Source organism: Mastacembelus armatus, chromosome 14, assembly GCF_900324485.2.
Source record: "Mastacembelus armatus chromosome 14, fMasArm1.2, whole genome shotgun sequence".
Lineage (NCBI taxonomy): Eukaryota > Metazoa > Chordata > Actinopteri > Synbranchiformes > Mastacembelidae > Mastacembelus > Mastacembelus armatus.
The window spans coordinates 23,999,430-24,215,945 of NC_046646.1; the positions used below are offsets into that span (position 1 = coordinate 23,999,430).

At 43.7% G+C, this 216,516-nt stretch overlaps 20 protein-coding genes, 4 long non-coding RNA genes and 4 other non-coding genes across 45 annotated transcripts; 11 read left to right on the forward strand and 17 right to left on the reverse strand.

Annotated features, from left to right (window-relative positions):
• Positions 1-29,734: 29,734 nt before the first annotated feature.
• On the reverse strand, positions 29,735-33,546 carry LOC113143068 (uncharacterized). The gene is made up of 4 exons (XM_026328529.2): positions 32,650-33,546; positions 32,237-32,442; positions 30,392-30,512; positions 29,735-30,127 (listed from the first exon to the last, which is right to left on the reverse strand). The coding sequence occupies exons 1-4, from the start codon at positions 33,115-33,117 to the stop codon at positions 29,918-29,920; spliced, it is 1,005 nt and encodes a 334-aa protein (XP_026184314.1). The 5' UTR covers positions 33,118-33,546; the 3' UTR covers positions 29,735-29,917.
• A 979-nt stretch (positions 33,547-34,525) lies between these two features.
• Positions 34,526-38,901, reverse strand: LOC113143067 (uncharacterized). Its single transcript, XM_026328528.2, has 4 exons — positions 38,005-38,901; positions 37,592-37,797; positions 35,230-35,350; positions 34,526-34,965 (listed from the first exon to the last, which is right to left on the reverse strand). Exons 1-4 carry the CDS (start codon positions 38,470-38,472, stop codon positions 34,744-34,746), a joined length of 1,017 nt encoding a protein of 338 aa, XP_026184313.1. The 5' UTR covers positions 38,473-38,901; the 3' UTR covers positions 34,526-34,743.
• Positions 38,902-39,875: 974 nt separating this feature from the next.
• On the reverse strand, positions 39,876-44,278 carry LOC113143069 (uncharacterized). Its single transcript, XM_026328530.2, has 4 exons — positions 43,714-44,278; positions 43,301-43,506; positions 40,585-40,705; positions 39,876-40,320 (listed from the first exon to the last, which is right to left on the reverse strand). Exons 1-4 carry the CDS (start codon positions 44,179-44,181, stop codon positions 40,114-40,116), a joined length of 1,002 nt encoding a protein of 333 aa, XP_026184315.1. The 5' UTR covers positions 44,182-44,278; the 3' UTR covers positions 39,876-40,113.
• Positions 44,279-50,002: 5,724 nt separating this feature from the next.
• Positions 50,003-52,575, reverse strand: LOC113143072 (uncharacterized). Its single transcript, XM_026328532.1, has 3 exons — positions 51,903-52,575; positions 51,496-51,695; positions 50,003-50,186 (listed from the first exon to the last, which is right to left on the reverse strand). The coding sequence occupies exons 1-3, from the start codon at positions 52,371-52,373 to the stop codon at positions 50,033-50,035; spliced, it is 825 nt and encodes a 274-aa protein (XP_026184317.1). The 5' UTR covers positions 52,374-52,575; the 3' UTR covers positions 50,003-50,032.
• A 1,861-nt stretch (positions 52,576-54,436) lies between these two features.
• On the reverse strand, positions 54,437-57,285 carry LOC113143073 (uncharacterized). Its single transcript, XM_026328533.1, has 3 exons — positions 56,395-57,285; positions 55,988-56,187; positions 54,437-54,678 (listed from the first exon to the last, which is right to left on the reverse strand). The coding sequence occupies exons 1-3, from the start codon at positions 56,863-56,865 to the stop codon at positions 54,525-54,527; spliced, it is 825 nt and encodes a 274-aa protein (XP_026184318.1). The 5' UTR covers positions 56,866-57,285; the 3' UTR covers positions 54,437-54,524.
• A 1,222-nt stretch (positions 57,286-58,507) lies between these two features.
• On the reverse strand, positions 58,508-63,026 carry LOC113143071 (uncharacterized). Its single transcript, XM_026328531.1, has 4 exons — positions 62,542-63,026; positions 62,130-62,335; positions 58,977-59,091; positions 58,508-58,712 (listed from the first exon to the last, which is right to left on the reverse strand). Exons 1-4 carry the CDS (start codon positions 63,010-63,012, stop codon positions 58,641-58,643), a joined length of 864 nt encoding a protein of 287 aa, XP_026184316.1. The 5' UTR covers positions 63,013-63,026; the 3' UTR covers positions 58,508-58,640.
• LOC113143074 (uncharacterized) lies at positions 62,753-65,190 on the forward strand. Its single transcript, XR_003297002.1, has 3 exons — positions 62,753-62,847; positions 62,956-63,111; positions 65,060-65,190. It is a non-coding gene; the product is annotated as an uncharacterized LOC113143074 (long non-coding RNA).
• Positions 65,191-70,863: 5,673 nt separating this feature from the next.
• Positions 70,864-75,322, reverse strand: LOC113143254 (uncharacterized). Its single transcript, XM_026328775.1, has 4 exons — positions 74,838-75,322; positions 74,425-74,630; positions 71,272-71,386; positions 70,864-71,007 (listed from the first exon to the last, which is right to left on the reverse strand). The coding sequence occupies exons 1-4, from the start codon at positions 75,306-75,308 to the stop codon at positions 70,936-70,938; spliced, it is 864 nt and encodes a 287-aa protein (XP_026184560.1). The 5' UTR covers positions 75,309-75,322; the 3' UTR covers positions 70,864-70,935.
• On the forward strand, positions 71,379-77,539 carry LOC113143259 (uncharacterized). Its single transcript, XR_003297015.2, has 5 exons — positions 71,379-71,560; positions 74,401-74,675; positions 74,821-75,143; positions 75,252-75,407; positions 77,423-77,539. It is a non-coding gene; the product is annotated as an uncharacterized LOC113143259 (long non-coding RNA).
• A 1,497-nt stretch (positions 77,540-79,036) lies between these two features.
• LOC113143255 (post-GPI attachment to proteins factor 2) lies at positions 79,037-86,204 on the forward strand. Of its 3 annotated transcripts, none has more exons than XM_026328776.2 (6): positions 79,037-79,171; positions 81,703-81,876; positions 82,655-82,904; positions 82,983-83,089; positions 85,322-85,430; positions 85,681-86,204. In XM_026328776.2, exons 1-6 carry the CDS (start codon positions 79,163-79,165, stop codon positions 85,809-85,811), a joined length of 780 nt encoding a protein of 259 aa, XP_026184561.1. In that variant the 5' UTR covers positions 79,037-79,162; the 3' UTR covers positions 85,812-86,204. The 3 variants fall into 3 exon arrangements, with proteins under 3 accessions (XP_026184561.1, XP_026184562.1, XP_026184563.1); XM_026328777.1 differs by lacking the exon at positions 79,037-79,171 and adding an exon at positions 80,835-81,144; XM_026328778.1 differs by lacking the exon at positions 79,037-79,171 and adding an exon at positions 81,214-81,255.
• Positions 86,205-87,079: 875 nt separating this feature from the next.
• Positions 87,080-90,154, forward strand: LOC113143258 (uncharacterized). The gene is made up of 2 exons (XR_003297014.2): positions 87,080-88,127; positions 88,241-90,154. It is a non-coding gene; the product is annotated as an uncharacterized LOC113143258 (long non-coding RNA).
• Positions 89,431-99,918, reverse strand: LOC113143257 (rho-related GTP-binding protein RhoG-like). 3 transcript variants are annotated; one of them, XM_026328781.1, is made up of 5 exons: positions 99,764-99,918; positions 92,171-92,279; positions 91,839-91,998; positions 91,197-91,367; positions 89,431-90,680 (listed from the first exon to the last, which is right to left on the reverse strand). In XM_026328781.1, the coding sequence occupies exons 3-5, from the start codon at positions 91,965-91,967 to the stop codon at positions 90,402-90,404; spliced, it is 579 nt and encodes a 192-aa protein (XP_026184566.1). In that variant the 5' UTR covers positions 91,968-91,998; positions 92,171-92,279; positions 99,764-99,918; the 3' UTR covers positions 89,431-90,401. The 3 variants fall into 3 exon arrangements, with proteins under 3 accessions (XP_026184566.1, XP_026184564.1, XP_026184565.1); XM_026328779.1 differs by having other exon boundaries at positions 92,157-92,279; XM_026328780.1 differs by having other exon boundaries at positions 92,143-92,279.
• Positions 99,919-101,464: 1,546 nt separating this feature from the next.
• Positions 101,465-119,586, forward strand: LOC113143526 (stromal interaction molecule 1-like). 7 transcript variants are annotated; one of them, XM_026329201.1, is made up of 14 exons: positions 101,465-101,597; positions 102,792-102,923; positions 108,753-108,883; positions 108,970-109,090; positions 110,475-110,586; positions 110,913-111,028; positions 111,118-111,292; positions 112,133-112,301; positions 112,404-112,571; positions 112,958-113,058; positions 113,623-113,858; positions 114,633-114,719; positions 116,121-116,184; positions 117,438-119,586. In XM_026329201.1, exons 2-14 carry the CDS (start codon positions 102,794-102,796, stop codon positions 117,865-117,867), a joined length of 2,040 nt encoding a protein of 679 aa, XP_026184986.1. In that variant the 5' UTR covers positions 101,465-101,597; positions 102,792-102,793; the 3' UTR covers positions 117,868-119,586. The 7 variants fall into 7 exon arrangements, with proteins under 7 accessions (XP_026184986.1, XP_026184988.1, XP_026184989.1 ...); XM_026329203.1 differs by having other exon boundaries at positions 117,489-119,586; XM_026329202.1 differs by lacking the exon at positions 101,465-101,597 and adding an exon at positions 101,604-101,739 and having other exon boundaries at positions 117,438-117,867.
• LOC113143530 (uncharacterized) lies at positions 119,081-122,238 on the reverse strand. Its single transcript, XR_004463217.1, has 3 exons — positions 121,530-122,238; positions 120,008-121,443; positions 119,081-119,180 (listed from the first exon to the last, which is right to left on the reverse strand). It is a non-coding gene; the product is annotated as an uncharacterized LOC113143530 (long non-coding RNA).
• dub (duboraya) lies at positions 121,763-127,514 on the forward strand. Of its 6 annotated transcripts, none has more exons than XM_026329212.1 (7): positions 121,763-121,895; positions 124,617-124,706; positions 125,058-125,141; positions 125,313-125,381; positions 125,485-125,682; positions 125,867-126,235; positions 126,464-127,514. In XM_026329212.1, exons 1-7 carry the CDS (start codon positions 121,890-121,892, stop codon positions 126,482-126,484), a joined length of 837 nt encoding a protein of 278 aa, XP_026184997.1. In that variant the 5' UTR covers positions 121,763-121,889; the 3' UTR covers positions 126,485-127,514. The 6 variants fall into 6 exon arrangements, with proteins under 6 accessions (XP_026184997.1, XP_026184998.1, XP_026184994.1 ...); XM_026329213.1 differs by having other exon boundaries at positions 125,316-125,381; XM_026329209.2 differs by having other exon boundaries at positions 125,061-125,141; positions 125,461-125,682.
• Positions 127,515-129,503: 1,989 nt separating this feature from the next.
• guca1d (guanylate cyclase activator 1d) lies at positions 129,504-132,649 on the forward strand. Of its 2 annotated transcripts, XM_026329170.1 has the most exons (5): positions 129,509-129,582; positions 129,864-130,269; positions 131,612-131,761; positions 131,875-131,962; positions 132,510-132,649. In XM_026329170.1, the coding sequence occupies exons 2-5, from the start codon at positions 130,075-130,077 to the stop codon at positions 132,629-132,631; spliced, it is 555 nt and encodes a 184-aa protein (XP_026184955.1). In that variant the 5' UTR covers positions 129,509-129,582; positions 129,864-130,074; the 3' UTR covers positions 132,632-132,649. The 2 variants fall into 2 exon arrangements, with proteins under 2 accessions (XP_026184954.1, XP_026184955.1); XM_026329169.1 differs by having other exon boundaries at positions 129,504-130,269.
• An 889-nt stretch (positions 132,650-133,538) lies between these two features.
• On the reverse strand, positions 133,539-139,254 carry alg8 (ALG8 alpha-1,3-glucosyltransferase). Of its 2 annotated transcripts, none has more exons than XM_026329166.1 (13): positions 139,167-139,254; positions 138,607-138,685; positions 138,281-138,474; positions 137,794-137,903; positions 136,991-137,058; positions 136,778-136,904; positions 136,548-136,651; positions 136,241-136,361; positions 135,981-136,120; positions 135,601-135,740; positions 135,280-135,377; positions 134,938-135,010; positions 133,539-134,733 (listed from the first exon to the last, which is right to left on the reverse strand). In XM_026329166.1, the coding sequence occupies exons 1-13, from the start codon at positions 139,241-139,243 to the stop codon at positions 134,508-134,510; spliced, it is 1,557 nt and encodes a 518-aa protein (XP_026184951.1). In that variant the 5' UTR covers positions 139,244-139,254; the 3' UTR covers positions 133,539-134,507. The 2 variants fall into 2 exon arrangements, with proteins under 2 accessions (XP_026184951.1, XP_026184952.1); XM_026329167.1 differs by having other exon boundaries at positions 138,607-138,674; positions 139,167-139,253.
• A 673-nt stretch (positions 139,255-139,927) lies between these two features.
• On the forward strand, positions 139,928-143,465 carry ccdc90b (coiled-coil domain containing 90B). Its single transcript, XM_026327800.1, has 9 exons — positions 139,928-140,192; positions 141,046-141,165; positions 141,571-141,674; positions 141,747-141,848; positions 142,107-142,148; positions 142,258-142,329; positions 142,433-142,486; positions 142,603-142,717; positions 142,861-143,465. The coding sequence occupies exons 1-9, from the start codon at positions 140,144-140,146 to the stop codon at positions 142,914-142,916; spliced, it is 714 nt and encodes a 237-aa protein (XP_026183585.1). The 5' UTR covers positions 139,928-140,143; the 3' UTR covers positions 142,917-143,465.
• A 201-nt stretch (positions 143,466-143,666) lies between these two features.
• On the reverse strand, positions 143,667-155,937 carry pcf11 (PCF11 cleavage and polyadenylation factor subunit). Its single transcript, XM_026327799.1, has 16 exons — positions 155,564-155,937; positions 153,060-153,185; positions 152,516-152,698; positions 151,356-151,559; positions 150,062-151,074; positions 149,335-149,509; positions 148,779-149,163; positions 148,467-148,610; positions 146,693-148,048; positions 146,479-146,595; positions 146,185-146,308; positions 145,825-146,008; positions 145,338-145,493; positions 145,028-145,120; positions 144,552-144,587; positions 143,667-144,468 (listed from the first exon to the last, which is right to left on the reverse strand). The coding sequence occupies exons 1-16, from the start codon at positions 155,804-155,806 to the stop codon at positions 144,232-144,234; spliced, it is 4,776 nt and encodes a 1,591-aa protein (XP_026183584.1). The 5' UTR covers positions 155,807-155,937; the 3' UTR covers positions 143,667-144,231.
• A 1,387-nt stretch (positions 155,938-157,324) lies between these two features.
• On the reverse strand, positions 157,325-166,044 carry ncbp3 (nuclear cap binding subunit 3). The gene is made up of 13 exons (XM_026328847.1): positions 165,822-166,044; positions 164,495-164,560; positions 164,028-164,133; positions 163,814-163,939; positions 163,213-163,338; positions 162,965-163,131; positions 162,678-162,786; positions 161,902-162,001; positions 161,574-161,683; positions 161,036-161,366; positions 160,687-160,835; positions 160,413-160,595; positions 157,325-160,166 (listed from the first exon to the last, which is right to left on the reverse strand). The coding sequence occupies exons 1-13, from the start codon at positions 166,002-166,004 to the stop codon at positions 159,844-159,846; spliced, it is 2,079 nt and encodes a 692-aa protein (XP_026184632.1). The 5' UTR covers positions 166,005-166,044; the 3' UTR covers positions 157,325-159,843.
• Positions 166,045-166,713: 669 nt separating this feature from the next.
• On the reverse strand, positions 166,714-191,835 carry LOC113143570 (rap1 GTPase-activating protein 2-like). Its single transcript, XM_026329300.2, has 25 exons — positions 191,039-191,835; positions 184,401-184,436; positions 177,969-178,053; positions 177,758-177,793; positions 177,161-177,208; positions 176,659-176,710; positions 176,172-176,395; positions 175,870-175,973; positions 175,252-175,330; positions 174,866-174,919; positions 174,687-174,770; positions 174,365-174,465; positions 173,748-173,877; positions 172,870-173,025; positions 172,386-172,457; positions 172,203-172,289; positions 171,603-171,749; positions 171,232-171,336; positions 171,008-171,099; positions 170,764-170,868; positions 170,176-170,263; positions 169,685-169,751; positions 169,455-169,525; positions 169,167-169,198; positions 166,714-168,684 (listed from the first exon to the last, which is right to left on the reverse strand). Exons 1-24 carry the CDS (start codon positions 191,080-191,082, stop codon positions 169,187-169,189), a joined length of 2,079 nt encoding a protein of 692 aa, XP_026185085.1. The 5' UTR covers positions 191,083-191,835; the 3' UTR covers positions 166,714-168,684; positions 169,167-169,186.
• trnar-ccu (transfer RNA arginine (anticodon CCU)) lies at positions 184,965-185,037 on the forward strand. The gene has a single exon. It is a non-coding gene; the product is annotated as a tRNA-Arg (tRNA).
• Positions 191,836-193,975: 2,140 nt separating the features above from the next.
• trnas-uga (transfer RNA serine (anticodon UGA)) lies at positions 193,976-194,057 on the reverse strand. The gene has a single exon. It is a non-coding gene; the product is annotated as a tRNA-Ser (tRNA).
• Positions 194,058-195,021: 964 nt separating this feature from the next.
• Positions 195,022-195,093, forward strand: trnaa-cgc (transfer RNA alanine (anticodon CGC)). Its single transcript has one exon. It is a non-coding gene; the product is annotated as a tRNA-Ala (tRNA).
• LOC113143111 (hydroperoxide isomerase ALOXE3) lies at positions 195,094-202,782 on the forward strand. Its single transcript, XM_026328579.1, has 16 exons — positions 195,094-195,199; positions 195,711-195,860; positions 196,948-197,164; positions 197,269-197,503; positions 197,674-197,755; positions 197,901-197,990; positions 198,074-198,189; positions 198,370-198,542; positions 198,630-198,773; positions 198,997-199,200; positions 199,303-199,389; positions 199,696-199,865; positions 200,068-200,183; positions 200,288-200,388; positions 200,571-200,741; positions 202,075-202,782. Exons 3-16 carry the CDS (start codon positions 196,997-196,999, stop codon positions 202,252-202,254), a joined length of 2,037 nt encoding a protein of 678 aa, XP_026184364.1. The 5' UTR covers positions 195,094-195,199; positions 195,711-195,860; positions 196,948-196,996; the 3' UTR covers positions 202,255-202,782.
• trnav-uac (transfer RNA valine (anticodon UAC)) lies at positions 195,374-195,446 on the reverse strand. The gene has a single exon. It is a non-coding gene; the product is annotated as a tRNA-Val (tRNA).
• A 1,198-nt stretch (positions 202,783-203,980) lies between the features above and the next one.
• Positions 203,981-211,103, reverse strand: LOC113142593 (microtubule-associated protein 11-like). The gene is made up of 13 exons (XM_026327633.1): positions 210,923-211,103; positions 208,161-208,501; positions 207,937-208,032; positions 207,551-207,680; positions 207,054-207,140; positions 206,818-206,938; positions 206,437-206,584; positions 206,040-206,122; positions 205,798-205,953; positions 205,231-205,393; positions 204,800-204,878; positions 204,223-204,337; positions 203,981-204,134 (listed from the first exon to the last, which is right to left on the reverse strand). The coding sequence occupies exons 1-13, from the start codon at positions 211,101-211,103 to the stop codon at positions 203,981-203,983; spliced, it is 1,854 nt and encodes a 617-aa protein (XP_026183418.1).
• Positions 211,104-213,519: 2,416 nt separating this feature from the next.
• LOC113142594 (odorant receptor 131-2-like) lies at positions 213,520-214,308 on the reverse strand. Its single transcript, XM_026327634.1, has one exon. The coding sequence runs from the start codon at positions 214,306-214,308 to the stop codon at positions 213,520-213,522; it is 789 nt and encodes a 262-aa protein (XP_026183419.1).
• Between the last annotated feature and the right edge of the window lie 2,208 nt (positions 214,309-216,516).

A 216,516-nucleotide genomic window follows, 5' to 3' on the forward strand; every position in this document is an offset into this window, starting at 1 on the left:
GAGCGACGGACACATGATCCCAAACATAATACTTTTCGGAAGCCAGCTCCTGAACCTCCATCAGGTTTTCACCAGGACTCTGGATCAACTCATACCTGACAGAAACAAACATTTACAGAGGTAAATGGCTAAAATACGGTTGAATTTGTTCAGTTCGTGTGTTTGTTTCATAGTAAGTCCAGCCCCAGTTGGTCAGTGTGGGGTGAAGACGAACTACCAGACTGAGGCACCAACATGGAAGAAAAAGGCTGCAAACAATAAACATGGAGGTCATAATAATTTAAGATAATGGATCATGCAGCGTTTGGAAGAAAATTCCACTACAGCAGATGTTTATCTGACAAAGCTGTTAATAATTTTAAGAAAATGATTCCATCTTTATTTCCATCTATGCCATGTGCCAACACAGTGGAGGGCAGCTGCCTCAATCCCACTTCCTACCAAATTGATCATATTGTTGACAGCGCTGTAGCCTCACTGCGTGAAACGCTTGATACTGTGGCCCCTCTGAAAAAGAAGTTAGTGAATCAGAGAAGACTAGCCCCATGGTATAATTTACATATTCGTACCTTAAAGCAGCATCACGAAGGCTGGAAAGGAAGTGGCATTCCACTAATTTAGAGGAATTTTATCTAGCCTGGAAAAACAGTCTACTAACATATAAAAAAGCTCTCTGTAAAGCCAGAACTGCATAGTATTCATCACTAATAGAGGAAAATAAGAACAATCCCAGGTTTCTTTTCAGCACTGTAGCCAGGCTGACAAAAAGTCACAGCTCTGTTGAGCACAGTGTTCCCTTAGCTCTCAGCAGTGATGACTTTATGAGTTTCTTTACAAATAAAATCACAACCATTAGAGATAAAATTCAGCAGATGCTTCCTATACCTGCAATAAATGAATCTTCTACTACAGTAGCTCTTGAATCATCTGCAGGACCTCAGTTATGTTTAGACTGCTTCTCTCCCATAGATCTCTCTGAATTTACATCAGCAGTTGCTTCATCTAAATCATCGTGTCTCTTAGACCCCATCCCAACTAGACTGCTTAAAGACACCCTGCCACTAATTAACTCATCTTTATTAGACTTAGTAAATTTATTTCTAGTATCAGGCTACGTACCACAGGCCTTTAAGACTGCAGTAATCAAACCCTTACTCAAAAAGCCTAGTCTTGATCCAGGAGTCCTGGTTAATTATAGACCAATATCCAACCTACCATTTATTTCTAAAATCCTAGAAAAAGCTATCGCTAAGCAGCTATCAGACCACTTACGCAGGAATGAACTATTTGAAGATTTTAATCAGGATTTAGACCACATCATAGTACAGAAACAGCACTGTTGAAAGTCACCAACGATCTTCTCTTAGCCTCAGATAATGAACTTGTTTCTATACTTGTCCTGCTAGACCTCAGTGCTGCATTTGACCACATCATCTTATTACAGAGACAGGAGCGTGTGATTGGAATCAAAGGAACAATATGGTTCCAATCCTATTTATTGGAGAGATTCTAGTTTGTTCATGTCCATGATGAACCTTCCGCGCACATAAACGTTAATTGTGGAGTTCCACAAGGTTCTGTGCTGGGACCGATTCTGTTCACCTTGTACATGCTTCCTTTAGGCTATGTCATTAGGACAGTTACAGTTATGTGATTTGTCCCTGGTCCTGGAGCTGTATATCACTGATGTGCAGTTATTGGCCCCCACCAACCTGCAGTGTCTATTTGTTGTTTATTGTTGCTGTTCTTTTCTCTCTGCTCTATCCACTCACCCCAACTGGTCGGGCAGATGGCTGCCCAAACTGAGCCCGGTTCTGCTGGAGGTTTTTTCTTCCGTTAAAGGGAGTTTTTAGTTCTCCACTGTCGCCAAGTGCTTGCCCATAAGGGATTTGTTGGGTTTTTAGTTTTAGTTTTTGTAAAGTGCCTTGAGATGATTTGTATTGTGATTTGGCGCAATACAAATAAAAATGAATTGAATTGAATTGAATTGAAGCACTCTATTAATTACCACTGCTATGCAGATGACACTCAGCTGTATGTATCTATCTATGAAAACTGATAACACAAACCAGTTAACCAGACTTCAAGCGTGTCTAAGGGACATAAAGGCCTGGATGACCAGTAACGTTCTACTTTTAAATTCAGAGAAAACAGAAGTTATTGTATTTGCGCTTAAAAACCTCAGAAATCGCTTTTCTAAAATTATAGCTACCTTAGATGGCATAGCCCTGGCCTCCAGCACTACTGTGAAAAACCTTGGAGTTATTTTTGATCAGGACATGTCCTTTAACTCACACATAAAGCAAATCTCTAGAACTGCCTTCTTGCTCTTGTGCAACATTGCCAAAATTAGGAACATCCTGTTTCAAAATGATGCAGAAAAACTAGTCCATGCATTTGTTACCTCAAGGCTAGATTACTGTAACTCATTACTATCTGGATGTCCTAGTATCTCCATAAGAAGCCTCCAGTTCATCCAGAATGCTGCAGCCAGAGTCTTGACAGGAACTAGCAAGAGAGATCATATTTCTCCTATATTGGCTTCTCTGCATTGGCTCCTTGTAAAATCCAGAATAGAATTTAAAATCCTTCTTCTCACATACAAATCCCTTCATGATCAAGCTCCTTCATACCTTAAAGACCTCATAGTACCATATTATCCCAATAGAGCACTTCGCTCTCAGAGTGCAGGTCTACTTGTGGTTCCCAGAGTTTCCAAAAGCAGACTGGGAGGCAGAGCCTTTAGCTATCAAGCTCCTCTGCTGTGGAACCAGCTCCCAGTCTGGGTTCAGGAGTCAGACACTCTCTGTACTTTTAAGGCTAGACTTAAAACCTTCCTCTTTGTCAAAGCGTATAGTTAGGGCTGGCTTCAGGTAACCCTGAACAATCCCTTAGTTATGCTGCTATAGGCCTAGACTGCCTGAGAACCATCGGTGCACTGAGGTCCCCTACCCTAACCCTCCCCTCCCTTCCCTTCCCCTCTCTTCCTCTCCTCCCCCTCACATGTATATTCCACCATTGAATGTCACTAACCTTGTGCTCTCTCCCTCTCTCTCTGTTGTTTGTTTTTCTTATTGATTCTTATTTAATGAGGCATCTTGTGCTTTTATTGCAGCGGTGCAGGTCAGTCTGGTCTCACCTGTGCGTCTCACACATGGCCTCAGGCTTCCAGACGAAGCGCCCGTCTTTGTAAAAACAGACAGCGTTCGGGTCGTCAGTCAGCTCAGGATACTCTGAGAACAGCTCCTGATTGGCCGAACTGTGGACCAGCACAACATACATCACTTCCTGTTTGTACAGGACGGTCTTGAACACCCTCATGACAGGCTGATGACCGGAGCAACACTGGGGACAACAAAAGGATTTGGTGAAACTTTTCTCCAACACAGTGTGAGGTGTCATCCAGCAGGGACAATAAGGGATTTGTTGTTTCTTTTCTCTTGTAACTTGTGTGAACTGGCCCTTTAACCTGTCAGTTCACAAACACACTGTTGAACTAAATACTCTGGCACTGTGTCCCTGCTGCCTGTCACGTTAAGGTGCTGACAGACCTGCTGCCTGTAGGCCTCCAGCAGCTCCTCCACGGGGAAGGTGAAGCGGTAGGAGCCCATCCTGGAGGTCTCCTTGAAGGCTGGGGAGGTGGCAAACTTCCACAAGAAGCTCTGCTGCCTCTGGGCCTGCTCCTGTGTCCGGTCTGGGTAGGTTTTCTCCAGGAGCCTCTTCTCAGCTGATGTTATATCATAAGGACCAACAGCCAGACTCCACCACAGCAGCTTTTGAGAGTCGTTACCTGGGTCCTTGAAGCCACCGTCCTCCTGGATGCCACACAATCCAGCTTGGTCTGTGTCATGTTTCAGGTGAGACACATGGATCTCTGGTCGAGGGTACGTGGGGATGATGTTGGTTTTTTCTAGGTACTGGTTTCTCAAATGTTGAGCCCTCTGACTTAAATCATTTATCTTCAGGTGGAAACCTTCAACATAATTTTCCTTGTGTCCTCTCCTGTTTGTTCGTTCCTCCATGGTCAGATGGAAAAGGATGTAGATTAAAAGTTTGTACTGTCAGAAATATCTGCTCACTGTCCTCTGGTTCTGAGTCCACAGATGTCTGAGCTCTAACAGGTGAGTTGCAGCATTTAAATATAAACCACACCCATTTCCTTCTTTCAAGAGACACTTCATTGTTCTGAGAAACATCATTTGGCTCATCACAAGTCAAATTTTATTCACCCAGACAAATATCATGAATGACAACAGGACTGCTTTTTTTCCTATGTTGTAACTTCCTTCTTGCTCTGACGTGTTTTGCACTGGGTCTTATGAGCTGACGTCAGGAATCAGAACTGAAAGTAAATTTAGAGACATTCACTGTAAAACAGGTTTAACTGGTTCAACCTCAAATGTAACTTCTGTCGACTTAATGATGATGGATAACTAAAATCAGAAATAACAATAAAACACCTGGAGCCAGACAATAAAAACTAACACAAAAATAACAAGGAATAAAATAATAAGCTGTGATGAGCGATGGAACGAAGTCACTGGCCTGGAGTCTCCAAACTGTGGAGGTTCTGACTCTAAAAACTGGCTCATCTCTACGTTTGAGACACACCTGAAATGTTTTGATGTTTTAACTGCAGCTTCTCTGACGCACGTTGAATCTATGACAGACTCTTCACATTAGCTTTGGACACATTGTTCATATGGAAAAACTCGTCACACCAACATTACGTCAAAGTTTCCATAACCAGGAGAAACTGCATTAGAGGAATCATCATGAAAATATACTGAGAGTCTCACGTTTAAAAATAATGCAAGTTACCCCCTACACAGTGCTGCCTCATTATGGACCTAGATTATATTAGGTTATTATTATTGATGTAAAATTATAGCAGCGTTTTAATGGTGTTGGACAGCCACTTCTCCAAAAGTGTCAGGAACCAAAACAAAGAGCAGATCTGGACCTCGGCTTCACCAGGACTCCAGCTGTTCAAGAGAGAACCCAGTGGGCTGTGTCTCTAAACTTCAGCCTCTGACTGGATGAAGCCGAACAAGTTCAGACCCACCTGGAGACTTTCTATCCCGAACACAAAGAGAAGCCAGTTGGTTGTTTAGGAACAAACTGAGCCGGCGTGGCCGACAGAGTCTCTTTACTGACTCAGCATCTGGACCTTCAGAGGCTCAGCTGGATCCTACAGAGCAGCTCCAGAGTCACCCAGTGGAAAAACACCAGGACCCCAGTCAAAGTCTGTTCCTCTGTCCAACACTGTCACATTGACGACAGGTCAGAGATACAGAACAGCTTCATGCACAGGTCAGACCTTGTTCTACTCTGCTCAGGGAGGAGACCAGACTGATGGGAACAAAGACTTTTTATTGACAACTTACATCTGATTCATTAAGGCCAATGATTTGATAAAGTAGTTGATTCTAAATGTTGTCAGAGACAGTTACAGTTATATCTAACATCTGTCAGCTACACAGGCACATAACAAACCAAACAGCGTCAGGCTGAGCTGCACAGTTTTCACCAGAAGAACCAAAATCAGACTGAGGTTCTCTGTGACGTGACTGATGTTAGTGGACCTGCTCTTACTCTGTGTTTGCAGGTTTGAGATCTGATTTCTGCTGGAGAGGCAGCTCCTTCTCCAGAGGTGCAGGATAGTTGGGCCATAAACCTTTAACAATCTGTTCAGCTTCCTGAAATGTGTCAAAAGTTACACCTTTGGGGACTTTTACATTGTCTTCATCACAGAACTTGAGGTTGTTTCTCAGTCGGTCCGGACCAAACTCCAGCACCTGGAACAGAAACGGAACTAATGCAGGATCTTTGGATAAAACACGATGAGGATGCAGAGCTCGACCGTTAGCAGGGGCAGCTGCAGCTGTACTGTGATGTTCAGATACAGAAAAACACATTTGCTTATTCTAACATGTTTCTCTCGTCCCTTCGATGACTTAGCAAATACCCTCAATGTGTTTCCTTTGTCACCATCAGACTAAAAATGGGGGTGTGGAGGCTTCATCTGTCTATAAAGAGAGAAGATGGAGCAGAGATGGTACCTTTCCTTCCTCCATGTGCAGAACGACGGCCACATGATCCCAAACATAAAACTCACGGTCATACCCAAACAGCTCCTGAACCTCCATCAGGTTTTCACCAGGTCTCTGGATCAACTCATACCTGACAGAAACAAACATTTAAAGAGGTAAATGGTTAAAATACGGTTGAATTTGTTCAGTTCGTGTGTTTGTTTCATAGTAAGTCCAGCCCCAGTTGGTCAGTGTGTGGTGAAGACGAACTACCAGACTGAGGCACCAACATGGAAGAAAAAGGCTGCAAACAATAAACATGGAGGTAAACAAAATGTAAATAATGCTGAACCTGGAATAGTTAAAACCAGCTTTGGAAATGGGTCAGGAAGGAAAAGAACTGATTTGTTTCCTGGATCCAGATTGAGATTTTTTTTGTTTTTTAGAAGTGGAAAGTAAGTAAGTACATTTCTGAGGTATTTGTACATTACCCAAGTATTTCCATGTAGTACTACTTCATCTACTACGTCAGTTTATAAGGTAGTTAACATCACCTACCCAGCAGTATATAAAGTACTTCAAATTAGAAGTATATATGTTTTTCTTATTTATAAGAGGCGTCTTGTGCTTTTATTGCAGCGGTGCAGGTCAGTCTGGTCTCACCTGTGTGTCTTACACATGGCCTCAGGCCTCCAGACGAAGTGTCCGTCGTTGTAAACACAGACGGCGTTCGGGTCGTCAGTCAGCTCAGGATACTCTGAGAACAGCTCCTGATTGGCCGGACTGTGGACCAGCACAACGTACATCACTTGCTGTTTGTACAGGACGGTCTTGAACACCCTCATGACGGGTTGAGCACCGGAGCAACACTGGGGACAACAAAAGGATTTGGTGAAACTTTTCTCCAACACAGTGTGAGGGATCATCCAGCAGGGACAATAAGGGATTTGTTGTTTCTTTTCTCTTGTATCTTGTGTGAACTGGCCCTTTAACCTGTCAGTTCACAAACACACTGTTGAACTAAATACTCTGGCACTGTGTCCCTGCTGCCTGTCACAATAAAGGTGCTGACAGACCTGCTGCTTGTAGGCCTCCAGCAGCTCATTCAGGGGGAAGGTGAAGCGGTAGGAGCCCATCCTGGAGGTCTCCTTGAAGGCTGGGGAGGTGGCAAACTTCCACAAGAAGCTCTGCTGCCTCTGGGCCTGCTCCTGTGTCTGGTCTGGGTAGGTTTTCTCCAGGAGCCTCTTCTCAGCTGATGTTATATCATCAGGACCAACAGCCAGACTCCACCACAGCAGCTTTAGAGACACTTTACCTGGGTCCTTGAAGCCACCGTCCTTCCTGATGCCACGTAATCCAGCTTGGTCTGTGTCATGTTTCAGGTGAGACACATGAATCTCTGGTCGAGGGTACGTGGCGATGATGTTGGTTTTTTCTAGGTACCGGTTTCTCAAATGTTGAGCCCTCTGACTTAAATCATTTATCTTCAGGTGGAAACCTTTAAAATAAACATTCCTCATGTTCTCTCTTGTTTATTCATCCCTCCATGGTCAGATGGAAAAGGATGTAGATTAAAAGTTTGTACTGTCAGAAATATCTGCTCACTGTCCTCTGGTTCTGAGTCCACAGATGTCTGAGCTCTAACAGGTGAGTTGGAGCATTTAAATATAAACCACACCCATTTCCTTCTTTCAAGAGACACTTCATTGTTCTGAGAAACATCATTTGGCTCATCACAAGTCAAATTTTATTCACTCAGGCAAATATCATGAATGACAACAGGACTGAATGATAGTTTTTACAGTACGAAACACCCTCTGTCCTCAGACCCTTGGAAAAGGAAAAACTCTCCCAGAACAAAACATTTGGAAGAAAGACGAGAAAAGGAAATGAGGATGGATCCTCCATTTTTAATTGTCTTCTCCTTTTTTTTCCAATGTTGTAACTTCCTTCTTGCTCTGACGTGTTTTGCACTGGGTCTTATGAGCTGACGTCAGGAATCAGAACTGAAAGTAAATTTAAAGACAATCACTGTAAAACAGGTTTAACTGGTTCAACCTCAAATGTAACTTCTGTCGACTTAATGATGATGGATAACTAAAATCAGAAATAACAATAAAACACCTGGAGCCAGACAATTAAAACTAATACAAAAATAACATGGAATAAAATAATAAGCTGTGATGAGCGATGGAACGAAGTCACTGGCCTGGAGTCTCCAAACTGTGGAGGTTCTGACTCTAAAAACTGGCTCATCTCTACGTTTGAGACACACCTGAAATGTTTTGATGTTTTAACTGCAGCTTCTCTGACGCACGTTGAATCTATGACAGACTCTTCACATTAGCTTTGGACACATTGTTCATATGGAAAAACTTGTTACACCAACATTACGTCAAAGTTTCCATAACCAGGAGAAACTGCATTAGAGGAATCATCATGAAAATATACTGAGAGTCTCACGTTTAAAAATAATGCAAGTTACCCCCTACACAGTGCTGCCTCATTATGGACCTAGATTATATTAGGTTATTATTATTGATGTAAAATTATAGCAGCGTTTTAATGGTGTTGGACAGCCACTTCTCCAAAAGTGTCAGGAAAGTGTCTCTAAACTTCAGCCTCTGACTGGATGAAGCCGAACAAGTTCAGACCCACCTGGAGACTTTCTATCCCGAACACACAGAGAAGCCAGTTGGTTCTTTAGGAACAAACTGAGCCGGCGTGGCCGACAGAGTCTCTTTACTGACTCAGCATCTGGACCTTCAGAGGCTCAGCTGGATCCTACAGAGCAGCTCCAGAGTCGCCCAGTGGAAAAACACCAGGACCCAGTTTCAGCAAATGAAAGTCTGTTCCTCTGTCCAACACTGTCACATTGATGACAGGTCAGAGATACAGAACAGCTTCATGCACAGGTCAGACACTGTTCTACTCTGCTCAGGGATGAGACCAGACTGATGGGAACAAAGACTTTTTATTGACAACTTACATCTGATTCATTAAGGCCAATGATCTGATAAAGTAGTTGATTCTAAATGTTGTCAGAGACAGTTACATTTATATCTAACATCTGTCAGATGAACCAAAATCAGACTGAGGTTCTCTGTGACGTGACTGATGTTAGTGGACCTGCTCTTACTCTGTGTTTGCAGGTTTGAGACCTGATTTCTGCTGGAGAGGCAGCTCCTTCTCCAGAGGTGCAGGATAGTCGGGCCATAAACCTTTAACAATCTCTTCAGCCTGCAGGTTGTTTCTCAGTCGGTCCGGACCAAACTCCAGCACCTGGAACAGAAACAGAACTAATGCAGGATCTTTGGATAAAACACGATGAGGATGCAGAGCTCGACCATTAGCAGGGGCAGCTGCAGCTGTACTGTGATGTTCAGATACAGAAAAACACATTTGCTTATTCTAACATGTTTCTCTCGTCCCTTCGATGACTTAGCAAATACCCTCAATGTGTTTCCTTTGTCACCATCAGACTAAAAATGGGGGTGTGGAGGCTTCATCTGTCTATAAAGAGAGAAGATGGAGCAGAGATGGTACCTTTCCTTCCTCCATGTGCAGAGCGACGGCCACATGATCCCAAACATAATACTTTTTGTAAGCCAGCTCGCGAACCTCCATCAGGTTTTCATCAGGTCTCTGGATCAACTCATACCTGACAGAAACAAACATTTAAAGAGGTAAATGGTTAAAATACGGTTGAATTTGTTCAGTTCGTGTGTTTGTTTCATAGTAAGTCCAACCCCAGTTGGTCAGTGTGTGGTGAAGACGAACTACCAGACTGAGGCACCAACATGGAAGAAAAAGGCTGCAAACAATAAACATGGAGGTAAACAAAATGTAAATAATGCTGAACCTGGAATAGTTAAAACCAGCTTTGGAAATGGGTCAGGAAGGAAAAGAACTGATTTGTTTCCTGGATCCAGATTGAGATTTATTTTTTTAGTAGTGAAAAGTAACTAAGTACAATTCAGAGGTATTTGTACTTTACCTGAGTATTTCCATGGAGTATTTCCATGTAGTACTACATTCTTGGACTTCACTACATGTCAGAATCAAACCTTGTACTTTTTCCTGCTCTACATGTATCTGATAACTTTAGTTCCTTTTCATAATCAGATGGATCCAACAAAATACAGATTGATCATCAAAGTTTATTGATCCCAACAGTATATAAAGTACTTCAAATTAGAAGTATATAAGGTAGTTAACGTCAGCTATCCAGCGGTATATAAAGTACTTCAAATTAGAAGTATATAAGGTAGTTAACGTCAGCTACCCAGCGGTATATAAAGTACTTCAAATTAGAAGTATATAAGGTAGTTAACGTCAGCTACCCAGCGGTATATAAAGTACTTCAAATTAGAAGTATATAAGGTAGTTAACGTCAGCTACCCAGCGGTATATAAGGTACTTCAAATTAGAAGTACATAAGGTAGTTAACGTCAGCTACCCAGCGGTATATAAAGTACTTCAAATTAGAAGTACATAAGGTAGTTAACGTCAGCTACCCATCGGTATATAAAGTACTTCAAATTAGAAGTACATGAGGTAGTTAACGTCAGCTACCCAGCGGTATATAAAGTACTTCAAATTAGAAGTGTATAAGGTAGTTAACGTCAGCTACCCAGCAGTATATAAAGTACTTCAAATTAGAAGTACATAAGATAGTTGACGTCAGCTACCCAGCGGTATATAAAGTACTTCAAATTAGAAGTATATAAGGTAGATAACGTCAGCTACCCAGCAGTATATAAAGTACTTCAAATTAGAAGTACATAAGATAGTTGACGTCAGCTACCCAGCGGTATATAAAGTACTTCAAATTAGAAGTATATAAGGTAGATAACGTCAGCTACCCAGCGGTATATAAAGTACTTCAAATTAGAAGTATATAAGGTAGATAACGTCAGCTACCCAGCGGTATATAAAGTACTTCAAATTAGAAGTATATAAGGTAGATAACGTCAGCTACCCAGCGGTATATAAAGTACTTCAAATTAGAAGTATATAAGGTAGATAACGTCAGCTACCCAGCGGTATATAAAGTACTTCAAATTAGAAGTATATAAGGTAGTTAACGTCAGCTACCCAGCGGTATATAAAGTACTTCAAATTAGAAGTATATAAGGTAGATAACGTCAGCTACCCAGCGGTATATAAAGTACTTCAAATTAGAAGTATATAAGGTAGTTAACGTCAGCTACCCAGCGGTATATAAAGTACTTCAAATTAGAAGTATATAAGGTAGATAACGTCAGCTACCCAGCGGTATATAAAGTACTTCAAATTAGAAGTATATAAGGTAGCTAACGTCAGCTACCCAGCGGTATATAAAGTACTTCAAATTAGAAGTATATAAGGTAGTTAACGTCAGCTACCCAGCGGTATATAAAGTACTTCAAATTAGAAGTACATAAGGTAGTTAATGTCAGCTACCCAGCGGTATATAAAGTACTTCAAATTAGAAGTACATAAGATAGTTGACGTCAGCTACCCAGCGGTATATAAAGTACTTCAAATTAGAAGTATATATGTTTTTCTTATTGATAAGAGGCATCTTGTGCTTTTATTGCAGCGGTGCAGGTCAGTCTGGTCTCACCTGTGTGTCTTACACATGGCCTCAGGCCTCCAGACGAAGTGTCTGTAAACACAGACGGCGTTCGGGTTGCCAGTCAGCTCAGGATACTCTGAGAACAGCTCCTGATTGGCCGGACTGTGGACCAGCACAACGTACATCACTTCCTGTTTGTACAGGACGGTCTTGAACACCCTCATGACGGGTTGAGCACCGGAGTAACACTGGGGACAACAAAAGGATTTGGTGAAACTTTTCTCCAACACAGTGTGAGGGGTCATCCAGCAGGGACAATAAGGGATTTGTTGTTTCTTTTCTCTTGTAACTTGTGTGAACTGGCCCTTTAACCTGTCAGTTCACAAACACACTGTTGAACTAAATACTCTGGCACTGTGTCCCTGCTGCCTGTCACAGAAAAGGTGCTGACAGACCTGCTGCTTGTAGGCCTCCAGCAGCTCATTCAGGGGGAAGGTGAAGCGGTAGGAGCCCATCCTGGAGGTCTCCTTGAAGGCTGGGGACGTGGCAAACTTCCACAAGAAGCTCTGCTGCCTCTGGGCCTGCTCCTGTGTCTGGTCTGGGTAGGTTTTCTCCAGGAGCCTCTTCTCAGCTGATGATATATCATAAGGACCAACAGCCAGACTCCACCACAGCAGCTTTAGAGAGTCGTTACCTGGGTCCTTGAAGCCACCGTCCTTCCTGATGCCACGTAATCCAGCTTGGTCTGTGTCATGTTTCAGGTGAGACACATGAATCTCTGGTCGAGGGTACGTGGGGATGATGTTGGTTTTTTCTAGGTACTGGTTTCTCAAATGTTGAGCCCTCTGTCTTAAATCATTTATCTTCAGGTGGAAACCTTCAACATAATTTTCCTTGTGTCCTCTCCTGTTTATTCGTTTCTCCATGGTCAGATGGAAAAGGATGTAGATTAAAAGTTTGTACTGTCAGAAATATCTGCTCACTGTCCTCTGGTTCTGAGTCCACAGATGTCTGAGCTCTAACAGGTGAGTTGCAGCATTTAAATATAAACCACACCCATTTTCTTCTTTCAGGAGACACTTCATTGTTCTGAGAAACATCATTTGACTCATCACAAGTCAAATTTCATTCACTCAGGCAAATATCATGAATGACAACAGGACTGAATGATAGTTTTTACAGTACGAAACACCCTCTGTCCTCAGACCCTTGGAAAAGGAAAAACTCTCCCAGAACAAAACGTTTGGAAGAAAGATGAGAAAAGCAAATGAGGATGGATCCTCCATTTTTAATTGTCTTCTCCTCTTTTTTCCTATGTTGTAACTTCCTTCTCGCTCTGACGTGTTTTGCACTGGGTCTTATGAGCTGACGTCAGGAATCAGAACTGAAAGTAAATTTAAAGACATTCACTGTAAAACAGGTTTAACTGGTTCAACCTCAAATGTAACTTCTGTCGACTTAATGATGATGGATAACTAAAATCAGAAATAACAATAAAACACCTGGAGCCAGACAATTAAAACTAATACAAAAATAACAAGGAATAAAATAATAAGCTGTGATGAGCGATAACATACTCCTTAGCAGAAGCCCACTGCTCATCACCTGCCTGTTCACGTTTCTAATAGATTTTCCCCGCCCAGCGACACACCCGCTGAGAAACCGACACTGATAATTGGCGATTCCATAGTCAGAAACGTGAAAATAGAGACACCAGCGACCATAGTCAAATGTTTCCTGGGGCCAGAGCGACATCGAGTCAAATCTGAAGCTGCTGGCTAAGGCTAATCGTAAATATGGGAAAATTGTTATTCACGTCGGCAGCAATGACACCCGATTACAACAATCGGAGGTCACTAAAATTAATGTTGAGTCGGTGTGTAACTTTGCTAAATTAATGTCGGACTCCGTAGTTTTCTCTGGACCCCTCCCCAATCTGACCAGCGATGACATGTTTAGCCGCATGTCGTCGTTCCGTCGCTGGCTGTCTAGGTGGTGTCCAGCAAACAATGTGGGCTTCATAGACAATTGGGCCACTTTCTGGGGAAAACCCGGTCTGATAGCGAGAGACGGCATCCATCCCACTTTGAATGGTGCAGCTCTCATCTCTAGAAATTTGGCCAAGTTTATTAGCCAACCTAAAGCCTGACAATCCAGGGTGGGGACCGGGATGCAGAGACTCAGTCTAAAATGCCTCTCTGCAGTTTCCTTAGAGCCGCCGCCCCCCTCAAACCACATAGAGACTGTGTCTGCCCCTCGAACATATAAATCAAATAAATCAGAAGTTAACAGAAGAGGAGTTATTCATAAAAACTTAATAAAAATTAAGACCACTCCTCTTATTGAACAGAAAAACAGAACTGTCAAATGTGGACTATTAAATATCAGGTTTCCTTCATCTAAATCTCTGTTAGTAAATGATTTGATAACTGATCACCAAATTGACCTACTTTATCTTACTGAAACCTGGTTACAGCAGGATGAATATGTCAGTCTGAATGAATCAACCCCCCTCAGTCATAAAAATTATCATGTTCCTCGAAGCACAGGTCGAGGTGGAGGAGTAGCTGCACTCTTCCAGTCAAACTTATTATTAAACTTTCATCCTCAGAACAGTTATAACTCATTTGAGAGCCTCACTCTTAGTCTCTCACATACAAACTGGAAAACACAAAAACCAGTTCTACTTGTCACTGTGTACCGTCCACCTGTCCCTTACTCAGAGTTTTTAACTGAATTTCCTGACTTCCTGTCTGATTTAGTGCTTAGATCAGATAAAGTCATTATAGTGGGAGATTTTAACATTCATGTAGATGTTGAAAATAACAGCCTCAGCATTGCATTTAATTCTATATTAGATTCAATTGGTTTCAATCAAAATGTTAATAAACCCACCCACTGTTTCAATCACACCCTTGATCTTGTTCTGACCTATGGCATCGAAATTGAACATTTAATAGTTTCTCCCCCAAATCCTGTTTTGTCAGATCATTCTTTAATAACTTTTTAATTTAAGATAATGGATCATGCAGCGTTTGGAAGAAAATTCTACTACAGCAGATATTTATCTGACAAAGCTGTTAATAATTTTAAGAAAATGATTCCATCTTTATTTCCATCTATGCCATGTGCCAACACAGTGGAGGGCAGCTGCTTCAATCCCACTCCCTACCAAACCGATCATATTATTGACAGCGCTGTAGCCTCACTGCGTAAAACACTTGATACCGTGGTCCCTTTGAAAAAGAAGGTAGTGAATCAGAGGAGATTAGCCCCATGGTATAATTTACATATTTGTACATTAAAGCAGGCATCACAAAGGCTGGAAAGGCAAAGGCAAATTTATTTGTATAGCACCTTTCATACACTACGCAATTCAAAGTGCTTTATGTGACGACCACAAAAGTGTTGTATTGGTGTATTGTGTATTTGTGTAAGAATATTCAGAATTATTGTTTTTTATTTGAACAGAAGTTATTGTATTTTATTTTGGAAGCAAAGTATCCCAAGGGTTTGCATTTCAATGTGATTTTCCTTCAAAGTGAATCGTGTAGTGTTTGCTCCATGCCAACAGGGGGCAGGGTCGGGTGACGGGTTAGCTGCGTGAATTGTGAGTTATTCTCATCACTGCAGAGAGCTCGAACCTGACACGCTGTCTCCTCGTTTCTCTCCTGTGTTACAGGTGGGTAACTGTACAAAAACACCTCAGGACTAGGATTTAGCAATACTGAAATGTGTTTGAGATAAGAATAGACTGTTTTAGTGAAGCCATTTTCATTAGAGCCTGTTTTTGATTTTGTTGGTAACGAGTTTGAAACGAGAGGGCAAAGCCCGGCAAAGGAACTGTCTTCCGACAACGTACACATGACGTTAGAGAGCAAGTCAGCTCAGCACACACACTTTCCCATGTGCATATGAACACAAAGATATTTTATGAGCTTGCAATGTTAACAGGCAACGGTTAGCTCACTGTGTGTTAGCTCCCCACCATCGTTTGGAAATGTTTTGTTACGCAATGAGTTTAGACAAAAATGGTAATAGTTGAAATGAGATTTGAAGCTACATGTGGAGTACTTAATGGTTCTGAGCATGATTTGCAGTACTGGATTAACGTGATATTGATAAAACATCGTGAATGGAAGTTTGTAAGTATCTTTAAACATAGCTGCGTGAATTGTGAATTATTCTCATCACTGCAGAGAGCTCGAACCTGACACGCTGTCTCTCCTCGTTTCTCTCCTGTGTTACAGGAGTCAATCTGTTCACCACGGTGCCGTTGCCACGGTACCCGCTACAGATTTTTGGTGGCCCGTACGGGGAGCGGCAGCGAATGCGCAGGCTACAAGCACAACCAGGATCAACAGAAGATTGGGTGCTACATCTGTGATGCTAGTGTTTCCCTCATCTCCTGACCACGAAGATACAACCTACCTCAACCACCTATCACCCCAGATGTACAGGGCCTGCTTCCACCAGACCAAGTGCCTGTGAGGTTGCGACTGTGCTGCACACGTGGAACCAGACCAGAAGCGACGGGTGAAAGTTCTACCTGGACGAGCAACCAACTGTGGGAAAAGGGGAAAAGCAGTCATGGCAGACAGTGAGAGAAAAGGCTTGATGAGCATCAAGAAGAGTCTACTCATGCTGACAGCCGATGAACTTCTCCAATTAGCCCAGAGTGTTGATCCTGTGCCAGGGAAGGATCCATCCAAGCTTCAGGTTGGCGAGGAAGAGGATTGCTTTGAGTACATTCTAGCTTTTATGAACAGTGACACTTTAGTGCAGTCTGAGGATTCAGGTATGGCAGTGTTGCTAGAGCTTAATGATACTGTGAATAATGTCATTCAGATTCGCAATGCCCAACCTATAACAGGTGCAGAGGACAATGTGCACAATGTAATGTCAACCCCAGTACTGAGCGAGAATATGACAGTAGGCCAGCTAGAGACAGTTACTGATAACATGACAACTGATAACTTGACAGCCAGTGGTCCTAATACTAACACTATCCACACAGCTACTGTTAGCGTAGCTACCCCTTCACCAATCACCAATCCTCCACTCACACATACTGATGTCAAAACCACACAGAACACTAACACAGAGATACAGAGAATGCTTTCGAGCTATGCTGAGCTTAGTAACAAAGTCCTACAATACATAAACAATCCCACATCATCACCTACACTCACGCCTACACCAGTACAACCTACACTACAATCTAACGACACTCCCACACCTGAACAACATCCACACGGAAAACCTGACTGAGTCGTCCCCCTTCGAGACCTTTCACTGCTTCGTCGTGAGTTCAAGATTCAAGGTGGACAGATCGGTGATCAGAGCTCAGATTTAAGCTACAATAACATATGCAGGCAAATCGATGAAGGTGTTAAAGAACGATTCAGTGAGACTGAAATACTACGAGGTGTTCTCAGAGTCATCAAATCAGGAAACTTTAAAGATATGCTAATGCACAAGGATGACTTGACCATAGATGAGCTGAAAGGCTTTCTGCAATCCCATTTAGGTGGGCGGAGCAACACAGAACTTTTCCAAGAGCTTATGTGCACAAAACAAAATGACTGTGAAACTCCACAACAGTTCTTGTACCGTGTAATCGGTAACAAAAGATCCTGTTTGCTTCAAAATACGCTAACACAGAAATGAAGTACAATGCAAACACAGTTCAAGACATTTTCCTTCACACCATATACCAGGGCCTCAGCCATAAGCATAATGACATACGTCGAGAACTTAAACCAATTCTCTCAGATAGCAGAGTAGCTGACGAGACAATCCTAAAACAAATGATGAAGATAACAAATGCTGAGAATGAGAGAGAGAGACGTTTAGGGTCGGTTGTGAAGCAGAAACAAGTAAGCGTGCATAGCACAGAGCTTGAAGTTGCAGCAGTACAAGGCAGTAGCACAAAGAGAGATGCTCCAGATAAACAACCAAAGGCTGATGCACTCCAACAGTTAACTGAGAAAGTAGAGGAGTTAATGAATAAAGTTGAACTGCTGCAACGGCCACAGCAGAGTCAAAACCTAGAATCTTGCCATCATTGCCAAGTCAAAGTGGATCAAAAGAAAACCAGATCCTATAGCTGTGCTAATTGCCTCGAACAGAATCGCCCAGGTTGCACTCATTGTTTTTACTGTGGTGGAGATGGCCACAGAGCAGTAGGCTGTTTGAAAAAGCCCAAGCGCCAGGAAAACTGGAGCCGGTCCCTGCCACGGGACAAGCAGTGACCGGGCTTCCCGTTCAGTCCCACAGTGCCGAGTGTAACGTACGGGGCTCTGAGAGTCATACAAAGACAAGTTTAGTCAATCAGAGGCTGAAAGAAAACAATGAGCATGTCAATCCCCAATTCCCCCTTTCCCTACCCACCCAAACAAGTAGGCGTCTAGCCAAGTTTATAGGAGCCAAAGCCCTTGCGCAATGTGACCTGAATGGCTTGACAGTCAACGCCTTACTAGACACTGGAGCTCAGGTGAGCATGATCGATAAAAGCTGGAAAGAGAAGTATCTACCAGACGCACCCATTAGGCCACTCAGTGAAATATTTGATGAGAGAGAAGAGCTGGAAGTACACGCCGTGAATGGAGAAATCCTCCCTTTTGATGGCTGGGTCCTCATCGCAGTCAGCTTCAGTGGAAATGGTGCTCTTAGCCAGTCTATCATGGTGCCTTTCCTCATTTGTAGCATCCCGCTTGCACAGCCACTACTTGGATTTAATGTGTTAGAGGAAGTGATTCAGAATCGGCCAGCAGAACTTGTTCCAGCCCTCATCACGCTCCTTTCTGATGCAATATCTGTCCCTTCTGATAAAGTTGAGCTGTTGGTTAACTTCATTCAGACTGACAAACCCTCCATGTATCAGAGACTGTTAAGAACTGGCAATTATGATACTACAGTTCCAGCCGGACAAGTAGCCTGGGTTAAGTGTCAGATCCCGTCCGCTGTAGATCAGTCAGACCCTCTTCTCTTGTTTGAACCTGATGAAAATAGTGCCCATCTCACAGAGTTTGAGATTGAGGAGGGTCTACTAGAAATACAGACTACAAAGAGACCTTGTGTCATTATACCAGTGAAAAATAGCACAAAACATTCGGTCACTATACCAAGGAAGACAGTTCTTGGTAGTGTCCAGACTGTGGCTAGGGTGATTGAGACCAGTCCACTAGAGAGTTCTAGGCCCAAAGCAGTAGTAGTTAGTGCCGCAACAACACCAGCTGCTCAAACTGCTCCAGCCTTGTGGCAGCCTCCTGTGGACCTCAGACACCTTAGTGATGAGGAACAAGAGAAAGTTAAGAAAATGCTGTGGGATGAATCAGCTGTTTTCGCACGAGACAGTCATGATATTGGATGTATTCCTAGTTTACAGATGTCAATCACCCTCAAAGACGAGATTCCAGTGCAGAGAGCCTACTCCTCGGTCCCCAAACCACTGTTCAAAGAGGTGAAAGAGTATGTACAAGATCTGCTCATGAAAGGCTGGATTGTCAAATCAAAGTCCTCTTATTCTGCACCAGTGGTCTGCGTCCGAAAAAAAGATGGTACACTCCGCCTCTGTATAGATTATCGTCTCTTGAATCATAAGACCATCCCTGATCGACATCCCTTACCTAGGATACAAGACCTGACTGACACCCTCGGTGGCTATTCCTGGTTCAGCATCCTCGACCAAGGAAAGGCTTATCATCAGGGTTTTATCGCCAAGGACTCCCAGCACCTCACTGCTTTCATTACCCCCTGGGGGCTGTATGAATGGGTTCGTATCCCATTTGGCCTCTCTAACGCCCCCGCGGCCTTCCAGCGGAGTATGGAAGAGATGTTAGGTCCCTTGAGAGATGATTGCTGTCTCCCGTATCTTGACGACGTACTTTGCTATGCAAAAACCTTTGACGAGCATGTGGAAGGGGTCCGCAAAGTACTCCAAGCACTTCAGAGGCATGGGGTGAAGTTGAGACCTGAAAAATGTGAGCTATTTCGTCAGGAAGTAAGATATGTGGGTCGTCTTGTGTCAGCTCAGGGAGTGAGGATCGATCCCAAAGACCCGGATGCAGTGCGGTTGTTAGCCAGCAGGACACCACAGACAGTTGGAGATGTGAGGAAGCTCACCGGGTTCCTGGGCTATTACCGGTCCTACATTCAGGACTTTTCAAGGATAGCAAAACCCATTTATGAGCTACTACAAGTCAAGCCAGGACAGGCAGCTGTAGCGCGGGGTAAAAGCAAAGGTCCACAGCTACCATTCAGAACACCTGTAGAGTGGGCCGCTGAACATCAGAAAGCCCTAGACCGACTTGTGTCTCTCCTTGCTAGCACCCCTGTGTTAGCATACCCTAACTTCAACTCACCTTTCGTATTACACACTGATGCTTCAGACCAGGGGCTGGGCGCGATCCTTTATCAACACCAGGAAGGCAAGTTGAGAGTTATTGGGTATGGGTCTAGGACTTTAACTGCAGCTGAGAGAAACTACCATCTGCATAGTGGGAAATTAGAGTTCCTTGCCCTGAAGTGGGCTGTATGTGAAAAGTTTAGAGATTACTTGTATTATGCACCTCACTTCACAATATACACAGACAACAATCCACTGACGTACGTTATGACCACGGCAAAGCTAAATGCTGTAGGCCATCGGTGGGTTGGGGGGCTCTCCGATTTCAGGTTCGACATAAAATACAGACCAGGGAAGTCTAATATAGACGCTGACACGCTGTCGCGTCTCCCGTTAGACATTGAGGTTTATGCAGAGTCTTGTACCAAAGAGTGTAACGAAGATATGGTTCGCGCAGTATGGGATGGAAGTAAAGTAGCCAAACAGAAAGATGTAGCCTGGGTGGCAGCTCTCAACATCTCCTCCCAAGCTGACCCACCTCTCTCATTCGATCACTTAAATGCAATCAGCCACGATGAACTTGTGGAAGCACAACATGCAGATGAAGCCATCAGTGAAATGATCAAGTTGAAAGAGACTGGTATGCCTTTAACGGATGAGATACGGAAAGCTGCTAGTGGGGCCTGAAACAGGCCAGTGCCAGAGGCAAAGTGCTTTACGACAAGAAAGCAAGAGGAGTGGTACTACAGCCTGGCGATAGGGTCTTAGTCAGGAACCTCAGTGAGCGTGGTGGACCAGGAAAACTATGGTCGTACTGGGAGAAATCCATCTACATTGTTAAAGAACAGTTCGCGGATAACCCAGTGTATGTAGTGTACCCTGAGTCTGGGGACAAGAATAAGACAAGGACATTACACCGCAATCTACTGTTATTAGCGAATGACCTTCCAGTTGAAGCTCCTCCATGCCATGCCACTCCTGGGAAGAGAACACAGAGAAGTAAACGCCAGACTCGATGTACCAACATCACAGAACGTACAGACCTGCAGGAAGAATCAGATCCAGACTTAGATTCTGATGATGACTCAGAGGGCCATCATTATTGGCTGAGGGTACCAGCAGAAAGGATACAGGAGGTACCCGCTGTAGCTCCTCAACAACAACCTGCCATCACTATGAGTCTTCCAACTCCAGTCCCTGCACAGGAAGAAGAGAACGTTAGGATAAACTACTTACCTGAAGTAGACCTGATGCCTGCAAGAAACGCAGAGATAGAGGAACCCGGACAGGATGAAGACCAGTCTGCTGTTGCTGGACCTGAGGAACAAGATGGATATGACGGGGCCCCAGAGCCCATTCAGGAGGAACAGCCTCTAGCAAACACGGTGCCAGACAACCAGACAGAGGTCAGGAGGTCAAGTCGGGACCGACGACCTAGGCAGATCCTTACATACGAGAATCCTGGTCAGCCTACACTGACAACACAACCCACAGTTAATATGGCAAACACACATTTACAATCACCTGCTCACACTGTACCCCATACCACCCAACCCCTGCACTCACTTATCCCCTATCTCACGCTAACATATCCACTTAACCCTTACTCTACCCTTTACCCCCCATTTACATACATGCCCTACACCGTAACATCACCACCATACATATTACCAGTTCCGGTTGGCTGTTAGAAAGAGAAAAGAGAATTTTAGTTAAGAAAAGTTGAGCAGAAAATGGTGGGACCCATTTCTTTTTGTCGGGGAGTGTGTGACGACCACAAAAGTGTTGTATTGGTGTATTGTGTATTTGTGTAAGAATATTCAGAATTATTGTTTTTTATTTGAACAGAAGTTATTGTATTTTATTTTGGAAGCAAAGTATCCCAAGGGTTTGCATTTCAATGTGATTTTCCTTCAAAGTGAATTGTGTAGTGTTTGCTCCATGCCAACAGGGGGCAGGGTCGGGTGACGGGTTAGCTGCGTGAATTGTGAATTATTCTCATCACTGCAGAGAGCTCGAACCTGACATGCTGTCTCCTCGTTTCTCTCCTGTGTTACAGGTGGGTAACTGTACAAAAACACCTCAGGACTAGGATTTAGCAATACTGAAATGTGTTTGAGATAAGAATAGACTGTTTTAGTGAAGCCATTTTCATTAGAGCCTGTTTTTGATTTTGTTGGTAACGAGTTTGAAACGAGAGGGCAAAGCCCGGCAAAGGAACTGTCTTCCGACAACGTACACATGACGTTAGAGAGCAAGTCAGCTCAGCACACACACTTTCCCATGTGCATATGAACACAAAGATATTTTATGAGCTTGCAATGTTAACAGGCAACGGTTAGCTCACTGTGTGTTAGCTCCCCACCATCGTTTGGAAATGTTTGTTACGCAATGAGTTTAGACAAAAATGGTAATAGTTGAAATGAGATTTGAAGCTACATGTGGAGTACTTAATGGTTCTGAGCATGATTTGCAGTACTGGATTAACGTGATATTGATAAAACATCGTGAATGGAAGTTTGTAAGTATCTTTAAACATAGCTGCGTGAATTGTGAATTATTCTCATCACTGCAGAGAGCTCGAACCTGACACGCTGTCTCTCCTCGTTTCTCTCCTGTGTTACAGGAGTCAATCTGTTCACCACGGTGCCGTTGCCACGGTACCCGTTACATTTACAAGGCATATAATTACATTAAAAGCATGGAAAAGAGCATCTAAAAACAAAGACATTTAAAATGAAATAAATTTAAATAAAATAAATTAAATTAAAATAAGATGTCAAAGCACGTTAAGAAAACAAGGATGAACAATTATTTGAAGGCAGCAGGAAACAACAGTGTTTTCAGTCCTGATTTGAATGAGCTGACAGTTGGAGCAGACCTTGTTCCACAAGTGAGGAGCATAGTAACTAAATGCTTCTTCACTTTGTTTGGTTCTGGTTCTGGGAACACACAGTAGACCTGTCCCAGATGACCTGAGGGGTCTGGAAACCTCATAGGGAAATAATACATCTTGAATATATTTTGGTCCACAACCATTTAGTGCTTTATAAACTAGCAATAAGATTTAAAAATCTATCCTTTGACTAACGGGAAGCCAGTGTAGTGATCTAAGAACTGGTGTGATATGGTCCAGTTTCCTGATGTTTGTAAGGACTCTGGCAGCAGCATTCTGGATTAGCTGCAGCTGCCTGATTGACTTTTTGCTAAGACCTGTGAACAGCCATTACAATAATCTAACCTACTGAAGATAAATGCATGAACAAGTTTTTCTGCATCTTGTTTAGACAAAAAACCTTTTATTCCAACAATGTTTTTCAAGTGGTAATAGGAAGATTTAGTGATGGATTTTATGTGGTTGTTAAAATTCAGTTCTGAGTCAATGATTACACCAAGGTTTCTGGCTTGATTTGTAGCTTTCAATGACATGGAGTCAAGGTGATCAATGACCTTTGACCTTTCATTTTTGGGGCCAAAAACAATCACTTCTGTCTTGTCTGTATTGAGCTGGAGAAAATTCTGGCACATCCATTCTTCGACTTGATTAATACACTCACATAATGAAATTCGAGGACTATAATCATGAGATGATACTGATATATAAAGTTGGGTGTCATCTGCATAGGTATGGTAGTCAATGTTGTAGTATTCCATAATCTGAGCAAGGGGCAGCATGTAGATATTGAATAAGAGAGGTCCAAGAATAGACCCTTGAGGAACCCCACATTTCATTTTTGTTCGCTCAGACCCATAGTTACCAAGTGAGACAAAATAGTCTCTATCTTGTAAGTAAGATTTTAACCAATTTAACACTGAGCCAGTAACTCCCACCCACGTTATTTGTCTATCAAGCAGCACATCATGATCAACTGTGTCAAATGCAGCACTGAGATCCAGTAGTACTAAAACAGAGGTTCTGGATTCATCATTATTTAAATGTAAATCATTTAAAGTTTTAATAAGTGCAGTCTCAGTGCTGTGGTGTGAGCGAAATCCAGACTGAAGTGCATTAAAAAGATTGTTTTGCACCATAAATCTGTGAATTTGTTGAATAACTACTTTTTCAATTATTTTTTCCCAAAAATGGAAGATTTGGTATTGGCCTGTAGTTACTGGTATTTTCTCCCTCAGTTCCGCGTGTTCGTTTGATTGATGAAACGGAGGAGATGAATATGGTCTCAAGTAAGCCGTTTAATAAAACACACTGAATAAAGCAGTTACAGAGCTCCGGGTCAAACTTTCCCTAGCCAATAACAGTCTGTGTCAGGGCACGAAGTCTGACTAACTATTTTTCCCTCAACCCGGTGATAATATTACAGAATGAAATGTGCAATCTTTAGGAAGCTGGCGTGTTCTTCTCCCATAGGTTGAAAACGTTGGGATGTCCCGAGGTATCCCCCTGTTGCTATGCCTCCTGGCAGAGGTCAACCTGCCCTGTAAGACAGAGTCCAACAACAAAAACACCAGGGAAACCCTGCAATTACTGAAAGACAAGTTCATGTCTAAACTACTACTGTTTCACACCTACTAGAATGCTTCATGATTATACTGTAATGATGCCTTAAAATCCATAATATGATAAATGTAAGCTAATACTACCAAAATGTAAGCTAATACTACCTTGTACCTTGAGCTGTAATATGATAGAAGTTATACCTTAAGCTGTAATGTAATAGAAGGAATCTTGAGCTGTAATATAACAGAAGTTATACCTTAAGCTCCCCTCCTTGAACCGCCACCTTATCGTGGTGGAGGGGTTTGAGTGCCCGTATGATCCTAGGAGCTATGTTGTCCGGGGCTATATGCCCCTGGCAGGGTCTCCCAAGGCAAACAGGTCCTAGGTGACGGACCAGACTAAGAGCGGTTCAGTGACCCCTTATGGAGCGACAATTGGAGACCGTGACGTCGCCCGGCATGGCGAAGCCGGGGCCCCACCCTGGAGCCAGGCCTGGGGTTCGAGCTCGTAGGTGAGCGCCTGGTGGCTGGGTCTCCCCCCATGGGGCCCAGCCGGGCAAAGCCCGAAAGAGTGACGTGGGGCCGTCCTTCTGTGGACCCACCACCCGCAGGAGGATCCATAAGGGGCCGGTGCTTAGTGGATCGGGCAGTGGTCGAGGACGGGGACCTCGGCGACCCGATCCCTGGATGCTGAAACTGGCTCTAGGGACATGGAATGTCACCTCACTGGGGGGGAAGGAGCCTGAGCTTGTGCGGGAGGTTGAGCGGTACCAACTAGAGATAGTCGGGCTCACCTCCATGCACAGCCTGGGCTCTGGAACCCAGCTCCTTGAGAGGGGCTGGACTCTCTTCTACTCTGGAGTTGCTCGCGGTGAGCGGCGGCGAGCTGGTGTGGGCTTGCTCATAGCTCCCCAGCTCAGCTGCAACGTGTTGGAGTTTTCCCCCCAGAGTGAAAGGGTCGTTTCCCTGCGCCTTCGGGTCGGGGATAGGTCTCTCACTGTTGTTTCGGCTTATGGGCCGAACAACAGTGCTGAGTACCCGGCCTTTTTGGAGTCTCTTGGGGGGGTGCTGAAAGGTGCTCCTACCGGGGACTCCATAATTCTGTTGGGGGACTTCAATGCTCACGTGGGCAGCGACAGTGAAACCTGGAGGGGCGTGATTGGGAGGAACGGCCTCCCCGATCTGAACCCGAATGGTGTTCTGTTGTTGGACTTCTGTGCTAGTCACAGTTTGTCCATAACAAACACCATGTTCAAGCATAAGGGTGTCCATCAGTGCACATGGCACCAGGACACCCTAGGCCGGAGGTCAATGATCGACTTTGTAGTCGTGTCATCTGACATTCGGCCGTATGTCTTGGACACTCGGGTGAAGAGAGGGGCAGAGCTGTCAACTGATCACCACCTGGTGGTGAGTTGGATCCGCTGGCGGAGGAGGAAGCGGGACAGACTTGGCAGGCCCAAACGTACTGTGAGGGTCTGTTGGGAATGTTTGGCCGAACCCACTGTCAGAGGGGTCTTTAACTCACACCTCCGAGAGAGCTTCTACCAGATCCCGGGGGAGGCTGGGGACATTGAGTCCGAATGGACCATGTTTTCCACCTCCATTGTCGACGCGGCGGCTGGGAGCTGTGGCCGTAAGGTTTCGGGTGCCTGTCGTGGCGGCAATCCCCGAACCCGGTGGTGGACACCGGAGGTAAGGGATGCCGTCAAGCTGAAGAAGGAGTCCTACCAAGCTTGGTTGGCTTGTGGGACTTCCGAAGCAGCTGACAGGTACCGCAGGGCCAAGCGTGCTGCAGCCCAGGCGGTGATGGAGGCAAAAACTCGGGTATGGGAGGAGTTCGGTGAGGCCATGGAGAAGGACTACCTGTCGGCCCCGAAGAAATTCTGGCAAACCGTCCGGCGCCTCAGGAGGGGGAAGCAGTGCTCTACCAACGCTGTTTACAGTGGAAGTGGTGAGCTGCTGACCTTGACTGGGGATATTGTCGGACGGTGGAAGGAATACTTCGAGGATCTCCTCAAACCCGTCAACACGTCTTCCATAAGGGAAGCAGGGACTGGGGATTCGGAGGCTGATCCATCCATCAGCCGAAGTCACTGAGGTAGTTCGGCAGCTCCTCGGTGGCAAAGCACCGGGGGTGGATGAGATCCGTCCCGAGTACCTCAAGTCTCTGGATGTTGTTGGGCTGTCATGGCTGACACGCCTGTGCAACATCGCGTGGCGTTCGGAGACAGTACCCCTGGATTGGCAGACCGGGGTGGTGGTTCCTCTTTTTAAGAAGGGGGACCGGAGGGTGTGTTCCAACTACAGAGGGATCACACTCCTCAGCCTCCCAGGGAAGGTCTATGCCAGGGTGCTGGAGAGGAGGAACCGGCCGGTGGTCGAACCTCGGATACAGGAGGAACAATGCGGTTTCCGTCCTGGGCGTGGAACACTGGACCAGCTCTACACACTCTCGAGGGTGCTCGAGGGTTCATGGGAGTTTGCCCAACCAGTCCACATGTGTTTTGTGGACTTGGAGAAGGCATTCGACCGGGTCCCTCGTGGCATCCTGTGGGAGGTGCTCCAGGAGTATGGGGTCTGGGGCTCTTTGCTGGGGGCTATCCGGTCTCTGTACAAATGGAGAAGGAGCTTGGTTCGCATTGCCGGTAGTAAGTCAGACCTGCTCCCAGTACACGTTGGACTCCGGCAGGGCTGCCCTTTGACACCGGTTCTGTTCATTACTTTTATGGACAGAATTTCTAGGCGCAGCCAGGGGCCGGAGGGAGTCCAGTTCAGGGACCACAGGATTTCATCTCTGCTTTTTGCAGATGATGTTGTCCTGTTGGCTCCATCGAGCCAGGATCTCCAGCGTTTGCTGGGGCGGTTTGCAACCGAGTGTGAAGCGGCTGGGATGAGAATCAGCACCTCCAAGTCTGAGGCCATGGTACTCAACCGGAAAAAGGTGGTTTGCCATCTCCAGGCCAGGGGAGAGATCCTGCCTCAAGTGGAGGAGTTTAAGTATCTCGGGGTCTTGTTCACGAGTGAGGGAAGGACGGAACGTGAGATTGACAGACGGATCGGGGCATCGGCAGCAGTAATGCGGTCGGTGTACCGGTCCGTTGTGGTGAAGAAGGAGCTGAGCCGGAAGGCGAAGCTCTCGATTTACCGGTCAATCTACGTTCCTACTCTCACCTATGGTCATGAGTTCTGGGTCATGACCGAAAGAACGAGATCGCGGATACAAGCGGCTGAAATGAGCTTCCTCCGCAGGGTGGCCGGGCGCTCCCTTAGAGATAGGGTGAGGAGCTCAGTCACCCGGGAGGAGCTCGGAGTAGAGCCGCTGCTCCTCCACATCGAGAGGAGTCAGTTGAGGTGGCTCGGGCATCTGTTTCGGATGCCTCCTGGGTGCCTTCCTGGGGAGGTGTTCCGGGCATGTCCCACCGGGAGGAGGCCCCGGGGAAGACCCAGGACACTCTGGAGGGACTATGTCTCCCGGCTGGCCTGGGAACGCCTCGGTGTCCCCCCGGAAGAGGAAGTGTCCAGGGAGAAGGAAGTCTGGGTATCCCTGATTCGGCTACTGCCCCCGCGACCCGGCCCCGGATAAGCGGTAGAAAATGGATGGATATACCTTAAGCTGTAATGTAATAGAAGTAACGATTCCCACATTACTTACTGCTGAAGCATCTAGATTAGGCTTTTTAAGAAGAGGTTTTATAACAGCAGCTTTTAAGGTCTGGGGAAACTGCCCTGACTGAAGAGAACTATTGACAATCTGCAATACATCTGGAGCTAAGCTGTTAAAAACATTTTTTAAAAAATTTGTTTTTTACAGCATATCAAGGCAGCATCATGCTGCCTTGATATGCTGTATTGCTTGATGCTTGATGCTTGTACTGTCAGAAATATCTGCTCACTGTCCTCTGGTTCTGAGTCCACAGATCTCTCTAAATATAAACCACACCCATTTTCTTCTTTCAAGAGACACTTCATTGTTCTGAGAAACATCATTTGACTCATCACAAGTCAAATTTTATTCACTCAGGCAAATATCATGAATGACAACAGGACTGAATGATAGTGTTTACAGTACGAAACACCCTCTGTCCCCAGACCCTTGGAAAAGGAAAAACTCTCCCCAGAACAAAACGTTTGGAAGAAAGATGAGAAAATCAAATGAGGATGGATCCTCCATTTTTAATTGTCTTCTCCTTGTTTTCCTATGTTGTAACTTCCTTCTCGCTCTGACGTGTTTTGCACTGGGTCTTATGAGCTGACGTCAGGAATCAGAACTGAAAGTAAATTTAGAGACATTCACTGTAAAACAGGTTTAGCTGGTTCAACCTCAAATGTAACTTCTGTCGACTTAATGATGATGGATAACTAAAATCAGAAATAACAATAAAACACCTGGAGCCAGACAATTAAAACTAATACAAAAATAACATGGAATAAAATAATAAGCTGTGATGAGCGATGGAACGAAGTCACTGGCCTGGAGTCTCCAAACTGTGGAGGTTCAGACTCTAAAAACTGGCTCATCTCTACGTTTGAGACACACCTGAAATGTTTTGATGTTTTAACTGCAGCTTCTCTGACGCACGTTGAATCTATGACAGACTCTTCACATTAGCTTTGGACACATTGTTCATATGGAAAAACTCGTCACACCAACATTACGTCAAAGTTTCCATAACCAGGAGAAACTGCATTAGAGGAATCATCATGAAAATATACTGAGAGTCTCACGTTTAAAAATAATGCAAGTTACCCCCTACACGGTGCTGCCTCATTATGGACCTAGATTATATTAGGTTATTATTATTGATGTAAAATTATAGCAGCATTTTAATGGTGTTGGACAGCCACTTCTCCAAAAGTGTCAGGAACCAAAACAAAGAGCAGATCTGGACCTCGGCTTCACCAGGACTCCAGCTGTTCAAGAGAGAACCCAGTGGGCTGTGTCTCTAAACTTCAGCCTCTGACTGGATGAAGCCGAACAAGTTCAGACCCACCTGGAGACTTTCTATCCCGAACACAAAGTGAAGCCAGTCAGGTGTTTAGGAACAAACTGAGCCGGCGTGGCCGACAGAGTCTCTTTACTGACGCAGCATCTGGACCTTCAGAGGCTCAGCTGGATCCTACAGAGCAGCTCCAGAGTCGCCCAGTGGAAAAACACCAGGACCCCAGTCAAAGTCTGTTCCTCTGTCCAACACTGTCACATTGATGACAGGTCAGAGATACAGAACAGCTTCATGCACAGGTCAGACACTGTTCTACTCTGCTCAGGGATGAGACCAGACTGATGGGAACAAAGACTTTTTATTGACAACTTACATCTGATTCATTAAGGCCAGTGATTTGATAAAGTAGTTGATTCTAAATGTTGTCAGAGACAGTTACAGTTATATGTAACATCTGTCAGCTACACAGTCACATAACAAACCAAACAGCGTCAGGCTGAGCTGCACAGTTTTCACCAGAAGAACCAAAATCAGACTGAGGTTCTCTGTGACGTGACTGACGTTAGTGGACCTGCTCTTACTCTGTGTTTGCAGGTTTGAGATCTGATTTCTGCTGGAGAGGCAGCTCCTTCTCCAGAGGTGCAGGATAGTTGGGCCATAAACCTTTAACAATCTCTTCAGCCTGCACAAACTCTTCGAAAGTTACACAATTTGGGATGTTTGCATTTTTTTCACAATCACAGAACTTGAGGTTGTTTCTCAGTCGGTCCGGACCAAACTCCAGCACCTGGAACAAAAACAGATCTAATGCAGGATCTTTGGATAAAATACGATGAGGATGCAGAGCTCGACCGTTAGCAGGGGCAGCTGCAGCTGTACTGTGATGTTCAGATACAGAAAAACACATTTGCTTATTGTAACATGTTTCTCTCGTCCCTTCGATGACTTAGCAAATACCCTTAATGTTTTTCCTTTGTCACCATCAGACTAAAAATGGGGGTGTGGAGGCTTCATCTGTCTATAAAGAGAGAAGATGGAGCAGAGATGGTACCTTTCCTTCCTCCATGTGCAGAGCGACGGCCACATGATCCCAAACATAAAACTCACAGTCTTTCACAGTCAGCTCCCGAACCTCCATCAGGTTTTCATCAGGTCTCTGGATCAACTCATACCTGACAGAAACAAACATTTAAAGAGGTAAATGGTTAAAATACGGTTGAATTTGTTCAGTTCGTGTGTTTGTTTCATAGTAAGTCCAGCCCCAGTTGGTCAGTGTGTGGTGAAGATGAACTACCAGACTGAGGCACCAACATGGAAGAAAAAGGCTGCAAACAATAAACATGGAGGTAAACAAAATGTAAATAATGCTGAACCTGGAATAGTTAAAACCAGCTTTGGAAATGGGTCAGGAAGGAAAAGAACTGATTTGTTTCCTGGATCCAGATTGAGATTTATTTTTTTAGTAGTGAAAAGTAACTAAGTACAATTCAGAGGTATTTGTACTTTACCTGAGTATTTCCATGGAGTATTTCCATGTAGTACTACATTCTTGGACTTCACTACATGTCAGAATCAAACCTTGTACTTATTCCTGCTCTACATGTATCTGATAACTTTAGTTCCTTTTCATAATCAGATGGATCCAACAAAATACAGATTGATCATCAAAGTTTATTGATCCCAACAGTATATAAAGTACTTCAAATTAGAAGTATATAAGGTAGTTAACGTCAGCTACCCAGCGGTATATAAAGTACTTCAAATTAGAAGTATATAAGGTAGTTAACGTCAGCTACCCAGCGGTATATAAAGTACTTCAAATTAGAAGTATATAAGGTAGTTAACGTCAGCTACCCAGCGGTATATAAAGTACTTCAAATTAGAAGTATATAAGGTAGTTAACGTCAGCTACCCAGCGGTATATAAAGTACTTCAAATTAGAAGTATATAAGGTAGTTAACGTCAGCTACCCAACGGTATATAAAGTACTTCAAATTAGAAGTATATAAGGTAGTTAATGTCAGCTACCCAGCGGTATATAAAGTACTTCAAATTAGAAGTATATAAGGTAGTTAACGTCAGCTACCCAGCGGTATATAAAGTACTTCAAATTAGAAGTATATAAGGTAGTTAACGTCAGCTACCCAGCGGTATATAAAGTACTTCAAATTAGAAGTATATAAGGTAGTTAACGTCAGCTACCCAGCGGTATATAAAGTACTTCAAATTAGAAGTATATAAGGTAGTTAACGTCAGCTACCCAGCGGTATATAAAGTACTTCAAATTAGAAGTATATAAGGTAGTTAACGTCAGCTACCCAGCGGTATATAAAGTACTTCAAATTAGAAGTATATAAGGTAGTTAACGTCAGCTACCCAGCGGCATATAAAGTACTTCAAATTAGAAGTATATAAGGTAGTTAACCTCAGCTACCCAGCGGTATATAAAGTACTTCAAATTAGAAGTATATAAGGTAGTTAACGTCAGCTACCCAGCGGTATATAAAGTACTTCAAATTAGAAGTATATAAGGTAGTTAACGTCAGCTACCCAGCGGTATATAAAGTACTTCAAATTAGAAGTATATAAGGTAGTTAACGTCAGCTACCCAGCTGTATATAAAGTACTTCAAATTAGAAGTATATAAGGTAGTTAACGTCAGCTACCCAGCGGTATATAAAGTACTTCAAATTAGAAGTATATAAGGTAGTTAACGTCAGCTACCCAGCGGCATATAAAGTACTTCAAATTAGAAGTATATAAGGTAGTTAACCTCAGCTACCCAGCGGTATATAAAGTACTTCAAATTAGAAGTATATATGTTTTTCTTATTGATTCTTATTTAATGAGGCGTCTTGTGCTTTTATTGCAGCGGTGCAGGTCAGTCTGGTCTCACCTGTGTGTCTTACACATGGCCTCAGGCCTCCAGACGAAGCGTCCGTCTTTGTAAACACAGACGGCGTTCGGGTCGTCAGTCAGCTCAGGATACTCTGAGAACAGCTCCTGATTGACCGGACTGTGGACCAGCACAACATACATCACTTCCTGTTTGTACAGGACGGTCTTGTACACCCACATGACAGGTTGAGCACCAGAGCAACACTGGGGACAACAAAAGGATTTGGTTAAACTTTTCTCCAACACAGTGTGAGGGGTCATCCAGCAGGGACAATAAGTGATTTGTTGTTTCTTTTCTCTTGTAACTTGTGTGAACTGGCCCTTTAACCTGTCAGTTCACAAACACACTGTTGAACTAAATACTCTGGCACTGTGTCCCTGCTTCCTGTCACAGTAAAGGTGCTGACAGACCTGCTGCCTGTAGGCCTCCAGCAGCTCCTCCAGGGGGAAGGTGAAGCGGTAGGAGCCCAGCCTGGAGGTCTCCTTGAAGGCTGGGGAGGTGGCAAAATTCCACAAGAAGCTCTGCTGCCCCTGGGCCTGCTCCTGTGTCTGGTCTGGGTAGGTTTCCTCCAGGAGCCTCTGCTCAGCTGATGTTATATCATCAGGACCAACAGCCAGACTCCACCACAGCAGCTTTTGAGAGTTATCTGGGTCCTTGAAGCCACCTTCCTCTTGGATGCCACGCAATCCAGCTTGATCTGTGTCATGTTTCAGGTGAGACACATGAATCTCTGGTCGAGGGTACGTGGGGATGATGTTGGTTTTTTCTAGGTACTGGTTTCTCAAATGTTGAGCCCTCTGTCTTAAATCATTTATCTTCAGGTGGAAACCTTCAACATAATTTTCCTTGTGTCCTCTCCTGTTTGTTCGTTCCTCCATGGTCAGATGGAAAAGGATGTAGATTAAAAGTTTGTAGTGTCAGAAATATCTGCTCACTGTCCTCTGGTTCTGAGTCCACAGATGTCTGAGCTCTAACAGGTGAGTTGCAGCATTTAAATATAAACCACACCCATTTCCTTCTTTCAGGAGACACTTCATTGTTCTGAGAAACATCATTTGACTCATCACAAGTCAAATTTCATTCACCCAGGCAAATATCATGAATGACAACAGGACTGAATGATAGTTTTTACAGTACGAAACACCCTCTGTCCTCAGACCCTTGGAAAAGGAAAAACTCTCCCAAAACAAAACGTTTGGAAGAAAAATGAGAAAAGCAAATGAGGATGGATCCTCCATTTTTAATTGTCTTCTCCTTGTTTTCCTATGTTGTAACTTCCTTCTCGCTCTGACGTGTTTTGCACTGGGTCTTATGAGCTGACGCCAGGAATCAGAACTGAAAGTAAATTTAGAGACATTCACTGTAAAACAGGTTTAACTGGTTCAACCTCAAATGTTTCTACCAACTTAACAATGAGAATTGACTAAAAACAGAAATAACAACAAAACACCTGGAGCCAGACAATTAAAACTAATACAAAAATAACATGGAATAAAATAATAAGCTGTGATGAGCGATGGAACGAAGTCACTGGCCTGGAGTCTCCAAACTGTGGAGGTTCTGACTCTAAAAACTGGCTCATCTCTACGTTTGAGACACACCTGAAATGTTTTGATGTTTTAACTGCAGCTTCTCTGACACACGTTGAATCTATGACAGACTCTTCACATTAGCTTTGGACACATTGTTCATATGGAAAAACTCGTCACACCAACATTACGTCAAAGTTTCCATAACCAGGAGAAACTGCATTAGAGGAATCATCATGAAAATATACTGAGAGTCTCACGTTTAAAAATAATGCAAGTTACCCCCTACACAGTGCTGCCTCATTATGGACCTAGATTATATTAGGTTATTATTATTGATGTAAAATTATAGCAGCATTTTAATGGTGTTGGACAGCCACTTCTCCAAAAGTGTCAGGAAAGTGTCTCTAAACTTCAGCCTCTGACTGGATGAAGCCGAACAAGTTCAGACCCACCTGGAGACTTTCTATCCCGAACACACAGAGAAGCCAGTTGGTTCTTTAGGAACAAACTGAGCCGGCGTGGCCGACAGAGTCTCTTTACTGACTCAGCATCTGGACCTTCAGAGGCTCAGCTGGATCCTACAGAGCAGCTCCAGAGTCGCCCAGTGGAAAAACACCAGGACCCAGTTTCAGCAAATGAAAGTCTGTTCCTCTGTCCAACACTGTCACATTGATGACAGGTCAGAGATACAGAACAGCTTCATGCACAGGTCAGACCCTGTTCTACTCTGCTCAGGGATGAGACCAGACTGATGGGAACAAAGACTTTTTATTGACAACTTACATCTGATTCATTAAGGCCAATTATTTGATAAAGTAGTTGATTCTAAATGTTGTCAGAGACAGTTACAGTTATATCTAACATCTGTCAGCTACACAGTCACATAACAAACCAAACAGCGTCAGGCTGAGCTGCACAGTTTTCACCAGAAGAACCAAAATCAGACTGAGGTTCTGTGTGACGTGACTGACGTTAGTGGACCTGCTCTTCCTCAGTGTTTGCAGGTTTGAGATCTGATTTCTGCTGGAGAGGCAGCTCCTTCTCCAGAGGTGCAGGATAGTCGGGCCATAAACCTTTAACAATCTCTTCAGCCTCCTGAAACCCTTGGAAAATGAGATCTTTTGCAATTTTTACATCGTCTTCATCACAGAACTTGAGGTTGTCTCTCAGTCGGTCCGGACCAAACTTCAGCACCTGGAACAGAAACAGAACTAATGCAGGATCTTTGGATAAAATACGATGAGGATGCAGAGCTCGACCGTTAGCAGGGGCAGCTGCAGCTGTACTGTGATGTTCAGATACAGAAAAACACATTTGCTTATTCTAACATGTTTCTCTCGTCCCTTCGATGACTTAGCAAATACCCTCAATGTGTTTCCTTTGTCACCATCAGACTAAAAATGGGGGTGTGGAGGCTTCATCTGTCTATAAAGAGAGAAGATGGAGCAGAGATGGTACCTTTCCTTCCTCCATGTGCAGAGCGACGGCCACATGATCCCAAACATAAAACTCACAGTCTTTCACAGCCAGCTCCCGAACCTCCATCAGGTTTTCATCAGGTCTCTGGATCAACTCATACCTGACAGAAACAAACATTTAAAGAGGTAAATGGTTAAAATTCAGTTGAATTTGTTCAGTTCGTGTGTTTGTTTCATAGTAAGTGCAGCCCCAGTTGGTCAGTGTGTGGTGAAGACGAACTACCAGACTGAGGCACCAACATGGAAGAAAAAGGCTGCAAACAATAAACATGGAGGTAAACAAAATGTAAATAATGCTGAACCTGGAATAGTTAAAACCAGCTTTGGAAATGGGTCAGGAAGGAAAAGAACTGATTTGTTTCCTGGATCCAGATTGAGGTTTTTTGTTTTATAGAAGTGAAAAGTAACTAAGTACAATTCAGAGGTATTTGTACTTTACCTGAGTATTTCCATGGAGTATTTCCATGTAGTACTACATTCTTGGACTTCACTACATGTCAGAATCAAACCTTGTACTTTTTCCTGCTCTACATTTATCTGATAACTTTAGTCCTTTTTCAGAATCAGATGGATCCAACAAAATACAGTCTGATCATCAAACGTTATTGATCCCAGCAGTATATAAAGTACTTCAAATTAGAGTATATAAGGTAGTAAAACGTCAGCTACCCAACAGTATATAAGTACTTCAAATAGAAGTATATAAGGTAGTTAACGTCAGCTACCCAGCGGTATATAACGTACTTCAAATTAGAAGTATATAAGGTAGGTTACGTAAGCTACCCAGCGGTATAGAAAAGTTACTTCAAATTAGAGTATATAAGGTAGTTAACGTCAGGCTACTCCAACAGTTATATAAAGTACTTCAAATTAGAAGTATATACGGTAGTTAATGTCAGCTACCCAGCGGTATATAAAGTACTTCAAATTAGAAGTATATAAGGTAGTTAACGTCAGCTACCCCAGCGGTATATAAAAGTACTTCAAATTAGAAGTATATAAGGTAGTAACCTCAGCTACCCAGCGGTATATAAAGTACTACTTTCAAATTAGAGTAATATAAGGGTAGTTAATGTCAGCTACCCAAACAGTATATAAAGTACTTCAAATTTAGAAGTATAAAGGTAGTTAATGTCAGCTACCCAACAGTATATAAAGTACTTCAAATTAGAAGTATATAAGGTAGTTAATGTCAGCTACCCAGCGGTATATAAAGTACTTCAAATTAGAAGTATATAAGGTAGTTAATGTCAGCTACCCAACAGTATATACTAGTACTTCAAATTAGACAGTATATAAGGTAGTAATGTCAGCTACCCAGCGGTATATAAAGTACTTCAATTTAGAAGTATAATAAGGTAGTTAATGTCAGCTACCCAGCCAGGTATATAAAGTACTTCAAATTAGAAGTCTATAAGGTAGTTAACGTCAGCTACCCACGGTATATAAAGTACTTCAAATTAGAAGTATATAAGGTAGTTAACGTCAGCTACCCAGCGGTATATAAGTACTCTAGAAGTATATAAGGTAGGTAACGTCAGCTACCCAGCGGTATATAAAGTACTTCAATTAGAAGTATATAAGGTAGTTAACGTCAGCTACCCAGCGGGATATAAAGTACTTCAAATTAGAAGTAATAAGGTAGTTAACGTCAGCTACCCAGCGGTATATAAAGTACTTCAAATTAGAAGTAATAAGGTAGTTAACGTCAGCTACCCAGCGGTATATAAGTACTTCAAATTAGAAGTATATAGGTAGTTAACGTCAGCTACCCAGCGGTATATAAACGTACTTCAAAATTAGAAGTATATAAGGTAGTTAAAGTCAGCTACCCAGCGTATATAAAGTACTTCAAATTAGAAGTATATAAGGGTAGTTAACGTCAAGCTACCCCGCGGTATATAAAGTTACTTCAAATTAGAAGTATATAAGGTAGTTAACGTTCAGCTACCAGCGGTATATAAAGTACTTCCAAATTAGAAGTATATAACGTAGTTAACGTCAGCTACCAGCGGTATATAACGTACTTTCAATTAGACGTATATAAGGTAGTTAACGTCAGCTACCCAGAAGGTATATAAAGTACTTCAATAGAAGTATAAGGTAGTACGTCAGCTACCAGCGGTATATAAAGTACTTCAAATTAGACGTATATAAGGTTAGTTAGACTACCCAGCGGTATATAAAGTACTTCAAATTAGAAGTATATAAGGTAGTTAACGTCAGCTACCCAGCGGTATATAAAGTACTTCAAATTAGAAGTATATATGTTTTCTTATTGATTCTTATTTAATGAGCGTCTTGTGCTTTTATTGCAGCGGTGCAGGTCAGTCTGGTCTCACCTGTGCGTCTCACACATGGCCTCAGGCCTCCAGACGAAGCGTCCGTCTTTGTAAACACAGACGGCGTTCGGGTCGTCAGTCAGCTCAGGATACTCTGAGGACAGCTCCTGATTGACCGGACTGTGGACCAGCACAACATACATCACTTCCTGTTTGTACAGGATGGTCTTGAACACCCTCATGACAGGTTGAGCACCAGAGCAACACTGGGGACAACAAAAGGATTTGGTTAAACTTTTCTCCAACACAGTGTGAGGGGTCATCCAGCAGGGACAATAAGTGATTTGTTGTTTCTTTTCTCTTGTAACTTGTGTGAACTGGCCCTTTAACCTGTCAGTTCACAAACACACTGTTGAACTAAATACTCTGGCACTGTGTCCCTGCTTCCTGTCACAGTAAAGGTGCTGACAGACCTGCTGCCTGTAGGCCTCCAGCAGCTCCTCCAGGGGGAAGGTGAAGCGGTAGGAGCCCAGCCTGGAGGTCTCCTTGAAGGCTGGGGAGGTGGCAAAATTCCACAAGAAGCTCTGCTGCCCCTGGGCCTGCTCCTGTGTCTGGTCTGGGTAGGTTTCCTCAAGGAGCCTCTGCTCAGCTGATGTTATATCATCAGGACCAACAGCCAGACTCCACCACAGCAGCTTTTGAGAGTTATCTGGGTCCTTGAAGCCACCTTCCTCTTGGATGCCACGCAATCCAGCTTGATCTGTGTCATGTTTCAGGTGAGACACATGAATCTCTGGTCGAGGGTACGTGGGGATGATGTTGGTTTTTTCTAGGTACTGGTTTCTCAAATGTTGAGCCCTCTGTCTTAAATCATTTATCTTCAGGTGGAAACCTTCAACATAATTTTCCTTGTGTCCTCTCCTGTTTGTTCGTTCCTCCATGGTCAGATGGAAAAGGATGTAGATTAAAAGTTTGTAGTGTCAGAAATATCTGCTCACTGTCCTCTGGTTCTGAGTCCACAGATGTCTGAGCTCTAACAGGTGAGTTGCAGCATTTAAATATAAACCACACCCATTTCCTTCTTTCAGGAGACACTTCATTGTTCTGAGAAACATCATTTGACTCATCACAAGTCAAATTTCATTCACCCAGGCAAATATCATGAATGACAACAGGACTGAATGATAGTTTTTACAGTACGAAACACCCTCTGTCCTCAGACCCTTGGAAAAGGAAAAACTCTCCCAAAACAAAACGTTTGGAAGAAAAATGAGAAAAGCAAATGAGGATGGATCCTCCATTTTTAATTGTCTTCTCCTTGTTTTCCTATGTTGTAACTTCCTTCTCGCTCTGACGTGTTTTGCACTGGGTCTTATGAGCTGACGCCAGGAATCAGAACTGAAAGTAAATTTAGAGACATTCACTGTAAAACAGGTTTAACTGGTTCAACCTCAAATGTTTCTACCAACTTAACAATGAGAATTGACTAAAAACAGAAATAACAACAAAACACCTGGAGCCAGACAATTAAAACTAATACAAAAATAACATGGAATAAAATAATAAGCTGTGATGAGCGATGGAACGAAGTCACTGGCCTGGAGTCTCCAAACTGTGGAGGTTCTGACTCTAAAAACTGGCTCATCTCTACGTTTGAGACACACCTGAAATGTTTTGATGTTTTAACTGCAGCTTCTCTGACACACGTTGAATCTATGACAGACTCTTCACATTAGCTTTGGACACATTGTTCATATGGAAAAACTCGTCACACCAACATTACGTCAAAGTTTCCATAACCAGGAGAAACTGCATTAGAGGAATCATCATGAAAATATACTGAGAGTCTCACGTTTAAAAATAATGCAAGTTACCCCCTACACAGTGCTGCCTCATTATGGACCTAGATTATATTAGGTTATTATTATTGATGTAAAATTATAGCAGCATTTTAATGGTGTTGGACAGCCACTTCTCCAAAAGTGTCAGGAAAGTGTCTCTAAACTTCAGCCTCTGACTGGATGAAGCCGAACAAGTTCAGACCCACCTGGAGACTTTCTATCCCGAACACACAGAGAAGCCAGTTGGTTCTTTAGGAACAAACTGAGCCGGCGTGGCCGACAGAGTCTCTTTACTGACTCAGCATCTGGACCTTCAGAGGCTCAGCTGGATCCTACAGAGCAGCTCCAGAGTCGCCCAGTGGAAAAACACCAGGACCCAGTTTCAGCAAATGAAAGTCTGTTCCTCTGTCCAACACTGTCACATTGATGACAGGTCAGAGATACAGAACAGCTTCATGCACAGGTCAGACCCTGTTCTACTCTGCTCAGGGATGAGACCAGACTGATGGGAACAAAGACTTTTTATTGACAACTTACATCAGATTCATTAAGGCCAATGATTTGATAAAGTAGTTGATTCTAAATGTTGTCAGAGACAGTTACAGTTATATCTAACATCTGTCAGCTACACAGGCACATAACAAACCAAACAGCGTCAGGCTGAGCTGCACAGTTTTCACCAGAAGAACCAAAATCAGACTGAGGTTCTGTGTGACGTGACTGATGTTAGTGGACCTGCTCTTACTCTGTGTTTGCAGGTTTGAGACCTGATTTCTGCTGGAGAGGCAGCTCCTTCTCCAGAGGTGCAGGATAGTCGGGCCATAAACCTTTAACAATCTCTTCAGCTTCCTGAAACCCTTGGAAAATGAGATCTTTTCCAATTTTTGGTGTTCCTGCATCACAGAACTTGAGGTTGTTTCTCAGTCGGTCCGGACCAAACTCCAGCACCTGGAACAGAAACAGAACAAATGCAGGATCTTTGGATAAAATACGATGAGGATGCAGAGCTCGACCGTTAGCAGGGGCAGCTGCAGCTGTACTGTGATGTTCAGATACAGAAAAACACATTTGCTTATTCTAACATGTTTCTCTCGTCCCTTCGATGACTTAGCAAATACCCTCAATGTGTTTCCTTTGTCACCATCAGACTAAAAATGGGGGTGTGGAGGCTTCATCTGTCTATAAAGAGAGAAGATGGAGCAGAGATGGTACCTTTCCTTCCTCCATGTGCAGAGCGACGGCCACATGATCCCAAACATAAAACTCACAGTCTTTCACAGCCAGCTCCCGAACCTCCATCAGGTTTTCATCAGGTCTCTGGATCAACTCATACCTGACAGAAACAAACATTTAAAGAGGTAAATGGTTAAAATTCAGTTGAATTTGTTCAGTTCGTGTGTTTGTTTCATAGTAAGTGCAGCCCCAGTTGGTCAGTGTGTGGTGAAGACGAACTACCAGACTGAGGCACCAACATGGAAGAAAAAGGCTGCAAACAATAAACATGGAGGTAAACAAAATGTAAATAATGCTGAACCTGGAATAGTTAAAACCAGCTTTGGAAATGGGTCAGGAAGGAAAAGAACTGATTTGTTTCCTGGATCCAGATTGAGGTTTTTTGTTTTATAGAAGTGAAAAGTAACTAAGTACAATTCAGAGGTATTTGTACTTTACCTGAGTATTTCCATGGAGTATTTCCATGTAGTACTACATTCTTGGACTTCACTACATGTCAGAATCAAACCTTGTACTTTTTCCTGCTCTACATTTATCTGATAACTTTAGTTCCTTTTCAGAATCAGATGGATCCAACAAAATACAGTCTGATCATCAAACTTTATTGATCCCAGCAGTATATAAAGTACTTCAAATTAGAAGTATATAAGGTAGTTAACGTCAGCTACCCAACAGTATATAAAGTACTTCAAATTAGAAGTATATAAGGTAGTTAACGTCAGCTACCCAGCGGTATATAAAGTACTTCAAATTAGAAGTATATAAGGTAGTTAACGTCAGCTACCCAGCGGTATATAAAGTACTTCAAATTAGAAGTATATAAGGTAGTTAACGTCAGCTTCCCAGCGGTATATAAAGTACTTCAAATTAGAAGTATATAAGGTAGTTAACGTCAGCTACCCAACAGTATATAAAGTACTTCAAATTAGAAGTATATAAGGTAGTTAACGTCAGCTACCCAGCGGTATATAAAGTACTTCAAATTAGAAGTATATAAGGTAGTTAACGTCAGCTACCCAGCGGTATATAAAGTACTTCAAATTAGAAGTATATAAGGTAGTTAACCTCAGCTACCCAGCGGTATATAAAGTACTTCAAATTAGAAGTATATAAGGTAGTTAATGTCAGCTACCCAACAGTATATAAAGTACTTCAAATTAGAAGTATATAAGGTAGTTAATGTCAGCTACCCAACAGTATATAAAGTACTTCAAATTAGAAGTATATAAGGTAGTTAATGTCAGCTACCCAGCGGTATATAAAGTACTTCAAATTAGAAGTATATAAGGTAGTTAATGTCAGCTACCCAACAGTATATAAAGTACTTCAAATTAGAAGTATATAAGGTAGTTAATGTCAGCTACCCAGCGGTATATAAAGTACTTCAAATTAGAAGTATATAAGGTAGTTAATGTCAGCTACCCAACAGTATATAAAGTACTTCAAATTAGAAGTATATAAGGTAGTTAATGTCAGCTACCCAGCGGTATATAAAGTACTTCAAATTAGAAGTATATAAGGTAGTTAACGTCAGCTACCAGCGATATATAAAGTACTTCAAATTAGAAGTATATAAGGTAGTTAATGTCAGCTACCCAACAGTATATAAAGTACTTCAAATTAGAAGTATATAAGGTAGTTAATGTCAGCTACCCAGCGGTATATAAAGTACTTCAAATTAGAAGTATATAAGGTAGTTAACATCAGCTACCCAGCGGTATATAAAGTACTTCAAATTAGAAGTATATAAGGTAGTTAACGTCAGCTACCCAGCGGTATATAAAGTACTTCAAATTAGAAGTATATAAGGTAGTTAACGTCAGCTACCCAGCGGTATATAAAGTACTTCAAATTAGAAGTATATAAGGTAGTTAACGTCAGCTACCCAGCGGTATATAAAGTACTTCAAATTAGAAGTATATAAGGTAGTTAACGTCAGCTACCCAGCGGTATATAAAGTACTTCAAATTAGAAGTATATAAGGTAGTTAACGTCAGCTACCCAGCGGTATATAAAGTACTTCAAATTAGAAGTATATAAGGTAGTTAACGTCAGCTACCCAGCGGTATATAAAGTACTTCAAATTAGAAGTATATAAGGTAGTTAACGTCAGCTACCCAGCGGTATATAAAGTACTTCAAATTAGAAGTATATAAGGTAGTTAACGTCAGCTACCCAGCGGTATATAAAGTACTTCAAATTAGAAGTATATAAGGTAGTTAACGTCAGCTACCCAGCGGTATATAAAGTACTTCAAATTAGAAGTATATAAGGTAGTTAACGTCAGCTACCCAGCGGTATATAAAGTACTTCAAATTAGAAGTATATAAGGTAGTTAACGTCAGCTACCCAGCGGTATATAAAGTACTTCAAATTAGAAGTATATAAGGTAGTTAACGTCAGCTACCCAGCGGTATATAAAGTACTTCTAATTAGAAGTATATAAGGTAGTTAACGTCAGCTACCCAGCGGTATATAAAGTACTTCAAATTAGAAGTATATAAGGTAGTTAACGTCAGCTACCCAGCGGTATATAAAGTACTTCAAATTAGAAGTATATAAGGTAGTTAACGTCAGCTACCCAGCGGTATATAAAGTACTTCAAATTAGAAGTATATATGTTTTTCTTATTGATTCTTATTTAATGAGGCGTCTTGTGCTTTTATTGCAGCGGTGCAGGTCAGTCTGGTCTCACCTGTGCGTCTCACACATGGCCTCAGGCCTCCAGACGAAGCGTCCGTCTTTGTAAACACAGACGGCGTTCGGGTCGTCAGTCAGCTCAGGATACTCTGAGGACAGCTCCTGATTGACCGGACTGTGGACCAGCACAACATACATCACTTCCTGTTTGTACAGGATGGTCTTGAACACCCTCATGACAGGTTGAGCACCAGAGCAACACTGGGGACAACAAAAGGATTTGGTTAAACTTTTCTCCAACACAGTGTGAGGGGTCATCCAGCAGGGACAATAAGTGATTTGTTGTTTCTTTTCTCTTGTAACTTGTGTGAACTGGCCCTTTAACCTGTCAGTTCACAAACACACTGTTGAACTAAATACTCTGGCACTGTGTCCCTGCTTCCTGTCACAGTAAAGGTGCTGACAGACCTGCTGCCTGTAGGCCTCCAGCAGCTCCTCCAGGGGGAAGGTGAAGCGGTAGGAGCCCAGCCTGGAGGTCTCCTTGAAGGCTGGGGAGGTGGCAAAATTCCACAAGAAGCTCTGCTGCCCCTGGGCCTGCTCCTGTGTCTGGTCTGGGTAGGTTTCCTCCAGGAGCCTCTGCTCAGCTGATGTTATATCATCAGGACCAACAGCCAGACTCCACCACAGCAGCTTTTGAGAGTTATCTGGGTCCTTGAAGCCACCTTCCTCTTGGATGCCACGCAATCCAGCTTGATCTGTGTCATGTTTCAGGTGAGACACATGAATCTCTGGTCGAGGGTACGTGGGGATGATGTTGGTTTTTTCTAGGTACTGGTTTCTCAAATGTTGAGCCCTCTGTCTTAAATCATTTATCTTCAGGTGGAAACCTTCAACATAATTTTCCTTGTGTCCTCTCCTGTTTGTTCGTTCCTCCATGGTCAGATGGAAAAGGATGTAGATTAAAAGTTTGTAGTGTCAGAAATATCTGCTCACTGTCCTCTGGTTCTGAGTCCACAGATCTCTGAGCTCTAACAGGTGAGTTGCAGTATTTAAATATAAACCACACCCATTTCCTTCTTTCAGGAGACACTTCATTGTTCTGAGAAACATCATTTGACTCATCACAAGTCAAATTTCATTCACCCAGGCAAATATCATGAATGACAACAGGACTGAATGATAGTTTTTACAGTACGAAACACCCTCTGTCCTCAGACCCTTGGAAAAGGAAAAACTCTCCCAAAACAAAACGTTTGGAAGAAAAATGAGAAAAGCAAATGAGGATGGATCTTTCAGTTTTATTTCTCTTTTCTTTTTTTTCCTATGTTGTAACTTCCTTCTCGCTCTGACGTGTTTTGCACTGGGTCTTATGAGCTGACGCCAGGAATCAGAACTGAAAGTAAATTTAGAGACATTCACTGTAAAACAGGTTTAACTGGTTCAACCTCAAATGTTTCTACCAACTTAACAATGAGAATTGACTAAAAACAGAAATAACAACAAAACACCTGGAGCCAGACAATTAAAACTAATACAAAAATAACATGGAATAAAATAATAAGCTGTGATGAGCGATGGAACGAAGTCACTGGCCTGGAGTCTCCAAACTGTGGAGGTTCTGACTCTAAAAACTGGCTCATCTCTACGTTTGAGACACACCTGAAATGTTTTGATGTTTTAACTGCAGCTTCTCTGACGCACGTTGAATCTATGACAGACTCTTCACATTAGCTTTGGACACATTGTTCATATGGAAAAACTCGTCACACCAACATTACGTCAAAGTTTCCATAACCAGGAGAAACTGCATTAGAGGAATCATCATGAAAATATACTGAGAGTCTCACGTTTAAAAATAATGCAAGTTACCCCCTACACAGTGCTGCCTCATTATGGACCTAGATTATATTAGGTTATTATTATTGATGTAAAATTATAGCAGCATTTTAATGGTGTTGGACAGCCACTTCTCCAAAAGTGTCAGGAACCAAAACAAAGAGCACCCGAAAAAGAACCCGAATGGTGTTCTGTTGTTGGACTTCTGTGCTAGTCACAGTTTGTCCATAACAAACACCATGTTCAAGCATAAGGGTGTCCATCAGTGCACATGGCACCAGGACACCCTAGGCCGGAGGTCAATGATCGACTTTGTAGTCGTGTCATCTGTCATCATGTCTTGGACACTCGGGTGAAGAGAGGGGCAGAGCTGTCAACTGATCACCACCTGGTGGTGAGTTGGATCCGCTGGCGGAGGAGGAAGCGGGACAGACTTGGCAGGCCCAAACGTACTGTGAGGGTCTGTTGGGAATGTTTGGCCGAACCCACTGTCAGAGGGGTCTTTAACTCACACCTCCGAGAGAGCTTCTACCAGATCCCGGGGGGAGGCTGGGGACATTGAGTCCGAATGGACCATGTTTTCCACCTCCATTGTCGACGCGGCGGCTGGGAGCTGTGGCCGTAAGGTTTCGGGTGCCTGTCGTGGCGGCAATCCCCGAACCCGGTGGTGGACACCGGAGGTAAGGGATGCCGTCAAGCTGAAGAAGGAGTCCTACCAAGCTTGGTTGGCTTGTGGGACTTCCGAAGCAGCTGACAGGTACCGCAGGGCCAAGCGTGCTGCAGCCCAGGCGGTGATGGAGGCAAAAACTCGGGTATGGGAGGAGTTCGGTGAGGCCATGGAGAAGGACTACCTGTCGGCCCCGAAGAAATTCTGGCAAACCGTCCGGCGCCTCAGGAGGGGGAAGCAGTGCTCTACCAACGCTGTTTACAGTGGAAGTGGTGAGCTGCTGACCTCGACTGGAGATATTGTCGGACGGTGGAAGGAATACTTCGAGGATCTCCTCAATCCCGTCAACACGTCTTCCATAAGGGAAGCAGGGGCTGGGGATTCGGAGGCTGATCCATCCATCAGCCGAAGTCACTGAGGTAGTTCGGCAGCTCCTCGGTGGCAAAGCACCGGGGGTGGATGAGATCCGTCCCGAGTACCTCAAGTCTCTGGATGTTGTTGGGCTGTCATGGCTGACACGCCTGTGCAACATCGCGTGGCGTTCGGGGACAGTACCCCTGGATTGGCAGACCGGGGTGGTGGTTCCTCTTTTTAAGAAGGGGGACCGGAGGGTGTGTTCCAACTACAGAGGGATCACACTCCTCAGCCTCCCGGGGAAGGTCTATGCCAGGGTGCTGGAGAGGAGGAACCGGCCGGTGGTCGAACCTCGGATACAGGAGGAACAATGCGGTTTCCGTCCTGGGCGTGGAACACTGGACCAGCTCTACACACTCTCGAGGGTGCTCGAGGGTTCATGGGAGTTTGCCCAACCAGTCCACATGTGTTTTGTGGACTTGGAGAAGGCATTCGACCGGGTCCCTCGTGGCATCCTGTGGGAGGTGCTCCAGGAGTATGGGGTCCGGGGCTCTTTGCTGGGGGCTATCCGGTCTCTGTACAAATGGAGAAGGAGCTTGGTTCGCATTGCCGGTAGTAAGTCAGACCTGTTCCCAGTACACGTTGGACTCCGGCAGGGCTGCCCTTTGTCACCGGTTCTGTTCATTACTTTTATGGACAGAATTTCTAGGCGCAGCCAGGGGCCGGAGGGAGTCCAGTTCGGGGACCACAGGATTTCATCTCTGCTTTTTGCAGATGATGTTGTCCTGTTGGCTCCATCGAGCCAGGATCTCCAGCGTTTGCTGGGGCGGTTTGCAACCGAGTGTGAAGCGGCTGGGATGAGAATCAGCACCTCCAAGTCCGAGGCCATGGTACTCAACCGGAAAAAGGTGGTTTGCCATCTCCAGGCCAGGGGAGAGATCCTGCCTCAAGTGGAGGAGTTTAAGTATCTCGGGGTCTTGTTCACGAGTGAGGGAAGGATGGAACGTGAGATTGACAGACGGATCGGGGCATCGGCAGCAGTAATGCGGTTGGTGTACCGGTCCGTTGTGGTGAAGAAGGAGCTGAGCCGGAAGGCGAAGCTCTCGATTTACCGGTCAATCTACGTTCCTACTCTCACCTATGGTCATGAGCTCTGGGTCATGACCGAAAGAACGAGATCGCGGATACAAGCGGCTGAAATGAGCTTCCTCCGCAGGGTGGCCGGGCGCTCCCTTAGAGATAGGGTGAGGAGCTCGGTCACCCGGGAGGAGCTCGGAGTAGAGCCGCTGCTCCTCCACATCGAGAGGAGTCAGTTGAGGTGGCTCGGGCATCTGTTTCGGATGCCTCCTGGGTGCCTTCCTGGGGAGGTGTTCCGGGCATGTCCCACCGGGAGGAGGCCCGGGGAAGACCCAGGACACTCTGGAGGGACTATGTCTCCCGGCTGGCCTGGGAACGCCTCGGTGTCCCCCCGGAAGAGGAAGTGTCCAGGGAGAAGGAAGTCTGGGTATCCCTGATTCGGCTACTGCCCCCGCGACCCGGCCCCGGATAAGCGGTAGAAAATGGATGGATATACCTTAAGCTGTAATGTAATAGAAGTAACGATTCCCACATTACTTACTGCTGAAGCATCTAGATTAGGCTTTTTAAGAAGAGGTTTTATAACAGCAGCTTTTAAGGTCTGGGGAAACTGCCCTGACTGAAGAGAACTATTGACAATCTGCAATACATCTGGAGCTAAGCTGTTAAAAACATTTTTTAAAAAATTTGTTTTTTACAGCATATCAAGGCAGCATCATGCTGCCTTGATATGCTGTATTGCTTGATGCTTGATGCTTGTACTGTCAGAAATATCTGCTCACTGTCCTCTGGTTCTGAGTCCACAGATCTCTCTAAATATAAACCACACCCATTTTCTTCTTTCAAGAGACACTTCATTGTTCTGAGAAACATCATTTGACTCATCACAAGTCAAATTTTATTCACTCAGGCAAATATCATGAATGACAACAGGACTGAATGATAGTTTTTACAGTACGAAACACCCTCTGTCCCCAGACCCTTGGAAAAGGAAAAACTCTCCCCAGAACAAAACGTTTGGAAGAAAGATGAGAAAATCAAATGAGGATGGATCCTCCATTTTTAATTGTCTTCTCCTTGTTTTCCTATGTTGTAACTTCCTTCTCGCTCTGACGTGTTTTGCACTGGGTCTTATGAGCTGACGTCAGGAATCAGAACTGAAAGTAAATTTAGAGACATTCACTGTAAAACAGGTTTAACTGGTTCAACCTCAAATGTAACTTCTGTCGACTTAATGATGATGGATAACTAAAATCAGAAATAACAATAAAACACCTGGAGCCAGACAATTAAAACTAATACAAAAATAACATGGAATAAAATAATAAGCTGTGATGAGCGATGGAACGAAGTCACTGGCCTGGAGTCTCCAAACTGTGGAGGTTCTGACTCTAAAAACTGGCTCATCTCTACGTTTGAGACACACCTGAAATGTTTTGATGTTTTAACTGCAGCTTCTCTGACGCACGTTGAATCTATGACAGACTCTTCACATTAGCTTTGGACACATTGTTCATATGGAAAAACTCGTCACACCAACATTACGTCAAAGTTTCCATAACCAGGAGAAACTGCATTAGAGGAATCATCATGAAAATATACTGAGAGTCTCACGTTTAAAAATAATGCAAGTTACCCCCTACACAGTGCTGCCTCATTATGGACCTAGATTATATTAGGTTATTATTATTGATGTAAAATTATAGCAGCATTTTAATGGTGTTGGACAGCCACTTCTCCAAAAGTGTCAGGAACCAAAACAAAGAGCAGATCTGGACCTCGGCTTCACTAGGACTCCAGCTGCTCAAGAGAGAACCCAGTGGGCTGTGTCTCTAAACTTCAGCCTCTGACTGGATGAAGCCGAACAAGTTCAGACCCACCTGGAGACTTTCTATCCCGAACACAAAGAGAAGCCAGTTGGTTGTTTAGGAACAAACTGAGCCGGCGTGGCCGACAGAGTCTCTTTACTGACGCAGCATCTGGACCTTCAGAGGCTCAGCTGGATCCTACAGAGCAGCTCCAGAGTCGCTCAGTGGAAAAACACCAGGACCCAGTTTCAGCAAATGAAAGTCTGTTCCTCTGTCCAACACTGTCACATTGATGACAGGTCAGAGATACAGAACAGCTTTATGCACAGGTCAGACACTGTTCTACTCTGCTCAGGGATGAGACCAGACTGATGGGAACAAAGACTTTTTATTGACAACTTACATCTGATTCATTAAGACCAATGATTTGATAAAGTAGTTGATTCTAAATGTTGTCAGAGACAGTTACAGTTATATCTAACATCTGTCAGCTACACAGTCACATAACAAACCAAACAGCGTCAGGCTGAGCTGCACAGTTTTCACCAGAAGAACCAAAATCAGACTGAGGTTCTCTGTGACGTGACTGATGTTAGTGGACCTGCTCTTACTCTGTGTTTGCAGGTTTGAGACCTGATTTCTGCTGGAGAGGCAGCTCCTTCTCCAGAGGTGCAGGATAGTCGGGCCATAAACCTTTAACAATCTCTTCAGCCTGCACAAATGTGTCAAAAGTTACACCTTTGGGGACTTTTACATTGTCTTCATCACAGAACTTGAGGTTGTTTCTCAGTCGGTCTGGACCAAACTTCAGCACCTAGAACAGAAACAGATCTAATGCAGGATCTTTGGATAAAACTTGATGAGGATGCAGAGCTTGACCGTTAGCAGGGGCAGCTGCAGCTGTACTGTGATGTTCAGATACAGAAAAACACATTTGCTTATTCTAACATGTTTCTCTCGTCCCTTCGATGACTTAGCAAATACCCTCAATGTTTTTCCTTTGTCACCATCAGACTAAAAATGGGGGTGTGGAGGCTTCATCTGTCTATAAAGAGAGAAGATGGAGCAGAGATGGTACCTTTCCTTCCTCCATGTGCAGAGCGACGGACACATGATCCCAAACATAAAACTCACGGTCTTTCCCAAACAGCTCCTGAACCTCCATCAGGTTTTCATCAGGTCTCTGGATCAACTCATACCTGACAGAAACAAACATTTAAAGAGGTAAATGGTTAAAATACGGTTGAATTTGTTCAGTTCGTGTGTTTGTTTCATAGTAAGTCCAGCCCCAGTTGGTCAGTGTGTGGTGAAGACGAACTACCAGACTGAGGCACCAACATGGAAGAAAAAGGCTGCAAACAATAAACATGGAGGTAAACAAAATGTAAATAATGCTGAACCTGGAATAGTTAAAACCAGCTTTGGAAATGGGTCAGGAAGGAAAAGAACTGATTTGTTTCCTGGATCCAGATTGAGATTTATTTTTTTAGTAGTGAAAAGTAACTAAGTACAATTCAGAGGTATTTGTACTTTACCTGAGTATTTCCATGGAGTATTTCCATGTAGTACTACATTCTTGGACTTCACTACATGTCAGAATCAAACCTTGTACTTTTTCCTGCTCTACATGTATCTGATAACTGTAGTTCCTTTTCATAATCAGATGGATCCAACAAAATACAGATTGATCATCAAAGTTTATTGATCCCAACAGTATATAAAGTACTTCAAATTAGAAGTATATAAGGTAGTTAACGTCAGCTACCCAGCGGTATATAAAGTACTTCAAATTAGAAGTATATATGGTAGTTAACGTCAGCTACCCAGCGGTATGTAAAGTACTTCAAATTAGAAGTATATAAGTTAGTTAACATCAGCTACCCAGCAGTATATAAAGTACTTCAAATTAGAAGTATATAAGGTAGTTAACGTCAGCTACCCAGCGGTATATAAAGTACTTCAAATTAGAAGTATATATGGTAGTTAACGTCAGCTACCCAGCGGTATATAAAGTACTTCAAATTAGAAGTATATTAGGTAGTTAACGTCAGCTACCCAGCGGTATATAAAGTACTTCAAATTAGAAGTATATGAGGTAGTTAACGTCAGCTACCCAGCGGTATATAAAGTACTTCAAATTAGAAGTACATAAGGTAGTTAACGTCAGCTACCCAGCGGTATATAAAGTACTTCAAATTAGAAGTACATAAGGTAGTTAACGTCAGCTACCCAGCGGTATATAAAGTACTTCAAATTAGAAGTACATAAGGTAGTTAACGTCAGCTACCCAGCGGTATATAAAGTACTTCAAATTAGAAGTACATAAGATAGTTGACGTCAGCTACCCAGCGGTATATAAAGTACTTCAAATTAGAAGTATATAAGGTAGTTAACGTCAGCTACCCAGCGGTATATAAAGTACTTCAAATTAGAAGTATATATGTTTTTCTTATTGATAAGAGGCGTCTTGTGCTTTTATTGCAGCGGTGCAGGTCAGTCTGGTCTCACCTGTGTGTCTCACACATGGCCTCAGGCCTCCAGAGGAAGTGTCTGTAAACACAGACGGCGTTCGGGTTGCCAGTCAGCTCAGGATACTCTGAGAACAGCTCCTGATTGGCCGGACTGTGGACCAGCACAACGTACATCACTTCTTGTTTGTACAGGACGGTCTTGAACACCCTCATGACGGGTTGAGCACCGGAGCAACACTGGGGACAACAAAAGGATTTGGTGAAACTTTTCTCCAACACAGTGTGAGGGGTCATCCAGCAGGGACAATAAGGGATTTGTTGTTTCTTTTCTCTTGTAACTTGTGTGAACTGGCCCTTTAACCTGTCAGTTCACAAACACACTGTTGAACTAAATACTGTGGCACTATGTCCCTGCTGCCTGTCACAGAAAAGGTGCTGACAGACCTGCTGCTTGTAGGCCTCCAGCAGCTCATTCAGGGGGAAGGTGAAGCGGTAGGAGCCCATCCTGGAGGTCTCCTTGAAGGCTGGGGACGTGGCAAACTTCCACAGGAAGCTCTGCTGCCTCTGGGCCTGCTCCTGTGTCTGGTCTGGGTAGGTTTTCTCCAGGAGCCTCTTCTCAGCTGATGTTATATCATAAGGACCAACAGCCAGACTCCACCACAGCAGCTTTAGAGAGTCGTTACCTGGGTCCTTGAAGCCACCGTCCTCCTGGATGCCACGCAATCCAGCTTGGTCTGTGTCATGTTTCAGGTGAGACACATGGATCTCTGGTCGAGGGTACATGGGGATGATGTTGGTTTTTTCTAGGTACTGGTTTCTCAAATGTTGAGCCCTCTGTCTTAAATCATTTATCTTCAGGTGGAAACCTTTAACATAATTTTCCTTGTGTCCTCTCCTGTTTGTTCGTTTCTCCATGGTCAGATGGAAAAGGATGTAGATTAAAAGTTTGTACTGTCAGAAATATCTGCTCACTGTCCTCTGGTTCTGAGTCCACAGATGTCTGAGCTCTAACAGGTGAGTTGCAGCATTTAAATATAAACCACACCCATTTTCTTCTTTCAGGAGACACTTCATTGTTCTGAGAAACATCATTTGACTCATCACAAGTCAAATTTCATTCACCCAGGCAAATATCATGAATGACAACAGGACTGAATGATAGTTTTTACAGTACGAAACACCCTCTGTCCTCAGACCCTTGGAAAGGAAAAACTCTCCCCAGAACAAAACGTTTGGAAGAAAGACGAGAAAAGCAAATGAGGATGGATCTTTCAGTTTCATTTCTCTTCTCCTTGTTTTCCTATGTTGTAACTTCCTTCTCGCTCTGACGTGTTTGCACTGGGTCTTATGAGCTGACGTCAGGAATCAGAACTGAAAGTAAATTTAGAGACATTCACTGTAAAACAGGTTTAACTGGTTCAACCTCAAATGTAACTTCTGTCGACTTAATGATGATGGATAACTAAAAACAGAAATAACAATAAAACACCTGGAGCCAGACAATTAAAACTAATACAAAAATAACAAGGAATAAAATAATAAGCTGTGATGAGCGATGGAACGAAGTCACTGGCCTGGAGTCTCCAAACTGTGGAGGTTCTGACTCTAAAAAAGGCTAATCTCTACGTTTGAGACACACCTGAAATGTTTTGATGTTTTAACTGCAGCTTCTCTGACGCACGTTGAATCTATGACAGACTCTTCACATTAGCTTTGGACACATTGTTCATATGGAAAAACTCGTCACACCAACATTACGTCAAAGTTTCCATAACCAGGAGAAACTGCATTAGAGGAATCATCATGAAAATATACTGAGAGTCTCACGTTTAAAAATAATGCAAGTTACCCCCTACACAGTGCTGCCTCATTATGGACCTAGATTATATTAGGTTATTATTATTGATGTAAAATTATAGCAGCGTTTTAATGGTGTTGGACAGCCACTTCTTCAAAAGTGTCAGGAACCAAAACAAAGAGCAGATCTGGACCTCGGCTTCACCAGGACTTCAGCTGTTCAAGAGAGAACCCAGTGGGCTGTGTCTCTAAACTTCAGCCTCTGACTGGATGAAGCCAAACAAGTTCAGACCCACCTGGAGACTTTCTATCCTGAACACAAAGAGAAGCCAGTCGGTTGTTTAGGAACAAACTGAGCCGGCGTGTCCGACAGAGTCTCTTTACTGACTCAGCATCTGGACCTTCAGAGGCTCAGCTGGATCCTACAGAGCAGCTCCAGAGTCGCCCAGTGGAAAAACACCAGGACCCAGTTTCAGCAAATGAAAGTCTGTTCCTCTGTCCAACACTGTCACATTGATGACAGGTCAGAGATACAGAACAGCTTCATGCACAGGTCAGACACTGTTCTACTCTGCTCAGGGATGAGACCAGACTGATGGGAACAAAGACTTTTTATTGACAACTTACATCTGATTCATTAAGGCCAATGATTTGATAAAGTAGTTGATTCTAAATGTTGTCAGAGACAGTTACAGTTATATCTAACATCTGTCAGCTACACAGGCACATAACAAACCAAACAGCGTCAGGCTGAGCTGCACAGTTTTCACCAGAAGAACCAAAATCAGACTGAGGTTCTCTGTGACGTGACTGACGTTAGTGGACCTGCTCTTACTCTGTGTTTGCAGGTTTGAGACCTGATTTCTGCTGGAGAGGCAGCTCCTTCTCCAGAGGTGCAGGATAGTCGGGCCATAAACCTTTAACAATCTCTTCAGCCTGCACAAATGTGTCAAAAGTTACACCTTTGGGGACTTTTACATCGTCTTCATCACAGAACTTGAGGTTGTCTCTCAGTCGGTCCGGACCAAACTTCAGCACCTAGAACAGAAACAGAACTAATGCAGGATCTTTGGATAAAACACGATTAGGATGCAGAGCTCGACCGTTAGCAGGGGCAGCTGCAGCTGTACTGTGATGTCCAGATACAGAAAAACACATTTGCTTATTCCAACATGTTTCTCTCGTCCCTTCGATGACTTAGCAAATACCCTCAATGTGTTTCCTTTGTCACCATCAGACTAAAAATGGGGGTGTGGAGGCTTCATCTGTCTATAAAGAGAGAAGATGGAGCAGAGATGGTACCTTTCCTTCCTCCATGTGCAGAGCGACGGACACATGATCCCAAACATAAAACTCACGGTCTTTCCCAAACAGCTCCTGAACCTCCATCAGGTTTTCATCAGGTCTCTGGATCAACTCATACCTGACAGAAACAAACATTTAAAGAGGTAAATGGTTAAAATACGGTTGAATTTGTTCAGTTCGTGTGTTTGTTTCATAGTAAGTGCAGCCCCAGTTGGTCAGTGTGTGGTGAAGATGAACTACCAGACTGAGGCACCAACATGGAAGAAAAAGGCTGCAAACAATAAACATGGAGGTAAACAAAATGTAAATAATGCTGAACCTGGAATAGTTAAAACCAGCTTTGGAAATGGGTCAGGAAGGTAAAGAACTGATTTGTTTCCTGGATCCAGATTGAGATTTATTTTTTTAGTAGTGAAAAGTAACTAAGTACAATTCAGAGGTATTTGTACTTTACCTGAGTATTTCCATGGAGTATTTCCATGTAGTACTACATTCTTGGACTTCACTACATGTCAGAATCAAACCTTGTACTTTTTCCTGCTCTACATGTATCTGATAACTGTAGTTCCTTTTCATAATCAGATGGATCCAACAAAATACAGACTGATCATCAAAGTTTATTGATCCCAACAGTATATAAAGTACTTCAAATTAGAAGTATATGAGGTAGTTAACGTCAGCTACCCAGCGGTATATAAAGTACTTCAAATTAGAAGTATATAAGGTAGTTAACGTCAGCTATCCAGCGGTATACAAAGTACTTCAAATTAGAAGTATATAAGGTAGTTAACGTCAGCTACCCAGCGGTATATAAAGTACTTCAAATTAGAAGTATATAAGGTAGTTAACGTCAGCTACCCAGCGGTATATAAAGTACTTCAAATTGGAAGTACATAAGGTAGTTAACGTCAGCTACCCAGCGGTATATAAAGTACTTCAAATTAGAAGTACATAAGGTAGTTAACGTCAGCTACCCAGCGGTATATAAAGTACTTCAAATTAGAAGTACATAAGGTAGTTAACGTCAGCTACCCAGCGGTATATAAAGTACTTCAAATTAGAAGTACATAAGGTAGTTAACGTCAGCTACCCAGCGGTATATAAAGTACTTCAAATTAGAAGTACATAAGGTAGTTAACCTCAGCTACCCAGCGGTATATAAAGTACTTCAAATTAGAAGTACATAAGGTAGTTGACGTCAGCTACCCAGCGGTATATAAAGTACTTCAAATTAGAAGTACATAAGATAGCTGACGTCAGCTACCCAGCGGTATATAAAGTACTTCAAATTAGAAGTATATAAGGTAGTTAACGTCAGCTACCCAGCAGTATATAAAGTACTTCAAATTAGAAGTATATATGTTTTTCTTATTGATAAGAGGCGTCTTGTGCTTTTATTGCAGCGGTGCAGGTCAGTCTGGTCTCACCTGTGTGTCTCACACATGGCCTCAGGCCTCCAGAGGAAGTGTCTGTAAACACAGACGGCGTTCGGGTTGCCAGTCAGCTCAGGATACTCTGAGAACAGCTCCTGATTGGCCGGACTGTGGACCAGCACAACGTACATCACTTCTTGTTTGTACAGGACGGTCTTGAACACCCTCATGACGGGTTGAGCACCGGAGCAACACTGGGGACAACAAAAGGATTTGGTGAAACTTTTCTCCAACACAGTGTGAGGGGTCATCCAGCAGGGACAATAAGGGATTTGTTGTTTCTTTTCTCTTGTAACTTGTGTGAACTGGCCCTTTAACCTGTCAGTTCACAAACACACTGTTGAACTAAATACTGTGGCACTATGTCCCTGCTGCCTGTCACAGAAAAGGTGCTGACAGACCTGCTGCTTGTAGGCCTCCAGCAGCTCATTCAGGGGGAAGGTGAAGCGGTAGGAGCCCATCCTGGAGGTCTCCTTGAAGGCTGGGGACGTGGCAAACTTCCACAGGAAGCTCTGCTGCCTCTGGGCCTGCTCCTGTGTCTGGTCTGGGTAGGTTTTCTCCAGGAGCCTCTTCTCAGCTGATGATATATCATAAGGACCAACAGCCAGACTCCACCACAGCAGCTTTAGAGAGTCGTTACCTGGGTCCTTGAAGCCACCGTCCTCCTGGATGCCACACAATCCAGCTTGGTCTGTGTCATGTTTCAGGTGAGACACATGGATCTCTGGTCGAGGGTACATGGGGATGATGTTGGTTTTTTCTAGGTACTGGTTTCTCAAATGTTGAGCCCTCTGTCTTAAATCATTTATCTTCAGGTGGAAACCTTTAACATAATTTTCCTTGTGTCCTCTCCTGTTTGTTCGTTTCTCCATGGTCAGATGGAAAAGGATGTAGATTAAAAGTTTGTACTGTCAGAAATATCTGCTCACTGTCCTCTGGTTCTGAGTCCACAGATGTCTGAGCTCTAACAGGTGAGTTGCAGCATTTAAATATAAACCACACCCATTTTCTTCTTTCAGGAGACACTTCATTGTTCTGAGAAACATCATTTGACTCATCACAAGTCAAATTTCATTCACCCAGGCAAATATCATGAATGACAACAGGACTGAATGATAGTTTTTACAGTACGAAACACCCTCTGTCCTCAGACCCTTGGAAAAGGAAAAACTCTCCCCAGAACAAAACGTTTGGAAGAAAGACGAGAAAAGCAAATGAGGATGGATCTTTCAGTTTCATTTCTCTTCTCCTTGTTTTCCTATGTTGTAACTTCCTTCTCGCTCTGACGTGTTTTGCACTGGGTCTTATGAGCTGACGTCAGGAATCAGAACTGAAAGTAAATTTAGAGACATTCACTGTAAAACAGGTTTAACTGGTTCAACCTCAAATGTAACTTCTGTCGACTTAATGATGATGGATAACTAAAAACAGAAATAACAATAAAACACCTGGAGCCAGACAATTAAAACTAATACAAAAATAACAAGGAATAAAATAATAAGCTGTGATGAGCGATGGAACGAAGTCACTGGCCTGGAGTCTCCAAACTGTGGAGGTTCTGACTCTAAAAAAGGCTAATCTCTACGTTTGAGACACACCTGAAATGTTTTGATGTTTTAACTGCAGCTTCTCTGACGCACGTTGAATCTATGACAGACTCTTCACATTAGCTTTGGACACATTGTTCATATGGAAAAACTCGTCACACCAACATTACGTCAAAGTTTCCATAACCAGGAGAAACTGCATTAGAGGAATCATCATGAAAATATACTGAGAGTCTCACGTTTAAAAATAATGCAAGTTACCCCCTACACAGTGCTGCCTCATTATGGACCTAGATTATATTAGGTTATTATTATTGATGTAAAATTATAGCAGCGTTTTAATGGTGTTGGACAGCCACTTCTTCAAAAGTGTCAGGAACCAAAACAAAGAGCAGATCTGGACCTCGGCTTCACCAGGACTTCAGCTGTTCAAGAGAGAACCCAGTGGGCTGTGTCTCTAAACTTCAGCCTCTGACTGGATGAAGCCAAACAAGTTCAGACCCACCTGGAGACTTTCTATCCTGAACACAAAGAGAAGCCAGTCGGTTGTTTAGGAACAAACTGAGCCGGCGTGTCCGACAGAGTCTCTTTACTGACTCAGCATCTGGACCTTCAGAGGCTCAGCTGGATCCTACAGAGCAGCTCCAGAGTCGCCCAGTGGAAAAACACCAGGACCCAGTTTCAGCAAATGAAAGTCTGTTCCTCTGTCCAACACTGTCACATTGATGACAGGTCAGAGATACAGAACAGCTTCATGCACAGGTCAGACACTGTTCTACTCTGCTCAGGGATGAGACCAGACTGATGGGAACAAAGACTTTTTATTGACAACTTACATCTGATTCATTAAGGCCAGTGATTTGATAAAGTAGTTGATTCTAAATGTTGTCAGAGACAGTTACAGTTATATCTAACATCTGTCAGATGAACCAAAATCAGACTGAGGTTCTGTGTGACGTGACTGACGTTAGTGGACCTGCTCTTACTCAGTGTTTGCAGGTTTGAGACCTGATTTCTGCTGGAGAGGCAGCTCCTTCTCCAGAGGTGCAGGATAGTCGAGCCATAAACCTTTAACAATCTGTTCAGCCTGCACAAATGTGTCAGATTTGCACTTCATCCTTATAACAGAACTTGAGGTTGTCTCTCAGTCGGTCCGGACCAATCTCCAGCACCTGGAACAGAAACAGAACTAATGCAGGATCTTTGGATAAAACACGATGAGGATGCAGAGCTCGACCATTAGCAGGGGCAGCTGCAGCTGTACTGTGATGTTCAGATACAGAAAAACACATTTGCTTATTCTAACATGTTTCTCTCGTCCCTTCGATGACTTAGCAAATACCCTCAATGTGTTTCCTTTGTCACCATCAGACTAAAAATGGGGGTGTGGAGGCTTCATCTGTCTATAAAGAGAGAAGATGGAGCAGAGATGGTACCTTTCCTTCCTCCATGTGCAGAGCAACGGACAAATGATCCCAAACATAATACTTTTCGGAAGCCAGCTCCCGAACCTCCATCAGGTTTTCACCAGGACTTTGGATCAACTCATACCTGACAGAAACAAACATTTACAGAGGTAAATGGTTAAAATACTGTTGAATTTGTTCAGTTCGTGTGTTTGTTTCATAGTAAGTGCAGCCCCAGTTGGTCAGTGTGTGGTGAAGACGAACTACCAGACTGAGGCACCAACATGGAAGAAAAAGGCTGCAAACAATAAACATGGAGGTCATAATAATTTAAGATAATGGATCATGCAGCGTTTGGAAGAAAATTCCACTGCAGCAAATGTTTATCTGACAAAGCTGTTAATAATTTTAAGAAAATGATTCCATCTTTATTTCCATCTATGCCATGTGCCAACACAGTGGAGGGCAGCTGCCTCAATCCCACTTCCTACCAAACCGATCATATTATTGACAGTGCTGTAGCCTCACTGCGTAAAACACTTGATACCGTGGCCCCTCTGAAAAAGAAGTTAGTGAATCAGAGGAGACTAGCCCCATGGTATAATTTACATATTCGTACCTTAAAGCAGGCATCACGAAGGCTGGAAAGGAAGTGGCATTCCACTAATTTAGAGGAATTTTATCTAGCCTGGAAAAACAGTCTACTAACATATAAAAAAGCTCTGTAAAGCCAGAACTGCATACTATTCATCACTAATAGAGGAAAATAAGAACAATCCCAGGTTTCTTTTCAGCACTGTAGCCAGGCTGACAAAAAGTCACAGCTCTGTTGAGCCCAGTGTTCCCTTAGCTCTCAGCAGTGATGACTTTATGAGTTTCTTTACAAATAAAATCACAATCATTAGAGATAAAATTCAGCAGATGCTTCCTATACCTGCAATAAATGAATCTTCTACTACAGTAGCTCTTGAATCATCTGCAGAACCTCAGTTATGTTTAGACTGCTTCTCTCCCATAGATCTCTCTGAATTTACATCAGCAGTTGCTTCATCTAAATCATCGTGTCTCTTAGACCCCATCCCAACTAGACTGCTTAAAGACACCCTGCCACTAATTAACTCATCTTTATTAGACTTAGTAAATTTATTTCTAGTATCAGGCTACGTACCACAGGCCTTTAAGACTGCAGTAATCAAACCCTAACTCAAAAAGCCTAGTCTTGATCCAGGAGTCCTGGTTAATTATAGACCAATATCCAACCTACCATTTATTTCTAAAATCCTAGAAAAAGCTGTCGCTAAGCAGCTATCAGACCACTTACACAGGAATGAACTATTTGAAGATTTTAATCAGGATTTAGAGCACATCATAGTACAGAAACAGCACTGTTGAAAGTCACCGATGTTCTCTTAGCCTCAGATAATGAACTTGTTTCTATACTTGTCCTGCTAGACCTTAGTGCTGCATTTGACCACATCATCTTATTACAGAGACAGGAGCGTGTGATTGGAATCAAAGGAACAATATGGTTCCAATCCTATTTATTGGAGAGATTCTAGTTTGTTCATGTCCATGATGAACCTTCCGCGCACATAAACGTTAGTTGTGGAGTTCCACAAGGTTCTGTGCTGGGACCGATTCTGTTCACCTTGTACATGCTTCCTTTAGGCTATGTCATTAGGACAGTTACAGTTATGTGATTTGTCCCTGGTCCTGGAGCTGTATATCACTGATGTGCAGTTATTGGCCCCCACCAACCTGCAGTGTCTATTTGTTGTTTATTGTTGCTGTTCTTTTCTCTCTGCTCTATCCACTCACCCCAACCGGTCGAGGCAGATGGCCGCCCAAACTGAGCCCGGTTCTGCTGGAGGTTTTTTCTTCCGTTAAAGGGAGTTTTTTCCTCTCCACTGTCGCCAAGTGCTTGCCCATAAGGGATTTGTTGGGTTTTTAGTTTTAGTTTTTGTAAAGTGCCTTGAGATGATTTGTATTGTGATTTGGCGCTATACAAATAAAAATGAATTGAATTGAATTGAAGCACTCTATTTATTACCACTGCTATGCAGATGACACTCAGCTGTATGTATCTATCTATGAAAACTGATAACACAAACCGGTTAACCAGACTTCAAGCGTGTCTAAGGGACATAAAGGCCTGGATGACCAGTAACGTTCTACTTTTAAATTCAGAGAAAACAGGAGTTATTGTATTTGGGCTTAAAAACCTCAGAAATAGCTTTTCTAAAATTATAGCTACTCTAGATGGCATAGCCCTGGCCTCCAGCACTACTGTGAAAAACCTTGGAGTTATTTTTGATCAGGACATGTCCTTTAACTGACACATAAAACAAATCTCTAGAACTGCCTTCTTTCACTTGTGCAACATTGCCAAAATTAGGAACATCCTGTTTGAAAATGATGCAGAAAAACTAGTCCATGCATTTGTTACCTCAAGGCTAGATTACTGTAACTCATTACTATCTGGATGTCCCAGTATCTCCATAAGAAGCCTCCAGTTCATCCAGAATGCTGCAGCCAGAGTCCTGACAGGAACTAGCAAGAGAGATCATATTTCTCCTATATTAGCTTCTCTGCATTGGCTCCTTGTAAAATCCAGAACAGAATTTAAAATCCTTCTTCTCACATACAAATCCCTTCATGATCAAGCTCCTTCATACCTTAAAGACCTCATAGTACCATATTATCCCAATCGAGCACTTCGCTCTCAGAGTGCAGGTCTACTTGTGGTTCCCAGAGTTTCCAAAAGCAGAATGGGAGGCAGAGCTTTTAGCTATCAAGCTCCTCTGCTGTGGAACCAGCTCCCAGTCTGGGTTCAGGAGTCAGACACTCTCTGTACTTTTAAGGCTGGACTTAAAACCTTCCTCTTTGTCAAAGCTTATAGTTAGGGCTGGCTTCAGGTAACCCTGAACAATCCCTTAGTTATGCTGCTATAGGCCTAGACTGCCTGAGAACCATCGGTGCACTGAGGTCCCCTACCCTAACCCTCCCCTCCCTTCGCTTCCCCTCTCTTCCTCTCCTCCCCCTCACATGTATATTCCACCATTGAATGTCACTAACCTTGTGCTCTCTCCCTCTCTCTCTGTTCTGTTTGTTTTTCTTATTGATTCTTATTTAATGAGGCATCTTGTGCTTTTATTGCAGCGGTGCAGGTCAGTCTGGTCTCACCTGTGCGTCTCACACATGGCCTCAGGCCTCCAGACGAAGCGTCCGTCTTTGTAAACACAGACGGCGTTCGGGTCGTCAGTCAGCTCAGGATACTCTGAGAACAGCTCCTGATTGGCCGGACTGTGGACCAGCACAACATACATCACTTCCTGTTTGTACAGGACGGTCTTGAACACCCTCATGACAGGTTGAGCACCGGAGCAACACTGGGGACAACAAAAGGATTTGGTGAAACTTTTCTCAACACAATGTGAGGGGTCATCCAGCAGGGACAATAAGGGATTTGTTGTTTCTTTTCTCTTGTAACTTGTGTGAACTGGCCCTTTAACCTGTCAGTTCACAAACACACTGTTGAACTAAATACTCTGGCACTGTGTCCCTGCTGCCTGTCACAGAAAAGGTGCTGACAGACCTGCTGCTTGTAGGCCTCCAGCAGCTCCTCCAGGGGGAAGGTGAAGCGGTAGGAGCCCAGCCTGGAGGTCTCCTTGAAGGCTGGGGAGGTGGCAAACTTCCACAAGAAGCTCTGCTGCCTCTGGGCCTGCTCCTGTGTCTGGTCTGGGTAGGTTTTCTCCAGGAGCCTCTTCTCAGCTGATGTTATATCATAAGGACCAACAGCCAGACTCCACCACAGCAGCTTTAGAGAGTCGTTACCTGGGTCCTTGAAGCCACCGTCCTCCTGGATGCCACACAATCCAGCTTGGTCTGTGTCATGTTTCAGGTGAGACACATGAATCTCTGGTCGAGGGTACGTGGGGATGATGTTGGTTTTTTCTAGGTACTGGTTTCTCAAATGTTGAACCCTCTGTCTTAAATCATTTATCTTCAGGTGGAAACCTTCAACATAATTTTCCTTGTGTCCTCTCCTGTTTGTTCGTTCCTCCATGGTCAGATGGAAAAGGATGTAGATTAAAAGTTTGTACTGTCAGAAATATCTGCTCACTGTCCTCTGGTTCTGAGTCCACAGATGTCTGAGCTCTAACAGGTGAGTTGCAGCATTTAAATATAAACCACACCCATTTTCTTCTTTCAGGAGACACTTCATTGTTCTGAGAAACATCATTTGACTCATCACAAGTCAAATTTCATTCACCCAGGCAAATATCATGAATGACAACAGGACTGAATGATAGTTTTTACAGTACGAAACACCCTCTGTCCTCAGACCCTTGGAAAAGGAAAAACTCTCCCCAGAACAAAACGTTTGGAAGAAAGACGAGAAAAGCAAATGAGGATGGATCTTTCAGTTTCATTTCTCTTCTCCTTGTTTTCCTATGTTGTAACTTCCTTCTCGCTCTGACGTGTTTTGCACTGGGTCTTATGAGCTGACGTCAGGAATCAGAACTGAAAGTAATTTAGAGACATTCACTGTAAAACAGGTTTAACTGGTTCAACTCAAATGTAACTTCTGTCGACTTAATGATGATGGATAACTAAAAACAGAAATAACAATAAACACCTGGAGCCAGACAATTAAAACTAATACAAAAATAACAAGGAATAAAATAATAAGCTGTGATGAGCGATGGAACGAAGTCACTGGCCTGGAGTCTCCAAACTGTGGAGGTTCTGACTCTAAAAAAGGCTAATCTCTACGTTTGAGACACACCTGAAATGTTTTGATGTTTTAACTGCAGCTTCTCTGACGCACGTTGAATCTATGACAGACTCTTCACATTAGCTTTGGACACATTGTTCATATGGAAAAACTCGTCACACCAACATTACGTCAAAGTTTCCATAACCAGGAGAAACTGCATTAGAGGAATCATCATGAAAATATACTGAGAGTCTCACGTTTAAAAATAATGCAAGTTACCCCCTACACAGTGCTGCCTCATTATGGACCTAGATTATATTAGGTTATTATTATTGATGTAAAATTATAGCAGCGTTTTTAATGGTGTTGGACAGCCACTTCTTCAAAAGTGTCAGGAACCAAACAAAGAGCAGATCTGGACCTCGGCTTCACCAGGACTTCAGCTGTTCAAGAGAGAACCCAGTGGGCTGTGTCTCTAAACTTCAGCCTCTGACTGGATGAAGCCAAACAAGTTCAGACCCACCTGGAGACTTTCTATCCTGAACACAAAGAGAAGCCAGTCGGTTGTTTAGGAACAAACTGAGCCGGCGTGTCCGACAGAGTCTCTTTACTGACCTCAGCATCTGGACCTTCAGAGGCTCAGCTGGATCCTACAGAGCAGCTCCAGAGTCGCCCAGTGGAAAAACACCAGGACCCAGTTTCAGCAAATGAAAGTCTGTTCCTCTGTCCAACACTGTCACATTGATGACAGGTCAGAGATACAGAACAGCTTCATGCACAGGTCAGACACTGTTCTACTCTGCTCAGGGATGAGACCAGACTGATGGGAACAAAGACTTTTTATTGACAACTTACATCTGATTCATTAAGGCCAATGATCTGATATAAAGTAGTTGATTCTAAATGTTGTCAGAGACAGTTACAGTTATATCTAACATCTGTCAGATGAACCAAATCAGACTGAGGTTCTGTGTGACGTGACTGACGTTAGTGGACCTGCTCTTACTCAGTGTTTGCAGGTTTGAGACCTGATTTCTGCTGGAGAGGCAGCTCCTTCTCCAGAGGTGCAGGATAGTCGAGCCATAAACCTTTAACAATCTGTTCAGCCTGCACAAATGTGTCAGATTTGCACTTCATCCTTATAACAGAACTTGAGGTTGTCTCTCAGTCGGTCCGGACCAATCTCCAGCACCTGGAACAGAAACAGAACTAATGCAGGATCTTTGGATAAAACACGATGAGGATGCAGAGCTCGACCATTAGCAGGGGCAGCTGCAGCTGTACTGTGATGTTCAGATACAGAAAAAACACATTTGCTTATTCTAACATGTTTCTCTCGTCCCCTTCGATGACTTAGCAAATACCCTCAATGTGTTTCCTTTGTCACCATCAGACTAAAAATGGGGGTGTGGAGGCTTCATCTGTCTATAAAGAGAGAAGATGGAGCAGAGATGGTACCTTTCCTTCCTCCATGTGCAGAGCAACGGACAAATGATCCCAAACATAATACTTTTCGGAAGCCAGCTCCCGAACCTCCATCAGGTTTTCACCAGGACTTTGGATCAACTCATACCTGACAGAAACAAACATTTACAGAGGTAAATGGTTAAAATACTGTTGAATTTGTTCAGTTCGTGTGTTTGTTTCATAGTAAGTGCAGCCCCAGTTGGTCAGTGTGTGGTGAAGACGAACTACCAGACTGAGGCACCAACATGGAAGAAAAAGGCTGCAAACAATAAACATGGAGGTCATAATAATTTAAGATAATGGATCATGCAGCGTTTGGAAGAAAATTCCACTGCAGCAAATGTTTATCTGACAAAGCTGTTAATAATTTTAAGAAAATGATTCCATCTTTATTTCCATCTATGCCATGTGCCAACACAGTGGAGGGCAGCTGCCTCAATCCCACTTCCTACCAAACCGATCATATTATTGACAGTGCTGTAGCCTCACTGCGTAAAACACTTGATACCGTGGCCCCTCTGAAAAAGAGTTAGTGAATCAGAGGAGACTAGCCCCCATGGTATTAATTTACATATTCGTACCTTAAAGCAGGCATCACGAAGGCTGGAAAGGAAGTGGCATTCCACTAATTTAGAGGAATTTTATCTAGCCTGGAAAAACAGTCTACTAACATATAAAAAAGCTCTGTAAAGCCAGAACTGCATACTATTCATCACTAATAGAGGAAAATAAGAACAATCCCAGGTTTCTTTTCAGCACTGTAGCCAGGCTGACAAAAAGTCACAGCTCTGTTGAGCCCAGTGTTCCCTTAGCTCTCAGCAGTGATGACTTTATGAGTTTCTTTACAAATAAAATCACAATCATTAGAGATAAAATTCAGCAGATGCTTCCTATACCTGCAATAAATGAATCTTCTACTACAGTAGCTCTTGAATCATCTGCAGAACCTCAGTTATGTTTAGACTGCTTCTCTCCCATAGATCTCTCTGAATTTACATCAGCAGTTGCTTCATCTAAATCATCGTGTCTCTTAGACCCCCATCCCAACTAGACTGCTTAAAGACACCCTGCCACTAATTAACTCATCTTTATTAGACTTAGTAAATTTATTTCTAGTATCAGGCTACGTACCACAGGCCTTTAAGACTGCAGTAATCAAACCCTAACTCAAAAAGCCTAGTCTTGATCCAGGAGTCCTGGTTAATTATAGACCAATATCCAACCTACCATTTATTTCTAAAATCCTAGAAAAAGCTGTCGCTAAGCAGCTATCAGACCACTTACACAGGAATGAACTATTTGAAGATTTTAATCAGGATTTAGAGCACATCATAGTACAGAAACAGCACTGTTGAAAGTCACCGATGTTCTCTTAGCCTCAGATAATGAACTTGTTTCTATACTTGTCCTGCTAGACCTTAGTGCTGCATTTGACCACATCATCTTATTACAGAGACAGGAGCGTTGTGATTGGAATCAAAGAACAATATGGTTCCAATCCTATTTATTGGAGAGATTCTAGTTTGTTCATGTCCATGATGAACCTTCCGCGCACATAAACGTTAGTTGTGGAGTTCCACAAGGTTCTGTGCTGGGACCGATTCTGTTCACCTTGTACATGCTTCCTTTAGGCTATGTCATTAGGACAGTTACAGTTATGTGATTTGTCCCTGGTCCTGGAGCTGTATATCACTGATGTGCAGTTATTGGCCCCCACCAACCTGCAGTGTCTATTTGTTGTTTATTGTTGCTGTTCTTTTCTCTCTGCTCTATCCACTCACCCCAACCGGTCGAGGCAGATGGCCGCCCAAACTGAGCCCGGTTCTGCTGGAGGTTTTTTCTTCCGTTAAAGGGAGTTTTTTCCTCTCCACTGTCGCCAAGTGCTTGCCCATAAGGGATTTGTTGGGTTTTTAGTTTTAGTTTTTGTAAAGTGCCTTGAGATGATTTGTATTGTGATTTGGCGCTATACAAATAAAAATGAATTGAATTGAATTGAAGCACTCTATTTATTACCACTGCTATGCAGATGACACTCAGCTGTATGTATCTATCTATGAAAACTGATAACACAAACCGGTTAACCAGACTTCAAGCGTGTCTAAGGGACATAAAGGCCTGGATGACCAGTAACGTTCTACTTTTAAATTCAGAGAAAACAGGAGTTATTGTATTTGGGCTTAAAAACCTCAGAAATAGCTTTTCTAAAATTATAGCTACTCTAGATGGCATAGCCCTGGCCTCCAGCACTACTGTGAAAACCTTGGAGTTATTTTTGATCAGGACATGTCCTTTAACTGACACATAAAACAAATCTCTAGAACTGCCTTCTTTCACTTGTGCAACATTGCCAAAATTAGGAACATCCTGTTTGAAAATGATGCAGAAAAACTAGTCCATGCATTTGTTACCTCAAGGCTAGATTACTGTAACTCATTACTATCTGGATGTCCCAGTATCTCCATAAGAAGCCTCCAGTTCATCCAGAATGCTGCAGCCAGAGTCCTGACAGGAACTAGCAAGAGAGATCATATTTCTCCTATATTAGCTTCTCTGCATTGGCTCCTTGTAAAATCCAGAACAGAATTTAAAATCCTTCTTCTCACATACAAATCCCTTCATGATCAAGCTCCTTCATACCTTAAAGACCTCATAGTACCATATTATCCCAATCGAGCACTTCGCTCTCAGAGTGCAGGTCTACTTGTGGTTCCCAGAGTTTCCAAAAGCAGAATGGGAGGCAGAGCTTTTAGCTATCAAGCTCCTCTGCTGTGGAACCAGCTCCCAGTCTGGGTTCAGGAGTCAGACACTCTCTGTACTTTTAAGGCTGGACTTAAAACCTTCCTCTTTGTCAAAGCTTATAGTTAGGGCTGGCTTCAGGTAACCCTGAACAATCCCTTAGTTATGCTGCTATAGGCCTAGACTGCCTGAGAACCATCGGTGCACTGAGGTCCCCTACCCTAACCCTCCCCTCCCTTCGCTTCCCCTCTCTTCCTCTCCTCCCCCTCACATGTATATTCCACCATTGAATGTCACTAACCTTGTGCTCTCTCCCTCTCTCTCTGTTCTGTTTGTTTTTCTTATTGATTCTTATTTAATGAGGCATCTTGTGCTTTTATTGCAGCGGTGCAGGTCAGTCTGGTCTCACCTGTGCGTCTCACACATGGCCTCAGGCCTCCAGACGAAGCGTCCGTCTTTGTAAACACAGACGGCGTTCGGGTCGTCAGTCAGCTCAGGATACTCTGAGAACAGCTCCTGATTGGCCGGACTGTGGACCAGCACAACATACATCACTTCCTGTTTGTACAGGACGGTCTTGAACACCCTCATGACAGGTTGAGCACCGGAGCAACACTGGGGACAACAAAAGGATTTGGTGAAACTTTTCTCCAACACAATGTGAGGGGTCATCCAGCAGGGACAATAAGGGATTTGTTGTTTCTTTTCTCTTGTAACTTGTGTGAACTGGCCCTTTAACCTGTCAGTTCACAAACACACTGTTGAACTAAATACTCTGGCACTGTGTCCCTGCTGCCTGTCACAGAAAAGGTGCTGACAGACCTGCTGCTTGTAGGCCTCCAGCAGCTCCTCCAGGGGGAAGGTGAAGCGGGTAGGAGCCCAGCCTGGAGGTCTCCTTGAAGGCTGGGGAGGTGGCAAACTTCCACAAGAAGCTCTGCTGCCTCTGGGCCTGCTCCTGTGTCTGGTCTGGGTAGGTTTTCTCCAGGAGCCTCTTCTCAGCTGATGTTATATCATAAGGACCAACAGCCAGACTCCACCACAGCAGCTTTAGAGAGTCGTTACCTGGGTCCTTGAAGCCACCGTCCTCCTGGATGCCACACAATCCAGCTTGGTCTGTGTCATGTTTCAGGTGAGACACATGAATCTCTGGTCGAGGGTACGTGGGGATGATGTTGGTTTTTTCTAGGTACTGGTTTCTCAAATGTTGAACCCTCTGTCTTAAATCATTTATCTTCAGGTGGAAACCTTCAACATAATTTTCCTTGTGTCCTCTCCTGTTTGTTCGTTCCTCCATGGTCAGATGGAAAAGGATGTAGATTAAAAGTTTGTACTGTCAGAAATATCTGCTCACTGTCCTCTGGTTCTGAGTCCACAGATGTCTGAGCTCTAACAGGTGAGTTGCAGCATTTAAATATAAACCACACCCATTTTCTTCTTTCAGGAGACACTTCATTGTTCTGAGAAACATCATTTGACTCATCACAAGTCAAATTTCATTCACCCAGGCAAATATCATGAATGACAACAGGACTGAATGATAGTTTTACAGTACGAAACACCCTCTGTCCTCAGACCCTTGGAAAGGAAAAACTCTCCCAGAACAAAACGTTTGGAAGAAAGACGAGAAAAGCAAATGAGGATGGATCTTTCAGTTTCATTTCTCTTCTCCTTGTTTTCCTATGTTGTAACTTCCTTCTCGCTCTGACGTGTTTTGCACTGGGTCTTATGAGCTGACGTCAGGAATCAGAACTGAAAGTAAATTTAGAGACATTCACTGTAAAACAGGTTTAACTGGTTCAACCTCAAATGTAACTTCTGTCGACTTAATGATGATGGATAACTAAAAACAGAAATAACAATAAAACACCTGGAGCCAGACAATTAAAACTAATACAAAAATAACAAGGAATAAAATAATAAGCTGTGATGAGCGATGGAACGAAGTCACTGGCCTGGAGTCTCCAAACTGTGGAGGTTCTGACTCTAAAAAAGGCTAATCTCTACGTTTGAGACACACCTGAAATGTTTTGATGTTTTAACTGCAGCTTCTCTGACGCACGTTGAATCTATGACAGACTCTTCACATTAGCTTTGGACACATTGTTCATATGGAAAAACTCGTCACACCAACATTACGTCAAAGTTTCCATAACCAGGAGAAACTGCATTAGAGGAATCATCATGAAAATATACTGAGAGTCTCACGTTTAAAAATAATGCAAGTTACCCCCTACACAGTGCTGCCTCATTATGGACCTAGATTATATTAGGTTATTATTATTGATGTAAAATTATAGCAGCGTTTTAATGGTGTTGGACAGCCACTTCTTCAAAAGTGTCAGGAACCAAAACAAAGAGCAGATCTGGACCTCGGCTTCACCAGGACTTCAGCTGTTCAAGAGAGAACCCAGTGGGCTGTGTCTCTAAACTTCAGCCTCTGACTGGATGAAGCCAAACAAGTTCAGACCCACCTGGAGACTTTCTATCCTGAACACAAAGAGAAGCCAGTCGGTTGTTTAGGAACAAACTGAGCCGGCGTGTCCGACAGAGTCTCTTTACTGACTCAGCATCTGGACCTTCAGAGGCTCAGCTGGATCCTACAGAGCAGCTCCAGAGTCGCCCAGTGGAAAAACACCAGGACCCAGTTTCAGCAAATGAAAGTCTGTTCCTCTGTCCAACACTGTCACATTGATGACAGGTCAGAGATACAGAACAGCTTCATGCACAGGTCAGACACTGTTCTACTCTGCTCAGGGATGAGACCAGACTGATGGGAACAAAGACTTTTTATTGACAACTTACATCTGATTCATTAAGGCCAATGATCTGATAAAGTAGTTGATTCTAAATGTTGTCAGAGACAGTTACAGTTATATCTAACATCTGTCAGATGAACCAAAATCAGACTGAGGTTCTGTGTGACGTGACTGACGTTAGTGGACCTGCTCTTACTCAGTGTTTGCAGGTTTGAGACCTGATTTCTGCTGGAGAGGCAGCTCCTTCTCCAGAGGTGCAGGATAGTCGAGCCATAAACCTTTAACAATCTGTTCAGCCTGCACAAATGTGTCAGATTTGCACTTCATCCTTATAACAGAACTTGAGGTTGTCTCTCAGTCGGTCCGGACCAATCTCCAGCACCTGGAACAGAAACAGAACTAATGCAGGATCTTTGGATAAAACACGATGAGGATGCAGAGCTCGACCATTAGCAGGGGCAGCTGCAGCTGTACTGTGATGTTCAGATACAGAAAAACACATTTGCTTATTCTAACATGTTTCTCTCGTCCCTTCGATGACTTAGCAAATACCCTCAATGTGTTTCCTTTGTCACCATCAGACTAAAAATGGGGGTGTGGAGGCTTCATCTGTCTATAAAGAGAGAAGATGGAGCAGAGATGGTACCTTTCCTTCCTCCATGTGCAGAGCAACGGACAAATGATCCCAAACATAATACTTTTCGGAAGCCAGCTCCCGAACCTCCATCAGGTTTTCACCAGGACTTTGGATCAACTCATACCTGACAGAAACAAACATTTACAGAGGTAAATGGTTAAAATACTGTTGAATTTGTTCAGTTCGTGTGTTTGTTTCATAGTAAGTGCAGCCCCAGTTGGTCAGTGTGTGGTGAAGACGAACTACCAGACTGAGGCACCAACATGGAAGAAAAAGGCTGCAAACAATAAACATGGAGGTCATAATAATTTAAGATAATGGATCATGCAGCGTTTGGAAGAAAATTCCACTGCAGCAAATGTTTATCTGACAAAGCTGTTAATAATTTTAAGAAAATGATTCCATCTTTATTTCCATCTATGCCATGTGCCAACACAGTGGAGGGCAGCTGCCTCAATCCCACTTCCTACCAAACCGATCATATTATTGACAGTGCTGTAGCCTCACTGCGTAAAACACTTGATACCGTGGCCCCTCTGAAAAAGAAGTTAGTGAATCAGAGGAGACTAGCCCCATGGTATAATTTACATATTCGTACCTTAAAGCAGGCATCACGAAGGCTGGAAAGGAAGTGGCATTCCACTAATTTAGAGGAATTTTATCTAGCCTGGAAAAACAGTCTACTAACATATAAAAAAGCTCTGTAAAGCCAGAACTGCATACTATTCATCACTAATAGAGGAAAATAAGAACAATCCCAGGTTTCTTTTCAGCACTGTAGCCAGGCTGACAAAAAGTCACAGCTCTGTTGAGCCCAGTGTTCCCTTAGCTCTCAGCAGTGATGACTTTATGAGTTTCTTTACAAATAAAATCACAATCATTAGAGATAAAATTCAGCAGATGCTTCCTATACCTGCAATAAATGAATCTTCTACTACAGTAGCTCTTGAATCATCTGCAGAACCTCAGTTATGTTTAGACTGCTTCTCTCCCATAGATCTCTCTGAATTTACATCAGCAGTTGCTTCATCTAAATCATCGTGTCTCTTAGACCCCATCCCAACTAGACTGCTTAAAGACACCCTGCCACTAATTAACTCATCTTTATTAGACTTAGTAAATTTATTTCTAGTATCAGGCTACGTACCACAGGCCTTTAAGACTGCAGTAATCAAACCCTAACTCAAAAAGCCTAGTCTTGATCCAGGAGTCCTGGTTAATTATAGACCAATATCCAACCTACCATTTATTTCTAAAATCCTAGAAAAAGCTGTCGCTAAGCAGCTATCAGACCACTTACACAGGAATGAACTATTTGAAGATTTTAATCAGGATTTAGAGCACATCATAGTACAGAAACAGCACTGTTGAAAGTCACCGATGTTCTCTTAGCCTCAGATAATGAACTTGTTTCTATACTTGTCCTGCTAGACCTTAGTGCTGCATTTGACCACATCATCTTATTACAGAGACAGGAGCGTGTGATTGGAATCAAAGGAACAATATGGTTCCAATCCTATTTATTGGAGAGATTCTAGTTTGTTCATGTCCATGATGAACCTTCCGCGCACATAAACGTTAGTTGTGGAGTTCCACAAGGTTCTGTGCTGGGACCGATTCTGTTCACCTTGTACATGCTTCCTTTAGGCTATGTCATTAGGACAGTTACAGTTATGTGATTTGTCCCTGGTCCTGGAGCTGTATATCACTGATGTGCAGTTATTGGCCCCCACCAACCTGCAGTGTCTATTTGTTGTTTATTGTTGCTGTTCTTTTCTCTCTGCTCTATCCACTCACCCCAACCGGTCGAGGCAGATGGCCGCCCAAACTGAGCCCGGTTCTGCTGGAGGTTTTTTCTTCCGTTAAAGGGAGTTTTTTCCTCTCCACTGTCGCCAAGTGCTTGCCCATAAGGGATTTGTTGGGTTTTTAGTTTTAGTTTTTGTAAAGTGCCTTGAGATGATTTGTATTGTGATTTGGCGCTATACAAATAAAAATGAATTGAATTGAATTGAAGCACTCTATTTATTACCACTGCTATGCAGATGACACTCAGCTGTATGTATCTATCTATGAAAACTGATAACACAAACCGGTTAACCAGACTTCAAGCGTGTCTAAGGGACATAAAGGCCTGGATGACCAGTAACGTTCTACTTTTAAATTCAGAGAAAACAGGAGTTATTGTATTTGGGCTTAAAAACCTCAGAAATAGCTTTTCTAAAATTATAGCTACTCTAGATGGCATAGCCCTGGCCTCCAGCACTACTGTGAAAAACCTTGGAGTTATTTTTGATCAGGACATGTCCTTTAACTGACACATAAAACAAATCTCTAGAACTGCCTTCTTTCACTTGTGCAACATTGCCAAAATTAGGAACATCCTGTTTGAAAATGATGCAGAAAAACTAGTCCATGCATTTGTTACCTCAAGGCTAGATTACTGTAACTCATTACTATCTGGATGTCCCAGTATCTCCATAAGAAGCCTCCAGTTCATCCAGAATGCTGCAGCCAGAGTCCTGACAGGAACTAGCAAGAGAGATCATATTTCTCCTATATTAGCTTCTCTGCATTGGCTCCTTGTAAAATCCAGAACAGAATTTAAAATCCTTCTTCTCACATACAAATCCCTTCATGATCAAGCTCCTTCATACCTTAAAGACCTCATAGTACCATATTATCCCAATCGAGCACTTCGCTCTCAGAGTGCAGGTCTACTTGTGGTTCCCAGAGTTTCCAAAAGCAGAATGGGAGGCAGAGCTTTTAGCTATCAAGCTCCTCTGCTGTGGAACCAGCTCCCAGTCTGGGTTCAGGAGTCAGACACTCTCTGTACTTTTAAGGCTGGACTTAAAACCTTCCTCTTTGTCAAAGCTTATAGTTAGGGCTGGCTTCAGGTAACCCTGAACAATCCCTTAGTTATGCTGCTATAGGCCTAGACTGCCTGAGAACCATCGGTGCACTGAGGTCCCCTACCCTAACCCTCCCCTCCCTTCGCTTCCCCTCTCTTCCTCTCCTCCCCCTCACATGTATATTCCACCATTGAATGTCACTAACCTTGTGCTCTCTCCCTCTCTCTCTGTTCTGTTTGTTTTTCTTATTGATTCTTATTTAATGAGGCATCTTGTGCTTTTATTGCAGCGGTGCAGGTCAGTCTGGTCTCACCTGTGCGTCTCACACATGGCCTCAGGCCTCCAGACGAAGCGTCCGTCTTTGTAAACACAGACGGCGTTCGGGTCGTCAGTCAGCTCAGGATACTCTGAGAACAGCTCCTGATTGGCCGGACTGTGGACCAGCACAACATACATCACTTCCTGTTTGTACAGGACGGTCTTGAACACCCTCATGACAGGTTGAGCACCGGAGCAACACTGGGGACAACAAAAGGATTTGGTGAAACTTTTCTCCAACACAATGTGAGGGGTCATCCAGCAGGGACAATAAGGGATTTGTTGTTTCTTTTCTCTTGTAACTTGTGTGAACTGGCCCTTTAACCTGTCAGTTCACAAACACACTGTTGAACTAAATACTCTGGCACTGTGTCCCTGCTGCCTGTCACAGAAAAGGTGCTGACAGACCTGCTGCTTGTAGGCCTCCAGCAGCTCCTCCAGGGGGAAGGTGAAGCGGTAGGAGCCCAGCCTGGAGGTCTCCTTGAAGGCTGGGGAGGTGGCAAACTTCCACAAGAAGCTCTGCTGCCTCTGGGCCTGCTCCTGTGTCTGGTCTGGGTAGGTTTTCTCCAGGAGCCTCTTCTCAGCTGATGTTATATCATAAGGACCAACAGCCAGACTCCACCACAGCAGCTTTAGAGAGTCGTTACCTGGGTCCTTGAAGCCACCGTCCTCCTGGATGCCACACAATCCAGCTTGGTCTGTGTCATGTTTCAGGTGAGACACATGAATCTCTGGTCGAGGGTACGTGGGGATGATGTTGGTTTTTTCTAGGTACTGGTTTCTCAAATGTTGAACCCTCTGTCTTAAATCATTTATCTTCAGGTGGAAACCTTCAACATAATTTTCCTTGTGTCCTCTCCTGTTTGTTCGTTCCTCCATGGTCAGATGGAAAAGGATGTAGATTAAAAGTTTGTACTGTCAGAAATATCTGCTCACTGTCCTCTGGTTCTGAGTCCACAGATGTCTGAGCTCTAACAGGTGAGTTGCAGCATTTAAATATAAACCACACCCATTTCCTTCTTTCAAGAGACACTTCATTGTTCTGAGAAACATCATTTGACTCATCACAGGTCAAATTTCATTCACCCAGGCAAATATCACGAATCAGGACTGAATTATAATGTTTACAGTACGAAACACCCTCTGTCTTCAGACCCTTGAAAAAGCAAAAACTCTCCCAAAACAAAATGTTTGGAAGAAAGACGAGAAAAAGCAAATGAGGATGGATCTTTCAGTTTAATTTCTCTTCTGCTTTTTTTCCTATGTTGTAACTTCCTTCTCGCTCTGATTTGTTTTGCACTGGGTCTTATGAGCTGACGCCAGGAATCAGAACTTAAAGTAAATTTAGAGACATTCACTGTAAAACAGGTTTAGCTGGTTCAACCTCAAATGTAACTTCTGTCGACTTAATGATGATGGATAACTAAAAACAGAAATAACAATAAAACACCTGGAGCCAGACAATAAAAACTAATACAAAAATAACATGGAATAAAATAATAAGCTGTGATGAGCGATGGAACGAAGTCACTGGCCTGGAGTCTCCAAACTGTGGAGGTTCAGACTCTAAAAACTGGCTCATCTCTACGTTTGAGACACACCTGAAATGTTTTGATGTTTTAACTGCAGCTTCTCTGACACACGTTGAATCTATGACAGACTCTTCACATTAGCTTTGGACACATTGTTCATATGGAAAAACTCGTCACACCAACATTACGTCAAAGTTTCCATAACCGGGAGAAACTGCATTAGAGGAATCATCATGAAAATATACTGAGAGTCTCGCGTTTAAAAATAATGCAAGTTACCCCCTACACAGTGCTGCCTCATTATGGACCTAGATTATATTAGGTTATTATTATTGATGTAAAATTATAGCAGCATTTTAATGGTGTTGGACAGCCACTTCTCCAAAAGTGTCAGGAACCAAAACAAAGAGCAGATCTGGACCTCGGCTTCACCAGGACTCCAGCTGCTCAGAGAGAACCCAGTGGGCTGTGTCTCTAAACTTCAGCCTCTGACTGGATGAAGCCGAGCAAGTTCAGACCCACCTGGAGACTTTCTGTCCTGATCACAAAGTGAAGTCAGTTGGTTGTTTAGGAACAAACTGAGCCGGCGTGGCCGACAGTCTCTTTACTGACTCAGCATCCAGACCTTCAGAGGCTCAGCTGGATCCTACAGAGCAGCTCCAGAGTCGCCCAGTGGAAAAACACCAGGACCCAGTTTCAGCAAATGAAAGTCTGTTCCTCTGTCCAACACTGTCACATTGATGACAGGTCAGAGATACAGAACAGCTTCATGCACAGGTCAGACACTGTTCTACTCTGCTCAGGGATGAGACCAGACTGATGGGAACAAAGACTTTTTATTGACAACTTACATCTGATTCATTAAGGCCAATGATCTGATAAAGTAGTTGATTCTAAATGTTGTCAGAGACAGTTACAGTTATATCTAACATCTGTCAGCTACACAGGCACATAACAAACCAAACAGCGTCAGGCTGAGCTGCACAGTTTTCACCAGAAGAACCAAAATCAGACTGAGGTTCTCTGTGACGTGACTGACGTTAGTGGACCTGCTCTTACTCTGTGTTTGCAGGTTTGAGATCTGATTTCTGCTGGAGAGGCAGCTCCTTCTCCAGAGGTGCAGGATAGTCGGGCCATAAACCTTTAACAATCTCTTCAGCCTGCACAAATGTGTCAAAAGTTACACCTTTGGGGACTTTTACATTGTCTTCATCACAGAACTTGAGGTTGTCTCTCAGTCGGTCCGGACCAAACTGCAGCACCTAGAACAGAAACAGAACTAATGCAGGATCTTTGGATAAAACACGATGAGGATGCAGAGCTCGACCGTTAGCAGGGGCAGCTGCAGCTGTACTGTGATGTCCAGATACAGAAAAACACATTTGCTTATTCCAACATGTTTCTCTCGTCCCTTCGATGACTTAGCAAATACCCTCAATGTGTTTCCTTTGTCACCATCAGACTAAAAATGGGGGTGTGGAGGCTTCATCTGTCTATAAAGAGAGAAGATGGAGCAGAGATGGTACCTTTCCTTCCTCCATGTGCAGAGCGACGGACACATGATCCCAAACATAAAACTTTTTGTAAGCCAGCTCCCGAACCTCCATCAGGTTTTCATCAGGACTCTGGATCAACTCATACCTGACAGAAACAAACATTTACAGAGATAAATGGTTAAAATACAGTTGAATTTGTTCAGTTCGTGTGTTTGTTTCATAGTAAGTCCAGCCCCAGTTGGTCAGTGTGTGGTGAAGACGAACTACCAGACTGAGGCACCAACATGGAAGAAAAAGGCTGCAAACAATAAACATGGAGGTAAACAAAATGTAAATAATGCTGAACCTGGAATAGTTAAAACCAGCTTTGGAAATGGGTCAGGAAGGTAAAGAACTGATTTGTTTCCTGGATCCAGATTGAGGTTGTTTTTTAGTAGTGAAAAGTAACTAAGTACAATTCAGAGGTATTTGTACTTTACCTGAGTATTTCCATGGAGTATTTCCATGTAGTACTACATTCTTGGACTTCACTACATGTGAGAATCAAACCTTGTACTTTTTCCTGCTCTACATGTATCTGATAACTTTAGTTCCTTTTCATAATCAGATGGATCCAACAAAATACAGACTGATCATCAAAGTTTATTGATCCCAACAGTATATAAAGTACTTCAACTTAGAAGTATATAAGGTAGTTAACGTCAGCTACCCAGCGGTATATAAAGTACTTCAAATTAGAAGTATATAAGGTAGTTAACGTCAGCTACCCAGCGGTATATAAAGTACTTCAAATTAGAAGTATATAAGGTAGTTAACGTCAGCTACCCAGCGGTATATAAAGTACTTCAAATTACAAGTATATAAGGTAGTTAACGTCAGCTACCCAGCGGTATATAAAGTACTTCAAATTACAAGTATATATGTTTTTCTTATTGATTCTTATTTAATGAGACGTTGTGCTTTTATTGCAGCGGTGCAGGTCAGTCTGGTCTCACCTGTGCGTCTCACACATGGCCTCAGGCCTCCAGACGAAGCGTCCGTCTCTGTAAACACAGACGGCGTTCGGGTCGTCAGTCAGCTCAGGATACTCTGAGGACAGCTCCTGATTGGCCGGACTGTGGACCAGCACAACATACATCACTTGCTGTTTGTACAGGACGGTCTTGAACACCCTCATGACAGGTTGAGCACCGGAGCAACACTGGGGACAACAAAAGGATTTGGTGAAACTTTTCTCCAACACAGTGTGAGGGGTCATCCAGCAGGGACAATAAGGGATTTGTTGTTTCTTTTCTCTTGTAACTTGTGTGAACTGGCCCTTTAACCTGTCAGTTCACAAACACACTGTTGAACTAAATACTCTGACACTGTGTCCCTGCTGCCTGTCACAGAAAAGGTGCTGACAGACCTGCTGCTTGTAGGCCTCCAGCAGCTCCTCCAGGGGGAAGGTGAAGCGGTAGGAGCCCAACCTGGAGGTCTCCTTGAAGGCTGGGGAGGTGGCAAACTTCCACAGGAAGCTCTGCTGCCTCTGGGCCTGCTCCTGTGTCCGGTCTGGGTAGGTTTCCTCCAGGAGCCTCTTCTCAGCTGATGTTATATCATAAGGACCAACAGCCAGACTCCACCACAGCAGCTTTAGAGAGTCGTTACCTGGGTCCTTGAAGCTGCCGTCCTCCTGGATGCCACGTAATCCAGCTTGGTCTGTGTCATGTTTCAGGTGAGACACATGAATCTCTGGTCGAGGGTACGTGCGGATGATGTTGGTTTTTTCTAGGTACTGGTTTCTCAAATGTTGAGCCCTCTGTCTTAAATCATTTATCTTCAGGTGGAAACCTTCAACATAATTTTCCTTGTGTCCTCTCCTGTTTGTTCGTTTCTCCATGGTCAGATGGAAAAGGATGTAGATTAAAAGTTTGTACTGTCAGAAATATCTGCTCACTGTCCTCTGGTTCTGAGTCCACAGATGTCTGAGCTCTAACAGGTGAGTTGCAGCAATAAAATGTAAAATACGTCTGTGGAGATTGTCCAGGTGACGTTATCTAATGTTATCTGAGTTATCAGTTGTCATGAGGTTGAGTCATGGCCACTGGACTAAAAGTCAGTGGCAGCAAGTCCAGTGGCCATGACTCAACCTCTAGACAATAACATGTAAACCACTCCCATTCCCGACTTTTAACATACAGAGCATTGTATTGAGAAATACAGTGACTAACCACAAGTCAATTTTAATCGCCCAGCCCAGTAAAAGTATTCATTGTATGTGGGCCATTCTGCATAATGAGTACTTTTACTTTGGCTACTTCAAGTACATTTGGATGATGATACTTTTGGACTTTTACTGTAGTAACATTTTGAATGTATTACTTTTACTTGGAACTGAGGATTTTTACACTGGAAAAAATTCCTGTCAGAAAAAGTTTTTGAAGAAAGATCACAAAAGGAATGAGTTTCAATTGTCCTGTCCTTTCCCTACATCTTATAGGTTCCTTCTTGCTCTGACATGTTTTGCAGCAGCTCTCCTGTCCATGTGGACCCCCACTTGACATTAATTCTTATGGGGTCTACATGAACATGCTGGCTGGGATGTGACTGTGCAAAAACAGAGAGCCAGCTGCTTGGACTGTTTCTGCATTTGTGCTGGAAATGTCCAAAAGGAGTAAAAAACGGATAAGATGTAAAAAGGAAAATATCGAGAGAGGATGAGACTTGAAAAAACGTGATCATGAAATCAAGTAATTTCTACAAAAATAAACAGTTATTCAACTGATGTGATAGAACATTCATATCACAATAATGAACAAATTTCAGTATTTGTCCTGTTTACCAACTAAAATACTGAAACAATCCAGGCAAACATAAGTAAGGATATAATAAACTACTTTTTTTATTTCTTTTATTTATCACATTTTATTTCTTCAAATTAAAACTTTTAAAATCTGTGGTATTTTGTTTCTTGTTGACAGGAGTGTCTGTTTGCTCACAGCCATTGTTTTCTGTATTTAATAGCAAACTAAAGCTGCTGGCCTTCTGTTTGTTTTATGAGAATAGAACAGAACAGAATACAATGCCCGTTTTTAAACCTGTCCCTTCCTGGTTGTCCTGTGCCTGCTGCCAGAGTGTTTTGCTTTGAGTAACTTGATTATTGGCGTCTGAAATGCAAACACTATATTTTCCCATTTATATATAAATATAAAAGGTTTATCGTTATACTAGAGTTTTATTCATATTTTCATGGGTCTCTTTTATTGATTATTGATGCATTGTTATTATGTGTATGGGTATTGCCAATGTTAAAGTAAAAAAATATACAGTATTTAAAGACGCCTTTTTTTAGCCTTTTATTCTGAAGGTTGTCGGAAGTTGCTAGTGTTGTGTTTCGATTAACCGGAAGCTAAAGCGTCTCAGGCTGTTCCGGTACAACAAATCACTAAACTAACAGACAAAACGACAGATAAAGTGTGTCCGTGACATTAAAGTGATCGGCTGAGCTGCAGAGAAAAGACACGTGTGGCCAACAAAGTGTTTGACAGATTTAATTTCACACATTTCGCGTTTGGACAGATTAAAGTTGATGGCTAACAGCTAACGTTAGCTAACTGTGCTATGTAAGCTAATGAGGCTAACGCCGTTAGCTCTTGGGCTAAAGGTGAGGCAGGACACCTGTGGGAGTCGGTCTGGAGAGCAGAACAGGTGAGTGGTCGGTTCAACCCGAGACATATGGGCTTAGAGCTAGCAGTTAGCCACGAAGGGGGTGTAGACTGACGACAGATAGGGAAGTAGCTACCGGGCTCACCTGTACAGGTAAACACACACGTGTACAGAAACCGGTGTCAGTATGGACGCGGCCAGATAAATACTGGCTTGTACGGGATGAGTCTTTTAAACCCACGACAGGAGAATGTACCTGAAGTTACCAGTGTGTTACATTAAATGACCGATTTGGTTTGGAATCAGATTTTTTATTATTGACGAAATAAAGTTTATTGGTCCTTTTGAGGATGAGCTCATGTTTAATAATTTAATTGGGCCTAACAAATAAGACCCTGATCATTTTCTTAATGAATCTATTGATTGATTGGTTTGTAAGCAGAGAGAAGTCCAGTCAAAACAAACCGAGTCTCTGGGTTTTGCCTGTTGATCAGACAAAACAAAACATTTGTAGAGTAATTGCTAATAATTATGACCCTTTGTCACACACACCTGAAGATGAAGGCTGGACTACTCTGACATGATGTTTTGTCTTATTAGTCCACGATGCTCCAGGGGCCATACGGCAGTGTGGACCGGGACCGGCCCCTCATCCGGCTCTCTTTCACCAGCTTCGCTGTGGGGACGGTTCTGCTCCCTTTGACCGGCCTCATCGCCTGCATCTCCATTTCGCTCATGTACCACTTTGAGGATTCAACGTACACACACTGTCAAGTAAGCTGCCGCAAACACTGATGGGAAATCTGTGGACTGAAAGAGGAAGGATGTTTATGTGGAGTGTCAGTTTTTATATTTGACAGCAGCAAAGAAACTCAGGAACAAATTGAAAGTGATGCAAAATATAATTATTGTGTTTATTAAAGAATAACTACACCTGCAGTAAAATGAAAAGGTTCTAGTCATTTTCACTCCATTTCCTTCAGCCGTTCAGTCTGAGCTCTCTAAAGTGTAAATCTGGTTGTTAAAAAGGTGTAAATGCATCATTTGCTCTAAGACACATCTGGAACCTCTGGCAGAAGCGTAACTCTACCAATAAGCAGATTTTCATGAATCAGTCTCTGGCCTGTCTCTGTTCCTGTGGCAACAGCAGCTAAAGTTTGCCGCCATAATATATCACAAATACAGCATTAAAAACCAAACAAGTTGTACAAGCAGCAAGAAAATTAATGAAGTCAGAGAAAAGAAGTAATTGAACACATTATTCTTTAGATTTGCTTTGTCTAAAACACGTTTAGCGCAGAATGAAAACGGGTGAATCAGGATTTTACTTAATTCAAACCATAAAAATATTATTCACCCTGTGTGAGAGGAAGAACATACACAGAAAACTGGTCACATTCATTTGTTTGGATCAGTGATTATTTATCAGCCGATTTTTAAGAATTTAATGCAGTATCAGTTGGAGAACTTCTCTTATAAAGACACATTTTGTGTTGGTCCAGCTGTGTTTATGATGCATCATCAAGGCTCGGGTTCTCTTCTCTCCAAACAGGTTTCCAACTACCTCCCGTCCATCAGCGCCGCCATCGGTCGTGTGCCCGAACGCTACGTCTGGCGCTGCTGCATCGGCCTGCACTCTGCACCACGGTACCTAGTGGCCGTCGCCTATTTCAACTTCTACCGTGGCCGCTTCACCAAGAGGCTGCCGGAGCTGCTGCTTAGCGGTGTGGCTCTCCTCAGCAGCCTCGCCGAAAACACCGGCCTGCTGCTGCTCACATACGTGTCGTCCACTGAAACCTACAGTGAGCTTTAATAGTTAGTGAAGATACACAACTGTTTCTGAAACCAGACCTGTGTTAATGACCTGTTTGTCTCTGCAGATGTTCATAAATACGGCTTCATCGTGTTCATAGCGAGCTCGCTGGTGCACATGCTCGTTACGTGCAGACTGTGGCAGGTGATCAGGAGATACAGCGTGAACCCAGAGGTAAACAAACCTTTCTCTTCTCTCTGACCTGTGTTCACCTCTGCAGCAGGATGTGTCTGAAGCTTAACCTTAAACAAACACATGAGCGGCGAACTCATCACAAATGATCAGATCTCAGTGTTTTATCAAACTTTATTACAAAGTAGAGAAAGAGAATATGTTCAATTGAATTGAATTTTGGGGAATGTGGCAAATTATGGAAAAAAAAAACATAAAACGAACTCAAGAGATGCAACACTTGTAAAGAGATGCCCAAACACCAAAAAAATACAAAGGGACACACAAAACACACACTACACCACTACTCACACCTCCTACCAACTAAAGAAGAGAAACAACCAGAAGAGACGCTATGAAAAGATGAAAAATGTGGTTAAACATACACACTGGCCATAGAGACACAAACTTCATGTTTTCTATCACCACCACACTTTCACCAGCAGGGGGCATCACACAGCTACAAATCCACAGAGGATGCAGGAGTCCTCATGGCTCAGTGGTGGGAGGACAACCTGTGGAAATTTTGACTGGACCTGGTGGTTTTATGGTGCTCCTGGTCTTTGAGGAGCATCATGTGGTCTTTGAAATGGTTCTGAGGCTGCTTGAGGGTTTCCTGGGCAGGATTTTGGAGTCATGAGAGGTTTATACTGGCCCTTTGAGAGGTCTTGTAGTATAAATGTTTGGGGAGGATCATGTGGTCCATTGTTTTGAGTTGGAAAGGCTTTGAGGGCTTTGATAAGGTTCAGAGTGCTTGAGGAAGTTGTAGAGGTTCCTTAGGAAGTTTTGGGGGTTTTTTGAGTGTCCTTATATAGGCCTTAGTTTCCTGGAGGAGGATTTAGGAATCCTCAATGGGTATAGCCTGCTGGCTTTACAAGGTTCTGTTAGTCTGTGAGGTGGTTCTGGTAGCAGGTAGGTAGTTTTTAGGGGTACATGAAGCTCTTGAGGAAATGTTGGGATCCTTGTGGTGGTGTGGGGACTGCTTGAGGAGGTTCTGAAAGGATTGAAGAAGGTTGCAGGGCCTGAAAAAGCTCTGGGAATGTTTTAGGGGACCTGGAGGAGATCCACTGGGTCCTCAAGGAAATAGGGGTTTGAGGAGGTTTCACTGATACCTTAGGAGGTCCCTGCAGGGTTTGGAATAGGTTTTTTTGGGTTCTTGATGAGTATTTAAATTTACATTGGGTGTGTTTCCACCTACAGCCACAGACTGACGTACTGTCGACATAGTGTGACCGAAAAGAACAGGGAAGTCCAGATCTGGATCCTGTTTTTTACAAGCACCACAAACTGAGCAGAACAGGAACCCAACATGAACACAAACAGTCTGAACAGGATCCAGATTTAACATGTGACTCCATCAGTACTTTGAGTTCCTAGCAGAGTGATCCCAACAGTGAGAAAGTATAAAAATAAATAGTCGTTCACGCAAACTGACCTGTTACTCAGTTGAAGCTCCATCATCAACGCCACTCACATGATGAGGGTGTCCAACGCCCTGGAAACCTGCTTGTTCCAGGAGGAACCACTTCTCATTTTAATATTTGATACGCTCAGTGTTGCTCACCCTGTAGCCTCTTCCACAGCAAAGATTCTCATCCACCCAAATGAAAACAGCTGGAGCTCCTCCATCACAATGAATTTAGGAATGAAAAAGTTCCTTTCAGTTTATTGTGAGACGCAGGAACAGAGCAGCAGGTCTCTGTGGAAAAATTAAAAACGGTATATTTCAGCCTAAATAAATGCCTGTGGATTTACGTTTCCATGTAAACGAAACATGGTAAAGCTGAATCAGCTGATTCTACATGAAGTGGTCCATGCAACATGCAGATCCACAGACAGACTCTGTTCTTTCACTCCATTACTCAAATTGTTGTGTTTCTCATCGTCTGTTACAGACGCTGTTGCAGATGAATCTGACCAGGCCGATAAAACAGACCTGGTGTAGCTGTCACAGTCTCTTAGTGTGGAAACCAAAGTAGAAATGGATTTGGTCTGTGCTGTTCCTGGTCCTTTCTCTTCAGTTTGGGAAAGTCATGTGATCTTCAAAGTCGTGTTAGTTCATGTTTAATCAATAACCAGCAGCACAATTTGTTGTGAGCAGCTGCTGTTTGCACTGAGCCTGTGGCTCTGCAGACCAGTATCAGCTTCACTGTGACACTGAAGGAAACTGAACCATCAGGCTGTTTTCTGTGGTAATGACCAGCCAGTTACATTTCAACCCTTCGTCTGTTTCAGGAAATGAGGTCATACCTTTGGAAATTACGTCTGTTCCTGTTTAATGGCGCCTGTTGTGCGGCGGCCTATTACTTCTTCAGACGCCACAACAAGTACTGTGAATCAGGAGGTAAGAGTCAGAGTCCTGCTCTTTAACCTCGTGTCAGTCAAGGTCAAAATAGAGTCCAAACTAGTGTCTGCATAGTTCACTACACCGTCCCAGCTGAAGACTTCCTGTTTTGGTCAAATATCACAGTGATGGAGTCGAATCACCTCAGACCAGAATGTGGTGTGAGGGCGAGTCGTCACATTCACAAAACCACGTTGTAATTCTTCAGTGATTCTCACGCTGTGTCTGTGCTGTCCGTCCCATCCTGCAGTCTACACCCTGTTCGCCCTCTGTGAGTACCTGGTGGTCTTCTCCAACATGGCCTTCCACATGACAGCCTTCTGGGACTTCGGGAGCAAAGAGGTGATCGTGGCCACGCCCCCTGAAGACAAACGATACTGAACCGCAGGTTCACCTGCAGACTGTGGGACCACAGGACTTCTATTTAAACTTTATCTGTCTTACCTGAACACGTAACGGCGTCACGTTGCCTCAGTGTGATTGTGATGTTTGTCAGCTCAGCAGGTGAGATAAAACCTTTAACTGATCCTTCCAGCAGCACCTGTGTTCCTGTTACTGCAGCCTGTGTGGTCCTGCGGCAGAACAGAGGTCCACGTACATTTCAGCGTTTTGCTAAATGTATAGATGAGCGTTTCAGCAGCGATGTCGCAGTTATCATCTGTACATGTTTGCCCACTGCGGGTTTGATGTGGTTAGGAACAATGTGGAGAACTGAAATGAAATGACAACACCCGAAATTTGAAAACTTAAGTAAAATCAGTTTTTAAACATCTACATCTCTGTGGAAATCTGTGGTAAACGTCTTCAAGTCTCACTGTGCAGAGATACGATCATTGGGTCTGATCCCAGCCAGCGGTGGAAAGTTTAAGAGTTTGTACTTTTTCCTGCTCTACATTTATCTGATAACGTTAGTTCCTTTTCAGGATCAGATGGATCCAACAAAATACAGACTGATCATCAGACTTTATTGATCCCTGGGGGGAAATTCCCAAGATACCCAGCAGTATGGAAAGTACTTCAAATTAGAAGTATATGAGGTAGTTAACGTCAGCTACCCAGCGGTATATAAAGTACTTCAAATTAGAAGTATATAAGGTAGTTAACGTCAGCTACCCAGCGGTATATAAAGTACTTCAAATTAGAAGTATATAAGGTATTTAACGTCAGCTACCCAGCGGTATATAAAGTACTTCAAATTAGAAGTATATAAGGTAGTTAACGTCAGCTACCCAGCGGTATATAAAGTACTTCAAATTAGAAGTATATAAGGTATTTAACGTCAGCTACCCAGCGGTATATAAAGTACTTCAAATTAGAAGTATATAAGGTATTTAACGTCAGCTCCACCTTTACCTGCTGCAACATTAAAGTAATGAACACAATAATCATCAATAATCAGTGATGTTACCTGCTCAGGTGAAACAGCAGCCCGCCTGTGATTGGCTGCACGTTACCTGGAGCTGTTCCTCCTCCTTCAGTCGGCGTCATCGTGGAGCTGACGGGAGCTCGTTCACTCAGTCAGCTGCCGTGTGCTTGTTACTCATCAGCTCTAACTGGACTCACACGCTGAGGAAACACACAGGCTGTGATGATTATGACAGATCAGGCTTTTGCTCAGTGATTCGTATTAATGTTGTACTTCTTGTTAGCAAACAGGCGAATGTGATGAAACGCATTAGAGAAGCAGTGCTGGAGGAAACGCTCAGCTCCTGTAGTTGAGGATACGTTGGAATTCCCCAGTGTAAACATACTGTTACATGTCCTGCATTGAGCAGAGGACTGAAATAAAAGCATCAAAATATACTATACTGCATATACTCTGAGACAAACACCCTTGTGGACCCTTGTTATCCTTTAATTTATTAATGAAAGTTTGTCCAGTCGGACTGGTAATGACACCAGTATTTTTAAAGTCCTAATTATAACCCACTTGTGTTTGCGTGATTAGAACGTACTGAGGACTGACGTGTGTTTGTGTGTGTGCGTGCGTTGGGTGTGAGTCACTGTCCCCGCAGTTGGTTAAAAAAGTTCTTACTCACATGAAAAGAAAAACCAAAAGTCACACTATTTATCCTGTTTTTGTGCCGACTCAGGTTCAGTGTGTAGTTAAAAAATCTTCAGGGACTCAGAGTCTGTTCCCTGAGGTGCTGTCCAAACGCCAGGCAGGCCAGATTCATCGGTTCAGGCTGAGATTCAGTTCAACACTGGTTCAAACAAGTAGGAACCATCTGCAGGCTTTAATGCTGCAGCTGGTGCAGAAAGAAGTACAAGGTTTGGCTCTGAAATGTAGTGAAGTAGCACTAGGTGGAAATACTCTAAGTACAAGTACCTCAGAGTACAAGTACCTTTGTGCTTTGGATATTTTAATGAAAGAAATAAAACCTAATTCACTCTTCCCCACGTGCTCATTTATATGTCCCAGTAAGATTTTCTGTCCAAACTTAGTAAATTAATGTCATGGCAACCGTTTTGTTTTGCACCAAGAAAAAAGAATAAACATCCAAACTAATTCAGAAGGTAAGTTCATTTGAAATATTATGCAAATGTCTCTTTTGCTCGTCTAAATGAAGCTGCAGAACAGCTGCGCAGTCTCTTTATTGAGACTGGTGATTGGTTTCCAGAGCTCAGACTCTACAAGGGGCTTCACAGTTCAGGTTAAAACTAAAAGACCCCGAGCTGAGAACTGACGTCTCAGATGTGAGTAGAAGCAGCGACACGTTCATCTCTCACGCGTGAATATTTCCATTTTTAAATGCATCTCAACGATTACTGTGGGAACCGTTTCACTTTCGATCACGTCTCGTTTGCAGCTGATAGTTCTGTTCTCGTTGAGTCTGAGAAAAACTGCAGCAGGAGACGAGGGGCAGGAAGAGGAAGTGGCTCCGGGCCTCTGAGGAGACGCTCCAGAGGAAAAGACGACATCCTGAAACACTGAGGAGAAACAGACACACAACTACTTCACAAACACCAAGTGAGCTGCTCCAGTCCTGCTCTTCAGCCCAGGTCAGAGGTTCAGAGTCGTTCTGATGAAAATCTGCCAAGTGCAGTCACAGGAAAGGACCTGGTGTCTTTCATTATCTACAGACTGTTGTCATGAACTTCATTGAAGCAGAAAATGACTTTTCAAAGTGAAAAATCATGATAAAAAAACAACCTGGAACTAACTGGAAAGACAAAATCCCAAAAATATCCACGTACTGCAGCTTCATTTGTCCTTTTGTGTATGTGGATGTGGAGCTGGTTTCTTCTGTCCTCATTCTGAACTGAATCATTTTTCCAGGTTTCTGTGAAAAACATTAAGCTGAAACTCGGTGACAGTTATTATCAGTTATCACTCGGACTCTGGTGGTGGATTTAGATTCATGAAAACAGTCCCAGGCCTGTGTGTGATTTGATTATTTTATTACCTGACACCGTTCGTGTCCTTTCATCGTTTAGGGAAGTGGTTTGTCTGCTTGTTATTTATTATGCTCACTTCTCCTCAGTTCGTTTACCTGAACAGCAGCAGCACAGAGACGCTGATGCTGCCTGCACCTCCGATGGTGAGGAAGTACTCACATAAAAGTACTAATACCACACTATAAGAATACTGTTACAGTTCAAAGTCCTGCACTGAAAATGTATAATCAGGCAAATGTGATGGGAGTTAATGCAGAAAATGTGTTTTATTAATGTAAAAACACTCATTTAACTATTTTATTAAAAACTGCAACTAATTATTTTCGTTATATCTCGATCTGCTTAATTAATTGACTGGTTTCTAAAAACTGATAAAACAACAGTGACAGTTTAATCGATAAACTGATTAATCAACTTCAGATTCAGCTGTACTTGTATTTCCTGTTGGATTGTAGTAAAATACCTGAAACAACGTGCAGCCAAAAATCATTTCCATCTGAAATGTTGTGCAGTAGAAGAATATTGTGGCACGAAACGTACGTGAGCAAATAAACTTCACAGACACACAGAGGTGGAATAAAACACAGGCAGATGGACTGTATGAAACTTGTCTTAAATGTATTGTCACATTTAAATAAAAATACAGTAAATTAACAACAGAATCATCAACAAAAAATCCCATTTTTAAAGTTTCAGAGAAAATGAAATTTATTCATTGTGACAAACTGGAGGACTGTTCAGTAGATTCACCTTCTTTCCTATTTTAACTTCATCTGTATATTTTTTTGTTTCATTAGCGTCAAGTGGAGAATCTGATGCCCAAGCTACCGCTCACTTTGTGGTTGTAATATCGATGAAGTATCAGTAATGTTTCTTTCTTAATTCTGATTGTTTCTCCAGGTTTTTACTCACATCTGACCCGTCACACAAAACCTCTGAGTTTCTGTTCTGATGAAACACAGTTCATATTAATGGATTTCTTCTTCCTCATTATTCTTTCTTTGGAATGTTAATCCTGCTTTATGTGTTGGAACTACAGCTCCCATAATGCTCTGGGAGATGTAAACAGGATGTCTGATGTTGCCATAGATCCAGGGCTCTGTGGGTTTAGTCTGTTAATGTTTGGCCATTGAATGCAGCTGAACTAGCTATTAGCAATCAGTTTGCAGTGTAGTCATGAATGTACGTACAGCTGTCAGGAAGTGACTGATATACTGAAACAAAACTTAAAAACAGCAACATTCTCAGGCAAGTTCTGCAGTTTTTGGGCGTTTCCCTCTCCCTTGACTTCTAAGTGGATTTATTTAACTCTGTGCTTCATCTCTGTGTTAAAATCACTGAACAAAAGTTTAAAACAGAAGAATTCTGAATGAGGTTCTGGAGCTGTGAGAAACATCTTTTATCAAAAATTTCTGATTGACAATTTTCCAGTTCCCCCCCCCCCCCCCCCCCCAAACCCAAAATAACATTTCCTAATTCTTCAAAATAAAACTCCGACACATTTTGAAAATATACTTCCCAAACAGTTTCTTAGACTCGGTCCTGTCTGTGTTTCCGGGTGGAGGCTCGGTTCTACAGCAGGACGCAGTGGTGCCGCTTGTTGACGGTGGGTTGCGGGTTGAGGAAGGACTTCACTGCCTCGATGAACACGTCCTTTATGCCGTCCTGATTGAGGGCCGAACACTCCATGTAGCGCACGGCGTGGATCTGCCGGGCGAGAGCGGTGCCCTGCTGGGGGGTGACGGGCGTCTGGTTCTGCTCCTTCAGCTTCCTCTGAGTCTCGGTGTCATTGCGGAGGTCGCTCTTTGTGCCAACCAGGAGGATGGGAACACCGGGACAATGGTGAGATACCTGAGGATGATGATAAACAAGTTACAGTAAACACGAGTCACTGTCAACAACCAGAAACCAGTTTGTCTTTAAAATATGCAACACGAATCCCATCAGCAACAACGGGAGGCCCGTCTGTTTCCAAAAACCAGCTCCAGTCGCTGAGAATAGCCGTCACTGTTTACAGGCTCTGGTTCCACTGCAGCTTCTCTGCTCACAGCAACATCTGGAGCTGGTTTTTGGAAACAGACAGTGCAGCGATGTGGCTCCCTGCTGTGTTTTTGGATTGTACAGAGTAAACAAAGACGACATCATCTTTTCATCAATGAAGTTCAGAGCTGCTGCCTGTTTTTTAACCTTCAGACACAATGTCAGGTACTCACACCTTTTACAATAAAGAGGTTTGGATACGTTTAGTCCTGTAACGTACAAGTGAGCACAATAACGTTTAACAACTGAAACTGCTACTTGTTGTTTTCCATTAAACACTAAGAACAAGGTCTGTGGGCTGTTGCTGGGTAGATTTTGACCTCTGACCTCTGGATGCCACTTGTGTTTGACGTTCTCGTAGGAGGCTGGGCTCGAGATGGAGAAGCAGACGATGAAGACGTTGGTCTGTGGGTAGGACAGTGTCCTCAGTCGGTCGTACTCCTCCTGACCCGCAGTGTCCCACAGGTTCAGACTGATGATCCTGCTGTCCACCGTCACCTGAACGCATCACACACAGGTACATGCAGTTTCCATCATTACATTGACTTAGATCCTTTTCCTGGTCAGTTACACTTAAACGTAATCTAACATTTAATTATTATTATTATTATCATTACTGGGACTTTTTAGACAGTATGTGTGTGTGTGTATCTAATGTAACCGTTAACCCAGAGATATATTTGCTTTTAACGTCGTATTTTTATCACGGCTGCCTCACGTGCTGTGTTCTTTGGAAACACTGGTTACGCACATACTCAGAATTAAGAATTAGAATAGTAAACAGCTCCACCTTTAGAAAACTGCAGTATTAAAGTGGCACAAACATGAATAATTGTTTATTATAATTATTATTTACTGTTAAGTAAAACTCTGAATGCTGCACTAGTATTTCTATGCTGTGTTGGTATTTTTATATATATATGTGTGTGTGTGTGTGTGTGTGTGTGTGTGTGTGAGACACACACCAACCTGGCTGCTGTAGTTGTCAAACACAGTTGGGATGTACTCTTTGGGAAAAGCTCCAGTGGTGTAGGAGATAAGGAGGCAGGTCTTCCCCACAGCACCGTCACCTACAACCACACACTTTATGGTCTGCATGATGACCTCTGACCTCTGACCCTTCAGCAACCTGCAACACATACACTGCCGTTGAAATTGCTTCTGTTTCGGTCACATGAAAAAAGAACGTACTGTTTTCCACCCAGCTGTTAATCTTCACTCATGATTAATGTTTGTTACGTCCTGTACTGACGTTCATGTGAGAGTGAATTACCTGCGTGAGTTTACCTGCGTGAGTTTACCTTCGGAGCCTCTGATTGGTTAACTTGTCCTGCTCCTGCTGTCAGAGACGCTCGAGTTTCCTTCAGTTAACGCCGTTTGTTCAGGAACACGTGACGTCCCATGGTCTGGCTGCAGAGAGACAGTGTGTCCTGCGTCAGTATTTGTGTTTATGGAAATGATCTCTGCTGAAGGAAGAGGTCTCCAAACAAAACAGAGATGTTATCCTGCACATTCGCTCTTTCACGCACACCCGCAGAGATTTGAATGCTGCTGTGTGTGTGAATGTGCTGATGTCATACGCATTTTATTTACATTTATGTGACAGAAACAGACCAACTCTGAGCTCTGTGTGTCCTGTTACTGTTTCAAAGTTCAGTTTGTGTCTTTGCATCAACAGAGACACAGCAGCAGTAATATCAATATCAGTAGTAACAGCATTACTGGTAGTAGAAATAGTACTCGCACTAGGTAATAAGTGAGGCAGTACTTTTTGTGTTGTGGTCTTGGATTGTGGTTATTACTGTCGAGTCTGTGAACCGAGTCCAGGCGAAGTCATTTTTTTGTGCACCAATTCATACTGGAGTTCCTGATGTGACGTTCAGGGCATCAAGTCATCAAGCTGGAGCCACCATGGCCATGTCCAAGTCACAAACCTCATGTCCAAGTCAATCATGGATTTATTCTAGTCATTCAGGACATGTCACCAAGGTTACATTCAAAGCACCAATTCATGTTCGAATCCTGGATACGTTCAAGACACCAAGTCAATGAGCTAAAGTTTCCAAGGCCTTGTGTGTGTCATCCACTTCATGTCCAAGTCAACAAGAGCGTGTCTGAGACATCACGGTTTGTGCAAGTCACAGGGGCCATGTTCAAGAAGCCAACACAAGTTCAAGCCCTGGACGTGACGTGTAGGACACTTCGTCTTAAAGATGAAGCCAAGGCCAAGTCCAAGTCACCCACCTCATGTCCAAGTCAATCAGAGCCTGTCCATGTTAACAGGAGTGTGTCCAAGTCATCACAGATTTCTTCAAGTCTCTTAGGACAAGTCATAGATGTCATGTTCAAGGCACCAAATCGTATTCAATGAGGTGATGTTTAAATTATCAAGGCTTCCAGTTGGACTCACCATTTCTAAGCCACCTGCATCATGTCCAAGTTGTCTAAGTCCTAAAAAAGTCAGCTAGGTCATGTTCGAGTCATCCAGGACTTGTCTAAACCTTTGAATTCATGTCTGAGTCAACAAAGTTTGACCAAGTCAGTGTTTTGACTGAGTCACCCAGCAAATGTCTCAAACATCAAAGCTGTGACGAGTCATCTGCATCAGCTTCAAGTCACCCAGATTATTTCTGCATCACTGAGGCTCCGGTTATCCTGATTAAGTCCATCACCAAAGTTGTGTCTCAGTCACCAAAGTCTTAGTTTCCAAAGTCTCGTTCATCTCTTCAAAATCACATCTGTGCTGCTCAAGTCGTGTCTGGGTCCCAAACATTAATCTCCAAGTCATCGGGAATATGTGTGAGCCCGAAACACTAAATCATGAGTGACTCAGATATGATATGATCTGATCAGATTATTTCATTAATATCAAAAAATAACCCCTGGCTGAAGACCAGGTCATGTTTGAGTTTGAGGGTAACAACAGTTTTTAAACCAGAGAACAAGAAAAATAAGAATTCAAGAAATCTGAAACTAAAAAGAAGACGGTAACAGAGAGTGCAGACGTCAGGGTCCCTGTACCACTGTTCCAAAAGTCAGTTTGTTTTTTAAGGTTGGTAGTCCGGCTTTGAGTTTCAGTGTTTGAGTCAGTGATTGTCTGTCAGGCAGAACGTGTAGGAAAAAAAAAAGACACAGTGATGATTTAAGTATGAAAATTGATCAGATGAACATAATACTGGAAGATTGTGTGCTGAACAATAAAATAGGAGCCCTGTAGTCCCTTCCTCCAGATGTCTGGATAGAGAAAGTGGCTCAACCCAGACTCTGGGGACCCTGACCCCACCCTCCCTCTCTCTGTCTGGGCGGAGGTCGGCTGATCTCACTGCTGCTGGAAGCGTCAACCTCTGATCTCACACTTTTCACTTCCTCCAACTTCTCTCCTTCGTACTGATCAAATACTGTGAGGACAGTAACATGAGAAATACCACAGAGTACAAATCCTCTGTTCCAAGTAAAAGTACTGCATTCCAAATGTTACTGCAGTAAAAGTCCAAAAGTACCATCATCCATACTTGAAGTATCCAAAGTAAAAGTACAGAATGGCCCATTTCACATGAATGGATCTGATATTATTGGATTCTAATTATTGATGATTATTGTGTTGATCACTTTAATGTTGGAGCTGATGTTAACTACCTTATATACTTCTAATTTGAAGTACTTTATGTACCGCTGGGTAGCTGACGTTAACTACCTTATATACTTCTAATTTGAAGTACTTTATGTACCGCTGGGTAGCTGACGTTAACTACCTTATATACTTCTAATTTGAAGTACTTTATGTACCGCTGGGTAGCTGACGTTAACTACCTTATATACTTCTAAGTTGAAGTACTTTATATAGCGCTGGGTAGCTGACGTTAACTACCTTATATACTTCTAATTTGAAGTACTTTATATACCGCTGGGTAGCTGACGTTAACTACCTTATATACTTCTAATTTGAAGTACTTTATATAGCGCTGGGTAGCTGACGTTAACTACCTTATATACTTCTAATTTGAAGTACTTTATATACCGCTGGATAGCTGACGTTAACTACCTTATATACTTCTAATTTGAAGTACTTTATATACCGCTGGGTAGCTGACGTTAACTACCTTATATACTTCTAATTTGAAGTACTTTCCATTTTCTACTTTAAACAAACAAGTCATTTATTGGGAACTACTTTCAGCAGCGGATGAATCTACATTTGGTCTGTAGTGAATATTTGGGGCAGCAGGACGGTGGATGTGGGACCAAGTCAGAATAAACTGCAGTGTTCATGTCTCGCTGATGGTTTGGACAATACGGGGCTCCGTGACAGAGGAAGAGGATATATCCGCTATCACTACTTGAAAATTGTTGATAGTAAAACATTTTGAACACAGATAACATGAACAGGCTGCAAAGACACTGAGGCCAAATGACAGAAACGGTTCAAGTGTTGTAACGACGCCCTTTTGTAACTCAGATGTAGCTGGAAAAAAAGGAAGCTTTCAGTAGAAAATGTTTTGTGGTTTCATGTTGAAATGAAGCAGCAACTGCAGTAAAAAAAAAAAACCTGCAAGATGTGAAGTGTGACTTGTTCTGATGAGGTTTAACCTGCTGTTCATCAAATCTAAAAAAACGTGATCAACAGTGAATATTACGACAACGTTTTTACAGGCATCGTGTTTTTCAACATTGAAACTATCAACAAACAAAAAGTTGTCTTGGTGAAATCATCATCATGTTGCTGCATTTCTTACATTTTTAGGTCATATTACACTTTAAGCACCATCTGGTTCTGTGGTTTCAACACATACAGTCTAATTTTTTCGGTTCCTTTAAAAGCTTGTCAGAAAACTTCACTTTTGTTCATTCAGCCTATGAAAACTGCTCGTCGACAGTTCCCAGAACCTGAGGTGACGTCACATTGCTGATTTGTTTGAAACCCAACAAGGTTCAACTTTTCGACAAATAAAAGCAGTAACTGTCTCCAGTCTCACACTGAAGAAGCTGAGCGTGATGTTTGTGCTGCCCTGAGCTGCAGCGGCTTCCTCTAATCTCACCGAGATCCTGCTTTGATAAAACTGAGCTGAAATTAATGAGAAAACCTCCAACATTTTGGAGTCGATCAATCACATCATTTGAAGATGAATAAAAACTGTTCCTGCCCAATCCGACCAAACCAGAGCGAACAGGTATGTCGTCCTGCAGCTGATGGGTCTCCAGCTCGGACCAGTTTCAGCAGCAGGTCTGAGCACAGGCCTGATGGGGAACAGAGCGCTGCCAGTCAGACTGTGAGAGGAAGAACGACACACTGACAAAAAGGGGAAGGAGGACTGAGATCAGTAACCTGTAGCAGGCGGAGAATGACAGAAACAAACTTGCATTGTGTAAAAACAGCCTTCCTCTAAGTGTGCATGTGTGAGATTAAAGTGTGAACCCGAAACAAACACATTTTGCTTTTTTTACTCTAATGCCAGTTAATTATTAGCACAAACGGGTTGTCATGAATCAATAGAGTCTCTCACAGCAGGGCGATTGAGCTGTGAGACGCTGATCTGTGAGCCCCAATCTGCCCCACCTGGTGCCCCTGGCCCCAGTGTCAGAGGGTGCACAAACTGGCCCCTGGTCCAAAATCATCGAACGACGCCTTTTCAATCAAACGACGACAAAGATGCAAAAAAGGACAAAGAGACTGAAACCAGCCACAGAGAGACTCCTTCAGTGTGGACTGACAAGAACCAGCACATTAAGCACATTTTTAGTCCTTTTCTTTAAAACTGGGCCCCAGTCCGACCCCCCCCCTCTGAAGGGTTCACTGCTTCACTACTCACTTTGTAAAAGCCCTCTGTGGTTTACTCTGTAGGAGCAGTAAACATCGTCTTACATCACAATATCTAGGGAGGCAGGAATGCAGTCTAAATTTAAAGCATCATCATGGTCAGTGACATTTCATTTCAGGCTTTCGGGAACTAATGCACTGCGTTGGTTTCCTCTTGTCAGCATGTCTGCATTCAGTCTCTATTTCTATTTTATCTTGGTGGTTTAGGAAGAGTCTCCTGACCCACAGAGGAACTGAGTCCTCCTGCAGCTGGAGCTCACATGGGAAAGCCTCTAAAATTAGAGCTGTGAGGTTTACAGAAGATGTCAGCGCAGCATGGACTTTTCTATATTTCAACAATCTGAAAAAAACCTCTGACACCTGCTCTGAAAAATGACTGACAACAAGCACCTGGTTAAAACAGCAGAGATCATGGGCCCACGACAGAGAATACTGGACTAACCAAGACTAAAACTCTGGACTATACTGGACCAAACCAGGACCAAAGTAAAACACTAGAGAACTTTGGACCAACATGAGAAAATACCAGTGAATACTGGGACTAAGACGAGGGTAAAACACTGAACTGTGCTGGGTATGTGAGCATGCCAACATGGTTAGTGTTACATACCAAACATTACAATGAGAATTAGGCCAGAATTAGGTCAGAAACCCAAAAGTCAGATGGTCAGACAGTTTGAGATGATCTAAACTTGTGTGAGTGCAGGTTAACTCAGAATGAGGCGGTGAAGTGTCAGTGCTAAACTGAGAACAATAGGTCAAAGTTAACTAGGATGTGGGTCTGACGACTGTGATGGTTTGGGTCATAATTTAACTGTTCGTCTTTGTTTACCCATTAAAGGAAGTTTAACCTGCAGTCGCCGTGTTCCTCCCGAACATACAGGCCTGTTAGACAAGCTCCACATTCACCTTCAGACACACAGAGACGCTACGGGCCATGAGGAACTGGTCTGTGTTGAAAGCGAAACAGGAAGGGTTTGTCCACCGCTCTGTTCATCCAGCAGCCCAATGTGTGAAAGACAAATGTTCATTTAGACAGCGTGAGCAGCAGTTTGCAGCAACACACACACAGAAAGAAGCAGATTCACTGTAAAACTGGTGAAATTCTCCTTTAAGACCCCAAAATCAAATCATGCTAATTCAGACTTTCATTGAAATAAAGACATTTAGACCACATCCACAGAAATCCTAGTATTCTGGACTGGGCTAACCAAACCAAAGTGACTCATGTATGTATGCGTAGTTTCTGACATGTGACTGATTCATCACATCAGCACTATCTTGATGACCTCTTACAGGCCTGACTCTGACTTCCTGTCTGATTGCACGAAGCCTAGCACCAGACAGCTTCACTGTGATGTTTCTGATTCACCTCTGAGCACGTGCAACTTCTGACTCACTGTGTGATGTCATCACGCCCAGAGTAGGACACCTGTAGAACCAAGGTTTGCTGAGGCTGCAGTGCGTTCTTAAAATATATCACTGTGGTTATTATGAGGTGTTTGGCCTCACAATGATCCGAGTCCGAGTTGAGCGAACACCCAGAATCTGACTGCACTCGCTGATGATCTCTCACACCTCCAGAGTCCAGATGCAAAACAACAGTAAGATGACTACAAAGATGTAACGTGACCTCAAAGAGACGTAATGTGACCACAGAGGCCAAACGTGATCACAAAGAGACAAAACATGAACTCAGATACATGACCTCAGAGACATAATATGACCAGAGATGTAATGTGACCTCAAAGAGACTAAATGTGACGTCAGAGAAACATAATGTGACCTCAAAGAGACATAATATGAACTCAGATACAAAACCTCAGAGACATGACTAACCTCAAAGAGACAAGACGTGACCTCGACGTGACGTGTTGTCGAAGAGACGTGATGTGACCTCAGAGACATAATATGACTAGAGTCAAAACATGAACTCAAACAGACGTAACATGACCTCAAAGAGACAAAATGTAACCACAGAGACATAATGTGGCCACAGACCAAACTTGACCACACAGAGACACAACATGACCACACAGAGACATAATGTGATCTCAGAGACATAATGTGACCTCAAGCAAATGTAACGTGAACTCAGATACATAACATGACCACAAAGAGGCAAAATGTGATCTCAGAGACATAATGTGGCCACAGAAACCAGGCTTTGACCACAAAGAGACATAATGTGACCTCAAACATACATAACATGAACTCAGATACATAACGTGAAACTCAGATACATAACGTGAAACTCAGATACATAACGTGACATCAGAGACGTAATGTGGCCACAGAGACCAAATTTGACCTCAAAGAGTCAAAATGTGACCTCAGAGACATAACGTGACCTCAAAGAGACAAAATGTGACCTCAGAGACATAACGTGACCTCAAAGAGACAAAATGTGACCTCAGAGACATAACGTGACCTCAAAGAGACTCAGAGCAATAACAAAAATACAAAAAGGCAATAAAGACACAAAACTACAAAAATATGCAAAATGACCAGATGTAGTTTTAGTGTAGATTCAGTTTCACTTTGTCTTTCTTATGTGTCTGTAGTGTTTCAACGACATTCTAATAATAAACTCCAGTGCTTTAATAATCCTACATTACAGAACTTATTCCACTTTCTACAGACCACTCCGATCTGTTTTATCTTTTATCTGTTTTATTCTTTTTCTTTGAACACAGGTTCTATAAATCTACATTCCTGGAGTTTAGAATTCACAGTATAGCTGCTCTGTTATTAACCCTCCTCAGTTATTACAACATTTGACCTTATAGTCGCTGCTCCGTTCAGCGCTGCCCCCGTGAGATTCTCCTCGTCACAAAACTTTTATGATTAAACGGAGTTTTGTCGGAGTTTAAAGGAGAAGTGACAGAAACTATGGGAGTGGTCGCGCTCCATCTTTAGTTTCCTGCAGCAGCGCCAACACACACAGGTTATTGATCCGCTGGAGAGCCGATCGATCAGCTGACGGGAACTGAAGCTGAGATCAATAACGCGCTAAAGTTTTGGGAACAGCTGATCGGACTTGGTCCCGGAGCTCCGGGCGGAAAGAAAACAGACTCACCGCTCATCAGTTCTCCTCTCCGGCGCACGGCCGCGCTCAGTCCCGCTGCGGGTGTGGGTGTGCGGGTGTCGGTGTGTGCGGGAGGGACAGCGGATTTCTATGTCAGCGCGGGGCGGGCGGGCGGAGCTAAAGAGGAGGAGGAAGTCGGAGAGGAGAGGAGGGAGGAAGTGGTGGAGCAAGTTTGAGGAAGTTTATTGTGTGTTGTTGTGGCCTGGAAGCAACAGCGGGGTTTTCTGTTTGCTCAGCCCCGAGTTGAGAAACTCTAAAAAAAACAGCGTTTCATGTTTCTGAAGGGATTTAACGAACCAATCACACAGCTGCATTACGCCAAGCACCGCCCACCTCTGGGCTGACTGACACCTGAACAGGAAGAGTTCAGAGTTTGTGGTCAGGGCGGGTTTTTCTGGAAGGGGGGTTAGCAGAGTCCAGTTCTAAAGAATAGAGAAAGTAACAATGTGTTAAAACAAGTCCTGGTTCTTGTCAACAAACTTAAAATATCCTGATATGTAACAACCATGGACTGATTATGGGACAACGGACCCAGATGGCCCCAAAGACCAAAGGAGTCTCTCTGAGGCTCCAGTGTCTTTTTTGCATCTTTGCCATCACTTCCATCTTCTTATGGTTGTTTGACTCCAGTGAGAAGTGGTTTGTGCATAATCTGACACCGGTGCCCCCTCATCCCAGACTGAAAGAGCCTCTCAGGGTCTTTGAGTCTCTTTGTGGTCCTCTTATGTCCTTTGTGGCAAGTTTGAGTCTTTGTTGCTGTTTTGTGTTTCTCATAGTTTTGTCTCTCGTGTGTGTCTCATTGACTTTTCAACAGTCCTCTCAGGTCTGTACCCGATTGATCCGTCCATGATACCAATTGACTATTAATTAATAACTACGTCTAATTAACCAACCGTTAATTAAAGCTGTGTTTTGTTCCCGCCCTTTTCTTTCTTCTCTGAGCTTCCGGTCTTAAACTCATCTCAGATTCTCAGTTTGACCTAAAACTGAGGCACCCTGAGGATTCACCTGCACCGCCGCTCCCTTTCCTCAGGGTGGCGCCACCACATAGCTGCACCAGGCAGATGGTGCCTTCTAGTGCTGTGGGAAATCATAAAACCCGGGCAGGAAATGAGAGACTGCGAGTTGAGCTGACGTCTTGCAAAAATGTGAAGCATCAAATCAAGGAAGTGAACACAGCGCAGTGGACACGTGTCCTGAGGCCCCTGAATGCACCGCTGCAAACAGTTTGAACCACGGGTGGAAAATAAAATAAAACCAGACCATGAAATGAGGAGGAAAACTTAGTTTGAGTTTAAATGTCAACCAACCAGTAAATAAAAAAGGCAGAATAAAAGAAAATTTAAATCAGTGTTAAATCAAACCAAATTTTCTCTCTTTCTTTTAATGTAAAACCAAAAATATTTCATTTATCAGATTTGACCAGGAAAAGTTATTTCAGAAGCTGAAATCTGCAAAAACAACTTAAATCCTAATGTTCAGATGTAGTGGTGGGAAATAATTGTATATTTTGATTTTCATATGTTTGTACTTTTATTGAAGTATTTTTACACTGGCATGTCGACAAAGGACCTGATTGCTGTTTCCGTCACTGATTAAATAAAGTTTTTGAACTCTCTGAATTCGAAGCTTTGTCGGGTCCGTGAACGCAACGCGGGTGGGTGTCTTCATGTATTTTTTTTTTCAGCAGCAGTTTGTTGAGTTTGAGTCTCGGGTGGAGAAACTGAAGCAGCAGCTGCTTTGTCGCCACGCACGATCGGCTAATGTCGGATCGATCAGCCTGATCAGATCAGATCGATGGATTAGAGGCGCGGCTGCCGCACAGGTGAGCGCCGACTTCAGGGTTTGAACGGTTTCTGTGTTTCTGCTTCGGGAGCTCGAACCCCGGCGGAGCTGGTTTTCCGCGGCAGGGATGTTGGTGTGAAGCTGAGCAGCTGTGTGACCTCTGACCTCCGCCCTCTGAAACGGTAAAACTTTCTTTAAAGTGAAACTTTTGGAGGACTACGTTTTCAGGAGGTTTTTAAGAAGCAGCAGAAGCTGCAGCTCAGGTGGACATCAATCAACAAGGCATCACGTGCCTCAGGTGATGTGAATGTGCGCGTGTCTCCGGAGGGAAAAAAAAAAACGTCCCCGAGTCGATTTTCTTGTTACAGCGTAGTGACGTCATCACGACGTTTGTTCTTAGCACCAGAGGTTAGCTTCATTTTCCTTGTCAGGTGTCCCTGCACCAGAGACCCTCGTGGACCGACTTGTCCAGGTGACATGAGGACATTTATAAAACGTAACATTTGAACTTTCCATCAGCTTTATGTCCCCGGGGTCGTTTTGTGGCGGTTTTGTTTGTGGTCATGTTCTGTCTCTTTGTGGTCTTGTCTCTTTGCGGTCTTGTGTCCTGTGTCTGTGGCTGTGTTGTGTCTCTTTGCTGCTGTGTCTTGTCTTTTTCAGCTCGTGTCTCTTTCCTTTTAATTTTTGTCTTTGCAGACATGTTTCTTTGCAGTTGTGTTGTGTTTCTATGTGGTTGTTGTGTCTCTTTGCAGTCGTGTTGCGTTTCTTTGTGGTTGTTGTGTCTCTTTGCAGTCGTGTTGCGTTTCTTTGTGATTGTTGTGTCTCTTTGCAGTCGTGTTGTGTTTCTTTGTGGTTGTTGTGTCTCTTTGCAGTCGTGTTGTGTTTCATTGTGGTTGTTGTGTCTCTTTGCAGTCGTGTTGCGTTTCTTTGTGGTTGTTGTGTCTCTTTGCAGTCGTGTTGCGTTTCTTTGTGGTTGTTGTGTCTCTTTGCAGTCGTGTTGTGTTTCTTTGTGGTTGTTGTGTCTCTTTGCAGTCGTGTTGTGTTTCTTTGTGGTTGTTGTGTCTCTTTGCAGTCGTGTTGTGTTTCTGTGTGGTTGTTGTGTCTCTTTGCAGTCGTGTTGCGTTTCTTTGTGGTTGTTGTGTCTCTTTGCAGTTGTGTTGTGTTTCTGTGTGGTTGTTTTGTGTCTCTTTGTTTGCAAGGTGCACTGATGTTTAAAGTCTTTCTCTTTCCTCAGACATGGAGCGTGGCCGTGTGTGGCTGGTGTGTGTGTGCGTGCTGAGTCTGCTCGTCGGGGCTTGCGGTGGATTGGACACGAGTGACCACGTCCACCTGGACCACCATACGTCCAGTGGCAACACCGTCCCAGGTAGGACTGGAACCAGGCAGCTTAAGGAAGCTACTGTAGGATTTGGGAAGGGTTCCAATATTAATCAATAATGAAACTAATCAATAGTTTCAGCACATTTGACGGTGATCAGCTGCTGTGAACCCATGGATGTACAGACGACTGTCCCTGTATCACTGTGACACTGAAGGAAACTTAAAAACAGCAGGATTCTGAATGAAGTTCTCAGTGGGTTTATGGACTTTTATTGTGCAGGGACACCAGATATAATGTCACTGTGGGTCTTTGTGGTTGTTGTGAGTGTCTGACTGACTTTCCAAAGAAAAGTCAACAATCAGTTCATGCAGAAGTATCAGACCTGTTGAGTAATCATCCATCCTCGGCACCAACCGGCCAACTACCTGTCACCTCCTGACTTTCTGGACTCCGCCTCTGGCTCTGCTTACTCTCACCTCCTGTCACCTGAAGCTTCCTGCCCGAGTCTGAATAGTTTGGACTGGATTGTGTGTGTGTGTGTGTGTGTGTGTGTGTGTGTGTTGCAGAGCTGTGCAGTAGCGATAGCGTGGGAGCTAGCCGTTAGCAGCTCACCACAGTTTCCTGGAGGTGACAGTTTGTCGATGTCGCAGGAAGCTTGCTGACAAATATAGACTCATCTCAGCTTCGATTGGGGGTGGTGAAACTGTCGACTCCACCCACTCAGCCTCAAGGACAGGAAGTTGAGACAGCATTGATGGACTGCTGTGATTGGTCAGGTCCAGGTTTTGTTGGAAAAAAAGGAGAAATAATTTTTTTTACATTTTCAGTATTTAAGACTTTTTTTGCCCTGAGTTTTGCCTGTTAGGCCACACACACGTTGCCTCACGTCCTGTGTGTGAGCACTTTATTAGGTACACCTGTACCTGCAGGTTGGCTTGTCCAGAAACTGATGTGTGTATTGTTAAGGTGGCAGTTAAAGGTGGTGTTGCATGAACCGAACGTGAGGAATCCGAATATTAGGATTGAATTTTTTATTGTGGTGGAAGCTGCCGGTTCAGTCTGACACTTTAATAACTTCTAATCTGAAAAGTTGTCAAACATATTGGAGTAAAACTGCAATACTAGCACAGTACTCACAGTACTCTGCATTTTTCCCAACAACTTTTACCAAGAGGCCAGGCAGCCTGCTTCACCCTCACTGTTTATGCATCACATCTGGATTTTGGCAGCTGGACGGTCCGAGGGAATGTTAGAGAGATTTCAGATCAACTTGAAACTGTAAAAGTGACAGGGATGAATGTTGTTGGATTTTTATAGATTTGTTTAAGGACAGTGTCCAATAAGGAAATGATAAAGGATTATTGTGGCTTTGTGTTTGCTTTGTGTTTGTGTACAAACGTTATATAATGGGTCTACCTGAAAATAATATTTGAGTTTTTCTGAGGGAGCTGCTGTGGCCTGGTTCTTCCTGCAGTCAGTTCAGATCCTGTTTTATTAAAATGTGACCAGTTAATCCAAAACGTCCTGATGAATCTGAGTAAAAACACATACAGTGGGTACGGAAAGTATTCAGACCCCTTTAAATTTTTCACTCTTTGTGTCATTGCAGCCATTTGCCAAAATCAAAAAGTTCATTTTATTTCTCATTAATGTACACTCAGCACCCCATCTTGACAGAAAAAAACAGAAATGTAGAAATTTTTGCAAATGTATTAAAAAAGAAAAACTGAAATATCACATGGTCATAAGTATTCAGACCCTGTGCTCAGTATTGAGTAGAAGCACCTTTGGAGCTAGTACAGCCATGAGTCTTCTTGGGAATGATGCAACACGTTTTTCACACCTGGATTTGGGGATCCTCTGCCATTCTTCCTTGCAGATCCTCTCCAGTTCTGTCAGGTTGGATGGTGAACGTTGGTGGACAGCCATTTTCAGGTCTCTCCAGAGATGCTCAATTGGGTTTAGGTCAGGGCTCTGGCTGGGCCAGTCAAGAACGGTCACAGAGTTGTTCCGAAGCCACTCCTTTGTTATTTTAGCTGTGTGCTTAGGGTCATTGTCCTGTTGAAAGGTGAACCTTCGGCCCAGTCTGAGGTCCTGAGCACTCTGGAAGAGGTTTTCTTCCAGGATATCTCTGTACTTGGCCGCATTCATCTTTCCTTCAGTTTCAACCAGTCGTCCTGTCCCTGCAGCTGAAAAACACCCCCACAACATGATGCTCCCACCACCATGTTTCACTGTAGGGATTGTATTGGGCAGGTGATGAGCAGTGCCTGGTTTTCTCCACACATACTGCTTACAATTAACTCCAAAAAGTTCAATCTTGGTCTCATCAGACCAGAGAATCTTATTAGTCTGGGAGTCCTTCATGTGTTTTTTGGCAAACTCTATTCAGGTTTTCATATGTCTTGCACTGAGGAGAGGCTTCCGTCGGGCCACTCTGCCATAAAGCCCCGACTGGTGGAGGGCTGCAGTGATAGTTGACTTTGTGGAACTTTCTCCCATCTCCCTACTGCATCTCTGGAGCTCAGCCACAGTGATCTTTGGGTTCTTCTTCACCTCTCTCACCAAGGCTCTTCTCCCAGGATTGCTCAGTTTGGCTGGACGGCCAGGTCTAGGAAGAGTTCTGGTCGTCCCAAACTTTTTCCATTTGAGGATTATGGAGGCCACTGTGCTCTTAGGAACCTTGAGTGCTGCAGAAATTCTTTTGTAACCTTGGCCAGATCTGTGCCTTGCCACAATTCTGTCTCTGAGCTCCTTGGGCAGTTCCTTCGACCTCATGATTCTCATTTGCTCTGACATGCACTGTGAGCTGTAAGGTCTTATATAGACAGGTGTGTGCCTTTCCTAATCAAGTCCAATCAGTTTAATTAAACACAGCTGGACTCCAATGAAGGAGCAGAACCATCTCAAGGAGGATCAGAAGAAATGGACAGCATGTGAGTTAAATATGAGTGTCACTGCAAAGGGTCTGAATACTTATGACCATGTGATATTTCAGTTTTTCTTTTTTAATAAATTTGCAAAAATTTCTACATTTCTGTTTTTTTCTGTCAAGATGGGGTGCTGAGTGTACATTAATGAGAAATAAAATGAACTTTTTTGATTTTGGCAAATGGCTGCAATGACACAAAGAGTGAAACATTTAAAGGGGTCTGAATACTTTCCGTACCCACTGTAAATGCTCAACAGTTTTTCATGTGATGATTTGATTTTAGATTTAAAACTAAAGGCTAAAAATAATTCCTGCTCTAACTGTGGCTAAAAATTGGTTCAGATTAAAAAAGTACACGTGTACAAAGTGCATGATGGGACATGGAGTTTTCCTTGCAGTGTGTGACTTTGACTCGACCGTGCTGTTTAATTCTGTGTATTTCTGTCCTCACAGCTGCCGATCTTAATCCTGAAGCTGCCCGTCTCTCACTACCTCTCTTTCTTCTTCTGTGGTGCTGTGTCTGTCCCAGTGGGCTGCAGGAAAGTTACACTGGGTTAAATGAGGATGAAGGTGTTAACAGCAGACCAGGTGTAGAATTATCTCCTTGTAGGTTTTTTATTTGTAGCTCAGCGTCAGATGTCAGCCACCGACAGCTGCGGCCGCAGACAGGACGTCCTGAACGTGGCTTTGATGGCCTGAACGCAGCCTGACTGAGAATTTGATTGGCACCAGAATCTGAAGGTGATAAGTAGGAGGCTTATCGGTGTTTGGGCCCCTGCAACAAAATCTCAGTATGAAGTAACTGTTAACAACAAAGAGACAGGAAACCACCTCAAAGAGACAGGAAAGTGCTCGTGTCAAAGGTCAGCGCCTGAGGAAGGTTGACCTCTACCGCAGAGGACAGAGGAGGGTATGTAGGGATCTGCTGGAGTGCAGGCCCAGCATCCAGTGTCAGGGAAACATGTCTGGCGAGCGGTGTGGTTGGACTGATGTTTGGGCTTGTATCAGCTACATCCAAACCACCCACTCTCTCAGCTGAGCGACCATGCAGAAACTCTGCGGAGTCCTTGAAGCTGAAATGACCAAATGTAGTCATGAAGTTCCCCCAGTGATGTCTTTAAATATCTGATCTGAGGGATCTCATGGATGCTAGCTGCTAACTGGAGCTAACAGGAAGTAGGAGGCTTTATCACATCAGGGTGTCGTCATGAAAGCAGAACAGGATGCACCTTATCTCATTATCAGCCGAAACAAACCTCCAGAAATCCACTGAGAAACCAGAGGCTGCAGAACCTCATTGAGAACCCTGCTGTTTTTAACTTTCCTTCAGTATCACAGTGATCCAGGGACAGTCGTCTGTACATTCATGGGTTCACTGCAAACAGCAGCTGGTCACAGTCAAGTCTGCTCCTTTTGATTAGAGCTGCAACTATTGATTAGTTTCATTATTGAATCATTTGACTTTCTTTAATCTAAAGTAATCCTTTAGCCAAAGGCCCAAACTATCATTTCCAGCTGTAACATATAAATCATCATGTTTCATGTAAAGTCTTAACCTGCAAAGTGATCAGATGTTTTAATAATAGTATAATCAGATACTTCTTCTTCCTCCACTGAGTTTACAAAACCTTCCTCAGGCTGCGATGCCGTTTGGGTTTCTGAGAAAAAGGATTTAAAGAAACATCAGCTCATTCATGTGAAGGCCGACAGGAAGAGACAGAAACTGCAGTAATCGGGGAGAGAGAGGAGATCTGAGCTGTAACCTAAACACACTGTAAATCCCTGAGGCTCCACTTATCTGTCACACACACACACACAGACACACACACTTTCTGTTAACCCTCTGACGTCCAGCTTCACTTCACATTTGGTCGATTTATTAAAGTTTGACACTGACAGGACACAAAACAGCTGAAAAACAACAGTTAAACACACCGTGAGGTTCTGACCGGTCACAGCGATTTTCAGTCATTTTGCGTCTGTTTGTGTTTATTTTTCTTTGTGATTCTATTTTTTTTTTACTGATTTATATGATTTTCCAACAAGAAATATTACGGAAAGTCACTCGGGGCCCGGCTCCCCTGGTCTCTCAGGGCCCGTTAGTCCTGTTTGATAATCCTCCATAAAAACAGGCGACGTAAAAAAAACCCGCTCAGTTTGACGAACAGATTGATGTAAAAATATTTTCTGCTTCAACAGACAAAAAGTGTTTTTCTGTGCAGCAGTAAAATATTTTTAACCCACAGTTGAAACATTTCTTTCCAAAGCCCGGAGCTGTCTGTGTGCATGGAGCTGCAGTCTCAGTGGTTCTCTGGTTGTCCGGAATCCTGTGAAGCACAAAACTGGGATGAGTCTCGGTTCTTTGACCTAAACAAAGATGGCAGATGTTTACCGCTGCTGTTTTTGTCTGGAGGAGCAGAGTCGACGTTAATCAGGCTGAAGCTCTGTTTGATGTTTCTTCTGCTGAAAGTCGTTCACATGGTGCTGAAAATTCCTGTTTGAACATATTAGTGTCAAAGTGTCAGCCTGCAGAACGTTGTGATCGCAGAACGTATGAAACCCAAAGTATCATTTAACACAGTGTCTCTTTATTTTGTATCTTTGTGGTCACTTTCTGTTTCTTTCTCCACCTTTTTGGATGATTTTGCGACTCTGAAAACTTTTTTATCTCTGTGTCTGTAGTTGTTTTTCACCTCTTTGGTAATTTTGTCTTTGTGGATGTTTTGGATGATGTTGCAGAACGTTCTGTCTCTCCTAATTGTCACTTTCTGTACCTTTAACCACATTTCACGTCTCTTTCTACTGGTTTTGCGTCGCTGTTCTTTTTTTTTTTCTTGCCTCCATTTGTTCCTTTTGTGTCTGATGCTGTTTGCCAAGTCAGTTTTAACAGCACTAGAGGCGAAAACAACAGTAACACCTCCCTGATTTGTTTCTGTGTGTAGATCTGTGTATTATAGACCAGCAGCTGTGCCAGGATGAGAACTCGCTGCTGAGCTTTGCAGCGATCTGCAGCATTCACAAACTGATGGACGACGACGCCGACGGCACGGTGGACACGACAGAGACGGACGAGGTGAGGCAGAACTTTTCCCATATGGCAAACTCATAAAATCCACTAGGAACCAGTTCAGGTAACTTCTGCCCCCTTTTCCTGCTCAGTTTCTCAGGCAGGATCTGAAGTATCACGACACCAAAGCCAAACACAGCAAACGCAGCTTCCACCAAGTGGACCTGTACATCAGCGTGGAGGACATGTGGAACGCCTGGAAGAGATCTGAAGGTGAGATGGGGGAGGGAAAAGGGGCTGCAGCTCGTTCTCTGCAGCCTGGAGTCAAAACTCAGAGTCCGAACTCTTCACAGTCAGTTCTGCTCAGCCCAATTAGAGCTGCAGCTACAGATTATCTGATATTTTTCATTAACCCTTTTTTAGATTCTCCTGTAGCATGTTCACCCTGCTGTCAGAGAACCAAACCCAGTCCGACTAATCATAAAGTCAAGGTGGTTTAAAGAAGTTAGAGGAAGAAAAAAAGATTAAAGACAAAAGATGGACAGACACAAAGAGGGAAAGGGAGACAAAGAAAAAGAGGAAAAAAATGTGTGAGAAAGAAGCAAAGTCAGGAAAAGAAAAGAATGATGGTGAAAGAAGAGCAGTCGAAGACAGACGGAGCCTGAGGGAGCAGCAACTGAAGCAGAACCATGTCCAGAGTAAAAATAAAATCCTATTTTTGGATCCACTTAATTTCCAGCTCCATTTGTCTGAGTGATGACGTGGAAACAAAACGCTACAAACACATGGAGAGAATTTATTTTTAGGCAAAATCCAAAACTGAGAGAAACAACATCTTCGTACTTTTTACTGCAGTAACAGTAGAAATACTAGTGTAAAAGTACTGCATTCCAAAAGTTACTGCAGTAAAAGTTCTAATTTGAAGTACTTTATATACCGCTGGGTAGCTGACGTTAACTACCTTGTATACTTCTAATTTGAAGTACTTTATATGCCGCCGGGTAGCTGACGTTAACTACCTTATATACTTCTAATTTGAAGTACTTTATATACCGCCGGGTAGCTGACGTTAACTACCTTATATACTTCTAATTTGAAGTACTTTATATACCGCCGGGTAGCTGACGTTAACTACCTTGTATACTTCTAATTTGAAGTACTTTATATAGTGCCGGGTAGCTGACGTTAACTACCTTGTATACTTCTAATTTGAAGTACTTTATATGCCGCCGGGTAGCTGACGTCAACTACCTTGTATACTTCTAATTTGAAGTACTTTATATGCCGCCGGGTAGCTGACGTCAACTACCTTGTATACTTCTAATTTGAAGTACTTTATATACCGCCGGGTAGCTGACGTTAACTACCTTGTATACTTCTAATTTGAAGTACTTTATATGCCGCCGGGTAGCTGACGTTAACTACCTTGTATACTTCCAATTTGAAGTACTTTATATGCCGCCGGGTAGCTGACGTTAACTACCTTGTATACTTCCAATTTGAAGTACTTTATATGCCGCCGGGTAGCTGACGTTAACTACCTTGTATACTTCCAATTTGAAGTACTTTATATACCGCCGGGTAGCTGACGTTAACTACCTTGTATACTTCCAATTTGAAGTACTTTCAGGTCTTAATTTACTGTGTGTGTTTTCAGTGTATCAGTGGACGGTGCAGCGGGTGGAGCAGTGGCTGCGTGTCAGTGTGGAGCTTCCTCAGTACGGAGAAATGTTCAGGCAACACGAGCTGGATGGCAGGGCCTTACCCAGGTAACACACACGTTTACATATTATCGCTGTGGGCTCTGGAAACTACACTTCCCAGGCATCCACACACTGTTTCTATCTAATGATGTGAATAATAATAATGAATAATAATCCTGTTGCACAGCCTTGCTGATACCAGCCTGTGGATAGTAAATTTATTCCTGCTCAGTGTGGAGGTTCAGTTCCTGCTCCTACAGCAGCCTCCTGTGGGTCCCCACTCTCAGATCTCTGAAGTCCGAGTGTCCTTGAATGCCCCAGATGGAGCCTGCTGAAGCGTTTGTCTGTAGCCGCTCAGTAACGTGTGTGTGCGTGTGTGTGCTCCCGGACAGGCTGGCCGTGAAGAACACCACCCTGATGGTCACAGTGCTGAGGATCTTAGACAGAAGCCACTCTCAGAAACTGCAGCTCAAAGCTCTGCACACTGTGCTGTTTGGACCCCCCCCAGGTGTGTCTCAGGTTTTGTCTATGTACAACGTACATCACAGCTGATGGCATATAATCTATTTACACTTATATTACTCTGTGTGTGTGCAGGCCAACAGAATTGGTGGAAGGACCTGGTTCTGGGTGTGTCCATCCTCATGGCTCTGGGTGGCTGCTGGTTTGCCTACGTCCAGACCCGGAGGTCCAGAGACGACCTGGGGAAACTGATGAAGGACCTGGAGGGTCTACAGAGGGCAGAGCAGAGCCTGCTGGACCTACAGGAGAAGTAAGGGCATCCAACTGCTGTGATACTGCAGTACTTTGTGTACTGTGTGTGTGTGTTAGTGTGTGTGGGCTGAGCTGCTCTGGTTGTTCTTTAGCCATACAAGGACTTCAAGCAGAAGCTTTCTCACACACCCACACACACACTGACATATACATGGACACACACACACACAGTTTAAAGGTTAATTACATGTAATTTATTCCTAAATAAATAAATAAATAACGTTTATTTTATCTTACTACAGGATTACTGGAGGCGTAGTGGTAACAGTATTAGCAGCATTAAAGTAATAGTAACAGTAGAAGTAGTAGACAAAAGTTCATTGTAGTATTAATAATAGTAACTGTATTGGCAGTAGTTCAACATTACTCATACTTGTAGTACAGTTGTAGACAGATGCAGCAGAATAATAGTTGTACATTGGTGCTGGTTGTAGTAGCAGCAATACTAAAAGTACTAGTAGTAATTAGTGGTACAGTAGTTACAACAGTAAAGGTAGTAGAAATTGTAGTAGCAGCAGTTGTACGGAAGTATCTGAAGCAGTAGTAATACCATGTACAAGGAGTAACATCAGTAATAGAATAGTAGTAATAAAAGTAGTTGTAGTAGTGTAACAGTAAGAGTTGCAATAATAGTAGGTAGTAATGGTATAGGGGTAGAAATACAACAGTAATTGTGGTAGTATAACAGTTACAGCAGTAGCAGCAGTAATAGTAACAACAGTAGAAAAGTACTGCAGTTTTTTTTTTTTCCTTTTCACTGACGTGAGAGCAGCAGGGACGATGCATTCGGGTGTCAGTCTGGAGTGGGATTTTTGTGATCTGCTGCTGTTTCTGTCAGGCTGCAGCGGGCTCAGGAGGAGCAGCGCTACGTCCAGGTGGAGAAGGTGAAGGTCGAGGAGAAGCTGAGGAACGAGATCAATTCGGCCAAACTGGAAGCTCAGGAACTCCGAGAGGGAACGGAGAACGAGAGGAGTCGGCAGAAATACGCAGAGGAGGAGCTGGAGCAGGTAGACGTCCGGTTCTTACGTTTCCGACAGTCTGTGTGGTCCCTCCCGTGGTCCACATTCATGTAGTTACACTACACGGGTGTGGGTGTGTTTGTGTCGCAGGTCCGCTTGGCGTTGAGGAAGGCGGAGAGGGAGCTGGAGTCTCGGGCTCACTGGGCGCCACCGGAGGCTCTGCAGAAATGGCTGCAGCTGACACACGAGGTCGAAGTTCAGTACTACAACATCAAGAAGCAGAATGCAGAGAAGCAGCTGCTGCAGGCCAGGGAGGGGGTGAGTCCGTCACTCATCGCAGGCTGAACATAGTTTTACTCACTACATTTAAAGCAGCACTGGTCCTCGGAGCCTGTTTTCCAACTGTCCCTGCTCTTCCAGCCGATGGAACACACCTGATGCAGGTAATCAGCTGTGGGTGGGGCAGGAACAGCTGGAAAACAAGCAGTGAATCCAGAACCTGGTTCAGCTTATGGGTCTGTGCCGTAGACCTCCATTGTTGTCCAAAAACTATTAAAAACACAGCAGGGAGCCACACCGCTGACCTGGCTCACATGGTTCTTCCTCACCAACAATGGGAGGCCTGTCTGTTTCCAAAAACCAGCTCCAGATGTTGAGACTACGTTTACATCGGGCTGAGGATGATGATGATGTTTATGTTTCAGGCAGAGAAGATCAAGAAGAAGAGGAGCTCCCTGTTCGGGACGTTCCACGTGGCTCACAGCTCCTCGCTGGACGACGTCGACCACAAGATCCTCTCTGCCAAGTGAGTGACCTTTGACCCCTCTGTAGAACAGGAACCACCATGCAGTTAAAGATCTCATCACATTAACTGTTGTACACCTAAATACAGTTTTGAGGTATTTATATTTTACGCCAGAGGGAAATACTGTGTTACTTCATGCACAGGAACTACTTTCTCGTCACAATGAGTACATCTACTTATAATGGAGTATTTATATAGTTTGTAGTAGTTTTACTGCTAAGTAAAGGACATGTGTTGTATCTGCTTCTGTTTGTTCTTTTGACTCATTAGTCTTTAGAGGAAGTACTAATACAACAATGTACAAATACGTCATTACAGGTTAAAGTCCTGCATTTAGTACTTTACCACGTTAATAATTCTGCATCAAGTGCAGTGATCTGAAACTTGAGTAGATGCTTTTAAAGACCTTTGTCATTTTAATTGGTAAGCAACCTCAGATGTCAGTAAAAAGTACAGTATTTACTTCTGAGTTAAGTAGTTTGACATTTTGGAAACACTGTAAAGTAAAAGTACCTCAGAGTTGTACTTGAGTAAATGTACTTCCTGTCCACGGCTGCCCTTCAGACAGGCCCTGGCCGAGGTGACGGCGGCCCTGCGGGAGAAGCTCCACCGCTGGCAGCAGATCGAGTCCCTGACGGGGTTCTGTTTGGTCAATAATCCGGGCCTGGGAGCGCTGGCTGCCGCCCTCAACCTGGACCCGTCCTTCCTGGGCCTGCGACCTCCGACCCCCCAGCACCTCCTCTTCTCCGATGACCTGGACGACATGGATGAGGACATCTTGTCTCCTGTGACGATGCAGTGTAAGTCAGTGCTAATCTGAAAACCCAGTTCTTTTTCCTTCACTTGGTCCAGAAACTGTAAAATCCCATCCAGACTAAACTCTAGTGTGAGCTCTGACTGATGGGCTTTTACAGTTTCTGGACACAGTGGATCTCTGAGGCCCAGAGAACCTTCTATACATCTGAAGACCCTTAAAGGCCAATACTTTCTACAGAGACTTAAAGCAGCAATGAAAACACAAAGTACTCAGGCTCCAGACGTTGCTCTGAGCAGAGACCAGTCGACTCTTTGTTCCTTCAGAGCCTGTAAACAGTGACGGCCGTTCTCGGAGCTGTTTTTTGGAAAAAGACTGGCCTCCCATTGTTGGTGAGGAAGAACCATGTGAATCAGTTTTTGGACAACAATGGAGGTCTACGGCACAGACCCATAAGCTGAACCAGGTTCTGGATTCACACACATTCATTGGTGCTGTCAGTCTCTGGATGGGATCTGGACTCAGGAACACAAATCACACTAACCTACTCTTAAGCAGCATGTGCGTAAACAGCTGTTTACCTCAGAGATCCACTCAGAGTGAGGAAAAGATAAAGTTCTGTGGAAATGCCCTTTAAACCCCCTGACAGCAGGTTTCCTACCGGAGCCCTTAAGGGACAAACAGCTTTACATGATTTCTGTTTGAAATCAGAAAGTAGGGCATCGTCACATGACCCCACCTCAACTCACCTGTGGTCTCCATCACCTCCTCTGATTGGTCCTCTTTTCTTGGCATCTCTCTCTTGATTGGCTCCCTCCAGATGCAGCGTGGCAGATGGACAGGCGAGTGAGCGACCTCTGGCCCCTGAGCGGCATCGCAGACACCCAGTCACCATGGAAACATTCGGGTTGGCCCCTCCTCCTTTGAGCCTCCCCTTTGCTGATTGGTTCATACCTCTGTACGATCAGCAGCGATAGCCTATTGATCAGATTGATCGGTTCTCCTCGGTCCTGGAGAACCAAGAAGTTTCTGGAGTTAGAAAAACAAAAACGTACGATCTGAAAATCCAGATGTTCATGAGCTGAGGAATTTAAAGAATGAAAATAAATAAAGTTTATTCGTTATCATCTAAATAATTAGAAATTGAGATGTCCAGTTTTTAAACAGAGGTATAAACCAAAGACACGATGGCGTTCACATGAGCATCTGTGAAGTCAAAGCGCAGACAAACATCCAGATGTTTAAACAGCTGTGGAAATGTCACAATATCATATTTCGAGTTTAGAGACTAAAATTTATCTGTTATCTCTAATATTCAATCAAAGACATTTAGGTCATAAAACTGTTTTCTACAGCGGCGTCTGAGTCTGTAAATAAGAAGTGCAGAACTGACAAATATAAGAAGAGCAGCAGGTGTGCATGTGAACGCCTCCTCACCTGTGCAGCTTCACCCTCCTCTTACTCCAACTTCCTGCGTCTGGTCAGGTCAGACGGAGCTGGTCGGATGTTTTCCAGAAGAATTTCCAGAACTACTTCCTTCTCACCTCTTCTTCCCATTGTCCCTCTGAAGACCTGGAACGTTTTTAACAACAGTTCACCTGCTTCCCTTTGTTCTGCACTAACATGCACTTACAGGTCTCAGCTGTGAAAAGCTGATGTGTTATATTTGCAGCTTTTACAAAAAAAAACACCACAGATCCTTCTGGAAAAGAGGAAACAAACATTTTCCACTTCACTTTAACTGAGAGTCACTGTAGTTAACAACTGCACAAATATTTAATTCTAACATATATTGTTACTGTTGTTGGAGCTTTTATTTTCTAAATAGAATATATAAGTCTAATACTTACCTGAATGTGAGGAGCATCGTGAAACTCCAACTGCACCTTCGGAAATTCCTGCATGACTTTTCTGGTGTTGGAGTTTTAAGATTCTCTTCTCTCGCTCAGTCAAGACTGGAATTTAAACATTAGCATTTCAGAAGGATCCACAATTTGAGGTTTTCATTTCAAGACTTTGGGACCTGATTATTCAGCAGATAAAAACTTGAAGATCTAACTATTCATCGGACTGTTCACTACAAAAACAAAATCAAATCCTAATTTAACGTAAACGTTCCTCTCTGTGGTGCAGACCAGTACTTGGCATCACTTCGTTTTAAAGCTGCAGCAGCTAAAAAAAGAAGCTGAATTTCTAAATAACTTTTTCTCTTGAAGATGTTTTTTTAAGGCTTTTGTGACAACTCAATATTATTTTCTGTTTCTGAGCCAAACTTCCAGTTTAACTCCTGCTCCTCCCTCCCCTGCAGCTCAGACTATGACACCCGTGCGACAAAGGATGGGAGACCCTGCTCTGGCGTTCAGCTCTCAGAGGTTGGTTAAGGGGCGGGGCTTACCTCACGAGGAAGGGTGTGGCCTGTTCATGTCCTCCAACCCTCCCAGGCGCCACACCCGTCAGATTCGCAGCCACTCTATTGGCCAGCTGGAGCTCCACCTTATGCCTTCCCCATCTCTCTCTTCCTCGCTGTCTCACCCCTCCATTGGCCTCGCCTCCCCTCCTCAACCCAGCTCCTCCTCCTCTTCGTACTCTCAGGCCACTGCTCACATTTCTGCTCTGCTCTTCCGATCTTCTTACTTCCGCTCTCTGGATGCAGCGTCCAGCCTCCCGCCTGCAGGGGGCGCTGTGACAGGCCGGAGGCAGCACTATCGCTCCCGCAGCTTCGGGTATCGTCCACTGCACGACTGGTTTGCAAAGATTCTGATGGACTAACAAGACAGGAAACAAAATCAGTGGGATTCACATCTGAAACAATTAATTTGATTTTATATACAAACATATGTAGTTACAAGTTGGATTTAAAGTTTTTTATGATCCTCATGAGTTTAGAGTTTACAAGTCCTGGAGATTTACAAGCAGTCTGAATTCAGAGGTTCAGTTTTACATGGACTCAGGATTTGGGGTTTAAAGTGATCAGAATACATGAATGTTTAAAATACGTCAGCTTCTGATTAATCAGGATTTGGAATCTAGGTCATGATTTAGGAGTTTAGAAGTGGTCCTGGTTCACATGTGGTTGGAATATAAGATTAGTCAAGATCTGGAATTTAGGAGTAATCAAGATTTAGAGTTTGAGTTTTCTAAGTTGCAGGTTTTATGACCAGGGAGGATTTAGACGCTTTCAGGACCACTCGTAAATCTGGGTGTATTTTTACATGAAGTACTTGATTTGGTTTACAATTCAAAAACAATCCTGATTCACAAACATACTTTTAAGATGTCGACTGCGTAACCTCAGCTAATGCTGCCCACGACCCTGGCAGTAGCGGCAGAGTTCAGCTCACCACTTCCAACTAAAATATCCAACAATTGACTGGATTGCTCTGAAATTTGCTGTGGACTTGTCTTCCCCACACGATGGGTCTGTTGACTAATCCAAGGAAAATGAGTTCAGTAATTAAACCTCAGCTGTTCATCCTGTTGTATTTGTCACTGTCAGCGTGTTACTTTACTGATGTGGGAGTTCTCTGTACTAAGGCCAGTGTTCCCTGGTTTTCCACACTAAACTGCATGTTAGAAACCTTTGATCGCCACCAGTTGTCATCATACCTCTCTCTCTCTCTGTTAGGGACATCATGAACCGCTCAGACTCTGACTCCGCCCTGCCTCTGTCCCACAGCGAACCACGAGGCCTGTACGGCTCCAAGCCCTTCCTCCTGTCGTCCAGGCTGCACCCCGTGCAGGGTCAGGGCTCCGGGCTCATCGGAGGAGGCCTGGAGAAGAGTTCCAGCCTTGGGGAGTTGAGGGGTAGCCCCACCGCCTACCTCGCCTCGGCCTGCTCCACCCGCTCCCTCTGCATCACATCCGATGTCACCGAAGGCCCAGCAATTGTCTCGTCCTCCGCCTCATCACTGGGCAGCGGTCGGGGGACGGGCCTCCAGCTCCCGGTCAGTAGGAGCCCTGTGGAGGAGGACGGGGGGGAGGAGAGTGAGTCGTCCAGCAGCCGGAAGAAAAATGCTTTTAATAAGTTGTTTAAGAAGAAACAGGGACGTCACTGAACTTGAGGAATGAGTTACAGACAAACGTACAAACCTTGAAACTGAAACAGGATCATCATGTTAATGAACAAAACTATTCACTCACCTGTCACTGTGCTTTTCTCCTACTTTTCTGGCAAATTGTTTGATCTTTTCTCTCCATGAAGGGGAGAAAAGATCAGATTTAAAGAAAAAAGAAAAAACAAAACAAAAAAAAAAAACAAAGCTTTTCCTTTGTTGGCTCCGCCCATTTTGTGGTCAGTCAGACCATATTTGTAGGGACTGAATTCATTTCTGGTTGTGAACTGATCCACTTCCTTCACGATTCGGTCCGATCGAATTTTTTGGATCGAACACAGGAAATCGCCAGTTTGACAGAGGTGGAGGGACTGAGCTCTCACTCAGGACTGTTTCTATTCCTGCTTGATAACTTCAGGTCAAATAACCCAGAGAGATGCTGCAGTACACAGTACACTGTTTAAGAACACGCTGTGTAATCAACCGAACGCCTCGAGATCGTCACAACCAAAGACAAAACAGCTGCTGCCATCAGTCGTACATTTTCTACATTCCTATCAACAAGTTGCACTTCGAGCAGGAAAACTCACTTCATGAAAAGCCGTCGTCAGTCCGCAGATTTACTGTAGTGGATGTTTGACCTGGACCCTGGAGTCTCGAGATGATTGGTGAACTTGTCCCCAAAATGAGGAACTTCATCGTCATGAAGACCAAAAATAACGATGCATTCAAGTTCATCAAGTTCCTGGTTTATCACCAGCCAGTAACAGACTGGGACCAGTGTGACTGGAACCGATAATAATTGCTCTCCTGGACTAAGTCTGGGAGGCTGAACTGAGCAGCGGTTTCTGTGTTTAGTGCAGGTCAGATGGATGATGGGAACTCTCATGGCGTCTTTGTTTCATTTGTAAATATCAGAGTGGATTTTATGATTCTATTTTCTGAGGTTTACCAGTTCTGATGCTGCATGGTGGCAGTTTAGCATGAGACCTTGTTGATTAGACTATTTATTCTAATGTCAGTTACTTGAGATCATTTGGGCCCGAAACCTAATTAGAAACTATTGATTTATTGTTTTAGTGATTTTATTTAAGCACAGACGTCTATTTGGACAAAATGAGACATTCGGCTGTCAGACATGATACCAGGCATTTTCAGACTGAACATTCATTAAAACAAAAAATATTTTGTTATATGCTGTTGACAGTGTTTTCACAGTGGACATGTTATAGAAAGATTAAAATAATACTCACAGTGTCCTCGGTGAAGACGCCACAAACTGCTGCCACCATCGTCATCGTCGTCATCACAGCCGCCTGTTTAACATATTTCACAGTTTGATGTTCAGCTGTAAGGTCTGAAAAGGAAACAGTAAAAATGTGTCTGCACAGCTCGGACACACTGAAATCAGCTGGTGTGTGTTTCATTCCAGTTATTGACTGAACAAACACCGACATGTTTATTAAAGAAACCAGCTGCTGGAGGAGGACTTCATTACCCAGAAATCCGGTCAATGACGCCCACAAAGTAAACATCGACATTGTCTGCCTCACACATAACAGAGAGAGAAACACCTGACAGCATGTTTGTTGTTGTAAACTGTTTGATTTTGGGGAAGATGTTTAAGATCCTGAAACCGATTCAGCATCAGAGAAAACTAAATAAACTGAGGAATGACTTAATTCACTGGTTCAAATAAATAAACCATCTTCTCTAATGAAACGCTCTAATTGTTTAATTTGTGCTCTCAAATCAAATAATCAATAACATATGACTTCGTGCTCCGGAGCAGCTTAGATTTCTTAATCTTAGTCCTCCTGAATCAGTCCTGCTCTGGAATTACTTAACCAGTGGTTTCAAATGAATTAAGCAGGGCCCATAAATGTCTGGTTCATGCTTTCGAACGTCACGATCCTCAAACATCATTTTTAAAGTTTTAAATTCTTTTCCACCTCAGTGACGATAAAGAATTTCAGCTAAAACGTGTCGTAAACTAAAACGGCTGCACGACACAGGGAGGTTTGTTTGTTCTGTGGTGTCTCAGCCTGATCAAAGCTAATATTGACACAAATAATTAAAGCCTCCACTTCACTGTCTCACTGTTGACTCACGTATATTGACTGTGGGTGATGCGTTCACTGACCTGTCAGCTGCCTGGGAAATCCAACTGAAAGGGGCAGACGTTTAACCACCGGGTGGCAGCACAGAGTCACAGCGAAACAGCAGCAAAATCCCAGGCTTCAGCAGAGGCCTCTCAGTAACGAGTCAAGACGAAGGCGTCAGAAGTTTGTCCTGGAAAGACATTTTTTAATGGTTTCATGTCACTAAACACTTTTCCCCCCAAATAAAATCTCTTCTGATTCACTTCATAAAATTCTGCAGGTCTGAGCTCAGTTCGACACAAATTCTAATCATTTTCCAAGGCACAGATTAGTCTCATGTCCGGGTCTTGAATTGTCAGGTCAAGTCAGGACCAACAAGTGTGAAGACACATTTTAAGTCGACAATAAAGTCCTAAGGTGAGACCAGTACGTCCAGAGTCACGATCAACAGGTCCCGACAGGTAAAGATGAGTCCCAGGTCAACACCACATTTCAAGTCAAGTCAGAAGTAACAACAACAAAGTCAAATCCCAAGTGAGTCTCTAAAAGTCCCAAACTAAGTTCCACAGAGACCACAAAGTTCCATGTCAAGTCTCAGATTAAGACCAACATGTCTTGAGTCAAGTCCCAGGTCTAGACCAAGATCCAAGTCTGCTCATAAGTAAAGAAGAGTTCCAGGTCAAACACAAATTCATAAGTCAAAAACCAGGTCAAGACAAAGTCCCGAGTCTAACCTCAAGTCAAGACCAAGTCCAGTCTTAAATTTCATGTTTGGAGTCATGTGGCCTTGAACAAATTCAGGGCAGTGATTTCAAAGAGACACTTATTGATGGTTTTCAGATAAACATTTCAGATCGACCTGATCGGGCAGGTCACACTGGACATTAACCTCGAGCTTTTTCAGTCAGTGGTGATGAAGCAAAAGTCCAAAAAAAACTGAAGCTTCTGCAGTCAGGTGGAAATTTTCTGGTCAATGCAAAAAAACTGTTTTTTATTTCCCTCTGTGCTACTGACAGAGGCTGTGGTGTTGAGTAATGTCTTTCTGATCACATTTCCTGCAGGTATTAATTTCACCTTATAAGGAATCTACCACCGCAACGCAGTGTTTCTTCCTGCCTGCTTCACTCCTCCCCTCGAACTGTGAAAAACCACAATTCTGATTGGTCAGGAGATAAATGGAGAAACATCTGACAGGAGAAGAGGATTTCATCACTTTAACCGTGCTGCCTTAAAGTCGCGACACCAACACTCTATTCAGAACCTCATTGAAAAAACTGGCCTTTTTGGGTTTTGGTGCGTTTCAGATTCTCGGCTTAAGTGATGAGTGTCACATTGGTGAAAACTAGAAGTGAAGAAACACAAAGAGAAATGATGTTTTCTAGTCGTGTGACTCAACTTCCCTTCAGAGAGCAGGAGACGTCGTGCAGAGCAGCAACAGGCTGCAGCTTCCTCTTCATCCGCATCTTCCAATTAACATCTGCAAAACCACGAAACACAGAAAAGTTCAAAAACAGAAAATACACGAGTGAATCTGACCCTTGTTTTTATTCTGTGCTCTCTTACTTTTAATACATGAAGTACACTTTGTCGCACTTCTACTACGTTTGCTCTGCTTCACTGTGTGTGATGGTGTTTTCTAAATAAAGGTCTGGCCTGCACCACCGTCAGCTGCGACATTTACATGCCCTGTCATCGTCCTTCACTGAGACTTGGATTCGGTCGTGTCAACATTAATTAAATCAGCTGTGAATGGGCCGAGCAGCAGGCCCAGAGAAATGAGAAGCACGTGACAGAACATGAGCTGCCTTCTCCCTCACTATGTGTCTGTAGTGACTCTGGTTCTATATTTAACCTGCAGGCCTGCTCCCTCCCTCTCTCACACATACTCGACATAAACGAGGCGGCTGAGGGACGACGAGCAGGATGGAGGTAAAACTAACTTTTCTGTCTGCTGCTGCGTCTTCTTGTCGTCCGATTTCTCCTCGATTTGGGTCACGCTGACGAGTCGAGTGAATCTAACGAGGCTGAGACTCCTCACTCTCAGCAGGTGTTTTAAGTTTTGCATCTCTGATGAATCTGAATGTTAGAGGAAAATACTAAAGATGCAGGTCAGATCCAGCGCGTGGCGCGCGGCTGCACAGAGCGAATTTAAAAACGTTATCAACACGGTCATCACGGTGTTTGACGTCTGGAGCACGACTCTCATCAGGTCATTTATTCCTTTTATTACTGTTGGATTTGTTCGTTAATCTGCTACATTCTGCAGTTTCATGAAAAGTAACACTTGCAGAGATTTAGTTCATAAAGCAGTAAAATATGAGAACTTACTGTTTAGCCATTCAAATATCTGGTTAACAAGTCGTCATTTTTTCTCACAGTTCAGTGCTTTGATTTGAATTCAGATTTATCAGACTGTTTCTCCTGTCTGACTCTCTCATAAATGCAAATTGGCAGCCAGATGTCGGAGTTTCCAACGGCACCTAAATGCACCGCATATTTGTAGACCAGGACATTTCTCACTGACAAATGTTTCAGACATTCACAGATAAAATGCAAATTATCCCAAACATGGAATTTAAAGCACAGATGCAGAAACTTTGTGAGGTTCGTGTTAATGATCTGGACTCGTACTGGAGTAAACAAACCTGCAGTGCTGTATGTTTGTGACTGCAGCTCAGGCATTTAGCCTGATTTACTTCATAAAATATCAAAATACACACCAGTACTTCTTTTCAGGAGACACAAAGCAGCAAAGACTTGTTAAGGATATTTCTTTCAAAGCGGCAGCATTTACAGGTCTTTGAATGTGACATCTCTGGGCTTCACACCCAGCAGCCTGACGTGAGCAGTTATTCCAGCTCAGCAGCTCAAAGAATAATAATATTTTCCTAATGATGTCAAACCAGTCCTGGACTGGTAATTGTTCCAAGAGGTTCTGGCCAGCTGGCCCATAAAGCAGGGACAGTGGTTCATTTTCTATACTGGGAGTCAGTGATGGGCGAATGAGTATACTGGTCCACTTAGACTGGTACATTTATCAATGGCGTTTATTACTCAGCTTGGGGGGCATGTGGGCTCTCTGGGACAGAAAATACCAGGGCTAATTGTTTTGGCTCAGTCCAGCAGCGTTAGTCCATGAGGAGGAGATAACGAGTTTAAGAACAAGACAAAAAGTCAGTGGATCTTGATCTCAGTTGATACAACCTGGAGCTGGACTCTGAGGGATGGAAAACCGAACGGGTCACCTGGGTACACAGCCAGAACCCCCGGATGAAAAAACCACAGCATGAAGCGAACCACAAAGACACGAGAAGGACCTCAAAGAGACTCAAGATGCCAAACAGAAAGATTCAATGACCATAAAGACACAAAACCACGAGTCTGGGAGGTTGGTCCGATGTGATATGTCCTATGTGTGTCCAGGGGCCTGTTGTCTCAATCTGTCCAAACAGCAGCTGTTTACTGACGTAATTATTATTTTATATCAGAACATGTAAAGTTGTTTACTTATCATAGGGAGTAAATAACATAAACACTAATCAGGTTCAGGTTGTTGTTTATAAGAACCAAAACTTGCTTTAACACATTTTACTAACTTTATCAAATATAATGATTACTAACAAAAATACAGCGAGTTTTGTTGGATCCGCCTGATTCTGAACAGGAACTAACGTTATCAGATAAATGTAGAGCAGGAAAAAGTCCAAGGTTTGACTCTGACGTGTAGTGAAGTCCAAGGATGAATTAGCACAAAGGAGAAAAACTAGTAAAGTACAAACAGGTCTGAACTGGATTGAAGTACAGTACTTTAGTAAACGAGTTTCTCTCCTCCAGCTCCACGTCTAATATCTAAATCCTAATCTGAGATTCTTCATCTTCATGGAGGAGATATTTTTATAAATAATAAACCTAAGCTTTGGAAACACGGTGAAAGGTTTTATCTAAAACTGTAGGAAGAGCAGCAGCTGAAAACCAACAGGGGTGAACACACACAGTCAGAAAGAGGAAGTGGTTTAACGGTTGTTGTTTCACCCCCTCCTGTCTCCTGTTTGTGTGTTTCATTATCTGCTGAATGTCAGCAATGTGAGAGCTTCAGCTGAAGGGGATGTGGATCAAGCCCACGTCAGCAGCTGGGAGTGTGACCGAGTCTGGTCCTTTATTAGACCTGCCCAGTCCTCGTGTGTTTGTGCCGATGTGGTCCTGAAGGGCTGCACGGATTCACACCCGTGAGGCCAGTGAGGGACAGATGGCAGCAGCAGTAGCAGTAGTACCAGTAGTAGTAACAGTAGTAGTAGCAGTAGTAATAAACAACTGTTCAGTATGTAAATTATGTGGTTGACATGGCAACACACCCAGAACTACACTTTCTAAGTAGAGTAGTAGAACTACTTTCTAAGTAGTCTTAGTACTACAACCACTACATTAATACTACTAATAATTACTTTGTATGTGTATGAGTGAGCACATGGTAATAGTGACAGTAGGACTATAAGCAGTAACATGGTTTCAGCGACAGTACTGCAGTACAGGAAGGGGCCAGTTGCAGTACTACAGTACCCGTGCAGCTGTTTTAGTAATCAGTACCTATCACAGTACTACCTGTTTGCTGAGCTGAAATGTACCTGTACCCGTTTGTCTTCCCGCCCTCAGGAGGAGGCCCCGGTCCGGCGCTCTGTGGCTGAACTCGCAGGGAGATTCAAAAGCTCGGCTTCTCCTCACGATGCTGCCGGGAATGAAACGGTGAGTTCCAAGTCTGTCGTCAGCCTCTCTGTCCCGCTACAGCAGGTCAAAGGTCAAATCTGTCTAACAAAACATTTGTTTCTGAACGTTTCTGAACCAAACGTTACAAACAACACAAAACTATTTAACGCAGCTACTTCATGAGATCTTGGTGACAGGTTCTGGTATTAGCTTTGTGTCACTAAGTCAACCAGAAAAATGTGAGAAGAGAATTTGTGAAAGTCTGGTCAACTCAGGGAATCGAACCAACAACCTCTTTAACATCACATGCAGTCACAGCAGGTACACTGCTGCTCGCTGACATCAGCCTAAACATAGGAGACAATAATAAATAAATGTGTTTGCTACCAGCAGAAGCCGGTCCGACGACGACCTCCTCGCACGTTACAGATCGCCAAACCACAGGAGGAGGCTCTTAAGGGAGACGAGCAGGAGGTGAGAGAGTCTCGTTAGTCTGTAGGTTTCAGGGCGAACAAGCTTCTGCTGCTTCACTTCTGTTTGAACATCGAACACAGTTAATCCACTAAACACAGAGTCTCACCTGGGGACTGCAGGCAGGTGTTTGATTGGTCATCATCTTAAAATGTGTGTGTGTGTGTGTGTCAGCAGCCTCCAGGTGTCACCTCTGCACCTGCCAAAGCCAAGAGGCACTCTGCAGCGATCGAGAAGCTTCAGGTGAGTGCAGGTGTCCTCTGGGTGGGGGTTTAAAGTAGAGACTAAAAAAAAAAAAAAAACAACCTCTCTCTCTCTCTAGGCCAACCTCGTTCTCTCCCCCCAGGCCTTGCTGCCCTCCCCAAAGAGCCCTGGTTTCAGGCCAATGGCTCCCACCTTCTCCATCCCAGGTCCCACAGTAACCACCTCATCCACAGGAAGCCCCGCCAGCCCAGTCACCTCCTCTCCTCAGGAAGAAGGTCCCACCTCCTTCGAAGCCCCACTCACTGTGGAGGAGGGGTCCTTACTGTCAAGCATCAACAAGGTGAGACCACTGAAGACACAAGACAACAACCTCAGAGACACAAACAACCTCACAAAGACCTAATGTTAAAATGTAATTTTACTGTATTTAAAGCTTTTTATTTGCTGTTAATTTATTTCAGTGAATAAACAAGGTAAATATTAAGCTCACCTGTCTGTGTCTGCTCTGACTGGTCCGTGTCTAGAACCGAGCACGTTTCTCCATCCGGCGACGGCCACCGTCCCGCCACCACAGGAAGTCCAGTAGTGGAGATGAGGTCAGCGGGACCAACAACATCACAGACACGACTCTGAGCTCCCAAAGTGAAGCCGATGGGAAAACGACAACAGGAGGAGAAGGAGAGGTCTTCAAGGAGGAAGAGAAAACAGATGAGGTGAAGGAGGACAAAGATAAAGTTCCGACAAATGATGAGACCAGAGGAGACGCTGAGAAGAACGAGGCAGAGGAGGAATCTTCACCAGGAAACAAAAAGGATGAAGATCAGGAGAAGAAACAGGAAGAAGCTTCAAATGAAGGAGCGACAAACACAGAGGGCCAAATAGAAAAGAGCGAGGTGATTAATTCAGACAGAACCTCATTGTCTTATATCTGATGATTAGACAAGTCCTGAAGAACCTGTACTGGGGATGATCAGGGAATATTTTATCGGCTCAGTATCAACAAAATAAAGATCAGATTCTGCTCCACAGGTTCTTCTGGTTCCACTGATTCGTTTTGTTGTGCTTATCCTTTATTTTCATTAATCTTCCTTTTTACTCATAAAGTTGTATTTGTTCGATAGGAGACACGAAGTCTAAACTGAGCCGGAAGAGGACTCGGATCTTCGCTCCAGTCGGAGCAGCCATGATAAGCCCCCGGGTGCTGGGATCCTGGAGCAGCAAGGTCTGATGGGAACAGCATGGACCTGTGGAGACCAACATGTAGGAGACTCTCACCATGGTCTTTTCCCCCTGATGTGGTGAAGACGAACTGAGGAAACTTTTGTCTGAGATTTTGATGAGTTTTGTCTCGTAAAGAATCATCGGTGACGGATGTGAATTTGTTTTTACTAAACCTAAAGCTTTTTACACTGCGACGCTGGATTTGTTCCCTTTTCTAAGAATATAATGTGATTGTTTTTTTCATTATGTTTTCTTGCTGTTCGGTGCCTTCAGAGCTGTGACTGATGATGATGGTGATGATGATGATGGTGGTGATGGGCTGTGATCTTTGGTGTCTGTACGTTTATTTAGAGCACAAAAGGTTTTTGGAGCAACAGAAATGTAAACACCAACATGTTGGTTGTAAAACTATAACAGGCCACTTCTTGCAGGGGTTTTACATTTTTTGCCAAATAAAGTTCTTTCTGGTTCTTAAACGTAGGTACAGTAGAAGAGAACAAGACTATGGGAACAAGAGAGGACGGAAGAAATAAGTTATATTTTTGTCAATAATGGACACGGTGAAGTCCTGAAGTCCTGGGAAACAAATCTGAAGTTTGGAGAAAATGTAAACGAATATTTTCTCACTGTGTAAATAATAAAAAGGGCCTCACTGATAATCTCGTTTACATTTCCTGTCCTATAAAATGCTCAGCTGTTTCTCCTTGTTCTCTTCTACTGCACCTACAAATAATCAGTGTTCACTCTCTCACAGCTGTCAAAGCCTTGTTCAAGTTTCCATTCCAAAAATGACTTTTAACCAAACTGAGCATGAAGAGTTAAAACTGTACAAAAACTCAGCAGGTAACAAAAGCTGCAAACTCTGTAGGAAACTTTTCCACCTGGATGAGACCGATTGTGCTTTAAAGTCTGAAACTGAAATTAAAATGTGTTTTTTTTGCTACAGTAAAATCCTGTGTCCCAATCTGATGTTTCATATGAGGAGTTTGGCAGAAGAAGTACTGAGCTGATTTAAACTGTTTGATCACGTCGCTGCTGTTTAACTGCATTACACAGGCAGCTGTTCTGGTCTTTAGCCGACCCTCAGGGATATACATGTGGCAGACAAAATAACGGAAACACCTGACAGCAACCAAATATTTAGTTTAAACGTAATTTGTCTGAAGCAGGAAGATCCAACAGACTCAAACCAACAAACTGATCCATGTTTGCAGCTGCTTCTTAAATAAAACGGACCATTTTTTATTATTTCCAGTGGTTTTATGCGACAACAGCAACAAACTGTGTGTCCCATAAAATGAAAAAGCTTAACTTTTTGTTTTTCTTTGTGAGGATTTGAATTTTGCTTTAGGTCCATAAAACATCAAGTGTTATGACCTCTGTGTCCCAGGGATCAAACTCATGGCCTCAAGGCATTTTATTTAAAAATTATTGTTCTACAAGTTAATGCTAGACTTTTCTGTCATTTTGAAGTTTTCTGAGTCTTTTATTTTAGAGTAAGCTTTAGATTTTTTAGCAAGTTATGTCACTCAGCTCAGTGAAAGTGAGAGAATCTGCCACAGCTAGCACAGCTCCACCCAGCTCGGTAACCCGTAACCGGCTGAGGACGGCTACCTGGAACAGAAGGATCTGAGTGAGGAGGAAACCTGTGCTGGGTTTCAATCTGAGCCCGGATAATCCGTTTCACCCTGTGATACACTCACATCCAGTCTCTGCGCTGCCCGAAATAAAACGGATCAACAAAAGAAGGCTGCCACTGTGGAAAGTGAAAATACCCTGCCAAAAACTACACACCTGAGCCCAGAGGCATGCTGGGAGAATACATAACAGGTGTTCAGGGTCCCATACGGACAGGTGGGTGGACCCAGTACAGACGCACTGAGAAAAGGCCCATCTGGAACCAGCACCCTGCACCAAAACCTCTGCACAACATGACTTTACCATTTCTCATTAAAAAGTCAAAGGACCCACAAAGAGACAGTCACCGACACCAACAACCTAAACAAAATGTGCTGAAAATGGAAAAAGATCTTTGTTAGATCCCACTGCTGCTGATCCTTTTACAAAACAACGTTTTCCATTGTGGAGTCTAATAAAAGCGCAGCTCTGATTTAACCCGCTGGCTGACTAATCTGATTAACACACTCGGACATTGTTTCTAGGTAAAGCTGCTGATTCTCAGCCATGGCTCTGATTTTAGGGGTTGACCCTGAATAATTCAGGGTCACGTCTGGTTAAGGTTTCATCACAGACCGTTTAGCTTTACATATATAACAAACAATCCCCTGATTGACTTCAAACTGTCCATGAGTTTAATGGTGAATATTTTGTAACTTGCACAGAAAAAAAAACTTGGGTTGTCTTATTTTGATCCCGTTTTATTTCTGTCTGTGGTCATGTTGCATCTTTCTCCAGAAAGGTGCATAAGAAAAACCAAATGAATGAATGAAAGGGAGCCGATGATGATGATGATGCACGAGCTGAAAGACCAGGTCAAGTCCAAGTTCATCTGTGAACATTTCTCCAGTTTGGACTGTTTTCAGAGTTAAACTCAAACTTGGCTTTAACCTGCAATAACATCAGATCTTTGTCCACTTGGTTTCAGCCTCACAGGTAAAACAACATGAACATATCATCATTTTTTAGGCTGATATGTGATCAAACTGTTCTTTCCCCTCCAGCAGCTGCAGACCAACCTGCTGATCCATGTGGACCAGTGTCCACCTGCTGAGTCTCAGCCTAGTGTTTCCTTTTTACTGCTGTAGCTCTGAAAATAGCTGCTTCCTGCTGCGGCCTAAAAGCCAGAGAACCAGAACCCTGAACACTGAGCTGAAACTCATTGTGAAACCAAGAGGAGTTGCAGGTTCAGCACGACCACACACACCTGAACACCTTTCCCCCGAGGCATCATTCAAAACCCTTAAAAATCCTGTCAGAATCCACATCAGTCTTCTGAGGGGGAACCATCCTGCGTGGGCATCACATCAGGGAACCTCTCCACCTGAACCAGGACACTCAGGTCAGTCTTACGTAACCCATGCTGCTTCCAGGGCCAGCACAGCTCCCTCACCTGAACTAGGCAGGTAAAGCCTCTTGGCTCGGCCTTGAGGGCAGCACCCTGCAGCACAGCGGCCTGATCTCATTAGGAGGTTATTTTAAGAGCTTGCTGGACTCCTCCTCCAGCACCTAAGAAGGTTAGAGATAGTCGTGAGGTTTGCTCTCTGTCTGCAGAGTCACTAGACGTCAGCCTTCGGCCTCAACACTGATGCCACGGATTTCTAACCTTTTTGATTCTTGTAGTTTTTGTTGCTGTGGAGGGTCGGAGAAGAGGCCTGCAGCCCCTGGAGCCAGCTCCTTCGGTCCCTTCACACATCCACCCACTGAGGATCTGAGGAACCCTGCAGCTCATCTAAAACCAGCCCCGGTCTTCATCAGTGACGAGGATTTCTTCCTCTTTCTTCCCGTGAGGTTTTGTTTCGCGTCTCCTCAGTGCACCTGTCGGACTGCGCCCATGGGGAACCATGGCTCGAACCTGGACGACATCCTGGCGGAGGACATGCACCACTGGTACAACAAGTTCATGCGCGAGTCTCCGTCGGGCCTGATCACGCTGTTCGAGCTGAAGGCCATCCTGGCGCTGAAGGGCCTGGATGAGAACGCCAACAGCTACGTGGACCAGGTCTTCTTCACCTTCGACATGGACGGGGTGCGTTTCACACCAGCACACACACGCCAACGGTTTTCAAAGTAAAGGTAGCGAAATAAACTGTGTCTAAATGTGACAGGCTTTTTTCACATTTGTTGTATTTTATTTTACATCTGTTTTCTAGACTCAGACCTTACATTTATTTTAACTAAGCCTAAAACATAATATTAAACAAAGTATTCAAAATCTCTAGTACGTGAGTGTAAAAACACTACAATTACATAAAGTATCAGGACAAGTTTTTGTTTTAACTTCATTAAGCTGATAATACTTAGTTTTTCTGTTATTACTCTAGCTCTACAGGTCTGATACTATTAATATACTTATACTGCTGATACATGAAGCTATGTACTTTTACTTGAAATACAGGACCTCAGTACTTCCTTAATTAATGCAGATGTTTTAGCTACGTGAATCGTATGTTGTGTACTTTTACTGCTGATACTTCCTGAGGTTAACTAATAACTATATTCACTAGAAGACCATGCTGAGAAAACTTTGATCTAAAATATGTGCTTTTATTGTGAAAGTTATCCAGAAGTCATGTTTGTCTCATTGTAGAGTTGAGCTTGTCTGTATCCGTCAACGTTGCAAAAACCAGAATATTTTACGTCTGCGTCAAGTTTCTTCCTCTCAAATTAAAATAATCTGCAGAATTTCTGATACAAAGGTTAAACCTCCACTGGCTCGCTGTCAAAGTGGCTTACAGCGCTGGCAACCCGAGCTATGATCCTGTTTGGTGTTTATGCTGAGCTAAGTGGACTCAGGAAGCCCAGTGAGGATGATCTGAGAGCTCAGAAGTTTAGTTTGATGCTTAATATTTGCTCTAAAGGCTCCAGGTTTTTATTCTGTGTGGTCACTTTCCCTGAATCAGCTTTTTTCTACAACCCGTTTCAAATATTAGACCCTGAAAACTGTGACAGACTCTGGTTTAATGTTTAAAGGATGTTAAATGCTGCAGTGTCAAGAGACTCACACGGCAGGTTTGACGACATTTTACAATAAAACTTAATTTTGCATGTTCCCTGTATTCTGTTGGGCTTTTTTTATAAAAACAGCCTGACTCCAGTTTTATGTGTGAATTAAAAATGGATTTGAATGAAATCGCTCAGACGTTGATTCTCGTTTTTGCCGCGTATTGAGGTCAGATTTTAAACACGATCCCCAACTGTGGAGAGCAGACAAAGCTTCCAGCTGGGGCTGATTTATTCAAGACTTTGTTTAGGCACAATGTGCGGCAGGTCCATGTCACCCAGGCCAACCTAGTGACAAAAGACGAGACCAAAATCGTCTTTCTAGAAACCCAGATCCAAACTGACTCCTCCTGTCTGTGTGTCTGCAGGACGGGTACATTGACTTTGTGGAATACATCGCAGCCATCAGCCTGATGCTGAAAGGAGAAATCAACCAGAAACTGAAGTGGTACTTCAAGCTCTTCGACCAGGACGGCAATGGAAAGATTGACAAGGAAGAACTGGAAACCATCTTCTCAGTAATATATACAAAACAAGTGAACACCTGCTGAACATTTAAAGGCATAAAAATGTGTTTAGCTCTGCTCTCCATCTGTTCTGCTGCTTTCTGACTGTACGTTGCCCCCTGCAGGCCATCCAGGACATCACACGAAACAGAGACATCGACCCCGAGGAGATCGTCTCGATCATTTTCGAGAGGATCGATGTGAAAGGAGAAGGTAAAGGACAGGAGGACAGAATCGAGGGGATATTCATACTGTCACTAATACAACCAAGTACTGCTGTGTCCACGCTGGTACTGCCTCTGTCACTCAGATGTCCACTATAGGGTCTATAGGGTTTAAACCTTGCTGATATGCTGATCTCCAAAACAAGGGACAAGTATTCAAATATTTTACTTTTCTACTTCTCAGCAATTAACCTTCACAAGTATTGGCTTTGTGTAGTTGAAGTGGCAGAAGTAACAATGTACTCAGGAAGTAGTCTGCAAGTAAAAGTACAAATAGTTACATGCAAAGGGATGTGGTATTAGCAACTTTCTTGCAGGTCAAGTAAAAGTACTTATCATACTGGGATTGATAACAGACTGTTTATATACAGTCAGTTCAGTCCAGTGAATCAGGGTCAGGTCCCCCCAAAGGTTCAGCAGATAAATGTGGGGGCATCACATGACTCATGGCAGAGCACATAGAAAAGTTCAGATACACATGTTTGTTTTCAGGTTCTGGATTATGAAACCTGCTGTTTTGACCTTTGACCTGTCAGGTGAGATGACTTTGGAGGAGTTCATTGAGGGAGCCAAAGACCACGAGGACATCATGGACATGCTGAAGAACCTGATGGACCTGACGCCGGTGTTAATGATAATTGTGCAGGGCCGGGTGTGATGCAGCTGCAGCACAGGGGCTCCAGACCCCGCCCCCTTTCCCTCCCCCTCACTAACCCCCCCACTTCAAAAACAGAGACAAGGTTTCCCATACCCCCTTAAAATCCTCAGCTGGTGTCTGGTCAGACGGAGGAAACAGGAAACAATGGACAGTAAACGGCGATGGACTGTGATTGGCCGTTCAAACCTCTGAGCTTCGACTGTCACTGTCCAACTGTACATGGCTGAGGGTGGACTGTCAGGGTCTTTTGAGGGTCTTTAAGGCTTCCAGCAAAACTCGTCACCAAAAATAAATCACCCACTCTCACAAAAATCTATCCACAAAAATTTACTTTAAATTGTACTTAAGATCCAAGTTTCTAAAGATGCCAACCGTGTCCAGGGTCGGGTGTCATACTTCCGTACTTTTGTTGGTATCACCTGAATTGTGTCCAAAACACCAAAACCTGACAATGAAATCTTTGCTCACATTGCACCAGATTTCATTCATGGCTGCTTTTGTTCAGATGTTTAACACTCGCTAACCTTTATGGGAGAATGTGTTCAACTTTTTCAAGGGAACCTACTGAAAGTCCTCTCTCAGCATGTGTTAGACCATTAAAAAGGTAAAAAGGCCAGCACATTATAAATGGAGACCGGGACCCTGATCTCACTGATTAATTTAAAAAGGCAAATTCCTGAAAACCGTTTAAACAACTTTAGTGCGTTAACATTTAAACGAGCAGCGCCGACACTTGGGAAAACACCAACACCTGAAATGTTATTTTTGTTTTGCTCTTGCACATTTGTTGTCACAGTAGTTTTGTTGAGTCTCTTATTTTGAAGTTTGGTGAATCCACAATGATTTGAGCGTTTCAAACCTTTTTACTTTTATATGAGGACGTGTGAGACCAGAACAAGATGACAGGTGTTTTTGAATGTGTGTTTATTAACTACTGATGTTAGACTTGACGTTTGCAGGTGAAGAAAAGAGGCCCTGTTGTCCTCAAAGCTGCCGATACTCAAACCGTTAGATCCAGTTTAGCATCAATGCTAACAGTTCCCTGTAAAGCACTGTAAGCTCATTTTAACCAATCATGTATTGTGTTGCCTTATCAATAAAGTTTTTAACCAAACCTTTGTCTTTCATTTAAACGCCGACATCAACACAGAGCGTTTTTTTTTTTTTTTTTTTTTTAAGTGCTTCCCCTGGGAAAATCCTGCTCTCAGTTTGTTTGAATCCAGCTTTTGTGGGAAGTGAAGATTAAAAGTCTGAAGTTCTTTCAATCAAAATAAACAATAACCTCATTAAAAAAATGGGATAAAATTCCCTTTTTTAAAAATTTTATTTATACATCGTTTGTCTTTCAGTTTTCCTTTGGTCCACGTGACAACAGGAAGTAGTCTGATACAGTTTGTTTCATCCACCTGGAGGTTTCACGTTAGATCCGTCCAGAAACGAGATTTCCTCCAGCAGGAACAAAAAAAAACGTGTTTCGTCTTTTTGTCTCCTGATTTGACTGAGACAGCAGTACAACACAGGTCATCCCACGTTTCCAGACACATTTCCACGCTGCCTCAAAATTTTTTTTGGTAGAAATAAAAGAAAATTCAGCTGAGCTGCATCATTTCAGTAATCAGATAACTGATTAAACATGACAGCGTCAAATAACAGCTGCAGAAACGCCCAATATTCAAAATGGTAAAACAGATGTGGATGTGATGCGTCATGTTTGGACAATATTCCAAAGAAGAAAAATGTGGTAAACATTTTATTCCACAGGACGAGAGTCTGACGTGCACAGTGAGCAGTCGGTATCTGGGTGAGCGCGTTACGCAGGACGGATGTAGGTGTGTTTGGGATCAAACCTGTGACCTCTCTGGTGCAGCACAACGTCTCACAGCTGCTTGAGCTTCTCCCGCTGCCTCAGCAGACTGACGTACAGACGCAAGAAGGAGTAACAGACGCCCACGGAGCAGTACACCGAGGTGATCAGCAGGGGGAGGAAGGGCAGTCGCTGCTTCCACGGTGACAAAGGGAAGAGGATCTCGCAGACAATCGCCACGGCAACCAGACCCAGCAGGTAGACAAGCTCAAGAGGATGGAGCAGCGAGCCCTGGCCACTGAGGAGAGACAGGCAGAAACTGGGTTAATAAAGGAACCAGACTCTACAGTGATCTTGATGACCGCAAAGCACTGTGGGTACTGTACAGGGTTTCTGCAGGTTTCATCAAGTTTCATTTACAAATTTTTTAAAACCATTTCAAATGATGAATTTAAGACCAATTTATTAAGTTTCATATCAAGACAATAGAAAGTTTGTTTACCTGTGGAGTTTCCTCAGAGCAGTGAAGGAGTAGATGGTAAAAATCAGCATCAGAACCACTTTGATGGGCAGCTCTGTAAAAACATGTTCCAGAAAAATGGCACTAAACTCAGAGATTAACTAATTGAAGCTTGTTCCAAAAAGCTTTTTCAAATCCTGCAGCAGCTCTTTCAGAATCTCAACAGTCTAAAACAACAAACATCTGAAACTTAAATGGAGCAAACAGAATTCAAAAGTAAAACTAAAAAAGAGGGACAGGACGTGTTAATAACTTAGCTCCCATTAAGAATAATCATCTGTGCTCGGCTCCTGCTGGAGCCTCCGCCCATCTCTTTGTGTTTACCTGCGGGGGTGAAGAGCAGCGGGAACAGGGAGTAGTGACCTGTGGTGGTCAGAACCAGGAAGATCCCAGCATCCTCTCTGCTCTCGACTGCCAGGATGCTACAGGAAGGAAAACAAACAAAAAAAGCTTTTAGTAAATGTTCCAGGTCAGCGGTGTGGCTCCCTGCTGTGTTTTTAATAGTTTTTGGACAACAATGGAGGTCTACGGCACAGGCCCATAAGCTGAACCAGGTTCTGGATTCACACACCACATTCATTGGTGCTGTCAGTCTCTGGATGGGATCTGGACTCAGTAACACAGACACAGAAGTCATAGAGTCACCTGAGCGGCAGGATGGCGATGAGGATGGCCTTCTCGTGAACGTGCCAGCCAAACATAAAGGAGCCCAGAGCGCAGAGCAGGAGGCAGCGCAGGAAACCGCGAGCACCACAGGGCCGCCACCAGATGGACGCCACGGCCGGCTTCAGACAGGCAAACACAGAGAGGAGGTTAAAAACGTGCATCTGTCCATCCTGACAGAGGTCACAGATCAAATATTAATCAGATATAGGACCAGATGTGCAAGTGGCCCAGAGCCTATCTGAAAGCATCAGATGTGGGAAACGTGAACACAGTTAAACTGTCAGCTTGGACTCAGAACGTGAAGATGTCTGATGTTAAAATCCTCGGATCAGGAGCCGGAGTCTGTAACAGAAACTCACCAGGATGGACAGCAGAGTGCAGACGAGCGTGATGGAGGGAGAGACAGACGGGAGGACTGAGTGCTGAAACTCCTGAACTAACCCGCCTGTCATGGATGCTCGAGGAAGCTCCGCTTCCTCCAGCAGCTTCAGACGAACCCCTAAAAAAAAAAAAAGAAAAGAAAAAAAAGAAACCATGTTGACAGATTGATGTGACATAAAATCCAATTCAAAACAATGAGTCCAATTTCCAATTATTCATCTGACATGAGGGATCTCACCGAGCATCGCCAGGCTCTTGTCCAGCACATTGTAGAGGGCCCAAATGTTGGGGGCCCAATAGGCATGACAGAGACCCCGCTTAAAGGGGAAGAGACGGGACAGGACCTGAGGCAGCTGACCCTGAAAAACACGACATCACCACGTCTCTGGAACAAGAATAACAAAAACACATCGACCTCCTACCCTGGAAACAGTTTGGCAGACTTATGGCTGCACACGAGCTTCCTGTGATTGATCAGCCTGAAGCTGAGTCGACAAATACGCCACATTCACTGTTGCGGTTTATGAAAGGAAGACTCCACTCACCATGGCGATGAAGGGGCCGAAGGACAGAGCACAGACAGAGGCCACGATAGCGCCCAGAGTCAGCAGACGGAGCAGACTGAAACTGCTCCACCTGACAGATCCATCTGCACAAAAACACACAGCACCGGCTGTTACTGACAAACTCATTTGTCTCCAAACGCAACACAAACTGCTGATTTCTTCAGGTTTCAGCTGCATCAGTCACAGTGCTGATCATGTGTGAGTCGTACCTTTGTTGTCCTGAGTGAAGCAGTAACTTCTCAGCAGGTAGATGCCGTAAGCCGGAGCCACGTACAGGTAAATGTGCTTCAGGTTGAGCAGGATGGAGAACAGCAGTGCCCCCTGCAGGTGATGAGCCTATCCAACACAAAAACAGAAATAATTCGCTCCTGTTAAAATTACACCAACATTTTGAAGTCACAAATTTCAGGGGATGGTTTTACCTGCAGGTGCTTGGCCACTGAAAGCAGCAGGAACCCAAACAAGAAGCCATTGTACTGGAAATGAATGTCTGAGGGAAACGGTCAAGGAGGTTCTGATGATTCAGGAGCTAAATTCAGTCACTGGTCACCCCAAACAGACTGACCCAGAAACTGAGATTTAAACTTCAGCTTAAGATCTGAAATACTTGATAAATACATGGAAGGAAAACAGATTTTTAAATTTGATTGTGTTTTTCTTCCATTTACGACATGTAAATCATCTCTAAACACTGTTGGCTCCCTGCTGGGTTTTTAATAGTTTGTGGACAACAATGGAGGTCTACGGCTCAGACTGATAAGCTGAACTAGGTTCTGATTTCACACACATTACACTGAGGACACCACATCCATTGTTGCTGTCGGTCTCTGGATTTGCTTCCTTTAAGCTGCACTGCAGTTGTGTTGTAACAAAGGTTGAGTTTACATTCAGCATTAAATCTTATTGTGTGGAGACATAAGCTCAAACTAACATATCGACTGAACGTCCTTCCTCTTCTTCTCTGTCTTTATTGGTGAACTGCTGCATTTCTGACGTCACCTACAACCACAGATCAGTGGGATGCTGTGAAACCGCTGGTCAAAAAGTCACAGAACCTTTAAGCTTTAAACAAACAAACTTTCTCTGCCTCTTCTTAAACACGACCTACAGCTGATCAGTAATGAAGCATTAGAGAGAGACAGAAAGTGACGACATTTAAACATGAAGAACCGTCAAACGCAGCTGTTGCAGGCTGTGTTAATGAGGAGTCCAAGCTGAAAGATACGGTCAACGATAAGGAGGCCGAAATTCCAGAGCAGCAGAACGGCGAGGACAAAGGCCGGCTGATTCAGAATATCCCGAGAGCCTTTCTGCTCCTGAACACATCTGCAGCACCTGCAGGACAGAGGACAGGTGACAAACTTTTAGAGAAACACCTAAACATTCAAACTTCCACTTGCTGGTTCAAGTTCTTGTTTTTCATGTAGATTCAGTTTTCACACAGAAACCACAACACAGTCACAAACATAGAAGGTTTTTCCTTTAACCCTCTTTAAATCTGGCTGTATTAAACACCTCTGACAGAAAAGGTTTAGGAACCTTTGAATGGACTGGGCCACATGTTCAAAGAAGTGAAGCAGATTTGAAAAATGTAAAAATGTGTTTAAAGTCCTGAGTCTTGTCAGCTTTTTACAGTCCAGATACAACCTGCTGTGTGTGTAGATTAGATGCAGATGTAATAAGAGATTCATGTGGTCAGACTGTGGACTCACTCTCTGGCAGCGTAAATAAAAACCAGGTCAGTGAAAATCACCGACAGCCTCTGGAAGAGCACCGTGGACGCGCTGGCATAGTTCAGGTTCTCCACCACCAACATGTTTCTGTCAAAGTGCTGAGCCACATGGGACAGACCGAACTCGAACCAGGCGAACAGCGGAGGATAGTCCAGAGTCCATTCTGACGTGTTCTACAAGGATAACAGAAAAATAAATCATCACATTGTCTCCTCTGGGTTTACAGAGCTCCTTTCCAACAACACTGAGAATGAAAATTATGTTAACTAACTAATTGGTTAACAGAAAGCTGTTTCCACACTGACCTCATGGTACCACCTGGACACCGGCAGACTGTGCGTGAGGGCCAACCAGTTCCTGTGCACCTCGAAGTCTGTGGAGTGACTGACAGACACAAACAGTCAAACCAAACTCCATAAGGAAAACCAACAATTTAAGACCCTGAGCCTGGACTGATAGCTAACCCACCGAAAACCACAGTTCAACTTTCATAGACTGGTTGACCGTTACAACTTTATAACGAACTGCAAACGGAAACCGGCGCCACCTTGAGGCTGTTTTGTGGCATAAACCCGCAGAAAAAACACGTTAAACCAACACAAGCTGCTGTATAAAGTCAAATATAACTAGTGACTACACGCAGTTGATTTTATAGCAGCTTCTCCTCCTCAGACTTTGTTTTTATTTGATAAGCCCAAAGTTAGCTAGCCCCGTGGCTAACCGAATAGCCAGATGCTAACAGTCTGAATTGTTTGTCCTTTAACATTATCGACCTGTCGCTGCGCCGCTGACTGAAACGGACTGAAACGGACTAAAACAGACCGAAACGGACTGAAACTGGTCCACATCACAGTTTGTCACTCACTATGCGCTGATAAAGAGACACTTGAGCAAAGAAACTCCAAATGCTAACGCTGCAAACCAGCTCCCACCGTCCGCCATGACACCGAGGGGTTGAGTTTGTAAACACAACTTTATTGACAGCTCCGGGGCGAACAGGAAACACTTCATTTTTTATAATTTTAATGGTTTTAATGTTTTATTGATAGAGACAAACACACAAACTACTATTTTCTTACTCTGTTTTTTCTTAACTAAAACTAATAATAAAGATTTTTACTTGTGCATCAAAATAGAGTAACAGAAGTATTTATTATTTGGTGTATTTTCAGTACTGAAGCATTAATGTGTTCATAACTTTAATGTCACAGCTGAATATCCATCTGAGCCTATTTCTGTGTAATACTGTATTCTAGTATCAAGCAAATTTAGTAGATTTAACAACAAAATGTAGACAAGATGCTTTAAAGAGAAGATTATTTGACAATACTCCAAACACATCATGTACTTTCATAGCAAATTCTGCACTAAAGTACATTTGGATGCTGATACTTCAGTTCTGAATTCAGGACGTCTACTTTTTTACACTGTGGTATTTCTACTTTACTGCAGTAAAGGATGTGAAATAATAATAATAATTAAGTGCAAAATAAATAAATCTGGATGACGTCATTAAAAGGTAAAAAAAATACAAATAAAGGAGGAAAACTGAGTATTTGAATTGAAGTAGAAGTTTAAAAAAAAGGAAATACACAAGTAAAGTACCTACAAAAGCTTTATAGTACTTTCACCGCTGGGGGGCGTTGTGTCCTGACCTGTCCCTGACTACACCCCATGAGCTGTTTGTTCCATTGTAGTTCCGACAGACTGTGAAGGGTGGTCTGTAGACCGTGATCCGACCCGGTGACCGGTTTGTTTTCATCAACCGGACTCGGTTTCGCGGCTTTTTTCTCCTTTGACCTTTTAACTTTACAGGACGACACAAACACGGCGACTTCCGGCATGAACGCGCTGCTGCGGCGGGGTCACCTGCGGAGGGGCCCGTGGAAAGGTGAGAGCACAGGTACCAAAGAAGAAGAAGCGACCGGCTTCTAGAGGCTGAAATGTCAAAACAAAGACTAATCTAGAAGTATATTTTACTGAAGTACTGCATTTAGTACACACTGTACCCGAGTTCTTACTGTCCCTAAAAGTGTCATAAACTGGAAAGCTCATTCACTTTGACACTTTACTGCAGTAACAGCAGGAATACCAGTGTAAAAGTACTGAAAAGTATCATCATCCACATGTACTTGAAGTATCCAAAGTAAGAAAGGACTCATTGTGCAGAATGGCCCATTTCACATGAATGGATCTGATATTACTGGATTCTAATTATTGATGATTATTGTGTTGATCACTTTAATGTTGGAGCTGACGTTAACTACCTTATATACTTCTAATTTGAAGTACTTTCCATACCGCTGGGTAGCTGACGTTAACTACCTTATATACTTCTAATTTGAAGTACTTTCCATACTGCTGGGTATCTTGGGAATTTCCCCCCAGGGATCAATAAAGTTTGATGATCAGTCTGTATTTTGTTGGATCCATCTGATCCTGAAAAGGAACTAAAGTTATCAGATAAATGTAGAGCAGGAAAAAGTCCAAGGTTTGACTCTGACATGTAGTGAAGTCCAAGGATGAAGTAGTACTACATGGAAATTATTTAATGTAATGGTATAAGGGGCCACTGCAGTGAGTACCTTTACTGCCAGTACACTTTAAGTACAAGCTGACCAGCTGCCAAATGTAAATTCACATTTATTGCATATAACAGGAAGCAGAGGAGCATTTTTAAAATGTTGAGCTGTTTTGACATGATTTTACGTGTGTGTGTGTGTGTGTGTGTGTGTGTGTGGCAGCTTTCCATGCGACTGCACCCGTGGTGAACTTTGACCTGAGGAAGGTTGAGCTGATGCCTCTGGAGCAGCGGAAACTCACCTTTGACTCCCACGACCTGGTGAAGGAGCTGGAGAACAGCGGTGAGAACACGACACGTGACCCATGGTCTGGAGTCAGGATCTAGTCTGTAACACTCCTGGAAATAGAGCAGTACTAAACTCTCCTCAGTGGGGGCTCCTCACAGAGCTGAAGGGTGGCCAGGATACTGGTTCACACAGACAGGAAACACGTGGATGGGGTTCAGTGTGACTCCACTTCATGATGGTCTCATTATCTCTGGTGTCCCTTCACAATAAAACTCCATAAATCTACTTAGGAACCAGATGCTGCAGAACCTCCATCAGAATCCTGCTGTTTTTAAGTTTCCTTCAGTATCACAGTGATCCAGGGACCGTTATCTGTCCATGGGTTCACTGCAAACAGCAGCTGATCACTGTCAGTTCTGGTCTTTTTAAATTGGGCTCAGGTCTGGTTTTCCTGCGCAGGTTTTGAGAAGCGCCAAGCGGAGCTGATCGTGTCGGCTCTGGTTACTCTGACGACGGCGAACATGGACATCGTTTACAAAGACATGGTGACCAAATCCCACCAGGTAAGACGCCGCCTTACCTGCAGACCAGGATCAGTGTCTGCAGCTGTTTGTGACTGTGCTCGTATGTTGCAGGAGATCGCTGTGCAGCAGATCATGGCTCACCTGGACTCCATCCGGAAGGACATGGTGATCCTGGAGAAGAGCGAGTTCTCCAACCTCCGATCTGAAAATATCGTACGTCAAGTTATTACTGGTCAATACAGAAATGTAAATGTACGTCTTTGTATCAGGGGCCTCAGGAAAGTCCAGATGACACTTTACACTTCACAGGACTGTCTTCCTCATGTGACCTGACAGAAAACCTGCAAACAGAACACACAAGGAACACATGAACCACCTTAAGTACAAATGCTACATTATAGTCCAACCTGACCTGGATGCTGCTTTCAGCTCAGACTTTTGCTTTTCTGCTGATTCTTTGTCTTCCTGCAGAAACTGAAGAGGGAGCTGGAGCAGCTGGAAAACAGGCTGAAGGTGAGAAGTGAAGGTTTAATGGTGGAGCTGGGAGACGACATGAAAACAGCTTCACGTGCAGGGAGAGGAACAAAATGTTTTTCAGTGTGTTTGTGATGTTTCTGCACAGGAGGAGAGTCAGAAAGTCCGAGCAGAAACCAAACTGGACATCAACCTGGAGAGAAGCAGGGTCACGGACATGGTGAGTGTGCGCTGACGCCTCAGCCTGTACTGCAGTAAGTGAACGCATCACTGTGCGTCCATCAGTATGAAGACAGTGAGATCATTTTGTGTTTTACTGGCAGTTTACTGACCAGGAGAAGAGGCTGATGGAGGCCCGTACAGACTTCTATCACAAGGTAAATGGACTGAAGGTTACCACAGGAAAGTCACGTTATACTGTATTAATATCTAAACCCACCGGGTCATTTTTGGACGCGGCTGGTTGGTGACGCCGTCTCATGTCCTGTTTCAGAAAGCCGACCTCGAAAATGACAACATGGAGATCAACAAGAAGATCGACCTGCAGGTGGCCTCGCTCAAGACTGTCCTGGAGTCCCTGAAGCTGCAGACGATCCGCTACCTCGCAGGTAATCAGGGTCACCTGGACCAGGTTCATGATCCAAAATCAGTGAAGTAACAGTGAGAACCAGACTCAGGCTGCATCCACATCCCACACACAGACATAAAGATATGATGCTGAAAGATGGTGTTCTCTCCTCCTCCTCCTCAGCGACAGTGTTCACCTGCCTGACCATCGCCCTGGGGGTCTACCGGCTATGGAGGTGAAGGATCCACTTGAGACCTGAAACTGCTCTGACACAGTGGTTCCAGTGAAAACAAAACAGGAGCGGGCCCCAAAGCTTCTGAATGGGCGGTCGGACTCTGACTCACGGGGGACTGGACCAGGCTGTGCTGCATATTTCATGATTTTATAGAAGAAAACGTTTTAATGAACTTGTTTATGTTGTTAAAGTTTTTCTGATTCTGTTGCGTATGAATCATCCTTAAATCCGTTTCCAGACTCTCAGGACACTGTGACTGAAGGAAACCTGCATCTGATCCTGATTCTCAAACAAAGAGATTTCTAATGAAACAACTGCAATTATGAAAACTAAAATTAGAATTATGGAGATTTACAAGAAAGAAAATTTGACTGAGATGGAAAACTGGTGCTGCAAACTGTTTTACTGTTGTTACATCACAGGTTTGACTGATTTTTTGTTTCTATAAACTGTAACTGCCTGTTTTTTTTACTTTTTAACACCAGTTAATGAAACATTTCATTTTTTCAGTGTCAGTGACAAAGCCACTAAAATAAACAATCTTTGGATACTTTCAGGTAGTTGGTTTTTATAACGAACACAATTTCACTGTTGACCAGGTCTCAATGGTCTCTCCTGTTTTGAGGTAAATACCCATGTTTTAAAATCTTACAACTGGGTTTGTTACCGTTTTTTCAGTTGCACAAATACGGAGAAAAAGTAGATCAGCACATTAAAGTCACAGCAGGAAACAAAAATGAGGCGGAAACAGAAGCTTAGACCCACTGAACCTTTATTGCAACTCTGAAACCTAAATTACAATGAAACTGAACATTAAAGAGCAAATCACAGTTGACACAAACAAGTTTCAGCTTTTTATTGAAGTTTGAAGAAACAAAAGAAGCAACGACTTCGATCCTCGGCACAAACCAAACCAGAGCAGGTGGAGTCTTCAGTCGTCCAATCAGAAGATGCTTACCTTTTACCAGCCACAAACTCAACACCTGCAATTACCCGTCAATCAATCATCTATTTACAGACAGTAACAGGCAGCAAACAGCCTCTGATTCAATCACTGTTACACCAGAGATACCAAAAATACTTTAATTTATAAATTAAATCCTGTACAGCTTTTAGCCAAAGAAACAAAAGGTCATGTCTTCGTTTTAAATCAACACTGAGTTCACTTGTCATTCACACTGAGACCTGAAATGGTCGCGTAGAATCCAAATACAAAAATGTATTGAAGAGTACGTTGCTGAGGACCCGGCCCCCGCACACTAAAAACCCCTTTTCCTCAGAAACAGAAAGGGTGGAGGCGGCTGAGAGCAGCAGCAGGGTCACACTTTGTCTTCTTCGGACTGCACCGTGTCCGTTACAACCTCCTGCTCTTCTTCTTTTTTCACTTCAAGGAGCTCGCCAGCCTCACTCTGCTCTTCCTGTTTGTCTGGGGCAGCGGCCATGCTGCACGAATTCTCCTCCTTCTTGTCTTCTTCTTCGGTCTTTATGAAGGCGCTCAGCGGGTGATCGGTGAGCACCTTGTGAGGTGATGGCGTGACGTCGAGGTACGATGACGTCTGAGGAGACAAAGAGCAGCAGCTCAAACACCATCATCATCATCGATATGAATATTTACGGTGATTGTTCTGGAGCCACTTACATTTTTATAATCTTCGAAACAGGACGGATGGAAGTTCTGCACAGGAAAAAAAAAAAAAGACCAGTCAAACATGACAGCACGACCTTCGTTTCTAATGTGGACACTTCACACGGTTACAGCTGCTGAAGTCGTTGCCAGACTCACATTCTGGCTCATTTTAGAAACAAGCTCGACTGATCTAACAGTTTTAGTTCAGTTCATTAAAGGAAAACAACAGGGCTCAACCTTTGACACAGATCAGATTCTGTCTGTATAAAATAATCTTTGCAATTGTCTTATTTTGTCCAAACACTGGCCCAAAGATAATCAGGTCACCTCTATAGAGGAGAAAGGAACCAGTAGGTTCTCTGGACAGAGTAGGAACAGAGATCTGAGGGGGGGGTTCTCTCTAAAAGGACGGTGAGCTCTGACCAGTGGCTTCAGACTTTAAACCAACGAAACTCGAGCGTGTCTGTGGCTGTGTAGTCGTGTCGCACCTTGTCGTCGACCCTGATGGCGTTCTTCAGGAACCAGTCCTCCTCCTCCTCCACCCAGTACGGCTCAAACGCTTCCTGACAGATTTCACACGACTGCCAGAAGGAGAAATCATTTTAAAACACAGATACAATGAGGTGTCACCTTCAGGAAAAATAGACTTTCTCCAATGCTGTTTGTGTGTTGACACTAGTCTATTTATTTGTGCAGCCTGAGTAAGCAACGAGAACAAACCCCGACTCATCACTGTTGAGACTTTTCAGACAGACATTTACTATGAACCTCGACTACCCAGTCAGCCCTCAGCCTCACCTCCCGCACTTGGTCCTTGGTGGCTTTCACACTCTGGAACTCCTTCTCCTTCGCCGCCGCCTGGTTCTTCTGAACCTCCTCCTCGTTCTCCTTCTCAAAGAACTGACTCTTGGCTCGCTCCTCCAGGTCGGCGATCTCCTCAAACTCGATCCAGTCCTGATGGTGGGGGATTGTGGCACAGAGAACAGATCAGCAGTTTGTAGGGACAGAGCTGACAGTTTGAGCAAAGGTTCAGTCACACCAGTCTAATATTACCCAGGCAGCTTTTCTTCTTTTAACCTGTACCTGCTCCTGTGTCTTAGAGAACTGAAGGAAACATACGAGTCGTCGTCTCAACATCAAACTTCGTGACATTTCACGAAGTTTGATTTTTATCTGCTGAGACTCGTTTCAGTTGTGACACACGAGGACGTTTTACTGTCAATAAACTTTTTTTTTTGCATAAAAGGTACTGATACTTTTACTACAGTATTAGAGTACTTCTCACCGTGAGGCCGTAGTACCAGCGCCGGTGCGTGACCTTCTTGCTGGCGACCTTGCCGGCATGGTTCTGTCTGAAGTGCCAGTCCAGGTGGTCGGCGTACATGTCGGTCTGAGCGGCAGTGAACCTCATGCTGCACAGGCAGCACTGGTTCCCTGAGTACAGCTTGGTCACCATGCTCTCGTAACGCCTGGGGGACAAACAGACGTTAGAAAGAAAAGGCTGCAAGCTCAGATCTCAGAATTCAAGACTCCTTCAGATCTTTTATGTCATGTCATGAAAAGACGAGTTTGTAGATCGTGTTGTCCGAGCAGAAATAACCAGTTCGAAGTTATTGTGAAGAACCACAGTCAAATGTGCACTCACTGTTTCATGTCGTCCAGAGAAAAGCTGGTGAGGTCCGGGATGTCGTCTTCCTCCTCCACTTCCTCCTGCTCCTCTTCCTCCTCCTCCACCACAGGTGTAGCTGCCGGAGTTGTGGAACATGATTCTGGAAGAACACAACAGGTCCACAGAGACCGTTAACAGAAGTCTCCGATTGTGGCAGGAACAAAATATTTCAGGCCCTTTCTGACTGCAAGACTTTCTGAACCCTGCTCAGGAATTCAAAGCTCTGTAAGACTAAAATTTGCAGATGCTCTGACGAATTCAATGAGTTACCGGTGTTCGGTGCAGCATCGGGCTGCACGGGTTTGATGATACCAGTTAAGATGAGTTTGGACAGAAGGTCATTAACATCAACCTGACCAAAGTGGTTCTCTGCAGGGGCCTGTGGAGCTGCAGGGACACAAAAAGCACCAATCACCAGTTGGTACATCAAGCTCACTCAGGATAAACTGATTTTACAGATCTCTGAAAATGAGACGGGTCTTACTCTGCGGTCTGAAAGGCACTGGGTTCTGAGGCAGGACCGTCTGGTTCATGTTTCCCATCACCGGCTGCTGCATGCCGACAGCTGGGGCAGCAGGGTTGTAGAAGGGGGCAGGGGCCTGCTGGCTGAACTGTGGGGCTGGTTGCATGTTGAAGTTCGGTGGTAGCTGCAGGTTTGGCTGTGCTGGGAATGCCATCGGCCCTGCAGGGAACTGAGGGTTCATGGGCTCTGGAAAACGTTGGGGGGCCACGTGGTTTTCATAAATAGAAGGGCCCATCTGCCTGATCGGGGGCTGCAGGTTGTGTTGGGGAGCCAATCTAGGAGGCCCTTGTTGGCCCTCAAATCTTGGGGGCCCACCCTGATGCGGCACACTGGGGATGTCATACCGTGGACCCTGCTGGCCGGGCCCCTCAAAGTGACCAAGGCCTTCAAACCTAATCGGGGCCATTTGGTTTGGCGGCCCCACGAAGCACATGGGCCGCTGCTGTTGAAAGCCAATTGGTCCAGATCCAGGACCCATGTTATCAAAGTGCCGTGGTGGATCAAAGCACTGCACTGGGCCCTCAAAGTGCCCTGGTCCAGGCCCCTGGCCAACAAACCTCCCTGTGGGCTGCTGGCTGATGGGGCCAACAAACCGTCCAGGGCCTTGAGGGTGGCCTTCAAACCTCCCCATACCGTCTCCGCCTCTTATAGGACCATGAGACATGTGGGGACTGTCACACTGCCCCAGGCCATCAAACCTCTCAGGTATGTTGTGATGGGGTGGTCCACCCCCATCGAACCTGCCAGGACCCTGGTGGTGAGGCCCTTCAAACCGTGGTGACTCATCGTACCACCCTGGAGGGTGTGGTCTTGAAGGGCCAATGTGTCCGGGCCCATCGTAGTGAGAGGGTGGGTGCCCTCCGTCATGAGGAGGCGTGTGTCCTGGGGAGTCACTGAGCTGTCGGACAGAAGACAATGGTCCTCCGCGGGCCGGAGCCTTGAGGATGGATTTTGGAGGAGGTGGGGGTTGAGGATGAGGAGGAGCGACATCAAGATTGAGGGGTCCGTCGTCAGAGTGCTCACTGTTGGGGCTCTCGAAGCGCGGGACTGGGCTCATTTCTGCAGCGTCCCTCTGCTGTAGAGGCGAAAGGCGTTCACGCTCAAACCTCGGGGCCGGGGCGTCCAGACCAACCGGGCTCGGACAATTTCTGTGGACCACAGTGCTAGAAGGTGGGGGTCCCTCCGGCCTCCGAGGGTCAGGGTGTCTCGAGTCTAGATGTGGGGCGTACCTCCGTGGAGCGTCGTAGCCGCTCTTCTGCTCTTCACGCTCGTCGTAACGCTGCCGCTCTGTTAGCGGGGAGTTCCACTCTCTCTCGCCTGGAAACAGACAAACTCATCAAGATGTGACTTCCTGTGACATTAACTCTGAATTTAGGTGTGTGATTTCAAATTACTGAAGGCTGACAAGACAGAAAGAAGAGAAGACTGGAAGCTAACAGGACTTCACTGTCCTAACTCTGCTCTAATTACAACTCCCATGATCCCCTGCGAGACTGGCCATGATGACTGGCAGCTGATTCTGTGTGTGAGCTGGACTCCTGATTAAATGTGTAAACTGATCTCTGTGGAAGAATCTCTAACCCTGCTGAAGTCTCACTGAGTGAGACCCTGACATCCTGCAGCTCCAGAACCTGACCTCTGACCTCTCTGTGAAAGATGACAGATAACAGATCACACAGATCAGGTTCAAAAATCCAGCACATCATGGTGGCCATGTTGGGAGCAGCAGACTCACTGGATTCTCTGGGGTCAGCTCTCCTCCTGAAGCGAAGGCCTGGCAGAGACTTCAAAGGGGGGAACTCTTTGCCGTGGTTGTACTCCTCAATCATGGGTCCTGGTGGCGCCCGCGGCTCTTCTCGCTCCTTACTTCGCCTTTCACCTGTAAGAGTCATTACCCAACAGGCAACTGAGCACAGCTGAGAACTTTGAACGAGCAAATACTTGTCTAATGACTAAGAATCGACCGACAGAACAGCTTCCACTCAAACTTTCCCATCACTATTTGACTTATTGTTGCAGCTCATTTCCCAAACCTCCCTCAGCTCACCTGGTCGGTCCCGGCCGTATTTCTGTGATGTGCTCCGGCCGCCAGATGTCTTCTCGCCTTGCCCAACATCCTCGCAGTTCTCTGGACTGTCCCTGCCCTCCCACTCCTCTCCGGCCACTCGGTGGGTGACCTGCGTCTTCCTCAGCTTGGACTTGTGCTCATAGTAAGACAGCTCAGCCGCATCCATGGTGTCCAGGGGGCGGGGCAGAGGCGAGGGGGGTGTGGTCAGCAGCAGCTGTTTCTTGGTAGGAAAGTCAGAGTCGTCCCAGCTCTCAGAGCGCTGCTGCTGTTTCTCCTCCTGATACTGGAAGAAATGTTTGATCTGGTGGGCCATGTTGAGGAAGTCCTCCTGGGAAATCTCCCCACTCTCCACACGCTTGCTGGCCTGTAGACAAACACGAGGGACGTTAAAGATTATCAGGAGAAAAGGAAGAAAAACATTCATCTCCGACCTGCAATAGCTGAAAATGTTGTCCACTGGTTTTCAGCAGTGTTTGAAAAACCAGGTGGTCGTGGATTAACAGACACCAACCAATCGTGGTATTTGTTTAGTTACCCTCCGGAGCAGGTCCTTCTTGGACGCCGAGTTGAGGACTTCAGGTATCTGCAGGTTGGCGTCCACACTCAGTCGGTGCTTTGGGGTCCGGGGGGTGGTGGGGCGGGTCGGGGTGCCGTATGGTTTGTGTCTCTGAGGCCCAGGCTTCATGTGCGTGTCCTCCGACTGTTTCGGGCTGAAGAGGAACACAAAGCTGGTTTTTACATGTTTAACTGCTTCAAGCCGAAACAGACATCCTGCAGCACTGCAGCGATGGTCTGTTAATCCATCAGTCAGTTAAAGGACACAGAAGACCTGCAGGAACACCTGAGCCAACGTAAAGTACAGCCTACAACTCCAACAGCACAACAGTGTAACCCGTGGGTGAAGGTATGGGTGTTAAGTAGGAGTTTTAGTTTTGTCTTAGTGCATTGATCTAATGAATGATTGTGTTTTAACTGTGTGCTTTAAGCATTTCTCTATTTTGGTGGAATTTGATGGACACTGTGTTCACACAGATGTAATAGCTGCACTGAAGCTTAAAAGCTGTGAAGGTCTAGTGTATTTTTCCCCCAGAAAAAAGGGAATCAATATAGAATCAATATCAAATATCAATTCCCATCCCTAGATGTAGAAAAAGCAAATATAATATGATGAATCAAAAGTTTCCTGAACAGCTGCTGTGTAGCAGGGGAAGCGTGGCAGTAACATCAGTTCAGTTCCACAGATAACGTGGATAAACACTCACTGTTTGTTCTCCTCCCAGCCGCTCCTCCAGCGGTGAGAAGCCTCCTTTGTGTCCTTGCCACCTCCGTCATGGCTCCGTGGGGAATGAGAGTCTCTGGATTCAGAGTGGCGGTCCTCCCCTGGCCTCTTCGACCTCCTGCTCTCCGATTGGTTCTTCTTGGGTGGGAGCCGGTCATCTCGTCCTGACTTGGGGTGCTGCGGTTCATCGGTGCGGACCCGCCTCGGTTTGAAGGGTTTGTGAGAGGGTGACGGGGACAGGGAGCTGCTCCTGGCCCTGCTTTTAGGTGACCGCCTGTCTTTCCTCTTTGGGGAGGATGTGGGGGAGCGCGACCTGGACCGAGAGCGGGTGCGCTTCCTTGCATGTGTTCGGGCGTTGCCTCCAGTCTTGAACTCAGCCTTCTCGGAGTCCTCGCGGTCGTGTTTGGTCACTGAGCCATTCACCAGGTTCCCTTTGCTGAACCTCTGTGGCTCAGGTCCACGCGCAACCTCCTCTCGCTCCTTCTTTTCACTGCATCTCTTTTTCTCCTTCATCTCGTCGTCTTTGGTCTCGCTGCTTTTCTCCTGTGTACGTTTCCTCAGCCTGGGATCTTTCTTTGTTCCATCAACTGACTTGTGAACCTCAGACTCAACCGGTTTGTTTTTGCTCTGGACACTTTTAGCCAACGGAGATGGAGACTTGGACTTGGGCTTATCCTCCGACACTTCTTTCCTCGGGGTCCTGGCCTTGTCCGGCCGGGTGGGTTTCTCCGGCAGTCGTTTCTCAGGCGTCAGAGCAGGACTTCCGGTTGTGGGTGGGGTGTCTTTTTTCACAGCAGGCTGCTCTTTGGGCTGGGAGGGAGCTGGGGGGCCAGCACGGTTTAGACGGGGGTCTCTGGTGGATGGTTTGGGATCGGTCTGAGTCTGAGAGGGAGGGATCCAGGGTCGGACCATGGGAGCAGTTTGGTTGATGGGCTTTGGCGCCACACTCGTTGCTGCCGGAGCGTTGGTTGAAGTCGGTAAAACAAAACCACCAGCCTGCAAACACAAACAGCTGCTCAGGCAAAGGCTTCACTGGTGGGAGAAAATGTTATTTATGAAACACATGGATGAACAGACGTGAGGCAAAGTCCCCCTGCTCAAATATCCAAACTGTGCTGAGTTTAGGCATCATCTCGACGTGGACTGTTCCTAACGACTTTTAAAGACAGTTGCTCAGCTGCTGCACATTCGGCAACTTTTCGTTTTGAACATATTAAGAGATTAAGACAAAAAAAAAAAAAAATGACGTGGAATCAGATCAACGCATTTTGTCCTACCAGCTGTGCTTTGGTCTGCTCCAGCTCCAGCTCAATCTTCTTCTGCTGCAGCTCCAGGAGCTGTTTCTGTTTGGCCAGCAGCTGCTGCCGGATCAGCTGCTCCTGGGTCAGGCTGGACTGGCTCATGGCAGGGACCGGCTGGGGTGGGGGCGCCGGTGGAGGCACCTTGGTCGGGATCGGCTGCGGAGAGGACGCCTCTTCAGACTGTGGAGGGTCAGAGCCGAGATGGGGAAAGAATGAAAGTCGAGTCAAACACCACACAGAACCAGGGAGCCCACTCCTCTGGTTTTGCTCTTTGAGCAGCTCTGCTTACTGAAGACTTTTACTGCACAACATTTCAGAGGGCAAATAATGTAACTTAACAGCTCTACATTCATTTCACAGGTTTTGTTTCTGCTTTTTAGTCAGTTCAGGTTCCACATTCAACTGGACTTCAAAGCTTATATTTTCCAAATTCACATTCAAACATTTCAACTTCAAAAGTTTGACTTGCTTTATGTGACATTTGACAGCCTGAAAAAAAAAAAAAAAAAAAAGTATGCAAAGTATGCAGAGCCCCAGACAAAAACTTTATTCAATAGAAAACAAATCAACATTGTTGCCATTAATTTCAGTCATTTCCCTGTTTGAACCTTCTCATATATATGATTATCTCCTTCCCGTTTCTTTGGTTTGGGATTATGACAAAATTCAACATATGATGGCATCACCCTGAACTACAGGAAATTAAACTTTATACAAAGATTAATTGTTTTAAAAAAAAAAAAAAAAAAAAAAAATCTGTCTTAGAAAATTTGTGCAAAACCCAAAGACCACAGGATGTTTCACCTAAAAAGCTGCCAATCAAATTTTTGGACAAAAAGTGAATTAAAGCAACTAATGAAACTTAAATATGCTGTTTTGACATTGGAATAGGTTTTAGATCAAGGACAAAAAGATTCTGGTAACACCAAATTCAAAGAATTCACTCAGATTAAAACTTTTTATAATGTCTGTTGACATTTTTTTGCTGAGTCTTAAAGAATTAATCTCACTGCTCTTATTTTTTTAATTAAAAATAAAAAGCTAAAGCCACTCTGCACATTTATTAAGATTTTAAATTACACTAAAAAGCTGAAGCTCAGTTGCAGTCTGACAAGGTGTTTGCAGCACATACACACCTGTATTAAGAACTTGGGGTTGACATGAATGCTGGCATTGACAGTGGGCGGCAGCGGCTTGATGGGCCAGGCCGGGTCCAGAGAGTTGACCCGGACGTCCAGCGCGTAGAGTTTCTTCAGGGGAAACACATCGTCCCATGTGGAGCGTAACTTGAACAGACTCTTTCTAGTGTTTTCATCCACCTACAAACAGAGGACATGACTTGGTCCACAGCTACCAGCACAAATCTAACCACCACAGTAAAAATCACAGCGAAGGATGAAACTGCTTTTGTACAAGTATTAGCACTATGTTCTTTAAAAGTACAGGGGTAAAAAAAAAAAGACATGAAACAGTTTAAACACTTTCTGTACAATTAAAAGTAAAAAATGTTTGTGTAAAAAGCATGGCATTAACCCTCCTTTATTAACTGGGCAGGATTATGGCATTTATACAGTAACAGAGCAGGTGACTACACATAAAAAGCAAGCAACACAAACAGGAGGGAAGTGAAGTGGGCTGCTAAGAGTTTTAGTGCTAAAACGGCAGCAAAGTGAACTGTACCTTTTCAAAGACACATATAAATGAAGAGATTAGGTTTTTAGCAAACACTTCAAGGTATTCTCCTCCAACATTCTTCACTATGGAATCCACTAAGTACAAAACTGGAAGCTTCTCGGTAGCTGGGGCCTGGAGCAATAGAGAACTCAACAAGTTTAGAAAACAACAGGGGTTAAAAACCAACATTTCAGAACAAACTCAATTTACAACTTGACAGGATTTAACAGGGGCTGACAGCCCTCCCCACACCACCCACTGTGTTAATTTTATCAAAATGTAGTTTTAAAAAAAAAAAAAAAAAGTGAAAAAGTGAAGGGAAACGAGCAGGTGTCTGCACAACAAACGGGGGGGGGGAAATAAAAAAAACTTCCAGTCCACAAGTGGCGGCTTCTTTCTGGAATCAAAACAAAAGTGCAGAAAACACCCACTCCATTGGAATTGGACTGAAGGTTCACCCACAACTGAGCAATCCAAAAGCAAGAACATATGGAGAAAAAAAAAAAACCAGTCTGCAGTAGTACCCAGTCAGCTTGGCATCTGCACTGCTGGACTTTAGGAAGACAATGATCCTTCCCCAAAGTCAGTAGAAGAAAAAAAAAAAAATGTCCATGATGCACCGTGGGTGGGAACCGTGGAAGTCGAGTCCTCAGCAGGCTTTTTTTTTTTTTTTTTACCTCCAAAGAGGGTTTTTCCTTAAACCACTCTTTGTACTTTACCCTGATGACACAGGAGCAAGTCTAGCTCCACACCCGAGTGAGTGAATCACTCACTTGGGTGTGGAGCAAGTCTAGCTCCACACCCAAGTGCGTGATTCACTCACACTTTCAAGTTTCATCCCTTAAAGGTTCTTCTTCTTTAGTTGCCAAAAAACCATTCAAATAGAACAAGTGATTTGTAGGCCTTTAATTAAAGAAGCTGCAAACTGCATATAACCTCTGGACTAAGCAAAGTCTGTTATTAAACTCTACAACACCAGCTGAGTAAATACTATTTGCACAAAGCAGTCCAAGCTGAGTCAGACTCAGCAGTGTCAGTAAATGTAAACCAGAGTCATACCAATAAATTACACTGGGAAATAAAAAATGACAAAAAGCACATTTCACATTTTTTATTACAACATTTTTACCAGTCAATGACATTTCAGTAATTCAAGATTCACTAGTGAATGAATGCAAAGAAACTTTCTTATCTGATCAGGCTTCAAGTGACCAAAGCTTTCGATTTCGTCTGGCGTCAAAACACTGACCACAGAGGTGACTGAGGTAAAACTGCTGACTTAAGTGCATTTCTGCCCTGTCTCCTCCTACCGACAATATTTATTAACAACAAATCAGACGCAAATGCATTTTGAACATTGCTGTGGTCTGGCGTCACTCAACAGATACTAGCGGCTGTGAAGAGTCAGGGCTGCAAAGTCAAAATCCACCACAAGTCAGTGAGCTAATGCTGTCAAATTAAGAGCCCCATGAACACAGTCTGTACATTGGGTCAGACTTTTATTTTTAAATCAATGAGTGCATTCAAGAGTCTATAGTGATTTCATCAAGATAAAACTGTTTGAATTAGCTTCTTGTTCTCATAAGCTGAGATACAAGAGTCTGAACTAAGGCCAAAAGTCTACAATGCACAATAGACAATCATTTCCTACGTATGTTCCCTGATTGCGTAACTTGTTTACTTGGTATATACACAAAATGGTCTCCTTCTCAAAGAACCCTGAATGTAAATTAGTTTCATAAAACGTGGTGTTCATTTATATATTAATACCAGTTATTGTCTAATATAAAACCTTTAATTAACTAACTTTTGCCTCACATTTTAACCTATATTTCACTTTATTCTGACTATTTACATCCCAATTTAAACCGTACAGGCTTTAATTAAACTCTTTACGGTGAATTCTTATTTTTTTAAAGTATTGGATAGGTTTTAAAAAAGTTGAATTTACGGTGAATAGATTTAAAACATTTTACATTGGATAGGCTTAAAAAACGTCTAATTTACGATGAACAGGCGTTTAAAGTATTTTACGTTAAGCTTTTAAAAGTTATTTAATTTACAGTGGATACTTTTAAAAATTACTTCAAGCTTTAAACACTTCTATTTTACAGTGGACAAGCTTTTAAAAGTATAAATTTAGGCTTTAAGTCCTAATTTAAGCTTTAAACCTTTTGATTTAAGCATTAAAAAGGCTTTTAATTTACGGTGGATTTTCACTTCAGGACCCAAACCAGGTCAAAGTTGACGTTAACTTCAAATCAAAGCGTCGAGTCTCGACAAAAGTCGTGGCTCGTTGTGCAGTAAACTAGAGGGACTGATAAAAAAAATATGAGATTTAGACTTTAATACATGAAATGAGAGATAAAATAAACCAGTGGGTTCTGTTTCAACCCACAACAACAACGGCCTGTGACGGATCCACACTAGCCGCCATGTTTAGCCGGTAGCTAACTGCACGCCGTCGACAGAAAGCATCGAAAATGAAAGTATTCTATATTTATAAAAACCTTGAGTATTTGTGCTTCAATAATTGCGACGATATCCTTGGCGAAGTTGAGGTTTTCCTCGGCCAGGATGGTCAGCATGTTGATGTGCGGCTTGCTGTTGAACGTCAGGTCTTCCAGCGAGGACTGATACTCTCGGCAGGCGTCTTCCCTCGCCGCGTTGTCGTCCATCTTTGAGCTCAGCGACCCGTCGAAGCCTACGACAGCCTTTTCAGTATCATAACCACTGATTAGTAGGCAGTCCATGAACTCATGTAGCTAACTGTTTTAGCCTGGTTCGGTGAAAAATAACGCCGGATTTCTGGTTTATTTCCTCCTCCGCCGCCTGTCCTCGTTCTCTGTCCTTTCTGGACCACAAGAAGATGGCGACTGCAACTACAGGCCTCATACGTCACACGACAGTTTTTAAACGTTGCATGACGTAAGTGTAATCCCATTGGCTTGTTGCGGACAGTCCGGGCCGGGGCTTACATTTTGATTGGTTTGACAGAATAACAGCCACTCGAATGAGCCAATAAGATCGAAGGACCGTGAGTCTTCTATTATGTAACGAAGGCCCGCCCAAAGGCGACGAGGCCGAACTATGGCGTCTCTGCGAACATGCGGGGTTTGAAGAACAGGACACGCATGCACAGAAACATGAACATTACAATGTGGGAATGGGTCAGAACACAATAGACTTAAAACATCTAACATCCAAATGTGTGGTTGACGTGTTATTAGCATGGAGCAACATACACACACATACAAATGTGTCATTTGGACTAAAGTGGTAAGACTGGAGACCCTTCCTACACAGGACTGAACCCCTCGGACTCAGCGTGGTCCCTTTGTGTCTCTATGTGTTTGTTTGATGAGAAACGTATCTTCGAACTGGTTCTGATCCAGAGTCCCTGGGTTTGTGCCTGGTCCACATGTCCAGTAATTCCTCAATGATACTAATAAAACAACTACTTATTAAAATACATTGAAATGTTAAACATGTAGACATAAGCACCTTCATGTGGTCGGTTTGCAGCTACACAAACGCAGACAATGAATTAATAAGACAAGTTATTGAGAGGAGGTTTTGCTTCATGGTTTTCATACTCAGGAGGTGAAAAGTGTCAGTTTTAAATATTGTGTGGGTGGAACATAAACCGGTTTAGTTAGATTTTTACCTGCTCTGATCAGATTCATGAATAAGAGTTCAGAGTTTAACACTCTGATCTCAAATTAAAATAGGAATTACAGATTTCCAGAGTCAAAGGACTGAAGTTTTTACTGACTAAAGATGTTTTTACCACTACTGCGATTATCCAGATATAATCCTGCTTCATTATGTTGTAGTACTTTCTGATAAGGCCCCATTTGTAAAAGATTTACAGGTCACACAGAGGTCACGCCTGGAGAAGTCGCTGTAATGAACATTGTCTTTGACGGGTCCCATGATCTTTGTTCTGGCAACAATCTCCTTATTTTTTAGCTCAAAAACGATAAAATTAAAAATGGATAAATCATGTGATGTTTGTTCTGTCCGGGACATTTATAAACTTCAGTTGGGTCAGGACTGATCTATCACGACAAACAGTAACAGCTTCAAAATTCATTTGATACACTTTATTTTACAGGTCTGTTATTTTTCAATAGTTTCTTACAAATTCCATCAACAGAGCCGCTGTCTGGGGCTAGTGAAAGGGAAAATACAACAGTTCATCAACAAGGCTCCAGTGTCACAACACACAGAATGTTTTTGGTTTTAAACTGAGACTTTTGAAGTTGTCATCCTGGACACCGTGATGGTTTTTCATTGTTTTGACATTTATACAGTAAAACATATTATGTTCACAAAAATGTACATACAGATTGTTAGAGAGAAATATTCTTTACCTTAAGTCACAAGGTTTTAACTTAAATCCATCTGTTTTTCGTGATCCGCTCATGTCCAAAACAACTATTTACCTGACATTAAACATTTCCCTGTTAACCAGGTGGGAAGGTGGGACTGGGCTCTGAGCACAAATCAAGGCGGGAAGATTTTGGAAAGTTGATTCTCTGTGTTCTGATGAAATATCGGTAATTAAACAACTTAGTGTTTATATGGGATTTATTTAAGCGTATGAATAAACAAAAAAACACCATATTACACATCTTTGTAGAAAAACTAAAATTCTTGAGGTTTGACCTGTAAAATAAAGCACAAGCCAGCATTTTAATAATGATCTATATTCATAACCAGCAGTCTGACGTGAACTGATTGGACTAAAGTCACTGTGGCCCCTCAAATGTCAAATTTATTTTATAAAAGACAAAACACAAATGGTGTGAGTGGACTGTGCAGGATGAATACAGGCAGCAGGCCATCAGTGCTGACCGGAACTGGACGCGGCTCAGAAACATACAGAACGTAATTAAAAAAAAAAAAAAAAAAAAAAAAAAAAATTGTACAAAGATGTTCCACATTTACCGTCGGAAAACAAACCTCTCAGACACGTCTCTTTCCTCAGAATCGGTCCCATCAGTTTTCAGGAACAACACAAAGCAACTGAAGTTTGAGAACAAACGCTGGAGTTTTAGCAGTCGGCTGTTCTTCCATTGTCATCACTTTCACTGTTCATCTTCTGTTGCTCCATTTGGAAACGAGGTTCTCTACTGGATATGATATGTGTCCACAGGTTGACACTGAGCTGCAGGCAGAATGTCCCGAGGACGCCATCGATGACCGCCGGGGCTGAGGGGTCAGAGGTCACAGCCGGAGACATCACAGAGAAAAATGAACTCAATCTGGAAGTTCACAATTTAATATTTTCAGTCAGTTAGGAATCATTTACTGAAACTACACAGCCTTTCAAAAACCTGGCCAGGTGAGGGGAGAGAGACTGCGTTTCCCATGATGCTCTATTCCACCCTGACAAAGCTGGGAAAAAGATTTCTGGCTCTTAAACATCAGCAGAGACACTTAATATCATCAGGAGCATGGATGGGTTCTAAGACATGTCTGGGCCCTGGGACTCAGACACGTAACGGACCCCACCGACACAGAACCCACTCCCCAGATGGAAGGAGACACAGAACAGCACAGTGAGGTCTCCGCTTTGGGATTCGGAGGCACCGTAACAAATGTAGTGAGGTTTTGGACCATCACAACCATTTATAACAAACTACACATGAAATATGTTTTGTGGGGGCTTTTTGTCCTTCAGTGACGTTTTGCTCACATGCTCCACATCAGTTTGTAGTTGACACTGTCAGACCCTGATCTTCGTGCTGCTGAATCAAATTATTTAGGCATTGAAACAACACTAAGGATGTTTTTTTTTTTTTTTTTCACCCGAGTCCTGATCCAGATCCTTTAATATGGATTATCTGCTACTACAGGGTCCGATGTGATGCTACAGATCTACATGTTGATTAAACATGTACCTGACAGACACTAAAACTGACTATTCACAACCTTTACGTTTATTTTCTGCTCGACTGAAACTTTAACTGCAGACGTGACCCACATACTGATGTGAAGAGATCCTCTAGAGAGAAGATGTCTCACTCTGATGGAAATAGAGAAGCAGTCTGAGCACACAGCAGTATTACAGAGTGGAGATTCTTCCCTCACAGATAATCTTTGGCTGAGTACAGACACACAAACCTCCAGCAGACAGGTTTCATGTTGTTCTGTCAAAGTTCCTCACAGAATAAACATTAACAGCTGATACGACCTGCGGACGTTTGGTTTGTCAGTAACTGCTGAAAATGAATTCAGTGCAGAATAAAAATGAGGAGCTGCTACAGATTGGTTACAGCATGAGTCTATGGATTTTATTTCAGGTCAGATCTCAGAGTTGATCTGGATCCAAATCTGATTTTCACTCTAATACACAGTGGAAAAGCTGCACTGAAATTTACTGTAGATCATCTGATTCACGCTGCACTGATTTGAATTAACTGGAATTACACAAACGGTCTGGTTCCTACACTTAGTGTGAAATTACACAGCTCTGTCGAGGGATTTTTCTGGAAATTGTCTGAAATCTGGGAAAAATGGACCTGTATTGGATCAGATTCGGTGGCTGATAATCAATATTAAAAGACTCTGATCAGGACACTTTTTACTGAGCTCTGTGACTCTCAAACAAGAAACAGTCACTTCAAACCGAAACCCCTGACCTCTGGGCTCCTGGTCCTGGACCCAGCAAACCTGCAGTTACAGCACACTGTCCTCAGACCTGCTGCTTCATGTCTTTCTGTGACAGGACAGAGAAAAAGACGGCGGTTGACTTTCCTCCTCGTCCATCACCGATTCGATTTCAGGCATCAGACTCGTCGCTGCTGTCACGGCTGATCTCGATCTGCAGCGACGGCAGGTTGTCCAGGCGGCTCTTCTTCATTTTATGGGAAAGACGCTCCTGTTTCTGTTTGATCATGGCACCCCACATCCTCTGTAGCGTTGAGTCATCTTCCTCCTCCACTTCCTCCTCTTCTTCTCCGTCTCCTTGTCTCCTCTTGGTGCTGCCATCGTTCCGCCCCGACGAGGTGGAGGAGAACAAAGCCGAGGACCTGCCGCTCGATCGCTCGTGACGTGCGGTGCTGCCGTCGTCATCGCCAGAGCCGAGTCTGCTCCACAGGTCACCTGAAGCAACAGAAACAACCAAACAGCCTGAGGCAGAGTCGACACTGATCCAAGCAGCTGCTCAGATCACCTGTCCTCAAACACACAGTTGGATTGGAACTAAATATTTTGGGGGTGGAGAGATGAGCTATGATTTGTCCTGAGAACAACCTGAGGCCAGCGCTGCAGAGAAAACAGAAAACAACTCAACAGACATGAAGAAGAAAAGAGGAGGAAGGTAGCGATGAAGTTCAGTTTCCTCTGTACCTGACTTCCTGTCTTTGGAGGATTTGGAGTAGAGGCCTCTGCTGTCTTGGCTGGCAAAGCCCAGTCTGCGATGCACGTCTCTGGTTGGTTCTCTGGCAGGGGGCGTGTCTCTGGCGGAGACAGGGGAGGGCGAGCGTCGTCTGTCGGGAGAGTAGCGTCGCTTCCCCAGCCGCTGCCGCACATCTACAAACACACCAGCAATGTTGACTTCCTGTCGGTGCTCATTCAGGACAGCAGGTGAAATAACCAGAGCCGACTGAATCTAACACCACACCTGTTTTTCCGCCTGCAGCCACTGGGGGGGGCTGTCTGTGCTGAGACAGTCCTTGTCTTTTCTCCTCCAGCAGCTGCCGGACGTCCGTCACCTTGGTGGGAGACGAGGATTTGGTCCTGCTTTGGGATCCAGAACCCCCGAGCCGGTTCCTGCACAGAAAGAACCAGATTGAAGTTAAAACAGAACAAAATGTACATATCCCAGGCAGAGAACCGAGCTCCATTTGGTCACAACATATTTTGCTTCAGTGAAGAACAGCCTGCGTAAACATCAGCCTGGAAATGGATAAAGCTCCAAGTCAAAAATGTCAAATACTCAGAATAAGAAGGAAATGGCAGCGGGCTCTGACCGGATGCTCTTCAGGTGAGTTTCCAGCTCATCTGCGTACATCGTCATCTTCTTGCTCTTCTTCGGTGACGGCGTGGAGATCATCTTCAGCTCCAGGTCGTAGTCCATCTCGTCCGACTCCGACCAGGGAGACGGAGACCGCTCCGCCCGACCACGAGACCCCGGCCCCACTGGTCGTGAGGCGGCGCCCCTTTCACCTCGCTCCCTGTCACCTCTGTCTCTGTACTCCACCACCCTGTCGTCAGAGTCCATATCCTCATCCTCATCGCCGTCTTCGTCCTCCTCCTCCTCTTCCTCCTTGATGGGCTCCTCAGGCAGGTTGACCAGGTCGGCTGAGGGGAGAAGAAGAACAAAGCTCAGGAAAAATAAATGATGAACATTAACGTAGAGAGAGCGACTCCACAGCGTCACAGCTGCCTCAGGCCGGATATGAGCAAACCTGTGACGCCAGCATCAGTTTAAATCCTTAAATCCTAAAAGTTCAACCTGCTTCACGGAGTTTAAATCGTCAGCTTGTGTTTCTGGGCGGGTTGTTTCACCTGAGTGTCGGTGAGTGTAGGGCGGCGTGTGTCCCATGCTGTCTCCAATCAGAGGCTTCTTGCTCTTGATGACGTCGCGCTGGATCCGCCGGTTGTGGTACCTCCTCTTCCTGAACACACAGCACATTTCATCAAATGATTTTTAAAGATGAAGCAGACTGAGAAAAACACCCGATGATCTCCATTAAACATGATGAGTCACATCTTAGAAACTGATGGTTTGTACCTGATGGTTCCCAGTTCAACAACCTTTTTTTTTTTTAAATTTTGTGTTGCTCAAACAGAAAACAGACAAAATGCTTCAAGTCCAAATCTTCCAAAGACGCACCAGGAGTTGCTGAGGATTCCCTTCATGCCGCCATAGTTTGGGTTTCCATACTTCATGTAGTATCTGCTGCGACGAGCGGCCCCCAGTTCTTTCTTATCATCTGGAGGCGAGAACAAGAAAATAAGAGTCTTACTGGCTTTAAGTGTAAGATGAAACTCTTTAAAATCTGTTTGTTTTTTTTAAAGGGACACTTCCTGATTTTGCTAAAAAGCTCTAAATATAAATGTGCTTTGAGTTTCCTGTCTCTTTATCATTCAGACATAAAGATTGAAAATCTTTGCTGCTTCTCTCAGCTCCAGGTCCATTTGAGCTGAAACGAATCAGCTGATCAATCAGTTCATCCATCAACAGAAAACTCCATCGATGATCATTTTAAAACTTCAAATATCTTTTGCTGGTTCTAGATTCTAAACTTGAAATGTTGGTGGGACAGAAACAAGAAACATGAACCAAGAAAATAATTATTATAATTATCAGACTAATCCACAATGAAAATAACAGGTTGGTTGGAGACGTATCACACGTCATTCAACAAATATTGAAAAATGTCATGAAGTCATTAAAATGTGCCAGAGTCTCTATGACACATACCCACATTTACACCTACGGGCAATTTAGAGTCACCAACCAACCAGACCTGCATGTGTTTGGACTGTGGGAGGAGAAAACCCACACAGACACAGGGACAACATGCAGACTCCACACAGAAAGGCCGTAGAGTGCACACCCCTGTGTGTGTCTGTGTGTGTGTGTGTGTGTGTGTGTGTGTGAGATACCTTGCGTGGCGAAGCGCAGAAACAGTTTGTTTCCTTTGAAGGGTTTGATGGCAGGTCGCAGGTCGTTCCTCAGCAGAGACTCTCTCTCTGCCCGTGACAGGTCGTCCATCTGACACAAACACACACACACACAAATGAAAGTGGTGAAGATGCAGCAGAATAAAATCTGGTTTTACAAGAAGCATATTTTTCAAATATTGAGATATCTCCTAATCACAAACATGCAAAACCACAGGAAGTATCTTCACATGTTCATAATTCTACTTCTATCCACCGTTCAGTTCTACCTGCTCGCCCTCCACCTTCGTCTTCTGCTCCACCTCTACGTCACTGTCTTTCCCCTCGCTGCTCTTCTTCGCCTCCTCATCCTCGTCCACCTCTCCCTCTTCATCATCATCATCATCATCATCATCATCATCATCATCATCATCATCAGAGCCCCGATCCCGACGGCCTGTTGGGTGCAGAGGACACGTCAGTCTCATCCCCCACCTCTTTAAAAACCTGCTGCTGGGTGAATTTAGCACAGAACGACCTTTGCTGTGTTCGCCCGGCTGGTTGCTGCTCTTCGTCTCCGTGGCAACAGCCTCCGGGTCAGGCAGCCGGCTGGTGTTGATGAGGGCTCGGATGGACGTGTCGTCATCCAGCCAAACCACGTTGCCTAGGAAACGATCGGTTCAAATCAGATCAACATCGCAATTTAAAGTGATTTTTAAAGCACAAAGCTGCAGAGCAGCACCCGTTTGGTGTTTAGACCTCGAGGACCGTCCGTGCTCAGACACTGAGGTTCTGTTTTCTGTGTCATGTGACAGTGGGGGGGGCTGCCAAAACGGATCAGGAAGCACGTCGATGCTCGGAAAACAGGAGAGCACCATGTCCTGACCCAAGCACCGCCCATCAGTTCAGCACCGATGTGTCGACTTGCAGGCGTTTTGATTCGTGTGCGGCAGTTGGAGGCTGTGTGTGTGTGTGTGTGTGTGTGTGTGTTGCCAAAAACAAACAAACAACCTCTGAACAGAAATCAAAGCACCACCAGGAAATTCAGTTTTCAGGTTAGACATCCAGGGTCCTCACAACTACAGCCACTGCCGAGATATGTGTGTGTGTGTGTGTGTGTGTGTGCGTGCTGTACTCACAGGATGTGTCATCGATCCACTCGATGTGTGCCGGAGGATATTCCTTAAAATATCCAAAGACGTCCTGTGTGCTCATGTCATCCACGCCCGTCACATGGATCGCCTCCAGGCGCAGTCTGGGGATGGCTGAGCACCACAGAAGAAGAAAAGTTGAACAAACACACCTCCTGTAAACAAAGACTGAGGGTGTCTGCGCTCTGGGCAGGTCATCTACCTTTCTTCATGATGTCTTTGTCCAGAAAAACGTTCCTATGACCGACACGCTCCTCGTCACAGAAATGGAAACGTCTCGCTCGCTTCTCTTTCCTCTCGATCGCCTCCTGAAGGAAAACATTTTAACATCGATTTCTGAACATTCAGACTCCAACTCGGCTCCTGAGGAACCTGCATGAAACCTTTTCTTATCTAGTGGATTTCTCAGTCTGACCAGAAATCAGAACCTGAACAGACCTTCGAGCAGATTTCACCTTTTAATACCAAAACACTTTCACTCCAACAGGTGTGTTTTCCTGCAGAATCTCCAGATGTTGATTTAGACGCTGATTGGTCAGACATTCAGGTTTCGCAGTAAACACACTTTTCTATAACGGGCACATTGAGGGGACCCCAGACTGTAACCAGTACAGTTCTTGTTCTTGAAACTATGTGATGTGTTGTTTGTTACCACTGACGGTGTCGTACCTTTGAGTTGACGTCGATCCCGGTGATGAACGCTCCAGCCTTGTTCTCATATCTCCGACTCGTATCCTGCCGAACAAAACCCCACAGCTCAGACACTTTACGACAAACTCTCTCTCTGATTTCATCAATGATTTTCTTCAGCTCCAGTTTCTGTCTCTGATTCGACCACACACCGACGTGAAACACAGCCACAGCTCTTTCACACAGAAAACAACGACTGAACGTCTGAGGTTTGTCTGGACACTTTGGTAAACTCCGGTTAACTTTCCAGTTTGGTTTGTGAGTGTGAAACAAACAGGTGAGTGAATATTTCCAACTCAACTTCCGTCCACATTTCGATTTCTAAAAGTCAAGTTCACAAAAAGCAGATTTCCACATCTTCTCTTTTAATACAAAAATGTTTTTCTGCAGTTTTTCCTCCAGAATCTCCAAATGTTGATTTCTACATTGTTTTCACAGACAGACTTGAACGTCCTGTGAGATGATCGTCACCCTGCAGGAATTATCTTGTCAGATTTCAGCCTCTGGTGGGTTTTACAATATTTTTATCGTTCTGACTTTACTTTTAGGGTCATGTGTTGACTCTGGCTGCACTATGGACAATTCAACTCAACTCAGCATTAACGGAGCTCCTAAAATGTCATGAGAGCGTTTATATAAAGTGGATGAATGTAGGAATTAAAGCAACAGTAAACACATAAATACTTTATTTATTTACTTTAAGATAAACGCGTAAAGTGGTTTGACGACATTTATGGTCTTAAGTTTGACATAAAACTCCAATGTAAACAACAGGCACCTGAGTCTCTATAGTCAATAACAAAACTTGATATTAAAGAACAAATCATTGTTAGTTTAAATAACGTTACTGGGGGCGAGGCAATAAAGGGACTGAGGCTAAAATAATATCATCACTTACTGGTAATTATAAATACGCCGAATTGATCAGTGCCTGTGTATTTATCGGAAACGCTAAAGGTTTTTAAATCGATCTTCAATCACCTGCGCTCTTTTCCCAGTAAAACTTTACATTCCCAGTTTACCCAATGGGGTCCGGCCATGCGAAGGCGGTTTGCTAAGTGCTAACAGCAACAAGTGAATTTATTAACAAACAACGAAACTCGACAAACGCGGCGCCCGTTAAAACGAGTCGGTGTTAAAAGCTGCTCGTCGGTGTTAACCGGTGGTTCCCAACGCGCCCGGTGCCGAGAGCTCGTTCCCCGTGACAGCCGGGAGTCCAAGTCACCTCACGCCGACACCTCCTGCTCTTCCGCCGGCCGCGAGAGAAGCCAGTCCCCGGTGTGCGGGGCCTAGTCCGGGCACTTACCGGCAGCAGCTCCTTCAGGGAACGGTTAACGGAGATGTCCTCCGCCTGCAGCTCCCCCTCCTCCACCTCCATGGGCTCAGCGTCGCGGGCATCTCCGTCCGCCTCGGAGTCAGAGTCCGACTCGGAGCGGTCCGAGCCGCTGTCTGATTTCACGGACACCCGTAAGCTCCGCACCGCCGCCATAGCCGCCAACGACGGTGACTACTGCTGCGCTGACCCGGCAATGCTTCTCTGCCCTCCGGCCTCTTCTTCTTCGGCTCCTCGGTGCTGGAAGACCGCACCCTGAGCATGAGCGCCCCCCGGTGGTGGAGGAAGTCCACAGCTCCTTTATGAAAACTGCTGAAACCCTCCTTGACTGCGTTTAAACTGTAGGCTGAAACAACAAACGAGTAAAGAAGGAGCCAGGAAAATGCACTTAGTGTTTATGTGACAGCAACATTTCACTGTGTGGAGCTAATTTCTAACTAATAAAGACCCGTTGTCATAGTGAGACCAGTCGACTGAGCGAAAACAGACTAAACCTCTCCTGAAGACTGTTATAGTCGGCTCTTCACTGGAAGCAAGAAGAACAAATACTTGTCAAAGACTTAAGACATTAGTTGACCAACCAAAAATTTTGTTTATAATTTTTTTCCATGGATTATGTTGCTTCTCCAGCTTATCATGTCACTGTAAATAAATATGTTCAGGTTTTAGACCAGACATAAAGACTCTGAGATTTTGTACACCAACTGGTCAATAAAAAAATAAATAATACATCACTTCCATTAACACAACAATAATAATAATGTGTGCAATGATGAGATAGTTGCGATCCCTGATAACTTTGTAATCTGGACTAGACTGAGAAACTCAATGTAAATTTAAAGGTGGACTAACTCAAAGACAAATATTGAAAAATTATGGTCATTTTTATTGAAGTTTGTTGAAGATTTTTTTTTTTACTTTTACAGTGAATTTTTAAATGAACAGGTCGATTTTAAAAGGAATAGAAAAATGCAGCTAAAATAACTAACCACAAAAAATCAGTGAGACAAAGTGCAAAAGTCTCATCCAGCAGAAACGTTATAATTTCATATAATTTTCATGCCAGAAATCTGTTTTCCATCATGAACATAAAAAATAAACACAAAAACATCATTTTGCTACATCTCCCTTTTTATCACGCTCCTTTCAAAATAAATTTTTACTTTTATTTTGAAAAAGACAAACCCTGAACACAGAACTTACACCTGAAATCAGAGAAAGACGAGGACAGAGTTTGTGCCTTCAGTGCAAAACAACAAGTACATTTAGTATTGAGTCAGTGACCTGGTTCACTCTGTACATATTTATTCTTCATGTTTATATAGTGAACAACCACAGGGCTTGTGACATTTTAGTGCAAAAAACACTTCGATTTTTCAGTCAGTTTCCACTCAGTTATTTCTCACTTTCACTTTTTTGTTAATTTTGCATCAAATAACATTGAAGTTTTTTCTTCTTTTCATTTTTTAACAGCTCAGAGTCGAACCTGTGACCCACAGGAACATCCCCATGATGTTAATTTTTCACAGTGTTTTCTGTTTTCTCAGGGTCTTTACTATTGTTGCAGGTTTGACACACAGTGCGGATGAAAATGACTAAGTCCTGGTCAACAATTTGACTGTAACGATGATGTTTGACATTACAATGGTCACTGAAGCATTTAAATGTAGAATCATATTTAAACGTCTCTCACTGACCGCAGGATGAGCTCCAGCAGCTGTTTATCAACCAATCATCTCATGTTTACGGAGCAGGAGTCAAAGGAAACAAGACTTCACGCATTTTTTTTGTTCTGAGGACCATGTTCTTTCTAAAACGTACATTTGCAGGGAAATCCTGCTAGTGTCTGTTTTTATGCTGATGATACCACTTTGTGTGCCAACAGCTGTGTATGTCCAACACCATTTATGTTGTTCTCTGGATATTGGTGTTACATTTGGATGTTACCTTGACTCTGTCTTCTGTGTGGATGAATGAAAAGAAAGTCATCATATGAAAAGTGCAATACAGGTAAAGTTTGACTGATTGTGTCCTCTTCTATAGATAAAGACACAATACACCTGAACCACATCCTTCGGTTTTTGGCTCAAGTAACATGAGAAATGAGGCGTGTTTACAGCTGTTCTTTCAGTGTGTCAGCTACAGATTTAATGAACTTTCAAAGTATCAACAGGTAATTGGTGTTACAGGACTCAGAATGGGACTGGACTTCCTACAGAGTGTCAGACCTTTTTGAAATAACCACAACAACATCATTATGATATTATCAGGGTCATTTTCTCATTCACAGACATGGACAACAACTGTTGTCACAGGCTGATGAAGATGAAACAAGGTTGGTAAACAGGTGTGTGTTAAACGGACTTAGTAACCCTTCAAATCAACTCTCCGTATATTTAGAGACACGACCACCACAGCTCAGCCTCAGCAGAACTCTGGTGCACAGTCCTGCAGGTCTGAGTCCCTGTGAACGGAAAAGACGCAGCTGAAGATTCTCCAGCAGCGAAGCAGGAATGTCAAAGTGTTTTCCCTCTTTATCCTCAGTGTGTGCATATCTTCCTGTGGCTGTGGGGACAGATTTTACTTTGATAAAATAACCAGGACACGTCAACTGATCCTCACACTGTCAAAGGATTGTACCATGTTTCTGGCCTGGGTTTAGGGGTCAGTTTAGAATCAGGTTTAGGTTAGGGTCAGGGTAAGGGAGTGCATTATGTCAGTGAGTGTCCTCACAAATATAGAAAGACAAACACAAGTGTTTGTGTGAGCTAGGCCATCAGAGTAAAGTCCTCATTCACGTCTGTGTGGAGGTTGGACCGTGAGTCACCTTGTGTTTCTGGAAAGAAAACAAAGATTAAAAACTTCATCAAAGCTCAAACTACAAGAAACAACAAAACCGTTTTTCTTCAGTTTTCTTTAACTCTTTGTAATTTAAATGAGGACATAATCATAAACTCATCAGGTGAGTAGGTTTGGTGGAGGAAGTTATTTATTTATAGGTCAGCATTGTTTCCTGTTAATGTTCCATAAACATACAAATATAAAAGCTGTTGTATGTGCTAAAGAATGTTAACCAGTACACTTATAATGCCCTAAATATTTATTAATCCTGTTCCCTGTTTACCACAGTGCTTTGTAGCGAGAAGTCCTCCGGGACAGTAGGGGGAGCACTTCTTTTTATGGTTTTTTCTAATTGTAAGTGCTTTAGGTATTTGTATCAATATTTCTGGTTTTATCTGTGCTTTCTCTCTTGCATGTGCCTGATTCTTTGTATGAAACAAAGACACCATTTGTGCACAAACGTGGTGCTGTAGATACCTCCCACTGCCGTCCTCAGCCTAGTGTCCCTGCTGGAGACAAAGAGCATTACAGTCAGGACACAGAATCAGGCTGGTCCTTAAAACTGTTTGTTGTTGTCTGAGGTATAAATATGACTGTGTGGATAAATAAATGAGTTAATCATGTGACTTAAACTTCCATCACAGAGACAAAAGCATCAGGTATGTGTTTATTCTGGATACATTCAACGCAGCTGTAACACACACTAACACACACACCTGCTGACTGATTCTGCTCATCAATAATTTCGATTATCGACAGACTTACGGCAGCAGAGTGGCTCAGCTTGTCGAAACGAAACTTGAGGTTGGATCTGGGAGAGTTTTTGTTTCTCATCTCTAAAAGTGAACAGAGGAAACAAACATCCAGACTGAGAGGAAGCAGAACACATGGCATCATCGTAAAATAAACAGAAATGGTTTAGTGGAGCCGAAACGTTGACAGGTGTGACAGTTAAGTGAATATTTAGGTTTTTGTGTGCAAATGTTTTGCTGAACCTGTTGGGCTGTGACAGATGAGCACTGGACTTGAACTTTGACCCTCCACCGTTGCAGCCTGAGCGAGCTAAAGGCAGAAACACAGATTAATACAAATAAAAAGTAATTTTTCAAAAAGGTGATTAAATGAAACAACGTTTTGACTCCTCATCAGAAGCTGACACATCAAATTATTCAGTGTTTCCAAGATGAACCAGATCACAACCTGGATATAGTGAAACACTGAATTTCTATTCAATAAATCACTTTTTGTGGGAGCATTAATGTTTGGGCACTGTTTGAGACTTTTACTGTGAAAAAACTAAAATTTAACATTTCACCTCCCGTGTTACTGCCTTCTAGTGAACAGCTGCTTATGAGGTAAAAAGGCCCACATCTCATTGCTGCTCTGTCGCCATGATCTTTCCTCTGGGGCCACCCTCAGTACAAACTCTAAGCGTCTAAGAGCAGAAACGTGTTTGTTCTTTCGTATTGTGGCTGTGGCTGCTGACCAGGTGAGTGTCGTCAGCAGGGACGCTGAAGCTGCAGGTGCTGGATGTCGACCTGGAAATCTTACTGCTCTCCTTCTTCATGTGAATCCTGTAGATTTAAAAAAGCATCTTAGAACATCTGTTCAGTTTCAGAGCTCCTCTACCTGATTTCTCCTCAGCCTCTAGAAGCTGTAATGAGTCTAAACTAACTCCACCATAAGCCCTGCCTTCCCGCTCTTTGCCCCTCCCATTCCGACCTGTTCCTGAAGCTACAACATGAACTATGGATGCCTGGTTGGAACAAACTGTAGAAAAGACTACCCAGCTTCTAGGGGGCTTTATGATTGCGATGGGAACATTGAACTATCACTAACACCTGAAACAGAAATAAGCTGATGGAAGGTGTTTTCAGCAGAGGGCTCCGCCATGGCTGGTTGTTGGAAACAACTACTGGCCTTTGAAAAAACGCTTCTTCTAACCTTGGCTAGGTGGCAGGCAGGACTCATTTACTTTGCCAACACAGGGTAGAGAAGTTGGTGGTCAAAAGCTGTGCAGGCTATGATAAATGTGATTCTGATGGAGCTGCTGAAAGACCAGTTACTCACTTACCTGTCCCGTTGTCCCGCCTCTGGAGAGCTGGGATTGGACGGCAGCTCGGAACTCACCTCCGGTGTCGGCTGGCAGCTGTCAAAGCTCTTCTGTTCACTGAGGAGACTGACACATTCACAATGTTAAAGAAGTCTTTGTATCACAAAAAAGGAAAGAAAATACACCTTATAATGATTTCTGGTCTGATTTACAAAGAATAGAAATGTGGATTCAGCAGCAAACAGATCAGAAAACAAAAAGTTACCTTCTGTAGTTGTGTTTCTCTGTTTGGCTGTCGACACTCAGCAGACGAGGGAAAAGTCCCGAACGCCTCTTCACAGGAGATTTCACATTCAACTGAGACACAAAATCAGAGCAGCTGTGAATGAGGACAAACACTGCAGAGTCCTTCCAACAACTGTCAGGACCCAGTATTGATGACAAACAATAAGCACTGGAAGATGAACGACAGCTCTGGCCTTGGCTCACCTCAGTGCTGATGTGTGCCAGACCTCCCCCACTCACACTGGTGGGCAGACCTGCACCACCCCGCGACATGGTCTCCATGGAGACGCTCCGCCCTCGCATCGCCCTCTGAGAACAACAGGAAAGTTTGTATTGAAAGTCAAAACACACCAATAACAGTGTTAGACATAACCTGTGTGGTTTTCTTGTAAACATTAAGCTGGATTTATCATGTAAACATGTAAACATCTATGCAGACCTATGCAGACAAAAATGTAATGGGTAACGGTGATTGACACAATGTTAGAAAGCATCACAGGAAAGAGTGGAAGGATGAAAAAAGAAATGGAAAGTGATTTAAAGAAATGGAAGTACAGTTTTAAAATGAAACACACCTTGATGGACTTCAGCAGTCCTCCATGGGCATGTCCGTTCTCGGCTCGACCCTCTTCCTCTAGACATGAAGTCAATCCCAGCATGCTCTGAGAGCGTCTCTGCAGCTCATCATGGAGACTGTCGAGCAGGGCAGCCCGGGTACGCTCCTACACAAATACACATTCATAATAATGAATAATTTCCTGAAATGCAGGATTTGAGCATAGGTATCATGTGTGATGTGGTCCAGGAGCAGCATTTAGACAGAAAACAAAAGGCCCTAGAACCGAGCCCTGTGGAACACCACAGCTGAGAGAGAAGAGGACTACTTAGCTACATTGAATTTTAAATTTAAAACCCTTCATAATTACATTAACAGGGGGAATCAGTACTAAGGGATATAAAGACTATCTCCTCTAACATTAATAAATAAAAGATTTCTTAATCTCACATATTGGGGAATCTGGGATAAAAGAAACTATATAAAAACTTTTTGCATTTTTCAACAAATAAATGATCAATCCACTCAGACAGAAGTAGTAGACAAGAAGTAGTTAAAAATACAGCTGAGACAAAAGCAGCAGCACATCAACACATATGTCATCTTCAGCTGTTTTTACCTCCAGTCGGGCGAAGCGATCGCTCTTGTAACAGGCCAGCTCTGCGTTGATGAGTTTAGTGAGAAGAAACTCTCTGAACTCTGGACCCTGAAAATCAAATTCGTGGTTATTAAATGTTTTGCTGCATTTAATAACTATTTCATGTCATGTCAACTTGTGGCACATCACCAGACTCTGTCTCACCTTCTTAAAGATGGAGGGATTTGGAAGGGGCGGGCCAAATGACGGTACGTCTTCTCGTGCTGTGATGGACACCTGTCAGTCACAACAGTTTCATTGATAAACCACAGGCAGAAACAGAAACCTTACTGGTTTTCTGAATATGTCCTCCTGTACCATATTCAAAATGTTCTAAGGACAGAAGGTGCCGTACAGATTATAAAGCAAATTAATAATCTCTGATTTGGGTGTAATTAAAATTTGACTTGACAAAATGTTTATGTCAGTGTCATTCTCTGTGATTCTGTCAGGTCCTGTCTCAGTTTAACCACAACAGGAGAAAACAGAAGACAAACCAAAGCTGCATTTCATCCAAATCCTTTTCAAACTGCTCATTCTGCTTTGCTGGAAGAAACTTGTACATTTATATTCTTAAGAAGTTTAAGAAAATCATAAAAATATATTAACAATTAAATGTAAGTGGAGTAGGTCTCAGGTTCAGCTCTACCTTGTAGGTGGTGTTGTCAGAGCAGGGCTCCTCCACCTGCACCAGGATGAAGGCGTGGAGGAAGTTGGAGGCGATCATGTCTGGGACAAACGGTGTGGCCTCTTCTTGAAACACCACTGCCACGATGTCATTGCCAATGTGACGTTTCCTCTGAAGCTGAAGTAGACAGAGGTGTGTAGTTACTCTGTAGGTTAAACCCTGTCAAGCTGTAGTCACAAAAACCATGACTCGTCATGTGTGAAGCTGACTCGTGTGAGGGTGACTCCTCCTGTGTGATGCTGACTCATATCATGTGATGCTGATTTGTTCTGTGACTGTGACTCGTCCCGTGTGACGCTGACTCGTCCTGTGTGATGCTGACTCATGCTGTGTAACACTGACTCGTCCTGTGTGGTGCTGACTCATATTGTGTGATGCTGACTCGTCCTGAGTGATGCTGACTCATGCTGTGTAACACTGACTCGTCCTGTGTGGCGCTGACTCATTCTGTGTGACGCTGACTTGTCCTGTATGATGCTGACTCGTTCTGTGTGATGCTGACTCGTCCTGCGTGATGCTGACTCATTCTGTGACGCTGACTCATTCTGTGTGACGCTGACTCGTCCTGTATGACGCTGACTCGTTCTGTGTGATGCTGACTTGTCCTGTATGACGCTGACTCGTTCTGTGTGACGCTGACTCATTCTGTGTGACGCTGACTCGTCCTGTATGACGCTGACTCGTCCTGCGTCATGCTGACTTATGCTGTGTAACCCTGACTCATCCTGTGTGGCGCTGACTCATTCTGTGTGACGCTGACTCGTCCTGTATGACGCTGACTCGTTCTGTGTGACGCTGACTCATGTGTCAGGTGATGCTGAGTCGTGTTGGATGTCTACCTGCTGTGTGTCTCCCTCTGTGAAGGGTAGTTTGGTGGACACGTGGAACATAATCTCCTGTTGTCTGTGAACAGTGTAGACGGACTGAGAACCTGTCTGACCATGGGAGACATCCAGACCCCCCCGAAACCTGCATAGAGGAAGGAGGAACCAGTTAGCTTTTATTTTTTTCATTTCATTAGCTTAGACTAAACAGAAATATGTGAACTCTGTTTTCTCTTTTATTTAAAAAAACACAATTTAAATGTTTTCATTTCGTCCAAAGAATTGTCAAAATCCAACAATATTCTGAAGAGCATGAAAAACAGAAAAATTCACATCATGTAAAAAAGACATTCGACTATTGCTGATTTATTTTCTCTTGGTGGATAAATCAAATCCTGTCCAGGGTGGACCCCTGCCTTTCACCCAAAGAAAGGTGGGATAGGCTCCAGCAGATCCCTGGGACCCTGGTTAGGAATAAGGGGGTATAGATGATGGATGGATGGATAAATCAAATTCTTGTCACGGCTCTAAAAACGAAAACATCTGGAGTCAGTTGGTGCTGACTGAGGTTGTGTGTGTCTGTACTGAGACGATGACTTCAATAGAACCAGGATTTTACAGTTTTCTCTCACCCTTTGAAGTCCTGAAGCTCCACTGTGTCTCCCAGCAGCTGCAGGAACTCTGTGAAGGCTGGCGTCTCCTCGGTGTTCCTGAACAGCTCCTCCTCAGACACCTGGAGGACAGGTGACAGATCCGTCACATATCAACTGCACCACATCTGTCACATCTCAGCACAAACTGTCGTCAGCTCAGTCACAACAAACAGCAAACACCAAAATCTATGTCACATCTGTCACAGCAGCTGCCGTGAGGTGCTATCACTTAAACAGACCAGAGACTTTTTGTCATTTGATGAATAAAAGACGTAAATAGCCAGAGTCGGTCAGTAGGTACCTGTCCAAATCTCTGGTAAATGACTCCAAACTTGAAGGTGTTGTTCACCTCGTGCTCGTCGTAGTTCACTATCAGCTGAGATGCCTGGTGACACACATGTCAGATAAAAATCAGACCAACATGATCACGTCTGGCGTTCAGCAGGAAGCTGAGTGTGACGTGAGGTTCTCTGGGCTCACCTTCGGGTAGAGGACGGGACTGAAACGCAGACCTGCAGCTTCGTCACACAGCAGCTTCAGGAGCAACGACACAAAGACAGAAGGTTGTGAGTCAAAACTGTGGCTGGTTTATTTCATTAAAACATTTTGCTTCTGCACTCACTGGAGAAAGTAAGGAAAGTGTTCTTGTTATAAGGGGATTTAAGGCTTGACAGGTGTCTTCTCTGGGGGTGGGGTCACAATGACGTTTACGCTCTGACGTTAGTGTTTCACAGTCACAGATTATAACACAGATTATAACAGTCACTGCAGTGGCTCTGGTCCGGGCCCCTTTTGGCCCCTGAGCCTTTGCTCAGTAATCCATCCCTGACAATCAGCTACTTGTGTGTCTGTGTGTGTTTGTTTACCTTGGCCAGCTCTGGCACGCTGGGGATGTCGGGCAGCTCTGTCAGTGGCAGTTTGTGATAAACGCTTTTCATCCGAGACCTGAAGGAACAGAAGAGACCAACCTCACACCAGAGTCCGAACCTGGTCATGTACCTGATGGTATCAGTTACAGTTACATGGACACTATTTCTTCAGCAGCATGTCTGACTGAGCAGGTTATTAGTGGAATATTAGTGTCAGTTACTGAGATGGCAGAGCAGGAAACACATGCCTGTACACAGGACTGGATCAGCAGGAAACACTTTTACAACATTCTACACTGAGAAAGAAACATAAACTGAACTGGAATCATGCTTTACTTAAAGGTCCAGCCCAGTCTGGACCTGGTTTTTGGAAACAGGCGGGCCTCCCATTGTTGGTGAGGAAGAACCATGTGAGCCAGGTCAGCGGTGTGGCTCCCTGCTGGGTTTGTAATGGTTTTTGGACAACAATGGAGGTCTACGGCTCAGACCCATAAGCTGAACGAGGTTCTGGATTCACACACATTCATTAGTGCTGTCAGTCTCTGGATGGGATGTGTGTGTGTGTGTGTGTGTGTGTGTGTGTGTGTGTGTGTGCGTGTGTGTGTGTGTGTGTACCTGATGATAACATGCAGATGCTCCTGCTCCTTGTCTTCCTCGTGCCTCACAGACAGCAGCAGGTTTCCCAGACTGCTGGCTGAACAGGAGAAGTTTAAATGCTCCTGAAACAGAGACAGAATATTGTGTTGGATTTTGCTCGTGTGTGTTTGTTTGTCGTCCTTCCTGCTTCCCGAGGGGGGGGGGGGTTCCCTGATGTGATTCGAGGGTCTAAGTTGTACAGGTTATAAAGGAAGATATTTCTGTAGTATCTTAATAAAATTGTGAGGCTTTGTGATTTTTGACTGTGATGTAGTTCTCACCCTTCCCAAGAAGTGCTTCCTGTACGCACGCGCAGCCTCATTGATCACCTCCAGTCGGTACCCATAATCCCCTGGGTGGGCGTCTCCCTCCTCTCTTCCTCCCAGTGCTCCTCTTCCCACCTCCTCCTCCCCCTGGCTCTCCAGGGAGGCAGGGGGATCCTCGGGACCCTCGATCCAGTAACCTCCAAACTCTGGCAGGATGACCTGAGGGTATGGCCCCCCCCCTCTCCAACACCTGGAAGTACACACACACACACACACACACACACACACACACACACAGCGTGTGGATTTAACTTATTGTTGGACTGTTTCATTATTTATTATTCAATAAATAAACCATAGCATAAATAAATCCAACCTTATCATAGTGACATTGTGATGATCAGTGTGTGATAATAAAAACATTTTTAACATTCGTTCATGTTAACCCTCATTCTGTGCTTCATTAAAATCCTGGTCTGATTCAAGGAGGAACATGTTCGGCTGACGAGGTCTGAGCTCACCTCCTCGATTCGTGGGTACGGGATGTAGTCGTCCTGGAAGAAACAACAAGGTTACACACATGAATCTTATAGTACACACACACACACACACACACACACACACACACACACACACACGTGAAACAGCTGAGTGATGGTGCCAACATGACAGTAACTGTATTTACTGTGACACACACAAACAGACCTGTAACACACAGAAACGACAAACTGGACAAAACCTTCTTCTTTAGTGACCAATGAATGTGATGCAACCTGAGATTTAACCTCAGCAGTGTTTTCACGAATGTTTCTGAAGAATTTAAAATGTGTCGTCATATGAAACAAACTGCTCTGAAACAGTCACCAGAGATTCTCTCACAGGACCATTTAAAATCTGAGAAGTCTCAAACATCCACAGTCGAAATGTGACTAGTTCTGCTTCAGTGTGAGAACACAAAGACTCAGAATGGATGGACACGAGGACAGACAGGTGGACAGACGTGCCTTCTGTCTCTGAGGGTTTGTCTTCATCTCTGCAGCTTCTGGCACCTGCTGCATCAGCGCCAGGAAAAGAAAACACTGTTAAAATAAAAATCCCCTGCAGATAATTTGACTAAAGACGGAAACATTTTAAAGTATAATTGTTCTTATTTTTCCTTTATCGAACAAACAGGAGGAAACGGGTCATTTTTTGGGGACTAATTTCACCGGCGGATGAATCCACATTCACTCTTCAGTGAGAAGAAGCAACATCTCACTGATGGTTTTACAGACTCTGGACACAGAGACAGGAGCAGGGCTCAACAGCCTGGCCCAGGACTATAACACAGGGCAGAACTAGTGCAGGATGTTTGGATCTGTAACATTTCTGCTCCCAGGCCAAACTGAAGCTAAATGAGCACCGGGTGAGTTCAGCTGCTGCTGTTTGTGAGAAAAACATTTCGTTTAGCAGAAAACGAGGAAAATAAGCTTCTGTTCATTAATTCACACACACACACAGAGTTTCAGCTTAACAGCTCTGACAGCAGGAAGAGCACGTTTCAGAAAACCATGATGAGTTCGGGGAAAACAGAAGAAGAAGAAATTCAGATTAAATTTTACCTCCATCTTGTCCATCAGGTCAAAGAAATGAGCCGACTGGGGACAGAGACAAATGTTAATGTGGTTTACAGAAACGTACACAGATGATTCAGACTTTAGACTCCACTGCAGATCTGGCAACGCACTCAGTTTGGTTCTCAAAAGCACATATGTAAAGTAGTAACACAAACACGTGTGTGTGTGTGTGTGTGTGTGTGTGTGTGTCTGTTACCTTCATGGTGGGGGGTGCGGTGCGTGGAGGAGAGGGGGGGCAGTCTACCACAGCAACATTAGAGATGGTCAGGAGCTCCTGTTTGCTGGAAAAAGGGACAAAGGTTCATAAATCATCTTAAAACCACCTCCAGGACTCAGATTAGGACTTAAAGGGACTTTGGAGAGATGGACCTCTTGTTAAAACCACAGGACTCCCTCTGGGGTTTGAACATCTACGCAGACCCTGGACATAGAAAGACCCTGACTGAACCCAGACTGAGCTGCGTTACCAACCAGGTGAAACAGGGCAAAGCCACAGGACCGACATACAAAAATCACAACATGTCTCATGGAATCAAAAACTTCTCTCCTGTGGGGAAGTCTGACGTTTTCGTACCCAGCCATCGACCCCCCCTACACGTATCGATGGTAACAAAGACACAGTGATAATGAGTGATAATGACCATCGAATGGTGTGACAACACCTCAGCTCCACCATAATACGACAAAACACACCTCCCTCCTTTGTCTGTGTTGTCCTGATTTATCCGAGCGCCACAGAGGAGCGTGGGTCGGTCCTAAAGATAGAGCCCCAATCTGTCAGCAGCCTCCACACGTTCAGCTGCAGGTGACTTCATCTTAAATCTCTAATCAACTGCACTGGCCAGAATCTTCACCCTAAGGCCGCTCAGCAAACACCGCTCAGTTGCCATGGTTTCCTCAGGTGTCAATAGAGATGATCACCTGGATCAACGTGTTGGAGGAGCTGTCACCTCGTCAGTTTGTGGTGGATTCACGGTTTGGACTCAAACCTAAACATAGAGGTGTCAGACCTGGACGACTCAGACTCTTGCTCTCACTGTATTTCTGAGGCAAACTGCAGACTCCTGAACCATTAGAGGCTTCTGTTCTGGGCTCTCTGTTTTTATTCATGACTACAAATCTCTCAGAAACCTGGACTGGACTCTGGTTCCTGAGGGAGGGTTTCAAGGATCCCGGGATGAAATAAAAGGTCAGAGACAGCGAGGAAAGACGAAACACAAAGGTCAGCTTCATGTACGGGGGAGGGGGTTAGAGTAAACGGTTTTACCTGCACCCACAGATCCATAGTTGTGTAACATGACAATTCAAATTCCACGTAGAGTTTCTAAATTTATGCTGTGTGCTCGTCCAGTTTAAATGGGACCCGACTCTCAGCTGGTTCATTATCGCCGCTCACAGCTGCACGTCACAGCTGATCACATCAAATCCAACAAATACACATGTTAACATCATGCACTGGTGTCAAATAGTCCTCCAGGCCATTCCCACAATGCAACACACCTCCAGTCTTTCCTTTTTTCTGCTGCAAGTTGTACCATTTGACCAAAACAAACAAGTGCTCCAGCTCCCAGTCCAGTCTGCTGAAATTAAAGTCTGATTTTTTAATCTGTCATGGATCGGATTCTCTTCAAACGCAGTGGAAACACAAACAGAACCTCCTGGTCCTGGTGTTTCCATCAGATCTGCTGTGTGTGTGTCTGTCCCTTCCCATCATGTCTATCAGGCTCCATCAGAAGCTTCTCCATAAATGTCCAACCAATGTGAAGCGTCCTGGTCTCTCCACTGCCCCCCCTCCTCCATGTTGATGTTTCCCCCACTGAATGATGACGACAGGGGACATGTGCAGAGGAGGGAGATGTTAAAACGACCACATGGATTCTGATCTGACCGTTCTGACGGATAGGACTCAGATCCAGAACCACATATGCAGGTGGACCAGATCTGGTTTGGTCTGTTCACACTGTGGGAACATCAGGTCATTGCTGTTTCTTGTTGCTGACAGGATGAAAAATTTTTTCTCCACTTTCATCTGTGCTCGCTTGAAGTAATGTCCTGTCACACAGAGTCATGAAAAATGGATTTTTGATTCTCTTCCTGGACCGGGAGGCCTGCTGCGCTCGGAGGAAACATCAAAGCTGTTCATTAACATTGAGTTTCTTCACCATGAAGTGGTGACGTGACCACAGCGGGACACCCAGCCTTCAGCTGCAGGGTGACATTTGCTCAGAGCGCACCGAGCATGGAGCTGGTGTCCGAGGACCAGCGACGTCAGGACAAAGGACTCGTGATCTGGAGACCACGGATCATCAAAAACGACTAAAAAGATAATCTGTTGAATATTTTGCTGAGACATTTTGTTTTCCACCATCACCAGCACGTGACGGACCCGTTACTGACTCGCTTCCTACGTCTGCTCTGGTTCCTCTTCAGCAAAAACCTCTTGAGGCCTGAGGAAGAGGATACAGGCCTTCCCTGGGTTCTGTGACTTTCAGTGCCTGAGTGCAGAACATGCTCTCTCTCTCTCTCTCACACACAAACACACACACACACACAGCTGTAGGCGTTTGCTGCTCTGCATTAACATTAATGTGTGTTTACTGACTTTTCAGAAATCTGTTTCCCCTGCAGGGACGTCCACTTGCAGCCACACATCATGTTTCTTTTTCTTTTCCGCTTTTTTCAGGAGGCAAATTAAATTCGTCGGGTGGCAAATGAGTCACGGTGGTGTAAAAACACAACACGACGACAACAACATCACAAACAGCAGCAGCAGCAGGGTGAGGAGAAACACTGCTGTTTCTAGACAGACGGACCGTCTGCCCTTTAACACACACACACACACACACACACACACACACACTGCTAAATGCTTTTAGGGTAAATGTGATCTGACTAATATGTGCAGCTGCTTTTTGCTGAGGTTTTATGCAGACAAGATTTCACTGTGAGTTTTCATTTATCTGTGAATCTGCAGCTCAGTCCTGTGTTTGAATTCAGGATGTGTGACTCTTCATTAAAATGAAAACCCAGGATTGTCCTCTCCATCGTCCAGATGTGAGCGTGTTGCTGTGCAGGTGTTAGAGTTTCCAGGCAGCAGAGTAAAACTGTCTTCACACAAAACTAAACTTCAAACTGACACATCGGCTTTTTCAGAGCTGTTAATAATCACTTTATTAGGAACTTAGTCCGACACAGGGGTTCCTAATAAACCGGGTCTGACACAGGGGTTCCTAATAAACTGGGCCTGACACAGGGGTTCCTAATAAACTGGGTCTGACACAGGGGTTCCTAATAAACTGACTGGGTCCGACACGGGGGTTCCTAATAAACTGGGTCTGACACAGGGGTTCCTAATAAACTGGGTCTGACACAGGGGTTCCTAATAAACCGATTGGGTCTGACACAGGGGTTCCTAATAAACCGATTGGGTCTGACACAGGGATTCCTAATAAACTGGGTCTGACACAGGGGTTCCTAATAAACTGGGTCCGACACAGGGGTTCCTAATAAACTGGGTCTGACACAGGGGTTCCTAATAAACCGATTGGGTCCGACACAGGGGTTCCTAATAAACTGACTGGGTCCGACACGGGGGTTCCTAATAAACTGGGTCTGACACAGGGGTTCCTAATAAACTGGGTCTGACACAGGGGTTCCTAATAAACCGATTGGGTCTGACACAGGGGTTCCTAATAAACCGATTGGGTCTGACACAGGGATTCCTAATAAACTGGGTCTGACACAGGGGTTCCTAATAAACTGGGTCCGACACAGGGGTTCCTAATAAACTGACTGGGTCCGACACGGGGGTTCCTAATAAACTGGGTCTGACACAGGGGTTCCTAATAAACTGACTGGGTCCGACACGGGGGTTCCTAATAAACTGGGTCTGACACAGGGGTTCCTAATAAACTGGGTCTGACACAGGGGTTCCTAATAAACCGATTGGGTCTGACACAGGGGTTCCTAATAAACCGATTGGGTCTGACACAGGGATTCCTAATAAACTGGGTCTGACACAGGGGTTCCTAATAAACTGGGTCCGACACAGGGGTTCCTAATAAACTGGGTCTGACACAGGGGTTCCTAATAAACTGATTGGGTCTGACACAGGGATTCCTAATAAACTGGGTCTGACACAGGGGTTCCTAATAAACTGGGTCTGACACAGGGGTTCCTAATAAACTGGGTCTGACACAGGGGTTCCGTAATAAACTGGGTCTGACACAGGGGTTCCTAATAAACCGATTGGGTCTGACACAGGGGTTCCTAATAAACTGGGTCCGACACAGGGGTTCCTAATAAACCGATTGGGTCTGACACAGGGGTTCCTAATAAACTGGGTCCGACACAGGGGTTCCTAATAAACCGATTGGGTCTGACACAGGGGTTCCTAATAAACTGGGTCCGACACAGGGGTTCCTAATAAACCGATTGGGTCTGACACAGGGGTTCCTAATAAACTGGGTCCGACACAGGGGTTCCTAATAAACCGATTGGGTCTGACACAGTGGTTCCTAATAAACTGGGTCCGACACAGGGGTTCCTAATAAACCGATTGGGTCTGACACAGGGGTTCCGTAATAAACTGGGTCTGACACAGGGGTTCCTAATAAACCGATTGGGTCTGACACAGTGGTTCCTAATAAACTGGGTCTGACACAGGGGTTCCTAATAAACCGATTGGGTCTGACACAGGGGTTCCTAATAAACTGGGTCTGACACAGGGGTTCCTAATAAACCGATTGGGTCTGACACAGGGGTTCCTAATAAACTGGGTCTGACACAGGGGTTCCTAATAAACCGATTGGGTCTGACACAGGGGTTCCTAATAAACCGATTGGGTCTGACACAGGGGTTCCTAATAAACTGACCAGTATATAAACCTGAGTATTTGCAATAAAAATAAAAACATTCAGCCTAATTTTTACTGCCACATGTTTCACATAAATGCATCAAAAATAATTTAGGCTTCAAGAAACATGCACAGACGGAGGATGAGGATGAGGAGGATGAGGAAGAAATGCCAGACTCACCGGTGGCCGTGCGGCATTGCTGCTTTGCCGTCGCTCACTGAGCAGCTCCCTCAGCTCAGACACAGCAGCACCGGTCTCTCTCCCTCTCTCGTAACGTGAGCGAGCGGCGGGATTACAGCGGCGTGATCACGCAGACGGAGAGAGGGGCAGATGGAGCAAAGCAGGAACAGAGAGACGACAGCAGAGGAAGCCAGAGCGAGAGGGGAGAGCTCGACGCTGCCACCACCAACTGTTTGTACTTTACTCCAAAGGATTAAACAGTGGATCCACCAGGGGGCAGATTGTTGAGTTTTCACTCCACGCAACGTGATTATGGGTCAACCAGCGATTTGTCCCGTCACTCAAACTTCCTACTACTCATCCACCATCAAAAAAAAAACAAGACAACAATCACATCATGACGGTTTTCCAGCCAAAGAGCATAAAGACTGAAAGAGCAGGAATCACTTCCACACTGAAGTGGTCCTGACCACAACACAGGGTCCTGACCTCAACCCACTGAAAGTCTGTGGGACTTGCTGGAGAAAACCTCCTGTCATCGGTGCAACACCTGAGCCTCGGACTGGAGGGAAACAGATGTTGTGAACCTGGTTGTCCAAAGCACCAACAAACACAAAGTGGGATGAAAACAGATCCATCCATCCATTGTCTGTACCCTCTCATTCTTATTTAGGGTCTGCTCTGAGACCTTTTTGTGAGTCTGCACATGAGATTTGTTGACACTGATTTAAATCCATCAGCAGCAACAAAGAGCTGAAGACTTTTCTCCTGTGTGGTCTAAAACCTGCAGACGATGATGTTTCATAGTTGAACCTTCATGCACCAGCTTCAGCCTGCACAACTGGAGAAGTTCCTGCAGAGTTCCACACAGGGACCTAGGATGAGGAGACTTTTGTCTGGGGTGGAAACTGTGTCTGAATCTAGGATCTAGTCAATATCCTGATGATGAGTGCTGCACCTTATTAAGCATTTAGATTCATTCAAAATCCACCGCTGATAAACAACGTCCACAAATGTGCTCAGAAACCCTCAGACCTGCAGAACCTGCCTCCTGTTTTTAGGTTTACACCATAATCCGGTGAGAGATGTCTGTATATCTATGGGTCCACTGCAAACAGGAGCAGCTTTCAGCTAATTTAGCTACTTCTCATGTGCCAGGTTGATAAAACAAATAAACATATACAGGCTGAAGTTGTAGGCACCAGAAACCTGAGTGGAAACAATTGAGCATTTCATTTCTTGTGCCATAAATCGATTATACTCCGACGACCACCTGCTACTGAGAATAATTCAATTCTCAGGTTCTGTCTGTGTAATGATGCATTTTCATTTCTAAAGCAGCTGCAGCTCACAATTATTTTCATTATCAGTTAATCTGCAGACTAATCTCCCAAGGAATCGATTAGTTCAAATCAAAGACTAAAGCACCAAACAAAATCTGCACCTTTTCTGGTCTGATGAGCTGGAAGCAATGAGAGTAAATAAACAGACCTCATCTGATTGACAGAATTTATTGATCCAATCACTTTTCTAAGTTTTACATTTGAATCTTAAAACACACACACACAGTAAAAAGATTTGCTGGTACTCACCGAGCTCTCAGAGCGCTGACGGTGGATTTGTCAATCCTGCAGAGACACAGAGAGACGCTGTTAACACACTGTACCTGAACGCATCACTGAGATTTACATCTGCACACTGTCTTAACCTCAGGGACGTGTGGGTGATAGAAACCTGATTTATTGAAGTGCTGCAGAAACAGTCAGTCACACATTTACATCAACAGATTAAAACACATGAGCGAAATACGGGGACAAGCAGGTTTAGGTCTAAACTGCAACCAGTCACTGCTTTGTCTGTTCATAGTTTATAGATGTTAGTTAATTGGTACTTGTTGAAATGTCACTAAACAGTTCAGCTAACTGCCCAAACTCATTAAATCATAGAAGAAGAAGCCGAGCTGATTTAAATCTTATCAGCCTGTTTAATGTCTGTTTCCAGGTCCATAATTCCTGCCCCAGTCAGGGGAACCGCACCTCCCAGTAGGTCAGTGTTAGAATCCGCTGACGTCTAGTGGCTGTGTTGACCACGAGGTCGTATGAAGAGCGACAGAGTCCTCATAGGGAACACAGGACTGTCCAACAGGCAGCTTCTGAGCCCCAGTGGCCTAACGGATAAGGCACTGGCCTCCTAAGCCAGGGATTGTGGGTTCAAATCCCACCTGGGGTGAAAAATGGGAGTGTGGTGGGTCTGTGGTTGATGGACTGAAACCATCCTCTGCTAGTTTTCACAAAGAAACTGAACTTTAGACTGAAACTTGTATCAAAAAGCATGAAGGACAGTAAATATTCAAATGACAGTAATAAGCAGCATCAACGACACAGTGAACAAGAGACGCTGATGTTTTGACTGAACAAAGTCTTGTGGTCGTCTGTGTGTCACAGCTGTGCATCTGCTGATAACAACCTCCTGAGCCATATTAATAACTGTGGTAATGACTGATAATGGCCATTAAATGGTGTGACAATGCTCAGTTCTGCTGCCAGCACACAGATGATCCAGAGAAAACCCATTAGAAAAACCACCAGCACTTCCCAGCCCTGCCCTTCCTTAACTGGCCCCCCAACGAGGCCTCGGTCTCACAGTCCCATCACTGAGGAGGAGGGGGGCTAATGTAAAAATGGAAAGTGAGCGAGGGCGATCGACCTTCACGTTAAAAGCCTGTATGCACGATGACTCCGTGGAAGCTCAGCTCCCTCAGGTTATAAATAACACATCACTGCTGCCAAACCTGCTCGTACACACACTTGTACTTCTGTCTTTGTGAGGACACAACACTTTCCCAGACCCAAACCTGAGTCAAACCTGAACCCTGAAGCCAGGTCTGAACCCTCGCTTTCCCAAACTTCCCTCTAAAACTCAAACTGGTCCTCACTGGTCCAACAGATCCTCTACACCCAGGTCCCTAACCTGAGCTTCAGCCCAGCAGACTTCTGCCCCAAGGCCCAAGACTTAGTTACCCCCCTTATACTCTGCAGCAGCTGGTAAATAATAATAACGTATAATGTTTATGTGACTATAAGCAATAACCACATCATCACCAACGGTAATATCAGCAGGACGACATGATAAAGGCACCTGTTATAAGACGAGACCACATTTGTTCGGGACATAAACTGGATGTTTTGACTGATGTTCATTAGATTTTGTGCTTTTGCTGCTTTGACTTGCAGACAAATGCATCATTTAGCTGTTTACTTGTTTATGGTCCTAAAGTACTTTAAAGATTAAAGCCCGGAGTCAATATTTTCTGATGCACTTTAATTCAACAACAGATTGAACAGAATTGAACTGAGAACATGGAGCTGACTGAGGGAACGGTGGACGGTTTAATATAAACTGTCCCTGCAGCTGCTCCTCCATTATTAAATACTGCAACTCTATTAGTCGGCTCGGTCTAATCGCTGGGAGGAAGGAGAGATGGAAAGGAAACAGCACCGGGGGAAGTGTGAAGGTATCTGTCAGTTTTACTACGAGGGAGGAAGAATTAACAACAGTTAATTTAAAGGAAGAGTGGAAGGAGAGAAGGAGGCACTGAAGGAAAGGAGGAGGTACTGAAGGAGAGAAGGAGGTACTGAAGGAAAGGAGGAGGTACTGAAGGAGAGAAGGAGGCACTGAAGGAAAGGAGGAGGTACTGAAGGAGAGAAGGAGGCACTGAAGGAAAGGAGGAGGTACTGAAGGACAGAAGGAGGTACTGAAGGAAAGGAGGAGGTACTGAAGGACAGAAGGAGGTACTGAAGGAAAGGAGGAGGTACTGAAGGACAGAAGGAGGTACTGAAGGAAAGGAGGAGGTACTGAAGGAGAGAAGGAGGTACTGAAGGAGAGAAGGAGGTACTGAAGGAAAGGAGGAGGTACTGAAGGAGAGAAGGAGGTACTGAAGGAAAGGAGGAGGTACTGAAGGACAGAAGGAGGTACTGAAGGAAAGGAGGAGGTACTGAAGGACAGAAGGAGGCACTGAAGGAAAGGAGGAGGTACTGAAGGAGAGAAGGAGGTACTGAAGGAGAGAAGGAGGTACTGAAGGAAAGGAGGAGGTACTGAAGGAGAGAAGGAGGTACTGAAGGAAAGGAGGAGGTACTGAAGGAGAGAAGGAGGTACTGAAGGAAAGGAGGAGGTACTGAAGGAGAGAAGGAGGTACTGAAGGAGAGAAGGAGGTACTGAAGGAGAGAAGGAGGTACTGAAGGAGAGAAGGAGGTACTGAAGGAAAAGAGAGGTGCTGAAGGAAAGGAAGAGGCACTTAAGGAGAGAAGGAGGCACTGAAGGAAAGGAGGAGGTACTGAAGGAGAGAAGGAGGTACTGAAGGAAAGGAGGAGGTACTGAAGGAGAGAAGCAGGTACTGAAGGAGAGAAGGAGGTATTGAAGGAAAGGAGGAGGTACTGAAGGAGAGAAGGAGGTACTGAAGGAGAGAAGGAGGTACTGAAGGAGAGAAGGAGGTACTGAAGGAGAGAAGGAGGTACTTAAGGAGAGAAGGAGGCACTGAAGGAAAGGAGGAGGTACTGAAGGAGAGAAGGAGGCACTGAAGGAAAGGAGGAGGTACTGAAGGAGAGAAGGAGGTACTGAAGGAAAGGAGGAGGTACTGAAGGAGAGAAGGAGGTACTGAAGGAGAGAAGGAGGTACTGAAGGAAAGGAGGAGGTACTGAAGGAGAGAAGGAGGTACTGAAGGAGAGAAGGAGGTACTGAAGGAGAGAAGGAGGTACTGAAGGAGAGAAGGAGGTACTGAAGGAAAGGAGGAGGTACTGAAGGAAAGGAGGAGGTACTGAAGGAGAGAAGGAGGCACTGAAGGAAAGGAGGAGGTACTGAAGGAGAGAAGGAGGCACTGAAGGAAAGGAGGAGGTACTGAAGGACAGAAGGAGGTACTGAAGGAAAGGAGGAGGTACTGAAGGAGAGAAGGAGGCACTGAAGGAAAGGAGGAGGTACTGAAGGAGAGAAGGAGGCACTGAAGGAAAGGAGGAGGTACTGAAGGACAGAAGGAGGTACTGAAGGAAAGGAGGAGGTACTGAAGGACAGAAGGAGGTACTGAAGGAAAGGAGGAGGTACTGAAGGACAGAAGGAGGTACTGAAGGAAAGGAGGAGGTACTGAAGAAGAGAAGGAGGTACTGAAGGAGAGAAGGAGGTACTGAAGGAAAGGAGGAGGTACTGAAGGAGAGAAGGAGGTACTGAAGGAGAGAAGGAGGTACTGAAGGAGAGAAGGAGGTACTGAAGGAGAGAAGGAGGTACTGAAGGAAAGGAGGAGGTGCTGAAGGAAAGGAAGAGGCACTTAAGGAGAGAAGGAGGCACTGAAGGAAAGGAGGAGGTACTGAAGGAGAGAAGGAGGTACTGAAGGAAAGGAGGAGGTACTGAAGGAGAGAAGGAGGTACTGAAGGAGAGAAGGAGGTACTGAAGGAAAGGAGGAGGTACTGAAGGAGAGAAGGAGGTACTGAAGGAGAGAAGGAGGTACTTAAGGAGAGAAGGAGGTACAGAAGGAAAGAAGGTGTCGAAGAAGAAAATAAGGTTGTAAGGAAGTATACACAAAAGGAAAGAAGGTTAGAAGTGAATAAGAATTTGTACAAGGGGATAAGGAAGGAAGGAAATATAAAGCATCAAAAAGGAATAAGGATTTACAGAAGGAAATATTGAAGGAAGCAAGGGTGTAAGGAAATAAGGAGGTATAAAGACAAAAATGTACAGCAGGAAACTAGGATGCACAGAAGGAAAGGAGATATAAAAGAAGATATGGAAATTGAGAAGGAAAGAAGGAGGCATAAAAGGAAATATGTAGAGAAGAAATGATGCACAAAAGGAACGGAAGGAGACATATAAGGACATGTAGATGTAGTGAAGGTGAAGGGAAGGAGACATTCAAGGAAACAAGGATGTACAAAGAAAGAAATAAATCATCAAAGAAGTGAAGGAGATAAAGGAGAAAAGGTGGTGAAGAAGGGAGTAAGGAGTCATGGTGGAAGTAAGGAGGTATAAAAGGAGAGAAGGAACCGTGGAAGGACAGAAGAGGAGGAGCGACACGGTAAATGATTGAAAAGGGGGATTGTGTAAGAGTTTCCACACACTGTTGTATTTCCTGCTCCCGGGTTTACTGAGGCGAGGACGACACCGAGCGTGACGACCTCCCTTCCCAGCATCCCCCCAAATATTAGAACAGTCTGACACGTGAAAAAGTTTCAAACATCAGGTTTAAAAAGTCTTTCAATCCGAATCAAACCACATCCTCCACCTGCCGCCAAAGCAGCAACGTCCATCCGTCCATCACGTGTGTTTAGGGTTAGTGGTGTGATTGAGTGGTGGAAACAGAGTTAGAAACCCAAGTCCAAAAGTGTCCAAGCTCAAAACCTGATACTGACTGTCCTCAGTCCAGAGGCAGGACATGATGCACCCGAAAACACCAGAAGAAGAAGAACCTCTGACTGAATAGCCAGGAAGTAGTTTCTAAGACTCCAAAAGTGACTGTAGGTGAATTAGTATCATGGCTGGTTAATGAACTGGCCAACTGGGTACAGAACCAGAACCCTGGTTAACAAATACTCACAACGACCCAGAGACCTGTTGGGTCTCCTTCCGTCTGAGGAAGTACAAAAGAAAAGGAGGTTATAAGAAAGGAGCAGTTATGGTAGGAAACAAGGAGGTAAAAAAGGACCCAGTCTGGGCTGGTTCCTGCTGCAGGTTCACACAATAAGATTTAACATATAAATATCTGCTGAGCTGCATTTCAGGTCAGACATGCTGCAGTACTGTTTGTTGCTATGGTTACCTATAGTTTAACATACCTTTATTTAAAATGGCGGTTAAACAGCAACTCAACACCAGTTGTTGCCTGAATTCGCCCACAACACAGATCCAGACCAGACCAGACCAGAGTGAAGCTGATTCTGGTCCAAAGCTGCGATCATGTTCCAGTAGACGCTCTGGTTCCTGCTAACGTGACCCAAAGCACTAACGTTACCCAAAGCTCCAGTTCCTCCCAAATCCACATCAGATCCATTCAATCCAAAGGGCCAATCAGGACCATGCTAGGTGGCTAATGCTACCAAACCAACAGGTTAGCTTTAGATGCTAACACATCCAGAAGGAAGAAGGCCCCATGTGGATCCAATGTGAACCCTTTGGCTGCTTTGAACTCTCTCCATGTGAAAAAGCCAAAGCCATGTTAACCCTGGTTGTTGGTCTTTCTTTGTCCCACTCTCTCTGTGCTAAAGAACGCCGCCTCTTGGCTCTGGCAGCCACTGGTTCCCACTTTGAGCTGCAGAGACTCCTCCATGGCTGCTGTTGGAAACCACTACTGGCTTCTTCTGACCTTGGCCAGGTGGAAGTATGAACCCAGAGGATGGACCTGACTGACTTTTCATCCAGAAAGTAGAAAAAAGAAAAAGTCTTTCTCATGTGATTGAGGAATTACTGAGCCATGCTCTCCTCACATTCTCCCAAACAGACCATAAAGCAAATTAATGGACTGGCCTGAAAAGTAGAACAGATTCCTCTAACTAGACGAACAGGTTCAACAGAACAAATGAATTTCTGCTGAAATGAATCTGTCAAAGGGCCTTTAGACACAATTGATTCTTTCACTGTTTTAGATTTGACAGCTGTGTTTGCAAACCTTCCACAGCAGAGTTTTTAATGCATTATTTACATTTTACTGGTTCCACAACCCATTTCTGTAAACTGCCTTGTTGTTGACAGGTGCTACACAAACTGGCCTTTGAAACACAGCAACATTTGCACCTGAAGCTGATCAACAAAAAGCTTTTGTGCCATAAAACTTCCTGAGATTCCTGTGAAAGTTGTTGATTAACTGGACAACAAAGGGTTTTATCCATCGTCGGCCAACTGGAAACAAACAACAGAGTAAACATCGTTCAACTCTGTGGAAACACCACAGCTCAACTGGGAAGTTTCAACCAAACCCCATTCAAAAAAAGTCTAATTTTAACTTCAGCTAGCCTGACTTCCAGACTCCCAGCACCTCAGAAAACAAAACAGCTGATTTTAGACTTTTATTTGATTTTTTTTTTTTTTTTTTTTTTTTTTTAGGGACGGGGGTGCTGATGCAATCCTGATGTCACGGTGATGTCACTTTGGTGCAGCTCAGACTGGAAATGAACTCAAAAACCCCAGGACAGGTGACGGACTCATCCAGCCATCCCTCCGAGGATGAAGCACACATCCATTCACACAGCCTTACCATCCGAAGCCTCCGAACGACACGCTCCTCTTCCTCCTCAGCATCGCACTCTCCTCCTTTGTCTTCCTGTCCTCCTTATTGTGTCTGGATTTTCCTCTCTCTCTCTCTCCGTATCCCTGCCTCCCTCTGGTCTCTCTCTCCACCCTCGTCCTATCTCCTCATCTCTGTGCCTATAAAGACTCTCATCGCTGCCAGACGCCCTCCTTTCCAAGCTCCTGCCGCCTCCCTTTATCCTCCCAGTCTCCTCCTGCAGTTAATGTTTCTCCCTGCACACACAGCCAGCAGAGAGAGAGAGAGAGAGAGAGGGCGAGAGACACAGAGAGAGAACAGAAGCAGAGGTACACACAGGGTCCCCTCTCTGTACCGGCCCTGATGAAGCAGAAAAGCAGCAGAGAAAACTTATCATACATAATAAATGGATGATACAAGCATCTCTCCACTGGCTCTGATGTTACGTAACTGTGGTTCAGCACAAAATGGAGCTGCAGACAAAACTAGTCTTTTTATTTGTGTGACAATACAGAAAAAAATATATATATATGAAGCTGCAAAGACTGAAACAATTATTCAATTATGAAAATAGCTGATTTATTTGAGAAAAGGCTGCTGTGCATCACATTTTGCTGCTAAACATGTTCCAGCTCCTCACGTCTGTGTAACAGTGGATGGAAATATTCATTCATTCACGTTGAAATCCTGTTAAACTTCATCCAGCTGGACGGAAACTCAGCTGCAGCTCGACGCAGCCTGAGCTGATGAAACTGATGAAAATTAATAATTGTCAAAGTGACTTTTCATGCAGAAATGCAAATCGTCCCGTGGCTCCAGTGTTTGTTCTGTTGAGAGTGGAAATGGAAAAAAGTCAAAGTGAAACAGAAGTGAGAGTTTTTTTTCCTGAATTAATCTTGAAATCGTTTTGTTCATAAAACAGTGAAAAGTGTTTTTTACTGTGTCCGACCAAACAGCAAAGATGTTCAGTTCACCACATGAGCAACAAAGAAAAGCATCAAATACTCACATCTGTGATGCTGCGCCTCTTTGATTATCAACTAATCGATCAATCAATGAATCAGGGAGAGAGAAACGTCGGCCATGTTCGGCTTTTGCAGATTTTCTCTCACTTGGTTTAAATTTGCATTAACTTTGATGGAAACATCAGGAAACTGATTTAAAGCTGCAAATCATGAGGATTTTAAAAACCTTGGAGGTGGTGTTGAGTGGGACTGTGGGATGTGGGACTTTGGACCAAAATCCTCACTGCAGTTACACTTAAACATTTCTACAGTCGTTGTGGATGAGGTTAATATATGACTGTGGAACATTTGTGTGCCAGTAAAAACAAAATGCCAGAAGAAATCGTTGGTGTTATTGCTACAGTGATTAAGACCTAACAAACGTCTGTGTGTGTGTGTGTGTGTGTGTGTGAACCAAAGCAGAGCAGCGAGTTTTCCTCTAATTTGCGAGTTCTCACGTTTAATTCTCTGTGAAAATCCTCCGGCAGCTCAGCAGCTGAATACATTTACATCTGATTAGCAGGGAAGATAGAAAACAGGATTCCCAGAGAGTAAAGTGTGAGCTACAGTCACATTAGGCCCAGAGACCAAGCTGCTGTCGTCCCCTTTCCTTCAGCTGGGAAACATAAACAACTCAATCAGTGGAAAGTTTAGATTATTTTAAACAGTAAATAAAACGCTGCTGGTTGGCATCATCTGCAAAAGAAAAGCTCTGACCCATTGACCTCTGGGTTATAGAAGCAGCACACTCCCACTGCTCCACAGTGTCAACCACAAAGGAGCTTGATCCCACCATTTTCTGCACATCTTTTTTCACATCGATCTAATCTGTGCAGCAGAGACAAAAAAAAATCCTTATTTCTATTCTCTAGTATAGGTAAAGCTCTAACACATTAGATCCTACATTTCCCACAATACACCAAGTAGTGTCTCTCATTAGATCTCATGTCTTTCAAGCTCCACACCTCCAGCTTGTAACACAGATGGTGTGTCACAGGTCTGCAACGTGCACAGCGGCCGGTCTGTTCGCCCACGTGAACAAACGCAGCAGCAGCTCAGGATCACACCGTGTGCTCGGGCAGAGAACATATGGGTGGAGCTGTGTGATAGCTCGACGCCGCCAGGACAGACACACAACAAACAAACAAACAAACACACGGTGGACAAAAACAGAGCAAAGGCAGCTCTACTGTCCCTGTCCTGCTGTGCTGGAGCGCAGCTTGTTTCAGCTGATCCTGACGAGACAGAAGGGTGACACATTAATGCCAAACCTGCAGCGACATGTCGAGACTCTACTAGTCTGTGGATTCTTCAGGAGGGATCAACAACATTTCTGCAAAACATATTGCCTCATTTGGTCGAGAGCACGTGACTGTGGGTTAAAATGAGCCTGACATATTTGCATCATGCCAGTGTTTATTAATATGGGTTTTCCTAATAAATAAATTGATTAGGTAAAGTGTTTTTGGTCCAAATTCTCCCATAGGTGTTTGATTAAAGGCCATGACTGGGATTAACATGATACTTATTCACATTAATCCATTGAGGCATCTGCAATAACATATGAATGTTTTTCCCTTAGTCTGAGAAGAGATGAGATAATGTTAAACTTTATTAATCCAAATTCAGTTTGTCCTCCGTTTGTATTTCTCCCAAAAGTTTAATTTCCACTGCTACAGATTGTATGTATGTATTGTATTGTATGAGAATCCAAATGAACACAACCTGCAGGAAAAAATGAAATTTCATCCTGTTTGTATGTTTATGTTGCTTTCAAGATAACGTCAAACTGTAATTTGGTTGTTTTGATTAAGCAACGAGGCATCTACATCTCCACTGATAAATCAATATATAAATGTGATGTGATGTGAGACAGCGTTAAACTTAATGCCAGATGATAAAATGAAAAAGTAAATAAATCATTCGCTGCGAGCAGGGTTCGAACCTGCGCGGGGAGACCCCATTGGATTTCAAGTCCAACGCCTTAACCACTCGGCCATCGCAGCACATGTGTCCTATGCATACCACCGTCTTACTTGTACGTAAGTTATCGGTGTTCGTGATTTTTATCCTCTATGTACGTGGTCAATAACGAACATAAACTGCGCATTTAAACCACAAAAAACAAGAAATTGACCAGTTCAGACATTTGGCGGTTAAAGTTCGTTACAGGATATAACGCAGTTGTTAATGCGCACCGGTCGAACAGCAGGTGGACGCGTCAGCAAAGTTTCATCAGAATATACGTCGATATCAGGTGGATATAAAGTTAAAGAAAACTAATCCGATTTTATTTAATCCGCGTAAAAACAAGATGGAGTGGTGGTGACGTCACTCCTCCAGTGTGGCTCGGTTTCTTCTTCGTTCCTTTTCTTCTTCTTCTTCTTCTTCTTCCTCTTCTTTGTTGTTCATGACGTTGTACGTGCGTTACCGCCACCTACTCCACTGGAGTGTGGACCTGAATCGTCCACCCGACACAAGACATAAGACTCATATATTCGTATAAAGTATTTGTAAGATAAAGCACCATAAACTTGTATTATTATATGTAGTATTTTAAGACTACAGTCAATTATCTCTTGTTTCCTAAGTTCTTCTGTTTATGAATCACTATGACGCTTTTTGATTTTGAAGGCAAATTACTGCTGCGAAGGAAAATACACTGAAAGGATTAATCGCATATTACACATTTCAGTGTACCTGGATTATTAAGAGCTGAAGCTTTCTTTTCAAAAGAGATTTTAACTATCAAGAACCCTAATGCATTAACCGATATACAGTATGTACATATTCATCAATTTTCTCGTGTACTGCTGCTAAATGTTATTAGAATAAGTATCAGAAGTATAACTATAAATATTTACCGTTCTCATGTATTGAGCCAGTATAAATATCGACCCAAGACCATCGTGTGACGGCACGTTATTATGTCGATAAATACCAACATACGGGTACTTTTGGCCAAAGTGAGGGGATGTAGCTCAGTGGTAGAGCGCATGCTTCGCATGTATGAGGTCCCGGGTTCAATCCCCGGCATCTCCAGTTCTTCTTTTATGCTGCGGAGCGTTATCGTCACAGGTGGACCGCAACAACAAATTTCGACCCGACGGTTCTGTCTGTGAAATAACAAGTCTTTGTCTACAGCCAGGTGGATATCGTATTTCTGTGTTTACCTGTTTCAGTCGCGTTTAAAGCTCGATCTTAAGACATATGTTCGTTTGATACTGGTGATTGAAGATCGTCTCCGCATTGAGCAAACGTCGAACTCCGCCGTGTTCTGTCGTGATGTCACATATATCCCGTTAACTGTTAAAAGAGCATTTGGTTCCACTGGGGACTGAACCCAGGACCTTCTGCGTGTAAAGCAGACGTGATGACCACTACACTATGGAACCTTACGGTAAAGGCGCCAAAGCACCATAAACATGTTTAGTGCTTTTTCCTGTTGCATTCAGGTTTTCTGACCTTTATATGCTGCAGGTCCATAATGACTAGAACTAGTAATACAAACGGATTAAAAGTAAATGTTCAATGTAATGGATGTAATACTGTTAATACTGTTGGCTGATGGCTGTTTCATTTTCATGTTAGTCAGTAAAGGACCAGGTTTTTCCATTTGATTAATTTTTCATGTTAAGTCCATCATTGGATTTGTACAGGGTTTTTGTCTACAACATCCCATATTGAGGTGAGGTGCTCAGGTGTTGAGGTGTTCAGGTGGGTGGGGCATTTAGAAAGACAGAGAGGCAAAGTACCTGCTGCTTCCATTCAACACACCAACAGCCGGGAGACTAGGGGTCACTCTGCAGGTAAGCTTAAATGTCTGTCTGTCTGTTTCTACCTGTTTTCTGATTAAGAATCAGGATTTTAGAAATACAGATGTCTCACTGTCTTAGATTGTGTTGTGTACAGTTAGGTCATGTGTAATACTTCTGCAGGTAAACAAAACCCTTTATTTTTTTATTTTTAACAGTGACGTGGTTTGAGTTTAGTTCATTAACTATAGTAAGTCGAACAAATCCAACCTGTACCATGTTTCCAATCTCAGGTTTATGTCTGGAGCTGGTTAGAAACAAACTTTCTGCCATGTCATACAGTTTTAAGTGAAAAACCAAAACAGTTTATGCAGCAGGAAATAGCTACAGTTTTCTATTCCCTTTCAGCAAATACATGTCAATTTTGTTTTAGTTTTCAATAATAAATGACCAATGACTGAACGTTTCCTGTGGTTTAAACTCAGCTGTTCCCCCAAAGAAATTGTTCAGACTACATGAAATGACAGCTTTCCAAAATAAAGTGTTACTACTATTATCTCCTGCTGCAAATCTGTTAAAAGTTACAAAACAGTCTGATGCATGTTTATGTGTAAAATCACCTCAGTCATATGCTTCAGTAATATTCACACAGAACAAGAAGCTTCCCTGTCAGGTCCTGATGAAAAACAGAGGAAATGATTATAATTTATGATGAACCAATGCAAAGTTTGGTTGTGAGTGTCTTTACTGCTGGTCTCATGTGACTCTATGCTCCTCTAACTGTTGCTGTCGCTCATTTACAAGTCAAATATCTGAGAGACAAACAAACTAGATGTCATGAGTCAACAGGAGGATTTCATCCAACTGTAAAAACATATTCAGTCTGACAACAGAAAAGCTGTGTTTTCTTTCATCCTTTAAATTATATATTCATAACCACAAAATTTGTTTTTGCCGTGACACCAAATGTGACAATATCTGCAGTTAGGTTGATCCTAATTTATTTTCATATGTTTTTCATGGATCTCAGGATTTTTTTTCTTCCTTGTTTCTATTTTGGCCAATTTCCTTATTATTTCATCTGTGTGTGTGTGAGTGTTAGATAACTGTTAATTAAGAAAGACAAACATTTGGCCACCAGGGGGAACCACCCGATCTGTCTGTCCGACCTCAGCAGCTGCATCACTATCATGTCTGACACAATGACTTCCTGTCAGGAGTTTGAAGTGACTGTTTACACCTCACCTGGTCCCACCTGTGGAACCTTTAGTCGTCTATGGATCAACCTGATTGGTTCGCAGGGACAGACTCCGCCCAGCAGTGTGAATAAGGGCAACCATCATCTCCTACCTGGGTCGGTGAGTTTCATCACATTTTCCAGGATCCAGTCCAAAAGGCCTCCTGAATTATACCCCTCTTAGAATAACTAGACACCTGCTGTCACTTCGCCCTATCCTGACAGGCGTGTCCAATCCAGGTCCGAGCCAATGGTCCTCTGGGTCATGTGGTTCTGGTCCGGCTACGGCTGGAAGCTCAGACTGGGTTCCCCAACTTGGACTGGCACTGTAACCGAGTGGAAGTCCGGAGACTGGCTGAAGGACTTGGTTTGGGACCTGAAGACACTGAAACACAGGTGTTTCTGTGTGACAGGTGGCTGCAAACAGCGGATGGCGACGTAGAGCTGCGCAGTGGAAAACGTAAGTTCAGCAACATTCAGGCCTTCATGCTCCAGATGTTGATGTTGTTTTCTGATGTTTGGATGTGAGGAGGACACAAGTGGTTTATTCTAGCAGTGGTTCTGAACTTTTCATGTAGTCTGTGCCCTGAAAGGAGAAGTTATTGTGGCTGGTGTTATTTTCTTGTGCAGTGTGTTTGCTGAAGGACGAGACGGAAGAGAAGCTGAAGCAGCATCGAGTCAAACAGCTGCAACAACAACAGCAGCTCATCAGGTAACTAAGACATACTGAGAGGGACCGGACTGCACAATCCAACCCCGACCCCAAAACCTTAACCCATTAATATCAACATGGAGAAACTCTATAGGTGAACTACGAACTCTGTAGCTTCCAGTCCTTCAGTGTGTGCTGATTGCAGGTGGAGGGTATTTGCTGACGGCGCTCCACAGTGTGTTGACCTGAAAAGTCTGTCTGAACTGGGGCCGAACCTCAGCTACAAACACAAGAGGTGAAGTCCCACATTCATGCTACGTTCTGCCTGAAATCTGCTCAGAGACAGACAAACATTTGTGTTTGTTGGTTTGTCCTCAGTCCAGAAATTAACCTGCACTACCTGAGGGGCTTCATGGGCCGGGCCGAGGCCTGGACCAGTTTCACAGAGCTGGAGAAGCTTTTCGCCCACAGCGGACACCAGAATAGCACAGCCAGTGAGAAACTCAACAACACACATTCAGACTACTGTAACTCTTCCTGTGCAGATAAATTGGGATTGAGTTTGTTAAGTTCCTGCAAAGTACCAGACTGTTGTGGTGAAGAGGGAGCTGAAAATAAATACAATAAATAAAGGTTTTTGTGTCCCCTTTTTAGTGCTTTGTGTTTTCTCTCAGGGTTTGTGAAGACTCACTGGATGGAGGACTGGTATTTTGGTTACCAGTGTCTGAACGGCTGCAATCCACTGATGCTGCATCAGATCCGCCTGCTTCCGCCAAAGCTGTCCATCACCTCAGACATGCTCCGCCCCTTCCTGCCTGAAGGCTCCTCCCTCGAACAGGAGCTACAGGTGTGCATGCAGTCCTCTGACCTCCAGCTGTTCTCGGCCTCCAGCTGTGCACGTTATTACAGCTGCTGTGTCTCAATGTTCTAACAGAAAGGAACCATTTACCTGTTGGACTACGAGGTTTTGGACGGCATCCCGGCCAACGTGATCAACGGAAAGAAAACATATTTGGCTGCACCACTGTGCCTCCTCCACCTGAACCAGCAGGGACAGCTGGTCCCCATAGCCATCCAGGTGAGCTCCATGTTCAGGTAGTCTGGAAGAGCTGGGTGGACTTTCCTAATTATGTGTATTTTATTTTGAAAAATACTGTGGTTCCTTGTAGCCTATTTGTGAAGCTACTCTCTAGTTTATTTTTACTCTAAACTCAGTAGTTAATGTCCCTTCAGGACAAGTTGTCCGTACTCTCATCACTTTTAAAGATTTACAGTAACCTTTGACCTATGTATGAATTCAGCTGCAGCAGACTCCTGGCCCTCAGAACCCAGTCTTCCTGCCCTCTGACCCTGGCTGTGATTGGCTGCTGGCTAAAATCTGGGTTCACAACTCTGACTTCCATTGTCACCAGTTGTCCTCCCACTACCTGAGGACCCACATGCTGGGCGAGCTGTGGTGCATGGCCACACTGCGACAGCTGCCAGACGTCCACCCACTGCACCAGGTGCACAAAGTCAACTCAGTGTCACCCAAGATGTCGTTTCCACTGTGTTTTTGTTCGTGTAATCAGTGTTCTCTTCTCTGATTGGCTGTTTGTTGTGAACAGCTGCTGATGCCACACATCAGGACGTCACTACAGATCAACTTCCAGGCCAGAATGTCTCTGCTGGCTCCTGACGGGGTGTTTGATAAGGTACCTCACCGATCAGCTGTAATTAACAGATTCATTAGAGGTTCACACATCAGTTACGAATCATTTCCATAGATCGGTTAGAAACCATTCATAAAAACAACATCTGGGTTGCCAGATTGTGGAAATTCATTAGATGGATGATTGACCTCTGACCTTCTGTGAAACAGCTGTTAATATGTTCACATCAATGACGATAAACACCAATAAACAGAGTTCTAAATGGATTTTGGTCCAGTTGTGCTGCAGCTGTTAATCTAGAAGATCAGGGGAAAGTTTTCTGATCCTGCTCTGGTCTCGCTCCCCCAGGCGGTGGGCATCGGTCTGGACGCGTTACCTGTCTTCCTGAACCGGGCGTCACACAGGATTTCGTATCGATCCCTGTGTGTCCCTGATGATGTGTCTGACCGTGGTGTGGACAAACTGCCGCAAAGCTTCTACGCTCAGGACGCCCTGAGAATCTGGGACGTGCTGTACAGGTAAACAAACACACCTCAGGGAGGCGATCAGTCCAGGAGGATGCATTTATCAGCCCAGACAAAATCATGAAAAGTTCAGTACTCAGTATTAGTGTTATGTTCATCACTTTAATGTTGCAGCAGCTGGGATTATGATTTGTGTGATAAACTGTGTGTGTGTGTGTGTGTGTGTGTGTGTGTGTGTGTGTGTGTGTGTGTGCAGGTTTGTACTCAGCTGGGTGGGTCTGTATTACAGTAAAGACGAAGACGTGAAGCAGGACTCCGAGCTTCAACACTGGATCACTGACATCAACACTCACAGCTTCACACTCAGCGCAGGTGTGTTTGTTTGTGTTCTGCACTTCCTGTTTGTTTGTTTGTTCCATCATGTTGTCATAGAGACCTTGTAGCAGCTTTGGTTTGTGTCTCCTCTCGTTCTCCAGGGTTCCCCCAGTCTCTACGGTCCCAGGCTGAAGTGTCCCAGTTTGTCACCATGATCATCTACAGCTGTTCAGCGCTGCACGCCGCTGTGAACTTCTCCCAGGTGACGCCTGACGTTAATGTCACAACACGCTGACAAAAGGGCTCAGGAGATTCTTCTCCAGCTCACATCTTCACACCTGTTCCAGAGGTTTCCACATGTTGGGCGTCTAGAAAGTGAATCAACCATTTATAGAATTTCTCAGATTGTTGTTTTCTGTCTCTGTCCCTCTTCGTGTCCTGCAGCTGGACTTCGCTCTCTGGATGCCTAACTGTCCGGCCTCCATGTTGCGTCCTTCACCGCAGGTCAAAGAGGCGCTGATGGAGGACGACATCTTGTCCTTCCTGCCGGATGTGAACTCCACCTGTCGTGTGCTGATGTCGCTGCGTCTGCTGTCGCAGCCCACCGTGGACTTTGTGAGTCTCCACCCACGCCATCTTGTCTGCACTGCAGGAAAACAAATCAAACACACATTTCAGATTTGTGCTTTGTCGGTTCTGTGGCTTTCATAGTTCTTTGTTTAGAAAGTCGGTTTATTAGGAACCCGTGTCAGACCCAGTCAATTTATTAGGAACCCCTGTGCCAGACCGAGTCGGTTTATTAGGAACCCGTGTCAGACCCAGTCAATTTATTAGGAACCCCTGTGTCAGACCCAGTCGGTTTATTAGGAACCCCTGTGCCAGACCGAGTCGGTTTATTAGGAACCCGTGTCAGACCCAGTCAATTTATTAGGAACCCCTGTGTCAGACCCAGTCGGTTTATTAGGAACCCCTGTGCCAGACCGAGTCGGTTTATTAGGAACCCGTGTCAGACCCAGTCAATTTATTAGGAACCCCTGTGTCGGACCCAGTCGGTTTATTGGGAACCCCTGTGCCAGACCGTCGGTTTATTGGGAACCCCTGTGTCAGACCCAGTCAATTTATTAGGAACCCCTGTGTCAGACCCAGTCGGTTTATTAGGAACCCCTGTGCCAGACCGTCGGTTTATTGGGAACCCCTGTGTCAGACCCAGTTGGTTTATTAGGAACCCGTGTCAGACCCAGTCAATTTATTAGGAACCCCTGTGTCAGACCGAGTCGGTTTATTAGGAACCCGTGTGCCAGACCGAGTCGGTTTATTAGGAACCCCTGTGTCGGACTGAGTCGGTTTATTAGGAACCCCTGTGTCAGACCCAGTCAATTTATTAGGAACCCCTGTGTCGGACTGAGTCGGTTTATTAGGAACCCCTACGTCAGACCCATTCAATTTATTAGGAACCCCTGTGTCAGACTGAGTCGCTTTATTGGGAACCCCTGTGTCAGACCGTCGGTTTATTGGGAACCCCTGTGTCAGACCCAGTCGGTTTATTAGGAACCCCTGTGTCAGACCCAGTCAGTTTATTAGAAACCCCTGTGTCAGACCGTCGGTTTATTAGGAACCCCTGTGTCAGACCCAGTCAATTTATTAGGAACCCCTGTGCCAGACTGAGTCGGTTTATTGGGAACCCGTGTCAGACCCAGTCAATTTATTGGGAACCCCTGTGTCAGACCCAGTCGGTTTATTGGGAACCCCTGTGTCAGACCCAGTCAGTTTATTAGAAACCCCTGTGTGGGATGGAGTCGTCTAATCCTCCCTCCTGATGTTCAGTCTTTGACAGCTGTTGGTCACTGTGACAACGTGCAGTTTTATCTGTTTCTGACAGTCAGAAAATTATTTTCGCTGTTCCTTTCAGTCTTGGTTATATTAAGTGAACCTGTGTCTCCCCCTGCAGGTCCCTCTGTGTCACTACAAGGAGACTGTCTTCAGAGACGGCGCCCACCTCAGGCTGGTGGAGGAGGTACAGGCTGAGCTCAAAGACATTTCTAACACCATCTCAAAGCGAAACAGCCAGCTGCCCCTGCCGTATCCTTACCTCTGCCCAGGAAGCATCGAAAACAGTGTTGCCATTTAAATCAGTTCTTCGGTGTTTCTCAACAACAGGGAATCATTTTGAAAAGAAATTCAAGTTCAATTCAAGTTTCTAATAGATAAGAGTCATTCTAAAGCTTTTACTCACTTACTCATCAGACCAGTGTGTTTATATTTATTAGGAACCCCAGTCAGTCTGACTGTTACAAACATCTACTGCCAAATAAATAATAATGAATTTGTTTATAATAGACACAATTTGTCCTAAATGTGTGATGTGTTTCACTGCCTGTTTCCCCACATGCAAGCTGTGAGTCCTCAAGTGAGATCGATTCCTCATTTTGATGTTTCATGAATCAAAACAAATACACAAACACTTTCTTGTTGTGCCTTTTGTATAATTATGTGTCAAACTGGCTCTAGATTCATTCTTTTAAGTTGAAAACTGCAGAACTAAGCAGACGCAACATGACTCAAACAATTATGCAAAGGTTTGTGTGAACTCATGAGGCCATCTGTCTGAAACGAAGCCACTAATACAGCACTGCTACTGAAAACAACCCAAAACAAAGCAGAGATCATTGGAGCTAAATGCTGACATCACGTTGATGTGTTGATGTTCAGCATGTTAGTGTTTTATGTGTTAAAATGTCGACCTGATGAAAAGTCACGACAGTCCACTGATGTTTGTCATGTTTATTTTAAACACCACAGTTCAGACTGTGACATGAAGCTTCTTCCTTTGACTTTACATGACGATAGACAAGCGGATGAAGTGCTGAAACCTGTCGATACTGATTGTAAACTGATTGATAATAACACTGAAATAAATCGCAGCTTCCTGTCTGATTATTATAACTAATGTTTTACTGCTGCCATTAATAAAATGGGTTCAATACATGATTTACTAATACTTTGTATAGATCAGTTATAAACCTTGGATAACAAGAATGTTTGGGTTGCCAGGTTGTGGAAAAGCCTCTTTAATTCCTCAGTCTTCTGGACTTTTCCTATTTTCGACTGCAGACTTCTGGCTCAACCATTTATTACCTGTGAAATGTTTTTATGAGGTTATGAGGTGAAGGTGTTTCCATTCTGCCGTTTGTGTCCAGCTGAAATTAAAAGTTTTGGTGCTGAAATGTCGATGTGGTTCTGTTTGGTAATGATGAGGCTATAAATGTTATAAAGCTTTATCAAAAATAAAGTAATCACAATAAAAGACTCGTATAATCCATGAACTCTGCAGTAAATGTTAAGAATCAGGTTTCTAGAAGGACCAGATGCGCTGCAGCTGTATTCCATAAGAACAGTAGTGAAGTGAGAAAAATGTTGTGCACAGAAGGATTTTCCACAACCTGGCAACCCATCAGCTGCTCTTCCTGATGGCTGATCTGTAAAGTGTCAGTAAATGATGTGTTACCATAAAAAAATTCATCAATTCCAGATTATAATCTGATTATAATATAGATTATAATAAATGGCACCCTGTGAAAAACTGGTTCCACACTTTTAACTAATACAGAGTCATGATAATACGTCACGTTAAATATTTCACCTTTAAATTTTAAGGTTTGTCCATCAGTTTTTTGTCGATGAGGAGAAGCTGGAGTCGGTGCTTTCATCCTGTTCCAATCCCATTTATCCAGGATTGTCTCAGGTGTGTTGGTTTCAAGTAAATTTCACATTTGATTCATTTGTCAACTGGAAAAAGTTATATTCTTCCTCCCCATGGATCCCTGGTCCTTCGTTCCTTGTTTCCTGCTCCCTGGCTAGACAGGATCCACCACCAGGACTTTACACTCCCTCTTAGCGATCTTGTCCAGCGACAGCAGCGTCTTGTCCTGCGGCGGCAGATAGAGCGGGCGACCAACCGGAGATCCAACGGGAGGAGTGATGGCTCGCCGCTCCATGGCGCTGCCCGTCCTGACACATACAGAAACAACAGACAGGTGTGGTCAGACCGAAGGAAACCACAGCTTTGGTCTGACTCCGTTTAAACTCTTCTTCCTACCTCATGATGTGGGATCGGGATGGCTGCTGGTGGGAGAAGGACTGGGACCGACCCAGACTGGCCTGGTGTCGGTCTAGCAGGTCTCGAACTGCTGGGCTGGATGGACTGTTTTTACCTGGTGGTGATGAGAAGAAAACAGATTCAGCACAGTGACTGTATTTAAGTCACAGCTGAAGTTTCCACAAAGCTGATGCTTCCACAGTGTGAACAGACCAAACCAGATTTGGTCCTAGATCTGATTCCAATCTGATCTGTGAGTGTGCGAGCACTGTCAGATCGGTCAGATCAGAATCCATCTGTTTCTTTTATACTTGTGTATCTGCCACCTGGAAATTTATGTGTGCGATTCTATCCTGGAGACAAAAATAACTTTTTCATTGTTCGTTATTTTATTATATTTGGAAACCAACCAGTCAATGAATCTGGACTGGCTCCTGTAAAGTCTTTAGTCTGTAAAGTCGTTTGTATTTAATACTGACACTGACAGTGTTTTATGCTGCCCTGTGGGGCAGCTCTCTATGTAAGGGGGATTTTAACCCTGACAACACTTTGACCTGGTAAAATCAGAAAACCTTACGCGACAGAGGCCGAGCATCAGGGGGAGGGTTGGAAACTGAGGCCGTAAACTGAAGCTTCAACTTCATGTGTTGACTCAGCTGCAGAGACAGAAAATCAGAGGAGAAAACTTGTTTTTCTGTGTGAACTGCAGATAAATATGTAATTAGATATGAACCAGGGAGGCTGTCGGATTCTTACTGCTAGAAACTACAATTTTTATTCATTTTTACTGAGACCCTTCACTGCAGTAACAGCAGAAAACTCTGGTGGAGATAATGTTAGCGACCTAATATACTGAAGTACTTTACATAGATACTTCAGAATCATACTTGAGTACAGTCCTTGAGTAAATGTACTTAGTCACTTTCTACCAGTGATTTTGTTTCAGCAACGAAACCTTTTTGCATCTGACTGGAGTTTTGGGTGTTTCAGTCGGGGTCCGGTCGGTACCTCGTACAATCCTGGTTTGAGGATCTGAAAGGCCACACTGAAGGACAGAGTACTTCCTTTCCGACAGTGTCCGAGGTTACTGAGTGGAGTGTGACAGATGACAGCAGCCAGCGCCGTGTCCTCCCCCTGACCACGACCTGAGCACACAACACACAACATTTCCCTGTAAGGTCCAAGGACTCATTTATGTTGTAGTTTCAAAACCTCAGAGATAACAGCATTTTCTCAGAAACGTTTATGACATTTATAAAAACTGTTTACTGTCTTAAATCAACCAATCTGTACATTTGCATTTGAAAATCAATGTTTTCCTTAAATCTATTTGCAGAAATGTTAATGTGCGACTGTGTGTCTTCTGGAGAGATTATGTGAAAATGTGCCAATAACAGCTCATCTCTCTACTTTGATGATGCCGGAAAGACACATGAACAAGTCCTACCAGTCCATAAACTAAACGTGAACTTTCACACCTGAAACTGGTTTTAACCCTGAAATTAATCCTAGAAAACCAGAGGGAAGTAGGTCCCCACACTGGGATGGTGTAAACAGGATGATTCTTCCACACACTGACCCTCTGGAGTCCAGACGAGTCGGACGGCCAAGAAGTCCTGCAGGTTGTTCAGCAGGACGTATTTGACCTTGAAGTGTTCCTTCACCTTGACGGTGCTCGGACAGCTCGCAGTCATGACAAACCGCGGCCGGTCCAGACGGATACTGGGCAACCTGGGGAGGGAGGGTGAATTGCCCATTACTGTCCATGAGAGTCAGGTCTGCATGTTTTAAACATGAGACTTTGGCTCAGTCCTTACCTGTAGTGGGTGTAGATACAATTGGTGAAAGGCATCTTGGGAGTTGACCACTGCAGCACAGCGACCAGGGGAACCTCCAGCCCCTGAAAATAAACCACCAGTCACATGCAACTGAGTGGGTTAATGAATTATGGGAGGAGCTAATGGGATATGGGAGGAGCTAATGGACTGCACCAACAGTTCACTAATATCCCACATTTAAAGAACAGCATCTTCTGGTTCATGTAGTTTGGAACGTAGGAAATACTGTTTATACGTGTTTTAGAAGTACTGCAGTGAAAATACAGAAAGTGGACAAAATCCAGTGAAATAATAAAACAATGTAAAAAATATCAGACTTGACAAAATGACACTGTAAAATTAGAACTAAAATGACAGACAAAGAAAATGTCCAAACCTCGTTGGAGTCGTCCTGTGGTATATCGTTGAGATGCAGCTGAAACAGGAAGTCATGCTCTTCCAGAGCGCTGAGCATGCTGGGAAGGCGGCAGGCGGGGCTGTCCACCCTGCAGAAAGACGCCATGCCGACCTCACCTGATTGGTGGCTGCAGAGTCAGAGGGAAGGGAGTGTGAGCTGATACTGTAGATACTAAATTGATAACATTGTAAAAAAAATACATATGTATGTAGGTATTTCCATGTAGTACTACTTCATCCTTGGACTTCACTACACGTCAGAGCCAAAGCTTGTACTTTTTCCTGCTCTACATTTATCTGATATCATGTCACATGAACATGAAACATCAAGTCAGACATGACCATGTGTTTCTGGACGTACCACACGTTGTCGACCAGTAGCACTGAGCCGTCGGGCATCATGGGAAGATACGAGGCGTTGAGGTTTGGTAAAATCCGAACATCGCGAACACTGACCTCCTCTTGAGACGACTCATTGAACACTGGCAGGAGAACACAAACCATTTCTTGCATTGATTTGTTGAGGTGTGACTTCAGGTTCTTGCTTCTATTCATTACACCATGAACGTCCTGGTCTGTGGTGGATACGTTACTAACCTTTGAGGACGGCCAGGTGCCTCCCGGAGACGGTCATCTGCTTACAGCGGACGGTTGGCGGCGGCAGCACGGTCAGGGTGGTGCTCACTGTGGATGAGAGGAGAGCAAGCTTTGCTAATGCTGCCTGTAATAACTGCTGATTGTTTTTTGAATTAATCTGTTAATTTGGTTTGTGAAGTTCTGGATCCCGTTTTATCTTTCCTGTTGTCACCACTAGTTACATCCCCCTCAAGGATCAGTATCATCAGACGTCTATAAAACTATTCACAGGACACATCAACCTACAGACAAGCTCATTTCCACTTTGCACTTCAGTCGACTTGTCTCGTCCCAAAAAATTTCCAAAACCTAAAGAAATCAGTTCCGTGTACTATAACAAGTAAAAGCATTTTTTAATCAAACTATTCAATCATTTCATGTTTTCTTATGAGTTAATATTTAAATTTTTTGTATCAACCATATCAAATCTGCTGTATCAACAGATTTGTGCTTTGTACCCTGAGCCTTGAAGGTGTTCAGGTCATGTCTGAAGGTGTGTGTCGGTTCTCGTTGCTGCAGGACACTCAGGTATCCGAGTTCCTGCACCTCTGCTTTTTCTGCCTCCCTCTTCCACACGGTGACCATCACCTGAACACAGGCAGAGGAGAAAAGTACTGAAGAAAACACCACATTAAGATGAGTACGGCCTGAGATTTGATAGTATCCAACATGTACAAAACTGAAAAAAAAAAAAAAAAAAAAAAAAACGCACCAGACCACCATTTTATGATGGACTCAGGACCAGTTTCCTGGATCCCACCTGAGTTCACCAGGTATTAAATTAGGGAAGCACCACCTAGGTTTGCAAAAATCTCTCAGTTGTTTAAGTGTGAAACTGCCTGACCTTGACTTTGAGGGTGCTGACAGGGAGTTTGTCCAGAGAGACAGTGAGGGGGAAGATCACTTCATCTGTCAAAACCACCGGCTCATCCAGAGGAGACTGACATAGAGAAACAAAAACACTGTCAGCAAAAGTGGAGGGCCAACCAACTGTACCATCCCTACAACAACAGTGTTTTTATATTGGCCTCCTTCCTTTCTGGCCTAGCAAACTGAGCACCAGTGTACCTGAACAGGTGCCCTGCGGAACTCCCTTGCTGCAGTGCCAGAAGAGTTGTGAATAAGCAGTGGCTTGCAGTCCCTAAAGCTCCGACAGCGGGAGTCCACCCTGCTGCCGAGTGCTGCAATGGCTGCCTCGGCTGCTGCGATGTAGTCTTCTTCGCCATCCTCGTTGGCCTCATCACCACTGCCCTGGTAGTCATGGAGATGCTGGTGGTGGTTGCCTCGGTGACGGCTGCTCTCACCTGGACTCACGCTGGCCACGGCACACAGAGAGCCGGCCAGCTCTCTCCACGCTCGGCTACTGGCTGACTCCGTCCCGAAACTTGCTGTGGTGCCATCACCGGGCCCTGCTGGAAGAGGGACATGATGCAACGCACAAAAACTCATTTTATTTTATAAACCTTGGACCCAAATGATTTCTCTAATGTTTACTCCTGTATTCTACTATAAATGTACACAAAAGTATAACATACTACTAGTTTCTCCTACTCTAGTACTATAAATGTACACAAAGTACAACATACTACTAGTTTCTCCTACTCTGGTACTATAAATGAACATGAAAGTATAACATACTACTAGTTTCTTCTATTCTGGTACTATAAATGTACACAAAGTATAACATACTACTAGTTTCTTCTACTCTAGTACTATAAATGTACAGGAAAGTATAACATACTACTAGTTTCTTCTATTCTGGTACTATAAATATACACAAAGTATAACATACTACTAGCTTCTCCTACTCTAGTACTATAAATGTATATGAAAGTATAACATACTACTAGTTTCTCCTACTCTGATACTATAAATGTACACAAAAGTATAACATACTACTAGTTTCTTCTACTCTAGTACTATAAATGTACAGGAAAGTATAACATACTACTAGTTTCTTCTACTCTAGTACTATAAATGTACAGGAAAGTATAACATACTACTAGTTTCTCCTACTCTAGTATTATAAATGTACACAAAAGTATAACATACTACTAGTTTCTCCTACTCTAGTACTATAAATGCACATGAAAGTATAACATACTAGTTTCTCCTACTCTGATACTATAAATGTACACAAAGTATAACATATTACTAGTTTCTCCTACTCTAGTACTATAAGTGTACACAAAGTATAACATACTACTAGTTTCTCCTAATCTGATACTATAAATGTACACAAAAGTATAACATACTACTAGTTTCTCCTACTCTAGTACTATAAATGTATATGAAAGTATAACATACTACTAGTTTCTCCTACTCTAGTACTATAAATGTACACGAAAGTATAACATACTACTAGTTTCTCCTACTCTAGTACTATAAATGTACACGAAAGTATAACATACTAGTTTCTCCTACTCTGATACTATAAATGTACACAAAGTATAACATACTACTATTTTCTTCTATTCTAGTACTATAAATGTACACAAAAGTATAACATGCTACTAGTTTCTCCTACTCTGGTACTATAAATGTACATGAAAGTATAACATACTACTAGTTTCTTCTATTCTGGTACTATAAATGTACACAAAGTGTAACATACTACCTATTTCTTCTACTCTAGTACTATAAATGAACAGGAAAGTATAACATACTACTAGTTTCTTCTATTCTGGTACTATAAGTGTACACAAAGTATAACATACTACTAGTTTCTCCTAATCTGATACTATAAATGTACACAAAAGTATAACATACTACTAGTTTCTCCTACTCTAGTACTATAAATGTACATGAAAGTATAACATACTAGTTTCTCCTACTCTGATACTATAAATGTACACAAAGTATAACATGCTACTAGTTTCTTCTATTCTAGTACTATAAATGTACACAAAAGTATAACATACTACTAGTTTCTCCTACTCTGGTACTATAAATGTATATGAAAGTATAACATACTACTAGTTTCTTCTATTCTGGTACTATAAATGTACACAAAAGTATAACATGCTACTAGTTTCTCCTACTCTGGTACTATAAATGTACATGAAAGTATAACATACTACTAGTTTCTTCTATTCTGGCACTATAAATGTACACAAAGTATAACATACTACTAGTTTCTCCTACTCTAGTACTATAAATGTATATGAAAGTATAACATACTACTAGTTTCTCCTACTCTGGTACTATGAATGTACAGGAAAGTATAACATACTACTAGTTTCTTCTATTCTAGTACTATAAATGTACACAAAAGCATAACATACTACTAGTTTCTCCTACTCTGGTACTATAAATGTATATGAAAATATAACATACTACTAGTTTCTTCTATTCTGGTACTATAAATGTACACAAAAGTATAACATGCTACTAGTTTCTTCTATTCTAGTACTATAAATGTACACAAAAGTATAACATACTACTAGTTTCTCCTACTCTGGTACTATAAATGTATATGAAAGTATAACATACTACTAGTTTCTCCTACTCTGGTACTATGAATGTACAGGAAAGTATAACATACTACGATTTTAGAAAAACACACTAATCACATGAAAATAAGGTTTTGCAAGTTGCACACACACACACACACACACACACACACACACACACACACACCGTTCAGCCCCTATATGATTATTGATCAACATGATCGTGACGCTGTAAATTATTGATTATGACAAGCGCACAGTCTTTGCCTACATTCATGTTATAAAGACACAATAAAATATCTTGGTTTATCCTTCCCCCCGTCCTTCTTTTCATCCCGAGCCGGGTGGGGGCATCCTTCCTGCTCGCCCCTGCCTTACCGGGGCCGTGTTCGGTCGGCGTCGCCCCGGAGTCCCTGCAGCGCAGCACCAGGAGAAAGCGGACGGTCTCACCCAGGTAGAGGTGGCTCCGGCGGGGCAGGGTGCGGTAACGCGCCGGGTCCGACAGATCCGTGATAGGCACCGCCGGGAAATACATGAAATACTCGCACTGCGACTCCATCATCTGCACCATGGCGACGACCGGAGGAGGCTGAGCGAGCTGGACCAGGACGACAGTCAACGCAGTCAGGGACAATGAAACACACACTTCCTGCTCCACATTTTCAAAATAAAAGCATGTACCTTGTTTGAGGGACCACTGCGCCTCTTGGTGGCCACATTATGACAGTGAAAACTCAGGTAACATGCACCTGTATAAACAAAACAAGACCCATGTTGAAGAAAAGTTCAATTAGCAGAAGAAATGTCAGAATAAATTAAGCATTCTGCACAAACATGACAAATTATGAAGCTGATCCATTGACGGTGTATAGTCACTGAGCTGATCTTGATCATCATAATTACTATTATGAGAATGATGTTTGGCTTAAATGCGTTAATTAATTTTACAAATGATTACAAAAGTATTATAAAACTAACTATTACACCGTATATGGTATATAAATATTGTATTTAACCACAGTGAAATGAAATATAAACCAGAGAAGTAATTCAGAAATAACTTTCCAACACTCTATTGTAAAATGTTTAGCACCATATTTGTTGTAGTTTTGCATTTTTATTCATTATTATAAACATAATAACCACCACAGTATTATTATAAACCACCACAGAGAATTTTTACTCATTATTTCCAAACCTATACTCTAAGTTTATGTATTATTTATTATATGACGTGTACATTTCACTGTTATAAATAAAGTTCACCGTTTGTGGAGTCAATTCCACTGTTATAAATAAAGATAGACAAAAAAAAAAAAAGTTTTAGCTACTTCCTGTACAGACGTTCCCGCCCTTTGCTGCTCGGTACAAAGTCAAATTTCAATATTCATTTCTTAAAGTTAACTTTTATTCAACCGAACCGCATAGTTTTGTGTTTTATTTTGTACCACCACTTTGTTTAGACGGTTTTAAAGTTTAGCCGTAACTTCAGGAGAACTAGCTAGTGAAGCTAGCTAGCTAACGTTAGCTAGTGAAGTTAGCTGGCTAACGTTAGCTAACGTTAAATAAGATTTATAAACTATAAAATATAAGATATAAGATCTTTAGGGATGTCTTTCTGCTAATTTAAATCGTTTTTACTTTAATGATTCTTTCACTTATGTTAGGGTCAGGAGAAGACAGCCATAACCCACCTCGTGCTACAGGTAGCTAGGTAACTGTTACTAAGTAAGTTCAGTACGTTATTATGCTAAGTTGAACATACACACTGTGATTCTTTGACATTTGTGCCAGTAAAACTTTTATTAACTAACTGGGTCATCTTGTCTGCCCTCACAGATGCTGCAGGACAGTTTCGTGCACCAGACTTGATCATCCTGGGGCTTTGATAACCAGAGCATGAGGTATGTTAGTTAACTGTTACACAGAAATGGTTGTTAGACATTTTTGCCTAACAGCAAGAAGGTTCCTGGTTTGAAACCCATCAGGGACCTTTCTGTGTGGAGTCTGCATGTTCTCCCTGTGCTTGTGTGGGTTTTCTCCAGGTACTCTGGTTTCCTCCCACAGTCCAAAAACATGTATGTCAGGTTGATTGGTGACTCTAAATTGCCCATAGGAGTGAGTGTGAGTGTGTGAGGTTGTTTGTCTCTATGTGGCCCTGTGATGGACTGGGGACCTGTCCAGGGTGATGTTGGTGTTGGGCCTCAGTGAGTAACAAGCAGCAGTGAGTGAAAAATAATGAAACTCTGCCCAGAATCAGCTCAATCAATAACAAGCAAACTGCATCAGAATAGCAGGAAGTAATGCTAACAGGTCAATATAATTTCATTTTATATCAACATTTTCTGTGATCAAGAAGACAAATAAAGTCAGATAAACCTCTGTTCAGAAATATGAACAGAGGTTTATAACAGTTGGAAATCTGCTCATCAGGTCTAGGTTGTCTCTGCAGTGGACAGGAGTTTTCCAAAATAGTTTTGTGTTGTGTATTAAAGTAGAATTGTATTATTTTTATTTCACTAATGAAATTATCCCTGAAACTTAAATATAATGTCTTTAACATGTGAGGTTTTTTTTAATAATATATTGATTTATCTACCACATGCTATCCACCATGTTTCACAATAAAGCAGGGTTGTAATGGTGTTAAATAAATGAAAATACAATAAATGGTTCAGGAATAAGGTATACACACAAATATTATATCAGACTTGCTTCTTGCAGTTGTAAACAATAAAATCAACTAATATAAATAAATAGTTTTTTGAAATATTAAACTAATGTGTTATTTTACTAATGCATTTATATCACATGTAGTCTAGAGTAAACCATAAACACCATCAGCAATTCACCTTAAATTTCTGAATGTTTTTCTCCCACTTTACCACATTTTAAAGATGCAGAGTGTTGCACCACACCAGGGTCTCCTCTAAAAATAATAGTGGAATCATTAAATGGTGATCTAGAATGAGGGTTCAGCATTGACTGGGACCACTGTGTTTCAGTCCACAGCTCAGATGGTACATGAGGACCGGTCTGATGGTCTGGTCTCTGAGTCCATAGATGAGAGAACTCAGACACCTGGGTAGGACAAAAATAAACACATAGAAAACATTCCTGACACGTACAATTGCTAATGTTGGTAAAATAGTTAAGAGTGGTTGAATAAAAATGTTGTACATAGTTGAGATGAGACTGAGGCCCAGCTGCACCAGGTGCAGCAGCAGTGTGTTACGAGCCTTATGGGCTGAAGCTTTGTCTGTGGAGGCTGACCTGGCTGCTACTATCACACCAATGTAGGAGGAGGTGATTGCTACAGTAGCTGACGTGAACACAAGATAAGTGTACACTTTGTCAAATTGATCAGCTTTCAGATCAAGTAACAGGAATAAACCAGAGCATATATCTTTCATCAGCAGGCTCTCCATGTTTTTGAATAGAAAATTTATCAGTAAAAGAACTCGAATTAGGACATTTAGCAAACTGAAGGCCCAGACCACACAGATGGCCAGCCCTGTGTTTCTGATGGTGATGATGGTAGCGTGTCTCAGTGGGTAGCACACAGCTACATATCTCTCCAAAGACATCACTACCAGTGTGAGAGGAGAGATGTCATTTGAGAGCCTGGCGAGCATAATGAGAACACCACACACAGGATATGTTAGTAATATTCTGCAGGTGGACAGTAGGTACAGTAACTGACTCAGTGCTAACTGAACAGTGTCTGCAAAAAGCAGGTTATACAGTCTCTGACTGATTTGCATATGACATTTTAGAGAAGCATAAATATAAACTTCTTGATGCTCTTGAAGAAAATTATTTCTCTGCAGTTTGCCTTCCTACAATAATCAAGACATGTTATATTTAAAGTGTCACACACTTTAAATATAACATGTCTTGATTGTCCACATGCAAAACAGAAAAGGTTAGAAGCAGCTCTATGTGAGCAGAGCTGGTCTGCAGTTTTTCTCTGTCCTGACAACCTCTTTATTAGCTCAGTCCTTCCAGCTACTCCACATGACACTCATTCTGCTCCACGTCACAGCCCCACTATTGGGCATGGGAACATGTCCACATTTGTTTAATAGTGACACATCAGTATGAGAACATGTTTTTGTAACAGTGATGGTCTGTTCTTCATCAGCAATGTCCACAAGCAAACCCAGAATCATCCACAAACATTCATGGTACGCAAACAGTTGTTAAGTCAGAAGTGGTGTCTGTGTCACTGTAGCCTGAGCTGATCACAGTCAATTCCTGTGACACTATCACTTGTGAGCACGAATAAGTAATATGTTAGCAGACTGTGAAGTAATTCCTCTAGTTACTTTCCTGTAATTGTTTTATACATGGGCATGAAAAGATATGACTTTAAATGAAAAATTGTGATGTTGAAAAAAACAGTCCTATTGTTTAAGTTTTGCCTCTTTTGTGATGTCATGTGTGACAGACAAGCAGAAGTAATTTGTTAATGAAGCAGGCGCTACTTAGAATATCAGGCCTGGATACAAGAAGAATGAGATGGCAGTACTTTATAGCAGTGAATTTAAACGTAGAGGCAGTTTTAGGATGGCCACCAGTTCTTGATGCAGCTCCTCTGAAAAGCAGGATTCACAAGCTCTTTGCTGAGACATGAATGTGGTGACACCTTGCAGAGTTCTCTACCAGTCTGCTGAACAGTAGGTGGAAGATGTTTTGGGACTGTTGTGGTGAACTTGAGGGGAGCCCTCAACATCCCACATCTCTGTTTTGTCTCGTAGCCCCTAGTGCTCTTCACAGCATCTCTCCACAGATGCTGCAAAGTTTAAAAAACTCTGCTGTCTGAGAGCCCTAAGGTGCTAGGTGGACCACTCTGGGCCTTTTCACACCACAGATGAGCATTTCACAGTGGTTGAGTGGTTAGCACTGTTGCCTCACAGCAAGAAGGTTCCTGGTTTGAAACCCATCAGGGGCCTTTCTGTGTGGAGTTTGCATGTTCTCCCTGTGCTTGTGTGGGTTTTCTCCAGGTACTCTGGTTTCCTCCCACAGTCCAAAAACATGTATGTCAGGTTGATTGGTGACTCTAAATTGCCCATAGGAGTGAGTGTGAGTGTGTGAGGTTGTTTGTCTCTATGTGGCCCTGTGATGGACTGGGGACCTGTCCAGGGTGGACCCCTGCCTTTCACCCAAAGAGAGCTGGGATAGGCTCCAGCAGATCCCTGGGACCCTGGTTGGGAATAAGGGGGTATAGATGATGGATGGATGAAGTGAAGCATAAGTGTCCCATTCATATTCAGATTTAGGTAGATTTGTGACTAAAACTGATGGTCCAAACCAGAACAATGGCTGGGCCTGTTCTTCTCATGTTGAAGATGGTAGCGTGTCTCAGTGGATAGCATACAGCTACATATCTCTCAACTGACATCACAGCCAGGGTGAGAGGGGAGACTGTCGCTGTAAAAACCAAAAGCAGGACAACGGTGCCACATGCATAATATGTCATTTTTATCTGTAAGGACGCCAGAAAGTAAAGCAAAATAAACTCAAAAAATTAAGTAATAATAGAGTAGGATGGCACATTTTACGTTAATGTTTATGATAATTTTGCATGTCGATCATCTTTACAAGCTAATTTCCAAATCGGAAAGATGTAAGTTTGTAAAATGTGAACTTCTCCTAACTTTTCCATATAATGATGTGTGTTATTGTTGTTATGGGAAAATTGTCTCACCAAATCCAATGTTGACTCATTTAGATGCATTAAGTATTCAAACTCTTGCTCATTAATGTCTTCAGTAAATACTGATATCATTAATGCTCCCTGTGCATGTCAGAGCCATTTGTGGAGACCACTGTGGAGAAAAAGTTCAAGAAGCACAAACAAGTCCAAAGCAAAACAGGAAACGTCTCTATCAAGTCCCAGTCTCTCGACCTGCTCCATGCATCATGTGAGAAGTCATGTTTATAGAATAATGTGTCTTTCTTTGAAGCAC

Bases quoted from the DNA above. Each gene is read 5' to 3' on its own strand.
- LOC113143068 (XM_026328529.2), bottom strand. From the start codon at position 33,117: ATGGAGGAACGAACAAACAGGAGAGGACACAAGGAAAATTATGTTGAA. The intron at 32,443-32,649 runs GTCTGTCAGCAC...TGTTGTCCCCAG, and splicing joins TGGAGGCCTACAGGCAGCAG to TGTTGCTCTGGTGCTCAACC. The intron at 30,513-32,236 runs GTGAGACCAGAC...TGTTTCTGTCAG, and splicing joins GCCATGTGTAAGACACACAG to GTATGAGTTGATCCAGAGAC.
- LOC113143067 (XM_026328528.2), bottom strand. From the start codon at position 38,472: ATGGAGGAACGAACAAACAGGAGAGGACACAAGGAAAATTATGTTGAA. The intron at 37,798-38,004 runs GTCTGTCAGCAC...TGTTGTCCCCAG, and splicing joins TGGAGGCCTACAGGCAGCAG to TGTTGCTCTGGTGCTCAACC. The intron at 35,351-37,591 runs GTGAGACCAGAC...TGTTTCTGTCAG, and splicing joins GCCATGTGTGAGACGCACAG to GTATGAGTTGATCCAGAGAC.
- LOC113143069 (XM_026328530.2), bottom strand. From the start codon at position 44,181: ATGGAGGAACGAACAAACAGGAGAGGACACAAGGAAAATTATGTTGAA. The intron at 43,507-43,713 runs GTCTGTCAGCAC...TGTTGTCCCCAG, and splicing joins TGGAGGCCTACAGGCAGCAG to TGTTGCTCTGGTGCTCAACC. The intron at 40,321-40,584 runs GTACCATCTCTG...TTTCTGTTCCAG, and splicing joins TGCACATGGAGGAAGGAAAG to GTGCTGGAGTTTGGTCCGGA.
- LOC113143072 (XM_026328532.1), bottom strand. From the start codon at position 52,373: ATGGAGAAACGAACAAACAGGAGAGGACACAAGGAAAATTATGTTAAA. The intron at 51,696-51,902 runs GTCTGTCAGCAC...TGTTGTCCCCAG, and splicing joins TGGAGGCCTACAAGCAGCAG to TGTTGCTCCGGTGCTCAACC. The intron at 50,187-51,495 runs GTGAGACCAGAC...TGTTTCTGTCAG, and splicing joins GCCATGTGTGAGACACACAG to GTATGAGTTGATCCAGAGAC.
- LOC113143073 (XM_026328533.1), bottom strand. From the start codon at position 56,865: ATGGAGAAACGAACAAACAGGAGAGGACACAAGGAAAATTATGTTAAA. The intron at 56,188-56,394 runs GTCTGTCAGCAC...TGTTGTCCCCAG, and splicing joins TGGAGGCCTACAAGCAGCAG to TGTTGCTCCGGTGCTCAACC. The intron at 54,679-55,987 runs GTGAGACCAGAC...TGTTTCTGTCAG, and splicing joins GCCATGTGTGAGACACACAG to GTATGAGTTGATCCAGAGAC.
- LOC113143071 (XM_026328531.1), bottom strand. From the start codon at position 63,012: ATGGAGGAACGAACAAACAGGAGAGGACACAAGGAAAATTATGTTGAA. The intron at 62,336-62,541 runs GTCTGTCAGCAC...TGTTGTCCCCAG, and splicing joins TGGAGGCCTACAAGCAGCAG to TGTTGCTCCGGTGCTCAACC. The intron at 58,713-58,976 runs GTACCATCTCTG...TTTCTGTTCCAG, and splicing joins TGCACATGGAGGAAGGAAAG to GTGCTGGAGATTGGTCCGGA.
- LOC113143254 (XM_026328775.1), bottom strand. From the start codon at position 75,308: ATGGAGGAACGAACAAACAGGAGAGGACACAAGGAAAATTATGTTGAA. The intron at 71,387-74,424 runs GTGAGACCAGAC...TGTTTCTGTCAG, and splicing joins GCCATGTGTGAGACGCACAG to GTATGAGTTGATCCAAAGTC. The intron at 71,008-71,271 runs GTACCATCTCTG...TTTCTGTTCCAG, and splicing joins TGCACATGGAGGAAGGAAAG to GTGCTGGAGATTGGTCCGGA.
- LOC113143255 (XM_026328776.2), top strand. The intron at 81,877-82,654 runs GTAAGCTGCCGC...CTCTCCAAACAG, and splicing joins CAACGTACACACACTGTCAA to GTTTCCAACTACCTCCCGTC. The intron at 85,431-85,680 runs GTAAGAGTCAGA...CCCATCCTGCAG, and splicing joins CAAGTACTGTGAATCAGGAG to TCTACACCCTGTTCGCCCTC.
- LOC113143257 (XM_026328781.1), bottom strand. From the start codon at position 91,967: ATGCAGACCATAAAGTGTGTGGTTGTAGGTGACGGTGCTGTGGGGAAG. The intron at 91,368-91,838 runs GTTGGTGTGTGT...TGATGCGTTCAG, and splicing joins TTGACAACTACAGCAGCCAG to GTGACGGTGGACAGCAGGAT. The intron at 90,681-91,196 runs GTCAGAGGTCAA...CATCATCCTCAG, and splicing joins AACACAAGTGGCATCCAGAG to GTATCTCACCATTGTCCCGG.
- LOC113143526 (XM_026329201.1), top strand. From the start codon at position 102,794: ATGGAGCGTGGCCGTGTGTGGCTGGTGTGTGTGTGCGTGCTGAGTCTG. The intron at 112,302-112,403 runs GTAGACGTCCGG...TTTGTGTCGCAG, and splicing joins CAGAGGAGGAGCTGGAGCAG to GTCCGCTTGGCGTTGAGGAA. The intron at 113,859-114,632 runs GTAAGTCAGTGC...GGCTCCCTCCAG, and splicing joins GTCTCCTGTGACGATGCAGT to ATGCAGCGTGGCAGATGGAC.
- dub (XM_026329208.2), top strand. The intron at 125,382-125,460 runs GTGAGTGCAGGT...CTCTCTCTCTAG, and splicing joins CAGCGATCGAGAAGCTTCAG to GCCAACCTCGTTCTCTCCCC. The intron at 125,683-125,866 runs GTGAGACCACTG...GTCCGTGTCTAG, and splicing joins TACTGTCAAGCATCAACAAG to AACCGAGCACGTTTCTCCAT.
- guca1d (XM_026329169.1), top strand. From the start codon at position 129,829: ATGCCACGGATTTCTAACCTTTTTGATTCTTGTAGTTTTTGTTGCTGT. The intron at 131,762-131,874 runs GTAATATATACA...TGCCCCCTGCAG, and splicing joins AACTGGAAACCATCTTCTCA to GCCATCCAGGACATCACACG. The intron at 131,963-132,509 runs GTAAAGGACAGG...TTGACCTGTCAG, and splicing joins GATCGATGTGAAAGGAGAAG to GTGAGATGACTTTGGAGGAG.
- alg8 (XM_026329166.1), bottom strand. From the start codon at position 139,243: ATGGCGGACGGTGGGAGCTGGTTTGCAGCGTTAGCATTTGGAGTTTCT. The intron at 138,475-138,606 runs GTCAGTGTGGAA...TTATCCTTGTAG, and splicing joins TGTCCAGGTGGTACCATGAG to AACACGTCAGAATGGACTCT. The intron at 135,378-135,600 runs GTGACTCTATGA...TCCTTCCTGTAG, and splicing joins ATCGCCATCCTGCCGCTCAG to CATCCTGGCAGTCGAGAGCA.
- ccdc90b (XM_026327800.1), top strand. From the start codon at position 140,144: ATGAACGCGCTGCTGCGGCGGGGTCACCTGCGGAGGGGCCCGTGGAAA. The intron at 141,849-142,106 runs GTACGTCAAGTT...GTCTTCCTGCAG, and splicing joins ACCTCCGATCTGAAAATATC to AAACTGAAGAGGGAGCTGGA. The intron at 142,487-142,602 runs GTAAATGGACTG...GTCCTGTTTCAG, and splicing joins GTACAGACTTCTATCACAAG to AAAGCCGACCTCGAAAATGA.
- pcf11 (XM_026327799.1), bottom strand. From the start codon at position 155,806: ATGGACTGCCTACTAATCAGTGGTTATGATACTGAAAAGGCTGTCGTA. The intron at 148,611-148,778 runs GTGAGCTGAGGG...TGACTCTTACAG, and splicing joins ATACGGCCGGGACCGACCAG to GTGAAAGGCGAAGTAAGGAG. The intron at 144,588-145,027 runs GTGCGACACGAC...TTTCCTGTGCAG, and splicing joins CCATCAGGGTCGACGACAAG to AACTTCCATCCGTCCTGTTT.
- ncbp3 (XM_026328847.1), bottom strand. From the start codon at position 166,004: ATGGCGGCGGTGCGGAGCTTACGGGTGTCCGTGAAATCAGACAGCGGC. The intron at 164,561-165,821 runs GTAAGTGCCCGG...TTTGTTCGGCAG, and splicing joins CCCTGAAGGAGCTGCTGCCG to GATACGAGTCGGAGATATGA. The intron at 163,339-163,813 runs GTGAGTACAGCA...ATCGTTTCCTAG, and splicing joins GTGGATCGATGACACATCCT to GCAACGTGGTTTGGCTGGAT.
- LOC113143570 (XM_026329300.2), bottom strand. From the start codon at position 191,082: ATGCTGAGGAGGAAGAGGAGCGTGTCGTTCGGAGGCTTCGGATG. The intron at 171,750-172,202 runs GTAAAAACAGCT...GTATTTGTGTAG, and splicing joins ATCGCTTCGCCCGACTGGAG to GAGCGTACCCGGGCTGCCCT. The intron at 169,526-169,684 runs GTTCAGCAAAAC...GTTCACTTTTAG, and splicing joins CATCTGTCACAGCCCAACAG to AGATGAGAAACAAAAACTCT.
- LOC113143111 (XM_026328579.1), top strand. From the start codon at position 196,997: ATGTCTGACACAATGACTTCCTGTCAGGAGTTTGAAGTGACTGTTTAC. The intron at 197,991-198,073 runs GTGAAGTCCCAC...GTTTGTCCTCAG, and splicing joins CTCAGCTACAAACACAAGAG to TCCAGAAATTAACCTGCACT. The intron at 199,201-199,302 runs GTGCACAAAGTC...TGTTGTGAACAG, and splicing joins ACGTCCACCCACTGCACCAG to CTGCTGATGCCACACATCAG.
- LOC113142593 (XM_026327633.1), bottom strand. From the start codon at position 211,103: ATGGAGTCGCAGTGCGAGTATTTCATGTATTTCCCGGCGGTGCCTATC. The intron at 208,033-208,160 runs GTACACTGGTGC...TCTCTATGTCAG, and splicing joins TCCGCAGGGCACCTGTTCAG to TCTCCTCTGGATGAGCCGGT. The intron at 207,141-207,550 runs GTACAAAGCACA...TCTCATCCACAG, and splicing joins GAACACCTTCAAGGCTCAGG to TGAGCACCACCCTGACCGTG.
- LOC113142594 (XM_026327634.1), bottom strand. From the start codon at position 214,308: ATGCAAATCAGTCAGAGACTGTATAACCTGCTTTTTGCAGACACTGTT.